This window comes from Antechinus flavipes, chromosome 6, assembly GCF_016432865.1.
Source record: "Antechinus flavipes isolate AdamAnt ecotype Samford, QLD, Australia chromosome 6, AdamAnt_v2, whole genome shotgun sequence".
NCBI classification, from domain to species: Eukaryota; Metazoa; Chordata; class Mammalia; order Dasyuromorphia; family Dasyuridae; genus Antechinus; species Antechinus flavipes.
Window position 1 is genome coordinate 157,201,383 of NC_067403.1, and position 204,386 is coordinate 157,405,768.

At 33.6% G+C, this 204,386-nt stretch overlaps 1 protein-coding gene and 3 pseudogenes across 4 annotated transcripts; 2 read left to right on the plus strand and 2 right to left on the minus strand.

Annotated features, from left to right (window-relative positions):
- The first annotated feature begins 12,940 nt into the window (after positions 1-12,940).
- Positions 12,941-187,144, plus strand: MAPK10 (mitogen-activated protein kinase 10). Of its 4 annotated transcripts, none has more exons than XM_051967700.1 (14): positions 12,941-13,362; positions 49,556-49,710; positions 94,641-94,712; positions 112,104-112,273; positions 124,717-124,846; positions 128,532-128,590; positions 131,415-131,553; positions 132,620-132,785; positions 135,806-135,877; positions 156,011-156,193; positions 157,634-157,758; positions 161,935-161,998; positions 164,036-164,113; positions 178,624-178,740. In XM_051967700.1, the coding sequence occupies exons 3-14, from the start codon at positions 94,647-94,649 to the stop codon at positions 178,638-178,640; spliced, it is 1,269 nt and encodes a 422-aa protein (XP_051823660.1). In that variant the 5' UTR covers positions 12,941-13,362; positions 49,556-49,710; positions 94,641-94,646; the 3' UTR covers positions 178,641-178,740. The 4 variants fall into 4 exon arrangements, with proteins under 4 accessions (XP_051823660.1, XP_051823659.1, XP_051823658.1 ...); XM_051967698.1 differs by having other exon boundaries at positions 12,943-13,362; positions 94,641-94,739; positions 178,629-187,144; XM_051967697.1 differs by having other exon boundaries at positions 12,943-13,362; positions 178,629-187,144.
- Positions 59,944-60,334, minus strand: LOC127542139 (U6 snRNA-associated Sm-like protein LSm3; annotated as a pseudogene).
- LOC127542138 (L-lactate dehydrogenase A chain-like) lies at positions 63,644-65,086 on the plus strand (annotated as a pseudogene).
- LOC127540600 (60S ribosomal protein L35-like) lies at positions 166,979-169,656 on the minus strand (annotated as a pseudogene).
- Positions 187,145-204,386: the final 17,242 nt, after the last annotated feature.

Sequence of the window (204,386 nt, forward strand, 5' to 3'; positions counted from 1 at the left end):
AGGATTGGGGGCAGGAGCTCAAGCTCTTGGAGCCAAGGAGAGAGAGATTCATTTCCATCTTAATCAGCATTGTGGTGGCAGGCCTGTCTTCCTTAGCTTCTCCACTGAAACCAAGACTCTGAAAGGCTTCTAAGAAAGCTAGCTGAAGCCCCAGGCAAGGAGACAAGACTTTGAAGGAGATAATAAAGGATTCAGACTTTAACATCTGGCTATTCTTGTGGTGATTATTCTGCTGAAAGGAAGGCTGCCCCAGAGATCTCCAGAAAACCCAACCAAGAACACTACATTTTGGCACTCAACGTGGGCCAAACATGTTATATACACATATATACATACATACATATACACGATATATAAAGTGTTATAGATACAATACACATGTATATATGTATGTATGTATGTTTTGTGTTTATGTGTGCCCTTTTCCTACAAGTACTAGCTCCTCTCTTTTAAAATACTTTGAAATTCTACTTCTTGAATCTTAGTTAAAACAGAAAAAGAAAACTATAGAACAATATTCCTAATGAATATTGATGCAAAAACTTTAAAATATTAGCAAGCAGGTAAGTCACAAAGATTAAGGACCATAATGAGGCTGTATTAATACTGGAATGCAGAGTTGGTTCAATATTAGGAAAATTATAAATATGATTATTAATAACAAAAATCATATTATGTCAATGGATGCAGAAAAAGCTTTTGACAACATCTATTCTTGCTAAAATAACTAGACACGATAAAATTAAATAAAGCTTTCCTTAATATATTGAATAATATCTATCTCAAATCAAGAGCTAGAATTTCCTGTAACAGAAGCATTTCTTAAAAATGGGAGTAAGCAAGAATGTCCATTATCACTATTATTATTTAATATCATTATAGAAATTCTGGCTATAATAATGACAGAAATGAGTTGATGAAATAAGTATAGGCAAAGAGTAAATAAAGCTATTTTTTGCAGATAATGATGGTTTCCTCAAAGAACTCTGAAGAGTCAACTAAAACCCTAACTGAAACAATTAACAACTTGAACCAAATGCAGGATATAAAATAAAACCCAAATAAATCATCAGCATTTTCTATATATTACCAACAAAATCCAACAGGAAGAATTATTCCATTTAAATGAAATATGATGGGATTTTACTTGCCAAAAACACACAGAAATTACAAAACACTTTTTACATAAATAAAGGCAGAGCTAAATAATTGGGAGAATAGTACTTGTTTGGTATACTAAGTCAATATACTAAAATGACAATGCCTATTAATTAGGCAATAGCAAACAAATTGGGATAATTCCAGACTCTATCCACTGTGCCACCTATCTGCATTATACTTCCTATTTTTCTTTAGCCTATCTAGCATTTGCATTTTCTTTTGTTTTGTTGTCAACTTTGAAAATCTGATGAGTGTAAAATGGTGTCTGTGATTTGTTTTAATTTGCACTTCTCTAATTATAAGTTATTTACAGCATTTTTTCATATAGCTGTTGATAACTTGGATTTCTTCCTCTGAAAATGACTTAGTCATATTCTTTGATCAATTGTCAATTGGGGAATGAATTTTATTACAAATTTGAACCAGTTCCTTAGATATCTTAGAAATGAGACATTAATTAGAGAAATTTCCTGCAAAGATTTTACCTGCATTTGTTTTGTTTGGACATTTTAAATTTTATGTAATGAAAATTGTCCATTTTCCCTCCTGTAAACTTCACTATCTCTTGTTTTGGTTGTGAACTTTTAACCTTATCTATAGATCTGACAGGTTTAGCTTTTCTTTATTTATATTATGAAATGTTGGTATATGCCTAATTTGTGCTAGACTATTTTCCAGTTTACCAAAAAGTTTTATTGAAGAGTAAATTCTTGTGTTAATTTTTGGGGCCTTCAGGTTTATCAAACTCCAGGCAGCTATCCTTGTTTGCTTCTGTAAATTGTATACCCAAACTATTGGGTTATGATCAATTAGGTTTAAGGTTTAACAAATGCTTACTACTTACCCAGTAACAAATTACTTTGATGGCTATGGCTTTGAGATCAGGTACTTCTAGGCTTCTTTTCTTCCCACTTTTTGAAAAATGAGTTTTCTTAATATTCTTGATCTTTAGTTCTTCTAGATGAAATTTATTATTTTTTCTAGTTTTATAAAGTAATACTGAATAAGTAAATTAACTTAGATAGTATTATCATTTTTATTATATTGGCTCGGTCTACCATGAATAATTAATTTTTCCAGTTATTTGGATCCTGTCTTAACTTAATTAAAAATGTTTGCAACTGTGTTCATAATGGTGGCTTGGCAGGTACAATATCAAGTGTTTTATATTCTTTGTAGTTTCAATTGAATTGGAAATTGAATTCCTCAATCTCTTTCTGTTGGATTTTATTGGTAATATCCTAACAGTGTTGATAATTTGTATGGGTTTATTTTATATTGTGAAACTTTGCTGAAGTTGTTAATTGCTTTAATTAGTTTTTGATTGTTGACTTGAGTGTTCAAGGAAACCATCATATGATCTGCGGAAAATAATAATTGTTTTTCCTTTTTACTTATTCTTATTCCTTCTACTTTTTTCTTATTTTAGTACTATAGCATAATGTATATTCTTGCTTTATCTCTGATTTTATGTTAAAGCTTTCTTGTTTATCCCAAATAATAGCAGCTCTTGGTAGATAGGTATTACTTATCATATTAAGGAAAACCCCATTTATTCTTATGCTTTAACAAGAATAATTTAATATCTTGTCAAAAGTTTTTTTGAGGGAGGTATCTATTAAACCATATGATATTGGTTGTTTTTGATATTAATATAATTGATTATGTTTATAGTTTCTCTAATTCTGAATTTTCTACATGAACCCAGCATGGTCATAATACGTAATCTTTGTGATATGTTACTTAGGTTTCCTTACTAATATTTTACTTTGAATTAATATTTGTTAGGGATTACAATTACAAGACAGTCCCAGGAAATAGAAGTCTTTATGGTTGTTAATTGCAATGGGATGGGCATGTTTCAGCATTTATTTTATTCCTGATAATGGAGATCAAATGAACTCTTTTAGAGTTCACATCAATATTCATATTCACAGTTATGATTGTTAATTCTGTGTCTTTCTATGCTTCTGCTTCTCCTCTTTGTTTCTTGTTACCTCCCCAGTTTTTCCCCAATAGACATCATCCTTCCCTTAATCCATTCATCTTATTTCCCCTTTTCTCTTAATTTCTTTTTTATTTCCCCTTGAGGGAAAATATATTTCTGTATCCCATTGTGTATATATGAATATTCTTTTCTCCCTTGATTAATTTTGATGAGAATGAAGTTGTAAAATTATATACTCTGCCCCACCTGTTCCTCTATATTAAATAAACCTCTATTTGTGCATTACAATCATGTGAGAAAGTGCTTCCCATTCTTCTCTTCCTCCTTTACCAGTTCCCTTCCATTTTCCTTCTTTTTAAATTATCAAAGTATTAACTACAGAATCACTCCCAGAGCCTCTAGCTAGACTTCCTCTATGACGCATGATAATGATAAATGAGTTCTGAAGGAATATACATGAATCATTTCTCCAAATAAAAATAAAAAGCTTTATCATTATTTATTTATTATTGCTTGTTCATGCTTACCTTTTTATGCCTATCTTGACTCTTGTATCTGTATTTCAAAGTCTCAGCAAAGTTTTGATATTTTCACAGGAATGCTTCTATTTCATTAAAGAGCCATTTCTACCTACTGGATTATACTCAGTTTTTCTAGATGAGTTATTTTTGGTTATAAGCCTAGTTTTTTGTCTCCCTAGAATCTAAGTTTTCTTCTTTACAGGAGAGCTACTAAATCATGTATAATCTTAACTGTGGTTACTTAATACTTGAATTCTTTCTATTTGCAATGTTTTGTTTTGTTTATCTGAAAGCTCTGAATTTTGGCTGATAGATTGTTGGGAGTTTTGGTTGGGGATTTTCTTTTGGAAGGTAAATTATACTTTGTTCTCTGGTCCCCATTTAGAAGTAATCTGGACAGTTTTAAAATTTCCTGATTTGATATCTGGTCTCTTTTGTTTATAACTTTCAGATATTCTAAAAGATTTTTTCTTGTTTTCTAGGCTAGTTGTTTTTGCTTAAGAAACCTCATATTTTGGGGGGCATTATTTTAATATTTATTACTATCTCATGGAGTCCTTAGCTTCTATTTCAAGAATTCTAATTTTTAGGACATAATTTTTTTTATGCTTTATTCCAAGATGTTAATTTTCTTTTTATATATTTCTTCCACAACCCTCATACTTTCCACATTTCCCCTCCTCTAATTGTTCTCATTTAGTTTTTATAATCATTTTTTATTCTTTTTTTTTTTTTTTTTTTTTTTTGCTGAGGCAGTTGGCGTTAAGTGACTTGCCCAGGGTCACACAGCTAGGAAATGCTAAGTGTCTGAGACCAGATTTGAAGTCAGGTCCTCCTGATGTCAGGATTGGTGCTCTATCCTCTGCCCCACCTAGCTACCTCTCATTTTTAATTCTTAAAAAAAAATAATAAAAAAATAAAAATAAAACCCAAAACTCTTTATTTCTTTTTTTAATTTGGGATTTAGCTTATAGATATTTTGTATCTCTCTCTTGTTCTGGATTTCTGTCTTTGCTCTAATAGTTCTTTATGATGAAGTTCTTTTTGTGTTATTTATTTGCTCATTCTTTCAGCTTTCTTTTTAACTTTAGACTTTGTTAGATGGTGGGAGAAGGATATCTCCGCTGATTCTTCTTGATCTATTTTCTTGCATCCTCTACTTTCATAGCTCTGTCTGGCTACCTGAAAGTTTCTAATGCTTTTAAATGTGATGTGATTTTGGGCAGGATCTGTTCACTGCACTCCTGGCTTAAGCAGTTCAAGTCTTGTCTAAGGTCTGGCTCTCTTGGACTATCAATAGACTGCTGCTTAACTCAGCCACTGGGAGGCTCTGTAGGTTCAGGGTGACAACTTCAGGATTTACTTTCATCTAGGATTTTCTCACTCCACTGAGGGCTTCAGCCTTAGATTGGAGGGTGACAGAAATAACTTCAGTACTTCAATATACTTGTACTCTTGAAATTAGTCTAGGGCCATTGGTCCTTGTTGGCTTGTCACCAATTATATGATCAATTCTCCTACAGTGTGATTTGTAAAATTTTTTCCACTCATGATCCCTTTTCAGCTGAGAAATATACCCAGGGTATATAGGTATATAAAACAGGTAGACAAATCAAACATTTACTAATAATAAATCATCATGTTGCAACACCCACATTCAGATACATGACCCATGTTGCATCATGACCATCATTTAAGAAGCTTTGCCTTGTATCAAACATCCAGAATGCAACAAAAATCAATTTATCTTTATCTGGAAACAAAATCTATTATAAAAATATAGGCAGCAAATAAACCAGATTAAAAAGTAAGAAATTCTAGTTTCCCAGTCAATGATGAGGTAAGGGAGATGGGAAAAGTGAAAAATTGATCAATTTGCCAGCAATAGTGAAAGGGTAAATAAATACCAAAATTCTGTCCTGGTACTAAGTGGAAGATCTTCACATATTTAGTTTACCAAAGTAGTGTCCTTCCTTTATAATTGGCTATCTGTTGCCATCCTATTTGTAGCTCTCACGTTCCTAGGTTTCTCCTTGTCCCCTCTTTCATCTTTCAGGTTCCTCTTCCATCATTTTTCACCCTGTCCCTCTAGACGGGATTAATTGTACTTCCTGTAAGTTCCCTTACTATATGAGGCACTACACTTTTATCTAGTTGGCAGCTGTTCTAGTAGTAATAAAGTTTTGTGAATTACCGTTCCTGTGGGTTGATGTCATTCTTCATCAGAACCATTCCTTAATCATATGTACAAGTGTTGGGCAAAATTATGGTGAAAGTCCTTTCTACCTCTATATCCTCGAATTATATTCAACAATTTTGAAAGATAATTATTACTAACTGTTTCATAGAAGAACAGAGTATTAGAACAGGAGAGAACTAAAGAAATCATCTGCTTTGATGTCATCATTGTATCAATGAATAACTGAAAGCAGAAGAGGTTAAATCAATTGACCAAAGTTTAAATGGGCATCTAGGTTGCACGATGAATAGAGCATTGGGTGCAGAGTCAGGAAGATTCATCTTCCTGAATTCAAATCTGGCTTCAGTCACTTCCTAGCTATGTAAACCTGAGCAAATCACCTAGCTCTGTCTTCTTCAGTTTCTTTATCTGTAAAATGAGTTTTCTTTATCAAGAAAACTTCAAATAAGGTCACAAAGAATCAAACCGACTAAAATTAATGTATAACAATAAAAAAAATTTGCCAGTTAGCCAGTGACAGAGTTGGAAGTAAAAATTAGGCCTACCAATTATAGGCTGATATTCTTTCTCATAAGAATGCTTATTGACAATAGTTGGAAGGATAGCCCATTGAATATATCTATCAGGATACACACACACACACATATACATATATTTATACATAAATACAAATATATACTTATATATTCACACATACATTTACATACATTTATATTTATATACACATGTATTTATATATGTATATTTGTAGTAAACATATATATTTATATACATGTATTTATATATGTTTATACATGCAAATACACCCATATGTATATATACTCATCATACACATATTTATATATGCACATACATTTATACACACACACACATACATGCACTACAAATTGTCAACCAGTTTGACCCAGAATTCAATAGGAGAGGGACTGGGTTGGATTTGAGAAATTATAGTGGATTGAGCATGCAAATTAGGAAAACTGAGTTTTGTTTGGTCTCAAAACTTTACTAGCTATGTGAACCTGAACAAATCAGTTAATTTCTTTGTGCCTCAATTTCCTTGTCTGTAAAAATGGAGATAATAATCAGTACTTATCTCCAAGGATTGCTGAGATCAAATCAAAATAACATTTGTAAAATGCTTTGCCACCCTTAAAGTGCTACCCAAATACTGGTTGTTATGATTATTTTGAGAGTCTCAAGTCATTCCTAATAAAAAGAACCTCCATATTTCTAACATTGGTGATACTGCCAGCCTATGAATAAGAGAATACTGTAATCTCTATAGAACCATAATTGTGGGTGATCCAAAGGGAAGAAGAGTCCATGGCAGAATGCAGTAAGAAGTTCTAAATGTTTTTAGAAAAGGAAGTTGGGTATTGTTATAGTGGGGTCAACAGACTGAATGTATCTCATATCCATGGAACATGAGACATGATCTGGAAGAAGACCTCTAGCCTGTTTTGAGCTTCAAAAGACAGCAAAGAGCTATTAAAGTTTCCTTCAACAATTGGAGCTGTAGGAGCAATCGCCAATTCTTGTGTGGAGCCAGTTGAGTCATAACTTTTTAAACTCAGTCCAGAAATGAATTGACCTTGCAGCCAAGACATCTCATTCTTGTAAGTCTCAGAAAAGGGAAATAGTGATGGAATCATTGTTTTTTACCCAACACTAATCTACCTAGGGACCAAGTAGATATGTAGAAAGGAGAGCACATTCTTGTTTGGGTGAGATGATATTATAATCAATTCTTGCTACATTTTCTCAGTAAAATCCTTTTGTAAAAGCTAATTGATCATAACTGATTGATATTGGGGAAATGCTAGCTGGTTAGGAGAAACACACTGAACAAATTTTTTGGTCTCAGGATCCATTTATACCTTAAAAATTATTGTGGATCCCATAGAATTTTTTATTATATTGATTATATCTATTGATATTTACTATATTGGAAATTGAAACAAATAAATTAAAAAATATTAATTATAATAAAAGTGAACTCATTAAATTACATGTAATATAAATAATATTTTAACAAAAAGTATTTTTCCAAAACAGAAAAATTTAATAAGAAGAGTGCTATCATTTTACATATTTTTTACAATCTCCTTAATGTTTGGCTTGATTGAAGATAGCTGGAGTCTCTTAATTTTTATTTAATTGATATTTAGTTGAAAGGTGGAGATGTATTTTAATAGGCAAATACCATCTTAATATTCTTCTGAAAATAATTTTGATCAGAACCTATGCCACCAAAAAAAAATCTCCCCATAAAGTGTGAGACATATTTTTCCACAAGAATGTACAAAAATCTAGGGGATCATGGTGTACAGTGGCATGCATTAGTAAAACAAAGTAGTAATGAGACCTATGTAATTTTCTAGTTACTGAAAGTTCATTCTTTTCTTTCTTTCTTTCTTTCTTTCTTTCTTTCTTTCTTTCTTTCTTTCTTTCTTTCTTTCTTTCTTTCTTTCTTTCTTTCTTTCTTTCTTTCTTTCTTTTTGCTAAGGCAATTGGGGTTAAGTGACTTGCCCAGGGTCATACAGCCAGAAAGTGTTAAATGTCTGAGGTCAGATTTGAACACAGGTTCTTCTGACTTCAGGGTTAATGCTCTATCCACTACATTAAGTAGCTGTCCCTGAAAGTTCATTCTTGATAGCATGCTTTTATTGTTTATGAGGTCAAGCACTTTGAAGCTGATTCCTTCCTCTAACAGTTATCTTTCTATATCTATCTAGATCTGTATTTTTTTGTATTTATTCTTGATATGTCTCACTTTGTGTTTTTTTTTAAAAGAAGAATAGGTTTTTTTATTTTATTTTTTTTAATATTTTATTTTATTTTATAATAACTTTTACAACATTATCCCTTGCACTTGCTTCTGTTCCAATTTCCCCCCTCCCTCCCTCCACCCCCTCCCCTAGATGGCAAGCAGTCCTATATATGTTAGATATGTTGCAGTATATCCTAGATACAATATATGTTTGCAGAACCGAACAGTTCTCTTGTTGCACAGGGAGAATTGGATTCAGAAGGTATAAATAACCCGGGAAGAAAAACAAAATGCAAATAGTTCACATTCGTTTCCCAGTGTTCTTTCTTTGGGTGTAGCTACTTCTGTCCATCATTTATCAATTGAAACTCAGGTCTTTTTGTCAAAGAAATCCACTTCCATCAGAATACATCCTCATACAATATCATTGTCGAAGTGTATAATGATCTCCTGGTTCTGCTCATTTCACTTAGCATCAGTTCATGTAAGTCTCTCCAAGCCTCTCTGTATTCATTCTGCTGGTCATTTCTTACAGAACAATAATATTCCACAACATTCATATACCACAATTTACCCAGCCATTCTCCAGTTGATGGGCATCCATTCATTTTCCAGTTTCTAGCCACTACAAACAGGGCTGCCACAAACATTTTGGCACATACAGGTCCCTTTCCCTTCTTTAGTATTTCTTTGGGATATAAGCCCAATAGAAACACTGCTGGATCAAAGGGTATGCACAGTTTGATAACTTTTTGGGCATAATTCCAGATTGCTCTCCAGAATGGTTGGATCCATTCACAACTCCACCAACAATGCATCAGTGTCCCAGTTTTCCCACATCCCCTCCAACATTCATCATTATTTTTTCCTGTCATCTTAGCCAATCTGACAGGTGTGTAGTGGTATCTCAGAGTTGTCTTAATTTGCATTTCTCTGATCAATAATGATTTGGAACACTCTTTCATATGAGTGGTAATAGTTTCAATTTCATCATCTGAAAATTGTCTGTTCATATCCTTTGATATGTCTCATTTTGTATTGAGATGAATTATTTCCTATTGATCTCTTCTCTCAGATGACATGGTCAATAAAAGGCTGTGTGTGTGTGTGTGTGTGTGTGTGAAAACGGGAAAAAAATTATCTTTTCTCCTCAGAAGCAGTTTTCTCTTGGTGAATTGACTCAAACTGCAGTTTTCAATTGTAGAAATTAAATCTTCCAATATTGAGCTGGACTTCTCAATTAAGTTTACAAATGGACAGCAGTATACATTCTAATAATGCAATCACTTTATGAGATTCATTACTTGCACTAATTAGGACCTAGCTTTAGTTTCAACTTGTGTTAAGTGTCCTCTTAGCTAATCAAATTTCTTTCTTTCTTTCTTTCTTTCTTTTTTTCTTTCTTTCTTTCTTTCTTTCTTTCTTTCTTTCTTTCTTTCTTTCTTTTTTTTTTTTTCTTTCTTTCTTTCTTTCTTTCTTTCTTTCTTTCTTTCTTTCTTTCTTTCCTTCTTTCTTTCTTCTTTCTTCCTTCTTTCCTTCCTTCCTTCCTTCCTTCTTTCCTCCCTCCTTTTCTTTCTTTCTTTCTATGTTCTTCCTTCCTTCCTTCATTTCCTTCTTTCTATGTTCTTCCTTCCTTCCTTCCTGCCTTCCTTCCTTCTTTTCTTTCTTTCTTTCTATGTCCTTTCTTCCTTCCTTCCCTCCTTCCTTCTTTTCTTTCTTTCTTTCTATGTTCTTTCTTCCTTCCTTCCTTCTTTTCTTTCTTTCTTTCTATGTTCTTTCTTCCTTCCTTCTTTTCTTTCTTTCTTTCTATGTTCTTTCTTTCTTCCTTCCCTCCTTCCTTCTTTTCTTTCTTTCTATATTCTTTCTTTCTTCCTTCCCTCCTTCCCTCCTTCCTCCTTCCTTCCTTCCTTCCTTCTTTTCTTTCTTTCTTTCTTTCTTTCTTTCTTTCTTTCTTTCTTTCTTTCTTTCTTTCTTTCTTTCTTTCTTTCTTTCTTCCTTCCTTCCTTCCTTCCTTCTTCCTCCCTCTCTTTCTTTCTTTCTATGTTCTTCCTTCCTTCCTTCATTTCTTTCTTTCTATGTTCTTCCTTCCTTCCTTCCTGCCTTCCTTCCTTCTTTTCTTTCTTTCTTTCTATGTTCTTTCTTCTTCCTTCCCTCCTTCCTTCTTTTCTTTCTTTCTTTCTATGTTCTTTCTTCATTCCTTCCTTTCTTCTTTTCTTTCTTTCTTTCTATGTTCTTTCTTCCTTCCTTCCTTCTTTTCTTTCTTTCTATGTTCTTTCTTCCTTCCTTCTTTTCTTTCTTTCTATATTCTTTCTTTCTTCCTTCCCTCCTTCCTTCTTTTCTTTCTTCCTTCCCTCTTTCCTTCTTTTCTTCTTCCTTCCTTCTTCTTCTTTCTTCTTTCTTCCTTCCCTCTTTCCTTCTTTTCTTTCTTTCTTTCTTTCTTTCTTTCTTTCTTTCTTTCTTTCTTTCTTTCTTTCTTTCTTTCTTTCTTTCTTTCTTTTTTTCTTTCTTTCTCTCTTTCTTTTCTTTCTTTTCCAGATAGAAACAGGAAGCATTTATTCGGTCTTTACAAGGAGAGGTTCAAGCATACCAACTCGGTTTTATTTTTTGATCCACTTAAAGAAATTTATAATAAGGATACTAATGGGGTGGAGGAGAAATCCCACATCTTTATAAGGGTGATTATAAAATATAAATGTTTTGGAGGCAGACAATTAACAAAATGGATAGCATACTAGATCTGAAATCAGGAAGACCTGAGTTCAAATCCATTCCTAGAAATTTATTGACTATATGTATCTGGGGAAGTCATGATTCCTGCCTCAGTTTCCTCATCTGTAAAATAGGTATTATAATAAAAGCATGTAAATTTCTTCCCCCCCCCACTTTTTCCTCCCACCCCACCCTAGAGATGGCTACTGTTAGACACAAACATGTGTGTGTATGTGTGTGTGTAAAATCATTCTGTATATTTTATTTATAAATTCTTTGTCTGGATGCAAAGTCTATTTTATTTCATATGTACTTTATAGTAAGTTTAGGCAATTATAATAGTTAAAATGACTTAATAATAAATAAAATAAAATAAATATTTAAAATTGTAATAAAAACAACAGCAATAGCAACAACAGCAACTATCTCTCCAGGTTGTTGTGAAAATAAAGTGAGATAATATTTGTAAAGTGCTTGGCAAACCTTGAAAAACTATATAAACTTCATTGTTGTTGTTGTTATTTTTAAGTAATAGCGAATAAATAAATAATATTGCAAGATATAACTCTTTTTATGGTTATTAGAAGTGCTCTGGGATATCGCTAAGATTTCTAGCTGCAGAGCAGGTGCAGAACTGCATCAGGGGAGGGAGTTTCCTCCCTCAGAGTTCCCTGAACCAATGAGATAAAAGATCCTGGCCCCTTGTACACCTCCTCCCCCCTATTCCCTACCCCACCTCCTCTTCAAAAAAAAAGAAAGAAAGAAAGAAAGAAAAGAAAAAAGAGAGAAAAGTCTGTGGGACTGCTGCAGTCAGTCCACCTTCATACTCACCTAAAGCCCAGGACAGCTAGTAGAACACTCGCAAGGTGAACACCTTTTTTTGTTTATATCTCAGAGGAGTCTTCAAAAATGAAATCAACACCCAGTAGCTCAAAAGTATTAAATTTTTGTCCATACATTAATCTTAAGAGTTTGAAAACAGGGGAAAAGAACAATATATTTTTGCAAGAGAGATAAGAAACAAAGGTTAAAAAACCAATTACATCCTTGTTCCAAGCCATGGCTTTGAAAAATGGCACCTGTGCTGGTGTGGTTATAAACCTTTGCTTGTCGTCAGCACCTTTCTCGATAGAGAATGCCTCCCTTTCTCTTCTTTGTGATCAGCTGAATGTGTGGAGGAACAAAGATGGAATATGGTTTTTAAATGGTGCATTGGTCCTTCTCTGTTTATCCCTGATTGCCTTTAGGAGGGGAAAGGCAATACAAATCAGAAGGAAGGGAGAGAGAGAGAGAAAGAGAGAGAGAGAGAGAGAGAGAGAGAGAGAGAGAGGGAGAGAGAGAGAGATATGGAGGGAGGGAGGTATTTGATCAAATTGTGCAGACCAGAAAATCTCCTTTTAGAATTGCTGGTATTATTTTTTGCCACAGGAATTGTGTCTTTGCATTTTGTCCTGGCTTTGGTCCATAATGACCACTAGAAAATACAGTAGCTGTAGCCATAGATCAGACTTTTTTTTCTTTCTCTGGCTCTATCTCTCTCTTCCCCCTCCCTTCGCCAACCCCCCCCCCCCAATCCCTCCTGAGACCTCTATGAGCTTTGACGTCACATGTGCTCCTTTCAGTTGCTATAGCAACCCCATTCCCCAAGCCTTCTGTCCCTTGCCTCTGGTAGGTTCCACAATGGTACAGGCAGCATCACGCTGCACAATGGTTTCCAGGCAGTGAAAGAGGGTGATTCAGCAAGCACTCTTCTTTTTTTTTCCTCCCTCCCCCCTCCCTTTATTTTGATTTTAAGGGTGATACTTGCTACATGCTTATTTTTCTTTTGCAAATTCCTTTAAGTCCTTTTGATTTTCAATTTCTGGGGCCTGAAGAATTTTATTATTGTATTTTCTGGAAATCACCTTTTTATCATTAATTCTAAACAATTCCCCACCCCCCAAAGGAGCCCTTCCTCATTCCAATTTGGAATGTGGTTATGAAAAGCAAGTAGGGATTCACTTGATGGTGCAAACAGTGCTGGACCAGGATCCTAATTCTCAGGCACGGCATGGTAGGTGACTGCTCTTTTGGAGTCCTATGGTTTGTTGTTGTGTGTATTGTGTATGTTTGTGTCTCTGCAGGATGCAATGATAATTGCTGATTGCTATGGGTAGGGAGATGGGTTGGAAAAGAAGTCGGGATGGGGGAAACTGGAATAATGAGGTAAAATATTAGGGATGTAAGAAGACAGCGAGTTGGGACAATCTATGGTGAGAGGAGCATCTTTTCCTAGACTTGGGTGTGTTTAAGCATTTCTATTTGGGGTAAGGAAAGAGGGGTATGGCAGGAGAAGCGGAAGGCCTTCTTTCTGTGACAGGAAAGGAAGGAATGATAGAGCTGAAATAGCTGGTGCATAGAAATGGGAGGCTGATTTTCAGCCTTTTCTCTGAAATTGATGCATAATTTTAGGGAATGAAATAATAGCTTTAAACAATGTTTACTATACATTTACTGGGATAATTTAATCCTTCCATATATGCATTGGATATACTGTATTTCTATAATAAGAAGATAAATATTAACCCTATATGGACATGCACAAACATAAGATAAATATTAACCATATATAGACATGCATAAACAATGTTTATTAATGCTATATCTATCTATCTATCATCTGTCTTTAGCTCTCCATTGGTTTCTCCAATCTCTGTCTGTTTCCTACTTGCTTAAGGAAAGTAATGGTATTGTCCTTGTATAGAGAGATTCTGGGACAGATTTGGGCAGGAGAAAGAAGAGAGATAAGAGACTCCATTAGGAGATAATCAGAATGATTACAATTTCAGGTTGTGTACCTGAAGGTAAGGGATTCATTGAAGTGAATGATTCTTCACTACAAGATGCATTTTTCATTACAAGGTTTCTTTAGTTATGTGCAAGAACAGTATGACCCCTAGAAAGCTCAGACCTGATCAGAAAAACAAAACAACCTTGCTACCCACCCAGATGTAAACTTAGTGGTGGTGTGGATTGCAGTATGTTTGTCAGGATCCAATAGTTATTTGTGACTGCTGCAATATATATGTATTTACACATGTATGTACAAACACACATACATATAATACATATATATGTATGCACATATAACGTGTCTGTGTGTATCTGTGTCTGTGTCTACACAGCTTGGAAAACCTTTGGCCCATAAATGCTATGCAAACTAGAAAATAATTACATTTTCAAAGTTTCTTTTCCTTTCATATAAAAAGAATGAGGATTGGGATTTTTTTTTCCTTTTCTCTTTGATAGATGTCTTCCTTGGTCTTGGAATCTTGCTAGAGAGACAGACTTTTCGCTGTTTCTTTAATGCATGTTTCCTTCTGTTTGTTGATTCTAACTTTGAGAAAAATATTGCAAGCAGGCTAAGGGAGGTAGTTTTGGAGGTCAGATTTCAACCAGATGGGCCAAGGGAAATGTTTCAAAGGAAATACACTAAATAGACATTGTCAGTTCATGGTCCCATTTATCCTCTCCACTTTTGGCCAACTATGCTGGTTATGGTAAAGGACTGATCACCAAACTTAACACAATAAAAAACGATCGTCCTGTCCCATATTTTCTGGAATGGTTTAAGGTGTTATCATTCTGACTCAGGGAAATTTATTTGCATTAAAGCAGGAATTCTGAAACTGGGGTCTGTGAACTTTATAGAAACTATATTGATAACTATATTTAAGTATAATTGATTTCTCTGTAATCACATGTATTTTGTTTTATACATTCAAAAGCATTATTCTGAGAAAGGGTCCGAAGGTTTTGCCAGAATGCCAGAGGGTTCCATGACACATACAAACATTGATGCCCTCCTGTAGAGGGAGAAGGAAAGATAAATGTGTGCACCTGCTTTTGGCTCCACCTTTGGATTTTCAGGGACTTTGGGGGTCATGTGCAGCAGTTTGACTGTATTTAGTATGCATCCTGTTCAGTTTAATTATTTTTATATAACTGGCATAAATACTGACTCATTTCATCACACTGAGCAACTGAGCTTTTTTTTTCCTCTCCATAATGGGAATTGAAAAGCAGATGACAAAGGTGGTTGGTATGTGACTTAGGAAAGGTGCTAAAAAGCTGTCATGCTTTCTTAGTATTTCATTCCTTCATCTTCTTGTTGTAGAACATGTTTAATTGGCCAGTTTTCTTGAAAAAATTTTAGTCAGTTCCAGGAGGAAAAAATCCTTCTGAGGAGCAAGGAAATATCTATGATGGAAAATTCAACTTCCTCTCACTAAGTGTTTGGACTTGACATAATGTTTCTCTTAGTAAGAGGTATACATGTGTGTTGGCTGGAAGGAGATATTTGTGAGCAGAGAGTTGAGCGCATTTTTTCTGTCCTTGTCTGTCATGTCTGAAGCTATTATTATCTAATGGTTTTGTAATATGTTCAGTAATTTTCAGCATTAAAAGAAATTGTGAGTTGATCAAGGATACCGTAGAGTCCTATGTGCCTATATTTTAAATGCAAGTAAGCGCCATCACATTTCTTATGTCAGCATATCCTTTAGGAACAGAAGAAGCAAGAACAATTTAGCTGTCTCTGCTAATTTAAATTTTTATCTAAAATTTAAAGGCATATATTGTCTTTGATATAAACTCAGTGCAGATTACTTTTTTGTTTTATAAGAGAATTCAAAAGCTTACCTTGATAATGAATAATGAAAGACAACTTATGATATTTCTTGGCTAAATGGGATCATATCCATCCTCCCTTTCTATTGCTGTTACTCCTTTTCAACTGAAGGAGTTTCAATGGAATAACAAAAATGTGAAAATGTACTGATTTCTTATCTCTTTTTAAGTTTTTATTTTTTATTTTTGCCACATCATTAGAGCATTAAGGAAAAATTAAAAGACAGAGGTCACTAAATTAAATAAAGAAACAAACCAAAATTAGTCTCTCTATCCAGTATCACAATTCTCTTTAATAATTTCTTATACTTTTGCTGGAAATGGAAATATTTATTTGTGCAAGAAAGAAGAAAGCAGTTTCTTCTACTCTTAAATGGAAAAAAAATGCATTTGCTGCAGTCTCCTTCATTACCCCTCTTTGGAAACACAGAAATACACAAACGTGTACAACATTGTTTTAAATACTTACTGTTGTTCCATCCAAGGGGATGTGATTTGTATCCTCCTTCTCAACTCAGTTGATATATAGTCACAAAATTTAATTATAGCCCTTTCTCTGAGTTTATTTCCAATTTAACTTAGATTTATCTAACATGTACACAGTTTTGTGCATATTGTTTCCCCGCATTAGAATGAGAACTCTTTGAGGGCAGGAACTGCTTTTGTGTCCTTTCTTTGTGTCCTCAGTGCTTAGCACAGTACCTTGGGTATAGTAAGTGTTTAGTATATGCCTATTGGCTGACAATAGGGCATTAAATCAGTTATGGCCACATCATGAAGTGTGAATCACTTTATGAAGTGTGAACCCCTTTCCCTGATAGATTTTAAAAAGCAGCACTATTGTGTAAAGTTAAAATTGAACGCTCCTTTCCAGAACTGTAAATAGATATGCTCTAGAGAGAGTTCATTAGTTCTGAGCAGTGGTTTTCAAACTTTTGTTCTCAGTATCTTCATGTTGTTAAAAAAAACTATTGAGCATTTGTTCAAAGACTTTTTGTTCACATGGGTTATATTTATAGCTATTTACTATATTAGAAATAAAAAATGATTTTGAATTTGTAGACCTTCTGAAAGGATTTCAGAGAACCCAACAATTCTTTGGACTACACTTTGAGGATCACTGGTTCTGAGGCAGATACTAGTATTGCTCTTCAGTTGAGGGTATTTGTTTCTTTTCCCCATCCACTGGCCAAGCAACTCTGAAAGAAAGGGATATAGAGGCAATCACAATTCAGTTAAGTTCAAGGACATTTATGCTAGACAGATGAATATACAGAGAGGTAGAAGTAGCTTCAAGGATGGTGACCTTTGGAATCAGAGAAGATTGCGGACTATGTTTATACCCAAGAGAAAACTAGTCCTGATGATTTTGATTTGTAAAGCTGAAAGCACACCAGTGGAAACTCTTATAGTATCAGGAGAACAGTAATCCCACAGGATTACTCATGGAACTTAAGACTATAACCTCCTTTGGAGATTCAATCTTTCAGTGTATGTGCAGGTTGGAGAAAAGTCCCAGAGGGACTGACTATACATGGGACTTGTGATTGATGGGGAAATTTTTTTTTTTTTTTTGCAGAGGATCAATTCCAGTTTTGGAGAAAATGGGCAAGGAAGAGATGCTTATTAGTAACAAATCATGCTACTATTGCATCTTTTGAATATTATTTTATGGCATTATAGAGGTCTATGGTGAGTCATTAAGGCTGATACAGACGACAAGTTATTATGTTACATCGTGATTTTTAAAAAAGAAAATAGCATTAATTACCAGGGCCGCCAAATTTTGAGATATTTGCAAATCTGTGTTTGTTCTATATTCACATATTCATAATAAGCAATGTGATGTCATGGATAGAGAGCTCTGGGAGTTAGAAAGACCTACATTCAATCCATACTGGGTATGTGACTTTGAGCAAACAATTTAATTTCTCAGCGCCCTAGGTAATGCTGTAAAACAAATTTTTAGGGAAGGTCCTGATCTACATTCATAGAACATGTCTATACCTATATTTATATATCTATAGTCTACATACATATGTAACATTGACTACTGTGGTTCTCACTACTATAAGGCAAAGAAGGTTTAATTTCACTCTTCCCTCCCCCCCTTTCCCTCAACCCGGGTTCTCTGGTACTCTTAGGAAATTTGGGGATATTTAGGTCAACCTAGCAACTATCTTCTAAGGGCAGCTGGATGGTACAGTGGGTAGAGTGTTGGCTTTGAAGTGGAGATACAGCTTCCTGAGTTCAAATCTGGCCTTATACACTTACTGACTATGGGACTCTAGGAAAGTCACTTAATCCTCTTTATACTCAGTTCCTCATCTGTAAAATGGGTTGGAGGAGGAAATGGCAAACTACTCTAATGTCTTTGCCAAGAGAACCTCAAATGGGATCATGAAGAGTCAGATAAGGCTTACAACAACAAGGCTATCTGCAAATAGCTCTATAGTAGGGGGTAGTCCCTGCAACCCCATTCCATTTGAAAATTTTCATCTGAAAATATTTACTTCAAAAAATATAATCACAAATATATAAACTTATTCTCCCAACACATACAGAAACAAAAGTACCTTTCCCTCATACCACATCAGTATCTGGGGAGTAGAAGGGAATGAGGTTCATAGCTTAGCTTGAGTCATACAAAGCACAACCCCAATTTCAAGACCAAAATATTGCTCAGTTTCAATTCCCACGTTTCCAGGATTCTCAGGGTTTCTGAGTCAAGCTGGCTGACTACAACATGACTCTTGCAATCCTCGCTCCAAGTCCCGATGGTTTGAACTCCCAGTCTTGTGACTATCATCTCCAGCACCTGAACCTGAGGACAAATAATGAAGAATAGAAACAAACACCCTCAAACCCATTTTTTTCAGCACTAGAGTAAAAGAAAGACACAGGAAAGAAGTTCTTCCCTTTTCATTTGGTACTTTTGCAATATAAACTGGGATCTTTTCCTTCTGGAAAAGCATAGTGGTAGGAAAAAAGCATGCCCCTCTCTGACAATCAAAAAAAGCAACCCTAGCCTTGTGGTAGGAGATGCAACTACATGTACCCATATGTATATAACATATACATATATATGCCTATATTTGCATAAGGAAATTCCAAAAGCTCTGGCTAAATATATTAATTTTGATCAAATCATAAGATATTTGTTCTTCTTTAAGGGAGCAATTTTCCTTTTCCTTTTTTATTTTATTAAAGCTTTTTTAATTTTCAAAAACATGCATACATAGTTTTCAACATTCACCCTTGCAAAACCCTGTATTACATTTTTTTCACCCCCCCCTTCCCTCCGCCCCTCTCCTAGATGGCAATCCAATATTTGTTAAACATTGGCAATTCTTCTAAACATATTTCCACAATTATCATACTGCATAAGAAAAATCTGATCAAAAAGGAAAAAATGTGAAAGAAAATAAAATGTAAACAAACAACAAGTAAAAATGCTATGTTGTGGTCTCCACTCAGTTCCCACAATTCTCTGAGTGTAGATGGCTCTCTTCATCACTGAACACTTGGGACTGGTTTGAATCATCTCATTGTTGGGGATGGCCACATCCATCAGAATTGATCATCATGTAGTATTGTTGTTGCCATGTATAGTGATCTCCTGGTTCTGCTCATTTCTCTTAATATCAGTCTCTCCAGACTTCTCTGAAATCATTCTGTTGGTCGTTTCTTAAAGAACAATAATATTCGTTCTGTAAGAAATGACCAGCAGGATGAATACAGATCCTTGGCTGATTACAACATGACTCCTGCAATCCTCAGATTACAGGAGAGGCTTGGAGAGACTTACATGAACTGATGCTAAGTGAAATGAGCAGAACCAGGAGATCATTATACACTTCAATGATACTATATGAGGATATATTCTGATGGAAGTGGATTTCTTTGACAAAGAGACCTAACTGAGTTTCAATTGATAAATGATGGATAGAAGCAGCTACACCCAAAGAAAGAACACTGGGAAACGAATGTGAACTATTTGCATTTTGTTTTTCTTCCCGGGTTATTTATACCTTCTGAATCCAATTCTCCCTGTGCAACAAGAGAACTGTTCGGTTCTGAAAAAATATATTGTATCTAGGATATACTGCAACATGTCTAACATATATAGGACTGCTTGCCATCTAGGGGAGGGGGTGGAGGGAGGGAGGGGAAAAATCGGAACAGAAACAAGTGCAAGGGATAATGTTGTAAAAAAAAATTACCCTGGCATAGATTCTGTCAATATAAAGTTATTATTAAATAAAATAAAATAAAATATTTAAAAAAGAACAATAATATTCCATAGCATTCATATACCAGAACTTATTCAGCCAATCTCCAATTGATGGGCATCCATTCAATTTCCAGTTTCTTACCACCACCACAAAAAGGGCTTCCACAAATATTTTTGCACATGTGGGTCCCTTTCCCTCCTTTAATATCTCTTTGGGATTATATTCATTTTCTTTCCTTTTCTTTTGGTATTTCCTTTTTTTTTTTCTTCTTACTTTTATGATTGAGCTTTGCTCCTGGTGTAAAAGTGGCACTGTCCCAAGCTTTCTGTGAAACTCTGATCCTTGGCTTTGAACACAGGGACTCCTTGTATTTGCAAGGGGTAGCTTTGCCTGCTCGTTTCAGAAAACAGCCTGGTTTCCCAGAGTTTGCTTTTGAGCTAGGACTAGACACTGCCCCACTGATTTGCAACTTTACTGAGCCAGGACTGAGGATCTTAGTCGCTGATTTGTTATGACAAGACTCTCTCACCAGCTTTCCTGGAGTCTATCTGATTTGGGCTGACTACCTTTTTTATCCCAGTGAGACTGACCTTTCTTGAAGTTTTTCAGTCTATCTTGACCTGGAGAGAGGTCAAGACTCTTTAAAGGCTTGGTTTCCTGTGTTTTTTGAGGGAAACTGGGAGACCTCGACCAACTTCCTGGCTTCACCATTTTGGCTGCTGGTAATTATATCCATTTTAGGTAGACACTTCCATTGAAGCAGATTTCAAACCTTCTGCAAATTCTCTCTTAAGATTTGACTTGCCTGACTTGTTGGGGTCTGTCAGAGTTGTTTTTCATTGGCTCAGTCTTCCAAAAATCAGTGTTAGAATCAATAGCATGATGAGACCCTAGAGTCTAGCCTAAAGTAGCCTAGAGTAGGCTTTGAAAAAAAAACTGTTGTCCTATGCCTTATATGGTGAGATCATCTGTTAGAACTGTGGCAAGACGGAGTTCCAGTGCCCCTTATTTTGATGAAATGAAGGTCAAATAAGTGATGGCAGACATAACATAAGGCTTTAACCCAAGTCTTCTGATTCATAATCTAGTTTTCTCTTTTGCACTAAAAAAGCAAGTTGAGGTTTTGTGTGGGATGTAGAAGACCCTTACCCAAAATAACTACTCAGAGATCACTCAAAGTAGAAAGCAGAAAGGTTTTTTATTAATCCTCAGGAGGATGAGCAGTTCTACCATGAGATAAGGGAAGGAGAAAGCTCATAGTAGGAGAAAGCTAAAGAAGTAGTAAAGATACACAGCTTTTATAGAAGAGATTACATCACAAGTAAGAAGCATTGAGAAGGGGGGTGGGGGAGGCATCTAATTGGTTGTTGCTATCCAGAGAGTTTGGAGTGGAAGGTTTCTGTTTCCCCCAAATTATTTGATTTCTAGGAAACAGAAAATCAGGCCTTCAGGCTTTAGATAATCAAGCAGACAGCAGTCAAGCTAATAGACTAAATATCGATAAATGTCAAATACTGATAAATGTCATCAGCTCAGGTTAAGTAAATATGTTTATAGCTGGCCAAGGCTCAAATAAATATGGGCCTGCACATATTATACAGGTCACAGGGGAAACAGAAATAATGAAAATAAAATACAGAAAAATAATACACACATTCCTATAAGTTCTTCACCTTATCTCTCTATTTCACACAGGTTTTAAAAGCAAACCTTGGACATAAAGAATTTTCATATTTCTGTGAAGATTTTTATAGTATAGCTAATGAATATGGATGCTGTCGTGAACTGTATATGTTGTCATGAACTGTTTACAACATTCTTGTTTCACGGTTTTTTTGAGATACAGCCCTTTTAGAAATAATGCTTCTACCTTTCTCTCAGAGCTGAAAATTGATGTTTTGAACTAGAGAAAGACTATAAACCCTCCAAATTCATCGTTTAATTGCTTTTAAAGCTGCATTATGTACAGTTAAGGTTAAGCCATTTGATTCGGGTGAGCAAACTATTGTCCAGTGTCCTTGTAGGAAAGTATAGCTTTACAATTCTTTTGTGGGACATTTCTTCATTGAAAATTGCTCAGTGTTCTAGCTTTTTAGAAATATGCCCAGCCTAACTCATAGAGTAATCAATCTGTCAGTTAGTCAACAAACAGTAAATGCTCATTTTATGACAGACATGATTCTGAGACTCTAAGCTTAACTTTTTTCTTTTCTTTATTTATTTAAAAAATTTTCAATAGTGTTTAATTTTTCTAATTTCATATGAAATAGTTTTCAGCATCATTTTATTATTACTATTATTATTTACTGAGGTAATTAGGGTTAGTGATTTGCCCAGGGTCACTCAGCTAGGAAGTATTAAGAGTCTGAAATCAGATTTGAACTCAGGTCGTTCTGACTTCAGGGCTGGCACTCTATCCCCTGTGCCATTTAGCTGTCCCTCAGCAGTTTTTTTTGTCAAATTTTGAGTTTCAAATTTTTTTCTCCTTCTTTCCCTTACTGCTCTCCTGTCTAAAACAGTAAGCAATCTAATATAGGTTATACATGTATAATCATTTTAAACATATTTCCATATATTGTGAAAGAAAAATCAGAAGAAAAGAGAAAAACCATGAGAAAGAAAAAAACAAATAAAAATGGTGAAAATATTGTGCTGTGATCTGAATTAAGTCTTCATAGTTCTCTCTTTGTATGTGGATGGGATTTTGTATTCCACATCTATTGGAAGTGATTTGGAGCACTGCATTGTTGAGAAGAGCTAAGTCTATCATAGCTGATCATTACATAATCTTGCTGTACCTTTGTACAATTGAACTTAACTCCTTTGAAAAAAATACACACTATCAAGTTGGATTCTCAGAGTAAAGTTGGCTATATTACACATATCTTTCCAGTGTTATTGGCTCAAGCATTCATTCTAATGAGTTCTCTCTAATATCATTCACCAGTGGTTAGCACTTCTGTGTATTTTAACTAAATAACATCAGTCATTTTTTAAAAGGGGATATTTACTGAAAAGAGAGCAAGAAAAAACATTACAAACATTTTCCCCAGTCCCTGATGGCATACTCTTATTTACTACTACTTTGATCCCTGAGGAGAATGGAGTTGAACTTAAAAGTAGCTTCTATAAGCATTTGCCCCATCAAGGTCACTTCTCAATGCAGCAAAGCTGATAGATGTGTTGTTGTTCCTCCCTCTTTTTATCTTTAATACACTGCTATGCTGGGTCAAGCAGGTTATTTGGGACTTTGAATCTTATAAGGTTCATTTGTCATAAGAGCTCACATGGCTTTCAGCTTCTAGGTCTGATGATTTACTCTCCCAGCCTTTTTAAGCTCAGAGGGTTATGGGCTTGTCTGATATTCTTTCATTTAAGCGAATGAAATAATAAATGTAGAGGAAAAAAACCCCACAAGCCCATGTTCCTAAGCCACATGGTTAGGCAGGTGGGGATAGATAACTAGAGAATTCTTCCCATTCAGAGGCTTATGCAACACAGCAGGAAAAGAGGGAGAGAAAGCCTTAGCTGATTAGTGCCTTTTGAATGCACACCCACTTTTTTCTCAGCAGCCACTCTGTTTCTTCTCTATTTTCCTGGTTTCCTCATGTGGTTAGCAAATAGGAAATGGTTGCTTCGGATGAGCTTTCTGCAGATGATCATAACAGATGGGCTTGGCCAGTTCCCTGTTTCATAAGAAGTGGTAAAAAACAAACAAACAAAAATGACAAAACACTCATACACAAAACACCCAAGGAAACAAAAAACCAGTCCCTACCCTATAGTAGCTTACATTCTAATAAAAGAGACAATTCGTGCATATTTAGGTACATTCAAGATATATATGGTTCCTTGGATGGTAATCTCTGAGGGGAAGATACTAATATAGCTATGACTTGGAAAAGATTTCCTGTAGAAAGTGGGGATTTGAGATGATTCTTGAAGAAAATCAGAGAAACTAAGAGGAAATGAAAGTATTCCAAAGATAGGGCTCTTCTCTGGTTAGGATTAGCTAAACCAGGGCAAAGGAAAGGAAGATCACAGATAATGTGTGAAGCCCAATAAGGGAGGTCAGTGTATGGAATGAATTGTAAGAACGCTCAGAGAATAGGAAGGATGCAAGTTTTGAAGGACTTTAAATGCCAAATAGAATATGTTACATTAATCCTCAGTATTTATGGACCCCTGGAGGTTATTGAATAGAATAGTCATGGTCAGATCTGCTCTAGTGAATCATATATCTAGAGCGAGACAGGAGCTTGGAAGTCGTTGAGTCTAACCCTCTTATTTACAACAAAAGATTAACTGAAGTCCAGAAAGATTATATACATAATAAGTGGAATAGCTAGAATTGAAACTCAGGTGCTATAATCCCCAATTCAGCATCCTTTCACTGGCTTATATTTCAGGCCTGATACTGTGAATAACTGGAAAATAATTTTAAGTAATCTTTGTTTTGTTGTTACTATCAACTGGAACTATTTTTTTCTTTTTATGCTTTTCATTTTTTATTCACATGATCTGCCCAGTATTTATATTTGTGTTTTAAAATAATGTTGATGTATTTTGAAGTTGACATTTCTTTAAAGTACTTAATTTCCTCTTTCTTTTAAGATTTATATGTATATGCATTTATGTGTATTTGAATGTGTATGCATATATCTGTGTATTTATATATGCCTCTATATATCACATATATAGACATTTGTGTTTATATGCATATATGTATTTGTTAAAGAATGTTTTTATTCTATTATTTTTGTTACATGTAAAATTAATCAACATTAAAATTTTTTTTTTGAGTTTTAAATTCCCTTCCTCTCTTCCTTACCCTCTCCTTGAGAAGGCAAACCCTTTGGTATAGATTATTATATGCATATTTAAAAAGTAATTTTCTGTCTTCTTTGTGAATAACACTATGCTAGAAGAATATGGAGAAGAAAGATGATAGCATGATTTAAAGAACTTGTAATTTAATTATACATTTAAATATCAATGTAATACAATAATTATAATATAATATACAAGGTACTATTAAGTGCCCAAATGACCACTACAATGAGACTTTTTTGAGGAAGCAGATACAGATATTGACCGGGTAGTGTCTGAGGGCTTCATAGTGTAGGCAGAACTTGAGGTTTCCTCTGAAGCAAGGGTATGGTAGAGTCAATGGTTACCAGTTCTAAAGAGCTGATTGTTAAATTTTAAGTTGTGATTATTTACATCTCATAAATTGGCAAATGCTACAAATCGGGGCTTGATTTATTGTTTGGCTAATTGTCTAGGCTTAAGAAAGTGATTCTTTTTTTTTTTAATAACTTTTTATTGACAGAACTCATGCCAGGGTAATTTTTTTACAACATTATCCCTTGCTATCACATCTGTTCTGATTTTTCCCTTCCCTCCCTCCACCCCCTCCCCATCCTAGATACAATATATGTGTGCAGAACCGAACAGTTCTCTTGTTGCACAGGAAGAATTGGATTCAGAAGGTATAAATAACCCAGGAAGAAAAACATAAATGTAAACAGTTTACATTCATTTCCCAGTGTTCTTTCTTTGAGTGTAGCTGCTTCTGTCCATCCTTGATCAGTTGAAACAGAGTTAGATCTTCTCTTTGTCAAAGAAATCCACTTCCATCAGAATACATCCTCAAACAGTATCATTGTTGAAGTATATAATGATCTCCTGGTCCTGCTCATTTCACTTAGCATCAGTTCATGTAAGTCTCTCCAAGCCTCTCTGTATTCATCCTGCTGGTCATTTCTTACAGAACAATAATATTCCATAATATTCATATATCACAATTTACCCAACCATTCTCCAATTGATGGGCATCCATTCATAAGAAAGTGATTCTAACTGGATAAGAGGGAGCACATGAGGTTGTTGCCAAAAGGTGGAAATTGGATAGTGGAAGCCTATAAATGTAGTGTCTTTTCCGCTTCTCAACAAATATAGTTTTCTTTTTTATTTATATATCAATATGTGACCAGCACAAGTGTGAATTTTCTGGGGGACTAGAAATTGTATCCTATACTTAGAGCAAGAAGCAATCTCAGAGGCTATCTAGTCTTCATTTTATAGATAGGGAAACTAAGTCCCAGGGAAGTTAGTCATTCAAGATTACAGAGGTAGTAAAATCAGAGGTGGGTTGTGAACACATGTTCTCTGATACAGGACCTCATGATTTTTCAACTTTGTTTCCTTTGAAATGATGAGGAAATGAGGAAAAAACTCAAATGTAGCAAAGATTAATTTACATTATACGCAGTCTCTATTTTCTAATTTCTTTTATTTGTCTTGTTTTCATCAGGGTTTTTGTAGGGAACTTGAAGTGATTTTCTCTGAGACCCAGAGAAAGAAAATTATCTTGGTTACTACTGTTAGCTATGAGAAGCTGATTAGACAGAGTGGGCATTGACATGAGGGTGACTGGGAGTGCAAATCAATACAATAACTTTTTTTCTGAGTTAAATGACTTTTGGAAATGGTTTCTTTGTGTATATATGTATATATATATACATATATATGTATATGTATACACACACACATATAAGCATATATACACACATTTGTCTTTAGATTACTTAAAGATCACTCATTAAATATTTGACATTTATTTCCTGACCAAAAATTCCTATTATTCCTACTTTCAAATCAAATAATATATCTGAAGCACCTTCCAAATGTAAAAGAGCCACCCAAATATCAGCTATTATCATATAATTTTGTGTGGTCTTAAATCTAAAACTAAATTATTTTTAGCTTTTCCTTCAGTTTAAAGACATTTCAAAGCAAAACATATGTTGACTTGGAAAGTATTTGCCGTTTTTTCTATTTGGAATAAAATTCATTTTTAGGTGATGAAACTAAGCATGTGTATCTTTTTTATCTTTGTGTTTAGGGCTAGAGTTAGAAATTTACATCAGCAGGACTGTCTCAGATCTCATTATGACACCATGCATGAAGCTGGTAATTTAAGATCATTTCCCATATATAAGTAACAACACAAGCAGTAGTGAGTTGTAGCACTGCACAAAGAAAGTAGGTCATAAAGAGCATGCAATATATGTGTATTATTATATAGTTATGTGTGCAATTATTATATAGTTAAAATGTTTAGTCTACTTTTCTGTGGAGTTATTCTTTCATGCTTTATATTGTACGTTATGCTAATGCATCAAAATGAACATAGGTAATCAAATGACAAAATGTTTAAATGATGATGTAAATAATACTGTAAATTTGGTTTCTGGTGGTAAAGTAATAACGAGGTCCTAATAGACCTGAGAAGTATTCCTGGTAGTGCTATTGTTTCTTTTTAATGTCTTTTTGATCTTATTTAGATATTAGCAATTAATGAAGATAAGCCACATTACATTTTTTAATTCATTCCATAGATATTTTAAATCTCTTTGTTTAATAAAACCAAACATCCAAAAATTATCTATCCAAATTGTTTTCCTTATTTGAATAATCAAAATCTTATTGTATTTTTTATTTCTTAAAAATGTGAGTATATACACAAACATACTTTAAAAAATCTAAATAGGAAATGTTATTTAGTCAAATTGATTTTTTTTCTTACTTCTTTAGACAATTGGGCCTTAAGTAACTTACCCAGAGTTACAGGGCTAGTATTTGAGTCTTGATTTGAACTCAGATCCTCCTAACTCTATCCCCTGCACTACCTAGGTGTGCCCGAAATGACTCTTAAAAAGATGAAGTACTAAAAATGGTATCATTATGAAATAGGCCAGGATAGTAAATGCAATAATACTTCATATGTATAGTAGAAAAAGTCTTGGACTTGGAGGAACAAGATCTGTGTTCAAAGCCTCTGTCAGCCACAGGTTAGCTTATACTACACTGGCCAAGTCTTTTGATCTCTCTGGGCCTGAATTTCCTCACAAGTAGATTGAAGGTATTGAATGAACAACTCTAAATTATCTTATAGATAATTATCTTATAAATAATAAATTATCTTATAGAGAATACTGTTCCTTGTCTTGGGAAAACGCCCAAATGACAAAGTTTGGCCATATAGTTGACTTGGCCCACATCCATGATAATTCTGCTTGTATTATGTGGGGAAAAAATTAGTGTTTTCAGGACAATGAGACATGCTTTGGCTTTAGAATTTCTGCATGAGCATGGCTCTGTATCATAGATGCAGTGTGAGAATATAGAAGTAGTTCTGGCTTTGAGAGGTTTTCAGTATAGATAGGTAGGGAGACAAAAAATGGGCAGAGGAAAAAATTAGACAAAACTTCAATATGGCATATACTGTTGAATATGCCTCTTTAAATGGTACATTTCAGTAATTCATGATTCTATGAGTTAAAAACAGTTTAATTTGTTAGTGTTGTTGTTGTACAGGTGACCTTGGGTTTCCCAAAACTTTACTAATTAATTATAACCACTGTCAGACTCTACCAAGATAGGAAAACTTTGAGCATGAAGCAAGTATGCTTAATATAGGATCAGCATAAAACTTAGAGATCCTTGGTACTAGGATGGCTACTCAATGATGAATTTTCAAGTCATGGTAGCTCTCAATGATCTTTTACAAAGTCATATTCAGTGATATTCTTCTATTCAAGGAGTAGAAATACTGATGCAATCACAGGTTGTCATAGCAGAAAGAGCTCTGGATTTGGAATTAAAGTACATAGTTCAAATCCTATATTTGAACTTTCTTATATTTGTGACCTTGATGAAGTCACTTAGTAAAACCCACTAACTTGGCCTTATAGTAAGCAAGAAAAAGAAAGGAATAAAGAAAGAAATTGAGGAAGAGAAAAGAGATCAAGTGATAGAGACAAAAAATTAGAGAGAAAAGTTGGTAACTCAGAAGCATACATACTCACGTATAAATATAGAATTAAGTGGGGTAAGAGAGATGGAGAGATTCATTCTATTTATACAAATGCAATCAGTGGTACATCTATATTATCAGGTTTCTCATCTGTGAAATGAGCTTTAGAAGGAAATGGCACATTGCTACAGTATTTTTTTTTCCAAAAAAACTCCAAATGTGGTCATGAAGGGTTGGATATGAGTGAAATGACAAAATAACTAGAATAATCAATGGTGCATCTAATTTTCCTACAACTGCAAAAATATACTCCTGATATTTGTAGAAGCTCTTAAGAACAATGATCTAATTTTTACTAGTGTTGGAATTCTTTAGTTTGGTGATCAGGCCTGGACTGTTGGTTCCATGAAGACCTTCCCACAAGTTGAGCCAAAATGGCCTTAATTCCAAATAAGAAGAAATGTGGTAAGCCACAATGAGTTCACAAACCCTTTTGAACAGATTTGAAAATAGCATCAGACTGAATCCTAAAGGGAAAATCCAGAAAAAGTAACAGTGAGGCCCTTTGTCCAGCCTACCTCAGCATAAGGAGATATGAGGACAGTGGAAATGGGGTCCTGTGAGTAGCATAACAAGCACTCCAGTGACCAGGTAAAAGAAGGCCCAAGAACTGGACTGGGTCACCCCCAGACTGGTATCAAGTGACTTTTATGAGGACAGATACCAACTTTGTCATGTACTACACTGGCTCACAGAACAGAGTGAGAAGAGGATCTATCCATAGTGGTAAGCACTTTTTTTCTTTTGGTAAGAAGACTCTAGCTTGAGGACTAAGAAAGGAGGAAGTTTAGAAGTCAGAAGCAGCAGCAGTTTAGCTCAGTTACCAGATTCAAAACAAGGTCTCACTCCCAGTATCTAACCCAGCCAGCAGAGGAATAATCAAAATAGGAACTCAGATCAAATAAGAGCCTATCATTCTGTAATTCTGAATGAACAGATCTTTCCAGCTGGCATATAGGAGAGTCTGGCAGTATTCCATCCTTGCACAAATCCAAGCATATAAAAAATCTGCAGAACTCAGATGAGATTAGCCTGGATCAAATCACTTTGGGAGCACTTTTCAGCATTTCCTTAAGGTCCTGGAACACAATTATCAATACTCTAAAAAATGAAAAGAAATGAGAGTTACAGAAAAAAGAATTGGAAAGGGAAGTAAGAGCTTGTGATAAGAGTTACAAATACTTGTCCAAGTATCAGAGACCCTGAAAATTCAAATGGACCAACTAGAAGCCAATGACTCCATGAGACAAGAAGAAGTGTTTAAGTCAATAGCTTTTTTTAAAAAGTAAAAGAAAATGTGTCTCAAAGAAAAAGCAACTGACATAGAAAACAGATTGAGGAGAAAAAAAATTAAGAATCATTGGACTACCTGAGTACCATGACCAAACAAAAAAAGAGCCTAGACATTATATTTCTAGAAATATTCAAAGAGCCAGATGGCAAAGTAGAAACAGAAAGAATCCTCCAATTACCTCCAGAAAAAACTTCCAAAATGAAAACTTTCAGGACCATCATAGCCAATATCTACAGCATCTAGGTCAAAGAAAAATACTGCAAGCAATGAGAGAGAGAATTCAAGGAGAAAAAAGCCATAGTCAAGATTAAATATGATTTAGCAGCCACTAAGGGATCATGGAATGATGATTCAAGGAGACAAAAGATTTTCAGCTTAAAAATGAAAAATAGCTTACTCAGAAAAACTAAGTATGATGCTATAGGGCTAAAAAAAATGGATCATTAATGAAATAAAGAACTTCCATGTATTTTGAATGAAAAGTTCATACCTATGAAGAAATTTTGAAGTTCAAGTATAAGAGTAAAGAGCCCCATATAAAAAGGTAAACATCAATTAATTAACTAAATAAGAGTGAATTGCTAATTTTCAAGTATGGGAAGGTGATACATATAACTTCTCTGAATCCTATCATCACCAGAATCCACAAAAGAAGTTTCTAAGATCTAAGAATGGTTTTGTTTTTCCTTGATGATCTTAAGAATGAAAAGAGAGAGGGAAAGCAATATACTGAGATGTAAGGGAAAGGAAGGTTAGACAATATCTCATAATGAGGGTACACCAGTAGAGGAGACATTGGGGAGAATAGCTGACATTTGACAACTGACAATTTCAATTCTCATTGAAATTGATCAGAAGAAGACAAATATATACAGTTGGGTACAGAAATATATTTCATTCAACAGGGTAATAGGAGATAGCAATGAGAAGATGGAATCAGGAGGGTAGGTTAAGAGAGAGAACAATTATAAGTAAAACAAATACTGTAAGGAGGTACAAAATTACTTATAGCTCTTTTTGAGGTGTCAAAAATTGAATTTAGGGGGTACCCATAAATTAGTGAAATGAACAAGTTATGTTTATAAATATCATGGAATACTTCTTGCTAAACTAATTTGTGTGAAATTCAAGAATTTCAGAGGACTAATAAGGAAATACGATATCCCCTGATAGACAGTGAAGAGCTCAAAATAAAGCAAGAAAAAAAAAATTTGAACATGGCCAAAGTAGATATTTATTTTGATTGATTATGTTTGTAAGGATTTTATTTTTCTGATTTATTTTCTGATTTTATTTTTTAATTGAGTTGTAGAGATGGGTGATTTGAGAGACAGGGTGAGAAGGTAGCTTTTGGTTAATTACAACAAAAACATTTTTTAAAATAAAAAGACTTCTTCACAGGATTATTCCTTTTGCAGACCCTCTCCAACAAACAATGGACTTGGTCAAGATGTACTATGTGAAAGGTGAAACTGTGATTCTGTTTTCATCCCTCATGAAAAATAAAGCGGGGTCAAAAAGACCTATGGGCCCTGGAATTGTGGTTGATCCGAATCCTTTCTTTTCTTCTCTTTTTTGTCTTGGATTGCTAGGGTATTATCATTAACAACATTGAATATTCTATAAATTTCTCATTCCCTTCTTTCTTGGATAATGACACAATATATTTTTTTGTGCTCAAATTTGAACTGTTGTTGCTGGTCCATCCAGCGTAGGATGATTTGGAGAGTACTAAGCACCAGAGATGTTCTTCCCATTCACAATTCTCAAAGGACCCATCAAGATATAGGGAAGGGACTATAGGAAGAAAGAGATATGTTAGGACTAAAAGAAATCCAGATGTTATAAAACACCAATTAAACTCTAAAAATATATGAGAATGAGCAATGACTCAGTCAGCTAGCATTTTAAATTATAATATTTTATTTCCCCCCACTTACATGTAAAGACAACTTTTAACATTCACTTGAAAATTGAGTTTTAAATTTTCTGGTTTCCTCCCATATCTTCCCCTCCCTGAAACAGTATGCAATTTGACATAAGTTATACATGTTCAATCATGCAAAACACATTACCATATTAGTCATGTTATGAAAGAAGACACAGAACCCAAGGGGAAAAAAATACAGAAAGTGAAAAATAGTATGCTTAGGTCTGCATTCAAACTCCATCAATTCTTTCTCTGGAAGCAAATAACATTTTTCATCACGAGTTCTTTGAAATTGTCTTGGATCATTGTTTTGCTGAAAATAGTTAAAATAATCACAATTGATCATTCATATAATATTGTCATTACTGTATATAATGTTTTGAATTGGCTCACTTCATTTTGCATCAGAAGAAATACCTAGCACTAAGAAAAGCCCAAGGAAAGAAGAAAAAAGTAACTTTAAATACAAGTAGAGCAGGACAGGATGGAGAGAAATACACAAATAACAGTTATGAATCATGAATCGTGAATGAGACAAATTCAAGACAAAAAAGGAAAGCAGAATGGCTTAGAAAGCAGAATCCAAAAATACATTTTTTATTTTAAAATTTTTATTTATTTAGTTTTTAGAATACATATTTTTTAGAAGATAGATCCTTAAAACATAAACATTCACCCCGAACTAAAATGAGGAACTGTTTCAAAATATATTATGGTTCAAGAGAACTTAAAAAAAGAGTAACAATCATGATTTCAGACAAGGTGACAATAAAAATAGACATGATAAAAGAGATAAACATGGAAACTGCATTGTGCTTTTTTATTCCAGTAAAAAATTTTTTATTAATTATATTTTATTGTATTTTATAGATCAATAAATGGTCAATAAAGTTGTCAAAATATTCATATAACTAAGGGAAAGGGAGAAGGGAATAATGATGAGCCCCAAACTAAATGACATTTCAGCATAGTAGTTATGACCATAACTTTTGTGAAAGTTTATTTGTAAAAATAATACATTATATAGTTTCTTAGCCAGAGTGGACTGCTTCTGGCCCCACCAACTATTTCAGGTATTAGTGGTATTTAGTAAATTGTATTCAATCTCTGACATCAAAGTATCCCACTTTTGGTATCTAAAGAACTAGACATCTAGCCAGATGAGCAATGGAAATTTTGTATAGTGAGCTGCCAAAATCCTTTGAATTTAAAATCCATTCCCTCATTCTTCAGAAAGTATTTTTTTAAGGTGACGTCTCTCTAACCATTTTAAAAGTAAGTAGAGTCATGATGTAAGTCTGGATGAAAAATATAATGATATGAGAGAAGTTAATCTGTATTGTGTTCAAGCTGCTTGTCCTTTTGGCTGGATGTCTTTTGTCCTTCACATTGGTTCTCAGCTGACTCTAATATTCAGCTAGCTAAGAATGAAAGAATCTGACCAGCTGATTGTGGAGGGTGCTATTAATAAGATAATACATCACAGTATGAATGACAATACCATATGAATACTTAAAAGTTAATGGTATTCACCATATAAATACTTAAAGGAAATGGACAATAAAAATATATCATTTGGGAATTTCATTGTACCTCTTTTTTAAAAAGCTTTTTATTTTCAAAATATATGCATAGATAGTTTTCAACATTCACTCTTGCAAAACCTTGTGTTCCAAATTTTTTTTCTCTCTCTTCCTCCCAACCCCCTCCTCTAGATGGCAAGTAATCCAATATAAGTTAAACATATGCAATTCTTTTATACATATTTCCACAATTATCATTCTGTACAAGAAAAATCAGATCAAAAAGGGAAAAAATGAGAAAGAAACAAAAAGCAAGCAAACAACAACAAAAAGTGAAAATATTATGTTGTGATTCACACTCAGTTCCCACAGTCCTTTCTCTGGATGCAGATAGCTCTCTCCATCACCAGTCTATTGGAACTAGCCTGAATCACCTTCAGGCCATCAGAATCATTATATAATATTGTTGTTGCTGTACAACGTTCTCTTGGTTCTACTCACTTCATTTACTTGGTTCATGTAAGTCACTCCAGGACTTTCTGAAATCATTCTGCTGATTGTTTCTTAAAGAACCATGATATTCCATGTTATGGAATGGCTTATTCAGCCATTCTCCAACTGATGAGCATCCACTCAATTTCTAGTTGCTTGCCACTACAAAAAGGGCAATTACAAACATTTTTGTACATGTAGGTCTTTTTTCCTCTTGTATGAATTATTTTTGGGGATACAGGCCCCTGTAAAAACACTGGTGGATTAAAGGGTATGCAGTTTGATAATCCTTTGGGCATAGTTCTAAATTGCTCTCTAGAATGGTTGGATCAGTTCACAATTCCATCAACAATGTATTAGTGTCCCAGTTTTCCCACATCCTCTCCAACATTCATCATTATCTTTTGTTGTCATCTTAGCCAATTTTAGAGGTGTGTAGTGACCTCAGAGTTGTCTTAATTTGTATTTTTCTGATCAATAGTGATTTAGAGCATTTTTTCATATGATTAGAAATAATTTTAATTTCCTCATCTGAAAATTATCTGTTCATATCCTTTGACAATTTATCAACTAGAGAATGATTTGTATTCTTATAAATTTGAATGTACCTCTTTTCAATCTCAAACAAATTTAACCAAAAAAAAAAAAAAAAAGAACTGACAAAATAAATGGGTAGGTGACTCTGAGGATGTCATCAATAAGAAAAAAGCCATTATTCATGTCAACATATTTATAGCAGCACAAATTCTCAATATAATTGCAATCTGGTAATAATAATTTAAAAGAACACTTTAACATTAACAATAATAAGAGAAAAGCAAATGAAAATAGTTTTGAGGTTTTCCCTAGCATTCAGAAAGTTGAGAAATTGTCACCTGTAGGGGCTCTAAAAAAGTAAACATTCTGGTTCATTGTTGGTAGAGCTGTGGAGTGGTAAACCTTTTTTGGAAAGCAATTTACAAATACAAATAAAGTGATTAAAATATCCATAAGCAGATGTCCACTGCTAATTATATATCCCAAGACAAGCAATTACAAAAAGAAAGATACTCTATAAGTCAAAATATATATGGCAGTACTTTTTGGAGGGTAACAAAGACTTAGGAATAAAGTAGATGCTCATCATTTGAGGAATGGCTAGACTGAGGTACATCAATCAATAAATATTTATTAGGTACCTTACTGTGTGTTAGGAAGTGTGATAACTGCTGGATATTAAGAAAAGAAGTAAAAGATAGTCCCTGACAACATGTTAAAAATATGTACAAAGTATGCTATATATAAGGATAAATAGGAAATAGTTAAAAGAGCACTAGAATTTAAAAAAGATTGAAGACGACTTTCAGTGGAGAATCATGAGAACAGAGATGGTGAAAAATTTTATCAAAGTTGATGAGATTATCAAGTAAAGTAGTATAGAGAGAAGAGGCTCCAGAACAGAATCCTGAGATATATCTAAGGTGAATAAATATTATCTGGAAGGGTTTCAGCAAAGGAGACTGAGAAAGGAACACTTAGAAAGATAGGACAAGAACTTAGAGTGAATGGTGTCCTGAAGACTTAGAAAGAAAAAAAAATCAAGGAAGAGACAGTAATTAATACTGTTAAAGGCTGCAATGATAATGTGGTTTGAGAAAAAGATTTTTCCAAGTAAGAGGTCATCAGTAACTTTGGAGGCAGCTTGAAACAATATCAGTAGAATGGTAAGGTTGGAAGCTGGATTGTAAGGGGCTGAGAAGAAAATAAAAGACAAAGTTGAGTCTACCTATTGTGTACAATCTTTTTGACAAATTCAGTTACAAAGAGCAGAAGAGATATAGGATGATAGTTGACAGGTAAGACCAAGAGAGGGTTATTTCAGTTTGGGAGAGATGAGCTTGTCTGTAGGATGTATACAATAAACTGGGAGAAATTGAAAATAAATGAAAGAATGAAGACAAAAGAAGGATCAATCTATTTACAGAGATAAGATTGATTAGGAGCGAGGTTAATTTTCCTTGGTGAGGGGTAAAATCATTTCATAATGCAAGACAATGAACTTGGAAAGAACTAGGAGTACCCAAGGAAGAGATATAAGATGATAACCCCACCTTACTCCTTTGCAGAAATGAGAAGTTCACAGGTATGGAACATTGCATACATTTTTACATGTTTTCACTATATTGGAGTCAACAGGAATTGTTTAAATACCACTAAGTTCCAGGCACTGTAGGTATATAAAGAAAGGCAAAGCAAATTAATTAGAGAGACAACATGCAAATTGAAAAATGCCTAGAGATTAGGAATAGAATGTCTTGTGTGGAAAACAAAAAGCAATTAGTGTCCCTATATCATAGAGTATAAAAAATTAGTAAAGTAAATTAAAAGTAAAATAAAGTAAAAATAGTAAAATGGTAAAAAAAAAAAAGTAAAGTAAAATAGGATTTTATTTTGATTAGCTTTACTTATTTCCTTTCCTCCTCTTTCTCTTTCTTTTTTTCTTTAAAAAATATTGTTCATTATGTGGGAAAGCTCTGTGGGAGAGGAGAGATACTATAAGAAATTTTGACAGTGTTAAAATATATCAATAAAAATATTTTTTAAAAAGAGAATGTCAGAAATGATAGACCTCTAGTAGATAATAAATGAAAACAGAAGAGTTTACATATTTCTTAGTTGTGCAAATTGAACATGTTTTGTGGATACAAAAACCTCCTAAACAAATTTAGAAAAAGAAAAATGTTAAGAGATGGATTTCTTTTTTCTCAATTTGTGAAGGGACAATGGATCTAGGATAGGAATTTACTATCTTCCCAGCTGATGCACCATAAAGATCACTGGGATTTTTATTCTTACCTGTAGCTGAACCATCCCACTTGTGTTGTTTTCTTTGATTAAAATGTAAACTCCTTAAGAGCAAGGATTTGTTTTTTATTTCTATCCCCAAAACAAAGCATAGTACTCAATAAATGCTTTTTTCATTCACTCCTTCATAGACTTTCTAAGCAATAAAGATATAAACTCAACATGATCACAGAGTGTTATTCTAAATTGGAGTTACAGCCTACTTGATAATAACTTATTTAAAAGTTTTGTATTAATATTCATTGGAGAGATGGATTTGTAGTTTTCTGTTTTATTTCTCCCTGGATTAGGTAACAAGACTATATTTGTATTGTATAAAGAGATTGGAAGATAACTTTCTAATTTTTACATATGGGTTATGTAGTATTGGAATTATTTGTTCTTTGCATGTTTGATAGAATTCACTTGTAAATCTACCTAGCTCTTGGGTTCCCTTTTCTCTTTTCTTTTGACAGGTAATTTGTCACTTGTTCAATTTTTTTTATTGTATTATTTAAATATTCTTTAAAATTATATAAATACTGCTTATTTAATATTCTAATTTTTGTTAATTTGCCTGTAGATATTCATCTCTTTATTGCATGTTATCAGGTTTTTTGCATATAATTGGGGGAAAATACTTTCTCATAATTCTTGATTTAATTATTATGAGTTTTAAAAAAGTTTTTTACATGGAAAATTTTTTTTCTTCCTTTTGAAAATTCAAAACAGTTGTTTATATGTTTTATTAGTTTTTTTTAAATAGCTTACTTTCACTGATCAATGATCTTTTTGCTTTCAATTTAATCTCTCCTGTAATCTTTATAATTTCTAGATTGTTATATAATTGAGAACTTTGTATTTGTTGTTCAAGTTTTGACTTTGCATGCCAACTCATTGATTTGCTCTTTCTTTTTTGTTAATAATTGTGTTTAGAGACATAACTTTTACCTTCAGAATTGTTTTATGCTGAACATCAAAAATTTTGTTGTATTGTTTCATTCTTATGATTATCTTTGATGAACTCTCCTATTCCTTCTAAAATTTATTCTTTTAATCCATAAATTCTTTAAAATTGTTTTTCACTTCCCAAATACTAATTCTATATTCACTATATATCATTCTTTGGATCACTATGATCAATTAATGTTATATTTAATATTTCTTTTGTGTATTTTTGGTAAATTCTTTAGGTCCCCCAATCAATTTTTTTTGTGAAGATTTTTTTGTATAGCTGACAAATATGTAAATTTCTTTCTATTTCCAGTCAGCAAGCACCAAAGTTCAATCATCTCTAATTTTCTAAGGTCCTATTCAGGTCCTTTCCTTATTTTTCATTTATCTTTTGATTAGACTTAATCTAAGTTTGAAAAGGGCATAATATAATCTTCCACAATTAATCATTGCTACTATTTCTCCTACAAGTTGCTTAACTTTTCCTTTATGTACTTAGATGCTATACTACTAACTACATACAAAATAAGTATTTAAATAGATTCATAATGGTACTTTTTACCATAATGTCATTTCCCTGCTCACATCTTCTCTCTGTCTCTCTCTGTCTCTGTCTCTCTCTGTCTTTCTCTCTCTCTCTCTGTCTCTCTCTCTCTGTCTCTGTCTCTCTCTGTCTCTCTCTCTCTGTCTCTCTCTCTCTCTGTCTCTCTCTCTCTCTCTCTCTCTCTCTGTCTCTGTCTCTCTCTGTCTGTCTCTGTGTATCTGAAATCATGTTTGCTCTGGTTTGTTTTTTTTTTTTAGTTTGGTTGAAACAAAAGATTTTGCTATTGTTATTTATTTTGATTACAAGTAAATCTTTGCGTGGAAATGTTCTGGTAAACAATATCTAGTTGGATCCTGCTTTTTAATTAGCTCTATAATCCTCTTTCATTTTATTGGTGAGTTATCCAGTTCACATTCATAATTAAATTTTTTAATTGTGTATTTCCCTCCATTCTATTCTCTTGTATCTATTCTTCTTTTTTCTCATAATTTCCCTTTACAAAGAAGATTATAAAAATGAAGCAGGATGCTTGACATTATGATTTTGTAAGTGAAACTCCTTATTTAGTCTTTTTTGCAACTTGTCTTTCTCTTTACCCTACTTTTGGTTTCTGTTTAAAAAAAAAAAAAAACTTTTTTCTTTCCTTATAAATCCTCTTTTTAAATTCTTTCCTCCAATATTTGAGTTTGTTTGGCTTCTGATTATTCCTTTGACCTGCACTCCTAGAATGCTTTCTATATCTGTCTTTTTCTTGCTTCTATAGTGACAGGTAGATAGAATAGTATATATAGCACTGAACCTGGAGTTAGGAAAAATCCAGTTCAAATCTGTCTTTAAATGTTTTCTAACTGAGTGACTCTGGAATAGTAACTTCTGTCTGTTTGTTTCTTCAAGTGTAAATTGAGATTCATTATATCCCATCTCCTAGGGTTGTGAAAATCAATTCAGATAATATTTGTAAAGCACCAAATACAGTTCTTATCATATAATAGATGTTTAACAAAGGTTTCTTCCCTTTCCTTCACTCTTCTGCTCCCCAACTATTACCTTTTAAAATTTAATGTATTTCTATACTGAAATCTCTAATTATGTTCAATATTTCTTCATCTGAATCAGAAATGACCTTCACATGTCTTCCTTCTTCCCATTCCTTTCTCTATTTTTATGTACTCTTTTTCTTATGCATTTCTATTATACAAAAATGATTTTCTTCCTTGGTATGGTCCTCCATTCCTCCCATTTTTCTTTTGCTAAGATTATTAAAATAGAATAAAATTATACACAGATTCTTTGTCTTTTAAAAAAATTAATAATATTTTATTTCTCCCCAATTACATGTTTAAACAGTTTAACATTAAAAAGTTTCGGGGTTCAAATTCTATCTTTCCTTCCTCATTCTCCTCACTCCCTGAGATACTAGCAATCTTTATATATATAATACATGTGCAACATTTCCACATAAATGGTCTTGTACAAGAATATTCAAACAAGGAAAAGAAGGAAAGAAGGAAGTAAGGAAGGAAAAAAGAAAGAAAAATTTTATAGTTTTGAGAAGACAGTTGTTTCTTATCTCCCTATTAACTTGTAAACAGCTCATCTCTACATACTCCCTTTCACTTAAATTTAAACATGTAAAAAGTCATATATAGCTTTCTATATTTCTCTTGGTGCACTTATCCTTTTTGCAAATTCTTTGAAATTTTCTTTCTCAAAAATTAGGTACACATTAGAATATTGCCAAATTTCTTTTTGTTGCCTATGTTAAATCCCAAGCTTCGGTGTTCACTTCCTATTCCTCAATCCACGAAACTATCACATAAGTTTTCCCTTTGTTTTCATGTTATTGTTATGAGTCATAAGAGTAGAGGTCCTGAATAAAATCTCCCCCATTTGTTTCTCTCTTTAGAGGATGAAATTAACATTAAAAGAAGTCAAAAAAGTATTAGCTGCTTTGAATTTTGGCAGGGAGACCACTAGCAGATGTCTGGTTCCTAGTTATTACATCCCGCCTCTGTGCCAGCCTTGTGATTTATTTCCTATACTTATAATGTGTTTTATTTATTTTTGTCCAGGTTTACTTCAGTCCAACAATAAAATTGCTTCATAACCCAATATATGCCATATTTCTTCATTCTCTCCCAGCAGTTTTTAATTTTTCTGTTACTTTGGAATTAAGTATACCTTTCTAGTGCTTTATTCCAGTCAATGGAGTTCCTAAGTGTCACTGACACCTACAAAGCCAAATTGCTTCCTAGAATTAACATCTCTAATTTATTTTGTTTGTTAGTCATACTTCAGGCACTTATCAGCTCTTATCTGAACTACTGCAATAGCCTTTTCTGATTCAAACTTCTTTATCCAATTCATTCTCCACATTGCTTCCAAAGTGATTTTCCTACAGGATAGGTCTGACCATATCATCATTTAATAATAATAATGATGATGGTTTTGCTAATGTTTTTCCAGAGCACTAGCTATGTTCCAGGCACTGTGCTAAGTTCTTTATAAACATTATTTCATTTCTTCCTAGGGACAATCCTAGGTACATGGGACCTTGTTCCCATATACATGTCCCTAGGGACATGTTCCTAGGGACAACAAATAGGGTTCATGACATGTCTCAAGATCACATAGTCAGGTTCTGAGCCTGGATTTGAATTTGAGGCCAGCCAGTCTATCTACTGCATCATTACTTTTCCAGTAAACTAGCTTCCTCCTCACTAAACTCTATTCCCTATTTCTCTAGAAGAATTTATAAACTCCTATTTGACATTTAAAGCCTTTAATAACTTGACTTCAGGTTATTTTTCCAGTTTTGTTATAAATTATTCCCTTTCATGAATTCAAGATTACACAAAAATTTGTCTTTCCTGACTGTTCCTCCTACATGCTGCTCTCAATGGTATTATAATCGAATAAGGGAAAATGGCATGTTGATACTGGGTGCTCTTCCTTTTTCCTTTGCATTTACTCTGTATTTCCCAAGACTAGAATGCATTGCCTTATAACATCCATCCCTTAGACTTTCTAGTTTCCTCCAAAGCATAGTTCAAACACTAACTTCTATATGAAACTTTTCTATCTCCCCCACCTTCTCCTTGCTAATGCTTTCCTTTCACAATATGTATTTTGTATTAATCTAATGTATTGAGCAAAAGTTCAAATAGAATTCCTAGAAGAAATCAAGCAATACAATATTTTTATAAATAAAATGAGAGGATAGAGAAAATAATTTAAAAAGAAGTGACATCTATAGAAGACATAATAAGAAAGGGCATTAACAACTTGACATAAGAGGTACATACTTTGTTCAAACAAAGTTTCTTAAAACTAGCAAGGACTAAATAGAAGCCATGAACTCCATGAAGCAACAAGAAATATTAAAATGAATTTTTTTTTAAAAAGAGAGAAAGAGAAGAGAATATAAGCACCCCTTCCTCACTTCCCATGCCACTAGCAGCCAGGCTGTCCTAGTAGATCCAAGGACATCACACAGACTTACATCAAAACTCTTCCCTACATCTTGGTCTTGCCTCTCTCTTTCCAGTGCCATATTTTCCCGTGGAAATTAGTTGGGGCCTCAGTAGCCAGTTTAGATACATCATTTTAGGATCAAAAGCCTGCTTGGGTCTAAAGACTAAAAGCTCTGAACTTTTAGTGCCGGTCTAAAGAACTGAGAAAAAAGAGCAAGTAGAACAGGTCAGTAGAATAGTTATGAAGTTGTGAAGTATTCCACCAAATCTGAGGGAAGAGCACATCTAGTTGTATCAGATCTGACAACTCAACAATCAGCTGGACAGAGACCTAGGCTGATGAACCATGAACTGCCCAGTGTGGGAAGAGGCTGAGATGTTTTTGATCCAGCTTCAAAAGAAATTCCAGTGTTAGGGGACTGAGTTAGAAGTGAGCAATAAGGAAAATAAAGGGGTAATAGAGAAAACTGAAAGCACCAAAAATTTCAGGAAGAAGGAAATTCAAAGACCCTAAATATAAGTAGATGAATCAATAGAAGGAATTATGGCCTCCAGAATTAGTAAACACATTCAGAAATCTAAGAATAAATACTGAAAAGGAAAAAAGGGAAATAATCCAGTATGATTAAACAGAGGATACTGTGAATTTAAAGAGAACATGGAACTAACATGCTTGAGTGGTTTAAAAGAAAAATGAGAATCATGAAAATGTTATTTAAGTCCTACAGAGCAAAAATATTGCAATATTCTGAAATGGGAAACAAAAGATAACAATAGATTGGTAATGCAAATATCTACTCATCAAGGACAATTTAGAAGAGAAGCAAAAGACAATTACATTATAAAAATATAGATAGGCTTTATTAGCAAAACATATGATCTTGAAGGCAGTATGTTTAGAGACAACTTAAGAATGATATATATATATCTCAGAACAACATGGCAGAACAAAAAACTTTAACATCATAATGAAGGGGGAAAAAATTAAGAGGCCTGCCAGAAGTTATACATAAATAAAATGAAATTCTAATTAAAAGAATTCAGATTCCAGGAAACAAAATCCAAGGTTGCAGATTCCACACGTGATAATTAAATTGAACAATTCAATTCATATACAAATTCTACCAGTTATCAGGAGAAAAACTTCAAATAAAAAGTCATATTCAAATCCTCACCTATGAGGAAATGAAGAGGGAATGGAATGAATTCTTTTCCTTTTTTTTTTTTGGGGGGGAGGAATTTAAGGGTTAAGTGACTTGTCGTCCATGGTATCAAAGGCCAGTTTTGAACTCAGGTGATCCTGACTCCAGGGCCAAGGCCAGTGCTCTATTCATTGTGCCATCTAGCTGCCCTAAATAAGGTGTTTCTAAGTAGCAATGGTGTTCAGAATGCAGTCCAAGGGGACTTATCTTTTATATCTGAGCTTAACTATATAGAACAAAAGATGAATGTTTAATAATTAAGAAAAACTTGAAATATTTTTATAAAGAAAACTAGAACTGAGAAGATTATTTCCTTCTAGAACACCCCAAATAACAGGAATACAGAAAGAGTAAATACTGTGCAGTAGCCAATGATAGATAGCAATAGCTATGGAGTGATAACTGAGAACCCCTTAAGAGGCTTTTTTTTTTTTTTTAATGTATGGGAAGAATCAAGGGTGTGATGGAAATCTGATTGAGGCAACAATGATGAGGCAGAAAGGAGCGTTATGGACAGAATCTGGCGACATCCTGACCACTGGTGAATCAATACTTCTTTGTGTGGTTACCTTACCACATGGGAAAGAACATAAAAGAGGGAAAGGGGAACAGGGGCATGGAAAAGATTGTGTAATGTGCCAGGGTCAAATCAAGAGCTAACAATAAAGGGAAGTTGATTTTTATGGTGTCAGAAAGAGAAAATCCTACGGGGGGGGGGGGGTGGGATTAGGTAAAAAGGAGAGGTAATGTTGAAAAAGGTGGTGGAAGGAAGGAGGTTTTACTTTGTATGTGGGAGGGGATTCTCACTAGAGAATGCTTTTATGGATGAAAAGAAATGGGAGAGCATGAGGACGAGAAAGACATTTTTAAAGACAAATGTAGACAAAAAGGTCAATAGGATGGAGTTTATATCAGTACTGGAGAAGGATCTTTACCACTGAGTATATCTTTCTGATGTCTGTAATCATTGACATTGTTCTGGGAGTAAGGCGTGATGGAAAAAGGGAATCCATGGGGGGTAAGTTCTACAAGGTAGTCATAAAGCAGAGAATGAGGGTCTAGAGTAAATAGAATGCAAAGATGAATAAGGAAGAGAATGAAAAAAGTCCTTTTTAGAAAGGGGCACAAAATGAAATTCTAAAAGGAAACTAATAAAGAAAACTAGCTGAAGTGGGCGAAAAAGATGAGGAAGAATTATATAACCAAATAAAAGCAGAATAGAAAAAGGAACTAATAAAACCTTTAGGGGAAAGAGGTAACAAATAAAAAGAAGGGTTCAAGGATGAGACGAAGAAACTCAATGGGAACTGGGCTATCCTGAGAGATAGATAGAGTGAGAGAGGAGAGAGAAAGAGACAGATAGAGACAGAAAAAGACAGAGAGAGAGAGAGAGAGAGAGAGAGAGAGAAATATTGAGATTAAAGCATAATACTGTGTTTACAGCAGAAGATGGGGAGGGGGTATTTATAAGTTGAATGTTGCCCTATTTCAGGATCTCGGGAAGATACTAGAGACCTGACAGTTTTTAGGGCTTCCAAAATTTTCCTCATTCAGGGAAAAGTGATTAATTCCCCTCTGATCTGAGCTCTGCACGTTCCTGGCCTCATTTGGGTCTAAGAACAGTAGAATGCTTTTTATCAATTCAGCCCTGATTATTAAACTAGATACCTCTGCCAGCTCAGAGTGATATAACTGCACTGATTCCTGCTCTTGTTATTTTTTTGTGGGCTTCGAAGTGGCCTAGATGTTGCTGAAAGATAGACTGATTTGCTGGTAGGGTCTGAACCACACAGCTGTTTCTTGCTTCTGAACTTATTCAGGACTCCCCTGGCTAGGAATATCACCCTAGCACAAATCCTCATTTTAATCCCTTGGATTTGTTATTCAGAACTGGGGAGAAGACAGCAAAGCTGACAATTTGTTACCTGTTTCTGCACCTTACGTGCAGTGAACTGGGATAGCTCTGAAATCTTTTTTTGCTGTGGATGGTAGAAGGTTCCACTTTCACAGCCCTGGTCCATAATGTTTGCTGACCTCTTTGTTTCCCTATATCTTGTCTGGATAAATTACTCATGGAGAATTTTTATGTATTTTTCTATCAGGATTTAGTTTGGTGCATTTTGTTTCTTCTCTTTCTCGCTCTCTGTCTCTTTCTCTGTGTGTATGTGTATGTGTCTATCTGTCTCTCTCTCTCTCTCTCTCTCTCTCTCTCCCTCTCCCTCTCTGTCTCTCTTTGTGTCTGTTTGTCTGTCTGTCTCTGTCTCTTTCTCTGAAGGATATTAATAGAGGTTAAGTGGCTTGCCCAAGGTCACACAGTTAGTGTTTGAGGCAGATTTGAATTTATGTTCTCCTGACTTTAGGGTCATTGCTCTATCCACTGCACTACCTAACTGCCCTCATGATGTATTTTCTAAATATTTTTGGAGGAGTCTTCTTTTGTGTGTGTGTGTGTGTGTGTGTGGTGGTGATAGGGGAAGGGAGAGGAGCTCATTGAACTGCTTTCTGTTATTCTGTCATTTTTCACAGTTAAAACTTAATAGACCATGTAAATTGATTGATTTATGAATCTTAGGCTGAGACTTTTTTTTTTTACTTGGGGGAAGAGAGAGTATTCTTTTTTCTTGAATTTTGTCTCCTGTACACTTCTAGTTGTCTCAACCACTATTCTTTTTACATTGTTGCTATTCTCAGTGATATCTAACTTTCCTCTCAGATCCCTCATCTTCTCTTCCTTCATCTACTCCTTTTCAAATCATTCTGCTTACCTTTCTCCTTGAGTTTTCCTTAAGAATAAATCTTTCTTCATACTGTCTTCTACTCTTAGCTTTGTCTTTTTTTCTACTTCAGGTTGAAACTATTTCTTCAAAGACAGTGCAAAACTATGGAAAGAGCTCTAGACTAGTAAATTAAAGGTTTGGGGTTTCAATCTTTCCTTTTTAGTGTATTGCCTATAAAATTGGCAATACTTGCCAATTGGTGCCTATAAGGCAAATCACTTGACCTCATTCAAATTAGGTTAGTTTTTTCCTTAAAAGGCATTGATACTCGCCCAGCAATTGATCATCTCCTCAGCCTAAAATCTCAGGCTGTTGACATCCTTTCCTAAATGCTATATAGACACTGATGCTTGATGGGTAGAAAATGACCAGGAATATAGGGAAAGGAACTACTTACCTCAGCTACTCAATGTGTTCTCATTTCATATTGTTGCTGCTATGGCTAAGTAAATGTTCTATTGTTAACCACTGAATAACTTTCGAATATCTCATTTGATTACAGTATTAAATGTGAACTGCTAGATACTAAAGGTAAAGTTCCTTTGACTCATAGCTATTCTCTTTAACTCTCCTCTATCTTAAACCACCTACTTTATCCAATCCAGACTTTTTTTCTCTCTTGATAAATTTATTGTATTAAACCACACTTTCTGTCTATCTCTGTCTCTTTCCCTCCCTCCCTTTTTGCCTCTCCTTCCTTCTTCCCGCCCTCCCTTTTTCTCCTTCCCTCCCTCTTTTTTCTTCCCTTCTTCTCTCCTTGTTTCCTTTCCTCTCTTTCTTCCTTTTCTCTCCTTTCTCTCCTCTCTCTCTCCTCACCCCTCTCCCCTCTCCCCCACCTCTCTCCGCCCACCCTTTCTTCTCTCAGGGTTCTAGCATCTCTACTAGACAGAGTTATTTATTGACTTTTTAGGCCTGTCCTCAAAAGGACAGTTACAATCTTTTCCCACTATCAGTCATTGGCTTGGTTAGGTGATACTCTGCCTTTTTTAGCTAGTGTACTGCAGAAATATTTCAACTAGGGCAGCAAACCTTAACTTAACTTTGGCAAAAGTTCTGACTCTCTCAGCTCTAAAGTAGTTTTTCACCTCTATGCAGGAGATAGGAAAGGTCTTTCCTCTCTTAATTGATAATTTTTTTCTTAGCTCAAATCTCCTTCCTTCTATGAACTATTCCTAGTTTCCTTTGAGCAATTTATTTCACTTAATTTCATTTCATATTCCTTTGTGAATCTTATGAATTAATGAATATATAAGGCATTTAATAAATGCCTTATATATTCATTAATTCATATGTGCTGCACTTGATGGATACAAATGAAAAAAGGATACAAATAAAAAAGATGATCCCTTGCGAAGCCCTCATTTCATGGGGAAAATAACACATGTGAAAGATTTCAACTGAAAGTTTGGTGGAAAGATCCATGATCCTTAGGATTCAGCAGCAAAACAGATATTAATGCCTTTTTAATATCATTTTCACTAATAAAGTGATATTAATTTCTGATATTTAACCATTTGACAGTGCCAAAGATTTTGCTATCAAAAAATTTTCTTTTCTGAATCTTCAGTAGCTGGGACTGTGAACAATGATTTCAATGCAGTCTATGTCCTCTTCCTAAACAATTGAGGTATTCAAATTTCCTCCCATTTTTCGGGTAGAGAATGCCTATAGTACAATTCATACCACTTAGCTTAACATCTTATTCTAAGAAGAGACAAAACTAATAGAAGCTGGAAAACAGAATTGGAATATCCAATTCTGTTCAAATTATAAACAATCTTTGAATACACAGGCTAACGGAGAGGATCTGTGCAGATCATGCAAAACAAGATCATAACAGAATAGTTTCAGATTGCCTATTTTATAATGATTTCTTAACATTTAGACCAGAATTTGAATTTGTCTTATCTTCAAGAAATTTATAATATTTAAACCAAATATTGAATCCTAATATATTTTCCCATGTTTCCCCTATTTAGCTAGGAATAAATCTTTTTGTGGAAATAAATACTTCTAACAGCAATGGGGACCATTGTTTCCTAAGTAGATCCCTTACACAAAGTACTTGGGTCACATGCATTTTTTTCTTTCTTTTTTTTTTTAATATTCTTTTTATTTTAAATTTTGAGTTTCAAGTTTTCTTCCTCCTTCCCACCCATTGAAAAGGCAAACACATTATATATATATTTTCATATTGACCAAATTACAAAAGAAAATAAACACACAGAAATAGGAGAAAAATAGTAAACAAACAAAAAAAAGTTTCAATCTGACATGCATTTTTTTTTTAAAAAAAAATTATAGCTAAAAAGAACAATTTATAATTTGAGAAAAGAACTAATAGACATTAAAAAGTTGGAGTTTGACCTTATGTCTTGAAGATGAAGCTGACTCCCCACTATAGCTGTCAGATTAAAAAAACCTTGAAGTCTTGTAACTTAATAGCAATAGATAAGAACACTTTTCTTTAAATGGAATTGTAACCTTCTTCCACACTAACTATTCCAGGTCATTGTAATCAGTGAGTAGGTTCCTATCATGGAAATGGAATATTTATCATATGATCAACAGTACTCATACAAGCAATATTATGTCCAGATTATGTTATTGCCATTAAACTTCATCTAGATCTTATCAAGATGACCTGATGATATTAGGGCCCCTACTTTCAGATCATACTTTTCTACATCTTACACAAAAGAAACTCCCTATCAATCAATATTTTATTAGTGCTCCATGTGTCACAAGAGATTCCTCTGTCCTCCTCACCCAGGAACGCCTGTTGGGGGATACTGAGAATATAACACAATAGCCTGGCAGTGCTAGTCCAGACTCTCCACATTATTGTGTGGAAATTGTGGTAGCTCAATATTAGTTGGTATTTCTGTCTTGTAAATAATGTATTCAAGTGATAGATTCATCATGGAAAATCCTCAGTATATTTAAATCACTTCCAAAACCAAAAGATCTTTGAGTTACTGCTCATACAAGAATATAATTTCATATTGTTAGTGATCAATAATATCCTCATAAAAATGGTCCTTTTCATCCTACATACTAGCTCCCCTGGAGCACTTTGATATGTTTTGGCTGTAATCTTGTACCTTTATAATTTCTCATCCCATCTCACATCAGATTGTGGAGTCACATATGTCAGAATGTTCTTTTCCCTTATTTTGTTTTAGGGTAAAATTCATATCTATATTGCTTTCCAGCTCTAATTGGATGGCTAGTCAGAGATGACTATTTCAGTCCTTCTGTCTAGTTATCAGTCCTTTCACTAATTGGAAGAACAGTATTTCTAGTGTTATACTTCTTATCACCATGTAGCCCTTATAGACATATAGAGTTCTGCAATAACAATTTGACTCACCAATCCATCTGAAACCTCCCCTGCCACTCAACCCTTGTTTTCACTCTCAAGTGCCTTCTTGTGCTCATCTCCTACAGTATGGTGCCAGTGATAGATGGCTACCTGGGGAAGCTGGAGGCCAACTGGAAGAGTCTGAATGGAGTCCCCTGGCACATGATCTGTTTCTTCCGGGCTGCTTGAAAAAATTTCTCTTTGATTTGGAAGCTGTGGATCTTGGCAACCATATTTCTGGGTGAGTTTAACCTGCTGTTCCTCTCTGGTGTTTTCCTATGGATTCTAGTATTTTGTACTTTGTACTTTTGTACTTTTTTTTTTTTGGACTTTTACTTTTTGGACAATTTTATTTTATGAGTGAAAAGAACAATAAAAAGATTTTAAACTTGATATCTACTGCTACTGTCCCCTGGCTAAAATGTTCTGCTTCCTTGCTACCTCCTAGATTCCCTTGTTTCCTTCAAGACTCAATTGAAATTTCACTGCTATAGAAGATCTTTCCTAGTCTTTTCCTTCACCACCAGCTGCTAATCACTTCTTTAAGAGATTCTTTTTATACAGTGTGTGTGTATCTGCATAGTCATTAGAATGTGGAAACAGGAACTATGTTTTTGCCTTTTTTGTATCTTCTGCATTTAGCACAGTGTCTGTTATACAGTAAGTTTCTAAATGCTTGTTAACTGAATGAATGACTACAAGTGCTAGAAAACCAGAAACTGAGATTACAGTCTATTTGTCAGTAAATGTCCCTATATAGTTTTCCAGTACTTCCTTTGCTGTCTTGTTGTATGTCGTTCCTTGAAGAGATCATGACTGATTTTTAAAAAAATATATTTTACATATCAAAAAGACTATCACCCTTAGGAATGAGAAATTAATAAAAAAAAATACTAGTGAAAAACAAATGCTAATTTTCTTTTGTTGCTTTCACTACCACCCCCAGATTCATAGATAAAATTCTATTTGAACTATTTCTTGAATATATCCTAAATGTTCCAAAGATATTATGAAGCTATTTGAAGATCTGCAACATACTGCATTACATTATCTTCATAATTTGGTTAATAATTTGATATACTGCAATGTATTATGTCATTCCCCAACTGTTGGACCTCCACCCAATTTCTAGTTATTTGCTACTACCCAAAGGACTGCTACAAACATTTTTGCACATGTGGGTCCTTTTCCCTCTTTTATGAGCTCTTTGGGACACAGATCCAGTAGAGACACTGCTGGATCAATCAAAGGATATGCACAGTGTGATAGTCCTTAGGATATAGTTCCAAATTGCTCTCCTGAATGGTTGAATCAGTTCATAACTCCACCAACAATGCATTCATATCCCAGTTTTTCCATATCCCCTCCAACATTCATCAATATCTTTTCCTGTCTTCTTAGCCAGTCTGAGAGATGTGTAGTGATACCTCAGAGTTGTCTTAATTTACATTTCTCTAATTAATAGTGATTTAGAGCTTTTTTCAAATGACTAGAAAAGGCTTTCGTTTTTTCATCTGAAAATTGTCTGTTCATGTCCTTTGATGGCTTATTAATTTGGGAATTATTTCTGTATGTTTTAGAAATGAAATCTGTATCAGAAACACTGGATGTAAAAATTTTTTTTCTAGCTTCTCTTACTTTTCTTAATCTTAGCTGCATTGGTTTTCTTTGTGAAAAATGTTCTTAATTTAATGTAATTAAAATTATTCATTTTGGATTTCATAATGTTCTCTAGTTCTTCTTTGGTCATATATTCCTTCTTTCTCCACAGATTTGAAAGGTAGACTATCCCTTGTTCTCCTAATTTGCTTATACCTTTTGAACCCATTTATCTTGTACAGGATATAAGATGTTGGTCACTACCTAGTTTCTGTCTTACTATTTTCCAATTTTTCCGGCAGATAATGTGTTTACTATTTTCCAGGTTTTTTTTTTTAAGCAATATTTATCAAATGGTGAATTATTATTTCAGAAGCTGAAGTCTTTGGGTTGATCAAACTTTAGATTACAATAGTCACTATTATGTCTTGTGAACCTAATCTATTCCACTAATCCACTACTCTATTTTTTTTTCCTGAGGCAATTGGGGTTAAGTGACTTGCCCAAGGTCACATAGGTAGGAAGTGTTAAGTGTCACTATTCTATTTCTTAGCCAGTACCAAATGGTTTTGATGACTGCTGTTTTATAATATACTTTTAGTTAGATACACCTAGGCAACATTCCTTTACATTTTGAATAAGTAGATTAATTTAGGTAGAATTGTCATTTTTATTATATTAGCTTGGCCTACTCATGAATATTTGATATACTTCTAATTGTTTAGATCTAATTTTATTTGTGTGAAAAATGTTTTATAATTCTGTTAATATAGTTCCTGACTTTGTTTTGGCAGGTAGACTCCCAAAATATATCTACAGTTATTTTAAATGGGATTTCTCTTTCTATCTCTTGCTGTTGGCCTTTGTTGGTAGAAATGCTGATTTATGTGTGTTATTTTATATATATCCTGCAACTTTGCTAAAGCTGTTAATTGTTTCTAGTAATTTTTTAGTTGATTCTCTAAGATTCTCTAAATATACTGTCATATCATCTGCAAAGAGTGATAGCTTTATTTTGTCATTATCTACTCTAATCCCTTCAATTTTTTTTTTAATGTTAAAGCTAACATTTTTGGTACAATATTGAATAATAATAGTGACTATCTTGTTTCACACCTGATCTTATTGGGAATGGTTCCAGTTTATACCCATAACATATGATGTTTGCTACTTACTTTAAGGAAAATTCCATTTAACCCTATGCTCTCTAGTGTTTTTTAATAGAAATGGGTGTTTTGCCAAATGCTTTTTCTGCATCTGAGATAATCATATGATTTCTGTTAGTGTGATTATTGATATGGTCAACTATGCTGATAGTTTTCCTAATAAACCAGGAAATCAGCCCTGCATTACTGGTATAAATCCCTCTTGGCTATAATGCATTATCCTGGTGATAAGTTGCAGTAATCTCTTTGCTAATTTTTATATCAATATTCAGTAGGAAATTTGGTCTATAATTTTCTTTCTCTGTTTTGGCCCTTCCTGAGTTAGGTGTTAGACCATATTGTGTCATAGAAGGAATTTGGCAGGACTCCTTCTCCAGTTTTTCCAAATCATTTATGAAGTAATAGAATTAATTGATATCTATTTCTTTAATAATAGATTTTTATTTTCAAAATATATGCATAGATAGTTCTCAACATTTATCCTCGCAAAACCTTGTATTCTAAATTTTTATTCTCCCCCTACTCCCTCCTTTAGACAGCAATATCCAATTAGGTTAATCCTATTATCCAATATAGGTTAAACACATGCAATTCTTTTGTACTTATTTCTACATTTATCATGCTGCACAAGACAAATCAGATCAAAAAAGAAAAAAAAATGAGAAAGAAAATAAAACAAACAGTAACAAAAAAGGTGAAAATACTATTTTGTGACCCACACTTAGGCCCCACAGTCTTCTCTGTGAATACAGAGTACTCTCTCCATCACAATTCAATTGGATTTGGCCTGAATTACCTCACTGTTGAAAAGAGTCACATGCATCAGGTTGATCATCATATAATCTTGTTGCTGTGCATAACTTTCTCTTGGTTCTACTTCACTTAGCAGAAGTTCATGTAAATCTCTCCAGGTCTTTCTGAAATCATCCTGCTGATCATTTCTTAAAGAAAAATAATGTTCCTTAACCTTCATATACCATAACTTATTCTGACGATGGGTATCCACTTAATTTCCAGTTCCTTGCCACTACAAAAAAAGGCTACTATAAACATTTTTGCACATTTCCCTTTCTTATGATTTCTTTGGGATACAGACCCAGTAAAGAGACTGTTGGTCAAAAGACATGCACAGTTTGATAGTCTTTAGGGGATAGTTCCATATTGATCTCCAGAATAGTTGGATTCAATTCAAAACTCCATCAACAAAGTATTCGGGTCCCAGTTTCTTCAATCCCTTCCAACATTTATCATTATCTTTTCCTATTATCCTAACCAATATAAGAAGTGTGTGGTGGTACCTCAGAGTTGTCTTAATTCACATTTCTCTCATCAGTAGTGATTTTAAGCATTTTTTCATGTGATTAGAAATGATTTTAATTTTTTGATTTGAAAATGGTTCGTATCCTTTGATTACTTATCAATTGGTAATGACTCATATTCTTATGAGTTCTGTATTTATTTTAGAAATGAGGCCTTTTTAAGAATCTTTGGATGTAAAATTTTCCCCCAGTTTTCAGCTCCCCTTCTAATTTTGCTGCATTGATTTTGTTTGTATAAAATCTTTTTAATTTAATATAATCAAACTAATCCACTTACCATCTCATAATGTTCTCTAGTCCTTCTTTAGCTATTTCTGCATTTGCCTGTGAGAGTTTCATACCCTAATATATGGTTAATTTTTGTGTAGGTGCCATGCACTACTGAGAAAAAGGTATATTCCTTTCTTTCCTTATTCAAATTTCTTCAAAAGTCTTATCATACTTAACTTTTCCAAAACTCTATTCATTTCTCTAATTTCTTTCTTATTTGGTTAGATTTATCTAGTTCTGATAGAGATTGAGATCCTCTACTAATATAACTTTGTTGTCTATTTCTTCTTGCAACTCACTTTATATGTTTAGTATTGATATTACTATTATTATATCTATGGTACCTTTTAGCAATATGTAGTTTTCTTCATTATCTATTTTAATTAGACATATCATATTTTAAGTGCTTTAATGTAGAACCTGCTAGATCCTAGGCAATCCTGATTGTGTTTCCTCTACATTTGAATTGTTTCTTTATAACTGCTTACAGTATTTTCTCCTTGATTGAGTAATTCTGGAATTTAGCTTCTTTAATCCTTGGAGTTTTCATTTTTCTTTCAAGAGGCAATTGATGAATTCTTTCAATGACTATTTTACCCTCTTGTTCTAAGATAACAGGGCAATTTTCTTTGATGATTTCTTGAAAGATGCTGTCCAGACTCTTTTTCTTCATCGTGGCTTTCTGACAGTTCAATAATTTTTAGATTGTCTCTCCTTGGTCTGTTTTTCTGGTCAGTTGTTTTTCCAATGAGGCATTTTACATTTTCTTCTATTTTTTCATTTTTAAAAATTTTGTTTGACTGATTCTTGATGTTTTAGGGTGTCATTCACTTCCACTTGTCAAATTCTAATTTTTATGAATTTTCTTCAGTTAGCTTTTTTTAACCTTTTACATTTAACCAATTGTGATTTTGAAGGAGTTGTTTCTTTCTGCATATATATTCCTTTTCACTAAGTTTATTTCATTTATCTATCTATCTATCTATCTATCTATCTACCTACCTATCTATTTATTTTGCTGAGGCAATTGGGGTTAAGTGACTTGCCCAGGAATACACAGCTAGAAAGCATTAAGTATCTGAGATCAGATTTGAACTCAGGTCCTCCTGAATTCAGGGTTGGTGCTCTATCCACTATGCCACCTAGCTGCCCCAAGTTTATTGTTTTAAGGAATTTTTTCTTCAATATATTTTTCCCATTTTGCCAAATTTATTTTTAAGGGGTTTTCTTCAGTCAATTTCTGTACTTCCTTTTCCAAGCTGTTGGCTTTTTTCTCCAAACTTTCACAATTCTCCTGCACTGCTCTCATTTCTTTTCCCTATTTTTCTTCTATCTCTCTTTTAAGATCCTTTTTTCCTCTTCCAAGAGAATCTTTTGACCAATTCAAACTCTTCTTTGAGGCTTTATCTGAGAGCATTTTGCCTTTGCTTTCCTTTTCTGAATTTGTATTCTGATATTTCTTTCTCCATAGCAGTTCGTTATAGTTAGAGCTCTTTTTTGCTTTTTTGCTCATTTTTAAAGGTCAAATTTAGGGCATCCTAGGGCACAGGGGAGATTATGCTGAGCATTCTCTACAGGGGGTCAGGGACTTATCACAGATTGTGATGGGATAAGTAGTGCTGCAAGGTTTCCCAAACTGTGCTGGATAGACTTGGCTAAGTCCTGACTGTTGTGCTGGATTTGGGGGCTCATAATTTATCTTCTATAGTTATATTGATGGTCTCACAGCTGGTCTGCTGATCCATTGGCCTTCTGAACCAGGATAAAGTAGCCAATGCTATTGTATTTTGTCTAAGAGCCTCTGCTAGATTCCTCTGCCAGGCTTCTACACTGTACCTGTGCTGGGCCACATTCCCTCCTGCTCAATTGAGACAGACCTTTCCTGAGCTCCTTCCAAGATATTTTAAGCTTAAAAATTATTATACTCCAAATGTTTATGGTTATGTCACTCCAAAATTCATTTAGAGGTTTGATCTAGTGTTGATTCTGAGGGAAGCTGGGGAGAGCTAAGGAACTCTTAGTCATCTTGGCTCTTTCCCCTAATTCTACCTTATTGTATCTACAAGTCTTTTCAATGTTCCAATGGAAATTTAGCATTCCACACTAATTAAAAATTTTTTGAATAATTTTTTACACTTCAAAAGTTCTACTTTATGACAATTTAAAATGTATGTGTTTTTTTTTTGTGTGGTTTATTTATTTTATTTTTAAAGAAACAGTTATGTAAGGGGAAGTATCAAGACAAAGTATTAGAGGAAAATATAAGGATATAAGGAAGGAACGCTTGAGTTGGAGGTGGTGGAGGGGATGAGCAGGCTTCATTGGTACTTGTGATATTCCCAGAAACAGGTGAAAGATTTCAAAAGCTAGAATTTCAGGAAGCAGAGATGATTGGATATATGAATAGAAGTTGCAAGGTGAGATTGGATAACAGTTTAGTTTGTCTGAACACAGAGCATATAAAAGACAAACATGCTTAATAATATTGGAGGTTGGAAACACATTGTAAAAGATCTTTACTGCTGGGCTAATGTGCTTGCATTTTATCTTAGAGATGTCACCATATTTGGAACTAAAGAATTTAGGTTAAAATTTTGGCTCTATTTTTTACTACCTATGTGATCTGCGCAAAAAAAAAAAAAAAAAAAAAAAAATCATGTCCTTCAAGGGTTTCAGTTTACTTATTTCCAAAATCCCTGATGATGCAGGGAACTGTGGAAGGTTTTTAAGTCAAGTAGTAAGTGGACTGTATTCAAACATTAGGAAGATGGTTTTGACAGATGTATAAAAAATAGATTAGAAAGGTGGAAGGCAACCCAGAAATAATGGGGCCTGAACTTAGTTGGCGACCGTATAAGTCAGATGTGAAAAATGTTATGGAAGGAGAAATTTATAGAATCTGATTATGTCAGTAATAAAAAAAGAAGAATTGAGACAAGTATGAGGTTTTGAGCCTTGGGGACATGGATGAAAGTGGCCCTCCCAACAGAGGTAGATTAGTTCTGAGCTGGAGCAGATAATGAGTTCAAATTTATGACTAGTTATTTTGTTTATTTTGAAAACTTCCTCTGCTAGAACATATTAAGAATTAGAAAAATTTAAGGAAGACATTTCTATATTTTTTTCTATATTTGTTATAATTCTGTGAATGATTGGTTGTTTTATTATTTTCTGATATATTCACAATTTGTTAAAAAGTTTAAACTTGTAACATCTTGAGAATTTTTTGTAGCCTCTATTGTTGTCTGTACAGATTTTGCTAATGGAGTTATTTTATCAATAAATCTAGTTCTTACAGCAAGCTTGATGGATCTTCTGCAGTTCACTAGTTGGTTTGAAAGTTGAAAAAATTGTAAGATATAGTTACTTCAAAAAGCTTACAAATGTATTTAACAAAATGGTACTGTCACATATGAATTATTGAAGAAGTAATTGTCCAAATGTATAATACTAGCTTAAATGCAGTTGTGGTTTAGAGAAAAGAAAGACAAATAATTTTTTGTTTGAGGGAATGATAGCGGAACTGGGGCTTGAAAGATAGGTTCTAAAAATATTCATAAGCCAAGAAGAAAGTCTATTCCAGGTAGGGAAAGCAGCAGGACTAAAGACTGTTATGAAAATATCCAATGATTTGTTTATAGGTATTGCTGCCAATGATAGTCATTCTCACACAAAGACATTTTAAGTCCATGTTTTTAACATACTTGGAGCATGGACTCAGGATTCTAAATACCCACTGAGATATAGATGAATCTTTAGGACTATACAGTTACCATTTACAGCAGAGAAGGGGGAAAAAAAGATATAATTATCCAAAAGAAAGGGTGAAGATTTACATTTCAAAGATAACTTGTAAAATTTATAGCAGACTAATGGAGAAGGAAGTTTACATGTGAAAAATAATAGGAGAAAAATTATAGGTGGTAAATTGATAATACTGGTTCATTTATCAAATGGTTATCTTAAAACAGAGCCAGAGTTCTTTTACTCTTTACTGGCTTATCATCTTGAGTTTATTTTTGGAAGCTACAGCTTAATGCCATATCATAAAGAAAGCCTCAGCCAGGGATATGATTTTTTCTTACAATTAAAATAGCTAGGCTGGAGCGAAGTAGAAAACTCTTATGACATTAATTCTCTTCCTTCCCCCTCCCCTTTTTAGCCATAGATTGAAAAGAAATGTAAGTCTGTGATCATATTCTTATACATCCTGTCAGTCTCCTCTGGATGCCTCAGTACTAATTTTATGACAAACATTTCCAAAAGCAATTACAAGTATTGGTTAGTATTGAGTACAATAGTAAAACAAGAGCAACATAATAAAAAGTATTGGCAGTATATCATAATTTCCTTAGTTTAGCATATCTTAGCCATCCAACCCCAAATATTCAGTAAATAGCATATTTCTTATTCTGTTATGCATTTAGTCATTCCATGAAGATATTTACTTCTGGGAATTTCCCTTGGAAATTCATTGACAAAGGAGTCTGTACTAGATTAATGTTTACAAAATGTCCAATTCAATTTAATCATCCCGATATCCTTAATTAAAACATCTGTTGTTAGTAGTACCTGGAATAGGTCTCATTTCCAGGGTAGTTTTGGAGAGGTGTTCCTTTCAAATAGTCTACCTCCCAGTTTCTAAGCCACTTGCAGAAGTTACCTAAGTAATGCTGTTTAAACTTGCTAGTGCTAAAACTTATTATAATTGAGTAAAATCTGAAAAAAATCCAGTCATGCTGATCTTCCAGCAATTAGTACAGGAGATGAAAACCAGTTCAGATCTTATGGAGCTAACCTTATAAACAACAGGATCATGAAAAGAGCATTAAATTAGAATATTTGTACTTGATCTTAAAGTCAAGAACTTCAATCTTCTCATATAACCTATTTTATATTTGCTTGAATCCAGTATATAATATGAATAATGGTATTCATAAACCAGAGGAAGAATCAGATTTTGAAAAATAAGTCCCTTTTGTATCCTGATATTATTAGTGATACTTCAGACAGAAAAAAAAAATCTTCCATTTAGTAATAGTTCACCAAATAAGATACAATATATTTTTAAGTTGAATCTTTATTTTAAAAACTTATTTACCTTATTAAAACCTGTTTCTTATAATTACTCATTAGTAGTCATCCTAATTTGAAAACTGCCATTTTAAATCAAGCAATTAGACCAGACTAAGGATTTCAATTGTAGACTATAATTATCTCTTTTTCTGGAGCTTCTACAGAGGAGTCTCTGTAGAGTACAAAGCACAGGCCCTAGTGATAATTATCTAACTCCAATAGAAATTTAGCAAGTATAATATATGTATATGTCTCTGATTTTGTGGGGGTTTTATCTTTTCTTTGTCATAGATGGCCAATCCTGGTTTGAAATTCTAGTCTTTATTTAGCTTTATGAATTCAAGTTCTGAGGAGCTCCTGTGTTCCTTAATGGAGTCTGAATAGCAGTGTTAGGAACTTCCTACATGGAGAAAATGACCAGTGATAGAAAGGGGACTCTAAGCCTGATATGATTATCCAAAATCTTTTGGAGTTGTGGCAAATCTTGACTTTACTAAATATAGTGTACCAGCCAAGGACAGTGGTACTCTGGTCCATAGCATGCTGCTCAGCAGGGCAAAGCCAAGCCTCTTCTGAGTATCCTAGTGTGCTAGCACTCAGGCCCATGATCCTGCTCCTGACCCTGACCCAGCATAGAATAGTGACCACTATCTTGTCCAGGCATTTGACATGGCAAAAGAGGTATTAGACAGATACAGGTCCCTTGGATCTCTTCCTTTAAAATGTCTATTCATATCCTCTGATTTTTCCTTTTTTTTTTTCTAAAAAAAGGGTAAATTTAATTTAAAAATTTTAATTGCCCACAAGATGAAGAGACAAATTAAATAATTGAAAAAGAGTCCTGCCTTAATATGTAGGTTTGGTATCAGAAATCTAAGAATGATCAGGAATTGTCTGGAAATAAACACATTTTAAGGAAGGAGGGTTCTTGATTATTTCTAAATAGCAAAAAAGTATCAGAGGCTGTTCTTTTGAATACCAGCTTTTCTCATAAAGGCTATTGTCAAGAGTCTCTACTTTTCCACACAGGAGAAAGTCTTAGTTTCATCCAACTCTCAATGGAGTAGCTACTAATACAACTGCATCACCTTGGACAAACAGCATTGGAATGTTCCAATTGGTTGATTTATAGATATCCTCATAAGTTTCTTCATCAATTTCTATAGTTGTCAGTCTCTTCTACTTCTCCCAAAATTATATATAATAAGCATACAATTTTCCTCATAGTTCTTGGTCATTTCTCATTTTCATATAAATTTGTTCATCTAGATTGAGCCTAATGAGATCCAGGAGATCCTCTTCAGTATAGGCGGTCTTTTCCTGATCCGTATCATCTGCCATGTTTCAAATCTGTTTCCCCTAACTTTTTGTGAATTAGGCACTGGCTTCTCTATCCAATGTTTATTATTTGAACTCATTATGTCTAGTCTCCTTCCTTTTTCCGCCATAAGGTTCTCTGATTATATCTTTTATATTTCTTCTTTATTTAAATTCTTTGTTGTTACAGTCAGTTCTGTTATAATGCATACTTGGAAAAAGTGAATTTATTTTATTACAATTGATATATTAGAGAACAATCTGAAATAATGTAAAAAACTTTTTTTTCAGATTTTTGTCTTTGAGAAACAGCTAGAAAGTTGCATTATTTCATAATAGCTCACAAGCTGCTACCTTTCCAACACCCACTTCCACAAGCAAACTTCAGGTTCTTTTATAGATGAAAATGCAGTGTTTATCATTTATCTTTTAGTTTAGGAGGAGATTTAAGAGGAGGAGGGCTTGTTTGCACTGATGTAATTCAAATTTCACTCCCTAACATATACTCCTCACTACCTTCTTCATCAGTGTCCCTGCTATGGAATTGCAACCTACAATGGCTACCTTCTCAGCCTTTGCTATAGACTTCATCAGCATGGAATCATGTACAAATCAAGCAGCAGCCCAAGGCTGCCACTATTTCTTAGTCATTTAAAATTTTGCTGCCATTTTTATAAGATAATTTACTATTTTTTTTTAATGTGTCAATGATAAAATTTTTGACTCTAACTCAGTTTCCCTCAGAAGCTGTTTTTTTTTTTTTATTATGTGGTTTTGATACCATTTTGACTTTTAGGAATACATATGTCCATTATAGCAGAACTGATTACAATATGCTACAGTCTGCTTATGTACACTTATTCATGGATCTGTTGTTGCTTTTAGGCTGAAAGCTATGTTTTAGCCAAACCGGATAAGTAACTATTCTCAATTCAAGCTGTACACTTTTTTTTTTTACAGCTTAATAAATATTTGTATTGATTTTTGACATAATCTTGTTCACTTATATGTGTTTTAAATTTTTATCTAATTTTTAATTTTTGGAATAAAACTAATATTTCCATAATATAGTATGATAAAAAGATCACTAGGCATAAAATTGCAAATCCATTATGTACAACTTGCTATTCCTTTTAAATATATAATAAAGTTATCATATAAATTTCTTTTTTCCCTTTTTTTCTTCCCTCTTCCCATCCTAGAGATGATTACCATTAGATACATATATGTGTATATATTATTATATTTGCATATGTGAAATTATTCCATACATCTAGTTATTAGCTTTTTCTCTGGATGCAAATAGCATCTTTTTATGTTTTTATTTTTAATTTGTATATTTATCATAATCAAAATAAATGACAGGCACTCAAAGTCATTTTTAAACAATACTTTCCGTGTCTTTCTAAGATCATTGAGTTTATCATAAACTTTTTACCTTATTTTTTTCTTACACTCTTTCCTATGTTAACTTCTTTCTCCACTGCCATTTAATTTCCTATCCATTCTTTTTAACCCAACTCAAAATTCTATCTTTTCAATAGAAGCCTTCTCTCTTCCTCCTTAGTGAATTTTCCCATCTTCCTAATCATATAGCACTTTGGTTAAACATCTTTAATGACTTTAGTATGTACTATTTTATAATATAGTCTAGGAAGTAAGTTAGTGAAGCATGGGGAATAATCTGAAATAAGCCTAGAAAGGTAGGAGCTAGTCTATGGAGTGCTAAAAACCCAGATTGAGAAATTTGTATCTCATGGTACAAGCAATAAGGAACCACTTGAGATTTTTGAGCAGGTATTCTCTGACTAGACTTGGAAATTGACAAGATGAGGGTCTAAAGACTGAATTTTGTCTGTCAGCTAAAATCCTCACTGGACCTTGCCTGAATACCCTGAAGCTGCTTTCTCTGCTAACCTAGTGCTGAGTTTTTAAGCTATTGGACCTGGGCTAGCCTTAGAATCCCATTGGACCTGTGCCCTCAGCTGGGTCTGACTTGTCTTAGAATCTTTATAGGATGGAGGATTGGAGTGGGGGGAGCTCAGTGGATTCTTGGGCTGTGTGAAATAATCTAGAGGTGATTCTATTTCTTACTAGAGTGGTTCATCTTTACGTACTTTACAAGTGTTTGCATATGTCAGAATCAATACTCAAATATCAACTTTCTCTTAGTTCAGGTTCAATGTTGGGAGAAAATATGAGGCTCTCAAAAGTCATTGAATATTTAAGACAAAGAGGTTTACTTTGCTTTAATGATGCAAGAATATGCAATAAGAATGCAGTGGCATTTAGCTCCCACAGATATTGTCTACTCCTCTCCATATGGAAACTCATCAAGTCATCATGGTAGGAGATAGTGACTCTCATGGGTTTCAGAAAGCTGCCACCAAGTCTGTAGAGCACAGAAGAGGAAAAGGACCTTAGATAAATAGGCAACTAGATCAAAGAATTGAGTAGCTAGATCAAAAAATTGAGGTGGGAATAGTTTTGTCCTTTATTCCATGCTGGGCTAAGAAAAGGCTGGAGAGATAAATGAAGATGAATCAGCCAGTGCCAATGGGCCAATCAAATTCTTGGGGTTCCTTTGCCTTCACTGAGGTAAAATTGCCCTATATAGTAGAAGAAGCTGTGCTAAAGAGATGCTGTCTCATTATAGATGGTCAAAAGACAATTGATAATAATGAGACTAGAGCTCAGAAGAGAATTTAAAGCTAGACAAATAGTTTTGAGAATCATTTGCACAAAATTGAAAGTTGAACCCATGAGAGCTGAGAAAGTCATCAAGTAAGATAGTTAAGAGAAAGAAGATAAAATAGACCAATAGAAAACTTTGGGGGACTCCTATTTGAAACTCTGTCAAGTAAAACATTGCTTCCATTTGCTTTATTTTTCTTATTTGTATAATGGAGATAATAATCATTATTACTTCACAATGCTCATTTATGCTAACAAAACAAAAAGCCTGCAGGTACAGACACACAGGGATACTTTTTAATATTAATATCTAAAGCCAAAAGCAACAATCATATGTGATGGAAATACTCTAGCAGCTTTCCCAATAAATGTTGAAATGTGGTAAGGTTGGCTACTCTTTCTAGGGATAATACTCCCTATTATTAGCAATAACAATGAAGTGAGAAAAAGAAATTAAAGGCATAAGAACAGTTAAAGAAAAAACAACTATATCTTTTTTTGTTAAAACATGGTTTACTTAGCAAATTTTAAGGAATCAGCAAAGAAATTAATGGAGTAGATTTATTAACAGTGCAGGTTATAAAACATGCAAAAATTGATAGCATTTACATAAATCAAGAATAAAATTCAAGAGGCAATGATGGAAAGGGAATTTCCATTTGAAATACTTGAAAATGAATAAAATATCTGAAAGTCAATCTATCAAAGTAAAATCAATTCAAATATTAAAAAATGCTTGTTAAAAAAAAAGTTTAAATAGTTGAAAGAAAATTAAGAGCTTCTCATTGGGCCAAACTAATATAATAAAAATGGTAATATGGCCAAAGTTTATTTATTGTTTTAATGTGACATAGAAAGGAATACTTTACATAATGAAATAAAATATTAACAAAATTAATTTATGGGGACTAAAAAACTAAGCTATCAAAGGAAATAATTTTAAAAGGTAGGAATAAGGAAGAGATATTACTTCCTTATAGTCCTCAAACTGTAGTAAAAAAGTAATAATCAAAATCATTTAGAACTGGGGAAAAAAGGAAAAATAGATTAATGGAATGAACTATAAAAAGGAGACTGCGAAGAGAATAAAAAACTCCTTATTTAATAAAAACTGGGAAAACAGGAAAGCATGTATGAGTCTAGGAGCAGCAATCTTATATGTATCTCAAAGTTCTTCACAACCTGACCAGCAACCATGTGCAAGGTTGTATTTTCTCCAGTTCCAAAATGGAAACTGTCAAGAATCAACCGATTGTGGATGCCCTAAAAAAAAGAACAGATTTCCCCTCACAAGCTCACTGTTACTGCAGTTGGTATAATTGGCATGGCATGTATCCTCAGTACATCAATGAAGGATTTGGCTAATGAATTTATCTTAGTTGATATCATAGGGGAAAATGACTAATTTCCAACATGGCAGCCATTTCCTCAGAACATCAAAGATTGTCTTTGGCAAAGACTATTCTATGACTACAGATGCAAAGCTGGTTGTTTTTACAGCTGGGGTACAATATCATGAGCAAGAAAGTCATCTGAATTTGGTTCAGTATAATAGCTTTAAATTTACCTCTCCCAATATTGTTTAAAATAGCTCTAATTGCAAGCTGCTTGTTGATTCTAATTCAATGGATATTTTGACATATGTGACATGGATGCAAAGTGGTTTTTCTAAAAATCATGTTATTGGAAGTGGTTGCAATCTAGATTCTGCTTATTTCCATTACTTAATGGAGTAGAGAGTGTCTACTCTTCAAGTTGTCATGGATAGGTCCTGGGGGAAATCTCTCTGAGAATACTATAATGTTCCTGTTTAGAGTAGTATGAATTTTCCAGCGTCTTGCTAAAAAAAATCTTCATCCTGCTTAGGAACTGATGCTGATTCAGAGAATTCAAAAGATCTTCATAAATAGGTGGTTAAAGTCCTTATGAGTGATCAAGCTGGGCTATTGGCTTGTCTGTAATAGATCTGGCAGAAAATATATGAATATTAGGAGAGTACTTCCAATTTCTACCATGTTAAAGGCCTATATTGTTTTAATGATAATGTCTTCTTCAGTATCCCGTGTATCTAGAAGCAGAATGGGATTTTAGATATGGGAAAGATAAATCTCTAAAGAAGGAGGTTTATTTAAAGAAGAGTACAGATACAATTTGGGGAATCCAGAAGAAGGTGTAATTTTAAAGCTTTTTAATTTGCTAACACTTTACTGTCTAAAGAACATGACAGTTATGTGATTATGTATGAGTTTTTCAAGAATCTTCAAATTCTTCCTCTGATTAATGATTAAACACCAGTGTAAAGCAGAAATGTAAAATCTATGAACACTCCCTGGTTTTCTCCTAAAGTTAGAAATGGAAAATAATACTGGGAAATAATATGGCAACTCCTATTTGTTAAACCCTGTTGTTTGTGATGCAGATATGATTTGTTTTGTTCAGTCACAATGGTTGCTGTTAAAGTCAGAATCCTATAGGTGTATAAGTACTTACTTTGTAGGTGCCATAGCTTCCCTTAGGTCTTTTGGTTCCTGGATATAAAATACCATAGAGTAGTAACATTTTGCTGATCAATGGATTACCTTTGTGACCCCTCTGTTTAGGCTCTTCATCATGGCCTCACATATCACCTTTTCAGATGACTCAATTGTGTTTATTGAGACAAACAGTATCTTTTGAAGTATTGAGGCAATTAAGTGATTTGTCCAGAGTCACACAGCTAGCAAGTGTCTGAGGTTGGATTTGAACTGACTCCAGGTTCAGTGTTCTCTCCATTTTATTACAATGAATAATGAGAAATATAACCAAATAAGTCTTCCACCCATTCTTTTCAGGACAGCTAGGTGGCCTTGTGAATATGTTGAGTTCACATATTCTTACATATTTGAGTTCAAATCCAGTCTTAGACACTTATTAGCTGTATGACAATGACTAAGTCATTTTCCCTCAAATTTTCTCATCTGTAAAATGAGTCAGAGAAGGAAGGCCAACCATCCCTGTATCTTTGCCAAGAAAATTCCAAAATGGAATCACTGAGAGTCAGACAGGATTGGAACAACTCAATAAAAAACAACCTCTTCTTTTCAGTGCATCATGATAAAGAATATCCTGCTATATTTTCTATTTCTTAGACAAATACATACCACATTAAATCCATGATATACATTTATGTATGTATATAGAGCATACTTATACATTCCCTTAAATATATAAGTGAATAGAAACAAACATTTATGCATATAGAGCATATATTTCTACTCCATTATCATGTAAGCATGTATAATATATTCATACATTATTAAAAAATAATAATAAATAGCACTTACATAAGACCTAATATAGATATATATATATGTATATATATATATATATCTTAACCGAAAATATTCATGGAGGAAGTCCACAAATTGCTGATATATCTGCATTTCTTTGACTGGCTACTAGTTGCTACTTCAGGTCCATTATAACCCCAATTCAACTAAACTATACTTAAAGTGATAAAAGCACTGGCTCTGGAATTTGAGGATCTAAATCAGACTCTGTCTCTAATGCCCACTACCTCTTAGCACCAAGTCATAAGCCTTCATAAGTCTCAGTTTTCTTATCTATAAAATGATGGGATGGGGGGTTGTATCAGATAGCAATCCTTTTTAGTTTTAGATCTGTTTCTCTATTTTTATTGTTTACCAATTTGAAAATATTGCTGTTTTCAACTTTTATTTTTTCTGTATTAGCTAAGATGAAGAATGTGAATATGAGATATCCATTTAAATAGGATAGTTTTGTGTTTTCAGTATATTAGTTTGCAGTTTTGAAGAATATGGAAAAGAGGGGAAAGCTGGTTGAATAGAGACTAATTTATAGGTTAGTACAATAGTACATCTAGGTAGGAGGTAAGGAAGTCCTAAAATTGGATGATAGCTATGTTAGCAAAGAGATGCTTCATAGGTAGAGTTGGAGTTACAATTGACAAGATTGTCAAGTGATTAAAAATAGGATGAGAAAAAAATGAAGTTGGTTGTGAGGTAGCAGGCCTGGGAAATTGGATGAATAGTTGTGCCCTTAAAAGAAATAAGAAAGTTTAGAAAAGGTTATTTTGGACACTACTGAACACAGATCCAGGTAGAGAGGTTTAATAGATGGTAATATGACAATGAGTTCATGAGAGAGAAAAAAGCTCGATATTTAGATGTGATTAGTTTGAAAAGATAGAGAACATGATTTTTGATGAGGAAGAGAATTCATGTTATATAATATGAATATATTAATATAAATGCCCTTCAACATTTGCCCTTTTTAGTGTCCTTCATAAAAAGAGTATTTCATTCAATGAAGGCAAAATACAGTGGGATTAGAACTCTTCTTTATTACTTTGTATCTTTGGATTGTTGAATATAAAAAGTATTTCCTTAGTAGAGCAAAATGTCTTAAATGTTCATCCACCATGCATATGTCAAAATAATTTAAATTTCTTGAAAGGGGTCATCATAGAGGTAACTTTGCTTAATAACCCTCTGATTATTGATATCAACTGAGGTGTAAAAAAGGGAGATGTTCGCTAAAGGTGTTTGTTATCATAGCAGATACATAGTGCAGAATCCAAAGAAAAGTTGGATTTTCTAAAGATGAGGTCCTCCAGATACACTTATATTTATGAATGATGTTGTCCTAATTGCATCGTGCTTTGGTATACTGCAGAGACCCACAATAAACCAGAGTTCAATTTAATTATTCACATTTAATTCAATTATCCCACAGGAAATTTATTAAATTTTAATAATTTAATAATTCAATTAATAGTTAATTAAATCATTAATTTTATTATCTATGCAGAAAAACCTGAGTGAATATAAGAAGTCTTATTTTAACACCATGACATATACTCGGATTGATAACTCCCTAAGCTGCTCCATTAGCACATACATGTTTTTAAAAAATTAAGATCAATTTATTATACATTCAATTTTCTTTTTTATATTTGTTTACTATAATCTTGAGTTCCAGATTCTCTCCCTTCTTCCTTCTCCTCCTCCAATCCCATTTTAAAAGGCACATGTGAAATGATGCAAAACATTGCCATGCAAGTCATTTTGCAAAAGAAAATATAGATCTCCTCTTCACCAAAGAAAACACTCAAGAAAAATAAATTTGAAAAAAGTATATTTCAACCTGTATTCACACACAATCAGTTTTTAATCTGGGTATGGATAGCATTTTTTCATCACAAGTCTTTCAGGATAGTCTTGAATAATTGTATTGCTGAGAATAGCAAATGATTCCCAGGTGATCATCCCACAACATTACTATTATTTTGTGCACGGTACATTGCATTTCATGGAGGACTTTTGAGGCTTTTCTGAGAACATCCTGCTCCTCATTTGTTACAGAACAATAGTATCCCATCATAATTCCACAAATTATTCAGCCATTCCTCAATTGATAGTCACCATCTTATTGAAAAATAAATTTTCAATTCTTTTCCCTAAAGAAAGAGCTGACACATATACTGTAGACAAGAAACTTCCAAAGGATAGGTCTGGAGCAGGAAGAGGAGAGCAAATTTTACCTTTGGGAAATTACAAACTTCTCCCTGAAATAAAGGGCCATCTTATCATTCTTCTAATGACACTAAATTTCTGCAAATTGAGGAACACCACCATTTTCAGAAAATTAAAGTTTCAGAAATGATGATAAGGTGTTAATAGGCTACAGCTAGAGAAGCAGTGAAAAGCAGAGACAAATATAATAGAGATGTGAGCCAATCATGAGTGAAGTAAAGAGCTGCTATATACTCAATATCAAGATAGTTTTTTTATAATAGCTTTTTAATTTTCAAAATACATGCAAAAGTAGTTTTTAATACTCACCCTTGCAAAATCTTGTGTTCTCCTTCCCTCTCCCCTAAATAGCAAGTAATTCAGTATAGATAAAATATGTGCAATTCTTTTAAGCATATTTCCACCTTTATCATGCTGTACAAGAAAAATCAGATGAAAAAGGAAAAAAAAATGAGGAAAAAAACCAAGCCAATAAATAGCCAAAACAAAAAGCGCCAATAATATGTTGTATTCCACATTTAGTCCCCATAATCCTTTCTCTGGGTGCAAAGGGCTCTCTATATTACAAGTCTATTGGAATTGAATGCCAAGAGATCTTGAGGAAGGTTCCCAGTATCTTGAAAGGAGTGAGTGACCTCTTATGGAAGATTTACAGGGGAATATGGACAGATTTGTGAAGGATGAGTAGGCAAGGTACAGTTTACACTTTGGGATAGATTAGTAACATCAGTAAGAGGCATCAAGTTCTTTTTTTCTTTCTTTTTTTTAATTAAATTTTTTTTAGTCATCAGATTTTTAAAATATTTGTATTAATGTCTTATTAATGTCTGTTAGGTTGAAAATCCCTTGAAGGCAGGGAATTTGTTCTTCACATTTGTATTTTTAGTATCTAGCACAGTTACTTGAACATGATTTAGACCAAATAAATATTTTTAAATTGAATTTTGGATTAAAATATATATACATATATACATGTATGTACATATATACATATATTCCTTCACTAAATGGAAGCAAAACATGGTTGTTGTTCAATAAACATTGTCTTTCTTAACTTCATTTTCATATATTAAATAAAAAAGGAGCTTATACTCAACTGATTGGTTGGTAAACGTACATTAAAAAAAAAAAGAAAACCAAACCTAACTTGTCTTTTAGTCACTTTAAAATTTTTTTTTACTATTTATTTAAATTATTAAATAGAATAAAAAGGTATCTTCAAATAGAATCTTTTTTTTTTTTTACATTGAAAGGAACTTTAAATAATTCTGATTTTTTTCAAGATTAACTCCTTTTGTGTTATATGTTCTGCTCAATCAGGTAATTTATAAAACCTATTACCAATTACTTTAAACAATTATTATCCAGTGGTTTTTTTTTTTTTTTTTTTTTTTTTTTGTCACTTTTGTGTAACAACAGGTGAAATGTTAGACATATGGAACTCTCATAAAAAAATCATCTACTACAGTTGAATGCATGGAAAATTTTATAAAATTCTAAACAAAGCTTTTTTTTAATGCAAAAGTTGCATGATTTTATGAGTGGAATTGGTTTGTTGTTGTTTTTTTTAATATGGAGAAAATAATGGAGGAGTGAAGAAAAAACCTAGAATTCTAAAGTCCCATGTAGTCCTGAAACTCTGATCATAAAACTCCCATCTTAAAGTGGGTATAGAACTATTTTGAAGAGGATTTAATAATGAGATCATGCATTCCATATTGGCAAAATGCTTTATAGGATGGCAGAGAGTCAGGAATCATTGAGTCTTAAGTAGAGATGCAGATGTTGATATTGTCCTAAAAGAAGTAGAGCCAAATTTATAGTCTTATAGTTCTAAGAGCAAGAGAAAAATTGAACAAATGAAGCTTTTGTGATTATATACGAATTGAGAAATGGTTTTCATTCATTTTCTATCATTTAAATTTGATTTTTTAAAAAAAAATTTATTCATGTGCTGTTGTTTTTTTCACATTAGCAACATTTACAGATAAGCCTGACTCCAAGAGAAGTTTCATAACACAGTAGAACAGCTAAGAAAAACTAATATAAAAATCTCTTCTGAAAATGCGTGAATCATTTTATGTCTGTAGCCGTTTTCTGACCTATATTAAAAAAAAATTAATGGTGATCTATTTTATCTCCCTTTCATTTCTCCTCCATTAAAAAAATAAAAATAAAAAACCTAACAAATATGCATTGTGAAGCAAAACAAATTTCCTCAACTATATACAGTTTTATCCCGTTTCCTGACTCTATCACCTCTTTTAGTGAAGAATGTGTTTTATTTTATAGATTCTGAAATCTATAGCTCTTAAAGAGTTTTCAAAATTTTTTTTCTCTATAGTATTATTGTATAAATCATTCTGTTTCTGCCCATTTCATAATTTGGTTTATAAAAGCCTTCAAAATTGTTTATTTTTATAATCTTATAGCATAGTGTTCTCTCTGTTCTGCTGAGTTTACTCTTTAATCAGTTCACAATTCACATAAGTCTTTGTTTTTAAAATCATCTATTTTCTTATTTTTTACAGCACAAGAAAATCTTCATATTCATATACCATAATTTGTTCAGTCTTTTCTCCACTGTTAAACGTCCTTTATTTTCTAATTGTTTCTTTTCCCCACCAATATATTTTTGTGTAAAATCAAAACAACTTTTTCTTCTTTGTTCCATTTTGGTTTAGGCCTACTAGGAGTAATAGGACACATACTGTTCAATAACTTTTTGTATATCATTCTTAAATGTTTTCCAGAATAGTTGAATTTATTCACAGATCCACTAATAGCTTATCAGTGTGCCTCAAAAATTTTCTTTTTGTCTTCTGTGCTTCTTTGGTAATACAAGATGGAAAAACAATTGTTTTAAATTTCAGTTTTCTAATTTTTATTTCATATGATTACTGAGAGCCTGGGTGTCTTCTTTTAAGAATTGTCAGTTCATATTTGTTCCTTATCTGTTTTGGAAATGAGACGGAGAAACCTATTGTAAAGTTTCCCCCCAGCTAATTATTTCCTTTTTAATTTTCACTTTATCAGATCTATGCAAAACATCTTAATTTTAGATATTAAATATTATCCAATTTATCTTCTGTGATTCTCTTTATTCCATATAAAACCAAGTACTTTTTTTCTATCCATAGATTTACAAGTTGATTTTTTCCGCCTCATGTTTGATTAAATTTAGTAAGACTTTAATCTTGAAGATATTACTTTTTGGAGCTTATTTTGTATGGGTAGTGTGTTGGCCCAAATCTAATTCACCCCATTTGTTATCCAATTTTCTCAATATATTTGGTCAAATTGTGAATCCTTATCCCAATAGGTGGGTGTCTTTATGTTTACTGAATATTTACTACTAGGATACTTTTGCATTTTTACATTGTATACCTAATTTACTACAATCAATTTTCCTTTTTGTCCATACCAATTGTTTTTAATAATTTCTTATTTGCAATGATTTGAGATATGGCACTGTGCCTTTTCCCATTTCTCTTCATTATTTCTCTTGAGATTCTTGATTTTTTTTTCCTCCCTAGAGGCATCTATGTGGTACAATGCATAAGAACATTGAACACAGCATTAACAAGATTATATGACAATCAATACTGATGGATGACTCTTTTCAACAATAAGGGAATTCAGTCCAGTTCCAGTAGTCTTGTGTTGAAGAGAGCCATCTGCATCCACAGAGAGGAATGTGGGAACTAAATGTGGATCACAAGATAGTATTTTCACTTTTTTTGTTGGCTTTTTGTTTTCTTTTTCATTTTCATTTTCCCTCCTTTTGATCTGCTTTTTTTGTGCAACATGATAAAATGGAAATATGTAGAAAAATGCACATGTTTAACTTATAACATACTTGCCATCTAGGGGAGGGAGTGGGGGAAAGGAGGGAAAAAACACAAGATTTTGCAAGGATGAATGTTGAAAACTATGCATATATTTTGAAAATAAAAAGCTTTAAGAGAGAGGGGGAGGGAAGGAAGAAGGGCCTCTTTTACCTACTTTAAAAAAATCAATTTCTGAGAGGAAGATCCTCAGAGTTTCTGGCCAAAACACAGTCACTATCTACACTCAGTCTTTAATATCAAAAGTTGCATATCATAGGTATCTGATAACTTTTCCTTCTTTCCTCCACATGTATTTCATCATTATTTTTCCTCATTTTATAAAATAGTCCTTTTTGAACTTGATTAGTATGACAATAAGTAAATTTAATTAGAAATTGTCAGTCATTATATTTGCTCATTATACTCATAAACAATATTTTCTTTTTTATTCAAGTTTTTTATTTCCAAAATATATGCATGGCTAATTATGTAGTTTATATCTATCAATACTTTTACAAGCTTTTTAATTTTCAAAAAATATGCATGGACAATTTTTCATCATTAACCCTTGTAAAACCTTGCGTTCCAATTTTCCCCTTCTTCCCCTCATGCCCTCCCCTAGATAGCAAGCAATCTAGTATGTGTTAAATATGATAAAAATATACATTAAATCCAATATATGCATAAATATTTATACAAGTATCTTGATGCACAAGAAAAATCAAATCAAAAAGGGAAAAATAAGAAAATAAAATGCAAACAAACAAACAACAAAGAATGAAAATGCTCTGTTGTGACCTACACTCAGTTCCCATAATCCTCTCTCTGGATACAGATGGCTCTCTTCATCACAAGATCATTGGAAATGGCCTCAATCATCTCATTGTTGGAAAGAGTCATATCCATCATAATTGATCATCGTATAATCTTATTGTCATGTATAATGATCTCCTGGTTCTGCACATTTTACTTAGCATCGGTTCAAGTAAGTCTCCCCAGGCCTTTCAGTATTCATCCTGCGGATAATTTCTTATAGAATAATATTCCATCACATTCACATACTATAATTTATTCAGCCAATCTCCAATTGATAGGTATTCCCTCAGTTTCCAGCTTCTTCCCACTACAAGAAGGACTGCCGCAAACATTTTTGCCCATTGTTTCCCTTTCCCTCTTTTAAGATCTCTTTGGGATACAATGCTGCAGAATGTAAGAGTATGAACAGTTTGATAGCCCTTTGGGCATAATTCCAAATTGTTCTCCAGAATGGTTGAATCAGTTCACAACTCCACTAACAATGTAAGTAATTAATATTTTACCAAATTGGGTACCTGTTGAGGCTATTCTCACACTCCACTACCACTAATCTATCCTGAATTCTTGGGCCTAATCAATCTTACCTATGTTTTAAGTCCTCAGAAATCCTTGGGCAGTTTGAGCACAACAGAGCACCCAGGAGTTTTGGCAGACAAGCTTAGGTTTTATTCACACAGTTTACACCTCACTCTCTGACCTCCTGCACTCTTAGTATCTCTGCCCAAGCCAAACTCCAGATGGAAAGAGTGTGAAAAAGGGTGAAATCCTTTCTCCTCCAAGCTTATATGGGTCTATGAGGTCACAGGGACAAGCCAATCGATGATGAAGATTTACATCCCCAACTTGATGAGATCTCAGAGTGAGATTTTGGGATTCCCGCCATGGCTGGAAGTCCCACCCACGAAGGAAGTCCCTAAGTACTCAACTCCAATCACATCGGGGGACCTTGAGACCATTGGCCTACTACATCTCAATTGCACTTGCCTTGCCTGACACCTTTCTAATGGACCCTCACAAATCCCCTTTCTTTCAAAGCGGGGGATCGCTCATCCCATATCAAGCTACTTAACATCAGCTATAGTTTGCTTGATCAAGGAGAGCACCATGCTTAAGGAGGCAGGAAGCAACAGACCAATTAACCACTCACTAGAGTCATGCCCAAGGAGAAAATACCAAAGAGGCAGGATGTCAATGAGATAGGATGTCACCATGATAGGATGTCACAATTCTGCACAATTCTCACAATTCTAGTACAATTGCCACAATTCTAGTGCACTGACATATATGACACTTGTCACAATTCTAGATTACAATTCTAGCTCATCATAATTCTAGCTCATCACAATTCTATTGTACTTGTCACAATTCTAGATTACAATTCTAGCCCATCATAATTCTAGATTACAATTCTAGCTCATCACAATTCTATTGTACTTATCACAATTCTAGATTACAATTCTAGTTTATCACAATTCTATTGCACTTGTATACATCTTATTGAAAGAAATCACAGATAAAGGTGCACTAAGCAAAGTCTCACATAAAGGTGTAACATTGTCTCGGTAACATTGGCAGATGGGCGGTTGGTTTTTTCATCTACTAATTTAAAAGCATAGTCCTTAAATTGAAAGCATAGGGCAAAGCCTTTCCCCAGGCCACCAAATGGCGAATAGCCATAGGAGAAACAAGCAGGCTCATTGTCCATTTACAGTCTGTTTATACTGTACATCACCCCAGACAGTCCATGTCAGCTGCTACACTGGAGCTGTGCCTGCTGTCTCTGGTATCACGGTCAGGAGGGACATTGCTGCCATCAGCGTCTGGAGGGATGCTGACATCTGGTCAGTCCCTCTGGCTGTTGTCTGGTCCTTTTCTTGGATCCCCAGGTCACAAATGTCTCTGGTGGGGATCCACTCCTCTGCTGTTAGCTCTGCATCTAGAATGAAAGGAATGTACCCGGGGCCCCAAACCCTGACCCAATTTGGGCCTTTCCAAATGCCATCCAGGCCTTTCCACATCACTGTGGAAAGTTCTTGTCAAAAGGACAAAGAAAAGTCAGATAAAAGTCAGTCAATCTGTCACTTAGGTGCACTTTCTGTGTATGCCAGAAGTGCATTGCTAAGGTAAAATCCAAAGAATTTAAAAATGTAAAATCGAAATAACTTAAAAATGTAAAATCAAATTTAAGAATGTAAAAAAGAGTTTAAAAAATGTAAAATCAAAATAAATTAAAAATTGCAAGCAATCACATGTATGTATTGCCACATCTTATGCATATCCTAAAATTCCCTCCTCTTGTTTAAAAGGGAACATCTTGGGGTATAGTCTGTCCAGTAATGACTTGGCTAGTAGGGTTATAAGAAATGCCAATGGAATGGGCAAAGTCAAATTCAATACAAAAAGACCTAAAGGCAGAAAATTTATAAGCCAATCCATAACCTGTCTTAAATGCATGTGAAATTCCTACAATGGAAAGATGGTTGATCACATGCCTAACTGCTTCTCCAGATTGGAGTGAAGCCATAAAGAACTGAGAATGTATATCCACAGTAACATGGATGCTCTGCCTTTTAAAATGAGTAATGTCTAGTGGTCTTAAAACATTAAATTTCAAACCATAAGGGTTTTGTCCTATAGGGAGCATAGAAGAGTGAAAAGAAAGACAAGCTGTACAACCTTTTGCTATGCTCCTAGCTTTCCCTTTACTTGTCACAATTTGCAAATATAAGGCTCCAACAGCCTGATGATATGATTTGAAAGTCCACTCTGAAAATAAGATATGTAGGATAAAATATTTATCTGAGTGCTTTCTCACTGGCTCTTGAAGTTCTTTAAAGAGCTGATAATATATATTAAAAACTACAAATTTTATTTGAGCTGTGGCAATTCTTTGTACCACCTCTATTGAATAAGCCAAATCAAAAGTTATTTTTACATACCCACTTGCAAGGCTTAAAGCTGTAGCCAATAAACTTTTCCACTCTGGGATAGTTTCACAATACATATCAATTTGTGCATTGATACGAGACATATATAATCCACCAGGTCTTGTCCTAGATAATTTTACTACTTTCTCAATGGCTTGTATTGAAATTGCAACTTCAAGCACTGGATAAAATTTAAATTTTTTATCCAATTGTGCTGGGAGGTTCACTCACTTCATGCGGTCTCCTCAATGAAGGATTTGTATGGGTGACTTTTTTATAACAAAATTTGATATTTTTTTTAAGTTATTTTTTCAGCCATATTAGATAAAGCCAATTCCTTCCTTAGATCCCCTAGTGCTTTTTTAAGCTAGTATTGTGCGTTTAAAGCACCATTTCCTCTTAAAGGTAGTACTACCTTAACTCTTGGAGATACTTTTCTCGCAAGGGCAAGGTCATCGGCCACATGCCTTTGATTCAAAGTAGAGCTGTTCTTTATGCCATGTGGCAAAGCTGTCCATTCAAATTCTTTGTAGGCTCAGCTGAATTAATGCTGGGTACTGAAAAAGATAAATTCCATCATATCCTCCTCATCTAGGGAAATAAAATTCTTAATTCTAACTATTCCTAAAGCAATTGAGATGGAAGCCCAGGCTGAAGAGCTTCTACTGTCTCCATGTGTCCATTTACTTTTCTTGGATCAATAAACATTCTCCATTCCCAAAATTTCCTTTTTATAACAAAATTAAGGGGATTCCAAGGACTTAGAGAAGCTTGTAAATGTCCTTGGTTAAGTCTTTTCTGTCTATGCCTAGTGAAATTTGTATTTTTAAAGAAGTCTCTTCCCCACTGATTAATAGGGGATCTTCCAACTGTAAGATAAACAAATTTTTCTGTCTTATTTTTAAATTTCTATTTCCAAGAGGTAGTACTAATTTTAGCTATCATAGATCCTTTTATGCTAGACATATAGGTATTTGCTGTGGTCTTTGATCAATCATTAGTCCAGCTGGCACATCTAATAGCTGTATTATCTACATCTGTGTCTACCAACCTTTTCAACGGTCTGCCATTCATATAGATAATGAGCAAAGGACACTGGGCTATGAAAGCTTCGGTCCATAATCTCCTTAAATTCTTTCGCCTAAAGTCAAAGTTTGAATTACTAATATTGAACTGTATCCCAGGAGTGTGAATCAATAGATCTGATGTTACTTCTCCTGGATCATAGATCACACACTATCTATACTAGTGATTAAGACAGCAGTTTCCCAAATCGTTCTATAAATAAACACTGTTTTATAAATACTCGTAGCGGGTTGGGCAATCAAGCCAACCTCTGGAAGTGAAAAATCCAAGAGGTGAGCAAAAGGGTTCCAACTCTCCAAAGACTATCTGTTGTGCCACAGTTCCCTTTTAATGTCCTGACCCAGTTTCCCCAATTGTCCTATTCAGTTACTCTGCCTCAGGTTATAACCTTTCCCTCTTAATGTTTGATGAGATAAAGGTTTTATATCTTTAGATTATAAACATTTCTTCTTAAAGTTTGAGAGGATAAAGGTCTTTATCCATTTTAGACATCATTAGAATATCAGTAACCTCTCCAGTACCTCCCTCCATTGTATCATCCTAGGTGCTTCCCCCCATTAGGTGATTATTCTTGTTATCCTATTAAAAAAATCTTGCTCAGGGCTGGATTCTATGAGAGGATAGTCTCATTCAGCCCTGGGACCAACCATGGATCCATTGGGTCCCAGTGTATCTCTATGAAATTGTTCTTTAATCACCATCTTGCTCAGTTTCTCCAGCATTACATATCCTTGTAGTTCTATAGGTATAAAACTCCACTACAATGGAGTCTGCTTAGACTTAGAAACTAACTGAGCTGTGTTTTTAAAAATTTTCTGAATTACTGTCCTCAAGATGCCACAAGTCTTTTTTGCCTCGGGCCATAAAGCCTACTCCATTAACTGTTACTTTTTGAATTTGAATCGGCCATTCAAGAGGCTAATCAATTTTTGTAACAGATATATCAGCTCCAGGATTCCTAGGAATGGCCTGTTTGCTCTATAAATAGTACACATGGGTTTTTCTTGCCCAATCAGGAGTAAAATTCACATCACCAAAAGAATGTAATGGGAGTGCTTTAGCAAGTGGATGATCTCCCTTTAAGTTAAAAGGTTCCATGTTTTAATGTCAATTATCAATTAATCAAATATCAATTAATATCAAAACAATATCAATGTACAATCACAGGTGCATAGTCTGAATCTACTAATCTATCTCCAGCCTTAGGTTGTACCTCAACGTGTGCAGTAGCCTATGGGTTAATGTTAAAACCCTCAAGTGCATTCACCAAATACTGTACATATTTCTCATCAAGGTCTGATCCTAATCTATCTAATATGTTTTGGGGTACTCATGGGATCCCCTCACCAGTTTCCCTGAATAGCAGTATTATTTCTCTTCCTGGTCCTACAAAATTCTTCCATGTGGCTTATTTTGCCCCAAGCAAGATCAAAGGATTCTCCACCTTCTATTGGCCGCTTATGGCATTGGGCTGGGAGAAGTCCTTTTCTGCTATAGCTATAACATTTCTTTCCTTCTTCCTTCCTGTCCTTCTGTGTGATTCCCTGAGCTATAGCTGAGGCCATCGCCTTCAGCTTCATTACATTATAATTTCAGAGATAAAAGTTTCTTTATTGAGTCCAGCCACTACGCTCCTGCCCACCTTATTCATTCCCTCTTTTAACAATTGCCTGAAAAGGTCAGAAGCACTATTTTCCCCTACAATTCTGTCACCTGCTGTTTCTAACCAGGACACATTGAATAGATTCTCAGAGTCCCTGTTTTATTGAAGATGTTGCTTTGCCCGCCCCTCCTTATTTATCCTCTCCCAAGCCTGCATAGCACACTGAGATAGGAGCAAACACACTCACAGTGTAGAACATCTGAGCCCGAGTTGTGGAATAGCAGCCTGTGCCGGTAATAAGCAGACTCTTCCAGGTCCTGATGGTCATTGGTCATAGCCTATTTCCGAGCTGATTTAGTAAATTCTCCGATAGCCACACTACTGACTGGCCAGGAGTAAAACAAGCAGATGCCGTACATTTCTAATCATTCGGGATAAGGGCATATCATTTGTAAAATCTGCACAGTATAAGATGAGTTAGGGCCGTAGCTTTCACAAGCTTGTTTCACCTCTTTTAACTTTTTAAATTGGATCAGAACACGTGTCTGACCTCCCCATTGCTCTCTACAGAATAAGCCTGTAGGCTCCAATTAGAGTCCCAGGGCATTGTATCTTGCCCTTCAGCAGCTGCCTTCATTAACCCTTCCTGTAAAGCTGGGCGAGGATAGTTTTTTTCTGTGCTCTATAGGAAAAACAGCTGGTCTTTGAAAAGCAATCTCCTATCTCTTCTCTGGCTCCATCTGTAGCCAGGGTTCTTCCGATGTTCTCTGTTCTAACTTTCTCTGTCTTCTGCTTCAGTTTTTTGCTGGAATGGTTGCATTTCCTGGTCTAATTGCTGTAACCTGGCCTTTGCTTTATCTCCTACTTTCTCCATCTTTTGTCCCATCTGTTTAACCACATCACAGCCCTCTCTGGTTGAGCTGTACTTAAGGGGTGTGGGAGGCAGTTTTCTTTATTGCCTTGGTCACCTGGAGGCACGTATCCTGGTAAGCCTAATGAAGGATAAATTTTGGGCGTTGGAGAACAGGCCTCCTGCTTTTCTTTTTCTTTGGGTGTGCTTTTTACTAAAGAATTACCCGTTCTAACTTCTAACTCATAAGCTTGCTCTGTATTTACAACTCTACTCTCGGGTCTGGTCACGGTTTGACCCATAATGTATCTCTACCTTCTCTTCCGGATGAGGAACTGTTATGTCTTCTCAAATATCAATTTTTAATAATTAATATTTCAAGACTTAGTGATATATTATTACGCCTCATGTCTGGCGCCATATGTTGAGGCCATTCTTGCACTCAACTACCACTAATCTATCCTGAATTCCTAGGCCTGATCAGAGAAGATCTGGTAACTATAATATAAAGCTTACCTCTGTTATGAGGTCGTCAGAAATCCTCTGGCTGCTATCTCATATGGACGCAGTTTAAGCACAACAGAGTTCTTGGCAGATAAGCTTAGACTTTATTCACTCTATGACCTCCTACACTCTTAGTGCCTCTCTCCAAGACAAGCTCCAGGTGGAAAAAGAAGGGGAAAATGGAGGGAGTCCTTCCTTCTCCAAGCTTATATAGAGTCTATGAGGTCACAGGCACAAACTGATTGATGATGAAGATTACATCTTGAACTTGACGAGATCTCAGAGTGAGATTTTAGGATTCCCGCCATAGCTGGAGGTCCCACCCACAAAGGAAGTCCCTAAGTACTCAACTCCAATCACATCCCAGGACCTTAAGACCATTGGCTCAATTATGCTTCCCTGACCTTTCTAATGGACCTTTACAGGTAACAATTTGGGTCTGTTTTTATTTTTTTTTATTTTTTAAGCCTCTTTTTAAAACAGAATTTATGTAGGTCTTATAAATATCTTAGTAGGTAGACTCCCAAGTATTTTATATGTTCTGCTGCCATTTTATATGGAATTTCTCTTTGTATTTCTTTCTGTTGTATTTCATAGATATTATATAGAAATGTTGATGATTTACATGGATTTGTTTTTTATATCCTGCAAATTTACTCAATTTGTGGATTGCTTCAATTAATTTGACTACTTAAGATTTTTTTAAAAAAATATTACCACAAAATTTAAAAAGTGAGTTTTTTCCTTTATTCCCTTAATTTCTTTTTCTTTCTAATACTATGTCAAATAAAAGTGATGACAATTTATTGGAAAGAATTCCAGTTAGCTCTCTTAACAAATAAGGGCAATTTTGGTTTATATACATAATTTTTTTTATGGAAAAATATTTTCATTTTATAGAAAGGTCAATTTATTCCTATATTTTCTAGTGTTCTTTTTCAAAAGAAATGGTGTTGTATTGTTAAAACCCTGTCTGTATCTAATGAAATATTAATATTCTTAATTGATTTTGTTGCCAACATGATTAGATTTATAGTATTTCTAATATTATACCAACCGAGTAATTGTGGTATAAACCCAACACAGTCATAGAATATCATCTTTATGATTTTTCAATTGAAGCCTCTTTGGTAATATTTTATTTAAAATATTTTCACCTTTGTTCCTTAGGGGTGCTGATTTATAGTTTTCTTTTTCTCACTGGTTTAGATATTGATGAGGTCTAGATATGGGGTATCTAAATGAAATTAGGGGTTTAATTGAGGTCTAGTGGCAGGTTTGGGATACAGGGAGTCAGATGGAGCTCCCCTGAAACCCCATTGGATTTGGCGCAAGGATATGGAGTTAAATGAAGTCTAGTGGTGGTGTGAGTCCCCAATAAAAGCGTTTATTGTCCCAAAAAGCTAGATTGATAAGAGATTTATTATGGGGTTTGAAAGTAAGGTTAAAGTATAGTTAAGGAAATAGGCAAAGGCAGAGCTAAGAAGGGCACCGGTCAGGGGGTCCAGTGGACAGAAAGTCCTGACATGCCAGGTGTAAGGCTGCCATGTTTGGGACCTCGCACAGAGGGGGTCCCAGCGTGGCCCCCTTTTATAATGGGAGATTTAGCTAGAAGGGCCTGTGGGTGTAGTCTCAGGTTGGCTCAGATCTGGATCTTCTATTGGAATTCAAAGGGACCAGGATTTGTGAATCAAAAGGTCCTTGATTGATAATTACATCAACTAGGAAGGATTGGGAATCAGAAAGAAAGAAGTAAATCATTTCTTAAAGGGACCACATCCCCATCAATATCAAGATCATATCTGCTTCATAGAAAACAAATTAGTAGATCCCTTGTGATGTGATGTATGGTGTGGGGTTTGTCACCAAGTGATAGCAGGTACCAAAAGATGGGTTCTATCATGTGAAGAATTCACAATGGCCATTCTCTTTGACAAAAGGTAGATTTATTTGGGAGAATAGGTTACAAAGGAAGGAAAACAATAGATACCGGGAATGGTAAATATGAAATGGAGTAGGAGAGCATATGAAAGACAAATTCCTCAGTGGAACTCACATTTACCCAGTAGAAAGGGAGTATCTTTCTATACTCCCTTAGGAGGGTATAGATTGGAGCATGTCTTTAGCTGGCAGACTAAATCCTAAAAGGGACTTAGCACCCTAAAAGAGTTACTTGGCTATAAGTGGGAGAAGTTGGGTTGGGAAACATAGGGAGATACTACATGGCCTGAGAAGGAGAAAGAAAAATGCTATGGTGGGCTGATCCAGAAGAAAGCAGCAGCGAAGTCTTGAGCTATAAGGTGTTATATAGGGAAAATTTAGCTTCAGAGTCTTGACACAATTTAGATTTCTGATTGTATTACCTTTAGAGGGTTGAGCCAAGGAACTAAACTGATCTCCATTATCTGAGCCTTCTTCCTTCTTGCGTAAGGCATTAATTTATCAATTTCCTTGCAATTTTATGTAATATTAGAATAATTTTTTTCTGATGTTGATAGTTGATTTGTGAATATATTTAATTCTGGAGTTTTTTCTCTGTAAATTCTCTTTTGAATTTGACTTGAATAAATTCTCTTAATTTAGTTATATATTTTTGTCAATGTTGATATAAGTAACTTGTTGATTTTGTTGGCATAATTGGACAAAAATATTTTCTAATAATATTTTTTATTTTTTATGAAAAGGTAAAAATAATACCTCTGAGTTTTTCTGTATTATTTGCTATATAATTGATTTTATGTGGTATTGATTTTTATTAATGAGTTATTATCTGCCTGAACCCTGGCTTAGGAATGCATTTTTTTCCCAGTCTGAGTTAGCAACTTTTCCTTTTCAACCACAACTTTAAACTATCATCTATACTCTTAGACCCTGTCACATTTGCTTTTTGTTTGTAAATCCAAATTGGCTTAACCCAACACCATTCTCTCACAAGACAAGTCCTTGCTTGTCATTGTGTAATTAGGGGAGGGTTGATCTCCCCCAAGGGGACAATAAATCTGGTGATTCTGGTCTCTTAGCCAACATTACTAGAGGCAGATGAGTCCTATAAAACAATGGATATATTCCTTAATTGTTAGAGAAGGTCATGATTAGTCACACTTTAATGCTAACCCACTTTTTCTAGTGTAGCCTATTGTAATGTTCCAAAATTATCCAGACCATTTTCCCACTTTCTTTGTGTTAGTAAAGGCAATCTCCCCCTCCCCACAACTTCCCCTCTATTCCCCCCAATCCCTCCCATCCTCCCTTCCCCAGCCCCTTTTCACTGATTTGCTGGCTTTACTGAGGTGGCCATTTCGACCCACTTTGTTAAAAGTTATGGGTCTCTGTTAATAAACTGATTTTGCTTAAAGAATATACCTCATTTTGAAGGGGAAGGGGAACTGTTCCCTTTAAGATTATCACTCTGCTCATCACTCCTTTGAGCAAGATCTCCCAGGTCCAAGGACTCCAATCAGAACCCAAACCTTTCCGGATAAGAGAATCAACTCCCATAGAAATTCTAAGTTCTCATTCAATTGAGGAATTCTGATCTGTCCCAGCCCCACCTGGTCTGACCCTTATCAGATTGATCTGCTCAGGCTATCCCAGCCCCCACTAAAGATACCCAATATAATAGCTTCCCTCCATTAAGATCTTTGCAGATGGAACTATATGGCTCGCTCAGCTGCCGGGATCTTTTGTCCACTGAGTAAGCATTCTCAGTGCAAAACTCCATTTTCCAATAGATCTGCCACTATAGAAGTCAGTCTCTTGGTAAACTGATTTCTATCTAACAATAAACTTTCATTTTGCAACTAATAATTTGGGAATGAGTGAATTCTTTTACTCCTAAACCTGTGGCCAATTTAAAGGGGATTTTTTTTTTAGATTAATAAAAGAGGTTTATTATGGGGTTTGGAAGTAAGGTTAAAGTATAGTTGAGGAAATAGGTGAAGGTAGAGATGAGAGGACACTGGAAACAGGATTGCAGCCGGCAGAGGGTCCTTGGGGTGCAGCATGTTTCGACTCTCTGCCAAGAGAGAATTCCAGCTTGGCTCTTTTATAATAAGAGACTTAGCTAAAGGGGCCTATGGGTGGAATCCCAGGTTGGCTCCTTTTGGCTTTCAGTGGGGCTTGCGTTTACTTGGTGGGAGTTGGGAAACCTGAGCAGATCATTAAAATGGGAGCTGGGACAACCCATGTTGGCTCAGATCCGAGTGGGGCTAGGACAGGCCCGGATCTTCTGTTGGAATTCAAAGGGATCAGGATTTGTGAATCAAAAAGTCCTGGATTGATCAACTAGGAGGGGTTGGGAATAAGAAAGAAAGAAAGAATCAATTCTTAAAGGGACCACACCCGCATCATTCCCCCCTCAACAGTTGAAACAAATTCATTTAAGAAAAGAAGACATGGGGCAAAGTCTCTTATTGAGGCAGAATTGAAGATTTTCTCCTTCAAGGATTTTCCAAGTTCAGGGGTCCCCTCTTCATTCCTCCCTCAAGCAGTCACCTTCAAAGGCATGTGGGAAAAAGGGGCGACAATCTCTTAACTGCTTTGAGCTGGCAAGGTTCGTAGAGATTTGGGGGTTCATGCCAGTAGGTGAGGTGTGGGGTTTGGGGATGGCAGCAGGGCATCTAAGGGGTGTTTGTCCCGGTCAGTTGTCCCATGTTCTCCGAGCTGAAGGGCAGTTGAGAATCCAAAGTTTGAAGCCCAGATCTCGGGAGCAGGTTAAAACTGGGGTGTCATCCAGGGTGGAGATGGCGACAGCAGGAGATGCATCAGGTCCCTTCTGTGGGCTGCCTGTAAGAATGCTGATGGCCTAGCTAACTGTCAAAGAGAAGTCAGGAAAAAATGCTGGGAGCGAAAGAGTGTCTTAACATTGTAAAAGTGTTAAGTAGCCTAGAGTTTAGCCCTTTCACTCTAGATTTCCAGGAAAGTTTTTTCTCCTGGGGTTGGTTCAGAGTGTAGACTAAGAAGTCAGGGTAGGCAGGTAAGAATCAAAATCTGGCATCATGCCAGATGCGGCAGCTGAGGACGATTATCCCCCTCACCCAAGCCTATGAAGTTTATTTAAATGCCCACAAAACAAAGTTTTTGTTTTTACTATAGTCCCGCCCTCCAACAGTCTGAGGGACAGTGAACTGGCCTATTTAAAAAGTTTGAGGACCCCTGCGTCTAGACCATCAGGAATTGAGACCACTCAAACTGCATCAATTTAACCTCTTTTGCATTTATTCACCACATTTTCATTTTACTGTTAATTCTTTTTCATTTCTAATATTGCTAATTTAGCTTCACTCTTTTTTTTTAAAAAGCAAATTAGCATATAGTTTGTTTTCAGTATTGTTAATGTTTAATTTTCAGAATTTCTATTTTCATGTTTAAGTGAATTTTAAAACTTTGTTAGTTTTCTAGTATTTTTAGTTGCATTCCCAATTTGTTAATCAGTTCTTTCTCTTTTTTGTTAATAAAAGTATACACTAATATGTAATTTCCCCAAGAACTGCTTGAGCTACATCCTAAAAGTTTTGAATAGTTGTGCAATCTTTAGTAAATTTATTTATTTTATTTTTTTCATTGAATAGTTTTTTAGGATTAAGTTATTTAGTGTTAAATTGATTTTTAATACAAAACTTCTGTTTTATGTTTTTATTTCCTTCCTTCCTTCCTTTTTCCAGTTTTATAATAAAAATTATATTAGATTGGGAACTTCAGATTCTCATCTGAAACTCTTCACATATTTATTTGTGGTGGGATTGGATTTAGAATACTACATAACAATGACACGTCATTGACTAGTTAAGAGAAATTACTTTTAAGTTACTTTACCCTAACATAACAAGAATGCAACAAGAAGACAGTAGTATTTAACTCAATTATATGGAGCACTCCCATCTGGATAGAAGGGTAGGATATGATCACTTGTGGTCTTCAGACCTCTGTCAAGTTAGAGAGGCCCTAACTCCACCTGAGTAGAATGAATGTCTCTAGGCAATCAAGAAGCTGTATCAAAGGAAACAAGTGCCAACCAATTAGTAAGCACAGGTTTATTATATTTTAGTGAAAATAAATACTTATTTTCAGGAGAGAACCTGTTAGGGACTTGAAGGAAGCCAGGGAATTCAGGAGGTGGAGACAAAGAGAGAGAACATTCTAGGCATGAGGGATAGCCAGAGAAAATGCCAGCAGTCATGAGATGGAATATGTGGAGGAAAGAATAGCAAGAGAAGGGAGAGAGGAGAGAAGGGCTGGATCTCAGAATATGTACGGAGGCAGAAGGAAGATGTAATCCTTATGCCTTCCTTCTATTGACTAAATTATCTTGCAGCTATCTATTTTGTAAATAGTTGTTTGTAAGTTGTCTCCTCCATTATGAGACTAAACTTTTTGAGAATCAGAATCATCGTTTATCTGTCTTTGTATCTTTAGCACTTATGATAGCACCTGGCGATGGTAGATGCTTAATAAATCTTTGTTGACCTACTGACAAAAAAAGACCAGAAAGGTAGGAGTGCCTTTAAAAGATACTCAGAAAATTTTATACAGAGGGTTTGATCCTGGATGTAATAGGGAGCCATTAAAGTTTATTGAATGGAAGTAGGGGAAAGGGAGTCTGACATAGTTAGATCTTTGCTTTAAGGAGATCTGAAAGAAAACAACCAAAAAAGAATGGTCAGAAAGATCAAAGAACTATTCTACTTTGCGTTTTGTTACCCTGCCTGTTTAAACTCCATAGAACACAATGTCCCTCTCAGGATAAGCTTATCCTTTTTAAACTTACCACTGTTCCCCTAATTTAAGCCGTGATTGACTTTTCCTTCCTCAGACTTCTCTCCCGAGGATTAGACAATAGAGCATTAAACTTTCCAAATGCTTTCTTTTTTTTAGAGGGCAGAAACTAGACTCTCAGATCATTTCATTTTTTCATCTACTTCTCTGCCTGCTTTCAACTCTACAAAACGATGTTTCCTTTGCTGGATTACTTCTGGTAACCCAGGTTCCCCCATCTACCTGTTCTTGCCTCTTTTTGCGTGTTATTTCTCCTTTAGATTATAAGCTCATTAAACTGTATTTATTAACACAAAGCCTGGAAATTTGTAGGTACTTTATAAATCTTTATTAGATTGGTCTAAATTGGATTAGAAAAGTTGAGTACCCAAAATTTAGAAGACAGTATTAAGGAAAAGTGAGTGATCAAGGTCCTGCAGAGAAGGATGTGGATTGAAGAAAGACTATTGCATTTGAAAATTAAGACATCATTTGTAATCTTAAAGAGAGTAATTTCAAGTGGATGATAGTTCAGAAGTTAGACTGCTGAGAGTTAAAAGTGAGGAAAAGGAGAGGAAATTGAGACACTTGATTATATATGGATTAACATTGAATGAGATAAATTAAATTGCTTTCTATTGTTTACTTCAGTGTTTTAGGAGACAGGTGCAACTTTCAAGATTTGCTAATTTTTAGTTTGACTTTTTCCATATAGTAGAGAAAGCTCAACTGGGCATATTGGCAATTTGGGTCCGATTTATTTTCTTTTTAACAATATCTTTATATTCACTAGTTGTGTATATGCTCATAGACTACGCATTTTTAAGCTACTCTAACAAATCAGAAAATACTGATTGTTGTAGATAACAAATGCATTATAAAGTAGTCCAAGTTTTTTTTTTTTAACTCAATATTTTATTTGTGTTTCCTTTGCATTTCAACATGATGATAAACTGTAGTGAACACAGGGTTGTACAACACAATGTCAATGCATACAACTGTGACTTTTCTAAAACCCAGCTAGCTACTCAGTTGGCAGCTTGGGTAAATTAAGTATTGATTTGGGTCATTAAGATAAATCATAGTTCCATTTATCTTATAAATTGTTTTCCTGCATAAAAACAACATAATACTTAAAAGTCATTTATTTTTACAGGCATCTATCTTTGCCTCCCATTGCCTCCCCCAAATGAATAATAAAAAGTTAAAGAAAATCTTCATAATAAATATGCATAGTCCAGAAAAATATACTCTCACAGCTATGTATCATTCTGTATTTGAATCCATCATCTTTCTGGTAGGAGGTGCTGACATTTTTCAACTTCATACCTTCAGATCTATGATTAATTATTTTATTGATTAGAATTCTAAAGTCTTTCAAAGTTGTATTTCTTTATAATGTAATTATATAAATTGTTCTCCTATTTCTGTTCATTTTACTCTGCATCTATTATAAAGGTCTTTTCAATTTCCTGTGAAAGTATCCATTTAGTCATTACTTATGTCATAATATTCTATCATATTCACATATCATAGATTGTCTAGCTATTCCAATTTGAGAAAGAGCTGCTATAAATATTTTTATTCACCTGAGCCTTTTTCTTTGGTCTCTTTGGAGTATAGACCTCAGAGTTCTCTAGGGTCAAAGAGCATGTAGTATTTAGTAACTTTCTGTATCCATTCCAAATTATTTTTAGAATGTTTGTACCCATTCATGGCTCTCTCCGCATTACGTTATTATGCCTTTTTTTCCCCATAGATCCTCCAATGTTTGTAATTTTCTTCTTTTATCATTTTGTCAGTTTGATAGATATGAAGCAGAATCTTAGAAATGTTTTAATTTGAATTCCCTAATTATTAATGATTTGGAGAATTTTATCATAGTTGATAATGTTGGATGTCTTCCTTTGAAAACTCCTTGTTTAAATCCATTTTTTATTTACTAATGATTACTAGTTTTATAAATTTGAATTCTTATATGTCTTGGATATGAGTTCTTTAGGAAAAACCGCTAATTTCAAAGTTTTTCCCTTTGGTTATCTGTTTTGTTTCTAATTTTAACTTCATTAGACTTAATATAATATACACATACCTCAGAGATAATGCAAGTGTGATTCCAAACCACCATACTAAAGTGAATATTGCAAAATTATAATTACATTGTGCTGTGTTGGATTAGGTTTATGATAGTTTTATGTCTAAAAAGTATATACCTTAATTGAAATACTGTATCTCTAAATAATGCTAACCCAAATGCTAAAAGCTAAATTTTTAGCTAAATGCTAAAATGGTAATAAATAAATAAATAAAGAAATAAATACATTTTTTGCTGGTAGAGGATCTTGCTTTGATGTATGGCTGTTGATTGATCAGAGCGATGGCTGCTGAAGGTTGGGGTAGCTGTACTGGTTTCTTAAAATAAGACAACAATGTGCTTTGCTTCAGGAATTGATTTTTCTTTTCATTTGAACACAGAGGCTGTTACTGAGTTGTTAATTGGATTAATTTAAATATTATGTGTCTCAGGGAAAAAGAAGGCCGGAGGAGAAGAGGAGAGATGGGGTCAGTGGAGCAGTCAGAGCACACATAGCATTTAGGTTTTCTGGCTTATATGCATATGGTTCATAGCCCTCTCCCCAAAAAAACCCAACAATTAAAATAGTAACATCCAAGATAACTGATCAGAGATCACCATGACAGATCTAATATAATGAAAAAGTTTGAAATGTAGGAATAATAAAATGTGATACAAAAACACAATATGAGCTTATGCTATTGGAAAAAATGGTGATGAAAGGCTTGCTGGATCTAGGGTTGTCACAAATCTTCAATTTGTCAAAAACAAAACAAAACAAACATAAAAGAACAATACCTAAACACATAAACAACATATATTGGATATATAATATATAAAAATGATAAATAAATAAAATGAGATATGTTAGTACTTTCTTTTGGGAATCTGATACATGTAACTTGTCATTGCCTTGTACAAAATAACTGTTTACTCTCATAAGATCATAATGATGAGAAATTTACTAGCAATTTGTAGTAAGGGGTTATTTAAAACTCTTTCTGAAAAAAATCAGAAAAAAAAAAAGAAAGAGTCAATAAGTTCCCCAAACTTATTTTCTCCCCCTTCATACCACTCTAGGGTACCATATTGTACACAGGAAGTTGTGAACAAGACTCTTTTAAAGAGTCTTGAGAAAATGCTTTGGGCGTTTATGATGTTTCTACCAATTGTGCCACACAGTCTTTGCTCTGTCAGGAAATGTAATTATCTACCAAGTTTTTTAGCAGTCAATGGGATTATGACATTAAAAGCCCCTTTTATTTTAATGCCCCCTGGGAAAAAGGAGTTTCTATTGCAACTTAATGAGCAATGGTACATTACTCAGAGAGAGTAGTAAGTGCCAGGAAAGGACGGGATGTTTGCTTCTCATAATGAGCTTTTTGATTCATTAAAAATTAAAGAGACATTGTACATTTCAGGTAGATGTCTGGATTTTATTCTTGCCAGTATCCACATTTATTTTTTAAAATTTATTTTTCCCCAGTTACATATTTAAACAATTTTTAATATTTTAAAAATAGTTTTTAAATAAGTTTTTTTATTTTCAAAATATATGCAGATAGTTTTCAATAGTTACCCTTGTAAAACTTGTGTTCCAGGTTTTTCTCTCTCCCTTCCTCCTACTCTTTCCCCTAGATAGCAAGTAATTCAAAGCATGTTAAACATGTACAATTCTTCTATACATATTTCTTTATTTATCTTGCTGCACAAGAAAAATTAGATCAAAAGGAAAAAAATGAGGAAAAAAAAAAAAAACAAGTAAACAACAACAACAAAAAATACTATGTTGTGATCCACATTCAGTCCCCATAAACCTCTTTCTGGAAACAGATGGCTTTCTCCAACACAAATCTATTGGACTTGGCCTGAATTACTTCATTGCTGAAAAGAACCATATTTATCAGAGTTCATAATCTTGCTGTTGTTGTGTACAATGTTCTTTTGATTCTACTCACTTCATTTAGTATCAGTTCATGTAAATCTCTTCAGGCCTTTCTGAAATCATCCTGCTTATCATTTTTTATAGAACAATAATATTCTATAATATTCATATACTATAACTTATTCTGCCATTCCCCAACTGACAGACATCCACTCAGTTTCTAGTTCCTTGCCACTACTAAAAGGCACTACTAAATATTTGTGGCACATGTGGGTCCTCTTCCCTTTTTATGATCTCTTTGTGATACAGGTCCAATAGAGACATTGCTGGATCAAAGAGTGTGCACTCTTTGATAGCTTTTTGGGCATAGTTTCAAATTATTCTTCAAAATGGTTGGTTCAGGTAACAATTCCCTCAACAATATATTAGTGTCCCAATTTTCCCACATCCCCTCCATCATTTATCATTATCTTTTCCTATCATCTTAGTCAATCTGAGGGGTGTGTAGTGATGCATTAGAGTTAGATTTCTCTGATAAATAGTGACAGCATTTTTTCATATGACTAGAAATGATGATGATTTCATATGATTAATTTCTTCATCTGAAAACTTTCTGCTCATATCCTTTGACCTTTTATCAGTTGGAAAATAGCTTGTAGTCTTATAAATTTGAGTCAATTTTCTATATATTTTAGAAATTAGACCTTTATCAAAACCCTTAGATATAAACATTTTCTCCCAGTTTTCTGCTTTCCTTCTAATCTTGTCTGCATTTGTTTTGTTTATACAAAACTTTTTAAATTTAATATAATCAAAATTACCCATTTTGTATTTCATAATGTTTTCTAGTTCTTCTTTGACATAAATTCCTTCCTTTTCCATAGATCTGAGAGGTGGACTCTAAAATAGTTTTGAGTTCCAAATTCTATACTTTCCTCTTTCTATGTCTTCTTTCCCTGAGATGGTGAGCAATCTGATAAAGGTTATACATGTACAATCAGGTAAAACATTTCCATATTAGTCATTTTGTACAAGAAGACTCAAACAACAACAATAAAAAGAGAGTAAAAAGTTGTATGCTTCAGTCTATATTCAGGTAATACTAGTTTTCAAATAATACTAACAATTGTGGAAAATACTCTAACTGCTACTCATTATGCAACAATCATGTATAAGTAATTGCATAAATTCTTTCAGGCTCTTGTTGCCAATTCTTTATTATGTTCCACATGTAAAACTAAATAATTGTTAGTTATATAGTACCTACTATGTTCCAGGCACTGTGTTAAGTGTTTTTATAAATATTATCTCATTTGATCCTCTCAATAAGCCTGGAAGGCATGTACTATTTTTTACATTTTACAATTTTACAATTTTTTTTTTTTTTTACAATTTTCTTCATTTTGCTATAGAAGAAACTGAGGTAGTCAGATTTTAAGTGACTTGCTCCAGTCTTGCACAGCTCATAAAAATCTAAGCCCAGATTTGAACTGAGAAGTATTTCTCTTAAAAGAATATTAATTTTCTCAGATTTAGTGCTGGGGAAACAAACATATTTTGTGTTTTTTTTTAAGTTTGTGAAACAAAATTTATTCTGGGAAATTTTTAATTTTCTTCAGATAGCATATTTTGTAATCTTATATCTTCCTGAGAGTTTCATGTTGTATCTGTTTTTATATACCTCGCCAGAGTTGATGCTTGGAGCTAGAGGAAGGCAGGGTCATATTAAGTAGGAACATGAATTCCCTCAATCCCAGTTCTTGTTCTTTGTTTTTGTTTTGTATTTCTTGAGCTGTATCAGAGTGCTAGATAAGGCAGAGACCATTTTTTGCTTCCTTGCCTGTGACCATTTAACATTTAAAATAGCAGATTGATTTCTTTATTTGCTTGGCAATGCAGTTGGGGCTAAATAATTTGCCCAGGGTCACACAGCTAGTAAGTATTAAGTATCTGAGACTGTATTTGAACTCAGATCTTCCTGACTTCAGGGTCGGTGCTCTATCCACTGTGCCATTTAAACAACTTCCTTCTTCCCCCTAGTAGATTAATATTAATAGAGATGGCTCTCTATTTCAAGGATAGTGGAGAAAGCTGTGTCCATACCAGATATTAGAAGTTCTGGATCTAGGAAGCTTATGTTGTGTGAATATGTGACTTTATTGCTCACACTCTGTTTCTTCCACAATTAAAATCATATCAATAGTACCTAAATCAATTTGAGTTGTAAAATTCAGGTGAGATAATGTATATGATGAGTTTTGCTAATTTCACAAAGTATGTAATAACAACTGTTTTAGTATGGGAAGATATTTCCATTCAGTTGTTTTTGGTAAGTGACTAGGAACTGGAAACTGAGTGGATGTCCGTCAGTTGGGGAATGGCAGAATAAATTATAGTATATGACCAGAAATGATGATGAAGACTACATCTTCAAGTTTTCTGTGTTATTGCTCTTTTGTCTATTTCACTTTTTATACCCTACTCTCTCCCATTCCCTCAAGGTTAGGTGAATTTTCATACCTTTAAGAGTAGACAGATATGGAAAGAAAAAGGGGAGAGAGACAGACAGACAGACACACACACACAGAAACACACAGAGATGAAGGGAGAGAGGGAGGAGGATAGGGGGAGAGACAGAGAGAGATAGACACAGAGAGATAGAGAAAAAAGAGAGAGACACAGAGAGATAGAGAGAGAGAGAGAGAGAGAATATGAAAAACAGATCTTTCTTTTTGCCCAGGAAAACAAACTTGCTCATAAAGAGGGATATGAGGTGAACAAGATGAAAATACAGACAGCAGTCAATAAGTGAAAGGAATTTTAGCTTATCTTAAGAATATTTAATATCAAAAAATAACAAAAATGTTACTAGAGTCAATCCATAGAAATAACATATTCAGGCAGAGTAGGTGGGATAATGGTTGAATACTGATAAATAATATCTATGAAAGTATGAATGTTCAACTTATTAATTTAATTAGTCATTGGAAATCAAAGACAAAAGCAAAAGAATCCTTCCTCTCCATGTGTCTTGGTTATGCATTTTAGAAGAGAAGACAATATATAATGATGTACAAAACTCATTAGAAAGAGATATAGTATGCCCAGGCAAATGTTGCTGAGAGAGTGGAAGTGGGTCAGGACAGGCTCTGTTGGCAATAAGGCTGGATCTGCATCTTGAAGGAAGTCAGCAATTTCCAGTGGTTAAAATGAGAACTGCTTTACAGGTAGGAAGAATAAAGAGAGCTAGGGAAAGAACAGCAGTTGGGCTAGTTTGGTGGAACCTTACTTAAATGGACATATTACAAGGTCACAGAGTGTAATAAGTATGCTCTAATGTAACTCTAATTTTTTTTTTTTTAAAGAAGCTAAAACCAGGAGGTATTAAGCCCAAAGTAATTCCAACAATCTTTCCATTTAAGGGAATTAGAAAAGAGTGAATCAGTAGGGGCTGAGACTACATTAATTAGACTCACTATAGATAGAGGAAACTAGAAATACTTATTGCTATCTGACTTAGCCCATTTTCTGTTCAAGGAGGCTGCTTTTCCATACTAATGAAAATTCCAACACAGTTAGGATGGAGAATGGGTATGAAATGAAAGTAAGACTGTATCCACTTGAAAAGAGTCCACACTTTGCAAAAGCAGGAATGTCTTTTTTGGTATGAATGAGGCAAAGGAGCCCAGCTACTGAGGAGCCATTGTTGCTTGGGACAGGATACATGATCTAGGTTTTGTTTAGTAGCCATTACGTGACTGATACCCAATTAATTAAAATTTGATATTTTAAAATAATGATAAATGAAGTGATTTGGGTTGTCAGATCTTATTGTTTTATTTTTTAGGTATTTATGAGCCGCTACTTCTTGTCCTACTTCGGTGAACCTACCTTCGATGTGAAAATTGCCTTTTGTCAGGTGTGTGTTTCTTACAGGTAAAACAAGGTACAGTATATTCCCTTGTACTTCCATTTTCCCACATTCACCATTTCATCTTGTCATCCAATATTCAAAATACTTGGAATGCAATTATTTCAATGTATTTCAGAGGTCTAAATGCTTTTAGCATGGCATTGGGAAACTTTTTGAGGCTAAAATAAGATTAAGAGGTAGACCACCACCTCTATGTACCCTCTTCCCTTTTGTACCTTTGAATTGGGATGTAGGAGTGAAAGTAGGACTTCTTGTTTCTGGACATGTGTGACATGGTGCTGAAGATGGCTTTGGGGATGATTAGCAACTGTGGCTTCTTCCACATTACCATGCAGATCACCTCGGGATATGGGCACTAGCATGATGAGGCATTCCCTTTATTGGCCACTGAGCAGGAAGAATTGCTAACACAATAAACAATGCTTACTGGGCACCATGAGCTTGGGACCTTTGCCCTTTCCACTAGACACAAAGTCCAGACTGGATTCAGTTCTAGAGAAGCCTTCCCTGTAATGAGATGGGTTCATGAGATGGGAGATGGGAGAAAGTTTTCATTTTCTTGGACTCCTTATGTCCCCCACTGTAATACTTTGGGGAAAATTTGCTTTAAGCTTAAGTTTTAGATCAGATCTAGAAAGTTTCCCAAATAAGGGGGTAAAACATAAATCTAATCTACAATGAGAAATATGGAAGAAATGTGGGACTCAGCAATGCTCCCTCAAGACAATTAAGCTACTGAGTTCATCTTTCTGCTGGTGCTCACCTTCTTAAGAAGTAAGGAAGGGCAATTAAGTGGTACAGTGGTTAGAATGCTGGGCCAGGAGTCAGTAAGATTCATCTTCATGAATTCAAATTGGATCTCAGATGCATCTTAGCTGTGTGAACTTGGATAAGCCATTAGACTCTATTTGCCTTAGATTCTTCATCTATAAAATGAACTGGAGAAGGAAGTAGCAAAACACTCCAGTATTGTCAAGAAAACCCCAAATAGGATTCTAAAGAATCAGAAACAACTGAAAATGATCAAATTACAGCAAGAACATTGAAGAAGTATCTATTTCCTACAGAAAACTAATTCTTAAACATTCACAAGTGTACATTTGACATAAACAGACTTGAACAAGGAGCAATAGTATCTTTTATTTTTACCACTCTCTAGGAGGCCCATCAGAATAAAAACCAGTCTGTGCAATTGCTGAATAAGCATTTCACATTTCACTTCAGCTCAGTAATGTTTCCTTCAAGACAGAACTGAGCCAGTAATGGAGCTCATTTCCCTGCTGGTGGTCACCTTCAAGAAGCATGAGGAGAATTGTAAGAAATACCTCCTTGTGCAACCATCAGCTCTCACCAAAAATATCAGCATCTCTGAACCTCTTGAATTCACAAAACAGTCTCAAAGCCTAGACAATCTCCATCTCAGAGTCAGTGTTTAACTAGCTAAAATCAGGAAAGAACAGTTTTAGAAGAGGAACTCACAACTCATTGTCAGAACACTGGCTTTAGCTCCTATGCATTCACAGTCTCATGGTAGTCATGGTGGGGGATAGGATTAGTTGCCCTTCCTTTTAACCTTTCAAAGGAAATTATGCGATACCACTTAAAGTCTCTAGGAAGAGAGAGACAGACAGACAAACAGACATGACACAGAGGGAGATACAGAAACAGAGAGACAAAGAGAAAGACAGAGACAGACAGAGAATGTAAGAGAAACAATGAGAGAGAATGCGAGACAGGAACAGAGACAGAGAATGCAAGAGAGGAGAGAGCAGAGACATAGATAGAGAGACACAGAGAGACAGAAACAGACACACAGTGACAGAGAAAGACAGAGAGAGATAGAGAAAATGTGAGAGAGAATGCAAGAAACAGAAACAGAGAATGCAAGAAACAGAGACAGAGAATGCAAGAAACAGAGGCAGAGAGAGATCTAGAGAGACAAACAGAGAAAAGAGAGAGTGAGAAGGAGGGAGAGAGGGAGAGAGAAAGAAGGAAGAAAGAGAGGGAGGGAGAGAAAGAAAAAGGAAGAGAGGGAGAGAAGGAGGAGAAAGGGAGAGAGAGAGAGAAAAGAAGGAAGGAAAAATCACTTTCTTTTTAAAGGTCCACTGAGTCATGCATTATTCCTGCTCAAGAACCAATGAGGTGATTGTCACTATGTCATAATCCCAAAGAACCCAAGCAGTGAGTCATACACATGGTTATCTGGAAGAAACTAGGAAGTTTTTTGTCTCCCCTCAGATTTCCTTTCAGCACTGAGTACCAAATGGCTGGAAGCAAGAAGGGTTGCCTTGTTCATGCTCTGTTAAATCTTCAGTTACAGAAGTAGAAAGAGTGGGTGCTTGCTTGGCACATCTAGTACTGAGTCACTTGTGTAAATTATTTTTTTCCACATTTCATTTTTGCAAAAAATTTTCAGGATCTTGAGAAGCCTTTGAAATAAGGATTATCTTAAGCTACAATTATTTCTGAAATAATAATGTAGTAATAGTTGAACCCTTCAGTTGTTTTGGTTTTAACTATATATATAACCTTCAGAAGTGATGCATTATTGAATTTGTGGATTAGAGGAAGTTTTCAAGTTTAGCACTCAGTAAAGGAGATTCTAGGTGTTATTTGCCATGCCCTGTCTATACCATGCACATTTTCTACATAGACTACATAGACTAACAAGAATTACAAGTTATCCCACAAATATGTCTACTTTTTTCCCCATTGAACCTGAAGAGTCCAGGAAATGAGGGATAGCTCAGATGACTCTGAAACAAATTTTGAGAATGTGGATTACAGTGTAGAATAGTTAAATAGTAGCCAGAGCACTGAATTGGGGTCAGAAAGGCTGGGTTCAGATTTCTTCAAACATCTATAAATGTTTGTATGATGTATGAGCCCCAGAAAGTTATTCCTTTTAGGAAGGAGCAAGATGCACAAGAGCTCAGTACCAGCCACAGTGGACAGCAGCAGTGAGACAGCCTCCCCTGCTCTGCTCAGACATTAATGAGCCAAGTTAGGAAGCACCAGTGGCGTAATGGTAAAAAGCAACAAAGCAGCTGAAAAGAGGTCTGAGCCGCAGCAAAGATGGCAAAGATTAAGGAGGTCTGTCCAGCCCCAGCGGGCATCTTGAATCCAAGAGCTCCATCTGAAGCTGTCACTTAGAATTACCATGTCAGTGATTGAAAGATAGATGTTGCCAGAGATCTACTTTCCCCCCAATTTCCTCTCCCTATGCTTGTTCAATAACAAGCATTGGATTATATTCTGAGGGCTTCTTTTATACAATATTTCCTATATATTGATTTTGCCTTAAATATCAAGTAGCTTAAAACTGACTGCAATTGAGCAAAACATAAATTAGAGCTGATACTCAAACCTCTGTCTGAATATCTTTTTAACTGGGGAATTCTGCATACTATTATTGCATTAATATGTTTTCTTCTCATTCAAATTTGACAAAACGGGAGAGAAAGGACAAGGTTCTTAAATTTTTTGATTGTAAGAAAAAGAGAAAAGCAAGCAGAGTAAATAGATTGGGGAAGCATAGGTGACATTCAACTTCACCATTTCTAGCAGAAGGACTGTGTTAATGCCTGTTTCCAGCATCAGCTACATTTCAGTTGCCTCAAGCTAATCTTATTTGAGAAAACTCTGACCTCTTATCTTGGTCATGTTCCATGGAAGTAGAGATAAACTGAGGCTCACCCATGCATTATCATTAGCTCATTAGAGATAGTCTAGCATATTGGATTCAAGGCTAGGATTCAAATCTTGTGTCTGATAATTACTTATTGCCTGAGCAGATACAAGTTATTTAATCTTTCAGTTTCTCTAGAAGTTTGCTAGCCTATGTGTTAGAGATTATTTGTAAGCTGGAATGGATGACCCCCACTTAAAGAACCCCTATACTGGAAATGTTTCTTCTGTTCCTTTTTGATATTCATGTTGATCTTTGAGAAAAGCTACTTCCTTTTTGGTCTGTTTCCTGAAGACAGTCTTATAGGACCATGTCACAATTTCATATTCATCTTCAGTTATCTGTCCTTGATTCAGTGCCTTTTATGATTTCATGAATTAACTCCCATCATATTTTTAGATAATTCCCCCTTTTCATCGTCTTTTGAATGATTGGTGATTTTTCTCATCAGAATTTCAATATCAAGAGCTCTTCTGCATCTTGCTTTTACTATGAGATCTTAGCTATTTCATTTGAAGAGTTTTGAATTCTATTCCGCTAAAGTCTAGAATTACTTCAGCGTTTTCTCTTTTTACCATCATAAATTCTAAATGGCATAACCACTTTATCTACATTTTATTATTTCCCTTTCATCAGCCCTCTCTTAGTTCATTGATGTTATGAAATGAGGCATTTGTAAGCCATTGAACATTTATCAGAAGGAAGTCTACTTCGTCCTAACCTGGCAAGGATAAGCAACCAGCATAAAAAGGCGTTTAGCTTTCCCAGATATTCATGTCCTTCCTCTCCCAAACATTACTAAATTACAGAAATGGTCTTTGAATTGGTAATAACTCTAAAAGACCTATATCCTAAGGATTTCAATCAATAAAGAAAAAAACCTAATTATATGTAAAATATATATTTAGAGCAATTATTTTTATAACGGCAAAATTGTTAAATAAGATAATGTCTATCAATTGGAAAATGGCTGAACAAATTCATATACCATATTTATTCATATACTATAGTATATAAATAAATTGAATTCTGGTATGCTATAAGAAATGATGAAAGGGATGATTTGAGAAAAACATTTGAACTAATGCAGAGTGAAGTGAGGATAATCATTGTCTGCTATAAAACCTCCTTTATAAAAATGAATGCTTTTGAATGATTTAAAAGCCATGCTTCTGGAGAATTCAGAATGAGACATAGATATTTGAATATGGAGAAAATTAATTTTTCTTGATTGTGAATATTTGTTATAAGAATTTTGTTTTTCATTTTATTTTCTAGTGTTATGGGTGGTTTGGAGATTTAAAAAAATGCTTGTTATTTGAAAAAAAATCTTCAAAAGAGGATAAGATAGGCCTATCTGATCTTAATCTACTTATGATCTTTCAGACATTGCACAATTTCTTAGATTGTTCCTCGTGAACAATTCTATATCCATCTCATTCACTGTCTATATGCCTATAAAAGATACTTATTTCTAAATATTTTTAAGTACTGAAATACTGATATACCAGCTCAAAGTGGTACCTGTTCAACTGCTTGCCATAATCCTAGCATTATATATTTTGATCCATTTTCCCCAGTACATATGGTTAGACAGATCTCTTTCAAATGACCATGGAATTCATTGTGAAGGTCTCTAACATTACAGGGATGGATTAGTATAATACTGTTCAACTGTGGAAATATTTAGAAAATTTTCTGATCAATTCTACGGGGGAATTTGTGTGGAATAACTTTTATGACAAATAGTGAAGAATTCAGATGAAAATATCTCTCTGCTTTATAGAATGGGTGTGCATTACAGACATGTCTTATTTAAAAGGAGAGCCTCCAAGGTTATATTTTATTAGGGTTTGGGGGCAAGGCAGTTGGGGTTGACAGACTTGCCCAAGGTCATACAGTTAGTAAGTATCAAATGTCTTAGGTGAGATTTGAACTAAGGTCCTCCTGACTGCCGGGCTGGAGCTCTATCTACTGTGTCACCTAGTTGCCTTTATTTTGTTTTACCAATTTAAATGAACTTTAGAAATCAATGAATAATAGACTGAGGTTTTAAAATTTTTTAAACTTCTTTTTTAGTTGTATTGTGAAGATATGCTCTACTTTAGAAAAACATATACTTGTTCTGTTTCATGGGATTCTCATAAGTATAGATTAGTCTAGAAAAGATTTAACAGCTATTGGCAAAGTGCATTAGTGGTTTATTTTTCTTTTCTTTTTTTAAAAGAAAATTCCTGTTGATATCTTTTGTTTTTAGATTGTAGCATTCCACCTCACCTCTCTCACCTTCCAAAGGCCATAGGAGGACAAAGAATCTTTTAAAAGAAAAAGTGAAAAGAAATGAAGAAAATATAGCAAAATAAATCCATATATATGTGTATATATATATATTCAATGACACATGAGGATTCCCCCTTCTTCTAAAAGTTAGAGTAGAAGTATCATTATGTCTGATCTTGGGACCAAAGTTCCTTTTAATTTTTCAACATTTAATTTTATTGTTTTGTAATTATTTTTTCCATTCATATTGTTGTAGTAATTTTTATTATTTTCTTGGCTCTGTTTACTTCTTTTATTTGTTATATACTTATTCAATTCATGTGAGTTTTTTTAATGCACAGTAATGTTTATCACATCTATGTGTCATAATTTGTTTAGCTGTTTACCAATTGATTGGCATTGACTTTGCTTCCAATTCTCTGCTATGCCCTCCAAAAAAATGCAGCTAAAAGATTCTGTTGTGTATGGAGCCATTATTTTTGTCAGAAAGGGATATACGATTAGCCTTTGTATTGAAGAATATGACCATTTTGTCCACCTTATTTTTATAATTCCAAATTGTTTTACATAAACAATGTATAATGACACTATTTTTCTATAACTAAGTCCTGCCCTATAATATTGACTATTCCTGGTCTTTTGTTATTTTTGCTAACTTGCTGGGTGTGAAGTTGTTTTCATGTGCATTTCTCTACTTGTAATTTGGGACATTTCTTTCACATTATTATTAATAGTTTTTCATTCTTCTTTGAGAAGATTCCTTCATATTCTTTGATTACTTTTATGTATTGAGGAAGCTTTGGATCTTAAAGTATCAGCTCATTCATTGATTTCTATTGACTTACTATTATTTGGATGATTTTAAAATTGTGTCAAGTCTAGCATAGATTTCTTCTGGATATATTTGTTACTGACATCTCCTCAATTTTATCTTCAAGGTGATATTACTTTTTCCTCACATAGTGCAGGACTATACTGTAGTAGAATTCAAATGAGGTGACTTTATTTTCACCCCTATGAAAACAGATCACTATAGAAATGCTAGCAGGCCTTTTCCATTTTTGTTTGCTTTTATTATTATTATTATATTTTACTATGTAAATATAGCATTATACCTATTTATTATCTTCCTAGTAGTTATATCTATAAATGTTCTTGATACTATCTATCTCAGTTGCTTTTTTTTTTTTTGTAGGCTTTTTTTTTCCCAAAAAAATCTATTCATTATTTTGTACAGAGGTTCCAATAGAAGCTGTGGGTTATGTATGGCTGGCTGAGTTGGGTAAGGGTGGTCACTATGGAGGAAAGACCAGACTGCTATGCCCATGTACAACTCAGTGCAGAGTTCTGATTAAAAATTCTGAAGTTTTTTTTAATCCAAACTGTAAGTTCCAAACTGAAAGTCCTATCGTATCTTGAAGTCCTATTGTATCTTTACTTAAGCCTTTCTCTGCTTAAAGCTATTATTAGTCTTTACTGTGATATCTGTTAACAACCCTGCCTTACTATATATTATGTCTTCTATATTTTGGATTCAATGTCTTCTCTTTCCAGTATTGACTTCAGGGTTATTGCAGTTCAGCCTCAAATTGTTCTCTACTCTGAAATCTTGTTTCTTTGTTCCCTTGTCTTATTGGTATCTCAGTAGCAATACCAGTAGCATTCAATTTTTTTTTCTTATTTTAATTACCCATGAAGGGGCAAAAGTAAGGAATATGCATTTATTTAGCACTTACTTTGTGAAGCATTGTGCTAAGTGCTTTTTACAAATATTATTTCACTTGATCTTCACAACAACTGGACAGCCCATCCATTAGGTAGTTGAAAGACAAAGGGGGTTTTTAATAAATGTCCTGGTATATGAAAAAAAATACACACACACACATATGATAGTCATATAAGCAATAAAATAGTGAAATATTAAAAGAGCACATATTCCAGGTAGCAAATATTTTTAGTTCATAGAATCACTTCTTATAGCCATTGGAAGGATCTCAATACATAAAATCTTTATTTTTAGGTAACTAATAACCATTTTACAAATGGGGTACTTGAAGACTAGAACACATAATGTGACTTATGACACAACCTACAAGATGTTATTTCAACATGTAGCTTGGAGGGAAAGTAGAATACAGATCACTTATCTCACAGTGCAATGCTCATTCCATTGAAATCTTCAGAAGGCACTCAAATGATTATATTTTATTACTTTGGGTATGTGGTGTTAACAATATGGGTGTTTTTTTCTAAGAATAAAGATCCAAACCTTTTCATTCATGGCCACCCAAGTCACTTCCAGAGTTGTTCCACTTAATAAAAAGGGGCCATCTAGTTCTCCTGACACTATGTCATAGAACATTCAGGTTGTTCATTATTCTTCCATTTTGCTATAGGATTAGTTCACCTTGTTACACATTGTTGGTAATGTGTCAAATGCTATACTTTTCTGTTGTTTGGGAGATATACAGAGTTAATTCTTCAATGTCTAAAGAATAATATTACTAGAAGAATACTGTGATTGGACTTTTGTTTCAGAGAGAAGCTTGGGGTTATCAGACTTACTGGACAATTTCCCGAAGGTAATTTTTCCTATTGTCAGTAATTTTTTATCTTCTGAAAATTAAGGTTCTGTTGTAATGCTGAAGAAACTGAGCAAGACAGAGATTAGAGACCAATTTAATAGTTTATTAAATGGAGAGATTAAACGGATTAAATGGATTAAATGGATCCATGTGGTCCCAGAGCTGGATGAGATTATCTTCTCAAAGAATCCAGCCATAAATATCAGACAACAAGGTTCTTTTATAGGGTAACAAGTATAATGCCATAATGGGGGAGGTACTTCATAGGGATGACTTAATGGGGGGAAGCACCTAGGATGACATAATGGCTGGTACTGAAGAGGATCCTAATATTCTCTTGATGTCTAAAATGGATAAAGACCTTTATCCCATTAAACATTAAGAGGAAATAAGTATAGCCTAAAGTCTAAAGATATAAGACCTTTATCCTATCAAACATTAGGAGGGAAAGGTTATAACCTGAGGCAGAGTAAATAGGACAATTGAGAAACTGGGTCAGGATATTAAAAGGGAACTATGACACAACACTATTTCAAGAATGTTCTATTTCACAACTGTGTAATACACAACTATCACTCACAAATAAGTGAAGACATAAGAACTTCAGCTGATTCTTCATGGATTATGGGATCACATTCTAGGAAATCTTCAGACTGAAATATAATTTTGTAGGGTTTTTTCCTTCCCTGAAGCTACTGGCAGTGGAATTAATAAGGAGGTAAGGGGACTCAGTACAATGACATCATTGCTAATTATGCATAAACATTTCGTTCATTGTTGTGCAAAACTTGCCACTTTTTTAAAAAAAATGATTAATTCAATTTCACTTTTACACTATAGTATCTTCCCAAGAATGCCTCCCAGTCCCAGACAACCCTCCTCTACAACAATAAAAAACATTAAACAAAACCATTGATATGGTAACTCTGACATAGCACCTACAGTATATCACGGAAGGCTATGTTCTATCATGTAATCTAGAATCCCTCCCTCAATCTATCCATCCAATCTATCAATCCAGAATCTATCTGAAACTGCAGAGTGATAGGAATCTCAATAACTCCCAGGAATTCTCTCTCCCTTCACGTTCCTCCTTCACCTCTTCACTCTTTGAAGCTATCTAGAACACATCACAACTACTTGGTTGCTCACATGTATTAAGATGAGATGGAGGTTACTAACTCGACCTTGTTTCTATACCATATAGAAATCTACCATCATCTGATCAATTAATATAAACTAAGGACATCTAGACCTTGCCATCTGTCCTGCTTAGGACTCCTAAACCTTTTCACAAATGGTGCAGCTAAATTCAATTTTATGTGTTGTCTTCTGCAAGAAGAATGTGTTCTTTAAGAGCAGCTATCATCTTATTTTTTTCTATTTGTATTTCCAGAGCTTAGCTCAAGTTAGATAAATACTTAATAATTTTTTCTCTCTTTCTTCTCCTTCCTTCTTCCCTTTCTTTGTTTCTATTTTATCTAATTTCTTTTGTTCTCTTGTGTTGTATTCAATAACATTATGATTGTCATGTCTATTCATCTTCTCACTCATTGTTCCTTTCCATGAAATAAAGTTCTATTTTATTCAAATTCTCCAATCAGTTCCTCAAATAATGGGCTCATTATTTGCTTTTTTTTCCTGTTTCCTTTTTGGAAGGAATCCTTTTGAAAGTTTTATGTAATTAAAATAATTTATCTTCTGTAACTGTCTCTTTTTCTTGTTTAGTTAAAAATATAATTCATACTCATAATTATAAGAGGTATATAATCTGTTCTTCTTTAATGTTAACATCATATCCATTTAGAACATATTATGGAATATGACATGAAACATTGGTCAAAGGCTAATTTCTGCCCTATTTCCTTCCAGTTTTTCCAGCAGTTTTTAAAAAAATCAAATAGAGCATTCTTTTCTGAGCATGCTTTCTCTGTCTTTGTCTCTGTTTCTCTCTCCCTTTCTCTTTGTCTCTGTCTCTCTCTCTCTCTGTTTCTCTTGCTCTTTTCCCCTCCCTCCCCCCTTCTCTCTTTTTCTGTGTGTATATGTTACTTATTTATTGAACTTGGTTATTGATTTCAAATGTTTCTATTCTTCCTTATTTAGTCTATTCCATTTATCCACCTCCTTATTTTTAAATATATAATTTATAGTTTTGATGATTGCTAGTTTGAGGTCAAGAAGTGTTTATTGACTCTCCATCCTTTCCTGTTTGAGTCACTTCCCTTGATAGTCTACATCTTTTGTTTTTCCCAATTGAATGTTGTTATTATTCTATCAATTTCTATGATTTATCCCTATGATCATTTGATTTGTGTAGCACTAAAATGTAAAATTAATTATGGTGATGTCATTTTTATTATATGAAAACAGCCTGTCCCTGAGCCATGAATATTCCTCCGGCTATTTAAATTGTTCTTTATTTCATTGAACAGGAGTATTCTGTAATTGAATCTATATGAGTAATTTGTGTGCTTTGGTAGATTGATTCCTAGATGCTTGCTGGCATGATTGAAGTTTTTCTATTCTGCCAATGATCTCAGCTGTGCAGGCCATAAATTCTGCTTCCACAATTTTTAGTTCTCTTTTAAATCATTCAGGAGCATCTTATTATTTTTCTGTGCTCTCTTGGGAATCTGCAGATTCCTCTATCTCATCAGGTATTAATTCGTTTTCCTTTTTCTTGAGGCATTTATTCACAGGTGTTTGGAGATTTTAGCTCATGTGCAGGCCCTTCTTTCACTATTAATAGCTTTCATGCTGTTTTATCTGCTAGGTTAGAAGTCTAATCAAATTTTCTTCTGAAATCTTTGGTCATTTTAGTTTTTTAATATATTTTCCTATATTGGGCACTTTCTGACTCCTCCTTTGATACTGATTTCCTGGGGTGCTGGACTTAAAAGTTGGACAGTTCTGTTTCTGTCTCAGGTCACTTCTGGTAGTATAGAACTGATTCCAATGGATGCTAAGCACTTTCTCTCAGGCTTAGTGGAGTGCCATGAAGTTACACAGATGTGTCCTTTTTCCAATTAACTGTTTCTTGGTTCTCTGGGTGAATTCTGTTGCTGAGGTTCAGTGCTGTCACATTGGTATTTCATGGCACTGATGTATGTGTTGTGGAGGTAAGGTTAAGTTCCTTTGCAAATCCATGGATCAGCTTGTACAGCCTGAAGCAGTTTGTCATTAGTGGAAGATGAGGTACTAAGAGATCATGGTAAAAGTCTTCTGTGTTTCTTTGTATTATTACCTCATTTGGTTCTTGGTGTAACAGACAATGGAAGTAATCGAAACTATTTTATTTATTGGACATAATTACTATTTTGGAGAGTTTTGAGAAGTTGTAAAGATTATGGAAAATTTCTAGTGCTCCATTTTGTTGATTGCATGACTTTGATGTTTTGAGCATATAATTTATTTAGTTTTTACCTACTTTTATCTACTGATAACTTTTCTTTCATAATTATAATTGGTTTCCAAAACAGTTGGACTGGTTCATAGCCCTACCAACAATCCATCCCTTAGTTTGCTTATCTTTTCACATGCTTCTAATGTTGACTTTTTATCATCATTGTCAATTTGATAGTTGTGAAGTGATCATTCACAATTATTTTAATCTGTAATTCTTAAGTGATTCATCTCCCCCACATTTTTGTGGATACATATACTTCTTTGGAAATCTTCCTTGACATCTACTATAATTTGCTTATGTAGTATTTGTCCATGTCCTAGTTTTTCCTTCTAGAGACATGAAAAATAAGTTTAATTCTCTCTGACAGTCTTTTAAATACTTGAATGTCCCTTCTCTTCTTAGTCTAAACATACCCATTTCCTTCAACTGTTCCTAATATGAAAGAGTCAAGGCTCTTCACCTTCTTCATTCATCATCTCATTACCCTCCTTTCAATAATTTATAACTTATCAATGTTTGTTTTAAACTATGGACTCCAGAACTGAACATAGTACTCTGAAAGAGAGCTACAAAGAAAAAAAAACCAGGAAAAAAAAAAAAAACTATCATCTATCTCTTTATTCCTGTAAGTTGTAGTTCCATTAAGGCAACATTTATTTTTTGGATTGCCATATCACAGCTCACTCATATTGAACTTACAGACACCTACCCCTTCAAATCTATTTTAGAAAAACTGTTGTCTTAACTTTTACTTGCAAACAACAAGGAACTTGATTCTTTTTTTTTTTTTTTAAATTTAATTTTATTTAATAATAACTTTATATTGACAGAATCCATGCCAGGGTAATTTTTTACAACATTATCCCTTGCACTCACTTCTGTTTCAATTTTTCCCCTCCCTTCCTCCCCTAGATGGCAAGCAGTCCTATATATGTTAGATATGTTGCAGTATATCCTAGATACAATATATGTTTCCCGAACCGAACAGTTCTCTTGTTGCACAGGGAGAATTGGATTCAGAAGGTAAAAATAACTCGTGAAAAAAATAAAAAATGCAAATAGTTCATATTCGTAGGAACTTGATTCTTAACAATTATAAGAAACTGTATTTATCCCTATTGAATTTCATCTTGACCCCAATGCTGATTCCAATATCTTTTTTGTTAGCTATGCAGTTTTGGGTGATTTGAAAATGTCACAAGCATGCCATATATACTTTTACCCAAGTTTTATGATAAAGATGTCAACATAGAATCACCCCAGATCTCTTGGATATTAATTAGATCTGAGTCTAATTAATAGTAGACTTGAAGCCTCTTTCCATGCTGACACTGAGCCATTACAAGTTTTGAATCCAGTTTTATTTCTGTAATTTCTCCATAGGAATAACATAATAAGCCTTCTCAAAATTTTGCTAACATATTGGTAAACTGTATCCACAGCATTTCCCTAATCTAATAATTTAGTAGTCCTAGCAAAAGACAAAATAAGGTTAATCTGGCATGGTTGGTTGATTGTTGTCCTTTTTTGCTCAAATAGGGCCAAAATGACATTACTATATTAAAGTTGAGTTGCAGTGTGTCTGACAGTGTATGATCAGCTTGAAATGAATTCCAAAGTGCTCTACCACAGGTTAGACACAAACAGTCCCTATAAACATTTGGGGTGGTTCTCTAACTTTGCCCATTTCACATTTCTCCTGGGCTAATTCAATTTTTCTTTGCTCATAGAACACAGTACAGGGCTTGCCATACTGGGTGGTTCTGTGCCATTATCTCCCATGTCATACAATCAATTCTAAAGTTGCTAAGAAGGACCTTGGAAGTGTCCTTGTATCTCTTTTTCTGACTGCCTTGTGAGCACTTGCCATATGTGAGTTCTGCATAAAATAATCTTTTTGGCAAGCGTACGTTTGGCATTTGAATAGTGTGGCCAGCCCAACGGAGCTGTGCTCTCTGCAGTAAGTTTGAATACTTGGCAGTTTAATTTGAAAAAGAACCTCAGTATCTGGTACTTTATCCTGCCAGGTGATCCTCAGAATGTTCCTAAGACAATTCAAATGGAAGTGATTTGGTTTCCTGGCACGGTGCTGGTATTCTGTCCAGGTTTCACAGACATACACTAATGAGGTCAGCACTTTGGTTCTGTGGACCTTTAGTTTGATAGTCTAATACCTCTGCACTCCCACACCTTCCTTTGGAGCCTCCCAAACACTGAGTTAGCTCTGGCAATGAATGTGTCTCTCCTATTATCAATGTAGACATCCATGGAAAGCATACTGACAAGGTAAGAGAACTTAACCATAGCATTCAAAACTTCTCCATTTGTTATGAGTGATGGTTCCACATGAGGATGGGTGGGGGTACTGGTTGATGGAGGACCTGTGTTTTCTTGGTGTTAGACCAAAACAGATATTTTAAAATCTGGCATGACTTGTTTATGATAAGCCATACTGACCTTTTCTCATTCCCATTGCTTTAATGACTCCTTTTAGAACTTTCTTAGGAATCAAAGTCAAGTTCTCTGACCTGAAGGTTACAGACTCTATTCTCTTCCATTTTTGAATAACTGGGACAACATTCTAATTTTCCAATTCCTTTTCTAATCTTGTGTTTTCTCTAATTTTCCCTCATGATTTCTTAGATTTCACTGAATGACTCAGAAATTATATCCAGCAGTTTTCTCTCTATATGGTTAAGAGTTCTCCGGCCTTGAATTAATCAAGGGCAGCTGGTTCCTCTCCTACTATCTCTTTCAGCATGAACTCATGATTGATCTACTTCTTACACCCTTCTCTTTCCCTATTAAGTATAATTCTACACAATTAGTGTGCAGATATGTAGGTGTATGTTCAATCCTTCTTTATCTGTCTCCGACAATACTTCTTCCATATGTTTATATACTCTTCTCCCACACCCTAATTTTGATAACTAGTAAATTCCTCTCTTTTTTTATTAGAATATTCTTTTTTCTTTCCCTATCTTTTCCTTTTTTCCAAAAGCAATAAAAACAGAACAAACATACTCCGTGTTCTTAAGTTTTGTCTCCTTGAATCTCACAGTTCAAAACATTACTATCATTTGAACATCAAGATAGGAACTAGTACCATAAAATTTCATGCCTCCTTCAATGAGGCAATACTTACATTCTGTACTCAACAGCTATTATAATAGCTCAATAATAGCTCAATTATATTCCCATTTCCTGACAGGTACTTCGAAGCAGTAATTCAGAACTCCTAGCAAGTGATTTGCAAACCATGTTTCCCAACCATTCACTACTCCCTCATATCTATTCATTTCAATTCCATTCCCTCAGTGCCCCTTGCATTGTTCCCCTGAACTACATGCTCCTTAATGATCAGACTTCCCTTCGTTATAAAACTATTCTTTCTCCTATTTTTTTGCCTTCACTAAGACATGACTCCTTCGTAATCTCACTACTTCCTTGTTTCTCTTGTCATACTTTCTAGTTCTGGCTATATATTCTCTCATTTCTCCCTCTCTATCGCACCTTCTAGACCCTCCCCAAACTAACTTTGTATATTAAGCAACTTCTTTTCCTGTCCATACTTTCCAAATTTATCTATCAGCACAAATCCTTTCTACAGGATGATATTTAATTTTTTTTTTTAATTATCATGTTCGTCTGGGCAACCTGTGATTCTTAAGTTATCTTTATGTATTCTACCTTCAAGGACAACCATTTGGATTCAGACAAAATTCATGTATTCTTTTTAAAGTTATTGTCTTTATGTCTCTCTTGGAAAATTTTTTTTTTGACTCATGTTTGTGTGTGTGTGTGTGTGTGTGTGTGTGTGTGTGTATTCTACAACTGTCATTTTCTCTTTTGCTTTGTTCAGTTCTTTGGAGAGAAGTCTCTTTGTATTTTTAAAATTGTGAGTTGTATTCTTTTTTTTTTCCATTGGGGAGCCCTATTTTCCAACCTAATTTCATTCTTTATATCTTATATTTATAGTTTTATTTACCTTTTGAACTATTCTAGTATTCCTTGCTATTGTTTCATGATTTCTAAGAAGCCCATAACCAGAGAAAGAATTGTTGATGTCTGAATGTAGATTGAAGAATACTCACTTTTTCCTTTAATTTTCTTGAGGGTTTTTTGGGGATGCAGAAAGAGGGAACCTGTATTTTCTTTTACAACATGACTGTTTTGGAAATATTTTGCATGTCTACACATGTATAACCTATATTGAATTGCTTACGTTCTCAAAGGAGAAGTGTGATAGCAAGGGAGTAAGAGAAAGAATCTAAAATACAAAAAAATGTTAAAAATCTGGAGGAAAATAAAATACTAGCTAGCTAAATTAAAAAAAAAAAGTCCAGTAAATTCTTTTTGATTGAGTATTTGGGGTCTTTTTTTACTTATAATATGATTTTTTTTTTTTTTTTTTTTTACTAATCTTTGGTCATTCTTTGATCTTTTTACTTCCTTCTGTCTTTAGGAGCCTGTCTGTTGGTTTATCTGCTTGTGGCCTAGTTGTATTACCAGGAATTCTCCCCTACATTCTTCACTTTTCAGCTTTTCTCTCCAATTCTCTTTCTTTTGTTTTGGTTTCTCTTCTTGTTATTGGTTTCTCTCTTGTGTGGTGCAGTAGAAGGTCCTTCTCCTTTTCCTCAGTTAGGGTGTCTTCAACCACTTGGGTAGAGTATTGAGGCCCTGATGAACAAACTGAGGTAAATTTTATCACACAATTAGTCTCTGAGGTCAGATTTGAACTCAGGAAGAAGAATCTGATCGAGATTCTAAGTACAGTTTTCTGGTGTTGTTTCAGGTTGTTTTTTTTTTTTTGTTTTTTTTTACCTTGTGTGGAATTTTGGTCATCTCATTCTGTAGTTTTAGCCTTAGCTTTTATGTATCTGGAACACAATTCCTTATTCTGGCTTTGAATTGAGAGAAATTCTTGAAAACAACTACTTTTTCCTGATCATGGGATCTATTTAATTATTTTAAAATCACTACCTAAAATATTAGCCATCTCTAATCTAATCCTTCTAAATGAGGAAGCTAAGGCCCAGAAAGACTAATTTGTCACTACATGTCAGGCAGGCCCAAAACCTAAATTTTGATTTCTAGTTCTCAGGTTTTTCTGCCCTGCTATAGAGACATCCATTTCATAGAAGTTGGATTCACCTAAATAACTGAACTCAATCCATTATCATTACTTTCTACATTTAAGAAACTTCCTTTAGAAATTTATTTCAGGTCATCCTTAAATTTCTGGCTGATCCTAGTCAGATTTGCCTATTTTTTGAGGAAGACTTGAACAACAATAATATATAAATGTAGCAGTGAGAATTAACAACTATTAGAATCTGTATAAACAACATACTTTTCCTACATTTCATTATCATGCTTCTAGTTTAATCTCACTTTTTTTTCATTTTTCCTGACAGGGATTTGATAAACAAGTGGATGTGTCATATATTGCCAAATATTACAACATGAGCAAAAGCAAAGTAGACAACCAGTTCTACAGTGTAGAAGTGGGAGATTCAACATTCACAGTTCTCAAACGCTACCAGAATCTAAAGCCTATTGGCTCTGGGGCTCAGGGAATCGTTTGGTAAGTTGAATGAGTTTCATCTTGTAGTTTTACCATATCTTCTCCTTGTTGTTGCTAACAAACAAAAGCAAAAACACAAACCTCATCGGAGGGGAAAAGAAATACATTCTGTTGAAGAAAGTTTATTACCTCAATAAACATGAGTTTGCTAGTTAATTTTGGAGCCATACAAGAGAAAAACTATTGCCAATAATTCTTGGGTTCTGATGTTTCAATATTTGTGTTGCAAAAAAATTTTTTAGCAAGGAGGTTAGTGATGTTATAAGTACTAAAAAAGACCCCTTTGAAACATTTATGAGAGTTTTAAATTCCACCAAAAAAAAAAAAAACCCAAAGAAATATTAGTACCTCTTTGTAATAAGTGAAACTTATCATTAGATCTGTGAAAATTTCTAAAATGGGAACTGAACTTGCTTTGAGCTCAAAATTCACTTTTGCTTTTGTGACATTGAGCAAGTTAATCTTTTAAAATTTCAGTTTCCTTTCAGAGTGAAAGAATAAGAGTAGATGAACCTTAAGATGAACCTCCCAGCCCTGAATTTCTACATCCCTATGTGACTGTGGAAGGCAGAATTGGAAAGATTGCAAGCTGATTCAAAATGTTGAAGAATTATGGAATCTCAAAATCCATGAAAATCTGAATCCTCATCTGGTTTACTGGTTCTCAAACATTTTGGACTCATAATCCCATTATACTGTTTAAAATTATTGAGTAAAACACCCTCTCCCTCCAAGAATTATGGATTATATATACCTAGTTGCATTTGCCATTTTAGAAATCAAAGAACCTTGATATAGTTATGGAAATAATTTTGATCTTTTGTATCCTTAATATGGGTCTTAGGATGCATTAGTGGTCCCAGACCACAGTTTGAGAACCTTTTATCCAGTTCAACCTGTATCTTTTCCACCTAATATCAGTTCTATAATGAACACACATTTTTATCATTTTTGAGTAGTTTCAGTTATATCCAAATCTTTTATGATCCTATTTGGGGTTTTCTTGGCAAAAATTCTGGAGTGGTTTGCCATTTCCTTCTCTAAATCATTTTATAGGTGAGGAAACTGAGGCAGAGTTAAGTTAAGTTTCAGGGTAACCCATCTAGTTAGTGTCTGAGGCTGTATTTGAACTTGCGTCTTCTTGACTCCAGACCTAGTAGTATATCCATTGCACTGCTTAATTGGCCTGAACATACATAGTGAATAGCACAGAAATCCATTTATTAATTCAGAGGAAGAGCAATGTTACTCAGATAATCTAGGAGAGAGTTCTAGCTCTCACTCAGGGGGAAACTCCTCCAGGTCTCTCAAGTAGCAATCTGGGGATAAGGACATGATATAGACTACCAGCCTTTTTCATGTCTTCCCAGAATCTTCCTTCAACTACCTGAAGTGGATTGGTCTCTTCCATTTTCCCCCTTGAAGGTGGAAGTAGAAGCACTTATTCAGAAACTGGATGAGAATTAAAACTTTTGCTTTTCTTCCAATCCTCAAGAAGGACAGGACTCTTATCTACAGTACTAAGCATAGAGTCTTAGACCAGTGGGCTTTGAATAGTGGAATCTGGACAACCTAGATTTAAATCCCACCTCAGTCATATCCTGATAGCTTCTTTGTGTCCTCAGAAAACCTCTGATTGAACTTTGCGAAACCAATGCATTGCTAGAGGGAGTTTCCTCACCCGGGAATTCTGTACACTGATGCAATCACAGATTCATACCATACAATAAAATAAAACAAAAAATGACCGACTCCAGAAGCTCCATTTTAAAGGTTCAGCTACTCTTTTTTTAAAGAGTCCTTTCATTCAACATGTGATTTCTAAAAGTTCATTTAAAAAACAAAACAAAACAAACACCTTTGTTTTCATATATATTTCTTTGTGGCAAGAACACAAAATGGAAAAACATTTTCCAAAAGAGATAATAATTGCCAATTATATTCAATTCAAGTGTTGAACATATTTGTGTACAATGCACAGTATTGTTCTTTGTTCCAAGTGAAGATAGTAATTTCATTTCTGAGACTTCCCAACTTCTCATTGTTTTACTAAGTAAACTAACTTAAAATTTTCTCAGTACTTCGAGCTCTTGCCAAATGACCTTTCTTTCATAAGAATCCTACTCTTTTACCAATAAATGAATCTATGATCACAGAAATAGGGCAAACAACTATATGATGCCTTAGTTTTCTAATTCAGTGATATAGAAACAAATACTTCACTATATATAGTCTTCATTTCCAGTTGTGAAATTCTTGTGTAGTCAGTAAGATGATCAAGTAGTAAGTGATTAACAACTTAGTGAACCAATCATTTTATGAAGTTCCCAATCACCAAGAAAAAGCCTGCCCAACATTTTCCTTTTTACAACTCATAAAATTAATATGTAATGCATTTATGATTTCATCAGTTTAGATATTTCCTTCCACTGAGGCAAATTACAACTATAGCATTCCTTCTGATTTTGTATTATTCATGTCCATCTGAAAGAATGATGACTCTTGTTTGGTTCTCATTATCATGGTTGTCATCTCAAGTTTACCATTGTACCATTTAGGTTTGTCATCTATTGTTGTGATTGTGATCTCTCCTTTTTCCAATCAGACATTTCACCACTTTTAGTTTATGTTGTAACCTGCTCACCCACAGTGATGAGGTATCTTTCCATTTCTCCTTTGGTTATTTGGAATTTTAATTCCTCTGGGATCATAATGTTCAATTATTCAAAATAATTTAATTTAAAATAGAACAATATTGGTGTAAAAATAGATTTCTATGGTAGTGAGAATTTTGAGATCTCAGATGTGAGCTAGCCTACTTTCTTTCTCCTATTAAATTCCAAGACAAGGTCATAAACTGATTATAATATACTATAACATAGGAAGATCCTAAGGAAACTAAAAGGAAGGAAAAGAACAGCAGAGGAAGAGAGGAACAGCATGAAATTCTCTATTGTCTTTTCTCATTTATTATTTCAGTGCCATTCTAGGGACCAGCTCCTACTTTCTTCTATGATAAACTTAGTTGGAGACATATAACATCTTACTTTGGAATCATTTATTACCAAGCTCAGACTACTCTTTAATTGTAAACCAAGTTGGAAATGGTATTGTGTCAACTAAGAAGTCAATAAGTTTTTTTTCTTCTTTCTCTGAAATTTATTTTTTTTTTTTGGCATTTACAAGTAATTTTATCTTGGGAGGTAACAAATCAGATAAAAGACATATAATAATATGTTTCTATCACTAACTCAAATTCCAAGAACAAGAATTCTCAAAAACATGAAATAAAGTTTGGTGACTAACACATATAAACTTTATTTTAACCACGAAGAATTTCAGATCAAGTTATTAAATACTTTAATTTCTAGTAAGAAATAAATGATAAGGCAAAATGGTCATTTTAAAGTAGAGACAGTAAGTTTGATGTTGGTTAAAAGCTTCTCTAGTGTCTATAATGTGTAAAAACATTGTTGTCAAAAACACATAAAATAAAGGTTGAATTAATTATGATTAAATAGAAATTCATTCAATAAAATTCACTCCTAAAATTAGTTCATTGGATTCTTCCCATATTAAGTTGGAAAAAATTCTGTTTTGCCCCCCATAAGACCCCATAAGACAGCTATTTATATTATCAGAAATGTATGAAAAATCAGCTCTTCTGTACATGCCCTAAAGAATAGTCTACATGAACAAAAACAATCCTATGCAGTCCAGAACTTGGCAGTATTGTAGCTATGTTGGTACAACAAAATAACATTTAACGAATACAGTCTCTCTTTATCCTTTCCACAATGTAGAGAATTAGATACTTTTATTATCCCCATTTTATAGATGAGATAAAAAATGAGCAAAACAGAAGTTAAGTGCTTGGCCTTTACTTATGTCTGAGTGAACCCATGAAAAATGATCATACTGAAAAAAGAAAGGAACTTGAAAATGTGCCCATATATTGTAACCCTAAAAAAGGTAGCCTAGTAGCCAGGAAAAAAACCAAACAAACATTGGATTTGGAATCAGAGAGAGAGTACTAGGATTTCAGTGCATATCCTCTCACTAGTGTAGTTTGGATGATTCAATTTTTCAGAGCTTTAATGTATTCATTTGTAAAATAGGAGTGAAAGATGAGTATGTGTGTGTTTGTGTAAGTGTATGTATGTGTATGCGTACTTGCATGCATTGTGTAATAATGTACCTTCTTATGGTCCCTTTTGTCTCTAAATATATGATCCTTTGACTAAGAAATGGGAGTATGGGGAGTAGGGAAGAAAGGAAGACAAATGGCAGTTCTTGCCAAGTAAGAATTCTGCTGAATTTTCCCAAACCCACTTTTTAAATAACTTTTTAAAAGCATATGAAATCATATTTTGAATAGGATAAGAAATCAAGTCACAGTAAGTAATTTTCTAGCTGATGTCAGCCTAGGAGAAGGTGGGGTCATCCAAAAGTATGGTGAAACATCGATGCAGCAGTAGGAGCAGTGATGGAAACCAGCAGCAATGATATACTCAGGGATAGTAAAGGGATGAAACAGCTGAAAGAGATTCCAGGAGATTTTTGTGTTAGCACTGAGCATAGCCCAACACTATGATAAAGGTCAAAGTCAAGAAATAGGTTGGAAATATGAATAATCAACAGCAAAAAAAGAAGCTGATCATAAAGATCTTTTGGGGTAACACAAACTGAGAAGATAATGATTTGAAAATATCTATAGGCAAAAGCTCTAAAGAAAATGTAAATTTGACATAATTCCAAAAAGAACTATGGGAAGAGTGAAAGAAAAAAAATTTAAAAAAAATCTTGTTCCCCCAAGTGAAAATAATCAGATACATATGGCCAGTTTTATCCACGTTGTGTGCCAGTTACTATATTAAAAATAACATTGGAAGACTTAGATACATTATTCCTATTGCCTCTTCCTCATATATCCAAGACAGCTGTACATAATCCTGCCCCTATCTTGGGAACCAAGCCCACTTTAACATAAAGTTCAAATTCAAGAAAAAGTTTGAAAAAAATGAGCAAACAAGAACAATAAAAGGACCTGAACCTAAAAATTTATTATGGTGATAGAGAAGATAAATATACAAATAAAGAAGAGGATAACATATGTCAAAAAAGATACAAACAAAGGCTCAAAGGAAAAAAAATGTGAATATGACACAAACCTGATAAGAATTCCCTAAAGAGCTTAAAAAAAGATTTTTTTGATGCTCTAAATCACTATTGATCAGGGAAATGCAAATTAAGACAAATCTGAGTTACCACTACACACCTCTCAGATTGGCTAAGATGACAGGAAAAGATAATGATAAATAAATTGGAGGGGATGGGGGAAACTGGGATACTGGTGTATTGTTGGTGGAGTTGTGAAATGATGCAACCGTTCTGGAGAGAAATTTGAAACTATGCTCAAAGGACCATCATCTGTGCAAATTTTTTGATCCAGCAGTGTCTCTATTGACCTTGTATCCCAGAGAGATCATAAAGGAGGGAAAGAGACCCACATATGCAAAAATGTTTGTGGCAACCCTTTTTTGTACTGGCAAGAAACTAGAAATTGAATGGATGCCCATCAGAGAATTGCTGAATGAGTTATGGTATATGAATGTTCCAGAATATTATTGTTCTGTAAGAAACAATCAGCAGGATGATTTCAGAAAGGCTTACATGAACTGATGCTGAGTGAAATGAGCAGAATCAGGAAATCATTTTTCACAGCAACAAGATTATATGATGATCAATTCTGATGAACATGGTTCTTTTCTTTCTTTCTTTCTTTTTTTTTTTTAAATAACTTTTTATTGATAGAACCCATGCCGGAGTAATTTTTTACAGCATTATCCCTTGCATTCACTTCTGTTCCGATTTTTCCCCTCCCTCCCTCCACCCCCTCTCCTAGATGGCAAGCAGTCCTTTACATGTTGAATAGGTTACAGTATATCCTAGATACAATATATGTGTGCAGAACTGAACAGTTTTCTTGTTGCACAGGGAGAATTGAATTCAGAAAGTAAAAATAACCCGGGAAGAAAAACAAAAATGCAAGCAGTTTATATTCATTTCCCAGTGTTCTTCCTTTGGGTGTAGCTGCTTCTGTCCATCTTTGATCAATTAAAGCTCTCTTTATCGAAGAAATCTACTTCCATCAGAATACATCCTCAAACAGTATCATTGTTGAGGTATATAATGATCTCCTGGTTCTGCTTGTTTCACTTAGCATCAGTTCAACAGGGTTCTTTTCAACAATGAGATGATTCAGGCTAATTCCAATGGTCTTTTGATGGAGAGAGCCATCTACACTGAGAGAAAGGACTGTAGGGACTGAGTGTGGATCACAACATAGTATTTTCACTTTTTTGTTGTTTTCTTGTATTTTGTTTTCTTTCTTATTTTTTTCCTTTTTGATCTGATTTTTCTTTTGCAGCATCATAATTGTAGAAATATGTATAGAAGAATCACACATGTTTAAGATATATTGGATTACTTGCTGTCTAAGAGAGGAAATTTTGCAAGGGTGAATGTTGAAAATTATGCATATGTTCTGAAAATAAAAAGCTTTAATAATAAGAAAAGATTTTCAAAATAATATAAGAAAAATTAGGAAAAAAAATGAGAATGATGGAAGAAAATTATGAAAAGACATTAACAGCTTATAAAAGAGGCATGTAAATTATTGAAGAAAATAACATCTTAAAAATGGAATTTGACTATTCTTCTTTTAAGATCATTAAGATATAACCAATCCTCGGTACTCTGTTCTTATTTGTTAGTGATGCAGTTTGAAATCATAGGAAACCAGCAGATTCTAATGGAAAGAATTTCCTTCACTAAAATTTCAGGTACAAAATTTCACTGATGACAATAACTGTTTAAAAACAAGAATTGGCTAAATGGAAATAGTGGTACAAAAGCTCATTGAAGAAAATAATTCCTTAAAAATTAGAATTGAGCAAGTAGAAGCTAATGTCTCCATGAGACATCAAGAAACAATAAAACAATGGGAGAAAAAGAGAATAAAATGTGAAATATTTCTCATCAGAAAAACAGCTAATCTGGAAAATAAAAGTCGAGGAGAGATAATTTAAGAATTTCTCGACTCTCTGAAAGCCAAGATAAAAAAAAAAAAAAAAAAAAAAAGAGAGAGAGAGATTGTACCCATTACATTTCAAGAAAGCATAAAAAAACTGTCAAAATTATTTTTTCATTTTTAAAATATTTTGTTGTATTATTACTTGATCATCTGTAACTTCACTGGTTTCCCTTTGTCCAATTCTAATTTTCAAAGAGTCATTTACTTAGGACTCTTGATCTTCTTTTCTAGTTGGTTGTTTTTCTACTGATAATATTCTTGGTTTTCTTGAATTGATCTTTTTTCTTTTTTAGTTTTTCCTCAGTCTTTCATTTAATTTTTAAAGTTTTTTTTTTTTTTTAGTTTTTCCATGAATTTTTTTGGGGTAGGAAACCATTTAACATTACTCTTTGAGGCAGGAGAGGCTTTTTCTTTACTATAGTACTTTTGAAGATGAATCCTGGTCTTCCTATTCCCATTGTAACTTTCTGTACTGGGTTTTCTTTCTCTTTTGCCTGCTCATTTTTTTTTTAAATAAGAATTTAATTGTTTATGTAATCACCTCTAGACCTGGCATGGGGAAGAGAGAACCTTTGGTTCAAGTCTTTCTTCAGTTCTATCCTCTGGCCTGGCACCCCAAACCAAGAATTCCATTGTCTTTTAAATATTCCTGCCAGCAGCTTCCCTGCCCCCTACTGCTTCTGTACTCACTGTGCCTAAGCTGGTTCTTTCTCGCCTGTGCCATGTCTCAGCAGCACAGATGGCGTTTCTTGTTAGCAGAGGTTCCCTTAATCTTCTCAGACACAGACCCCTGATTCCCCACATTTTTTGACAGATGAAAGTTCCTCTGCTTTGGGAATGTGGCTATGTTCAAACCCAGCTACCCCTAAAGCCTTTGCTTTAGGGACAATTGATTGTTGTAGACTTATTTTGTAACCTGAAATTTTAGTTAAGCAAATTCTTTCCATTAGCATCTGCTGATTCCCTATGATTTCAAACTATATCATTAGCAAATAAGAACAGAATACTAGGACTGGTTATATCTTAATGATCTTAAAAGAAGAACAGCTAAAAGAGAAAAAGGAGTTCACTGTTAATAAGGGGAAATAGAAGGCATGGGGAGAAGGAAGGGAGAAGGATGGGAAAAATTATTTTATGTAATTTAGGTTGTATTTATTATGATTTTAATATGTTGATCAAGACTTAATTTATGATGATCTTTATTTCCAAATTTAAATAACTGGTTTAGATATTTAAGAATAAGAATCAGTTCTAATTGATAAGTGGTTAAGGATATAAATATGTAGTTTTTGGGGAAAGAAATACAAATTGTCAATAACTACATGAAGATATTACTTCTAATCACTAATCATTCACATCCGTTGGATTGTCAAAGTTGACAAAAACGGAAAAGGACACCTTTGGAAGGGACTTTGAGAAAACAGGCACATTAAGCACAGTTGATGAAACTGTGATTCATGAAAACAGTTTTGAACTATGCCTCCAAAGTTACTAAACTTTGTATATTCTCTGACCAAGCAATAGCACTATATAGTCTAACATCAAAGAGAACAAAGAGAGAACAAAAGCATCCATAAGTACAAAAATATTTATGTGAATTTTTGTGAGTGTTGACAACTGGAAAACTAAGGGAGTTCTCATAAATTTGGGAATATATAAATATTAAGGAATACTATTGGGCTATTAAAAATGAAGGGGATGGTTTTAAAGAAATCTGGGAAGATTCTTACGAAGTGATATAGAATCAGGAAAACAATTTTTATGATTATAGCAATATTGTAAAGAAAAAAGACTTACAAAGATTCAAGAACTCAAATCAATGCAATGGTCTAACCACAATTTCAGAAATCAATAATGAAGTATGTTTGCCATCTCCTAACAGAAAAAAAATGATAGAGTAAATATGCAGAATAAAAGATATATTCTTAGATATGACCAACATGGAAATAGCTTTTGCTTGATTATGTCTGTTTGTTGGAAACAAATTTAGTTTTCTTTTTTCTTACCATTAGGAAGAGGGGAAAGAAATTTTTGTCAATAAAATAGAACACAATTGGAATGATAATATTGTTGGCTAGTTTTATCAGAAATTTTTGACAGAGGATATTATATTCTAGGCAGCATATTGGTTTAGAGTTTATCAAACATTGGCTCATTTGACTACTCTTTCACTTTTCCATTTTTTAATCACTACCAAATGGTTTATATGATTACTGAGTTTTTGCTTATTTTAAGACTTTGAAAAGACTTCATTTCTAACTTTTTTCATTATTTCCCTTTTTAGTTTAGATTTTTGGTTCCTTAAAATAATAATAATTTTTTTCTAGTTCTCTAATTAATCCTTCTGGCAGTTTCATTGGCATAACACATTACAAATGAATTTCAAAGAATCATCGTTTTTATTATATTTTCACAATAAAGCCATAAACATTGGCTATTCCTTTTGAAAACTGTTATTATTTCTTAAAGAAGTGTTTATAATTCTATTTATCCAGAATATTTTGTATTTTGCTACATTGAGATATTTTTTATGGATTTACTGGTTATTTTGTATTGTACTTCCCTTTGTGTTACTGCCTCCTGATTTGTTTTAATGTTTTAATTTAGAAATGTTGATTTTTGTGGGTTTGTGCAACTTTATTGAAGTTATTAACTGTCTCAGTTTCTTTCCTGCTTTGTTAAGCTTTTCTAAGTAAACCATCTTATCATTAGCAAATAGGGACAGTTTTCTCAGGGATCTTAAATACTATGGAGTCCAACTCTGTCATTCTATAGATGATAAAACTGAGGCAAATGCACAGTAGGATTGTGACTTGTTTAAGGTAACATCTGTCTGAGGAAGGATTAAAAATCAGGTCTTCCTGACTTTGTCTAGCACCCTGTCTAGCACCATACTGTTTCTCATCCTTTATTTCTTTCATTTGTCTTTCTTATCCTATTGTTGTTGCTATCATTTTTATGAATAGGGCAGATAATGGGGAGACAGGGAAGGATATATCTTGATTCACTTCTCTATTTATTGGGGAAGTTTCTAGTGTTTTCCCATTATGTAAAATTCTAGATTTTGAGTTTAGGTAAATTTTTTAAAAAGTTGCCTATATATCTATATTTTTCAGATTTTTTTTCAAAAATGTTTATTTTACTTTTTCCAAATTTATTCATATACTTAGGTGGTTTTAAATACTTTCTTTTTATGTTAATTATCGTGTTGAATTTTTAAACTTTGAACTATTCTTATATTCTTGATCATAGTAAATCTGCAAAAGTACAACATCTAGACACAAAATAGTAAGATATTTTAATATTTCTTTCTTAGAGCTGAAAAATAAACAAAAGGAAAAATAGAGACTTGAACAAACTCTTGAAAAATTTAGAGCACAAAGATTAATTGCATCTTCTAAATGTGACTACTAAAGAATATACATACTTAACAACCACCTGGCATTGTTAAAAATATGCATGTCTATACACATCCACACCATGCATTTGAGCACAGAAAAATTACTAATTAATGTTTAATAGTATGAGTGCTAAATCACATCTTTTATAGACCATAACACAATAAAATAATAATCAGTGCAAGGAAACACTATCAGAAGACAGAGAACTAAATGGAGATTTAGTAATAAGTCAACAAGTATTTTTTAAGCACTTATGTGCTATGCTCTGTGCTAAGTGCTAAAGATGTAAAGAAATACAAAAAATAAAAATAGCCTTTCCTCTCAATGAGCTCATAGTCTTTTGAGGGAGACAACAGATAAACAAGCATGTAGAAATAGGTTATAGATGGGATTAATAGGAGATATTTTTTAATATGTCTATTTGATACTCTCTTTTAAAAAAATTATTTTCAATGCACATTGCTTTATGAATCACGTAGGGAGAGAAAAATCAGAGTAAAGGGGAAAAACTGTGGAAGAGATTAAAAAAAAAAAGAAATGAACATACCATGTGTTGATTTACATTCAGTCTCCTTAATTCTTTTTCTGGATGCAGATGACATTTTCTGTTCAAAGCCTATTGGGATTGCTTTGGATCACTGAACCACTGAGAAGAACAAAGTTTTTCACAGTAGATCATTACACATTCTTGCTGTTATTGTGTAAAATATATTATTGATTCTGCTTGTTTCACTCAGGATCAGTTTGTGTAAATCTTTCCAGGCCTTTCTAAAATCAGCTTGTTTGTTCATTATTTTTAATAGAACAATAATATTCCATTATCTTCATATATGACAGCTTATTCAGCCATTCCCCAATTGATGGGTATTTAATCATTTTCCAAATCTGTTACCACAAAAAGAACCACTACAAACATTTTTGTACATGTGGGTCGTTTTCCCTCCTTTATGATTTCCTTGGGAATTGGGAGATATTCTTTTAGAGAAAGTGCTTTGATTAAGGAGGACCATAAAAAGTTTTTTTGCAAGTGGTGGGGGTTCAGCTGACATTTGTAGGAAGTCAAGGAATCCAGAAAGTGAAGATGAGGATGAAGTCTTATGCATGGGAGACATGCAGGGAAAATGTCAGGAGTTGGGAAATGAAATTAGTATGTGCATAATAGCAAGAAGGCCTGTGTCACTGGATTGAAGTTTATATGAAGGGGAATAAGGTATAAGATGCCTGGAAAGAAAGGAAGAGACCTAATTATGAAGGGCTTTAAAAGCCAAACAGAATTTTACATTTGATTTTGCAAGTAATAAGATCCCACTGGGGTCTACTGAAAGGGTATGTTTTGTGTCTGTGTGAATGAAATTTCAAAGAGTGGGTCAAAGAAAAATTTTACAAATAATCATAACAATAAAACAGCATCCTTAGAGGAAAAATTGTTTCCCTTATTAATGGCCTCAGTATAATATTTTTGGTGCAACCAGGTGGCACGGTGGATAGAGTACTGGACCTGGAATCATAAAGACTCATTTAGCCTTAGACATTTACTAACTCTGTGATCTTGGACAAATTACTTAATTCTGCCTGCTTAATTTCCCATCCCAGTATCTCTGTCATGAAGAGTTGGATATGACTGGAAAACAATTGAACAACATTCAATTTTTAAAAAGAGAAAAACAGCAAATAAAGCCAAAATAGGCATAAAAGGAGAAAATTTTGAATTGAGAAAGAAATAAACTGTAATTGAATATATACAGTATGAATGTTTTTCTTCATGCATATCCCTTTACTAGTGCAAATATTTCTTGCAAATTTTTCTGGATTATGTTTTCTATGTCTTCTTAGGGATAATACATTGAAGTCTACTCATTCACCTTATGTATTATTTAATAGCAGAATTTCTACAATTTCCTTTGTCATTAATTTTGCATTTTGTGTTTTGCTTGTGATCGCTGCAGTGCTGCGTATGATGCTGTCCTTGACAGAAATGTGGCCATTAAGAAGCTCAGCAGACCATTTCAGAACCAAACACATGCAAAACGAGCTTACAGGGAGCTAGTCCTCATGAAGTGTGTGAATCATAAAAATGTGAGTGTTTTTTTTTTTTTTTTTTTTGCTTTTTGGGTTGGAAAATTTGTTTATTAAATAAGAGGAAAATTACATACCCTACTATGAAAAATTATCTTACTCTATGGCTCCCATAATTTAAGATCACTTTTGCTATTATGTATATTTAGTTTGCCCTCATGTTTGTTTTTTGTATCACAGTTCTTTAAAAACTATGTGGTATTGAATGATTAATCCCAAAGATATTCCCTTTGAATAAAATTAGCCTTCTTTGATTACTTTGTCCTATTTGACCCATATAACCAACAAAACTTCAAAGTCATGGAGTATTTATTTTTAATAGCTGTTTTATCAACAGAAACTATGACATTTCTTTATCAGTTCTAGCCCCATCTGCTGGTTTCTTATTTTTTTTTTATGTATACCTTCTGTTTTAGAGTGTTTTTTGTAATACAATAATATACTACATAATACTGTATACTACACATCCATTACTTTACATAGCTTTTGTAATTTTTGAAAAAAACTTTTCATCTTATGCAATTCACAGTAATAGGTGGTATAAGAAAATGGTACTCAATTTTTTTTTTTGCTTTAATATGATAATTATTAGTTTGGTGATGACATTACTAGAATTTTGGGGTGCGGATTCTTCTTATGAGGTAATTATTTTACTCTTCAGTCTTGAAATATCTGAGCAATTTTCATTTATGATTTCTTGCAATATAGTGATCACATTTTTTGATTGATTTAAACAATTTTTTTCATTGATTGTTGATTTTATTGAAGTTCCCTCATTCTTAAATTTTTCCTTCTTAACTTGTTTTGTAGTTTTTTAGGAAAAAAATCAGCTATTTTGTATTTTCTTCCATTTTTCAATCTTTTAATTTTAATTCAAACACAGAATGTTCTATTCTTTTTGAGATGAGTTTTCTTTCCATGTAGTAATTAATTTCTGCCTGGTCTGTTTTCATTTTAATGGAGTTTATTCTTGGTTAAATTTACTGCTTTCCCTTCCAAATTATTTATTCTCCTTCCAGTTCTTTACTCCAGAGTTTTCATTTAATTTTTAAAAATTTCTTTTTTTCCCCTAGGTATTCATTAAGTTCTTGTGGAAAATTCTTTGTTTCTTTTAATTTTTGCTTATAGTTTTTATGGAATTACTCATTTATTTTGGGAGAATGTCTAGATTTGCAAAAAAAATAGTTGATACTGACAATTTATTTATGTCAAAATTTTAATTCCTCAATTGGATTTTATTCCAGGACCAGAATCTATTCCCAGATTTACTTTTGGGTGGAGTAGCTTCTCCTCCTTTAACTGGCTTTGACTTTTCAGGTCAAGCTATCATTTCTAATTCCTGGGATTGAGTCTCCCTCAAGTTTTGAGGTTCAGAATGCTGACTCCTCAAAGCATTTTCTGGTTTTTCAGGAGAGACTATCTAAGAACTTAGAGCCCTTGATTTGAGAGTAGTAGTACAGTACCAGGCATTTCCTACTATTACTCCCTATGGCTTCAAGTGTGACTTTCCAAGAACCTTGGGGCTTTCTTGTAGAAGTCCTTAATTCTTGCTGCCTCCAGACACAAAGCCTTACAACTATATATATTTCCCTGGCCTATAAATCTCAACATTGGGAGGCAAACCTGAGACGGCAGCCTCTTCTATTGCTCTCAGGATTTTGGATGATCTTTTATGCTATCCTGGAGAAAATGAGGCGCTAGCGCTCTCTCTCTTTCTCTCTCTCTCTCTCTCTTTTCTCACTCCTCTCTCCCTCCCTCCCTCCCCGCCTCTCTCTGCGCCTTTCCCCTGTTCATGGGTATCCCCTCAATTTCCAGTTCTTTGCTTTGAAGAAGAAGCCATCTGCATCCAAAAAGACTTGTTGTTTGCTTGCTTTTTTCCCTTTCTTTCTCATCTTTTTTCCTTTTTGATCTGATTTTTCTTGTATAGCATGATAAATGTGGAAATATGTGTAGAACTGCACATGTTTAACAGATTAGATTACTTGTCTGGCAGATGGGGGTGGGTGTAAGGCAGGGAGAAAACCTTGGAACACAAGGTTTTATAAAGGTGACTTTTGAAAACTCTGCATGGATTTTGAAAATAAAAGGCAATTATTAAAAAGAAAAGAATGAAAAAGTTGCTATAAATGTTTTTGTACATCTAGGTCCTTTAACTTTTAAAAAAAATTTCCTTTGGGATTTATGCCTCATAGTGGTATTGTTAGATCCAAGGATATGTATCTAATTGAATTTTCTGATCTTTATTTGGTCTGATGTGAACTTCAGGCTTTTCCTGGAATAGGCATGCAGGAGCTGAGTACACTATTTTTTTGTTCAATGAGTCATTTGGTGGGAAATTCCCCCCAAATTGTATGATAACACTAAATTTTATTTTAACTACAGTTTATTTCCTTAAGTATATGTGGCATCTCTTCTTGGCTACTCCTGCAAGTGCTAGCAAGTATCTCTAATGGTGGCTCTCTCATTTTCAAGATTTTGGGGATAACATTGAGGATGCTGATTTTCTCACTGATATGTTCCACATTCATAATATATCAGCCAGATTAAATTAGATTTTAGAAAACATTTACTGAGAAGGCCATAGAAAGAATATTTGGTAGTAAACATTTCTCCAAAAATCTATGGCATGGTATCCTACAGGAAAATACAGATTCATGAGAAGAATGGACTCAAAGTGCATGGTTATGAGTCACACATGTAAATATGGAGATAATTCATAACTTTTGGTGCTCTTGGTCTAGAAAACATTTTTGAGTCAGATATGTATGTGTGTGTATTTATATATATAATATTCTCTGATTCATGGGGTCACATTCCTTAAATTACTTTTCCATATATGTTTATCAATGTATTATATACTAGGAAAAATTACTTAAAACTAAGTTACTGAAAGAACCAAAAAAGCCAAAAATAAAGAAAAAAAGTAAAGTTTGCCTCAAATTTTTAACCACATTTTGATAAATTTTTCATTTTAATTATTGAAATCAGCCAAGAAGAGAAGTAATTACCAGACATATCTTATTTACATCTCTATAACACAAACCTAACATTAGCTTTTAAGAGTAGTATCATATGAAGAGGAAAAGCATATTATTCTCTATGTAACCCTTTTAACTAGGGCACTGTGTGGTTCTTTTATAGGAAAAGCCTAGGGCAACTATATGGTACAATGGATAGAGCACCAGCCCTGGAGTTAGGAGGACTTGAGTTCAGTTATGACCTCATTCATTTAATACTTATTCATTTAACACTTACTAGCTGAGTGACCCTTGGCAAGTCATTTAACCCCAGTTCCCTGTAAGAAAATCATTTTTTTTTTTTAAAAAAGGAGAAGTGTAGTATGTTCAAAAGTCCACAAAGAACTTATTTCTGTTCTCTTATTTCTTTCACTTTATTTTTTCTTTGGTCTTCCATGGTCTTGACTCCAAGGAAGAATTTGTACCATTTGATATTTGTGCTATTACTAAGTATTTCTTCTAGGACTTAGAATGTGTGGTTGTCATATAAATAAATTTTGAATTACTTCCATTGAAGGACAGGTTAACTTCCTTTTTCAAGTAAATTCTTTTTTCCCCAAATATATATTCTGATTTTGGGATAATAGTGTGGAATGCATATAAAAAGTTTGGAACCAAAATTCTCGAATAGATTTCAAAGGCTAGTGTCTTGCTTCTTTCTTTTTCAGATTATCAGTTTATTAAATGTCTTCACACCACAGAAATCACTGGAAGAATTTCAAGATGTGTAAGTAAAAGGGAGTAATTAAATTCAAGACACAATAGAAAATAGAGGACTTAATAATAAGGAAAAGACAATGATTATCAGTTAGTAGGTGCTCTTCTTTCTAGATCATATTTTGAAGACAAAAAACATTAAGGATTTAGGTGTTTGGTTTGAATGAAAGAAAATACAATATGAGCATCGTATGATTCTACTTTGTGTGTTTGGAGGACACTTTTGATAGTCATGTTTTATTTTGGGGGAGACAAAGAACACTGAAGTAAGTAAATATCAGGAAATCAAATTCTAAACATAGTTGTCACCTGTTAAAAAAAGTGATTGATGAATTTTCTCCCAGCTCTAAGACCCACAACATTCTACATTTGGTCTTAACTAAATCACTTTATCCTGAGTTTTTTTTAATCTATAAAATGGGAGAAATTATACCTGATTTATTTATCTGAAGGAATTATTGTGATGATCAAATGAGATAATGTAGCTAAATATATTTTTGAAAGCTCTAAAGTAGTACATAAAAGTAAGGCATGATTATTATGAGGAAATAACTTTAAAAAATTAATATGTTAAGCACTAAGAAATCTGCCAAATCATTATAAAACAAATTTCTCAAAGAGATTTTTTTACTTTATAATAATCTTTGGTTTTAATATTCTACTTAGATATTTAGGAAGGATGAGGAAAAAGAAAGCAAACAATTCTAGCACATCTCTAGCTGGCATGTGTATCCCGTAGACAAGCTACCACAGATTAAAGATTTTCTGAGGTTCGGAATCACCTCATAAACCCAGCGACAACCCATCAACAAATCTAGTGTTATCAATCATCCAGAAGACAAAATTAATTTAAAATAAAGGCATTTAATGAAACAACAGAAAGAAAATCTTTTTTTCATAAACCTGGGGCATACTCTTCCCAAAATACATTCATTAATAGTGCAAGAAGGGGATACCCAAAAAACATTCATGAAAGGGCACATGTGAAGGGAAATATGGGGTCACAGTGAATTTGTTGAGACACACATCAGTAGAGAACGTAGTTGGCCAGGTCACTTGCTTGAGAGGGGAGCTAATGTTTCTGATACTATAAGATCATAGATGTCTTCTGATGATTTTCTCAAACATTTCCATTGTATTTAGTATCTTGTAGAATCACCAGTTAGTCAATAAATATTTATTAAGCACCTATTATGTGTCAGATATTATGCTAAAAAGCAAAAGACAGATCCTGATCTCAAGGAGCTCACAGTCCAATGGGCAAGACAATTATGAGCAAAATACATATATGACAAATTGGGGATAATCACCAGAGGGAAGATCTTACAATAACAATGAATCAGAAAATACCTACTTGTAGGAGGTGGGATGTGAAGACTTGAAGAAAATCTAGAAAGCCAGTAGGCAGAAATGAGGACATAATGGCAGAAGGTATATGGATAATGTGAGTTAAGGGGGAACAAGTTCTTGGTGAATGGTTTCAGTTTTTTTTTTCAGTGAAATCTGTGGCAAGATTCTTAGCTTAGAAGATGGGGGAGGGAAAAGGTAGCTGTGGGAGGCTTGAAGAAGGATGAAAATGTTTGGAAGAACTACTCTTGTTAATGGGATAGTGTGGGGGAGATGTGTCATTTCTGTTGATTCACGTACATCTAAGAATGGCTCCACTGGAACTGATATATATCTTCTCTGCTTAGCTTCTAACTTCATATGGAGTTCCCAAATGAGCTATTATTTTTTCCTTGTATTCCTATTTCAGAAATTAATATCATAATTTCCTCTTAGAAATTATTATGATACTCTTAATATAAATTTCATTCATAAAAGATTAATGGTCAAGAAATAAAAAGAGCTTTTCAAGTAATTTTGTAATACTTTTCAGTGTCCTCTGCCTTCTGTTTCTTAGCTGTGAGCTCAGAACTTTAAACTTCATAAAAAAGGGGGAAAAAAAGCAGAGGAAGGAATGAAAATAAGGCAGAGCTGACCTTTGTGCAGGTGCCAATTGGCAGCTCTGTTATTCATTATGCAATTTGGGCTCAAAGAACCCAAACCTAACATATGTAAGAAATCAAGAAGTAGGCTGAAAGAATGAGCAAACAAAAAAAGAATCCCATCATAAAAAGCCATTGTGGAAATAAGGATGCTTCCTCCAATCAAAGACTCAAAGAAAAACATAACTTGGATAGAAATCAAACCAAAATTCCTATGAGAGATGAAGCAAGATTTTTTTAAGTGTTAAAATTATTTTAGAGACCAAATAAGAAGCCTAACAGAGGTAGGGGGGAAGAAAAAGAAATGAGAACTATGAAAGAAAGTTTTGGAACAAAAATTAACAACTTGGCACAAGAAGAATAAAACCTGATTAAATGGGGGAAAAATCCCTGAAAATAAAAATGGACTAAATAGAAGCTAATGATTTCAAGAGACTAAAAAGAAAGAAAAAGAGGATCTTCACATAGTCTTTGGACTAGAAAAAAAAAGTCTTTATTGCTTTCTTCATGATAATAGAGTTTGCCTGTCCATTTGAGTGTGTGTGTGTGTGTGTGTGTGTGTGCGTGTGTGTGTAAAGTCATAGATAACAAGGAGATGAATTCAGAATTAACTAAAAGATGCTTCTGTTGATAGAACTAGGTTTGTGGTACTGGTGGTTATCACATTTTCAAAACTTAGAAATAGTTTTTAATTGTTTCATTTGCTAATTAGCAGAAATGTAAAGTTCAAATGAGCAGTGATTTCAGAGAAGATTCTATCATTTAATTTGATTGTTTATTTAAATTATATTTTAAAAATTGATGACTATCATAATCTGGTCATAACATTGAGGATTTACTCTTTAGTTACCTTGTGATGGAACTGATGGATGCAAACTTGTGTCAGGTAATTCAAATGGAATTGGATCATGAGCGCATGTCTTATCTCCTATACCAAATGTTATGTGGAATCAAGCACCTTCACTCTGCTGGGATCATCCACAGGGTAAGAACCCATAATTATTAAAGTTGAGTGAATCACCTCTGACTGACAAAGAATGGATATAATGTTTGGGAAAAGAACAAATAATAATTAAAATTTTGTTTTGTTTTTAGCATTAGTAAAGTTGTGAGTTAGCAGCATGCACTCTTTTCCATGTTTATAAAGGGAAACAAAAAATAGTGATTATATCAGAGTTTATATTTTTTTGTTCTTCATCATCTCATTGAAAGTCAATTTCTGCAGTCACTTTCAGAAGCAGCCTCTTTCTTCCCAGCTATTTGACTGACAGAGCTTATAGATGCTATGGAAATGAGGTAGTCCATTTCTCACAGAATGAAGTGAGTTGCCCTCATTTGCTCATCTTTCCACACTTGATCAGAAATAGAAGCTGTCAGGTGTAACCCTATGACTATATGGAGAAATGTAAAGGATGATGATAAATTAGATAAGATATTAACAATTTTTACTCCAGGAGGAGCTCAAATTTTTTAAAAAAAATACAGAAATAACAATGAATTTCTTTTCAGGATTGAAATATGTTCCTGAAAGCATTTTTTTTAATAAAAAGAATAAACTTTAAAAATTAGTTTTAATAACTAGTTTATTTGATTATTATTAGTTATTAGATTATCTATAATAATCATAAAACAATATGGCAGAAACTAGATATTTACTAACTTCTTACATTGTATACTAAGATAAACTCAAAAGGGTACATGATTTAAACATAAAGGGTGATAACATAAGTAAATTAGTAAGACAAGAAATAGTGCACCTGACAGCTCTTTGGAGAAGGGAAAAATTTATGGCTAAACAAGATATAGAGAGCACTACAATATGCAAAATGGATAATTTTGATTATATTAAATTAAAACATTTTTGCACAAACAAAAAAAGAATCATATATTTTATTTCATTTTCAGTTTTTCATAGTATCTTAAATCAGATGCTAGAGGTATAGGTAATCAAATCATGCAAGTGATCAACTTTCCTTGCAAATAGAGAAATAGAAGAAAATAATTTTCTGAGTATTGTTGGTCTTTTTTGCTTTCTTTGTTCCCTGTGGCAGGATTTAAAGCCCAGTAACATCGTGGTGAAGTCTGATTGCACATTGAAAATTTTGGACTTTGGACTGGCCAGGACTGCAGGCACAAGCTTCATGATGACTCCATATGTGGTGACACGATATTACAGAGCACCAGAAGTCATCTTGGGAATGGGCTACAAAGAGAATGGTAGGGATGACCTCCATGAGAAAATCAAAACATGGCAAGAAAAAGAGCTCACCTTCTAAGGAATGATAAGAAAGAGGCTTCTTTTATTTATATTTACAACTTAAAAAAAAATGAATTATTTGGCTTGCTATTTCAAAATTTCTGCTTAGGCTCATTAATTTTTTTAAAAGACTGCAGAAATGTAATCTTTTATAAATTGTCTACAAGATATCAAATAAAAAGGAAAGTCTAGATAAGAGTCTGATTATTAACAATTATAAAGGTAGTTTCTAATTATCATACATTTACCATAGTTATTGAGAAAAGACACATTGCTTTTTTGATTGTCATAGAAACAAAATACTGCATTTTTTTTTTTTAGTTCAGAATCTGAAGGAAGGGGAAAAATTTATATCCATTTTCTTTTTACCATTTCACAGATGGGTGATTCAATAAGAAATTAAAAACAGATTTCCAAAATCTTTGGCAAGAATGTCACCTTTCTTTTCCCATAAGTCAATAGAATAAATTGTTCAGCATATGGAAAGTAATTTTTAATTATTAAATCATCCTGTCAGCGAAATTAAAGACTTCAGTTGTTTAGAAAAATGCACTAAACTTTTAAAACTGAGATGGAATGTCTGTTATACTATTTATTTACCTCCAGAAGATGTATTTATTTAAATAAAAATGCCATATTTATGAAAATTATCACCTATAAAATATTTTCCAGGGTGGATTCATCAAGTAAAATTTCATTAATTGAGAAATAAGTTAATTAATTAAGCATAACTTTAATTAGGTAGTATTCTACCAAATCACTTTGACCAGATAAATTTGAAAATAAGTTAGTATATTGAAATAAGCCTATAGCTAAAAAGCTGCTGTAGTATTTATTTAGAGATAATTCTCATTTTAAAAGACAATTTTATTTTATTTTTTAGAGGCAGCAAGGTGATGCAGTGGATAGAGCAGTGAGTCTAGAGTTAGGAAGAACTGAGTTCATACTTGAACTCAGATGCTTCTTACCTGTGTGATCTTGTGCAAGTCACTTGTCTGCCTCAATTTTTTTCACTTGTAAATTGAGGATGATAATATCTACCTCCCAGAGTTGCTGTGAGGATAGAATGGGATAATTTTTGTTAAATGCATAGCACAATGACTAGCACATAGCAATCACTTAATAAATGCTAATTTCCTTTCTTTTTTTAAAAAAAGAATACTAACTGTTCAGAAAAGGACAACTACCTCTCTTATTTACTAATGAAGATATTCATGAAATTTTCATTTCACTCAGATTTTTACTATCATTTTAAAAAATGACTTTTCATTTAGTTCTGCAGACAAAGTTTTTCATAAGACTATATTAATTGTTGTCCCTATTAGAGAAAACACATTCTGGGTGGTATACAGGGAGCATTTTTGTGTATTTGTTCATAAGAGAAAAAATTGTTGAGCTGTTTGGAAAGTCTTGACAATAACAGTTACTAAAGTCAATAAGATTTGAATTCTAAGATAGTTTTTTTTACCAAAAGTAGTGGAATTCTAGGCCTTTCTTTAAGTCATAAATATAAAAAATGTGTTTATTATTTAACAAAGAAGCCAGAGATGGGATCAAGGTTAAGTGGGAGAATCTTCTCAAATTTAGCAAATAAAATTTTTAGATTAAAAGGAGACTAATTTTAAAAAGAAAGATGAGAATTGGAAGTGTAATTGAGGATTTAAATTCACCTCTTCCATTTCTTTTCTTCAGACTCATGCTGTAACATTGACATGAGGTCTTCCCACTCTTCTCTTTCCCCCTTTAGCACTTCTATGAGTTACTTAGAAATTCATATTTCATTTCACAGTTGATTGTATCAGACCTACTAAGTCCAAGCATCTGGTCCTTTACTCTCCTTGGAAACATGGAAGCTTTTAGTCAGGAGGGAGCTATTTATCCCTCTCATCTTACACATGACCCAGCCATCTTAAGCACCCATTACTTCCTCCTCTTTTCCTAAAAGAAATATTTTAGCCTTATTTTACTTTATAGGAAAAAATCCTTTGCTTCATTTTTTTGTATAATAAAAGAGAGGAAAAGCAAGGAGAATAAGTTATAGAACCTATAAAACGTGAGGGTTCCAATTGGCAAAATAAACTTTCTAGAATACCAGTAAAAAAAAAAAAAAGGCAAATTCATTTTGCTTCTGTGACAAAAATACTCTTTCACTATGAATTTTGACTTGATTTTTTTTGGAAAATGAAAAATGGAAAAACAGTGTCTAAATTTTGTCCTATAAATATTGTCAAACTTTGTGAGAGAAGAGCAAAGCCATGGTCAACCAGAGGTTGAAATTCTTCAGAGATCTTTAAGCCATTTTTACAGTTTTTTCAAAGCCCAAGTCTGTTGAACTCCAATTTTGAGCACACACTATTATTAGATAGTTCTGAAAATGGCAACAAAGCCCTGCCCAGGTTGATTAATATTCTTTTTGTTCCTTTTATGGATAAAAATCAAAGAGTCATACTCAAACCTATAGTAATTTTGAGGAGAATATAAAAGAACAATAGATTTCCCTTTTCTTTAGCAGGGTTCAGTTCTTTATCAGCTGATTGCTTTAAGAAATTACAGATCGCTTTCATGTTAATATCCTTTCAAGTGGTTGATCTTAAAGATATTTAGCTTGTCTAGATTTCTTTGTTGTTTGAGAGTTTTATTTTGCTTTACCTGTTACCAATGTCAGAGAAGATCTCTGATCAAAAACAAACAAACAAACAAACTTGTTCATTTAATTTCAATGAAAAACTCTATAAGATGAAAGGATTGTTTGTTGATTTAATCTAAATTCTTACAATTGTAGCTTTTTTATCAATATTTTAAGCTACTGAATTCTCCTCCCCCCCCCTTTTTTTTTTGGTCCTTGATGTATGGGAATTAAAAAGTGGTATTCTCTGATCAACATGTTTTCTCTTCTTTTTCAAGAATCAATTAATTGTCTTGGTTAACTTTGCTTTTTTTTTTCTCCCCTTCTTCACTGTCCTAATTTCTGCTGTTCTAGTGGATATATGGTCTGTAGGATGCATTATGGGAGAAATGGTTCGTCACAAAATCCTCTTTCCAGGAAGGGATTGTATCCTTTGCTTTTTGTGTCAGTTTCGCCTATTTTATCTTAACCCTCTAAAACTTATTCTGCACATACCAGAACTGAAAAGGTAGGAGAAAAAAGTTGACTAGGATGATATTTATATGTTTTTGAATTTGACCAGTACCTGGAGAAAAAGCAGGAAGAAAATTAAATGATATTATGATTGTTTTAATTAGACTTTAAATTATGTTTTTCTTAAATACTTCATTTTATTTCCCCAAACAAATGTGACTTATACTCTCTGTCTTATGGAAATGAAGAAAATCTAGACCAGAAAATGGTAAATAAATTTGATAGCATTATTATATTAATTAAGAGGAAACCCAATCCTTTCCCTCAATATGTTGGTTCCTTTCCTTATATGACTATTGTCATATAGGAATATAGGAATGCGTGAATTTGTGTTGGTACCAATTTAAATTTGTCTGGGATGCAATATGGACTCCTATATGGCTCAATATAGCAATTTTCTCTCTAAAAACAATTGACTTATACATTTTAAATGTCAACAGTTAGTTTTCCAGTAGCTCAAGAAATATATGATTCAGAAATAGAACATTCCTTTCTCAAGATCAATGGTCACCAACATTATTCTTTCCCCATCTGAGTTCAACATTTTAAGCATCACCATTGACAAGTCCTGCCAATATTGCTTATACTATATTCTATCTGACTTTGTTAGGGAAGTTATCTTGGTCTTATTGTATTTAAGATGACAATTATTTTTAAAGCAAGGGAGAAAGAAAATAATTGATTTTCAGACCTTTCTAAAAACCAAGGCACTGGATTTGCAGGTGGATAAATAAAAATATACATATAAAAAAAAATTCACATGCATGAAAAGTGAAAAAGCATTGGCTCTGGAGTAAGAGGATATGGGTTCAAATCCTACTTCAAGTACTTACCACCTGTATAATATTAGGCAAGTCATCACTTAAACTGTCTAGATCTCAATTTCCTCTTTTATAAAAGGATGGCGTTGGATTAGATGGCCTTCAAGGTTCTTTCAAGCTATTGATCTATAATCCAAAGATAAGAAACTGTTTTATTTTCCAAAGAACAGATAATAATTTGGCAGTTTATTAATCAGAATACTTTAATGGCTGGCATGTCTATATTTTTGCTCATAATGATGCCTAAAATTCTGCAGGATACCTAAGACTAGTCCAAATTAAAATGATTCATTTAATTTAAAAAGATTAAATTAGTTTCAGTTCAGTTTTAAGATTAATCATATTTTAGTTTATTTCAGTCCTTTTGTAACTAGTAATCCTTATTTGATATCTAATTTACTGTCCCTTTAGTGTTTGTTGTTGAGGTAAGTCTGATCAGAGCGAAAGGGTTTTCTCATAAAATTAGGAGTTGATATGGAACTGTGCCCCAAAGGTAACCTTGGACCCAGAAGTGTCTCTGTATCCCAAAAACATAAAAAGGCAAAGGGGACCCACATGTGCAAAAATGTTTGTGGCAATCCTTTTTGTAAGGGCAAGGAACTGGAAGCTGGGTGGATGCCCAATTGGAGAATGGCTGAATAAATTATGATATGTGAATGTTATGGAATGTTATTGTTCTATAAGAATTGACCAGCAGGATGATTTCAGAGAGGTCTGGAGAGACTTACAAGAACTGATGCTAAGTGAAGTAAGTAGAACCAAGAGAACATTGTACATGGCAACAACAAAATTATATAATGATCAATTCTGATGGATGTGGTTCTTTTCCACAGAGAGGTGATTCAGACCAGTTCCAATGATTTTGTAATGGAGAGAACCATTTGCATCCAGAGAAAGGGTTATGAGGACTGAATGTGAATCACAACATAGTATTTTCACCTATTTTGTTGTTGTTTGTTTGCTTTTTGTTTTCTTTCTCACTTTTTCCTTTTTGATCTGATTTTTCTCGTGCAGCATGATAATTGTGGAAATATGTATGAAAGAATTGCACATGTTTATATTGGATTACTTGTGTCTGGGGGAGCAAATTAGGGGGAAGGGAAGGAGAAAAACTTTGAAACACCAAGGTTTTATAAGAGTGAATGGTGAAAACTATGCATGTATTTTGAAAATAAAAAGCTTTAAATAATAAAATAAAATAAAATTAGGCACTGAGAGACAAACAATTGATGATTTTGAATCTGATGAAGTGAGTATTATAAATAGGGAAGCTAGAGATAGTAAAATTATGGTATGAATATGGGACAAATATAAATATTTGGGGAGAGACAGACATAGAGAGAGAGATGGATAGACAGACACTCAGAGGCAGAAATACAGTCAGAAAAACAGAAAGAGAGACAGAATGAGAGATAGAGTCAGCCAAAAAAAGAGGACAAGTTTCAGAACTATATCAGCTATATCAGCTGAAACTGGAAATAGTTGATATTTCAGACACTAGAACTCTCAAGGGCAGGTGCAGCTTTCCTGGCTTTGGATAATAGGCCAGAGAGACAACATGGTATAGGAGATAGGCAAGAGTTCTGTCTCTGACATATACTGACTTGTGTGATCCTGGACAAGGTCATTCCATGTAAATGTTCTGAATAATGCTGGAAAACTATGATGCAGACTTGCAATGGTAGAAGGAATATCCTCTTCTGAAAAATCTGTGCACCAATTCCTATGTTCCCTACTAATAGTCTTAGAAAGATTTAATTGAATATAATTATTCAGAGGAATTCTATTCCCAAGCTATTCTGGGTAATGGACAACCACTTTAAATGTTTCAAGTATATAATGGTATTGTTATTTGTACCAAGACAAGAAATAGAACTCACATTCCATTTCTTCATAAGCATTAGTCTGTTCTGTTAGCTTTCACATAGAAGTAGAGCTGGGTATGTGCTTTCATTGGCATAATTAAATCTTGGAACAGGAAGTACTCTCTATCAGTTCAGGTTAATAAATCAGCATAAAAGGCATTTTGGTTTTTTTTTTTTCAAAATCTAAGAAAGAAGAAAACCTCAGAGACAAATTAACATCAGTATTCTTTTTTTGAAAGAAATAAAACCTTTTTATTTTCAAAGCATATGCATAGTTTTCAGCATTTACTCTTGAAAAATCTTGTGTTCCAAATCTTTCTCTCTCCCTTCCTTACTTCCCCCTCTCCTAGATATACAATAAACAAGAAAAATCAGATCAAAAAGGAAAAAATGAAAAAGAAAACAAAATGCAAGCAAACAAAAAAGTGAAAAATCAGTATTTTAAAAACCAAAGTAAAAAAATTGGGATGTGAGAAAACCACATACAGCATTTTTCTGTATTTCTTGGTATATAAATTTAAACTTTCAGTTATTCCTTGCTCTAGACTTATGAATACACTGATGTAGGAAATTCTTTATTCTAATTGCAGTTCAGCAAGTGTTCTGTAACTGAAATAGCCATTGAGATAGCTAACCAAAGTGATTCAGAGAGATGTACTCTTGACAAAAATAGAGAAATTCAGAAGAAGGGTGGGCTTGAAGGGAGAGAAAAGGAATGCAGTTTTGAACATATTAAATTTAATATTTCTATGAGATATCCAGTTTGAAATGTCCAAGTAGGGGAATGTTAAGTATAATATTAGAGCTCAAGAGAGAAACATTAGAGCTAGAAATAAAATACCTATCTGGAAATCATCAGCATAGAGGTGACAATTGAGTTCCAATTAGGATAAAGTCATCAAGAACTTTGAGAAAAGAGAAAACATGTATAGTAGTGGATGGATGATTCAACGATGACCCAGCAAAGGAAGTTGGGAAGGAGCAGTCAAAAAGATAAGAAGAGAAAAAAATATCATGAAAATTCAATGAAGGGAGAGTACATAGGAGGAAAATGTAGAATTATCAAGGACCAATGTTCCAAGAGGTTCTCTGAAGGAGTGACAAAAAGCTATCAGATCTGACAATTATGATAGCACTGGTAACTTTAGAAAATGCAGTTGAATGGCGAGGTTGGATGCCGCAGAACCAAAAAGAGTAGAGGTATAGCTTTTTCTTTTCTTGAGTTTGACTATGAAAAGGAAGAGAAATATACATCAATAATTTGTTTCTTTCTTCCCTTTCTCCCCAAATCCACCCTTCTTCTGAACTTTTCTATTTCTGTCAAGAGTACCACCACCCTCACACTTATTTTGGTTAACTTCTCATTCTCCTCTACTCTATTTCTACTCAATGGACATTTTGCCTTTTCTATCTTCTGTCCGTGCCTTCATGACTTTTTAAAAAATTATTTTATTTTATTTTATTTTTTAATTATAGTTTTTTATTTACAAGTTATATGCATGGGTAATTTTACAGCACTGACAATTGCCAAATCTTTTGTTCCAGTTTTTCCTCTTCTTCCCCTCATCCCCTCCCCCAGATGGCAGGTTGACCAATACATGTTAAATATGTTAAAGTATAAATTGGGCAGTTCTCTATATAGTTTGGAAATGAGGCCCTTATCAGAACCTTTAACTGTGAAGATGTTTTCCCAGTTTGTTGCTTCCCTTCTAATCTTATTTGCATTAGTTCTGTTTGTACAAAGATTTTTAATTTGATATAATCAAAATTTTCTATTTTGTGATCAGTAATGGTCTCTAGTTCATCTTTGGTCACAAATTTCTTTCTCCTCCACAAGTCTGAGAGATAAACTATCCTATGTTCCTCTAATTTATTTATAATCTCATTCTTTATGCCTAGGTCATGGACCCATTTTGATCTTATCTTGGTATATGGTGTTAAGTGTGGGTCCATGCCTAGTTTCTGCCATACTAATTTCCAGTTATCCCAGCAGTTTTTATCGAAGAATGAATTCTTATCCCAAAAGTTAGGATCTTTGGGTTTGTCAAACACTAGATTGCTATAGTTGACTATTCTGTCTTGTGAACCTAACCTTTTCCACTGATCAACTAATCTATTTCTTAGTCAATACCAAATGGTTTTGGTGACTGCTGCTTTATAATATAATTTTAGATCAGGTACAGCTAGGCCACCTTCATTTGATTTTTTTTCCATTAATTCCCTTGAGATTCTCGACTTTTTATTGTTCCATATGAATTTTGTTGTTATTTTTTCTAGATCATTAAAATATTTTCTTGGAAGTCTGATTGGTATAGCACTAAATAAATAGATTAGTTTAGGGAGTATTGTCATCTTTATTATATTCGCTCGGCCTATCCAAGAGCACTTAATATTTTTCCAGTTATTTAAGTCTGACTTTATTTGTGTGCAAAGTTTTTTGTAATTTTGCTCATATAATTCCTGAATTTCCTTTGGTAGATAGATTCCCAAATATTTTATGCTGTCAACAGTTATTTTGAATGGAATTTCTCTTTTTATCTCTTGCTGTTGGATTTTGTTGGTGATGTATAAAAATGCTGAGGATTTATGGGGATTTATTTTGTATCCAGCTACTTTGCTAAAATTATGAATTATTTCTAATAGCTTTTTAGTAGAATCTCTGGGGTTCTCTAGGTATACCATCATATCATCTGCAAAGAGTGATAGTTTGGTTCTCTCATTGCTTACTCTAATTTCTTTAATCTCTTTCTCGACTCTTATTGCAGAGGCTAGTGTTTCTAATATGATATTGAAATATATAGAGAACTGACTCAAATTTATAAGAAATCAAGCCATTCTTCAGTTGATAAATGGTCAAAGGATATGAACAGACAATTTTCAGATGATGAAATTGAAACTATTACCACTCATATGAAAGTGTTCCAAATCATTATTGATAAGAGAAATGCAAATTAAGACAACTCTGAGATACCACTACACACCTGTCAGATTGGCTAAGATGACAGGAAAAAACAATGATGAATGTTGGAGGGGATGTGGGAAAACTGGGACACTGATGCATTGTTGGTGGATTGTGAATGAATCCAACCATTCTGGAGAGCAATCTGGAATTATGCCCAAAAAGTTATCAAACTGTGCATACTCTTTGATCCAGCAGTGTTACTTCTGGGCTTATATCCCAAAGAAATACTAAAGAAGGGAAAGGGACCTGTATGTGCCAAAATGTTTGTGGCAGCCCTGTTTGTAGTGGCTAGAAACTGGAAATTGAATGGATGCCCATCAATTGGAGAATGGCTGGGTAAATTGTGGTATATGAATGTTATGGAATATTATTGTTCTGTAAGAAATGACCAGCAGGATGAATACAGAGAGGCTTGGAGAGACTTACATGAACTGATGCTAAGTGAAATGAGCAGAACCAGGAGATCATTATACACTTCAACAACGAGGATGTATTCTGATGGAAGTGGATTTCTTTGACAAAGAGACCTAACTCAGTTTCAATTGATAAATGATGGACAGAAGCAACTACATCCAAAGAAAGAACACTGGGAAATGAATGTGAACTATTTGCATTTTTGTTTTTCTTCCCGGGTTATTTTTACCTTCTGAATCCAATTCTTCCTGTGCAACAAGAGAACTGTTCGGTTCTGCAAACATATATTGTATCTAGGATATACTGCAACATATCTAACATATATAGGACTGCTTGCCATCTAGGGGAGAGGGTGGAGGGAGGGAGGGGAAAAATCGGAACAGAAGCGAGTGCAAGGGATAATGTTGTTAAAAAAAAATACCCTGGCATGGATTCTGTCAATATAAAGTTATTATAAAATAAAATAAAAAAAAATATATGTACATATACATATATAAAAGTATAAATTAAGCACAATATAAGTATACATGTCCAAACCGTTATTTTACTGTACAAAAAGAATCAGACTTTGAAATAGTGTACTATTAGCCTGTGAAGGAAATTAAAAATGCAGGTGGACAAAAATATAGGGATGGGGAATTCTATATAATGGTTCATAGTCATCTCGCAGAGTTCTTTTGCTGGGTGTAGTTGGTTCAATTCATTACTGCTCTATTGGAACTGATTTGGTTCATCTCATTGTTGAAGAGTATCACGTCCATCAGAGCCTTCATGACTTCTTGTTTGAACTACTGCATTTGCCTCTTAATTCTTCTCTATTACCATCTTCACACAACTGCCAAAATAATTTGCCTAATGCATAAATCTCAATGTGTCAGTTATCTACCTATAAACTATATTGGTCCCCTCCTATCTTGGGGACCAAATATAGACTCCTTTTGTTGGCATTTATAGCACTTTCAATCAATAGTTGTCAGAAATGGTAAAAATCATCTAAGGAGTTTTCTTAAGTATGGGGGAGAATGGGGGATATTCTGTATTCTGCAGGTATCATGGAAGAAAGCAGTAGAGAGGAAGAAATTTCCATTAAAGTGTGGAATAGCAACTACATCATCAATATTAACATCTACAAAGCTATAGATATTTCCTGAAATTTGACAAGTATGTGGAGGGAACTCTTTCACCTCTGCCTTTGTTTCCCAACTCTTAGTACAGTGTCTGACAGTAGACTTTTTGATCAATTGATTAATTATGCTATGACTGAACCTCAGACTTAAATATGCCTTTGTTTCCATCAAGGAAAAAATGAGTTCTTCAGTCTTATATTATTAAACATTGTAAATGCCATAAACCCCAAATAATGGGACAAGATCTTTAAAAAAAATAGCTTTTTATTTTTCAAAATACATGTAAAAATAGTTTTCAGCATTCACCCTAGCAAAACCTTATATTCTAATTTTTTCTCCTCCCTTCTACTCTTCTTCCCCCTCTCCCCTTCGCGACCCCCCCTGTCCCGTCCCAGACAGTAAGTAATCCAATATAGGTTAACCATGTGCAATTCTTCTAAACATATTTCCACATTTAAAATATTTTCTCTCTCTTTTTTTAAATTTAAATTTAAATTTTTTAAATAACTTTTTATTGACAGAACCCATGCCAGGGTAATTTTTTACAGCATTATCCCTTGCACTCACTTCTGTTCCGATTTTTCCTCTCCCTCCCTCCACCCCCTCCCCCAGATGGCAAGCAGTCCTTTACATATTGACTAGGTTACAGTATATCCTAGATACAATATATGTTTGCAGAGCTGAGCAGTTTTCTTGTTGCACAGGAAGAATTGGATTCAGAAGGTATAAATAACCTGGGAAGAAAAACAAAAATGCAAGCAGTTTATATTCATTTCCCAGTGTTCTTTCTTTGGGTGTAGCTTCTTCTGTCCATCCTTGATCAATTGAAACTGAATTAGCTCTCTTTATCAAAGAGATCCACTTCCATTAGAATACATCCTCAAACAGTATCATTGTTGAGGTATATAATGATCTCCTAGTTCTGTTCATTTCACTTAGCATCAGTATTTTCTCTTAATATTCTTTGAAAGCCATCATTTCATACTATTGCACATTATAATTAAACTGATCCATTAGACTATTTCTAATTTTATAATTTCTACATGGCAGTATTCTTTTTAGCATCTACTTTGGTTTTTCAAGAATTAATCAGGCTTGTCTTTTTCCCTGCAAAGGTCTTTTATCTTTTCAATGTTATTGTCTAAAATAGTTCAGAATGTAAGGGCTCATTTGTGATTAAAGTATCAAATAGTATGCAAGCACTCATGTCAAAGTATCAAGAATTTGCTTGCTTGGGAATATTCTCTTTTTGGAAGCTAATTTGAAATTTTTGTTTCATTTAAAAAAAATTGGTTTGTTATGAAAATAAGCTAGGAAAACTCAACCAGTCCTACAGGTGAATAAATGAATGTTTCAGCTGAGGAGGTATTGTAATAGACTTCTTACTACCTGGATTAGTGGAAGAGAGAGCATGAGAAACTCTAAGGCTGGGGAATGAATCAAAGCAATAGTTGAAATTGTGTTTGGGAATCTTGGATTTGAGGAACCATGGTGACATATCTTCCCTCGGGATTCCTACCAAGCATAATCATTTCCAGCAGTGGGTGATACTTTCATAGGTTTTTAAAATATTCTTGAAGTAGATGGAAGTAGAAATAATATATATTCACTACAATATCTTGAAAATCTAAAAATATCAATTTCTAGTTATGAGGAATGGTCATTTGTTTATTATTATATCTTAAAATTCACCTCTTAGTTTTTGTAACTTATTTTGATTGCGATTATTCATTCACAATATTTTAATATTGGTGGTAGGTGACAAAGTGGATAGAGCTTTGGGCCTAAAGACAGGAAGACCTAATTTCAAATGTGGCCTCAGACACTAGTTGGGTGATCCTGGGCAGATCATTTGACCTTATTTGTCTCAAGCTTCCTCATTTGTAAAATGAACTGGAGAAGAAAATGGTAAACACTCCAGCATCTTTGCCAAAAACAAACAAACAAACAAAAATCCAAATGGAGTTAAAGAAAGTCTTACTTGACTGAAAAGACAGAACAACAACAAATACTTTAATGCTGTGGTTCTCTTCTGAGCAGAGATGACATACCAAATGACATATATAGAACACAGATGGTATGGAAAACAGATGCTTATTCACTTTAGAGATTAAGCTCACTGGTATGTGGCCCATTTTTATTTTATAGTATTATGCAATCTTTTTTTTTTTTGGTATTATATCATTTTTAAGCACCCAATTTGAACTTTTTAATAGAATTGGCAAAAAAAAAATATTGAAGGGTACATTATAGAATAAAGTAGGAAAAAAAAAATTACCTGAATAATATTTCCTTTTAAAAGTAATTTAAAATAGATTTTGGGTATTATTTAAAAAATATATTAGACACAGAGAGAGAGAGAGATTTCGAGAGATTTCTGTTTTTGTTTTTGGCATGGCTTTATTCACTTTGTCCCTCTTTAGCAGTCTCTCCTCATCACTCTAATTTTCTATTTTACAATTTGATAATGGCAGATAAAAGAAAACATGTTTTAACTACATCTTAAATTTCATGGAGCTAGTTCAGGTGTGCACATATTTATTCCATATTGAACCATCCTATTTTAAAATTTAGCTTTTGTTACCATTGTAAAACAACTATACTTGTGCAAAAGAATCATCTTCTGGGGCTGGCCCATAATAGGTGCTTTCTTAGTAATTCATTAATGATGAAATAGACACAAGATTTTCTACTTAGAAACTGCATGGATAGGATTTAATGAAACTGAGGCAGTATATTCCAAACCATTTTTTTTAAAAATTAGAATTACCTTTCTGTTTTATTCAAATTTATAGACAAAAATAAATACATTTCATATGGAACATATTTTCTTTTGCCACCTCAGCTATTTTTTTAAAGCATATTATTTGAAAGAAGGTAAAAACTAGTTTGCATATTTTCCAAGCTAATATGTAATACAGACTCATTTATAATATAAATCATTAGGTTCCTAGTGAATAAATAGAAATTAATCTTTGGAAAAATAGGCAATATGAAGCATTTAATCAGAATTGCAAAGTCACATTATTATTAGAATACATTAGCTACCCAAAGGTAGCTAATGTTAGTTCAATAACAGAGTAATGAGGGGAAGATTATGCTTGGTGTCCTGAGCAGTGCTTCTACTGACATGCAAAGGCTGTCATTAGATATAAATAATATAAAGCTAGCCTTCTATTTTGTAACACATTTGTAACACATCTTCATTTATTTGTTCTACTGCTATTGTGTTCTTTTTTTTCCCACTTGATATATAATTACTACAGCGCATATCTGAAAAAATTATTAAAGGGAAAGTACATTCTTTAGCACTGATCTTATCCTTCTTGCAATGACGGGTAGGGACAGGTGCTATTCTCACTCTTTCCCTTATTATCCCTGTAGGGATTGCTGTCGATATATGTATACTTATATAGATATGTATACACACACACATACACATACCCATATATATATGCATAGATATAAGTAACAAATATCTATCTAGTTGGATATGTATTTATATATCAATATATTTATGCTACACTGTATATTTTGGACAGTAACTAGATGTATCTTGAATCAAACAAAAATATCCAGTTTATAAAGAATTCCTATACCTTAGTATAGGATAATATATAAATAGATATGTTTTATATAGATACATTTATATGTATACATATCTACCTATTATCTTACTGTTCTTAAATTTCTTAAAGACTACAAAGCCAAATGTTTACAAGCTATGCCATATAAGAATATATTTGTGTCCTTGTAAAAGTCTTATTTATCTAAGTCTTAGATAAATAACACAGTAAATACCACCTATGAAGTTGGATGTTTGATGCTAAAAGGTTGGCCCCACCTTAGCATTTTTGTAATTATCAATTGTTAATTAAATTTTATAAGGATTTTTTTTTTTTTAGAAATGAAGACATTTAAATAAAAACGTTAAAATTTTGGTTTTAAAAGTTGAATTTGTTCTTTAACATTACTCAAGTAGTATCAATATTTATTAGAAATTTTTTATTCAATTACTCATGTTCTTCCACAAATAACATCAGTCTGTTTATTACAGCTTTCTTTTCCCCACAGATATTCATGTAAGAATTTCTCTTGAAAACTAGCTAATTAGGCTTTTATTTTTTTTTTTATGGTTTTTGATGAGGCAATGATGATGTCCATTCTCATCTATTCCTAATAAATAATATATTCAGTTCTTGTATTTTTCCCCATAATAGCAAAAACTTTACTCATTCACTCTTTTCAGGGAAAGAGCAGTATGAATTATAGAAACTTAGAACCAAATATTTTTCAGAGAAATTCTATTTAATTATTTCAAAGACCTTGTCATCTTCCTATAAACAAATAAACAAACAAAATATTGCTTTCTCATTCAACCTCCTGGATTATCACATCTTTAATTTATTTATGACTTATTTATGATTATGCTATCACATTATAACTGATCAAGACATGCTTTTCCAGTGTGACATATAGATAGGGATTTATGGGAGTGCTTTGAATTATATCAGTGTATTATTGAATTATAACTGAGAAAGTGTAAAAATCAAATTAAACTCTTGAATTTTGTTATAAACTTTACTTTTTCTTAGTGTGTAGAAATCATGTTAGTGCAAAAAAGAATGGGGAATGTCAGTAAATAATCATTCATTAAATTCCTTCTATATTCCACCCACTATGTTAAGAAGAGAAAAGACCCTGCTTTCAAGGAACTTACAATCTAATGAGGAGAGACAACATGCAAACAACTAGGTTCAATCAAGATATAGACTAGACAAATTGGAGATAATCAAAAGAGGGAAGGAGCTAGAATTAAGAGGATTTAAGGAATCCTTCCTGTTGAAGATAGAATTTTAGCTAGGTCTTGAAGGAAGCCCGGGAAACCAGAAGGAAAAGATGAGGAGAGTGGGTACTCCATGCATGGGAGATATCAAAAGAAAAATTTCAGATGTAAGAAAATGGAGTGTCTTGTGGAGGAATAGTATGGAGGCCAATGTCACTGGGTTGCAGAATTCTTGATGAGGTGTATAATGAGAAGAGTTGTGTTTGTTGGGGGGGGGGGGGGGGGGTTGGAGCAGAGGAATCTGGAATAGGTGCTTCCAGGTCATGAATGGCTTTGACCATCAAAAAAAGGTTTGCCTAGAGGCATTAGAGAGTCACTGGAGCTTACTGAAGTGTGATTGAGAATGGGGTTGGGGAGTGACATAATCAGAGTTGCACTTTAAGAAAATCTCTTTGGCACCTGAATGGATGATGGGACTTGTGTAAGCAAGAAATGGCCTTGACTATTCTACCAACTAGCTAATTTTCACACTTTTTTTTCCCCCTGAGGCAATTGGGGTTAAGTGACTTGCCTATTCTCTCACAGCTAGAAAGTCTTAAGTGTCGGAGAGCTGATTTGAACTCAGGTTCTCCTGACTTCAGGGCTGGCGCTCTATACACTGCGCCACCTAGTTGCCCCCAATTTTCAAACTTTTGATAATTGCTTAGAGCAAAGACTATGTTTTTGTTTAGTTTAAATTTTTCTGAAAAGAGATGTATTTGGAAGACTTTTGTGTTCCTCCCATGATCATATTTTCCTGAACCAAAAACTGAGAATGTAATTCCTTTAAATAATATTATTTTAAAAAATAAACTAAAAATCTTATTAAAAATTCACTTTCTTTTCTGGGCATTAGAAAATACAAGGTGTATGGTAGCCATGCATACTACATAAAAGATTTTTAAAAATACATATAAATGACAGAAGAAATTTACAAACATAACTATCCCAAAATTGGCAGTAATAAAACTAATAGCATATGTAATTTCTAACATGCAAGTTCTTTGGAAAATATTATGACAAGTGTCTTATTTTATGTAGTAAATTTATTTATAAAGAGTTGACTTTTTGGAAGTCAAGTCATATTTTAAATTCCCAAAGGTAGCTTTGAACTTTATATATTAAATTACATAGAACTGTCCAGATGGATTTAGCCACAATTTTTTTTTATCTTTTTCAATCCATTCATAACACATTTCCCAATATCGTAATAAAATCATTTTATAAAGGAAATAATTACTTCTTAATTCATCTTTGGTTGAGTTACAACTTAGAAAAGCATAGACTCATAGTTGGAAGGAATCTTAGGAGTTGCCTTTAAATGAAGCAATCAATTCTACAATGTTGGGGAGTTCACTACCTCATAAGGTTCCTATTGCTTACCATTTTTAACACAATTCTAATTGTTAGCCATTTCTTCTTTATATTATCAAAATGTGCTTCTTTTTATTGCCATTTATCCTTCTTGTCTCCTATGCAGCCTAGCAAAAATTTATTAGTTGTTTCACAAAATAGACATTAAAATATTTTGCAGAAGCTATCATATTTCTGTAAGTATTCTATAGGGAAAACATCTTTATTTCCTTCAACTAATCCTTGTGATATAATTATATTTATATTTACCAATTTAAGATCTACTGAGTAACAAGTCCTTTCCCCAGAACAACCACCTGATAAGAATTGATATTTTTCAGATGAGAAAACAGATGTTCAAAGAGGTTAAGAAATCACTTAAACTTTATTTGCTTTAATAAACAGGGAAAGAAAATGGCAAACCACTTCATTATCTTTGCCAAGAAAATTTCATAAACAATATGATCCACAGCATTATAAAGAATTGGGTACAAGGGAACTACTGAACAACATACACACATTAGAATCTTATGAGAGCTCTGTGTGTCTCTCTTTCTTGTCTCTGTGTCTCTGTTTCCACTTCTCTGTCTTTCTCTCTGTTTCAGATTCAGGCTCTTATCTAAGATTGATGGCTGTTGTTTTTTTCCTAGTTAGTCACTGCAAAAGTTTTTCAATTTCATGTTCTTGAAATTGTATTTTGCCACTATCTCTTAAGCATTTATTCTTACCCTTAGTTGTGAAAGGGATATAATTGCTTGCTTTCTAATATTTTTATGGTCTGATACTTAATATTCAGATCACATTTCCAGTTTTTGAATTTATTATGGTTTATTGTATAAGATTTTGTTCCAAATATAATTTTTGCTAAATTACTTTCCAGTTTTCCTAGCAATCCTTGTCATATGGAAATTTTTTCCCAAGTAATTTATATTTGGGGTTTTATAGAATGGGGTTAATGTGTTCATTATTTTAGTTTCTCCTTTGTATAGATTATTCCATCACCTCCTTTTTGGTACTTTTTAATTTGAGTATTTTATAATTTTGAAATAAGTTAATTTTTGAATATTCAGTTTCATATGTTTAAAAATTATTTATACATTATTTTTAGTGGTTTCCTTTTTTCCTTTTAATAATTTGATTTTATTCTCAACATTCGTGTTTTTAACATTTCATATTTATCACATTGATTATCACAGCATATATATCAAGATATAGAATATTATGTATTTGATGATTTTTATTATTTAGGATAAAATTTCATCTTAAATTTTATCGATTTTATTGGTTTTTTAATTTTGATTTTCTTTGTATCTTGGATTTATGATATTTTAAATTACATATAGTTTATTAATTCTTTTTCTATTTTGTTAATTTATGTTTTAGGTGGTTTTTCCTTTAATTTATGTTTTAGGTGGTTTTTCCTTTTGCTGCATCACAAAGCTGGTAGGCTTTCATCTACCTAGTTATTGTTCAGATGATCTGTGCTTTGACCTATTAATTATTTATTATTTCATTATTTAATCTAGTTTTACAGATCATGGCACAATTTTATTATACATTCCTGTTTTTTTTAATTTATTTGAAATTTATTTGTGCCTTCAGATGTTATATATATACACATCTGTATGTATATAAAATTTGGTGCTGAGGAATAAATATATGCTTTAGTGATCCTATTCATTTGTTGAGTTTCTATTTTATTTTATTTTATAATATTTGTTCAGTTTTAGATATTATAAAGTATCCTACTATAATTGTGTTACAATGCCTCCAGATCATTGACGAACGAAAATACTACCTCATACATTTATTAACTATGTGACTCTGGGCAAATCACTTGACCTCTCTAGGAGAATTTCCTTTTGTAAAATGAAGACAAAAATAGGTGTCTATCTTCCAGGATTGTGAGGTATATTTGTAAAGTGCTTTACAAACCTTCGATTGTTATATAAGTGCTATCTAGTATTAGTTTAGATCTTCAATTATATTCCTTTATCCTTCTATTTCTTTTTGTGTTTCTTTAGAACTCTTTAAAACAACTTTGTTGCTGAATTTAAAAAACCCTATTTTCTTTGATCATTAAGTTTAGCTTTAAATCTGCCTTTCCTATGAGGTATATTTGCAGTATGGGCAATACATTGAAACATTCCTTTGAAAATATTTTGCTTTCTTTTTTTTCTTTGCTTTTTGTTTATTTTTGAAACCAAAAAATCATAATACATTATCATCCAAGTATCAATCCAAAGAAGATATTATATATTTTAAAATTTAAATGTCAGTCTTAACTTTTATTTATTCCAACTTACATTTTCATACATTTAGATAATTGCATATCTCTATTTTTTAATTGCCTCATTTTCTCCTTAAATATCTTCAGAACTTTATGACAAATTGATTTCATCATGAAAATTATTGAAACTATTTAGTTGCAAAGCAAAATGCTTTACAATTTTTTATGAAACATGCTTTTTCTTAATGGTGAGGAAAGTGTACATTTTTTCTTACTCAGTTTATTCTACAATAATTGAAACATATTAAATTTCATTGTGCTATGATGCTAAGTTAAAGGAAAAAAGGAATTATTTAGGATAGATTTGATGGCCATGTTATATTTCAAATGATGACTCTGTTGAATATATAGCATGGTAAACTTGATAAGTGATGATGTAACTAAAGTCACATGACCATTTAGTTCTCATTTTTGGTTTGAGTCAAGTATCCTTCAGTAGTAAATTGTGAATCATTGTCTTTATGCTACACAGCTTCTTGATGTAAAATTAAATGTTTCATAGATGAGTTCAAGAAATATATCTTTTTTTATTATCTAGGTTTCTAAAAGGAGGAAGAGTTTTTCATGTAAATTGTATTTAATCAGCTTAGAAGTTTGTATGTTAATATATCTACATAGTCATAAGGCACATGATAACATTAACATTCTTCCTTTTATAAGGATGCCTTTTCTCTATGTATGTTATACACATGTGATTTACATTTATACTTATGATCTGACTGCTAAGGAATTCTTTTTTTTTTTTTTTAGTAGTAAAATATTTATTTTTTATTTTATTTTATTTTTTTGGGTTTTTTGTTTTGTTTTTTTAAAATTATATATTTTATTTTATAATAACTTTATATTGACAGAATCCATGCCAGAGTAATTTTTTTTTTAACAGCATTATCCCTTGCATTCACTTCTGTTCTGATTTTTCCCCTCCTTCCCTCTACCCCCTCCCATAGAGGGGAGTCCTATATATGTTAGATATGTTGCAGTATATCCTAGATACAATATGTTTGCAGAACCAAACAATTCTCTTGTTGCACAGGAAGAATTGGATTCAGAAGGTAAAAATAACCTGGGAAGAAAAACAAAAATGCAAATAGTTCACATTCATTTCCCAGTGTTCTTTCTTTGGATGTAGCTGTTTCTGTCCATCATTTATCAATTGAAACTGAGTTAGGTCTCTTTGTCAAAGAAATCCACTTCCATCAGAATACATCTTCATACAGTATCGTTGTTGAAGTGTATAATGTCTCCTGGTTCTGCTCATTTCACTTAGCATCAGTTCATGTAAGTCTCTCCAAGCTTCTCTGTATTCATCCTGCTGGTCATTTCTTACAGAACAATAATATTCCATAACATTCATATACCACAATTTATCCAGCCATTCTCCAGTTGATGGGCATCCATTCAATTTCCACTGCTAAGGAATTCTTAAACATTGCTTTACATCATAGTTTTAAGCAAGTTTCGTTAAATATCAGCTATTTTGTTTTTCCATCAGTTATTATTACTCTTTTCAAGAGAAGCATTAATCATTTTGCATCCTTTCCCACTCTAATTTCAATTCTTGACAATTTTTCTACATCCTTAAGTTGCAGTTAAGAACTAAGTTGCTGATTTCTTTTTTACTATAGCTTAACACTGTCAAATTATCTATTATATAAAGAGAAATTGTGGTGATTTATATTTCAGTTTTAGAAATTATCAGGAAAGTATCAAAGTTATTATATAATAAAAAGGTTTAAGTTTTGACTAGTACAATACTACTTTTTTCTATGCTTTAAATTTGTATTTTTAGCGAATAAGGTTTATCTTGTCTTTTGCCAGGGATGACAAATCTTGTTCAATTGAATTTTGAAAATCTATGGGTCAGACTAATCTCTAGGACTGCCACCAACCACTTGAGTGGATTGTTACTGCTTTACTTTAAAAAAAAACAACCTGAATATCATGTTCCTTACTATGCATTGTGATTAGAACTTTTCCTTGAAATTTCCATTCTTTAGGAAGCACATATAATTTTAAAAATTAGTAATTGCTTCTTTGAAGGAAATCAAGTGTACCCTCTCCACTATAGTTCTTTGAGTGATGTATTTAATTTTTGTAGAATACTACTCTTAAAATTCACAAAGCTGGTGGTGAGATGGACCAGGTCTTAAGTTGTTCTCCAAGAAAGCATTAATTGGACAATTTAAAAAATGTTAATAATTTTAATTAACTTCTAAATAACTTCTTCACACATACCAATAGGCACCCAACTTTTATAACAATTAAGTACTATTTAGCAAAACTGGCAATGTCTGGAACTAGGTGTCTCATCCTGAACCTAGTGTTCACAACTTGCATGAGGAGATGGTATTGTACTTCATCAGTCCTCTGAAGTGAAAATCAATCATGTCATTGATAAGAGTTTTGAATCCTTTAGTGTTTTTCTTTTTTTCATTATTATTTCCTCATGGGTTAGAGATATGATTGATTTGTTTAGTTGTTTCAGCTGTGTTCAACTCTTAGTTACTCCACTTGTGGTTTTCTCGTTAAAGATAGTGGAATGATTTGCCATTTCCTTCTCAAGCTCATTTTACAAATTCAATGTTTGTGCTTATTTATATTAAATATAACTATAGCTTTGTGAATTTGAAAAACATTTTATGGTTAATATTACATGGAAGTGATGTTGATTTCTGGAAAGATATTTATGGTGTGATATCATTGTGTCATTAGGAGGCTAATTCTTTTCATACAAATGCTATAGTTTTTAGAAATTTAGGCTGTTATTGAAGAAAAATATAATTAATTATATATAAGATAAATTTAAAGTAGATGGCATTTCATTTTAAAGGGGAAGACAATTAGAAGAAACAATAAGAAAGGTATTTTACAGAGGGCAGAATTTGAATTGTATACTGCAGGAAGCCAGGGAGGCTAAAAGGTGAAGGGGAAAAGGAACTTAAGAGGAAAAATGAAAGGAAAAAAGAAAGGAATATGTGGAACATGTTCTAGGAATGGAGGACAGCCAGTAGCAAGATACTGAGATGAGAGATGGCTCAGTAGACAAAGAAAGTGGATTGTGAACTGTATGAGAGGAAGACACTTTGTAAAGTCTTTGGTATAGTAATTAATCCTCATATTCTCAGCAATATTAAGAGAATTTTCTAGAGTGAGTGAGAAGTTAAATGACTTCCCTAGTCGTTAGATGCATCTAAACACAATAGACACATCTTTTGAGTGTTTAAGGTGGGAAATGAACTTAGTCTTTGGCTTTGACCAATATTATGACATATTGCCTCTCAAGATCAATAGTTGTTTGAAAAAATAATTGATTCCATTTTCTTTCAAGATAATAGATTGAACCATAGTAGAATTTATCATTTTTCTTGGCATTCTTGATGCCAAATTTGTCAACTCATGTTATCATAATTAATCATATGAAATATTGAACAATTGACTTGAAGAGAAAGGAGAAAGCAATTTATGCCAAACATGGAAAAATAATATTTAAAACAAAATTTCCTATCTTAGATGTAATTGGGGAATCATAATGGAAACACATGCTTACTCCAGGATTCTAAATTTCAGGGTTATTTGACTGTCATTTATATATAATTTCTACTTCTAAGTCATCTAGGATTAATTTAACTCTGATTACACAGTTTTTATCAGGAAGGAACTATTTTAGTCACTGGGAGTATGAAAATAAAACAACAACTGGCATGGATTGATTTCACAAAGCTGATATTTTTGCATAAGACTAGTACATAGAGATGAGGGATAAATCTTGTGATTTCATTGATATGGGGGAAGCAAGGGATTAAGTATTTATATAGTACCTACTGCATGCTAGGCACTGTCCTACAAACTTGAGGAACCTCTCATACAAGGAAACTCCCTCTACCTAAACAAATAAAAACAATTTCTCTTGCACTTAGCGAATTTCTACAAGGTGGGGAGGTTAAATGTTTTACTCAGAGACAGTCAGCCAGTATGTATCAGAAGTAGAAGCTGAACACAGATCTTCCCAGATTCTATGCCAGCTCTCTGGTCACTGCATTATATCTTATCTATTAATAAATAAATACAAAATAATAGAAGAAATGAAAAAATACTAATAGAAAATTGTTCTCCAGGTATTTGATTACATTACCCTGGAATCCAGAGTTATCCTTTGCATGCATGGTATTTTGTTTTGGGGGTGAGGGAGGAAAGTTTGAAATGTTTAGTCGAGTCATCAGGGAAGAATCCAAGTGATGATTGTTATCAAAGATTAAAATTTCCATAGAAATTCATTATTTAAAAATTCTTGTGACAGTGACTGGGAATCTGGAGAAATAATTATTCACATTGTCAGGTAACAATAGCTATAGTCTACTAGCTTTTTTCCCTTAACTGTTTGATCCTCAGATATTGATCAATGGAACAAAGTAATTGAGCAATTAGGAACACCATGTCCAGAATTCATGAAGAAATTGCAACCCACAGTAAGAAACTACGTGGAGAATCGGCCCAAGTATGCAGGTCTTACTTTCCCTAAGCTCTTTCCAGATTCCCTCTTCCCTGCTGACTCCGAGCACAATAAACTTAAAGGTATGTCAAGCCAACATTTTTTTTTTGTGCCTTAGTGTGAAAGATTGCTCTTGGTAGTCTTTTCCTTAAATTCTCCATATAGGAATAGGGCCATGAACATCGTCTTTGGGACATGAATAAAGGAAGGGAAATAAATTCTATGTGATACAAAATAAAATTTCTTCTTTTATTTGATATTCAGAATGTAGCATATGTTCATGTTCAACTTTAGGAGGTGAAAATAAGCCTTCAATGAATCAATAAATGTTTTTTTCATCTGCCACTCTGGGTTTATGCTTTCCTTCCCTTTCTCTTTGTGATAACTAACATTTGTATAATAAGGTTGCAAAGCATTAGATTATATTATTTGAGCCTCATAATACCCATAGGATATAATTAGTATCATTGTTATTGTTCCTGTTTTACAAATGAAGAAACTGAGAATTGAAGGAGTAAATGACTTGCTCAGAGACCCATATCTTTAAGAGATAGAATTTGATGAGTATTGCTTTATGCCATGTTCTGTGCTTTCCTCTTCTCTGTGTGTGTATGTGTGCGAGTTTGCAAATGGGAACAATGGGAAAGCTTTGCAATAAAAATTTTCAGCTTAAAAAGTTTTTCAATATTTTATGAGTTTTAAAATGAGAATGTGCATTTATCTCATTTGTCTAGTTTTAGACTACTAGAACTATCTGTAGATGAACATAATGAATAAAATTTCAGTTTCAGAAGCAAACTGGTGGCAACTAGAAATATAGTCTTGCTTTTAATGGTGAAATCTTTCTGAATGAAATTATGCTGAAATCCATTAAAACAAATTATCATTTTTATCATCATGCTATTGGCAAAATAATTTTACTGTTTAAAATTATAGTTACATAATGTATCATTACAATCACAAATGTTAGTAAATTATGATATCCATAAAAATATTTTTCACTAAGTGATTTTAGAGTAGTGATTTTCATAGAATCAAGCTATCTTTCTATGATTAACTTCATTATTCTTATTGACATGATAAAACAGAGACCATTTCTACCTTGTATTAGTAGAAAAAATAACTAGAGTTCGCCCTTAGCAAAGCTATATGAATGAAATCCAATTGTTTATCTCTCTATTTCTAACAATGCACAAATCTCACCAAATGAATATCTAACTTAGATAAATCACATTGTTCTAGGATTTATAATTTATAATATCAAAGGAGGGAAATTTTAAGGTTATTTTAACTCTTCAGACTCTTGAATAAAACACTCTAGAGATATATGGAAATAGAAAATTCATTTTGTTTTCTAGAAGGTCAAAAACTTTGATCAATGTTTGAAATGAAGATTCACATTTGATCCACACCAGTAAATACTTTATTCTCTCCCTTTTTTCTTTCTCTTTGCACTACCTTCTCTCCACCCAGTCACTTAGAATTTTATTACTATTATTATTATTTTTATTTTATAATTTCAGCCAGCCAAGCCAGGGACCTTTTGTCAAAGATGCTAGTCATTGATCCAGCCAAAAGGATATCAGTGGATGATGCCTTACAGCATCCATACATCAACGTCTGGTATGATCCTGCAGAAGTGGAGGCGGTAAGGCATAGTTTTTTTCATTTTCCATCCATAAATGGAACATAGTTGGGCTTTATCAAGCTGTAAAAATGAGAAAGTAACCATGGGCCTAATGAAAGAAATTAGATTTCTCCTCCCCACCTACCATTTACTTAATCCAGTTAATTATTTGTTACCTTTTCTCTAATATTCAAGAAGTTATTTTGTTCTCTGTATTTCTCATGTCTCAGTTTCTTGAGGAAGAAAATTCCTTATTCCAAGACATATAGAATACAAAATCTACAGCTTCTTTTTGTATATATTTAAACCATTTATATTATTCCTTTTTGCTATCTTTGTAATGTAGCAAACAAAACATAGAATTTGTTGTTTTGTCTCTATTTCATTTTTTAAAATACCACACCTATAATTTATAATGTTGGAGCATTATAACCCCCATTGCTTTCATCATTGTCCACTCTATTCAAATATCTTCCTTTGTTGTTTCAGGTAAGAGGGAGGGAGACAAATTTTTTTCCCAATTAAATTAGCTTATCAGTCAGTTGAATATCAGTCTTTTGAGCAATATCTTTATTTGTGTCAATACTAATTGATGATATTGAATCATGTCAGTTGATTAATAGAAGCTAACTTTGCCTAATGTGATTTGGTTATATAAATATGTAACTTTGAGTAAATCTATGTTACAGGGCTTTAGTTCTACAGGAATGATAACAGGATGATGATGAAAGGAATAGTATTAAGCTTCATTAAAATATCCGCAAAAATATTTGCAACTAGCTACAGATGGGAATGGATTACTGGGATCTTCCAATCTGTGTCTAGACTGGGGCAGCAATACTACAGCTCTCCTGATTATGGTAGCTTAGCATCCCATCTCTGACTAGTTAAATATCCTCCCTCCTGCTTGGGAATTATGGTACAGTGATTGTTAGAGCAAAGTTCTTCTATCTGCTATCTTTGTTCTGAATTTTCCCTTCAGAATCTCTGCATATATAGCACTCTGCTATAAAGTGATTTAACCAAAGTTGGCTAACAGAAATGATATGAAAAATCTGATTCCTGATGCCTGGATATCTGGGTGCAAGTAGACACTTTACCTAAGTGTCTAAGTGCCATTATGAAAGGAGGGGAATACCATCTAGTCTGATTTTTGGGGTGAAAGCAAAAAGCAAAGGACATATCTGGATATGTGCTCTTTGATGACCTAGCAAGTGCCAACAGAATAGCTTTATGTTCTTCCCTCAGCTAAGAGAGCAAAGACATTATAGACGTGTTTCCCTTGATATTCAACATGTGAAATGTTAAATCAGATTCTGTTGGGGAGGGAGGAAAAACTTCTAACTCAGAAAGGTCCTAAAAGGAGATTAAAAACTGTTCTAATTAATACAGTTACATAAAAATGTATGTGTATGTTCATATTTGTCTGTTTGTTTTCAACAACAAAAGATTATTTGACCACAGCACACTCTGGGATTAATAGTTCTTCCCAATTTAATTAGAAAGGAAACTGACACAATTGATCATCAGATAAGGGGGGTGATAAGTGGGTGCATGAAGAAGTGTCAGAGTTTGGAGACTCAAAGAAAACAAGTAGAGAGAAGGGAGAGGTATTGGTCATTTCATGGCAACAACATAACCAAGATGATAGCCAGAATCTTTCACACTTTACACCAGAAAAAAATGACCTATAAATGGATAGATTGGAAGGTGTGAGTGTGTTTTTATTTATTTATAGATATTTGTTTCAATAATCATGTACTGAAAGAAACAAGCCTGCCAGAGGAAAAAATGGATGGGCTTTTTTCTCTTCCAGTCTTACTTCCACTTGAATTTTTATAAATTTGTTCTGGTAAAGAATATATTTTCCAGATTTAACATTTTTCATAAACACTTGCACAAGAACTTGTCCTTATGTTGGCAGGAACAGAACATCTCAGAATCAAAAATAAATATGAAACAATTTGATCTCTTCTTCCATATAAAAACAGGATATTAGAATAACTTTTAAGCAAAATAATTGATAGATTTGAAATGGTGTGAATTATTTAGATATTAAATAAAATGATCAATTGTAAGTTATGATCATCTTTGTCATTTGTTTAGTTAAGAACGCTCTTATACACAATTGTAAAAGGTTCCTCCTTACCTTCTTTGCTAGTTTATGGTGGAATTTTTAATATCTAGTTCATGACTCCATTTGAAATGTTTTGTTAAATAGTTTGAGATAATAATCTAAGTCTAATTTCTCCCAGATTGCTTTCAAATTTTCCTAGCATTTTGTCAAATAGTGAGTCGTTACCCTCAGTAGCATAGATCCTTTGGTTTATCATATAGTATGCTGCTATGTTCAACTGCTTTTGGGTCTGGTATGTCAAATCTATGCTGTTTTTAAAACAGAACCAAATATTTTAGGTGATTACTGCTTTGAGGTACAATGTGGGATTTGGTACTTCTAGGCCTCCTTTCTCTCAATTTTGTTTTTCACTAAATCAATTGAAATTCTTGACCTTTACAATCTGGTTCTTTCTTACTTTTTTTTTTTTTTTGGTTGGTTTGTTTTCATTAAAAAAAAAAAAGGCATCATAAAGAATTTTTAGAACAATAATAAAATTTGAAACAGTGCCTGGAATAAAGTAGAAAACTTTGATTAACAACTGATTGATCATATTTGATCATACCATTATACTTGGCACTCCTTCTTCAAAGAAACCTTAGCTTCCTTCAAAGCTCAGATCAAGCTTTGACCACTTCTAATATGGTTTGTCTTTATCTATTTTCAAATTATATCACCTCACCAAATGTAAGCTCCTTGGAGGAAGAAATTGTTACTTATTTTATCAAAGTGCCTTGTCTATAGTTAGTAATTAATAAATATTTGTTTCTTCTTGTATCTTGTTTTTCCCTGTTTGTTAGGGAAAGAAAAAAAGAAAATCTTTTTTTCTTTCTGATCGATTTTTATTATTTTATCTAACCTATAAAGCAATCTTTTTATAGTTTAATTAGCACATTTGTAAATTTGTAAAATTGTAAATTTGTACATTTGTAAAAATATAAAATTGTAAAAAATGTAAATTAATTTAGGATTTTATAATATTTTTATTACAATAGTATGGCTCAAACGCAAAGAATTTATATAATTTCAGTTATGTGTCTTAATATTTCCACAGATATCTATAATTGATGGTTTGTAATAATATTCTTTTAAGATCTGAGTGTATCTTGATAGATAAACTTCCCAGTATTTTATACATTCCCTAGTTATTTTGAATGAAATTTTTTTCTTTTTTTTTCTCATAGAGCTTCTTATTATATATAAAACTGCTGATGATTTGGGAGACATTTTATATTCTGCTACTTTAGTGAAATCATTATTAATTTTGTGTTTTTCTTATCTGTGCTTATTCCTGCTATTTCTATATTATACTTCACTGAAGGAAAGAGAATTTCTAGAACTATATTAAATTATAGTGGTGATAATGGATATCCTTGTTTTGCCCTTCATTTTATTAGATAAGCTCCTAACATTTCTTCATTCCAGGTAACTCTTTTAGATAGTGTTTACAATATCAAGGAATAGTTCATTTTTAATAAGGTTTTTATGTTTTTAACTTGAATAGGTGTTACATTCTTCTCAAAGAACTTTTCTAGATCTATTGATATAATCTTGTATTTTATTGTTTGATTATTGATGTCTTTTATTATATACTTAATATTTAAACAGTCTTATATTCCTGATGTAAATCCAACTAGGTCTACAATATAATATTTTTATGATATTGCTCTTTCCGCTTTGATTATATCTTATTAAATAGTTTTGCTTAAACATTCATTAGAGATATTATTATATAGTGAAAATTTTTAATCATTCCCTGCATCATTTGTTATATCACAATAGTATTCCATTATATTTATATATCATAAACTGTTCAGTTATTCTCTAATTCTTGGGCATCCTCCTAATTTTCAGTTCTTTCTAATATCTTTAAGATATTTTATACCTTGATTCTATGCTCTAAGTGAAATTCCAAGTTCTGAATAGACCAGTTCATATCAGTATCCATATTATATTTAGTCTATTCTGTACTAGTATATGCAAATAAATGGGAAAATCCTCCTATATTGTGCATTATTTTGTATCTTGCGTGCATATTGTTGTTCATAAGAAAACTACTTATTTTTATTTCTATTTTGTAGCCTCCTCCACAGATATATGATAAACAACTGGATGAAAGAGAACATACCATTGAAGAATGGAAAGGTAAATATATTGAAAAAGTAAAGTAAAAATATTTTTGGTTGTTTCATTAAAATCAGAATATGACATCTCTGAAAAACTCAGAAGAAACATTAACATATTTTCTACTTGACCTAAAAGTAAGTAGCATTGAAATTATCTAATACTATCCAAATAATGTTCTTAAGATCTTCAACAATCCTTACATTCTAATATTAATGCTGCCCTTCTATAGGGAAAAACAAGATACAAGAAGAAACAAATATTTATTCATTACTAACTATAGACAAGGCACTTTGATAAAATAAGTAACAATTTCTTCCTCCAAGGAGCTTACATTTGGTGAGGTGATATAATTTGAAAATAGATAAAGACAAACCATATTAGAAGTGGTCAAAGCTTGATCTGAGCTTTGAAGGAAGCTAAGGTTTCTTTGAAGAAGGAGTGCCAAGTATAATGGTATGATCAAATATGATCAATCAGTTGTTAATCAAAGTTTTCTACTTTATTCCAGGCTCTGTTTCAAATTTTATTATTGTTCTAAAAATTCTTTATGATGCCTTTTTTTTTTAATGAAAACAAACCAACCAAAAAAAAAATGTAAGAAAGAACCAGATTGTAAAGAATGCTAAATGCCAGATGGAGGAGTTTATATGCACATGTATTATAAGTGATATGTGGTGAAGGAATGCATTTTGAGGGGAAATTGTGGATTAAAATTATTTTTATCCATACAAAAATGCATCTAGGATCTGAATAGAATGTGGTCTATGGAAAGAGTCCACATAAAGCAAGAATTAGTAAATTTTAATAAAAACAATTTAATTCAATTTACCTAATCCAAACATTATAGATTTGGGAGGAATAGGTAATAGATTGAGGATTACATAATAATGAATGAGTTTCACTTTAGGAGTTCTTATAAATTCATAGAATTAAAATATAATGGAATATTAAAATATTATTTAGACACTGTTGTCTTGGTCTTTATTTAAGAGTATGAAGAAATGCAGCTGCATAGATATGATGGATCAGTTGAATATAGCTGAAAAAACTGAAGAGTTTACATTTAATGAGATATATACAGGTTCCTTCATAGACCTATTTGCTACAAAATAGAAATCTAGAGGAAGCAAGTTGTGTAGTATTTGTTCACCTAAGAATTTCTTCTCATTGTCATGTCCAAAGGAGATAACTTTATCTTTGTTTTCTTAAGAAATTAATACCTGGTGGACAGGCAGAGAAGAAAGAAGAGAATTATTCATCCGTGTTTGTTCATCAAATGTAAAAGAGTTTGGAGAAGTCTCTCCCTATGACGATACCCACAATCTGCAGTTATTGAACACAAAATCTCAGAATTTGAAAAGATCTCAGAGATTATTTAATCAAATCCCCTCCAACTTTTATGGGCCAGATAATAGGCTTCAGTCTTCATGATAGTATTCCCTGATACTCTAGATATATGTAATTTCTCCTTTGTTTTGAAAGCTCATAACATTTAAACATTCTTCTTTGCATTATTTTGTTAGATAAGTCCCCTATGGAGTATTTATGTGAAAATAGGAAGGATTTGTATTATTAAGATTTATTCAGGTTCAGAAGATATGAAAGTGTTTCAATTTATATTGGCAGTAGAAGTATTAATATTGAAGAAATCACAAAATATTATGTGTGTTTTTTCTTTTCTATAAATTTGTTGAAGTTAGGGATAATAGCTTTTTCTTGCTATTATACACACACATCTCCAAGTTAATGTCTTGCACATAATAACTTAGTAAATAATAATTCAGTGAATAAATTGAGTGAATGAGTTAATGTTGAAAAGAAAAAGGTCAGTGATTGAACTATTAAAGAGATATTTAGAGTAAGGATTTGTGCCATTGTGAATAAGCTGAGCAAGGCTGGTAAGGTATAGGAAGAAAGGGATGAAGTAGTACAAAAAGAAATGCTGTTCAATTTTTATTTTATCCCATCACGTCAAATATGTCATATATTATTGAATAATGAATTTCTCTGAAGCTTGAACAAAAGCACAATTACCCTGACAATTATTTCTTGCAGAACTGATCTATAAGGAAGTAATGAATTCTGAAGAAAAGACTAAAAATGGAGTAGTAAAAGGACAACCTTCTCCTTCAGGTACTCAGGCCCAGTGTATAATTAACTGTTTTGTATGTTGTCTGCCACTGGCAAGTACTTGTGAAAAACAGGATTGATAGCACTTTAACTAACTGGATTCATGATAATAATGTTCTCATAATTATTTTAATTGGGATGTTTGTTTTTTGGGGGGAGGGGATTCTAATCTTTTAAAAAAAAAGAAAACCACAATTTGAATAGACTTTTTAAAACCTTTCAAGGTGACTTACTACCTCTCTAAAATTATATATTACATGTATTATGTAGAATGTATATTTTATATATAATTATAATAGAATTGTATTATGATTATTTGTGTAACAACTCTTCTGATCTACCTCTCCTATTCAGCACTTGCAGGTTGTACATTTAAGTTCCCAGAGGGTGGCTACCACCTAGTTTAGATATGTGGGTCTGTACTCCTAAAATTATTGCTCAAAATCTCCTCCTAGTGAACTTACTTTTCACCAATAGACACATTTTTTCCCCAAAGTAAAAGTACTTGCTCAAAAGACATAGTAAAATTAGTATCTATAAAACATCCCCTCTACAGATTCCCCTTTTCCAATAATTTGAGTAGCCCTCTTTCCAAAATAGAACATCCATTAGATAAGTGATCCATAAACTCAGGATGGTGGGGGTGGGACACACATGTAGGGTACACATGTGATTGAGTTAACTTCAGCCCTGATATCTTTTCTTTTTCTTTTTGAGAACCTTAGTGAAGGGATTTTATTTCAATAGTATATCATTTTTCCAACATAAAGACAGTTTTCAATATTCATTTTTGTAATATTTTGAATTCCAAATTATTTTCTCCTTCCCTCCTCTCTTCCCTACACAGCAATCTATATTAGATATAGATTATGCATGTAAAGCCTTTTAAACATATTTCCATACCAATATCTTTTCTTACTGAGTCTTCATGCTATTCTTCACCAGGAACAATGTCTGGCTGTACAGTTGAGCTTCTCCATATCCATAGCTTGACTATTCATTATCAGGGTTAGTTCTCTCTTTAATTCATAGTCAGCTGTTTTCTTGATACCAGAAGTCATAGTCCTGGAAGCTGCTTCCTACCTGGAAATCTGTTCCTCAATATCTCTATACACTATTTGTCTTCTCCTTGCTGAATGAATTTCAACTGTCTCAAACTCTCTCAAACTTTTAAACTGTCTCTAGGATTGAGTAAGTTTAGCTTCTAGAAAGACCTTCAAGGTCATGGCCAATACTTAGCCAGCTATGCTTTTGATTCAATCACATATCCCCTTCCAGACAAGTTATGGCAAGATATAGAAAGATCTTTGCACTTCATTAGCATATTGATGATTCATTAGTTCTGTTATCTGTCACTACTTTATGTGATTACATTAGAAGGAGGGACCAACCCTCTTCCCCATTACATTTATGTCATATACTATGTTATATATTGAATTGATGGCCAAATGGTTTCCTGAAATTATCACTTTTTAGAAGTGAATCTTGTTACACTAGCCATGAAGTGTTGAAGCATAATGAGGAATACGTATGTTCCCCAGATACATTCATCACCATGTGAGAGGAGAGGAAGGAAAATGTGAAGAGGGATTCATTATATGTGGGACAAAGGTTCTAGATGCTTTCCTTTGAAGATGTCACTGCAGAGCAGTCTGAAGACATTAATAAATTCTTGGAAAAATCTGGCCTGACCATCCAAATGGTTTCGAAAGATCAAGAGGATCAAAAGTGTCCAATTCTCAGATTACAAGAGATTATCAGGGAACAGTGACAGTTATTCTTGGATTTTAGATTTAGAAGTGAGACTAGAGATGATCTTTTCATAGGCCCATAGATAATATGTCCTTAAGGGATATCTAGTGAATCCCCTTATTTTAAGTTGTAGAAATAGATGGAGTAGATCTACTTCAGTGAATTACTCAGTCACACAGATAGGATCAGAGGCAAAATTCTAACCAAAATTCTCTGACTCTAAAGTCAAAGAATTATAGTTTCAGAGCTAGAACAGTCCTCAGAAGCCATCTGTTATCACCCACCTCATTAAACTGATGAAAAAACTAAATTCAGCCCATGATTTAATGACATCCAATGAAGTAAGCCTTTGTCCTCTGTTCTGGATCGTTGGTTCTGAATTTAATGTAAAATTCTCAATAATTTGGTTCATCGCCATTATTTTATAAAGGAAGAAAGTAAGAACCAAAGAAGAGAAATTATTTTTGCACTGTCACATAGTGAATGAAAGTGCTAACATTTGAATTCAGCTTTTCTGATCTCCAAACTCATTTTCTTCTCTGATCACAAAGATCTAAATTAATTCAGTTAAACATTATTTCCAGAGGACATGGTGATTATATCTGGATTTTGGCTCTGGTTTTTAAATGTGGCTAGAAAAAATTAATGTACCTCCACAGAATAGTAGATGGTTCTGAGATTTATGGATAAAATGACTGTGTATTCTGAAAAAAAGTCAATATAAATAAATTGTGCTTCTCTCACTATCAGACTTCACTTGCATAATGATTTACTTGTAAATGACAGCATAACTACTTCTTTTCTGAATTGATTTATACCTGTTTTTATTCAAATTATAAAAAGGGAATTTGTTTTTTAAACAGCATTATTAGCTAAAATGAAAAAAGAAATTCCTCACTTAATACAGGACATTTGCTCCTTTTTTTTGTTCACACTCTTTTTATTGTACTTTCTTAATCAAATTCATTGAAATGGAATAACATTTTAAAATAATTTAAGTAATGTATTTCTTCAGAAGACAATGGATTTTTTTTAGCATAATTATGAATTTTCAGCTCAGAAACTTTTATGAGTAGTATACTCCTTGGTATAAAATGTATTCCTTTTTCTATATTTTTAAAAACAATTTGTCTTTTTATTGAGTACCTTAACAGCAAATTTCTGAAGAGGTTACAGGTGTTCCTTCCTCTGCTGCTTTTTGGTCTTCAGGCTTTCGTCGTGCTTATAAAGCTTGTGGCACATGGCACAGGTCTTTTTGGCTGAAGATCCAGGGGTTATATTTCTTGTTCTTATAGAGTTTTTTGAGGTTCTCTTTCTGTGTAAGGTTGATGACAGTCAGGACTCAGGCAATAGATTTTCTGATGACTCAGATCTTAGATAGTTTGGCTGCAGTTTCTCCAGTGACATTGGCCACTCTCAATTGAGAAAGTTCCACCTTTAAATCATCTGTTTGAGTAGCTCCTCCTTTTTCTTCCCATGAATCTCCCTGGCCTTGATTTTTACCATGATCACAGATACAGAATGTCACCACTGATTGGCTTCAAGGGGAAAGAGCCCTTTTCTATATAGTTCAATCTGATCAGAATTGATCAAATTTATAATTAATTTTAATAAGTAAAATGAAAATTCTTTTGTCACTTCCATGATGCTACAAAGTAGATAAAAGAAGCTTCAACCACTGAAACTGTATTCCTGAGTAACTATGTGTTCAAATTCAGGGCCATCTCTCCATCCAATTAATTGCCCAGGTCCTATCTAAGTTTTCCTAAATATGGGTAATAAGCTCCCAATTTCCCTTCAAATCCTCAATGTACAATTTAGGTACCAGCCATTTTTCACCCACCACAAAAAATGCATAAGATGCAAAGGACTTACAGAACCATTTGAACAAATGCAGGAATATAAATTCATCAAATTCCTTGTTAGACTTTTCTAGAAGGTGAAGATCTGCTGAAAAATTATTCTTATTCACCTTTTACTCATCCTAAGTAATTCATGTGAATAGTTGGCAGGCTTGGCAAGGTCCAGCTATTTTATCTCCCATGATGTTACTCTGGTTCCTCTATCTCTAGAAGTTATATGGGTAGTGCTATTCCTTCTAAGAATTACTCTGTTGAGGAAATCTCTGAAATCTCTTACCTAATCATTGAATTCAGAAAACTTTTGACTTAGTGTAGTCTATTTAAACTTTCAAGAACACCTTATTCCTCTGAATTCCACCTGAAAATTGGGTAACCAGAGCAGGTTACTCTGGGTTTTGAGAGTAACCATGAGTGACTGAGGGTATCTTTCTAATGCTGTTGGCTCAATCTATCATTCCAGTGTTTTACCCAATATCATTTGCTTGTTATTTCTTCATTATCATCTGATTGGTACTTGGTAATATCTGAAGACTGACCTAGTGATTAATGCCTCATCTTCATTTAATGAATAAATATCATTTTTTTTTTTTACAAATGTATATTTACTGAAAATATATCACAGTAACAGAAATTATAAAACATTTCCCCCATACCATGGATTATACTCCCTTCTCTATCACCTCAGTCCTTAGAAAGCAAGAGGATTTACGGAATGACCTTTGGGTTCCAACCCAGCAGTGAATTGTCCTGGTAGCTGAGACACTGTCTTGCCATCTAGGAAGTGAGTTTTTCTATCAGCTTTGCTAAATTTGTGGGAGTGAATTTTATGGGGAAAATGCTTTGTTGTAACTGCTTTATGCATAGACAAATATATGCATATCTATAGTACACAACAATAAATCATGAACAGTAAAGCAAAAAATAGCTAGTTAGCTATAACAATAATGTGATCAATAATTATACATTTATGCATATGTATCATTTAAATATCCACATATATATAGTGGTTTGTCTCAGACACATAGTTGTGTGACCCTGGGAAATTAATACTTCTCAGCCTCAGTTTCTTGATATGTAAAATTGGGATAATAATAGCACCTACTTCACAAGGTTGTTGTGAAGACCAAATATGTGTAAAATGTCTTGTAAATTTTAAAGTACTAAATAAATGCTAGTTATTATTATAATTTACCTATTGATATTAATGTTTACCTCCAAAATGAGCAAAAGGATGAACAGATATTGCTGTAGTATGTACATAGCACAAAATATAAAATATAGTCAACTGAACATAACTGTGAAATAAAAACAAGTGTGCTCAAACAATTAATATATGCTGTGATAAATATGTAGTTGTACACAAAGCATACTTCACATGGGCAATTTCTAATACTGTTGTTTAGATACATGAATATTTGTCAGGTTCACTGTAACATAAATTAGCCTAGTGATTGCCTAATGTATTTAGTTTTCATATCACTGGCTAATATCTTCATTCTTACATCTGAGCTAGTATGTGATAAGGGCTCATCATCAGGATCATTATAGATTTGTTTGTCCACATCTGGGCTAACCAAAGGAGCAAGGTTTATCCTTTGTGTATCTGTCTTCTCTGAATCTAGGGTAGCAGTTCTGGGCAAGAAAAGTGGGTTCCTTCTTGGTCCATGCTTCTTGTCTCATAATGGGTCAAATAGTCTCCATCAATGGAGAATGCACTATACAACCAAGGGACAGTCTCTTTTGCTTAGCCCTCAGGTAAAAGTCTATCATTTTTCTTCACTCACTTATTGAAAGTTTCAACTAACTCTCCTCTGGGCAATAAATGGTTGTATTGAATAGTCCTTATAAAATCGCTTCTATTCACTTGTGCTATTTTGTAAACTGCTAAATTTTGCAGGTTCTCACCAACATTAGTTTCTATCTCTCAGCTAATTTGTTAGTCCTTTTAATGCAAAGACTTCTCAACAGAACTCACCTCCTTATTGAATAGTTTAATATTGTACTTTTGAATTATAGCATCTTTTTTTTTCTGCCAGAGAAATTCTGTATTGAAATTTTGGCTTATTGGTAGGCTCCGTTCAGCTGTTTTCTCAACTGAGAGTTACACCATATGAAGTTCCAAAACAAAAGTTTGTAAGAATAAGAAGTATTTACACTTTTTCTGGATCCATGCTTTCATCTTGTTGGAATAGGATATATAATATATATGTCTCATACTTAACAAAAAATCTACAGAATTGGCACTTATAAATATATAGCTTTAGATTAGCTTCCTCCAGTCAATACAATACTTTAATTAATCTCTCCTCATGTTCTTGTAATGTTTTACCAGAGAGTTCGATTTCATCAAGATACATAAATGTTTCCAGGTTATTTATGTCTTCAATTTACTTTTTCCATTGGCCTTTATAAAGAGTGCTGTCAAGTTGCTTTAACGCATGGATTCAGGCTTAAAATCTGTCTAAATAGTCTTTCTGAGACTAGGACTATGATAATAACTACTATAAAAGTCCAACAATGAAAACCATTAACTGTCAAGCTGTCATTTAGTAAATCTTTAATTCATGACAGTGTGCATTTATTTCTTTTCTTTAAACTCTCTTAATCTACCCACATTCATATCTTTCTATTGTTCTTTAGGACCACTGTTATGAGTGATAAATACTTTCCAATATTACCTGGAATGTCAACACTGATTGACACCAATTGCAACCTTTTCAAAATTCTAGCAGGACACTGCAAGTAAAAAGCTGGTAAATTAGATTTTGAGCTCCTTGAGATCAAGGACTGGTTTTACATTTCTTTGTATCCCCCTACTTGGAATATTGCCTCTCATATAGTAAACACTTAATTAATCCCCCTTGACTTGATCTGACTTGAACATTTTAATAATCCATGTAGAGTAGGCAGAGGCTTCAAAGACAAGAGAGCCAAGAGGTATCAGTTAATATCAAACATCACTGAAGCTCTGCAATCTTTTAGACTGGGTTTTGAGGTATCTATTTGGTGATTTCCTGGTAGAATGAGGCAAGAGGAAGGTTTATGTGGAATGTGTTCAAAGTGTAACGAATGGAATTCTGATCCTCATCAATTCCTGACTTTTCAGAGAAAGTTTTAAGAGCATTTCTCTGATAGAAAATCTTAGGTTAATGACTGTTAGGAGATTGACTTTTGAGAGTATAGTCATAGAGTTTATATATATATATATATATATACAGAGAGAGAGATTATTCAATTTATATTCTATATATAGAGAGAAAGTTTTATTCGATCAGTTTTATAAGTTCAAGTATGACTAGAAAAACTCTGTGAGTTGTCTCATCTTCCTTAATATTAATGGATTTATTTGCAGAATATCCTGAGTCTTTAAATTTTCTATGTAATATACTTAAAATGTATTCATTCTTAAGGTCTTCTGCCTATATGTAATATTAATAAATCTCTATGATTTTCAGTTGTAAATTGATTTGTCTATGACAAACTATGTCAGTTTTCACTTTTTATTGAAATTGCATGTGTTCTAACATCAATATTAAAATACCAATGCAAACAATATATGTGTGCTGTCACAGCAAATAATATTCTATAATGAAAATTCACCAATGACTTTTTCCATGTGTTAAAATATAGTAAATAATTACATATATGGTGACATTAAATATTTGCTTATAAACATATAGCAAAGCAATAAAATTCAGCAGAGGACAAACCATATAACAATATTTTTATGTCAGTATCAGGTAGGGTGTAAAGGCAAGCTAGTCTGGATAAGTTTTTTACATCTCCACAAAATAAAAAATACAAATAAAGAGTTTACATGAAATATTTCTTGAGAAATGATTCCAGGAATTCAGTGTATGAAATGTTATCTGTAGAGAAAACCAATGAAATTAGAAATTAGAAAACACTAAATAGAAAATTTAGGGCCAAATGTCTTGGATTATTACCATTTAAAAATTATTCTGAAAAACTTTCCTTTGAAAATTGCCCTTTTAAAAAAATTGTCTGCCAATAAAGCCAAGCTAGGACTCTTTCCACTGTATTATATTACCTCTAACATTCTAGAAGTATTCAACAGAAGTTGCAAAAATACTTAATGGGAATAAACCCTAAACATTATTCATCAAAAATTTTGTTTGTTCAGTGATTTTCATAGTGTCATAACTTTAAGAAAAAGAAAAACACCTCAATATGATTTTAAAAATAATATCATGTAATTATACAAAACTGGACATGGGTCTATTCAAGAACAGAGGAAAAATTCAATAGTATCATATTTGTATAATGAACCACTATAATGCAATGAGATTACATAAAAGAAATACAAAGAAATCTGGAAAAATTTTTATGAAAGAGTTTGAATAAGGAAAAAACCACTTAAGAGGAAGAATGGCATATACATTAATTATATAAATAAAATGAATGAGAATGGACAAAGAATCCTGATGGATTTAAAGGTACCTGAAACAGAGATTTAATGACTGAAAATGGTGTTACTATAGTTTGTTAATATAAATATGAATAAATATTAAGCCAGAATAGTTACCTGTACTAATCTTTATTATTGTTTTTATTAAAAACAGTTTTTAAAAATCTTGTGTTGACACATTTTAAATGGACTTCAACAGAAATTCTATTTTGATGTCTGATTATGATATGGAGATAATCATAGGGTTGTGAAAACTGTGACAGCTGTGTGCAGACTATGGAGAGTTCTAATAAATGGGAAAAACTTCTAACAAAATGGGGGAAAAGTATAGACCCACTGATGGAATATCTTTACTGTTCAGAAATCAACCTAATAAAAAGAGGCTTCTCAGAAGAAGGTTTACAATTAGGTGATTTTTTTTTCTTTTTTTTCTTTTCTTTTCTTTTCTTCCCACCTTCCTTCCTTTCCTCCTTCCCACTTTCCTTTCTTCCTTCTTTCCTTCCCTCCCCCCCCTCTCTCTTTCTTTCTTCCTTCTTGTCTCCCTCTTTGCCCCCTTCTTTCTTTCTTTTTCCTTCTGATTTCTTCAGTCATAAGGGCAGAATATGATAAAAGGAATGTAGATAGTACTAAGAATCACATATTAGATCAAATTCAGATACATGCCTATTGAATTTCTTTTTATAAATTATATCAGGACATAATTTGCTGCTAAATAGAAGGACAAAACAAACACTCTTGGGCAAAAAGAAATAAATGGATAGATTTGGTTTTCATGTGGCAACAAGAAATACAACAAGAAATATGGGGTATTTGGTCATCTTGCCTTGTTCTGAAGATGACAAATGTTTAAAAAAAAAACCAGGCCATTTTGAAGATAATTATGAGATTATGTACAACATCTATAGAGGATAAAGGAAAGAAATTCTCCAATCCTCCAAACTAAGTAGACAGGCTATTTCCTTGGTGACTTCAAGACCAAAGGCAGGAACGTGGGAAGGCATAGTAAATCATATTAGAAAATACAGTTTGTAATAGAGAAATTGAAGAGCCCAAAGGCTTTAGAAGATGTAGGCCTGTACATAATGATTATTTTCTCAAGAAGAGTCAGAAAGCACCGAGTGAACATATTAAAAAAAACAAAACAAAAGTCATATCAAAAAGTGAAATTAGCTTTATCTTTATAGAGTTCAATTGGTTAATGACATTTATTTCAGAACCCATTTTTTGTGGGTAGTTTATGGATCATTGGAATTAGTGTTAAGTGAACTTAATTAAAGCAAGGTAAAAATCAGTTCCAGGTTAGAAGAATAAAGTAAGAAATCACTGCACATACTTACATCAACCAACTGTATAAGATATCAACTCAAAAAAATTAGTCTCAGCAACAAGGAGATCAAAAGGACTTTAAAAACTGTCTTAGTTACCAAATACATAATATCCTGACCGAATATTAGAACATTGCAACCAAAAACAATACCAATTTAGCATTCATCTTCATTTGTAAAACATTATGGAAGAAGGAGAATGAGAGGTATGCAAGCAACATGACCTCAACTATGCAATGCACTTTTCCTTCAGGGAAATTGAGCCTCAAAGACCTCAGCAAGAGACCTAGATAAACCAAGTTGTCCTGAAAGAATTGCTCTAATTCTCTGTGTCTCTCTTTTTATTCATCATCCTCATCCTCTTCTCCCTCTGTTTCCTCCCTTCCCTTTCTTCCATGTGATTGTTGTGATGGTCCAGAAACCTGTTTTGGAGTGCCTAGCAATTGTTGCTACAGTATACCTCTATTCTATAGATGTACTATCATCCTCCTACCTGTCACTTTCTCCCTCATATGGAACTTTGCTTATATAGCTTTTCCCCCAAAGAGCTGTCTCATTAGTGTCTGGAAGTTTTCAGAAAGGGTTGTATTTGCTAGAAATTTTATACTTGTCTCAGAAGGACACCATACTTCTCTATATACCTCATGATCCTCAAATGTTTCTTGGCTGGGCTGTCTTATGGATATGGAGCTATGTATTCTTAGACCCTGTTTTGGGAGATCACTGTGCTGACTTGTTAAAAAAAAAACTTAAAACCCAACTTTCCCATATGTCAAAGGAGAATAAAATGAAATTAGGAATGTCAATACAATGGAGCAACATTTCCTACTCTCATAATAGTTATAGCCTTCTCTTGTCATCTTTTTCCCCTTACTTCTGTGATTTTACTCCTAGAGATTTTTTCAATTCTTTTGCCTTCATTTGTATGAGTTAAATGTGCCAAATAAAGAACTCTTGAATTACTTTCTGGTCTGGCTCTTTTGAGAATCCCTTATAAGTCCTTAAATCTACTGCAACCAAAACAAATGGATCATTGCTTCTTTTTATGAACTTAAATACTTCTAATAAATGTTCCCATTCCATTTTCTATAAGTTAATAACTACAATCACAATACCATGTTTTTGTTAATCATTTCCTTAAGCTTCTCAAAGTTATTGACAAATATTTATATTTCTGTATTCCATGGAGTTCGTTTTATAGATAAATAGAATGAGGATTTCTCAAAGCCAGTTGGTAAATCAATAATAGTGCTAAATTTAAAATATAGAATTCCTGGTAGCCAAGCATGCTATGTGGGCAAATCTGTCTAGACAAAAGTATACAAATAGAAAGTGTTCTGTCTTTTATTTTACCCATTTTGGTTATATAGCCTTATATTATAGGATATGCGTGTCTTTTTTATAAGTGGGAACATATGGGAATAATATTATTGAAGAGAAAATAGGTAACAATTATTTTGCAATATGCTTTATATTAGAAAATCCCTATTCCTATTGAAAGAGAACTAAAATATAACAAACTATACAAGGACATGTTAAAGCACACAGTACTATCTACTATGTTGTCTATGGATAGGTGATCTTGAAGTTTTGACTAAAAGAACTTTAAAGTATTGGTTACTTCTCCTTGTCTCCTGTAGTTGAACATGGATGTTTTCTTATGATAAATCCTGTCAGCTACATTCCAAATAATGCCCTTTACTCCCTTGGCTTATTTTCTTTTTCTGTCAACTTCTCCTTTTCCTGTAAAATGCTTTACCTAAATATTCTTATTTGTCACAGAATGATAATGATAGGCTAGATTACTCCAAAGAAGTCTAAAGGGTTATTAAAACCAATATTGTAAACCAGAAATCTGAAGCTGCTATTTATTGAGAGTAGCTACTTTAGCATGCTAAACAAAACTGGTTTTGCTTTCAGTTTGTCCTCCTATCTTTGACCCACAGTCATCAGACTCTTGTTTATGGATATACCTCTGCCCTTGGTTGAAATAATTTCCTGACAATTTAATGTTAGAGATGAGATGACTATGATTCCCTTTGGGATAGCTAGAGTGTACATAAAGTAAAATATTTACCTATGTTAATAACCTCTCAAGGTATTCAGTGTCCTCCAACTCACTGAGCAGTAAGAGTCATTTTCCCTGAAGGACATGAGTAAAACATATGTAAAAAATTTTAAAAGAGGGGGGATTTTATTGTTTATAGGTTTATTTACAGGAAGCACATTTCTTTTCTAGGGATTGTCTTAGTTATAAATCATTGACCAAGGTTGATACCAATTATTTAGGCAGCCACACCTACTTTTCAAGATTTCTTTTGAGAAAAATAGAACACAAGAGTGTTCTGATGCAAGAATCTTGTACCCCAATAGGAGGGAGACTTTTTTTGTCAGGTAAACACCAGAAGTAGCACAAACTTCATGCTCCTTGATGTCAAGGAAAATGCTTCCCAAGTGAAATTAACAGAAGTCACTTGATTGAGTTAATGGCTAATGATTGCATGATTGAATATATAAACTTAAGCCTATCTTGAGGCAAAATACTTATACCAAGACCTAAAAGAGACTTCTTGATAGCTCTCCTTGCAGTAAGAATCTATGGCAGCCAAAGGTTGCTGATCTAGCCAGAGGATAACCTAGATCCTTTGATAATGTTTATTGCGTAGTAAATCCTACCGTCTGTACTTTTGTTATATGGGTATTAGAGATAGTGGTCAGTGGATATACACAGTCTAGGCTGTAGATAATCTGGACCAGATGGGAAAACAACAAAGCTACCATAATCTTGCTTAGATGTTTTCCTTTCCTTAGAAATTCCCTCTAAAAAGAAATTCTAGGACTCTGATAAAAGATCTTATGTCTTGAGACTTAGGAGATAATAGGCAGTCTAAACAGTTTAATTTTGATGTATTCTGTATCCTGGTAAATCCAGCTGACCTTTTTTCTGTTATCTGATCAACCAAGGAAGAAGGGTGAAAAGAGTGGGAAGTTTTTTTTGTTTGTTTGTTTTGTTTTGTTTTTGCAGGAAATTTTTTTTTCCTGAAAGCTTCCAAAGCAGATAGTCTCACCTTCTATATTCTAATTCTAACCAAATTGAAAATAGAAAGAGAGAGAGAGAGAGAGAGAGGAGGGATTCCTTTTCCAAATGAAGAAATTTATGGCATTTAAAAGTAAAAGAAAAACCAAATTTTGTGAACAAAGTGTAATTTGCTTAATATGTATTTCCAAAATATGATAAAGCTGTGCTTTAAATGTGCTGAAATACCTAATGGATAGTTAGGTTTGCTACAAGTCAGCACTTCATGGAATTTAAATACCAAAATGACTTAGACCCCTCTATCACTCTTTCTTTATCATCAAGAGTGAAAAATTTTATTACTTTAGTATAGTTGAAGGCAATTGTACTGACTAGAAAATGTTCAGCCAATGAACTGAATGAGTTTAAAAATTGTTCTCCACTGATTCTAAAAGCAAAGTAAAACCAAAAAAGGTCATTTTTTCCTATATGAATATCAGAAAGATTTCTCAAATCAGAAAGAAAAAGACTATTAAAATAGTAACTAATTAGCGAATAAACAATTTTATTTTAGGGACAGTATCTTATTACCTTCATTGTCTCTGAAAGATTTAATAGAGTGTAATTGTCTAGGTAAATTGAAAGCAAAATCACTTGAACAGAATTAAAAAGACCCTGCAATTCAAATTTTTCAAGTAAGAAAACAAAAGCATTTTACTTGGAACAATGAGAAACTATCTGTAAACCTTGACATTTCAGTTCTGGTCAGTGAAAAGTAAAGTTTTCAGTGAATTTGAGATGTATAAGAAAAATGCTAATATGTAAAGGAGAGACCCAATGGAGGAAAAAAGAAATTTAGTTCTGAAAATGAATTTGAACATGATTTAGAATCATAGAGATTCAAAACTTAACATATAGCAGTATTGGAAAGAGAGTAAAAACCTAAATTAGCCCTAGAAGAGGTTCAACTTTGGTTTTCAAGACTTTGATCTGAGTTGGTGGGAGGGAAAGAATTAGAGGAAGATTGCACCAATACAGTATGAGTGGACATGAATCCCCCAATTAGATAGCAATGAAAGATATATGAAGGTGTTCTAGATGGTTAAAAAAAAAGTCTTAAAAATAGAACTCAATTTTGATTCCCCAGTGGTAAGAACATATGTTTAAGCTCTTTCCATTTAAAGGAGGACAATACAAGTCCATTCTTTATCAGAATGGCATAGGTCAAATGCTCAGGATTTAGGAAAGTAAAACTTTAAAGAAAGTTTTAGATCTAATTGAGATGAAACAAATAGGAACTTGGAAAAATGCTTGTTTCTCCCTCAAAATTTTGGGGTTAATTTTGAGATTTCTAAAGACTTCCAAGCTTGATTTGACAGATTTTAGTATTCTTGTGGAGGTGGAAAGTTTGAATCAATTGCTGTATCTTAAAATGGTCTAGAAATGTGATCTATTATTATTTCAGAGATGCATTGTGGTAGAATGAATAGAGAATTCAGGAAATGAGCAAAACCTAAGTTCAAGTTCTACTTCTAATATGATAGTTGCATGACCTTAAGCAAATCACCTCTCAGATCATAAATTACAGACCTGACGCTGGTTTGCATTAGTTTGGGAGAGATATCCTGTGATGACCACATATTATGAAATCAGCTGGAGTCAGGAATTCAGGTTAAGGGAAAATCTTCAGTCTTTATTCTTTTTGAGGTGAAGGGGGATTAGCAATGTGAGCAGCTGCAACAAGACGCCAGCCAGCAGTCTCTCTTTCTGCTTCTCTCTCCGCCCCTCTCCTCCACCCACCAAAATCATCATTTCCTATACAACACATCAGGACTTGCACAAAGAGTGGGTGGGGGCCATTCTTTCTCCAAGCATATATATTAATAGAGTATGGTCCAATTACTATTTAGCCCATTACAATATCCTACTTCAATGTAATAAAAAATCTGGTAAAAATATTTTTTAATTTTATTAGCAATCATTACATTAAATACTCATTCCTCACTGGAGAATGTTTTTCCCCTTGTATACAGTAGCATGCATCCTTGAGTCTTGGCCAACAAAAAATGTCTTTGGGCTGAGGATACTTGAGATTCCAGATTTAGTCATGTTTGTGTTCATTTTCTTAGCACAGGTGCAGCAGTGAACAGCAGCGAGAGCCTCCCTCCATCCTCTTCTGTCAACGACATCTCCTCCATGTCCACTGACCAGACCCTGGCATCCGACACTGACAGTAGCTTGGAGACCTCGGCAGGACCACTTGGTTGTTGCAGGTGACTAGCCGCCTGCCTGCGAAACCCAGCGTTCTTCAGAAGATGAGGAAACTGAAAAGATGCACAACCGTGTGTGGGATGTGATAATTAAGAGAAAATGGGAAGGAAGAGAACAAAATCTAAAATTGAATCCAATCTTTCAGCTTGCTTCTTCTGCAGAGTTATGTATTGCAACTCAGTCCAAGTGTATATTTAACTTATAATTGCCCTGCTTCTTCTTCTTCTTATTCTTCTTCTTCTTCCAGTGATGCTTACTGCAGAAAACAAAACACACACACATGCACACACACACAAACACACACAGAGTTAAAAAGCTTTTCCCATAAAGTATACATGAATGGCTACCAAACCAGCAACCTGCGCCCACCCTTTCACTGGCATGGCAAGGTGTGCAGTGGCCCCTGCATGTGTCTCTGTCTTGCATCTACCTGCTCCTTTTGGCCTAGTCAGATGGATGTAGATACAGATCCACATGTGTCTCTATACACAACAGCACGACATTTACATAGAAATGATATAGTGTCTTTAGTGCTGTCCAGATACAGTACATCCTGTGTAACTCAGTGGTCCATTTCATGTGAACTCTTACTATGACATAAACCCATCTGTAATATCTTGCCAGCATATAAGCTGTTTAGTTTGTTAATTAAAGTTGTATGTCTTATAAGAAGCTTTGTAAAAGGGACAAAAATTGTGAGTGAGCACTCAAAGATACTTGAAGATAATGTAGCATCCAAATTTGAGCTGATTAAAATGTTACCTGCATACCATTTTGTAGAGAGGATATATGTGATGATGTTTTATAGGGGAAACAATGTCATGGAAGTGTGTAAATGGACCAGGCTGGAAAGGTGTATAAGCACCATGGAGGGAAGCAAGGTCTTCCTCCTGTAGGGGATAGGTCTACATCCCAGGGTCTGAGCCTCTTAACTAGGACGAATGAGGGGACATTTTCTAGTGGTTAATATTTACTGACTTGTGTGTGTGTGTGTCAGGAAGCTGCTGCTGAATTGGGATCATCAGTGCATAAGTGTTGGCAGCAACACTCTGTCCATGAAAAAAAGATGGGTCTTCGTGGCAGTTCATTGTAGGAAGATCACATTTGCCAGCACTGATCCTTTTCTTAACTACTTCAGATCTTTTCTATTTTGTTATCCACAAATAAGCTGCCGTCCATCTCCAGTCAGTGATGTAAGAAACCAGGATTTCTATTTTTAACAAAAACAACAAGTAATCCTTGTCCCTTTGAGAATGACAAATTGAGGTGAAATCTGAGAAATGTAGCACGACCCTGCAGATACATGTATGATAACGCCCACAAAAATGTAAGTGATTCTCCATGAGCTGTTTGGTGATTCCCTCCTCCCACTCCTTTTTTTTCCCCCAACAGTTTTTATAATCTTGACTTATCAACCTAATATTGAAAGGCACAGCTGGTTTTGAATTTTGATAATAAAGATAAACTTGTCTGCGGTAACTTAGCAAAGAAATTACAGCTGCAAAATAGTTATAGCAATACAAGTCCCTTTTAAAAGCCATGGAGTATCAATGTCAATGTTTAAGCAACATCACCTTACATTTGTAAAAGTATTTAGAGGGACTCTGCAAAGTGTACTGAATGTCATGAAGGCAATAACAGTGAGGATTTCTTAGCAATAATAGGGACCAGTTACAGTTTTTCCTTTTTATTCATATAGTTAAGGTAATCACCACAGTTACTCTGCACTTTGGCTGTTTTGGTGCTCATTTGTGTGGTGATATTTCACTGTAGGAAGTTATAACCTTTTAGAATAACCAAAAGACAGCTTATTTAGGGTGATTTCCAAAAGCAATCATTTTAAGAAATGGAAAAACGATAGGAAATGAGAAAATCCACAAAACTGCCTTAAAAACAAATAGGGATAAGGAAGCTATCATTTTTCTTAAGCAATAGTCAACAGGGGAGTCCTTGCCCTTGAAAGCAATTGCCAATGGGGCCTGACATGGTATTTAAGAAGAAATGACTAGGCTTCAACCACTCCTGCAGATTCAAAATGATCTCAAGCTTCTGCTACTGTCATTCTGTGTTAGTACATTAAATGTTCTGAGAGATTCCCTCTTGCATTCCATCTACTCAACTCTATAATTTCCTGTTTTCTTTCCTCTATTCCTTCCTCTGTCTCTCCTTCTTTCTAACTCATTTCTGTATTTAATACCTATGATTTGCCCATCTTGATTATCTTACCTTCACTTTTCTTTCATAAGATCCAATGTGAAGACTGCAAGCAGCTTTGGGAAGGGGGGAAGTGAGTCTCCAGAGACAACCATAGGCAATTCACACTGGACCACTCAGGGAAGCGTTAACCTTCTTTACACAATATAGTCGTCTCTCCTGAGAGTACAAAAGTAATGATGATTTTTCACTCAGGTTAAAGCAAGGTAGAACAGGAGTCTGCCTTTTCCTCTGCTAGTGCTCCCTATTCCCCTGGTGCCAATGATGTTTCTACTGCTTAGATGAAGCTGCTTGCCTCTAGACCTGTGGAAACAAAATAATGTACTGGAATTGAAGTGTTTGTGAGACTGATGGCAACTATTGGATTACCCCTGCCTTTCTTTGAATTCTATTAGTTAATTCAGGTTAAAAGATGTGGCAACAACAGAATTAGAAATATTCCTTCTCTCCCACTTGACTACCATTTGCTTTGGTCTATTTCAGTATCACCAAGATGTAATTTATTGTTGTTCAGAGATTTATGAGAAAATAGTCTATTTCATACTTTACCAAATGCTCTGCTATTTTACCTAAGAAGCGTCATTTCCCCATTATTTCAAAAGGAAGCTGTTCTTGTATTCTCAACACACTTGTTGGTCCTAATGATATCAGACCACCTGAATGTATACCAGAGAAGAAGGTCATGGCTGTGGTGAAGGTGTAGCCTTTGAGCCTACAGCTGGCACAATGAAGAAAAAAAAAAACAGCCTTCTTCAAGTGCCTTTAGAGGAATTTGTTTCAAGAATTAAGAAGTGGAGTCTTATTTAAAATATTGTCAATACTTCCTGGGAGGGGAAAGGATGTAAAGTCATAGGGAAGAGTTAAATTTATTAGATTAAAGATTGTCAGATAAATCCACTGCTTTAGCAACTTTTTGGGTATGTTATGCTCATGTACTATGTGTAGCATTGTGCTAATACTGATGAGGTCAATCTTTGGCCTTGAATCACAATTTCCCATTGTAGAAAAATGAGCTCATAATATTTATTAATCCTGCACATTCAAGAATCTGATGGCTGAACGTGTCAAGATATTTTTCACTGTGTGAACAAGATGTGGCCAACCCCAATAAGGCAAAGAATGAGCAGATGTAAACTAGGCTGTTTATTTGAATATTTAGTCCATATGTTATGTCGTAAGTAGAAAAATGTTAGCTGGGATTATGAATGCCATCTTTATATCTGATAACTCAGAAAATATCCCTGTGTATATGAAATGCATGATGCTATTTTGGCCTGTCAGGAAAAACCTGGTTGTAAGTACTTTATTTTATTATGTGGGGTCAATTTAAATATTAATTATAACAACTGGGTTATTTATACTAAACACAGTTAAGAACTGTCTTTTTAACCCCTTAAGAAACAAATAGAAGTTTAAATCTTAAAGGAGCGGAACTTTGTGATAGGAATGCTATTTTTGAAAAGGACATTTTTCTCTATTCCAAGAAGCAATTCAAACTGTACACACTAGCGGGGGCCTTTTTATTTCAGTTACATGGGTTCTAAAAAAAAGAAACTTCCTTTTTTTCTGGTATTTTTTATTTCTGGTAGCCCAACATTGTCCACTGATGTCATTCCATGAAACAGGTGAAATGCTCTCTGGAAGAGATTTACAATGTAAATAGCTGTATTGGTTTTCTTTCTTGTAATTAAAATGTAAGAATATGTTCTTTCTTTTGGAGCCAAGCCAGATAACTGGCAATCTAACCTAGTGTAACCTAGGCTTATTTCCTTGGCCAATAATGGTCAAATGGAAGTCCTCAATTTACATATAGAATACTGTATATTTAACCTACTAAGTATATGGGACTTACGGTCAGTATATCTTAATAGTAATGAAATTTCCACCTTTCCATGTCCATATTATTACAAGACCCAACTTGAACCTGCCTGTAATGTCATATAATTGGACTTAGAAGTACACTAATAATGTTTGAGAACTCTCATGTGATGTTGTTGAGGGGAAAATATTTTAAACACATTAATTTCAAAGTGCTAGGTCAACATTGGAAATGGGAGGGGAATATATACTCAGCATCATTGCAAGCTCTCAACTACTGTTAGCATGGAGGGAAAAGAAATTCATGTTGGTGAAAGATTTAACCCCTTTTTACATTCTGTGTTTATGTTTTGAATATCTGTGAGTAGTACAGGAGGAACACTTGGCACTTTGGTTTCTTCAGCTATGTATTTTGGGGTAAAAGTCAAGAGGAATTTGCTTTCCTGACATCAAAACCAAAACCAAAAGCTTGCTGGACTTTCCCTGTGAAGACTTTTGTCTTTTTCCTATGTTTTTTCATGTTGTACTAGCTCTGAAACTGGTTGCTTTATTTCATTTTAGTGACCAGTATGGGATATTTGAATTGTGCCTGTCAAGGTTCCCAGGAGAAAAATGAAGACTGGGAACAAGATGAATGGATGGCTCAGCAGGGGGAAAGGGCTTTAAACATGTGAACAGGATCTTAGAGAAATAGATGCCGTTCACTGTTGAGAGATTGTGACATTTAAATATGATAGTTTTTTTTTTTTTAATGTAACCCAGATTTTGACTGATATCCTTAGCACATAAGGCAGTGGTTCTCAAAGTATGGTCTAGAGAATCCTGGGGATCTCTGAAACCCTTTTAGAAGGTCTACAAATTCAAAAATAATTTTTATTTCCAATATGGTAAATACCTATAAATACCTAGATAAACAGAAACTCTTTGGAGAGATCCTCAATAATTTTTAATAGGATAAAGACGTAAGGGATAAAATGGAGAACTAAAATGCCTCATGCACACTGAAGCCCCAGACAGATGGCATTTTCTTCCTATGCTAAGAGGGGGTGAAACTATCTGTCTGAGCCAGGATGGGGCACAGCCTCTCAGGGACTTTTTGACTAGGCCAGCAGCAGCAGCAGATCTCCGTGTGGAGGGGAACTCAGAAAGTGGATAGGCAGTGGAGAGGTCCACTGTGGTCAGAGCTTGTTCCAGAGATCCAGTGCTGTGGGGGTGGACCAAGCTCTGTTCTTTAAGGCTGTTTATAACTTTCTGTTTGGTTTGGGTCTTTGAAAATGTGTTGCCCTTGAAATAAAACTATGAAGTGTCATAATTTTAAAGAACAGAGAAACTCCAAAGTTTGGAGTGCTAATCACCAGGTTGGGGAGGTGGAGGAACAGGGAGAGATGTGAATGAAAAGCACTGTCCCTTGTTGTCTTCAGTCTCTCAGGGAAATAGTTCAGTCCCAGTCTCATAATACTTTGAGTGGGCTCGGCAACAAGCTGAGGAATTTCAAGCCCTCTCTGCATTTCATTGTTGTCTTGATACAGATTCTATTCAGAGCCCCCTCTCTCCTGAGCCTTTCCTCCTCCGCTCCCCCCCTCCCTCCTTCCCCCATCCCACATCATGCTGTGATCCTCGAAGAACCTTTTCTGATGTAGTCTTGTTCCAAGACTGGGATAGTCTCATCCACTTCCAGGGTAGGGAAAGCATATTACCATCTGAGACTACAATTCCCATAATTTACATCTTTCTCTGGCCTTCAGGAGAAGTCACCCAAAACATCCAATTGCATAAATGGGACCTTTATTTCAGAATATATTCTGGTTATGTAAGTGCATAATGAGTAGAATTCCCTTCTCGTTTCTGACAGGAAGATAACATGGAGTAATATATAAAATCAGTCCTAAGAAAAGGAAAGTGCAACTTTTAATGAAAAAGAAAGGTGTTAGGTGGGTGGAATAGTGTTAGTTTTCATCAATTAGGATCTTAGCAATGATTAACTACCAGAATGATTTACATTGTTTTAAAAAAGAGGAGATAACAAAAGTAATATGTACAGTCACAAGCATGAAAAGCCATAGTTTTCCAAATATTCCCACCTGTGCTCCCCAAAAGTATTTACAAATAAGTATAATTCTATGACTTTCTGACAAGGTCACAGGTCCTTTTAGTAGGAGGTTCCAGTTATTTCTTAGACTAAAACAAAAACAAAACAATCACTATTTTGGCAAACCTGGTGGATTAGCTTTCACATTCAGTTTTGCTTTTTTCTTTACTTATTGAAAGTGAGTTCTTTTCTCAAGAACAACTTATTTTCTTAGTCCATATTCTATTGCCTTAAGGCAATTGAAAATCCCAGGAAAAGTAACAAAGCTGTGAAGAGTTGGAGACATGGACCAGTGGTGGTTGACATGGTGCAATGGGTGAAGCACACACGTTGGGGCCACACAAGTACCTAGTTTCTAATCCTGCCTCTGACACCTGTGTGATCCTGGGCAAGCCATTCCAGGAACCCCAGTCACACTAAATGAGTGCACTGGGTGAAATATTTGACATCATTTCTAGGTCCACACTTATGTCTGCCTCTATGATCTTATGAACTCCCTTTCCACAGGTGGTGAAAATTTAGCCTAGATATTGTCTGACTGTGTGGTGCTCTCTGAGGGCTATTTAATAAATCAGGTGAACAATGACTGCTTGGGCACCCCAGAACTGGGGGAACAACTATAGAAATAGAACTCTTCTTGAAATAAAGTTTAGCCTAATATAAGTATACTTTACTTGGCACAAAAATGCATTCCTGAAAAATTGTATGTAAATCAGTTTTAAACAAATAAATCTAATTTAATAATCAGAGGGAACTGAATTATTTTGGAAAGTGATTAAACACTTAATTTATTTGTTCAGTAAAGCTGACTTTTCATATACTAGAATTGCCTAATTATAGGTTGTATAATTTATAAGGCCTGTGGTTCATGATCTTTATGTACCATTTGAGACAAGTTCTTTATTTTATAATCCCTTCAATTAACCACAGTGTTCAACTCAACAAATAACATTAGCAATTGTTTAGCAGAAAGAGAAATGACTTGAAAATCAGATATGATTCTATTCCTCAACTTACTGTAACCTGTGACAAGTGATTTCACAATATTGAGTCAGTTCATTCCCTAGAGGAATGAAGCGATTGACCTAAATGACCTCTAGCTCTAAAATTCTTACTTCTCTTTATTTAGTGTCTTTTTTTAAATTTAAAAATTACTCATCTCTTAAACTTTTTTCCCTTAATAATAGGTTCCATTCTTAATAAAAGCTAATAAGAGGGAGGCCTCTATTATTTCTATTAATTGCTATCATTTATTATTTAGTTTATTTTCTAGAATGGTGACTGCAGAAATTGACAGTGGAAAATAGTGCAGAAAAGCTAGTTTAAAAATATCTCACTAAATAGCTACTGATTGAGTTGTATTTTAGAATTTCATTTTGTCCAGATTTGTGACTTAATATAGGGAGCTCTTGGACAAGAAATTCCCCATTAGCCATGCAAATCTTTAGCTATTGTACAACTTATGGTCTCAGAAAGTTTCCTGTGAAACTGAGAGGTAGTGACTTGACCATAACCAGTATATATCAGAAGCAAGACTTGCACCCAGGTTATCCTGGCACAAAGTAAGCACTTAATAAATTTTTTCTATCTATCTATCTATCTATCTATCTATCTATCTATCTATCTATCTATCTATCTATCTATCATGTATCTATCTACCTACCTATCTATGTATCCTGACCCTGAACACAGCTCCCCTATTCACTACATCATAACCCTGTTGCCTCTTTTAGGGAATTGCAATGTATAGAGATGCCCATGTTCTTGGCTCCATCCTAATTCTAAAAACCTCTCTATACTAGAGCAAGAAAGAGAAAGAGAGGAGATGTTGCTGTCAAAAGTTGTGGTTACAATTTTTTTCCATTCAGTGATCCAAATGACAAGGAATACAAGAGTGATTTATTGTTGATCAGTCTTTAGTTTTTCCAAGCTAGAAATTTAGAACTAAGTTTATAGACTTTATCTTTGGAAAGTATATGTTAAAAGGAAGCATTTGCATTTCATTCATTATTTTATCACTTATTTGAATCAGTAATGTAAATGGAATAAGTAGATCCTCAGTAATTCTTTTTAAAACAATGACATATAATTCCAAGAAATCTACCATTTTCAATTTTTTTCTTTTTTCTAGGAATATAAGCATGTTCACATTTTCAACACATTCATCAGACCCTCGAATGTTTGCCATGACCCTCTAGATAATGAAATAATTTCTATAATTGCAAATAAACATTATGGATATTTCCATTACTCCATCATTTGAAGTTTGTTTCTATACTTATTTGCATCCTCTGCTGGTCAGAGGAATTTAAGTGCTGGAAAGTAAGCTGAATTTTAGTTTGGGGTTGGGTGGAGGCATTGATTTCAATGACTAATATGAAATCAGATGAATTGATAACTTCTTAAATTATGAAATGGGGGTAGACACTCCATGAAAGACCATGACTGGTAGCAGGAAATTGGGCAGTAATCTAGGCAAATAGTACCAAATAGAGACAAGCAGCAAAAAGCCAGGGGGGATAGAAAAGCAGATGAAGCTTGAGAATAGGGGATAAAGTGTTGAAAGAAGGTGGAAAGCATGGAGAAGTGGGTGAGGAGGGAGAGAGACAGATTATCATTCAAAATAAACATGGATTAGAGTTGAAAGAGCACTGGACTCAGTGGACCCCATGGATATAGAAGAGGTCTGGGAGCAGGCTTTTGAGGTCTCATTTTTATAGTTTTTTTTGGGAGGGGCAAACACCAATTGTTCATGAACATCCAAATAACCTCAAAGTTATCAATAAAACTTCACACCACAAGGTCATTAGCACCTCTTTGCTGTTTTGCCGGCCTGAAACTAGAGAGTCTGGAATGTGTCAGGATTTATATATTATAGGACCAGAAACCTTGACGATAGCACCAGGACGACTTCCCTTGATTCAGCACATATTAGCAGTATGTGACTTTTGGTTAATATATAATATAATTAGTAATTATGCTCTTTTGATCTTTGGGGTGGCTTGTACATGACTTCCAGGTTTCCCTTTGCAATCTTATTTCATGCCCCTTTTATACTACTTATAAACTCATTATACTGATTAAAAGGGGGGAAGGGAACAAGAAAGGGGGGTGTGGTCAGGGGGTTATTAGTCCAATATTCCTCTGTATTTTGCCACTACCTTCTCTTCACCTTGATGTATAAGTTACCGATAGAAGTCAGGGTGGAACCTGAGATTTCATAAGAAATATCCAGTTAAAGAACTACTCCCCAATCCTTCTTACCAAAGCAGGTGAGTACCTGCTCTGTGTCCTGGTCTAAGATGCCAGAAGTAGGCCTTGAACCTAAGCTTTCCTACCACTACTCTCATGTTGCCTTTGAAGTGAGAGCAGGGCTTAAATATCATTAAACAGGGTAGTCATTTGTTTATCATTACCGATAGTATTAACTATGGTACAGCCCAGATTTAGCGTGAATCACTGTAATGTAGTAGAAAGACCATTAGATTTAAAGTTTCAAGACCTAAGTTGTAACAAGGTAGATAGATAAATAGACAGATGATAGATGCATAAATAGATACATGGATGGATGATGGATAGATAGACAAACATATGATAAATAGATACATAGATGGATGGATAGATAATAGATAGATCATAGATGGATAGACAAAACAGATGATATATAGATACACAGATGGATGGATAGACATTCAGATGATAGATAGATAGATAGATAGATACATAGATGGATGAACAGAGAGATAGTTAAAAATTTGCTGCTTGCAACTTAATATGATCTTTGAAAAGATGCTTAGACTACCTGTCCCTTAATTTATTTATCTTTAAATAAGAATGTGGAGTTAATTAGAGAATTTTGAAGATAACATCCAGAAGAGTTTCCTGAGATTTCTAGAATTTATTTTATATTTTTAGGCTGAGATACTAGATATTCTACAGCTTTTGGGTGTCTCCTTTTCCAAACAAGAGCATCGTTAAGATTAAACAAGTTTTTTACATAGAAGAATGTATTAATGACAGAGTTCGCTCAATACATGTTTATTGATTATAACAATGATGATATCTAAAATTTGTGATTTTTTCCCTTCAAATCAATTATTTCATTCATATTAGAATTTTCAGTATGGAAAATGCTTCCACTTATACAGAATAATGTATCAGTGAGACAACATCAAAGTGTTGTATAGATGCCAGCTATTATTTATTATTAGCTAGCTATTTAAAATAGTCTGGGTGAGGAGGGAGAGAGGAAAGAAAAGACTTCTGGGCAAGGATTCTAGCTCTTACATATGTATTTTATCAATGACCTAGAATTCCACTAGATTGAATAATGATCAAGATATCCTAAGTCATATTACAGTACTTTTCTTTATCCATCTCAGGATTAAAAAAAAAAGAGAGCCAAAAATCTTCAAACAATAGGAAAGGGGACTTGCTATAATATAAAAACGAGTGCTAATGTAGACCATGGTTGACCAGTACCTTGGGGGAGGAAGAATGGATTCAAGCAAGCTCCTGACTGGAAACTCTCAGTCATATGACTGTGGGCCCAGACCAGGAGTCAAAGAATACTCAACTCAGGACAGTCATGTAAACACTGAAAGCCCAGAAGTCTTTTCTTTCCTCTCTCCCTCCTTACCCAGACTATTTTAAATAGCTAGCTAATAATAAATAATAGCTGGCATCTATACAACACTTTGATGTTGTCTCACTGATACGTTATTCTGTATAAGTGGAAGCATTTTCCATACTGAAAATTCTAATATGAATGAAATAATTGATTTGAAGGGAAAAAATCACAAATTTTAGATATCATCATTGTTATAATCAATAAACATGTATTGAGCGAACTCTGTCATTAATACATTCTTCTATGTAAAAAACTTGTTTAATCTTAACGATGCTCTTGTTTGGTAAAGGAGACACCCAAAAGCTGTAGAATATCTAGTATCTCAGCCTAAAAATATAAAATAAATTCTAGAAATCTCAGGAAACTCTCCTGGATGTTATCTTCAAAATTCTCTAATTAACTCCACATTCTTATTTAAAGATAAATAAATTAAGGGACAGGAAGCCTATAGCACTATAATCTAAAACCTAAAATCTAAAACAAGTCAAAGGAAATTGAAGGTGACAAGAGTTCTGAACCTTTATAATCCAATGGGACCTAAAATATACCCACATGAGAGCTGTCATATCAGAAGAAAAGTAAGACTGAACAAGAGCTCAGGTAATTGAAGTTAGGATTAAATAGGGACCAAGAAAGAACAAAAAGGGGTGAAGACAGCTCTTCTGTCCAGTCCTATTTCAGGAACTAAAACTAGAGATGAGTAAACAGAAAAAATCAACCAAGAGAAATATGACATATCCAGAAATACCCGAGTCCAATTAAAGAAGATACTAATTCCATGACAAATGCAAATAGAATCTGAGAAAATATTCTGTCATTTATGTTAAAAGCACCATAAGAGTACTGGAATAAATGAAACAAGAGATAAAAAATATTTTAAATGAAATGAATAATATAGAGAGACTCCAGCTGTTTGGGGTTGTATTCTTCAGCCCCGGTGTTTTTAGCTTCTCTGCTGGGCTGCTGACTTGCTGCCAGAGCAAAGTATCCAGTCCTGTAGCGAAGCTCTCCCCGCAGAGACGGCTGCGATCACTCCCCACCCCCTCTCCAGTCTGCTCCCGTGCTCTCACTGCCGCTGCCCTCAGCCTGCGCCCGATCTAAAACCGTCCCAGCCCTCCAGTAAAGACAGACCTTTATTGGAAAATCTCAAGGATGGCTTCTCTTTGTAACTATTTGTGGGTTTTTTTTCAGTCAAGCATTAATTCAGAGGCTTGTAGTGAAATGGATAGTGAGAGAAAGCGTGGAGCTTACGCAGCTGTGAGCCTCTTCTCCGCCATCTTAACCGGAAGATGGATTGTCTTTAAATGAAAGGGAATTAATGATTCCATGAGACAAGCAAACATAAAAAGTAATACATAGTAGTTACATAATGCTTTAAAGTTTGCAAAGTACTTTATGTTATTTCATATGGTCTTCACAACAACTCCATTTTATAGATGAGAAAACTGTAGCAGTCAGAGATTAAATTACTTTCCCAAAGTTACAGCTAAGTAAATGTTTGAGGTAGAATTTGAATTCAGATTTTCCTGATTCTAAATTCTGTTCTTTAGTCATTTGTTTGCACTTGATATATGAGAATAAAAGAAAAAGGTTAGGAAAAAGAAAAGAAAAAATTGTAATATCTATATCTATCTGTCTATCTATCTATCTATCTTTCTAAATCTCAAAAACAGCTGACCAGGAAAAATATCTCAAGGAATGTAATTTAAGAATTATCAGACTTCCTAAAGATCATGACCAAAAATAATTAGCCTGTATACCATACTTAATGAAATTATAAATGAAAACTGCACAGACTAAAGGGCAAAATAAAAAATAGAATCTACTGATCACATTCCAAGAGAAACCCTCAAAATGAAAACTCCCAGGAATATTGTAGCTAAACAACCAGAGTTCTCAGGTCAAATAAAAAACACTTCAAGTAATCAGAAATAAAAGATTCATATACCAAGAAATCTGATTGAATCACACAAAACTTGACAATCATCATGTTTTAAAAAGGGAAATCTTGGAATATAATATTCTGAGTTTCTTATCTTGTAAAATTGAGAATATTAGTATAGTACATTAAATGAAACAGAGGACTTATTATCATTCCTTATGAAAAAACAGAGATGCTTAGAAATTATAAAATATAAACACAGTAGTTAAGAGAAATGTGTCATTTGAAAGGGGCTGTCTGAAGTATTCACATTCTAATAATGGGGAAGAAGAAATAACTTTAAGCTTCAGAACTTCAATGTCGAGAGCTATTGAAAGAGTTAAATAACAGAATAGATTTATTCTGTTTTTGTGGTACTAAAAGATGAAATAAAAGTGACAGGAAAAAGGAATACACTGGGGAAGAAAGGCATAAGAAAAAAATGACACTCAGAATTTCTTAAAGTCAGAATATAGAATAAGAGTATATGAACATGGAGAACAAACAGTGAAACAGAAACCACGTGAACACAGAGACACACACACAGAATTTACTTCTCAATAAATTCAGTAAAGAAATAGGCAATGATAGGAAGAGTCGGGAGTTTAAGAAGGAAGGTAGTGTTAAGGAAGAAATAGAAACAATAAGTTTCAACTTTGAAGGATGAAACAGAAAGGAAGTTAGTAATAGGATCATTATATACCAGAATTCTCCATCCCACCTCCGCCTCCTACCAGAGTTCAGGTTCCTTCTTTCCCTAAAAGGGAAGCAAGCTGTCACCAAGATGGTGGTAAAGATTTTTTTTTTTTAGATCATGCTCCTGTTTGGACTTTTAGGAAGGGGGTGGATTTGGTGGGTAAGCCAAAAGTAAATAGATGAATTCTTCTGTGGAGAGCCACGTTGGCTCTGCTGGACAGTCTCCAGTGATTTGTCAGGTTGTTGTCTGAACTTCTCTTGCCACCTCCTCAGTTCTTTGGTTGTGAAAGCCCACTTACCCTCTGTTTCCTCCTTGGAAGAAATCAAAATAAATCATCAGGATACTATTGCAGAACAATTTGTGCAGAGAATGTTGGAGAAGACTGTCAGGGAGGGTGAAGAAAATGTCAGTTCCAGGATTCCTTGGTTCTTATTGACCATTCTGCCGATGTTGGACTACTAGCATAATAAAAATGAAAATAAATTGTCCCAGAACATTCAATATCTAGGAAAAGAGTCTTCAATTTTTAAAGCGTGTACAAGAGAACTGAGAAGAAACTAATGGATCCTGTAATAATGTAATTAAAATGGGCTGTACTACTGGGGATAGGCCACTTTGGTGGCCACCCAAAGACTGCTTGTGGGAAGTATAATCTCTAACCAAGAGATTTTGATGCAACATGCTGAGATCAGAGCCAACTGAGAACATGAAATATGATGAAACTTGGGAACTCTGACTGGCAGTAAGAAAGCCCAGAGCTCATTCTACAATTCTCCTTTGAATATGATTTCTTCCAAAGAGAGTAACTACTTACTCTCTTTTACCTTTTACCACTAAAGAATTGAGGAGGTAGCAAGAGAAGTTCAAACAATAACCTGACAAATAATTGAAGACTGCTTCATTGTTGAGGAAGTGGTCCAGTGCGGCTAATGTGGCTCTCTGTAGCAGAATTCCTTTTACTTGGGATGATTCTGATAATCTATTTTGTGGAGTGGGCTCAGGAGCCTTGGGAATGGCAACCCTTCCTATGCCACTGGTCCTGCTTTCAGCCTAGCTCTCTGAGGCAAATCAGATGACTATCATTACTTTGATCCTTATATTTCTTCATATCCAGATGGAGACAACCCAGGACCCTGAACCATGGAAATAGCAGTGTCCCCCAAGTCACCAGATTTGCTTCCATACTAGCCTCCACATTGAACTGGTAACACTTTTCAGACAACTGGTCTTGTAGATCAGCCCTCATAGCCAAGAATTGGGGCGGCAACTCCTTTGGAAAAGGGGCCAGTTATCAAACACCAATCAATTTAACGTATTGGGTAAGTAAGACAGTCTAGCTGAAGCAGCAAGGCATACTGAAGAGAGATGGAAGGCAGAATGTGTCTGGCAAGTTAGATCATTATGACCTTGGCCACTGTATCCAAGCAGATGCTGATGGAGACAATGTAGAGCTGTAGAAATAATAAAGCTTTCAGCCAGCAACCAGTACCAACAACCATCATGCTCTGTGAGGATGCAACCTAGCAGCTCTTACAAGTGCTGATTCATAATTATTAATGACCCCCCCCCAAAGAAAGTTCTTGCTGTTAAAACCCTTTAAAGTAGTTCAACATCAGAAACTAGTATTTTATCAGTGAAAATGGCATTAAAGAAGAGATATTACTCATTTCCTTTTCTGCTGCACTTGAAGAACCATATGATTTTTCCATCTGATTTGCAGCTGAAATCTTCCTTATGCATTGCCTCTTCCACTGGAATGTGAATTCCGTGAGATATGGGATTGTCTTACTTTTATAGTGTTTAGCATACAACAAGGGCTTAATAAAAGCATCTTTCATTCAGAGCCAGTGATGGAGATGAAGGAAGTCAAATTATTTTATTAGACCAACTCCTTTTAACTATTATAAGTGGAAAGCAGATGACATCTAGTGATTTATGATTTACTACAGGGAAGTGAATAAAACTACCTTGCTCATCATCATCTCATCAATGTAATAGACCAGGTAGATTAAGCCTACAATGAGCATTGTGCAGTCATCTACTTCCCTAATACTTTTTTTTTCTAAATTCCTAGGGGAAAGATTAATCAAAATTAGTTTACTTATATCAGAGAAAGGTCTAGTATGTCCATACTTTCATTTTGCAAGAATGAATCTCCTTTATGCTGCCACAATCTGGTAGGCAAAGAGATGAAAAAGGATTCCTTTTCTAAGGGTGTTGGTATATAGCACTACTGCTGACGTAATATCATAAAGTAAAGGTATGGTGGCTAAGGAGTAAAATTGGAAAACCAACTCTAAGAAAATCCAAGGTCTAGACAAGTCAGGCAAATTTTGGGTAAAAATACAGTGGGCAGGGAAAGCTCAGATGAATTCAGTAAGCTTCCCTACAATACAAAGAGGAAGCTCACAAGCTTATTGGACATTTGAAGGTTTGGAGAACTCATACTCACCACAAGTCTGTCCCTTTAAATGAAGTCCAGTCAGGCTACATCTCAAAAAGATAGAAAATAAGCATCAAGAAGTCTTTCCCCTTGTGCTTTTATGATCCTATGGAATTTATCTTTTTGTAGGTTTCTGTCCTAAAACTAGATTGAGAAGCCACAGTAAGTGACCATTTGATATCGGGAACTTCAAATTCACTAAGGCAACTATTCACTGTACCACTTTTGAAAAAAACAACTTTTTGAATTTCTGGGCTCCAGTAACTAGCAAACTGAATAGAATGTCATACAATTACTTTTTTGTCTATAATTTACTATTATGAATTGGGTGATATAGGATGGCCCCTCTAATTAGATGGGCTGGGTTTAGGTAACTTCCATCATTAAATGCAAATGGTAGTCAATATTATACTCACCCAGGTCCTTTGATGGTTTGTGACCTTCAAAAACAGGTGATGAATGGGCCAGAAGCTGAGGCCAGTGCCAGAATTTCCTAGCCCAAAGGATCCCAATCTATAAGAAGCTTACTCTTGAGATATGCCATTTTGCCAGGTTTACAGTTCACTGACCATTACAAAAGAGACATAGTGGCAATTTACCCAGTAAGAAGAGATACTCCAGGGGAATGAGGGTCTTAAAGAGTCATTTCAGAAAGCTGAATTGCAGTTTAAATAGTTAGCATGTAGGAGAACCTTGAGAAATTGAACAGAAGATATCTCCCTCTACATTTAGTCAATAAATATTTATTAATTCCCCACTACATATTAAGTGCTAAGCACAGGAGATATGAAGAATGGGATAAGATGCTGTCTGTCCTCAAGGAGTTTACAATTTAATGGAAATATTAAGCAAAAAGGAAACTGAAAAGAGTTAGAGACAGGATTAAGGAAGGGAGAAAGGAAAAGATGGGTACCTGATGCAGAGATATGATGAAGTCTGAAGCCAGGTAGGGAGATAATTTGAGGAGATGAGTACATAAAAAGATGTTGTGAAATATTGAGTTTCTGGAAATCATGAAGTCTAGGAAAGAAGTAATTTGGAAAACAATGAGGTAGATATCCAAAGTACTCAGAGAATTTGCTGATTCTTGGCTAGTGACTATTGATATAGCCAAATGGTTTGGGACACAGAGAGAAGTGGAATAGATAATCAAAGACTTTCCTCCATTGGAGTCAAAAACCAATGGAGGAATATCTCCAATGTCTCCAACTGGCTAGAATTATTTGTGAGACAAGTTGTCATCCATAAGAAATATTGCCTATTTTTGGTTGAATCGAACAACCAAGTTGCATCTATTGAAAAATGTTACAGGCTGAGAAGAGGGTCCATTGCCAATCCTCAAACAAGATTATGATACCATGTTTTTTATGGAATATCATCATAACCAAAGATGAGAGAGCTATTCTTACCGAGTTCGGCTCCTGTGCCAGCCAATCAGAAAACTCATGTAACCCAAGGAGCTCTCAACCTATTTCTAGATTAAAAAAAAAGCAAACCTATAATTCCCCATCAGTGCAAGAGGTTTGCCCTGGCTAATCATGCTGCTCCCAACTTCAGGACTGGATTCCTACCTCTAACAAATCACATCTATAATGAATCAGTGTGACCCAGGGAGCAGTGTCAGTCCCACAGTCCCTTGGATCCAGTCCAGGAAGACTCACCAATAACAATAGATTGCTTTTATATATAATTCTAGTTCTTCATTTCTAGTCTTCCTTATACTTACTTAGAGTAGCCTGGAAGTTCATGTGCTCTCAGTTGTCAGGTTTCATTTTCAGAGGGATGATTCTAAAAATTCTTTTGTATAAAGGACTTGGGAACCAAGCAATGTGTGGTATTGCTGGGAGATCCATTATTTTTAATAGTGTGGGGGAAAGGAAAATGTCACTAAATTGTGAAAATTATGGAAAAAGGGAGGAGAATTGATCATTAGTCTTGGTAATAATCCTAAATCTCTCTATATGGGTAATGAAGTGTTCTTGTTTAGTTCCTATTTTCTGAAAGGCAAAGGTTTGGTTTTACCTTCCTAGGGTTGTTGTTGGAATTTTGTCCAATGAGCCAGGGAATGTGGAGTGGATGCTAATACGGGGACTTAGTGGACATCAATTCAATATGAAACAGCTTGCACGAAAAAAACTTTGTCATTTGGTCATTTCTGTCCTGTCTGACTCTTTGTGCACTTCTCCCTCCTTTTGAAGTTTTTTTTTTTTTTTTTTTTTTTTTTTTTTTGGTAGAGATACTAGAGTGGTTTGGATTTTCCAGTTCATTTTACAGATGAGGAAACTGAGGCACACAGGGTTAAGTGCCCTGCCTAAATACACATCTAATAAGTGTCTGGAAATTTTCTGACTCCAATGTGCTACCTAGTTGCCTATCAAAGGGGTTCATGACTCCTTATTTACTTTACTGCTGATGATCCTAATATGTGATGATGAAAAATTGTTGACTTTAATGAAATCATCATCATCTGTGCCCTAATGTTCCTGCTTATCAGAAGATCCACTGTGGATATCAAAAATTAGATACCACCTGCTACATGAAAAGAACAGTGAGATCTGGACTCATTCTTCTAATAGAGGAAGAGAGGTCTAGTATTTACAGTGTTAATATACAATACATACATTGTTGGCCAATTTTCCAGGAAAGCACTAAAGTTTTTCATTGTTTGTTTTTGGCATTTTTACATTACTCACCTGCTACCCCACCTTAGATAATCCAAATTTCTTGATTCCACAGATTAAGAAAGTCATATATATGGTGGAAGGTCCTCTAAATTGTCAGGGCCCTGCTAGCAAAGGGTAAATTGTGATGGGAACTATCAGGGTCTTCCAGTCTTACAGGTACATTCCATATAAGTTATGCTAGCTCTTTCCCAAAATGATAAGGAAGCTTTCCTCAAGACTTTATTGGCCTAGAGAGTTGAGATTCAAGCTCTCTTGATGTCACTTCCTGGTGGCCTTTGGGATATGTCCTTCTGGCCATTTAAGAACATGAAAGTCCCAGACACATGGAGATGGGTCTTTTTTTTAGCTTAAGCAGAGAATATCTCATTTTGGCTCAGAATATATTTAGTTTGGCTAAACCATCATACTTAGCCCTCCTAAATAGACATGTTTCCATATGGAGCTAACTGTTGAAGAATCCTTGTTTAAAAGTAGCCTTTATATGCTAAATAAGTGTCTTGAGTAATGAGTTGCTTGACCAACAAGCTCCAAAATATCTGACTAATCATTGTATAAATATTAAAAGGAAATATTGATTCGGTAAGACTTAATGTTTGGGGACTGGTTAGGAGAAATGAGAGATAGTGGAATAGAAGCATTTTGTTTAGTTGTTGCAGCTGTGTCTGACTCCATTAACCTAGTGAAGATTTTCTTGGCAAAGATACTGAGGTGGTTGCCATTCCTTTCTCTAGCTCATTTTACAAATGAGTAAATTGAGGTGAAAAGGGTTAAATGACTTGCCCAGGGTTACACAACTAGTATGAGTCTGAGGCTTGATTTGAACTCAGATCTTCCTGAAAGTGCTCTATCTGCTGGGTCACCTATCTTAGACTGAATTTGTAGTGATTATTTTACTACTGGCTGTATGGGGAGCAAATTATCAACTAATTTCCTTTGTACAAACTTTGAAACTGCTTAGACTATGTATACTACTGGAAATTAATATATAAAAATCAATTGCATATAATTTACCTAGTATTATTGTGCTAAATGTCAAACAGGAATTAGAATAGTTATATTTATCCTATTTGCAAATTAACCAGCTAAATAAAAGACCTTTAGCTTATGAACATAAAATTTACCATGTAATCCAAGGTACCTAAACACTGAATATAAAAATAGGCACTGTTTTTTTACTTAAAAAAGAATATCACAAAGTGCATTATTAATGAGGTGATTCATTGTAATTCAAATAGATTTGTGATGGAAAGTGCCATCCACATGGAGAGAGAGAACCATGGACACCTTTTTATGTTATAAATACTTGTGTTATAAACTCTTTATGAAGTTAATTCCTTATCTTCATAAATTTTCCATTTAACTTCTGTAGGATTGGAATCTCTCCTTTTTTGACATTAATAATTTGAGTCCAATTGGAATTATTCTTAACCACATATCTTATCCTCAATTTAATCCTTTCTTTAAGCTTTTTACTCATTTTGATCTTTGCTCTAACAAGTTGACAAATGGATTTGACACAGATTATTTAACAATGACTCCTACATTAGTAATGAGTCATTTCCAGGCTTTTTACAAGTTACTGTCATTTTTGTCATATTATTGAGTGTTTGCTATGTGTAGTATCTATTGACTCCTTTTTGGAGAAAGTATTATTCATGATGCGCAAGTATGAGGCGTTAGTGTAATAGTCTCTGTGGTTTTTCTCATTCCTCATTTTTGATTCATATTTTCAACATTATTTTTTTTTGCCATTCTCACCTATTACCTTGAGAATTGAGAGTATCAATTGAGAATCAGAGTATCAAAATAAATGTTGATATAATTTGAATTTTACTATCTCTTCATTCTCTATAACAAATGTTTGTGTATAGCTGTCGATTATTTTTTTATTTATGAATTTGTCATTCATTATGCCATTTAAGGCATTTCTGTCCAGGGCCAAGCTGGAGATAATCCTAATATACTCTGCCTTGGTAAGAGCACATCTTACCTAAAGTTATACTTTAGGAGGCACATTGATAAACTGGAGAGTATCCAGAAAGAGAGACAACTAAGATAGGAATGGATTTTGAACTCATGCCATATCAGTTTGATTAGAATTAAGAATGTTTTGTCTGGAAAATAGGAGACAAAATCTAACTAGGAATTCTAGCACTTAGGGCAAATTCCTTTGGGGTTTGAATCACAGCACCAGGAGAGATGGTCTGATTGCTGGTGAAAAGATTTCTTTGTTTTCTAACCTTTCCTGTGTTCCTATACCCTTAACATCTCCTAAGTCATTTTTTCCCCTCCTCTAAATCTGGCGGAGATATAGGCTTGCAGAACAAATGGGAAGGGAAAGGGAAGAGAACAAGCATTTATTTATCTATTGCTTACTATGTGCCAGTGAAGGGCTTCCTACAAATTTATTCCTTACAACATTCCTACTAGGTAAGTGCTATTATTACTCTCATTTTATAGTTACAAAAAAACTGAGGAAAACACAGTTTAAGTGACTTGCCCAAGCTCACACAACTAATAAATATATAAAGGCACATTTGAATTCAGAGAGCTGAGAAGTTTGGGACAATGGTCATTATAACACTACAGAGAGAAAGCATCTTTCTCCCAAAAAATATTGGTTTCTAGAGAAAGGTCTTTCAAATATTTTCATTATTTATAAAAAATCTTCATCCAGAATGTTGCATTCAGTTCTCAGCAGTGAATAATGTAGAATGTAGTTAGGGGATGACAACCAGGATGGCCGAGTCAAGGTCATATTAAATTCGATTGAAGAAACTAGAAAAGGATGACTTAGTGCAGAAAGGGAAGGGCAGGTTAAGGGATGGAAATAACTGTTTTAAAATAATTGTCTTAGCAGCAGACTGTATGTATGACTTTCTTTACCTCCTTTCCCTTTTACAAATAGGCCAGCTGCTTATATTTAAAATTGCCTTATTTTTTATGATGTCTTAATGTTCTTTGAGCATTAGAGGGTTTTGCATATAGCAGGTATTTAGTAAATTTCTATTGAATCAAATTACACGATGTCACACTGAGACTCCAAAAGTCTGATTATCATTTTTAACTAGTTGAGTTCTCCCCAACTTCTTGTTGTTGAAAAAATGCACCAGATTGGAAAATTTAAGAAAAAAATCAAGTCATTTTTCTATCCCAGGCCTATATAGGGAGATGTGGGGATATGTGGGTCCAGCCAGGGAAAGCTGAGAGGCTTTTTAGTGCAGAAACCATTAAGTAGACTGAGGCTGAATACCAGGGCAATAGATTCACACCAAAAAGTCTGATTTTGAGCAGGAAATAGGAACAGAGGCCAACTAGCACTACACCAAATCTAAAGCACACTGACACTGAGCTTAATCTCTCTGTCACCTCCCTTTTCTATTTTTAACATAAAAAGAAAAAAGTATAAGAGAATAGAATGAATCAAAATGTACAATTAATGACGAACTATAAACATCAATTAGATAAACTTGCCTATAAAATGGAAGATTCGAACGCAAAATCCCACAATAGGTTGTTTATAACTAACATACTTGAAATGTAAAGATTCATAGACTTTTAAAAAAATAGTCTGGAACAAATTCCATTATAATTCAGCTGAAAGGAAAAAGAAAAAAGTAGCAATTTTGATTTTAGACAAGAGAACAGTAAAAATGGACATAATTAAAAGAAAATATGGAACTTTATTTTCCTGAAAGGGGTAATAAATAATATCTATCAATTCTAAAAACACGATATGTTAACTAAATATAAAAAGGAAAAATTAAATGAATTATCAAGAAAATTAGTAAAATTATGATGAAAGACCTTATGCTTTTCAGATTTAGAGAAATCAAACCAAAAAGCTTAATAAATAAATGCAGAGAAACTAAAGTATTAAAATATCTTTTAAAATGAAATAAAAATTATGTTCAATATAAAGCACTAAAATAATTAAAAGTTTTTGAGATAAAATAATACTTATTAATGAGTGAGTGAAAAAAATCATAAAAATAACTAACAATTTCATTAAAGATAATAACAATGAGATAATATATGAAAATTGATGGGGCATAGCCAAAACTGTTCTTAAGGGCTATTTTATATCTCTACATATTTTCATCTATGAAGGAGAAACAGAGATCAGCATATGGGGTTTGTAATGGTAAAAAACCCTAGAAACCAATAAAATAAAACCCATAATTAAACTACAAAATGGAAATCCTGAAAATCTAAGAAGAGATTAACAAAAATAAAACAAAAAAAAACTCACCAATGAATTAATAAATACAAGTAGAAACTACTTTTCTGAAAAATCAATATAAATTCAATTTTTAAGAAAGAAGAAATCAAATGGTTAATATCAAAAATGAAAAAAATTCATAATTAGTGCAAAGAAATAAAAGAATTTATTAAAAATGACTTTGCTCAAACATAATACCATTAAAACAGGTAATCTACATTAAATGAATGTTTGTAAAAATATAAAATGTGCAGAGCAAAAAATCAAAAAATAGAAGACAAAATACCCTATCTCAGAAAAAAAAACTGAACAAAAAAAGCTTTCAATGGAAAACAACAGCAATAACAACAATAATAACTATATAGTCCAGAACCAATTGGATTTATAAGTGAATTCTAAGTTGATTCTATCAATTACAATACTACAAAAGATTGAAAAAATAGGAAAACGAATCTTGCCAAATTCTATGATACAAATATAGTCTTGATATCTAAACTAGAGAGAATAAAAACACAGAAACAATAGACTAATATCCCTTTGTGGAAAGCTCGGCTATGTGGTGCAGTAAGATAATACTCTGAACCATCAGTAAAAAAGATTTTAGTTCAAATCTAGCCTTAGACATTTACTAACTGTGTAATTCTGGAAAAGTCACTTAAGCTCTGGCTGCCTCAGTTTTCCCAAGTGTAAAATGAGAATAATAAAACCTGCCTCATAGAGTTGTAAAAATCAAATGCAATAATATTTATAAGGTTAGTTTCACAATACATGGCATATGTTATTGTTTAGTCATTTTTTGGTCATTTCTGATGCTTTGTGACTCCATTTGGAATTTCCTTGACAAAAATACCAGAGTGGTTTGTCATTTCCTTCCCCAGCTCATTTGATAAATGAGGAAAATGAGCCAAGAGGCGTAAATAACTTGCCTAGATCATATGGCTGGTAAATGTTTGAGGCCACACCTGAACCCAGCAAGTTGAGTCTTCTTGACTGCATACTATTCACCTAACTATCTGTACTTAGCATATAGTAGGTGTTTAATAAATGGTCATTCTCTTCTCTACTGAAGATCAATGCATAAAGTAAAGTGTTTAATAATAAATGCCTGTTCCCTTCTGTATTGAAGACCAATAAAAAATTTTTAAAATAAAAATATTAGCAAGGAAATTGTTAGCTAGAAAGGAAACTATTAGCAAGCCACATATTACAAGTTTTATACACTATGACTAAGTTGAATTTGTATCAGGAATGCAGAGCTGGGTCAATATTGAGAGAATTATAAACATATTGCTCATAGTAATATTAAGAACAACAAAGATCATATGATTATAATATTAAATGTAGAAAAAGTTTTCTGACAAGATGCAAAACCAATTTCTTTTAAAACATTAAAAATATAGAAAAAAAGCTTTCCTTAATAATTATTTTTGAATATCAAATTATAATTTAACATATAACAATTATATCATTATGATGATTACATCATAATTATATCAATTATAATTATTATAAAATTATTATAATATTAATATCAAGAAATTAATAAACTAGAGGTCTTTTCAATATAATCAGAGATGAAGCAAGGGTGTCCATTAACACTATTATTATTTGATAAAGTATTAAAAATGCTAACTACATTGATAAGATAAGAAAAAGAAAATGAGAACTTTAGAAAGTTGACTAAAAATAATTAAAGACAATAACTTTAGAAAAATTGATATAAATAAACCCACATGAGTGATCAGTCTTTCTGCATATTACTAACAAAATCCAGCAAGAAGAGAGAAATTCCATTTAAAATATCTATATATAGTTAAAAAAAATACTTGTGATCTACTTGCCCAGATAACATACAGACAATTATAGATAGATCAACATAATTGAATATGAATTGCTTGTGGGTAGACTGAGTCAAAATCATAAAAATAGAATTTTTCTAGAGAAATAATAAATAAAAACTGGGGGGTGGGGGGGAAGGGAAGGTCTAGTAGTACCACATCTTAAAATACCCTATAAAACAGCAATTGTGAAAAATGGAGCTGATTACTAGGATAAATTCATTATACAATTTGAAACAAATGAGCACAGTAGCAAGAAATTTGATAAAGCAAAGATGCCAGTTGTTGGTACTTATTATTCAACAAAAACTATAGGGAAAATTTTAAAGTATGCTAGCAAAACTAGGTATATATTAGCAATTTACACCATATACCAAGATAAGCTCTATATGCATATGTAAATTAAAGATATAAGGTGATATCACAAGTAAGAGAGGCAAGGAAGAAATTACTTATCAGGCATCAAAGAACAATTAATAGCAACAATTTTGATACATAAAATTGAAAAGTTTCTATACAAATAAAACCAATGCTGCTACTAAAAGAAAAAATAGGAAATTGAGGAAAAATTCTTTGTTGCAAGTTTCTAAGTGATCATTTCCAATATATATGAGTAATTGAGTCAAATTTATAAGAATAAGATCCTTTCCTCATATTATAAATGATATGAACATGATAAATGAGAAATGATTCTCCATATAATAAAAGGATATGAATGGCATTTTTCTGAGGAAGAAACCCAAGCTATCGATTGTTATGTAAAAACTGTCTAAATCACTAATAATTAGGAAAATGTGAATTAAACCAACTCTAAAGTTTTACTTCTTAATCTATCAGATTGACAAAATTAATAAAAAACAAAAAAGGAAAACGTTAAATGCTAGAAACGCTGTGGGAAAACACTTTTGATACAGCTGTGAACTTGACCAATCATTTTGGGAAAGCATTTGGGAACCATGCTACAAAACATTATTAAATTGGTGCATACCCTTTGGCACAGCTATAACATGATCAGCACTGTACTCCAAAGAGCTCAAAGAAAGAGGAAAAAGATTCATATATATA

Bases quoted from the DNA above. Each gene is read 5' to 3' on its own strand.
- MAPK10 (XM_051967697.1), top strand. From the start codon at position 94,647: ATGAGCCGCTACTTCTTGTCCTACTTCGGTGAACCTACCTTCGATGTG. The intron at 112,274-124,716 runs GTAAGTTGAATG...TGATCGCTGCAG, and splicing joins GGGGCTCAGGGAATCGTTTG to TGCTGCGTATGATGCTGTCC. The intron at 124,847-128,531 runs GTGAGTGTTTTT...TTTCTTTTTCAG, and splicing joins AGTGTGTGAATCATAAAAAT to ATTATCAGTTTATTAAATGT.